At 40.5% G+C, this 288,358-nt stretch overlaps 1 protein-coding gene across 1 annotated transcript; it reads left to right on the forward strand.

Moving 5' to 3' along the window:
- Nucleotides 1-36,593: 36,593 nt before the first annotated feature.
- Nucleotides 36,594-175,671, forward strand: NYAP2 (neuronal tyrosine-phosphorylated phosphoinositide-3-kinase adaptor 2). Its single transcript, XM_072868618.1, has 6 exons — nt 36,594-36,808; nt 95,995-96,293; nt 121,185-122,282; nt 141,385-141,597; nt 150,406-150,509; nt 175,444-175,671. The coding sequence occupies exons 1-6, from the start codon at nt 36,603-36,605 to the stop codon at nt 175,669-175,671; spliced, it is 2,148 nt and encodes a 715-aa protein (XP_072724719.1). The 5' UTR covers nt 36,594-36,602.
- Nucleotides 175,672-288,358: the final 112,687 nt, after the last annotated feature.

Consider the following 288,358-nt stretch of genomic DNA (forward strand, 5'->3'; position numbering starts at 1 on the left):
CTGGAGGGTGACGTGCTGGTGAGCATGCATTTGTGCATTACATTTAAATGGGAACAGGAGAGAAATGCCTAAATGCACTATTTGGGGAGCAGCAGGAGGGACAGTCCTCCCACCTCTGCGGATGCAGAGCTCCCTCTGGAAGCCGATGAGGGAGCATCTTGGAGAGCAGACCCCAACCGTGTCAATTCCTTTTTCCTGCCTTTTCTCTGACTTCACTATTTGGAAATTTCTGTTATTGCTTTTCGTGCTGTGTCATAGACTTAGTGTCTCAAGCTGCGTGTCAAGGCCAAATTCTCGGTCTTGGGAAGCTTCTCAGTCTTGGGAGGCTACTGTCAAAAACAGGTGTGAAAAGAAGGTGAAAGGCTGGGTAAGGTGAGAACATTAGAGGTGCTTTCTGTGGTTCAGCTGTGTTGTCTTGTATTTATGAACACACCCATACTGTTTCTGTAAATCTGTAGCAGGAGGTGGGCAGGTTTGATATGGGAACAAGTGAGACTGAAATTTTGCAGTGAAAAAGAGGAAATCTGACTTCCCAGAGGAGGCTGTTTCCAAACTTTTGCTGTGTAAGCTTGATGTCTATGATATACTTTCTGGAGCCAACCACCAGGAACCTTCTCAATTCTTTTTGCTCTTGAATCAATTGTAATTATGCCTCAAAAAATATAAATTATGGATAAGCTTAATACTTTTCATTATTGGAAAAATACCAGGAGAAAAAGAGACTGGTTGGCAGTATTGTTCTATGGCTTTCCTGAATATTAAATTTCATTAAAGAGGATCTATGGATTAGTGCTCTCAGGGTACAGTCCATGCCACTGGAGGAAAATTCTCCAGAGCAGTTTAAGGTGGGTTTTTTAAATTACTTTTTTTCTAGCTCAGGAGGAATAGGGACAAGAAATAGGGAATGACAGGGTCAGGTGTGTGAGGTCTCAAATGCAAACTGTGAACTGGCTGTATATATCATAAACAGAAGAAATGTGTGCACTGAAACTGTAGATGTAAAGATGAGGATGGTGAGTTTGAATGGGCTAGGAAGCGAGCCTAAAATTCAAGTCAGTTTCAAGGAGAGTCTTGGTAGCCAGAGTTCAACTTTTTTTTTTTTTTTTTGAGGAGCTGCAACACAATGACAGAAAGGCAAAGGGCTTAGGAGCAAGGCTTTGGCTGTTGGGCTGCAGTCTATTTCTGCCATTTTGTGTGTGGTGCTGTTACTGTTGGCATAATTTCCTTGTTCAGCAGCTCAGATCGAGATGCATTATGGATAAATGAAGATGAAGAGCTGGAGTTAAGAATTGAAAAGACCTTTGTTTCCTCAGAGACCGCCCTTTAAAGGTTGATGAGGTTGGAGCCAAAGGCAGGACATAGGTAGGACCTGTGAAGCCAATACAGCTGTCAACTGAAGTAGTAACAGTAAGAGAATTAATTTCACCAGGTGAAATTGGCAGTTGTTCTCTCCAGTAAATTGCAAGTCATTGAAATGTTTTGGTAGTGCAGCCAAATTTATTTGCAGCATATGTTGAGTATTTCTTCTGCAGTTTCTATTTTCCTTTCATGTTTGTACTGAATTTCAAATGAGAAAACTAGTCTTCATTCTGAAGGAATAAAATTATTCAACATATCTTCTAATTAATAATGACTAACCATACTGTATTAACCTTAAAGCATACTTTATGTGGATGACATGCTAATGCAGTGTACTGTAATTGGTAATATATGGGTTCATGAGATTACACTGACCCTTACAGGCTATCTAGCCATGTCTATCAGTAGAAAATGAAAATAAATCATGCAAGAGGAACCCTTTTTCAGAGTTCAAGTGCAGAATATGCTATAGAGAGATATATATTTTTATTAAAACGCCTTGTATTGATTAATTGCTTTTTCTTTGTTTATATAACACTTCCTCTTAAACAAGTTTCAGGAATACAGGAATATAACATTATTAACACATGCAATGTACATCTTTTCTGTTGGACTCCTGTAGCTCTCCAAGTATGTTAAATACTTGACCTTTGTAGAGTAACATGTTTACGCTTTTCCAACTGGCAGATAAATGGTGAAATGAAACTCAGGAATCCCTTGGTCGCTGGAGTTTCTTCCTGGCTTTTTAAAGCCCAGAGGGGTGGAATGAATCTCTGCCCTGTGCTGCTTTCAATCTTTCATTCTGCTTGTGAGTTGGCATCCTCAGAGTTTCACCTCCTCTCATTTGAAGAGCTTCCCAGTCTGTTATTGTTCCTGCATCCACCGTGAGTTATCCTCCCTAAAGTCCTGTGACTGGAAGGTTGGAAATTGCTTACAGACACCTAGCAGCTCACAGTAAGAAGTGCTGCATTCCAGATCCACATTTTGAACTTTTTCCTTTTTTAGACAGCTGTCATGGACTGACATATTTAGTTTCAGAACAGCCAAATATTCTTGTTTCCCACTTCATTCACTCTGATGCTTAAGTGGATCCTTTTCAAGCTTATACAATCTTCCCTGGATTTTTGCTGCCCAGTTAGCCTCTCTGTTACCAGCTGTAGTTACAGAACTCTGCTTTGGGACTTCTGAGGAAACATACAAGATGTTGTATCCTTGAAGACTGCATGAACTGACATAAACAGGGTGGTGTTTTGAGCTCTACAAGCACTGTTTTTCCTCCAGAGATGTAAATGACACCTGTGCAATAGTTGACCTCTAGCAGCACAGGAAATAACACAATGTAATGTCTTTTTGTGTTTCCAAGGGATGGTATTGAGAGTTTGAGGAGGTTTTTAGTTGGCAGGTATAGTTTTCTTAAATCTGGCACTGGAAATGCACAGTTTCTTAACTATGGGACAGATATAGCAAGAATAGCAAGTCAGTACGTTTCCATGTACTGTGTATGTTACTTTAAATTACATTTTGTTCTAAAGCACTGTTTAAAGAAATATAAAAGTGTAATTTTCTTTTTTTTTTTTTTTTTCTTGTTAGGTGTGCACTGTTTTACATTACATAGCTGGTAAGTTTAGGGGAGAAGCATTCTTGTCCTCATCAGAGACATCAGATAGATATGGGAAGACAGGAGTCATATTCTGCACAAATGTGTATCACTTTTGAAATCACATATGCAGGCATCCTACTTGCAATGTGAAGGGGATATGTTCATCTCTAATGAATATGGCTCTAAGGCTGCAATTAAAACTGTGACTTGTGTTCATTTCTATTAACTGCTTCAACTGTGCTGTTGTTGTTTCAAATAGATAATAATACTTAAAATTACATTAGGAAATCTGAAGCATGCTGCATTTGCAATTGTTTGCTTTAAAGTAAATTTTGCTTTTTTGTAAGTGTCCAACATGATTATTTGGGAGTCACTGCTGAGAATGGAATGCTTAGAGCTGTTATGAAATAGGAGCTAATCAGCTTTAAGGAACAGATTTATGGTGATAGTCAAACATTTTCCTGTTCTGGCCAACTAAAGAAGTTTCATTTAGCGATAATGATCAAAAGAAGCATTTTGAAAAGATTTTAAAACCAAATGAACTTGGAAAAAAGCTGCTGAGAAGAAGTTCCTGTAAATTCTTTCATCTGCAAGGTTCAGAGCAACCTCTAGGTCAATCACGTTGCAGTAATTTGCAGAAATATAAATGCCTTAATTAAGCAAGTTTTAAATAAAAAGGGGAGCTAGAAATTGTTGGCTTTAATGTATTTATACATCTATGCTTTTCAGCAATTGGGGGGGGAAAAGTCTGTTAATCTCAAGAGTCAAAATGAGATTGCCATTATATCCTCAAAATTTCTGTAGAAATTTTCACAAATTCATCTGCCTCGTAACTGCTGCCACATGGTGTTAGCATAACTAGCTAACCTGATGGAAGCAGATACTCTTATCTGAGGCAATTTAATCAATCCTTATGATTGTTATCAAATATAATGTTTTCAAGGGACAGTGTATTAGCCTAGACTGTACACTGATGGGCAAGCTATTGCCTAATGGAATACATTGCATACATTTAGTAAGTGAAAGCAATGATCCCAGTTGGGACCAAGCTGTCAGTCTTAGATGTTTCAGGTGAGTGCTTGGTCTATTAAATGAAGCCACTAAGAAATAGTACTACAAAGTATACAACTACAAGTAGTTACTGTTTAAAACTTCTTGTTACTTTAAAAGATAAATACTCAAGAGTACTGTTCTGCCCTGATTTTTTTGATTGCTGGACTTTCTGAAATACTGCCCTTCTCAATTCTCCTACCCTGCAAACTGGCAAAGGTCCTGGGATAATTGTGGAGGATGTTTTAATCTAAAGCATGAGCGTAGATCTAGATATGAAAGCTCACAGAGCAGGAAGATAACCAGGCTGCTATTCTCGTGGTGTTTGTGAGAATATAAATGAACAGAGGTGTTGTGGGTGAATGTGTTCTTGTAAAACAAACAATCCTCCTCCCCACTCCCCCCCCTCCAAGTTCAGAAGCAGCCTTTGCTACAGATACAGGGTTATGTAACCAGCATGGGCTATTGGACACAAATGTTCACTGCCAACTGTGCTACATACCTTCAATTGTTCATTGAAGTGCCATATTACAGGCAGCAAAGCAAATATTTGGATCTCTACTGTGTCATCTCTGCAATGAGGAGCCAGATCATCCTGTTTTATCGTCCTATTTGACTCCATGTAAGCTAACAATATCATTGGAAATGTAATAGACTGGGTCTTCTCAAAATCTGTAATGATGCTGCAGGGATGTATAACTCTACTGCTACAGTGAAGTGCAAAATGCATCCTTTCCTATTCTGTTCATATAGATCTAAATCACATTCCCTGATTTGAATACGTTTGAGATCCCTTCTGCTGTCTTTTTTTAAAGGACCTCATGAAGCTTCCAAATTTCAACACCTGTGTCAGCAGTTGATATCAATTTACTTGAGATCGAAATGTGGCTCCAGAACAGTGATTTTTTTTCTGTATTTGGGGGGGAAGGGAGGAGGAGGAAACTGCACTGCTTTATAGCTTTGGTCAAAAGAGGCCGATGTTGTGCCCTAGCCAGGTGAGGTCCTGCACCTTTTCTTGGTTAAAGCTGGCCAAGGTCTGTAATTGGCAGAAGCCACAGAAGTGCTGTAGTTAACATCATTTCCAGTCACTTTTGGTTTTCTGTTTTGAAAGACCTCTTGTAACTGGGTTGAAAGGGGAAGGTTATCAGTGCAAGGCTTGAACTTGCATCTCCCTCCCGTACGACACTTACATCCCCTTGCAGTTCATGGTCTTCAGGCCTCCACCACAGCAGTATCAAGCGATTAGGCAGTGTGAATGAACCAAGTTTGTCCTTTAGTAAGTCTTATATACTGCTTCTGGTTCTTGCCCAATGGAAAAATCAAAGCTGTTTTTATGTTTGAGGCTTCTGCATGGATGCCAGTTTGTTGACTTAACTAGTCTGGTTATATACACAAATATAATTAATTGATTCCGATGGACTCTTGTCTCAATTCGAACAGTGTATACCCTCTGAAGAACAGAAGTGATAGAACATAAATGCAGTATTTCCTTTTTGTGATTATCTCAGAATATGTTTTATAACTCTTAGAACTGCTAGCCCTGGCCTTATCACTTCATGTGTTCTCACTGTCTGCTGAGGGTTCTGTTGACGAAGAACTGAGGATAATTGGTGCTTAATATCAATTGAACAGTAATAATGAAGGAAAAGTCATTACTAAGGCTGATGTGAATTAGTAGTAAAGCTATTCTGGCAACAGCTATTATTGCTGTTTACTTGGTTGTCTGGACCATTGGCTTCTGATATAAAGTGGGCTATTTGTATAAAAGCCCTATTTACAAGAATGGTAATTTCCCACACAACATTAAAAAGGGAACCAGTGAGCAATGATGACACATCTGCCAGATTCACCCAAGCTCACCCAGGTGATGCTGCATGTAAGAAGAAAGAGGCAGATTAATGATCAAATATAGAATGAGGAAAAATTGGGTAGGCAGCAGTACTGCTGTAAATACTCGTTAGCAGACCACAAACTGAACATAAAGCTTCAGTACTGTGCTGCTGCTTGAAAAAGGCAAATTGCTCTTGGGAGAATGAATAGGATCATCATATGCAAGACGTTATTACAATCCTGGAAGTTCTCTTTTGGGAGCCGTGTTTTGAGAAAGATGTAGACAAAAACTCTAGCTCTCTGTTTTATCTTTGTTCTCTTTTAGATAACACAAGCTATGAGGAGAAGTTGAGGTGATTAATTTACAGTATGTTAAACTTTGTTGTAAACAGAAAGATGGCCTGTTATTCTCTGTCTCCCACTGAGAGCAGGGTAAGGAGTTGTTAGCTGAATTTTCAGGCTGGAGCAGTTTTCACAAGGAGATGGTCTGTTCTCCATCATTGGAAGCCTTTAATGATAAGTTAAAAGCACCTGTGTGGGTTGGATTATGTATCCCTTTCTTGACTTGGAGCAGGGCAATGGATGACGTAGCTTTTCTAGGTTTATTTTCTGTGAATCATGTAGCATGTGAAATCTTTTAAAGTGATGATCTCAATGTCTAGCTGAATTGTTTGTGCAAGTTTTCAAATTTTAGCTATAATCTTATTAAAGTAGACTTCAATATTAAGAACAACCCTGGGTTTTGTCCCAAAGATTAGATCTGTTTGACACAAACAGAAAAAAACAGTCCAGATTTTGCATTATCTCAACTTTGATTTCTGGCTTCATTGCCTGAGCAGATGGGATCAGTCCCATCTCAGTATGCTGCAAGGAGAATAATGATGATTGCAACTCTCTGTTGAGGTACTCAGAATATTTCTCATTCAGAGCTTAAATTAGTTTCAAATTGTTTGTAAAATTAGTGCATGTTATGCTTACATACAGCTGAAGGCATGTTGTTTGAATGAGCAAGAAGATTTGATCCTACGTATTTGTTGTTATTATGGGGTTTTTTCCTCAACTCAGCAAATATGAACAGAATAAATCCTGTCCTGTTAAAATCTGAAAAGTACGCACGCTGACTTCAGGTGCACCAGGATTTCAAAGTCCTTTCCTCCCCCACATAAATGCTGAAATCTTGAGAGCTAAATTTAGCTCAAGGCATTTTTATTTTTTTAAAGCTGGGAAGATCTATAAACTCCTAAAATAGCAACTTCTTTTGGTACTGATGGCACAGTAGTTGCACTAATATTGTTGCTGTGAAGTCTAAGATTTTTTTAGGAGAAAAGTTACAGAAAGTAAAAATACACAAAATCTAGTAAGTGTTTTAACAGAAATACGAGTTTGTCGATTTCAGCATAGCTGAAATACAGGACTTTTGTTCGCTTTCTAAACAGAACTCTGCCATATTATCCAGCAATACTTCCCATTAATCATTTTTTTAAGGCTTTGCCAGCATGTAAATCTTGCCACGACTGGAAAAAATCAGTACCCAAAATGAAATGGAAATCAGAAGCACTGCAATAGCAATATATGATGTGTTGAGCATTCAAAATGTTGAGCTATTGTCAAAGGTCTAAAAAGCAGGTTGGCCAGCAAATGCACTGGTGTGCCAGGCTGCCGCCAAAGAGCACTAACAAAAGTAGCTTGCTGCTTGATTAAATTGGCACAGCACAAAAATGGGTGGAGAACAGAAAAGCTGGTTTTTGTGTCTGCCTGCAGAGCCCAGATGCTCAGCTCCTTTGTTGCACAGGGCTGTTAGCATGCTTTTGTACAGGGTGGCGATGGAGCTGGGGAAGGCCACGGCGAGAGAATGGGAAGTGCCTGAGAGGAGTGATGCAGCCTCTGCTGCTCCGTGGAGTAGGAGGAGATATTATGGACCAAGCCCCTTCAAAAGCATGGCTTGAGTTGTATGTCTTTTTTTCCTTGGAAATACTGAGCACTGCACAAGCACCAGAACCACCTTCTGGGTCAATAATGCGGTCTTTAAGGATCAGGGATCCAGTTGAGCAAAATACTGGAGTTTTTCCCTTGCCTCCTAATCCCTTCTAAATCATTAGAGCCTTAAATGTTTGTTGAAACGCATGTTGAATGTGGACAAAAATACATCCTTTTAAGTATTCATCTAGTTTTTCATGGAGTGAGTTTTGTTTTGCTGTGCTGCAGCTTATTTCAGTCCTTCCTAAATGATCAGTGTAAGCTGTGACTGTCTCTTTGCTTTGGGTTTCTGCAGCACTAAGCACAGGCTGCTGTAGGCAGGCACTGTATACAATATCACACCTTGGATGACACTGAAAAGCAAATACTACACATGTGTGTGAGCAATGGTTTTAATTTCTTCTCAGTACACATTAAATTTCAAACATGCTTTGATATCTTAGTAGTAATGTCTTTGCAAAGTTCTATATGGAAATACTGAAAGAATATTTCTATTTTTGTTGTCCTCTTACCTGATGCCTTTTTGAGAGAAGAGGTACAGTCATAGTGCTTAGATTGCTATAGGAGATCAGGTGCCTAGCAAGCCTTCTAGGTTCTTACAATGTTGGTATTTGGAAGAGTTTGTAAAATCTTTAGCTGCCTACATTTCCACTTACAAGCTTAGTGTTTCTTAAGCATTTTCTAGGGTGGTGGTTAGTAAAATAGTAAGAAAGAGCAATCTGCAGAGTTAAACAAAACAAAACAAAACAAAAACCCCAACTCATATCTGTTTTTCTAGTAAATGCAAAAACTGGCCAGAACTTCTGTTGCTCTTGACCAGAACTGAATTGGAAGTAACAGCTTGGTGTTGAAAGCATTTATATCTTACTACTTGTCCCTTGAGTTGTGCAGTTCTTCTGCCATCAGGGCTTCACAGAAGCAAACCTTCCAAAGCAAATAAATAAATAAAATCCCAGCTGACAAGCTAATATAAATGGTATGAAACAGAAGGGTAAATGGGGGAAAAAAAAGAGTGATTTGACATAAACAAATTAGAGCTGTTGACAGTGTGGGTGATTTTGAGAAGTGCAGTTCCATTAAATTCACAGATATGAATCCTGACAAATAACAAGCCATGGTAATTTATATAAACAAGGAAAGGAAATAATGAGTGGATGTGGAAATCTAACAAGAATTTGGTTGTTAGTACAGCACAAAACATTGTGGCAGTACAGATAGCAAAAACTGAGAGCCCCTGCCATGATGAGGCAGTGTTAATGTGCAGGGCCCCACTGGAAACGGTCACAACACTGTGCCAGTGTGAGAAGGTTGGAGGAATGGCTGCAGTTCTCTGCCTTTCACACTTACTATATCAAAAATAGAAAGCACCATACAAGCAGTAGGTCTGTGGTTTGTTCATCACCTGGAACTCCTTTTCATTCATCCAGCATTTTATCTGCTTTATGCTGAAGTTTCTGTGCAGGTATGCAGTGCTTGTTCAGTGTGAATGGTCAGTATCATGTACAACCTCCTGCTTCCTGCCTGCAGGCACCTCATGAAGTTCATTATCCCTCTGTTCTTATTTTAGCAAGAGCTTTTTTTCACCTTTCATTGAGGGTTCTTAATGGACAAACTTATTAAAAATTCAAAGCACTGTATTTATTTAGATAAAAGCTGTTAATTATAAATGTCCAGCCATATGGCCATTAAGACTAACATCTAGTAGGATGAAGAGGGAATGAATATTTTTAGATAATAAAGAACTGTTTTAGCAAATAGAAACTTTATTGATGTTATGTTTCATGTAGGTTTAACAATGGAGTGGTGGTTGGTAGCCTGCAGTGGTTCACACTAAAGAACTTGGGTTTCTTTTCTTGTATATTTTTAATGCCTTGCTATTGAACAGTGTCTATTAAAAAAAAAAAAGCCACAAAAGAAATGCCTCAAGGAAAGCCAGATGGCTGAATATTGGCATCTGAAATGAAAATAAAATATTCAGCCATACATATGTGCCTTAAATACACTTAGCTGCAGTCCTTTGTTTGTGAGCCAGACTCTCTTCTCTATTGCTTTTGCATTGGTAACTTTGAACTTGTTTTGCATATGTTTTAGTAGATCAAAGTTGAGCAAAAATGTGGTTAAGGAAATTTTTGTGCTTATTGGCTCTAGCCCCAAATCACAGATATAAGGTCAGGTTTTGGCCAGATATCATACCCTGAAGTAGTGGAGGTTATTTTGGACAGGAGAAGAAATGAGTTTGTTTCTGTATTGGTACCTCAGTCTGGCAGTTTTTTTTAAAGCTCTGAATGTGGACAGGGATATTGTTAGCAACTTTTTGAATGTGTTGCAGCATTTCCTGATACCACGGCTGTTGCATGTAGTTTTGCTCATACTGAAAATCTTTTAACTTAGTCTGTAGCGATGGTGTCCTTGTTGCCTGGAACCATGTTGTGCAAAATGAGCAACAGTTCAGGAAAGCATGTGTGTAGATAAGCAGACACCACCAACAACTGAAAAGCATAGTGGAGACATATGAAAACTCAGTTCTTCTGTAGAAGCCCAGCCAACTCCTGGAGCAATCTACAAAATTCCCTGCAGGTATCCAGCATTTTTTATCTGATACATAAAAGGATAACCGTTGTATTGTTACTGCATTGCCAACCTCCTGCTTTGGTGCAAAAAACTTCTTTTTAGTATTTCCTGTACTTTCTTGTTTTAATAGTCAGGACACACATTTGAAGGCAGTGATTGAAAACTAGGGCAGCATCAATTACTGCCACCAAAAATGCAATTTTGGAAAATGTATCTATCAGATATCCAGTGTTGTGAACGGTGCCTAAACAGAACCTGCCGTTTCCTTTGTACTGTCTTGGTTCAAAAGGCCCTTGATAGAAGTGTGCATGGTGTAGTTTCTCTGAGTTGGGTGAAAAAGCTGAAGGGATTACAATTTATTCCAGTCAGGCCTGTTTACGTTTTTCCTATCTCTATCTCAATTTGGAGATGAAGTTGTGAGCTCTGCATTTTTTGTAGTCCTACCCTGGACTTGTTTGCAGACTCACTTTGCTACTGTCAGAAACTCGTCACTCCTTCCTGTCTTGAGACTAATAAATAAGTTTAAAGTACCAAACTGTTTCCACTTGAGATTCAAAATGTGGGAAGAAAATTATATGGTGTAAATGAAAACTAGCATGGATTACTGTTGCGTGTCCCTCTGCACAGTCTCTTTCAGGCTTTCTTACCACCATCATCTTTTAGCCCATCTGCTCAAGAGTGCTATGAACTTTTGTGGCATGTGAGACAGTGTAAATACCATTTTGGCAAGTCACTGTGTATCTAAGGAAGGCTGTGAGTGGGTGCAGCTCTACATACCTTGCTCCTGTTGATGTAGAGAGCAAAGAAGGCATGATCAGAAATGAGATGTGGCGGGGGCTGGACTGGTGGCTTTCCATCAGGTCTTCACTGTCAGAGTTGCTGCCTACAGCAATATATTTTTAGAGCAGTTATATATTACAGCAATGCTAGATACCACTTTGGGTCTGAAGGAAGATCAGGAGAGTGAAGAACGGATTAAAGCTTATTGTAAAATTGCTAAATCTGTGTGAAGACATGCAAGATCTGATTCTTGTTCTTCAGTACAGGGATGATTCACAGCTCTGAGAAAATATTAGGAAAGAAAGAGGGCCATCTAACAGCTTTAGATTTATGCTTCAAATAGATAAAGGGTTATTAAAAATTGTTCCATTTTGAAACTACTTTTAAATCAGCACAAACAGAGTTTTTTCTAGCTCTTAGTTCTTAACCTGCTGCCAGTTGTCTCACCCAGCAGCAGTAGCTAGCAGAGATTTCCAGAAGTGTTCCAGAAGAGATTTCCAGAAGTGTAGTCACAAATGCCACTTGTCCAGTAAATGAATGGGAAGTTCAGAGTCTAAGTTTGTATCTGACACCTGACCGACAGAAACACCTAGCACAAGGTCAGCCATCTGACCTACAGAAAACCTAAGTCAAGTTTGAAATATTAATGATAGCAGAATTATAGATGAATAGATGCAAAATATTTTAAGAGTGTTCAAATATTCGTGGTGTTTAATAACTGTGACTTAATTCAGCCACTAGACATTCTGATCTATTCTGGTTACTCAAAACCTCCAGCTGCAGAAGCCGTGTACATTTCCTGAATATATAAAAATAAAATTAAAAAGACTGGAGTCTGCTGCTGGGACAATAGAAGATAACTTAAACAAAAGCTGTTAGAGATGTTACCACAGGTTAGGGAAACTGTACTACACATACTTGAAGTTCTGTATATAATTAGATTAGGTGCCCTCTGAGCAGCACTACTCCAAGTAATAAACAACTCCTGTTTGTCCAAGGAATCTGAAGCCCCTTGGGTGAAGTGATTTGGGATAATTTTGTCCCACAGCTAAGGTCTTGTTTCTGGGATGGCAAGTTATAGTTCTGAAGGGCCTTTCTTAAATCCAGTAAAAGCAGCTGTCTGATCTGAAACAAGCTCAGAGTAGATTAATTTCTGTAGGAATCATTGTAGTCCTAATGTTAGCAGTGATCATACTACCCTTCATCATGAATGCTTGTACTCTGCATGAGGTGTAGCTCAGTGTCTGTGCTAGCAGCCTCATCCTTTATTCTACCCCTTTTGATTTAAGAGTTTCCCTGAGGGATCTGCTGGAAGAGTAGTTCTTCCTACCTAGCCTGTCACAAAAAACCTGACCAAAACCTGGGTGCAGCAGAGAGACTCCCTCAGTTTTCTAGTGGTAGCCTTTCTTTCTTCCAACCCTCTGCAATTTGTTCCACAACAAGAGTGAGAAATCTCCAGGAAATTGATGGTTGTTAGGAATGTCTCACTGTTCCTTAGGTTTTGGTTTATTGTACAAGTGAAGGAGAACCTCAAGAGATTATCTGCAAGATCAGCAGTGGAGGGCCACATAGACAGTTGTATTCCAATCTGCACACTTCTGCTCTTCGTGGAATATGCAGTTAAGGCAATTAGTGGGTCTCCTTGAGGGCTGGGCAAGCTGGTCAGGCTCATCAGAAACAAAACTCTTAAGATGGGGCTCCCAGGATTTTGCTTCATGCTGGAGTGCAGAGGGACGTGTGCCACATCCCTGTTAGGATGCCTGTGAGATGATTGTCACATGCCTGTATGCCTACAAGGGGGTTTAAGATGTTATAATGGATATTCAACTCGTGCATTATTATTGCTCAGAGCGAAGCAAGCTTAGTGGGAAACCCGTAGCGGGGAAAGAATTTCTGTGCTCTTCAGATGAGTCAATGCTATTGTGATCCATGCAAGTTGATTTGGGCCAGTCACATTAGACTGCTTACTGTGCTTATGGGGCAGAGTATGGTAGTAACTCCACGTCAAACACCAATGTCCGTATGTCGTCCCATGTTTTGCTTTTTAAGTGGTTAGTAGTACTTGAGTACTTCATACTGACCAGCAGTAGAATAAAAGGGGCTTTCTTGAGTTAGCTGTTAGTATTTCTGCATGAATCCATCATGTAACTTTCAGTTAATTCCCACTGCTCAGGTTGAATCTAGATGCAGAGTTTTTTCTGTATTCCTCCATTTGTTGAGACCATTTTTTGGGGAATCCTCTTAAATTCTCATTTATATTTGTAAAAGCCTTCCACTTTAGCAGGTAGAAATGTATTCAGTGACTCTCTCTTATTTAATGAGAAAATCAGTCTATTTCAAAGCACACGTCCCTTATTATTTGGAATGACATTTTTGTAACCATAAAAATTGGGAGATGGACACATAATCTGCACTGGTTACGTTAACCTTTGTCACACTGACCTTCATCAGCTAGAGATCAGGAAACAGTCAAGTCTGTTTTCAATCTTTTGTGTCACCCTCCCAGTTAATTTGTTTTAAATTGTAGAGCAACATTTACTGTTTAAACAAAAATCTTTTAGCCTATGTCTGTCTGTATTGCCTTTTTTTCTCCTCCCTTGAAGCTATTTGCAATTAAACCTCAGTTTAACATTTCTGATCCTTCATATTTTACTATCTTGGCAACGAAGAGGCATGAAACAGATGAATAATGAGAAGCAGAAGATAAGAAGCAGTAATGCCACTTTCATTCTGGAGTGCCTATTCTGGCAGAGAGTTCACATCCCCTTTTACTATTTCATATCCTATTTATGAGTCACAGGAATGATTAAGAAAAAAAAATCCCACCAAAGAACAGTCCTGAGATTTGTTTAAGTTATGAAAATGAGAAACTTCAAGGCCTCTTTTGCTAAAGACTAAGAAGTGTCTATCTGAGATTGCCAGTGCACTTTAACTTAGAGAAGTGTGGGGATAAAGGAAGGAGGGGGGAGACTCTCATGTATTTTTCTTGGATGTGCCCATTTTGAGTAGTGCATGAGTATAGCTGACACAACATCATAAGCTGCTTCTTTTTTATTTCTTCCCAGATACTGGCCTGGGACAATTCTGTATTCATGGATAATGTACATTTGTGATAAATATAAAAGCAAAGCTCAGTGAACATGAGCACGAGATTACAGGGGTCTGGAGACTTCCCATGCAGCTTGCTTAGCCCTTGTATTATTTTTCTATGTGAGAAAAACATGTTGGAGCTATAAAACTCAATAGACCTATTTCTCTTCTTGTTTACACGAGTTTTATAGGGATGTCTCTCCTTTGCTTTCAGTGAAATTTGCTGATCATTCTCACTACTGTGAGAAATTTGAGTCCTGTGGTGTTTGGCAACTTATAAAGGCTCACAAAATCCTGTTTTGTCTGGATGACAAAGATCCTAGCCACTGTTTTGAGGGTGCTCCTATACATGAATATGTGGTGTTATTCATTTTGTACTATTTACTTAGCCTTGTTTTTAACAATCTGGAAAGCAGGAATAAAAATCCTATTAAATATTTCTGCATGGTGTGCTGAAGGGGAAAATTTGCATAAGTCAGTGTGGGCAGAGAAGCAGTGAGAGAGAAATGTGGAGGCATTAGATCTGACTTCTCAAGACTATGGACAATTGGGTTAGTGCAGAGATATTCAGCAAAACTTCCTGGAGGACGAACAATCTAAAGGTGTAATGCAAAGGACCAAAAGCAACAGGGTAGTCTTATGCAGAGGAGAATGTAATCACTTGAAAAGTTCCTCAAGGTGTTTGAAGGATGTAGCACAACACTGATCAATCGTTCAGAGTGCTGAAACTCAATGTCATCCTTTTGCTACCAGTTAAGCATGGCATAGGATTAGCTTTGTGTCTTTATTCTTTACAGCGTGCTGTGGGATTGAGGAGATAATCAGGATTTAGTTTGATCCAAGTGCCATGTTTACTGCGTATGGCTATTAGCAGCCCAGAAGGTTTCTGGTGATCTTTGAAATAGAAGAGATGGGAGCTCTAAGAGTCCCTTAAGTTGTATGGTACCATGCCTGATAATTTGTTATGGACCCTAAAGCTGGTGTTTCAAGGATCTGAGTTCCCCTATTGCTTGCCCTATTGCTTGCCACTAACCTGGCAGGTTTCTACTGCAGTTTCATATTGCCTCAAAAGCTCTTCAGCTTAACAAGCTGGTATTTTCTGATTTTAAGAAAGCTTTGTCAGAACATCTCTGAGCAACTCTTCAGCAATATTCGCAACAGCAGCCTGTCAAAGGACTTGCAGTGAGCGTTAACTAAGGTATTCAAAGCTGAAAAGAAACTTAGATAATAATATGAATCTGCAGTTGTTTTTCATCACGTGTTTCTTTTTTGTGTGTGTAATCAACTTGTATGCTATGGAGCCTTTAAAGAATACCAGTTCTTCACATTTGGACAGGCTGGATGGATGGGCTGAGGTCAATTGTATGAGGTTTAACAAGGCCAAGTGTTGGGTCCTGCACTTGGGTCACAACAACCCCATGCAACGCTGGAGTGTGAAGAGTGGCTGGAAAGCTGCCTGGCGGAAAAGGACCTGGGAGTGCTGGTTGACAGCCGGCTGAATATGAGCCAGCAGTGTGCCCAGGTGGCCAAGAAAGCCAACAGCATCCTGGCTTGTATCAGGAATAGTGTGGCCAGCAGGACTAGGGAAGTGATCGTGCCCCTGGACTGGGCACTGGTGAGGCTGCACCTTGAATACTGTGTTCAGTTTTGGGCCCCTCACTACAAGAAGGACATTGAGTTTCTGGAGCATGTCCAGAGAAGGACAATGAAGCTGGTGAAGGGTCTGGAGAACAAGTCTTACGAGGAGCGGCTGAGGGAACTGGGGTTATTTAGCCTAGAGAAGCGGAGGCTGAGGGGAAACCTTATTGCTCTCTACAACTACCTGAAAGGAGGTTGCAGTGGGGTGGGTGTTGGTCTCTTCTCCCAAGTAACTAGCGATAGGACAAGAGGAAATGGCCTCAAGTTGCGTCAGGGGAGGTTTAGGTTGGATATTAGGAAAAATTTCTTTACTGAAAGGGTGGTCAAGCATTGGAACAGAGTGCCCAGAGAGGTGGTGGAGTCACCATCCCTGAAGGAGTTAAAAAAATGTGTAGATGTGGCACTTCAGGTCAGGGTTTACTAGGCATGGAGGTGTTGGGTTGACGGTTGGACTAGATGATCTTAGAGGTCTTTTCCAACCTTAATGATTCTATGATTCTATGATTTGTTCTCTATACTGCTGTAGGGAAAGCGGGTTCCATCTGTGGTATGTTGGAGACCTACAATGTAATTATTCTATTCAAGTAGAAAAAAACTTGATACATCTAGAAGCCCACTCTAGAGGAACTGCAGCAGACCCTATGGAAATAGCCTTAATTCCTTGGGAAATGGGTTTGTAGCAGCAACTTCATCATCCTAGAAGAGCATGTAGAGTTGATTTCCTGGAGACATCTACCCATTTGGATGGATAACATAGGTAGTGTTGTTAGTTGACATAGATCATTTTCCACTGACCCACGATTGTAACTGCTTGCAGTACTATACTATGAAAAGGTAAAGGAAAACTGCTTGCAATTCTGCTCCTCTCACACACCTAAATAAGACTGTTTAATCCAGTTCTCAGCAAAGGTGTCTCAGTGACAGTACCTTGAATTCAATACACCCTGGACCAAGTTCTATTTGTCCAAGTCACCCATTTTTCTAATAACTCTAAAGGAGAGCATTTCCCCTAAAGGGAGAGGCAAATAGTTAATAATCTGAGAACAGGTATGCTGGGTAGGGAGGAACAACATTGTTCAAGGAGGTTGTGGAAGAGAGGAATTGTGCTATCAACATTTTTCACCTTTATAAAACCAAAGGAAAATAACAAATTCAGTGCCCATTGCCACCTTGTTTGCATAGCTTACAGTAGGGCAATGACTTCTGAATTTTCCATGCCTAGGAAGGCTTTTTTTATTTTGACTGCATGTTATAGTCTGAGTATATAGGACACCTGTGTAATGGAACCTTTTTAAGAGCTATACCATTGCTGCTGTTCTTGGGTTAGAACAGAAGCAAAATCTTCCCCCCCCCCCCCTTTTTTTTTCTTTAAAAGAGAATTCTGGCAAAACATCCATTTGTTTAAATTTCTCTTTGGTCACTAGAAAGCCTTGAAATAGTACTAATATGAGATTCTCCTGATAATGGAGGAAAAAGCATTGCCATTACATTCCTGCAAAATGTGTAAGTTAGGATGAAATTTCTGTTAAGAAAAGCATATTCTGAGTGTTGAATCAGAATTGGTCTATGTAGATCTGTAGGTAGAGGCACTCAGTGCCATCTGTTTTGGAAGGATTTTGAATGTTTAATCTATATAATAAAAGGGCTAAATATCAGTGTCTAATTTTTGGGCTGTGTTGCTTATTTAATCATTGGTTTTGATCTCTTAGTGGTCCAGAATTGTTAACGGCACCTGAGAATAAAAAGCTCAGAAATGCCTGTAATTTCTGCCCACTGCTCCACAGTCACCATCTTTATTTTAAGTGAAAGATGCCCCTCGGACGTGGTTTTATCCTGCTCAAGAGATTTTCCTGGCTTCGTGTGCCTCTCTTAAGTTGGATCTGATTGCGTTTTTAATTAAATGCTTTTTCAGTTGGAAAATGTTGGTTCACGGAAGCCAAAACATTTTGGGGAAATGTGCTGATTTGTAATTTCTTTCATCAGGGTGACTGTCTGGCTTTCAAAAAAGATTCTATTTTGGATCTTAGAAACCAGAAATAAGTTCAGGCAAACCACAAGTCTACTTCATATGCTTCCTTTTGATCCTCTTTCCCAGGGATTACAGAAAGGATTAATTATTTAAGGTTAATATTTAGTCTTTGAAATGTCTCATTGCTGTGTTGAGGTGACAGGATCTATTTTGCTATGGGGTCATCTATTCTGTCCCAAGTCAACAAATACTGCAAATTGTGCTTTCCCAGCCCTCTCCCCTCCCCTTCTAGGGCAGAAGCTTAAGCTCTTCTTTCGTTTTACAAGTTGCATATCAAGAAAGGTGGGGAAACAGAGTCAAGCATGCAATAATATAAACTCTGCATTTCACTTCCTGCCTGTTAGCACACTCCTGGAAATGTTGGCATCTCCTCTCTTACACTTTTTTTTTTTAGCTTAGAAAGAAAGAGCGAGGCAGGGCCATGTCCCACTTAACAGGTTTCCCATATGGAATCTCTCATTGATCTAATTCTTTTTGGTGCCCCCTTAACATTCACTTGTCCTTTGACTTGTTCTCACAAATAAGGTCATTTTGCAGTTTCTTCATACCTGTATAGGTAACAGCAGTTGCATCAAATTTTTATTCTTAATGCCACCTGCAGTTTATTCATCCATTCACACTCACAACAACTAAAATGCCACTGATAGCAGGAAAAAAAATCTGAATCCCATTCGGAGTTTATTGTTGGCTCTATGCACAATGGAGCCAATATAAACATCTTCCCCCCCCCCTCTTCCATAGCCTATGCCTTAGTTGTTTGGTAGGTGTTTGCTTTGAAATATTTCCAGAAAATAAGAATAACTTGCCTTTAATGTGTAAACTCAAGGCAGATAAGGTTGTTCCTGTTTATTTCTCACATTTACCCTGAAACAATGCTAGACACACCATTATTGATATTATATGTAATGCTGAGTACTTATGAAAAAAATCACTTACTTTTCTTATTGGTATGGCTGGACAAAAAGCCAGTTGATGTTCCAGGGCTATTCTACAGAGAGATGATTGTTTTACAGAAAGATGTAATTCTGTGGTTGGCCTTTAGTGGTGCCAGGCCCATTTTCCAGGAAATTGTGGAAGTTCAGTTTTAAAGGAGTTTTACATTGGAAGATGTGAACTGTAACTTCCATTGCACTGTTGCTTATTGTTTTCTGGATGGGATTAGTTTAGCAAGTATTTAATGCAGTTTAGATGATAAACACTTTAATGTTGAAGATATGCCACAAATAATGGAATTCTTAAATATAGATTGAGCAAATTTGGTATTACAAATGTACAAAAGGCCTGATCTTACAAGCAGTTCTGTCTGTTTCTGACTTCACGAACTGAAGTAGTCTCATGAATTCAAGGAACTGTAAATTCAACCAGTCTCTAAAACTAAGGACATCTTTGCAGGGCTGCCAGAAAGCAGTATTTCTAGCACTTATGTATGTGGTGGTATTGGTTTGTATGCCTGTAGACTGAGTATGAAAAACATAGTTTTTCCAACCAGTATTTTATCAGCTGTAATACATAAAATGTGAGTCATTTTCAGTTGGTCTAATTAGACTTTACAAACAGTAATTCCAAACAAAAGCCAGTCACACTGTATTAAACACTTAACTCTGGTGAGCAGAGTGCAGTTTTTGTTTCTGAAGGGTAGTCTGTGTACAAGATGTATTTAATTACTTTTAATCAGAGCTGTGGATCCTCTATTTGAGGATTATAAACAAGCCAGGAAAACCTGGCATAGCTGAATTGTTGTGTGCAAGCTCAGTGCTCAAAATGGTGCCAAGGTGCATATAGATACCAAACAATACCATTGTAAATTTACTGAGAAATCTTGTGGTGAAAATAAGGGTTAAACTATAGCTTAGGAGTCATGTTGTATACCTCTCCCTTTCTCCATCTGGGTATTGGTTACAGAGTTCTTATTCTCCCTAGTATGCCAGCACATAAACTGAGGATGGTGTATGATGAGCATACTATAAAATGCTTAAGTGTATTTTGAGAGTTGAAAGGACTAGCAAATGCAATATATGTGAATGTGATGATACATTTGTAATGAATTTGATACACAAAAAAATACATTACAGTAGTGTGGAGAATGTGGTTTGACCATAAGGATGCCAGGGGATCTTGAGCTATTAAGGCTGAACCTTTGTCTTTAATTCACCCTGTCCTTTCTAGGTACTACAGTACGTGGCACCAAATGTAACCCACTGTCTCACATCTAGTGTAAAAAAAGGATGGTATACTGTGAAGTATATTGGGCAAAAGGAATCTGCTGTGAACAGAGCTTCACTCTACAATTTTCACAGGGTATATTTAGGATAGGTCTTTGCAATTACTTGGGGGTTTTTTGTACATAAAGTATTTGTAACACTGAAAAAAAAAAATTGTCCTGCAAAATTGTTCAGTGTAGTTGGAGTACAGAGTATTTAGAATGATACATTTAGAAAACACGTACTTAGGAGAATGTAATGGCTCAAGATAACAGAGAAATCTGTATTTTGCCTCATTTGAGCTGTGTATATGTATTCTGTAAATCCATAGAGGTATGTTCAAGGTGGTTAGCTAGGATTTAGTTCTGTGTGGGAGCAGGGGGAAAAGGTCTAATGGAAATGTTGACAGACCATTAACTAGAGTACCACTAATGGGTGCTATAATAGATAGAGATATTTTTAATTGTAAAGGGGTTAATTGGTATTCCTCATTTGCATTCCTTTCTTCCTGAGTGGTGGCAATTTGAGCTCATCCATTGATAGGAATGGCTATTATACTGAGAGAATGTAAAGGATCACAATATTTTCTCCAAGAAAATAAACAGGAGGGAAAACCAGAAATATGTTAACTGACATATGATGATTACCCAGCTATAGCTGTGGAGAAAACTGATTTTCCTAAGAGTTTATTTAGGGAGTGCCTGCAGGAAATTATTGTTTCCATAGTAATTAGAAGAATTTTATTTTTTCTTTTTAAATTGCTTTATATCTGAGCATGGGAAAAATAGCTCACATCATAGGTCAAAGTGTTTACCATGACTTACATGTTGTTGCAAACTTCAACCCTTTTCTCTGTGGAGATAAGGATTTTCTGAATGTAAGAGAGAAGCTACTGCTCTTTCCTTTTGCTCAGTCATCTGAGGTGGTGAGGGAAGTGTTTACACAGCCTATATCTAGACACCCAGACACCTAAAATGAGGCTTATCTCCCCAAATTGATGGAAACAAGTTGAGCTTCTGCTCCCTGTTGCCCTCATGAGAGCTTAGTTGGTCCATGACCAGAGGAAATGGTCAGCTGATGCCAACTGAGGCCTTGTCACCTTGTCACCAGCCTGTTCTGTTGATAAGGTCTTCCCCTCATGCTTTTTAGCCTTGGATCATTGCACAGGGTTTAGGGCAGGAGCAGCTAATATGGGCTGGGGGAGCCTGGCCACATGCCACCAGGGCAAGATGCCAGCAGTGACTTCTGACTGCGTGACAGCCAGTCTCCATTGTCTGCCCGCAGCTCTCCATGCTTGGATTGGGCTCCAGGGGTTGATGATCTCCTAACACTGGCTGCCTACGGACCATAAGGAAGCTTAGAGCCTACCCAGTACCTTACATAGTTACTGCCTCTCTGAGTGTGACTCGCTGATTTGGATGATGTGAACAGCATGAGGTAACTAGCCTCCCTTGCCACTTAAAATCCCCCGTACGAAGCCTTCCTCTTCCACCAAAGGTCATTGTTTCTTCAACTTTAGAGTTAATGAGACAATCTTTGTCTCTTTAAGAAAAGCAAACAAAGAAACAAACACACATCTATGCCCTCAGTTTCTTCTTTTCTGCTGTGGCCATCTCTTCTGTGGCTTGAGGTCGCCTTCCCCACATTCTTGAATTTCTTTCCTTTTTTTACCTTTTGCTCCTCCATTTTTTCCCCTAGCCTTCACTGAGCTGTGCATGCTCTCTCTAGGGGTCTAACAGCTTTTTTCATCCAAATTTCACTTGCCCTCCTGTCCTGTCCTGAAGTCTGTATCAACAGATATTTCATGAGGATTTTTATTAAGTACTGAAAACAAAAACATTGGAAAAATACATTATATAGTTGCATTGTTTATACAGCTTACATATATTTTACTGAACAAATAACATCTTTTAGTTTCTTTATAAAGTTAATGCCTTAAAGAATTTAGCCAACAGCAACAATTTACTCTTAAATACCATCTTAATGTACATAGCACAACTACATTATTTAATAGAGGAATTTGCCAATTTGTCAATCCTGAAGTACAAACTGCAATTTCTTCTCTGAGTTTTTCCAGTCTTACAGTATTCACCATGCCTTTATTTAGTGGCCCAGATGCTTTTTTGGTGAAAATGAACAACTCTGACTTTCCCCATCTTTGCCCATTTCCTAACTAGATGAGACGGACTTACCTGTAGTGCTGGAAAAAAATTGCAGATTATATTTATGAGTGCGAATAGGAGACTTGAAATTTCAGGAAAGTTTCTCAACTCCCATTCCCAGACCTCTTGCTCTAGACTTCATCATGGGTCACTTTTACAGTTTTTTTGTGCTCTGTGGGCTTCCAGGCACTTTTTTTTTGCAGAGTTCAGAAATTCCATGGGGCTCACTAGAGCTCCTTGTTCACAGCTGAGTCTCTGAGCAGCTCGGATGAAAGCAAGAAGTTGGCTGGTCCTGAATGAGACCTAACTGGCCTGCCTTCCATCTGCTGGGCTGAGCTGGCTCTCTGCTGCCTACTGATTACATAGGCAGGGTGGTCCTCTCAGAAGTAATAACATCCATGTGGTGCCAAAATCCCAGGCTAGTTCTCAGCTTGACCGGTTTCCCAATCTGCTTCGCCACACGGCCAAGCAGCATTTGTGCCAGCATAAGGCCAGAGGAAGAGCTGGGGGTGGGAGGAAAGCAGAGCTGCATTCTTGATTCTGTTTTTTTTAGCTGCAGTGCTGGCTTACACAAATTTGAAATGCCTGGAGATTGTCAAGTGCTCTGGTAAAGCACTTTGCAACTTACATACATGGTCACATTCGTATACTGTGTACATACCCTCCTCTGCCTGCCTTAGAGTAATTGAGTGGTTGCATGTGCTTGTCAGAGTTGTTGTGGAGTTTCTAGGGCAGGGAGGACTGCCTGTCAGCTCTCTGACTGCCTGCAGGATTTTCTTTGCTCCTTAGGCTTCAGCAAGCCAAGTCTCAGTGCAACAGCTTTGGCATGTGTACTGCTTGGGCACTGTAGTCATTCAGATAGAAGCTTAAAGCACACTAGTGTCTGTAGCATGAGGACTTTTCACTTTAAAAGTCACCGACCATTTTGGCAGGGGTACCATTCTCACGCTGTGAAGTGCCCTCTGCATTGTGTAGTGGAAGGAAGTGATTTGGTTGAAAAGAACACCCTCCTCTTTGTTTTTTCTTTTTTTTTTTTTCTTGGTTTCCCCCTCATTCCCACCCAAAATTATTTCTGTTCTGGATCATTTCCATGACCCAGTTCCCTGCAAGGCCACACAAATGGGAATGAGCAGCAGGGTGGGAGGGGTGACAAGCAAGCTTAATCCACCTTGCCTTTATACTCCATAGGCTAAAGAGTGCTGCTTTGGTGGTAGAAAATCGAGGCTACTATAGCAGAAATAGAGCATAGCGTGAGTGCAACCACACTGACAAAGCTGGGTTTATCCTTGAATAATAAAACCACCTACTACCCCCTGTATGAGCTATACAGTAAAAGCACAGTTTTGCTAGTATAACTGCATCTATGTTGGAGGATTTTGCCAGCAGCCGCTATGCTATAAATACAGATGTCTGTATTTGGGACATGACCATAGAAATGTATCTTTACCAGCTTTAATTGATTTTAGCTAGGAGCTAACTGGCTCCAGAAGAACTACTTATAGCTTAACATTTCTGTTGAAAATGTACCATTTAGTAATTAATGGGTTTGGAAAGCAGCCAGAATCTTTCAATCTAATCCAGTTTAAGAAAAAAGAATCAATTGACTCTTTTTTTGAATGGTAAATATAATGAAATATTTTACAACAAATCATGGTTAAAAATAGCCCAGTTGCACCAGCTGTCATGTAGGATAAATCACTTGCATCAGGACGTGATCTTTGTGATTTGTGGTCTATGCAAATAAGTGCACGGTTTTGCTCCACATTTTGTATTCAGGCAAAGTTCCCCGTGGACTTCAATGGGAATTTTGCCTAAGCAATAACAGCAAAATTGGTCCCATGTGAAAAAAATTGATCACTAGGGAAAATTAAGAGATTTTTCTTAAAGGCACAGATGGCAGTTAAGCATTTAACTTTAATTGGCTTTTTACATGAGTGGGGACCCCTCTACTGTTGTACCTTTAGAAGAATCCTCCTCAGTACTCTCAAAAGAGAAATGCATGTGATGGTTGTGGATAGTCAGTTGCTGGGAGGGATAGAGCCAGTGTGCTCCAGGGAAGTGAAAGGGCGCTACAGAGGGATGTGAAATAGCTGAAACAAATGCCAAGATGGAGATGGAGCAATGAGAGCTTCCTTCACTCTTACTGTGTGTGTAGTTTTACTTGCTGTGGAAGCACTGTATGTGTGAGGAGAGAGAGGGGGGCAAAAGGAGCCAAACACTGCTGGGAGGAGGAGCAACTGCAGAACTTCCAGGGTTTTAAGAATGCTTGAGGGGAAAAGACATAAATGTTAAAGCTTATCTGGGACATGGAATGAAATCATTTGGGAAAAGTGGCCTCAAAGGCTCAATTTAGTATATTTCAGCATATCATGTTGAAAATGAATTGCAGATAGATCATTAGGTTTCACTTTGCTTAGCATGATCATAGGTGGATACTAAGAGCATGAACAAACCAAATCTGAGAAAGTTGCTTAAGGTCAAAGTTATGGTGAACACTGTGCTTGGTTTTGGATGTAGTTTGTTTTCTATGCATTTTCCTCGAATTAACCCACTGCCGTTTTAAAATATTTATTAATTCAGGTTTAAATCCATATAAAAATCTAAGCAGCTTTTTTCACGCATGCACATTTAGTGCTAAAGGCACATCACGGTGATTGCTAAACCAAGACTTGGGATGCAGCATAGGTAAGATTGTCATCGAAAATTTCACTTGCTTCACTCATATATGAGAATGATGATAGTGTCTGTGAGGAAACTATTGTTTTATCATGAAATTAAAACACTTAGCTTGGTCCTAACATTTGGGACTGATTAGAACCAGATACCAGGTGTTGGAGTCAAGAAAAGCCAAACGCAAGTGCTGGAAAGGTCAAGGACAGTAGCAAGGCCTCGGTTAAAAGATGTGGCCAGAGATCAGGCAAGGAATCCATACTGCAAGGAGCATGAAGTGGCTAGAGCAATTGCAGACTGGCAGCAATAGAAACTAAGAACCAGGACTAAGCACACAGGAGATAGGAAAAAGTAGTCGAAGCTAAGGAGGCAGGATAAAGGAGAAAGAAGCAAAAGAAGTTTAGTTTAGCTTAGCCAAGGGACCTGTTAATCAGCCAAAGTCAGCATCTTGATCGCCTTGTATTTATAAGTGTGGGTGAACTGCCAACCCTTAGCTTCCCCTGTGATGAGTTTGGCTTGGTAAGCCTTTGGTCTTGGCAAAATCAGACTGATAGGAACCGTGTCTCATTTTGTTGGTGCATGGACAGGTCTGTTCAGTAGCCTCTCTCCCCATTCACTGGGATGCAGAGTTTGGGTACAGGGACGTAGGTTCATACCACATTCCCCTTGGTTAGGTGTCAGGAATTTCCAGGGTTAAGTCCTCCATTTCTGGTTTTAATTTCAGGTTTTTTAGCTCTTATGGAGTCTCCATTCATGGAACTCTTAATCTATGGCCTGGAGGTCAATTATAAAAATCTGTCATGGGACTGCTTTCTCAGGACAAGCTTCAGATGACCTGGGGGATGGTGCATTCAAAGTGAAGAAACCTGTCCTTTTTGACCCTCATAAATGTAAATAATTACATAAAGGTCCCTGCATCAAGTCAGGTGTTACCAGGCGTACCTGGAAACAACGGAGTTTCCTTTTCTTGGAGAGCCTTCCTCCTCCATTCACCAACCAAGCAGAGACTGAGTCAATAGCACTGAACTCTAATCCATTTGTCCTCAAGCTTCCCTTACTTCAGGGACAGGCAGACAGTCTTTCTCAGTCACTAAGTGGCCAGTTAGCATCTTAAATTGAATATTCTCTTCTCTTGAAAGCCCTTTGTCTCTCTGCTGCCTGCAGTCTTCAGGCCTTGCAAATCCACTTGTCTCTGAGCCTGAAAGGGCTTGTCATCTCCTTGGCAAAGAAGCCTCCTTCAGAGGTCTGCCTTCTCCCTATTATATAGTGGGTGCCTCCAGCCCACTTACAGCACGGCCAGGCAGAGGCTGTGGTATCCTGCAACTATTGTAAGACTGACTAGTTGCCCGTGTGCATTTCCACAGCAGATTGTTCATCTTTTCTTTTCCCAGTGTGCAAATGCCAACCACAGGTCAAGTGACATCTCTCCCTGTCTTTATCTATATTTATATTATATATATGTGTGTGTGTGTACATACACATAAATAAACAAATAAAATGGGTTAATCTATGTGCCATGTAATGAAGCTTTGCACAAGTTTTTAAGAAACTCAAAGCAAGTGCAAATAATCTACATCTGCCAGAATTCTGTGTGGTTGTAATCTCCAGGAAGGATGTGGAGCAAAGGAGATGGGGAGAGGGGATTGGCAGCTACTATGAGGAATGAATGGTTCTCCACTGCTATCTGTCTGGAGGCCAGGAAGCCAGGTGTAGACCTCTGCAACATGAGAACACAGGTAGTAATTTGTGGAGGTGCGTATATTTGTACTGATTTGGCCTCTTTGATAACTAAGGAGTGAAAGCTAGTCACAGCTTCATTAAGGTTGTCATTAAACATGTTTAAAGATGATCATAGCACTGTTCTGTAAGAAACTTGGGGAAAAAAACCACACAACAGGTTACCAGAGTTTTGATCCAGCTCTTCTGCCACCCATGCAGAAAGTCCCATGATCGATTCTGTAGGTGCTTTTTCCTGGGTTGATGCCATCTGGCTGTGGAGGCAGATGAGAGACTTTTCTGTGCTTTAACCAGGAGTGGAACTGCCAGCCTTGCAGAGGTCATGATATTCTCCCACTGCCCTTCCCACAGTGCTACTGGAAGGAAAAATGGACATTTCCTTCCACAGCTGATGGAGATATGGTCCCCAGAAACCTTGGTGCAAGAATGATAAGATGTGGAAACTGCCAAAAGATGCAATAACATATGTAGTCTGGAAGGTGATTGTATCTCGGTTAGTTCAATTACTGGAATGAGCCACGTGGTGAAGACATAGCCAAGTGTTTCACGGCAATGGATTAAAATTTCTAGTTCTTCAAATTGCTTATGAAGTTGTAATGAATTTACAGTGATATCTTTGTTAAAGTAACACGGAAAGAAATCTGACTGCAAAATTTCTCTGGTTTTGGTGCATGACCTGGGGCAGAGATAGAGACGGTCTTAAATTCTGGAGGAGTATTGGAAATAAGAGGCTATGGTGTGACAGGAATCTCCAGTTGATGAAAATCAAAGAATTCCCCAATTACCACACAGCTACAATTCTTCTTAAGGTATCCTTCAAGGAAGGAAAAAATCAGAAGTAGAGCTGCGGGCTAGCCTCTGGGATAGGGAAAGAACTCTCCTTCCAGGACTGCCTCCAGTTCTTCTACACTGTAGGTACTTCCTTTCCAGATCTTTTTCCCTGACAAGAAGAAAAACCCTCTATATCTTCAAACCCTGTTCTTCTGTCTTTGTAGCCCTTCTTAAAGCATCCTTTTGAACTGGTCTCTTGGAGATGTTATGTGGAAGCTTCACTGCCCTGTTTCACAGGGTTGCAAGAGGTGTGCTGGGACGAGCGCTATGACAGTGAGCAGTGAGTGAGTTACGAGTGAATATGAGAGAGAGTTTTAGGAGCAGGCTTTTTTCAGGCTACAGTTCCAATGTTAGTATTGGGCACTGCTGCATGAAGGAGGTCACAATGTTTTGCAATGTGTCTAGGTGGCTATCTTGAGTGCTCTTGAATGTGAGGTGATATTGATATTCCAGTTGGGAGGTAGTAAATCTGCAGGAAGTTCTCCTGTGCTCTGTAGGTGAGGTCTTATTTGTATACTAGCACTGCTTTTCATGTGAACATGCATTACTTTGAAAAGACTTTATTCCATGACGGTAATTTGTGTTATTAGTTTTGGAAATAAATTCAACTGTTATTGTAACATCAGAATCAAGATTTATGCAAGCGAAAAATATGTCTGTAACTTAAGAAAGGGGGAAGAATGAAATGGCTGTTAACAATGGGGTAATGCATTCTATGCACATTCAGACAGCTTCCCTTTTACTGGCTTTTGCGCAGGGAGTGAATGCTTTTGCTTTGTGTCCAGGCTGCAGGTTTGGGGGAGAGAAAGCAAAACTGCACATATTCTGCAAGGAGGAGCTGTAACACAGATAGATCCAGTTCAGAAAAAAGGAGATGTTTTCTTCCAAACCATTACATTCACAAATTATGGATGAGCATGAAACTGTGTAGTTTCACCCTGAATGCTTTTCAAACGGAATGCTTCTTTCCAGAGCGCACATCTCGTACCAATATAAGTAAAACAGCATAAATGTCACACTCATTCTGTCCAAGTAGCATAGTTTTGTTCTCGTGCAATGGGAGCAGGTGGTGGGAGGTTGTTTTGATGAGGTTAAGAAGCTCCTCCCCTCTTTCCCCAAGCAGCAGTCTAATCTGCGTCAGCAGTAATTGTGTGCCTTGCACTGCTTTTCAGTGAGGGTGAGTGCAAAAGATACATCAATATGAGGTATCAAACTGAGGCTTAGATGTTCCTTTTAAGTGGCTGCTCATTTCCTTGAGCCATAACATGGGCTAAAGGTTAACTTACACATTCTCCGTGGAAGAACAATTTCTTTTTTGGGAAGGGAGAAGGAGGGGGGAAGGGCGTTGTTTCATAGTCTTTCCTACCTATAGACTAAACGCGATGTACAGTGCTGTTCATGCAGATTTTTTTTTCCACTGGATTACTTGCTAATCAGACTTCAGTGCAGTGGAGATAAGAGAGAGACTGTTGCCTAGCTAGGAGGCTCTGCCGGGCGCCCGAGCCCCTGGAGCCGAGGACCGAAGCAGCCGCCGCTCGCCGGCTCTTGGCGCGTCTCCGCTCCCGGCTTCTCGCCCCCTTCCAATGGGCCTAGCGCGGGGGAGCTGTCCGAGGTACTAGGATGCTGGCTGCGCGGGGGGTCAGGGCAGCCGGATTGCAGCAGGAGAGGAGCCCCACAGTCCTGCTGGCACCCGAAGGTAGGCTTGCTCTTTGTTTGAGAATCCCTGATTAATCAACAGCAGCGTCAACAGACTAAGGCAGCTGGAGAGAGCAAGCCTGCCTGTAGTCACGGGGGAGAGAGAGAGAGACACGATGCCACAAGCTAGACTGCCTCAGACCTTCTGTATCTAAGTGGCAATGAGAGAGCGAGCCTCCTTCCTGCTGCAAGAAGCCATTTGGATAGGATGTTTTCTATTCCTTATATTCCTTTCTTTTTGTCTCCACAGAACATATTCAAATGAGGCACCTTAGAAATCTCTGTGTTAGTGCATATGATGGTGCTGTAATCTTCTGTGTTGTAAAGTGGGTAAAAATCATCCAGTTTCTTCTCTGCTGGACCTCAAAGCAGGGTGTTGTTTATATCCTCCCATTATCTGTACCCTCTCTTCTCTGAATGTGGATTTAAAGAAGCAAGCAGCTGTCTTCTCTTGCCACTGCATTTTTTAAAAGCCAAACTTTCCATGCAATTTTAATCGTATGTTAAGAAGATCTGTAACGTAACACACTGACTTACAGTGATGTCAAATTCTACAATCTGGGCAATTTTGCCAACAAGATTTAATGCACTTTAACTGAAGAAAAAACTGAGCCTAACTGCAAATCTGTTTCTTATGGTGCTGAAATATCCCTTCCGACTGCACTGAGCTAACCACAGGAAAGGGCTTTTACAGGCAAAAGTCACCTTTGATTATTGCACTTAGCAGTCCCCGTGGACTTAAATTTGGTACGTACATATTTTAATACATTATATCAGCATGCTAATTAAAATATGGTGCTAATTAGAATGAAAAAAATAATATTACAAAATGAAATCATGAGTAGTCAGAATGCATAATGATGAAGTTGCATGTATTTTTAGGAGGTATTAATCAAGCCATTGCTAATCTAAAAGCTGAAGTCTATTTGACTGTTTTTGTGTACTTCACATGTTGATTGTGCTTGTAATAGAGACATTTTGCACCTGCATTTTTTTGTTCATAAAAAGCGCTGTTAAATAATTAAAAACATTCTTTGCTATTTTCTGATGAATTAATTGAAATAATTTCTAACATCTGTGTTAGTTACTTATCAGACCTGCTGCACCATTAATATTTTACAGCATCTTAATGTGATGCTGGTGGTAGTAAAATCTCCATTTCATTTTCTTAAGGAGGAGGAAAAAAATACATCCATCAGCAAGAAGCTCATTCTTTCTTCTGGGTTCAAATGCACTCCTGTCTGCAAACAGAATGTGTGTGTATATGTCTCTGTGTGTTGTGTGGTTTTATTTCTTGTTGTTCATAAGTCTTCTGCATAATATTAGGATGATAAAATGTCATAATTGAACTTAAGTGCTGGCCATTCTGAATCTAGATTTGTAATTGTCCAACATCCATGTGGTTAGGAAGAAGCATTCGTTTCCTCAGGGGATAAAAGTGATAAAAGTGTTGCTGTATTGCAAAGTAAACAGCTCTGTACATTCTGGACTCATAGAGGAGTCATTGTTAGCAAAGACCTTTTCCCTTTTCAAAAGGCACTAGCAAGGGAGCTGAAATTTAAGGCTCAAGGTATTTTTTTCAGTTCTTAAGACTACAGGGAGCATAACTTTCCCCTGTGAAGGGTGGGACGTCTATATAAATGGACTATTTCTTTAAACCCATGCAGTAGCATTCTCATTCTACTGAAGGAGCCACTTTTAACCTCTTTAAGTGAAGGGCTTAGCACTACTTAGCTTCAGTGATTTTACCCAGGTGCCAGAGCTCATGCTGCGCAGTATAATGAGGACAAGGTATATAATCTGTAATCCCAGTCAAAACACAAAGTATATTTTGTCCTTCCAAATGAGTGTACTGGTTCTTTTTCTTTAAATATCTGCATAAAAAGTTGTCAAATTATATATAGTAGGAAACGTGTAACCTATTTCAGAAGGTCTTTCCTCTTTGACATTAGAATTTAATGCATTACTGTGTGTGAAAACAGTAATGCCAGCTCATTGTTAAGAATGAGCAGGGAATGCAACTCTAAAAAGCATGTCTTAGCAATTTGTCTCATCACATTCAACTGTTTGGGTATTTCAAAGCTCACTTGGTATAAGGCACAGTTATGATAAGAGACAGAGTTCTGCAAAGTAGTCTCTAGTATATTTTTCCATCACTGAAATTTCTTGGTTGCAGTGAAAGTATTCTTTGTACACCCAATACCATTAGGTCCTTATTAGTGCTGCTGTGGTCAGCAGTTTGTGAAAATTGGACATGGCTGGTCTGTCTACTTTGCTCTTACTGCTTTGCAAGGAACTAGAATGCAACAGCTCAAACTCGAGGGCTGAACGGCTGGTTAGCATCTTTGATTTGTGCAGAATCCTTCTGATATACTGAATTTAGTGGAGGGAATTGACAGGTAATGTGAAAGCAGATGCGTTCTCAAAGAGAGGAGGCAGTATTTGGAAGGGAGACAGGTGGGACTGGAGAGGTGTGTAGATCCTTATAAATTAGGGGTTGGACTCAGGACTTTGGGCAACCCCGCTCTTGTGTTTCTAGGCTCTGTTCTCCTATGTTAAAATTAAAAAAAAAAATGCCCTCTGGTTTGGAAGAAGGCAATCAGTGCCTTTGTCATTACTTCAAAAAGCTCCTTCAGTTTAATGTCAGCATTGCCAATTTTCAATGCAGCACAGCTGCAGCTTATGGCTGTCAAGCATGCTGAAAAGCAACTGATATTTTGGGGTTCCTCATGTGAATAAGAGGGAGAACTGCATGTCTGAATATTAACCTATAGCACTTCTTTGATACTGTGATATTGGGTCTATTGCTACTCATAATCTGAATTCAATATTTTTGCACACTGAGCATATGAAAAGGAGGTGGTTTTGGGTTTGACCGAGTATGCTGTATGTTTGGCATCAGAGCAAACAGTTAAATTAGAAGTAAGGTATGCAACAGTCTTGTGAAGCACAATGCATTATTCTCCCATAGAAATTGTGTCTGAATCAATACAAAGATCTTGAATTTAGTTATGTAAATATTTCTAGGCAAACCAGTAAGAGGACTGCTTGCCCTTGCCAGTAAACCAGATGCACTGGCAGGGAAGAAAAAAAAAAATCTTGCTTGCTTTACTCCTCCCATGCTGCCAGCTGATTGCACAGGCCATGACAGTGCGAGCTGCTCTGTGCTCCTTTGCCAATGTCCCTCTGATTTGGGGATACCTGGAGGGGCAGGTGCCAGTGAGTATGATTGTTTTTTGGGTTTTTTTTTCCTCAGTGAGGTTTCACATAGTGTTAATTTGACCTTTAAGAGGCAAAGTGAACATGTTGGAGAATTGTGTCCTTGCACTCAGGTGAATTTCCGAAAATGTTTGTGTTAGTGAACACTCCAAACCAAGTTCCTCCAGTCAATTTCTGTTGATTTCTCAGTATGTTGGCTTCAATAGCTGAAATCCAGGGCTTCTCCTCCTCCCCGCTGTCTCCTTCTGTTCCTTCACAATGAGGAGAGGAAGAGAAAGGAGTGGCAAAAAAATTTCCCAAACAGAGCAACTCCCAGTTACAATTTTCCAGGGCTGCTTGGTTTCAGAAAACAAAATGCACTGAAAACAATTTGATTGCAAATACACAGGTGACTCTGTATGATCCTTGTTACCAGCTAACAAAATACCTGACCACAGTGTGCATGTTAGGGGTACCAAAATGGTGGTTCTTCACCTACAGCACGTTACTTATTTAACAACTTGCATTTGCATATTTTTAATCAAATATAAATGTACTCAAACAGAACACTTGCTTGTACTTGTATCTGCCCTGGCAGATGGTTAGGAATTGCTCACTGCCTGAGTTTACCAGTCAGCAGAACCTTTGATCAAAAGTTGATCAGTGCTGTCCACACATTTTCCAAGGAGGGTGACAAGCAAGCAATGCATGGGACTCGTTGGGCCACATGTATTGGTTGCAGGTTATTGCAGTTATTAAGCATGTTTATTAAGGTAACATAGTATCTCTGAAGTGGCATTAACACCCATAAATAAAATTGGTCCTAGTGTGCTGTACAAGGAATACTAATACTGTAAAAATGTTTACAGTAATTAGTTAAGCTTTTTGCCCCAGCTGTTTGCTTTTTTATTCCCTGTTTAAGCGTAGCATGCACAACTGTCTGATATTAGTAAATGCAATGAGGCTGTAAAATACCATGCGTGCAGGAGATACATGGGTTTTGATCCAGAATATGCTTGCTACTCATATAGATGCTTTTCAGAGTTAGTGCCATAAGACCTGATTCAAGGTTTTGACATATCTGGGAGTCCCCCAACCCCTCCAGGAGTACCCCAAACTGAATTTGGTGTCACAAGCATGCAAGCATCAACAGTCACAGGAGGAGCTCAGTAGCTACAGTTGCTCAGTACTGTTGCAGAATTGAACCCCTGTTAGGACAAAGAATATATCTTGATCTATTTATTAAATATTGTGTAAATTTTTGTCATTCTGCATGAGTTTAGTAATAGAAAACATCAGTGATAAACCAGTATATAAAATATCTGGTCAGTGCATGCAGAATAAAGGCTTTTTTATTTCAGTCTTTTTGCAATTGGAATGACTTCATCCTCTTGTATGAAAAACAAATATCATAATAAAAGGAGATTCAGCATATCTTTAAGTGTCAGCTCATTTTTGACCTCCAAAAAGAAAGGGAAACAATGAGAAAAAAAATTCAGCATTGTTGTCATAAAAGAGAGTGTGAAGCAGATCAGGTTCTATATGTCTCGGGGAAAAATGGATCAGAACTGCATTTATTGAAAGCCTGCTGAAGTTATCTTCAGTATAAAATTTCATATTACATTTCAGGAGTAAAGTCTGGTCACTGGAGATATCAATGGCAAAACTGCCATTAAGGTCGCTAGGGTGGGGTTTCTCTGTTGTACAGGTTTATCTGAATTTAATTCAACATATGCAGGAATTAGGCTTTACTGGAAGTCTAAAATGGAAAATATAGTGAAATAGCCATCTACTGGGGAAATGGCACAGACTTTAACCATCAAAAAGCAGATACCATTTGAGAAGTTTGGACACAGTGGAGTTAGAGCCGTCTATGCTGTTAGCATTGTTTTTAATCAGGTAGGCTTCAAGCTGTAGACAGAGACTCCCAGGAAGGGGTTATGGTATCTGGCCTTACTTTTCTTAATCAGAAAGGTTAGGAATTGGTCCAAAATTATGTCTACTGAAGCATCAGTAACATTGGTAGAGTCTGTTTAGCTCATTGTCAGCTTCCCAATTCACTCCTTTGCAGATACTGTGCCACTTACGGTAAATATATAGAATGGCTCAATGCATATTCCAAGCCAGTGGAGTTCTAGCCACTTTCAACATGAAAGCTGTGTGAAATTGCATGTGTGCACGTTGGGCTGCACTAAGACCTCCTTCACTGGTTTTACCCTGCAGGGATTAGTAGGAGATCCCTATACCCATGCCTGAAAATATTTTAAGATCAATTTAGTGACCCTGAACATCAGCCTTACGCTCATGTTCAGGCTTAGTTGATAGAAAAGGTTGTCTTGGGAGGTGGAAGAGGTGATAGGAGCAGACCCTTTGCATCCTCTGAATCTTCATGATTTTAACAGTCACGTTACCATTGTACAGAAATAATTTTGATATAGAGACATGGAGAACAAGGGAAAATTATGGGTGTGCTTTTGAAGTATTAACTGCCTGAAACCAGCTGCTTGTTGCTATTGCCACTTCAAGTGATCAAAAACAGGGAAAAAAAATTAAAGGGTGGAAAAATATTTCTCTCTTTTCTTTTCCTCCCTTGCAGATTGCTTACTCCATGGATGTAAAAGCATTTTATTCTCATGTTCAGGGCTGTGCCTGAAGGCCCAGAGTGGATGGCTAGAATCTATAACAGCTTTTAATTTATTATTTATATTTTTTAGACTCAGTTCCTACCCTGATCAGAATTTTGCTTGTCCATCAGTGTAATAAAGATTAGAAATATGGCAGTATATTAGGAAATGGAGGAAAGATTTTTGTCGCTGATTACACAGGGACTCTGCCCCTAAAATCTGTGTGCAGACAGGATACTCATTGCCTGTTCAATAAGATCACTTCTAGTTGCAGTGCTGGCATGGTTCTCAGGCTGATTCCAAGAAGTCACACCATCCTTCTTCGGGGAAGGGAGGGATGCTCTAGTAGTGAAGAAGCAAACATGCCTTAGTGTGCCAGCGTGTCACTCCGTCAGTCTCTGCATCGACTCCTTGTTTGTAAGATGAGGACCCGCCTCACAGGGCTGTGTGAGGATAATGCCACTCAAGATTGTAATGTCTCAGGACCTTACAGTAATCAGTATTTAAAATAAAAAGATGGCACAATTCTGTTTTATTAAAGTTCTATTTTACTTGTTTAATAAGCAGTTAATCCAGTTGTATAGAATTTAGAGAGTCAGTATGTTTCTTGAAATTATACCTTGCCTGTAGTCACCTGTAGTATTTACTGACATGTCTATACACCAGAATTCTTGTGACTCCCAGGGTGTCTGCTGCTGAGTGGAAAACCTTTGGGGCTTTCCTGAGAGCTTTTAGGCTGCCTGCCATAGAGCCAGGAGTGACCTAGGGATCTAAGTGTGTCTGTGCTCCATGCTGCTTAGCTGGAGGTGCTGTAAACCCAAGTGTCTGTCATACCTGTGGAAGAAATACAGAAGCTTGAAAATTCAAGGTTTTAGAGTTCTGAAGGTCCCAGCTCAGCTGGGATTTCTTGTCCATTCTTGGAGCTTCAAGCTAAAAAGCTGTTGGGCAACAGTTGACCAGGGCTTATGGACCCATATATATGTTACTAAGATATATAGGAAACTATTTAACGATATTTCTTTCCATATTTTGAACCTGAAGAAAATTTTGAACTTTTTTAGTTCCAAAACTGGAACAGTATTTTCCACCTGAACTTTGGAATATCCTGCGGAATAGGAATTTTGTCTGGCAGTCTGCTCTGGTGCAGCTTTATCTAAACTGCAAAAAGGACCTGTTGTCCTGGGATGGAAGCCTTTTCAGTCCAATTTAAACTGAGATTCAGGGAGGTCAGTGTCGTTGCAACTGAAGGGTATTAGGAAAAGGGAAGGGGTGGGAGAAAACCTTTTTGGGATTTGAACAATGTATAACTGGATGGATCTACATCACTTGAAAGAAGAGACTCTTGGTTTTTATCTCCTCTTGTTCTGTATTCTGAATTGCTTTGTTTATTATCCTTTAGACAGGAGAAAGTCTAAAAAATTGTCTCTTACAGAGATGTTAATTACAATTGACACAATCTCGCTGTCATAAACCATAAGCTATTTTCCTACTGATGAAGGTATTATGTGTTTTTCAACCTGCAGGAAACGTTGCTTTCCTTTGTTCATTATCTCCTGCAAGATGATGAGTTCTAATCAGGAGGAGGTCACTTTGGGCGCTTTTCTCCAGTATATTGAAGATATGGGGATGAAGGCCTATGATGGCTTGGTTATACAGAATGCATCAGACATTGCTCGAGAGAATGATCGCATGAGGAATGAAACAAACCTGGCTTACTTGAAAGAAAAGAGTGAAAAACGCCGAAAACAAGAAGAAGCAATAAAACGGTAAATATTTTGATAAAAAGATGAGTGGTCTGGCAGAGTGAATGAACAGTGAGGGGCTCACTCTCAGATATGGTAAATATGTGTAGACCAGTTGATTTCTAAGCAGCTTGCTAGTAAAAGCAGTACAGACCATTGGCCCATGTCAGGCTGCTAATTGCACGTGTTTTACATTGTGTAGACATGATGCTGAATGTTTCTACCTCCCTCAATGGAAGAAAGTACTCCCATCCAAATGTAGTCAGTTTGAGCATGTGTGGCATCTTCAGCAGGTGTGATCTGTAACAAAACATTGAGGTGTTTGGAGTAGGAGATGTAGATCTAATGGAAAATAGGTCTGCATCCACTCAGTGCTTTTCGATGGACAATGTGTACTTTGTGCAAAGATCTATTGGTGTATGAACTCTTGCAAGACAGGGACAGCCTCACAGATCAAAATAGACTCTCTTTGAGTTTATGTTTTAAATTTGGTAAATTTTCAAAGCTAGCTAATTTCTGTCTGAGGTTTAAAAAAAAAAATGTCTGTTATTTATTATTTCCTCATCATTCTGCATGCTCTGAAATCAGTAAAAATATTGCAATCATTTAAAGTAAAATGGATCAAGCCCCTGATGGGCAGAACTCTGTAATGGCTCTTCTTGAACAATTCCATTGATTTTAATTGACAGTTAATGAGAGGAGCACTCACATGACCTGGCTTCTTGTGGCAATGGATAGTAATGAAATCTCTGTAGCCTGTTGGAGAGGCAAAGAAGGTTGAATGGGATAGATATAAATATTTATTATATACACATTTGCATATAAAAACCCTGCATTTTCTTGAGGAGAGGGACAAATTGTGTAATACAGGTAAATCATCCATCCAAATGCTAAACTTTTATGTGCAAATGGATGGCTTGAGCACAAACTGATAGGTCCTTTGAATTTTTCCCCTCAGCGTGAATCTTCTGTATTTCAGTTTAAGTGATTAAATTTTATGCTATGTCTTGGGTACTGTACATCCAGGTATAATAGACATGCTGTGCTGTGAACGTTCCAGCAACGCCTCGGTAGTCTGGTAATTTTGATGGAATGTTTAAAGCAAAAGAGCAGCACATACAGTTTGACAGAGGAGGGAGAAGCAGTGATGTAAAGCAAAATTACGGGTGCTTTACATTCCAGGAAGTAGAATTTTTTTGTTGCTAATTTGGTTGGGGGAATAAGACTAAAGTGAAATTAAGGTGAATAATGAGAGTCCATGAAATGTGTATTTTGGTGTCTTCTGGACTATTATCTTGTCAGCTCAACTTCTGGGTGATGTTTAGGGGAATCCAAACTATTGGGGAGTCAAAGGCACAGGCTGCTTTTAGCAGGAGCTATACTATGCATAACTTAATGAGAGAAAATGTTTTTCCTTGCAGCAGATTAATGTAGGAGGGGTTTTTTTGTTTGTTTTTATTTGTGCTGGATACGAATTTTGTTTCATTCTTGCCACCTTTGTTTAGAGTTCATCTCTCTCTTTTGATGACTGAATAGCTACATAAACTGCAAAATTTCCAAAAGGAAAGGGCAGGGAGACCCACCTCAAAATATTTCTTAATATGATGGAGAGGGAAGTTAAATTCTAGTTATATGAAGGAGAGGAAGAATTTGAATCTGTCTCACCTGCTAAGGGAGCGCATACAAAAGTGCTAGTCAATAAATTGCTGTTTTAAAGTAGTGAAATGAAGAGTACTTTCTCATCTTACATTGCTGGCTCTTCCCCACTGAGGAAAATAATTACCCCCCCCCCCCCCCCAGATTTGTAAATATTTTGAATTTATTGAAATTTCACTATGTGATTAATTTAGAATTGGCAGGAAAAATAAATTCCCCAGTCCTTGTGGCAACTTCTTCATGTGATGATAAGCTATGTTAAACTGTCAATGTATACAGATGTATTTAGAATATAGTCTTCACAGCTGACAGCTAATTAGGCTGTGCTCTGGCTAACCTGTTTACATGCACTGGAGTATGTGGGACCATAAAGGTCACTAAGTGCCAGAACAGGTTTTGTTATGTACAAATTTATTGGGGCATGAGAGAGTAAGTTGTGGACCTACCTGGTTCTTTATAGCCCTCTAGACAAGCTTCTCTACCTAACTTGAATGGTGGTAACAGTATTTCCTACCTTGTGGTTGGTTTGTGTGGTCTTATTTATTGATCTTGGCAAAGTGATTTGATGAAGAGCTCTGGATAAATGCAGATGATTTAGGGCTGAGCCAAATCATGAATTTCTTGCTCATGCTAAACTGAGATCACTGAGAACAGTGCTGTGCTCCTCAGATACAGAATCAGAAGACACAAGGAAGATTACTAGCAATATAGTGGGTTTATCAGAGGAACAGCATGTGTATGTGTGTGGATTGGAGGCATCAACATTTCTTGGATACAGTGCTCTTCTGTGGGAAACCATGTTTGTGGTTTTCCCCTCTACTCCCTCCCCACTTGGCTTATCTCAGTAACACTGAGGGGGTAAACAATACCTGCCTGAGGAAACAAAGTAGGAAAAACACCTTAGGAAATCTTGGAAAACGCTATCTTTGAGTCTTTTTTTCTGTCTTTTTCCTGTGTAAGATTGGAGAGGGAAAATGAGATATTTGTGATCAACCCTTCCTTAGGAAAACTAAAAGCAATGGCAGACTAGGGGAGAACATCTGATTTGACTAAAAGGAACCACAATGTCTGAAGTCACTTAGGCTGATTGCAATTGAGTCTGCTCCCTGTAGTAACCTCCAGAGATTCACCCAAGATCATGTTGTCTATTGAAACACAGCAGTCAGGAAAGGTAAAGTAGGATTATTGATTTCTTCTTTGCTCTGTACTATTTTCCTTATGTCTTTACCTTATCTTGGTGGGTATTTATATTATCCCTAATTCCCTATAGTGTGGCCTAGATAGCAAGTGGTGCACATGTGCAGTGATAACAGTGCTACCAGTATGGAGACTATCAACAGCTGAAAACAATCTCCTTAGCAACAAGGGAGTCATCCCCTGTGATTAACCGCAGGTAGATTTTGAGCAGGAGAGCGGGTTCCAGCAAACACTCTCCTTTTGCTCATGGGAATCAAAATAAAGCAGCTATAAGTCTTTGGCACCTACTGAAAATTACCTAATAGTCCAATTATTGAATTTTTGAGAAGCTATTCAATTTTAGTGTTCAGATGATCTCTTTTAGAAGAAGGCTGATCATGTATATTAACAACATAGTAATGAGTAATTTATTATCTAATAAAGTGGTGATATTCACACACAACGCTATTTGGAAGCAGCTGTTATTTACCTAAATCATCTCATAACCATGCTGAATGACTTAAAAGTTTATTGAAATGCATTAGTCTGAGCAGTTTGGAAACAAGATCTGAACAATGACCTAAAAAAAAAAAGCCATTTGATTGTATGTTTTGCCTTCCTAAGGATTCATTGTGTTGTGTTTCTTCAAGAGCACTGATGTGCCTTCCATGTGATTGCTATCTCAACGTGTGTGGTTCTGATAGGTTAATTGTGGGGAAAAATGTATAGATCTATTTTATATTGCAGAGGATAAAACACATCGTATTGGATTGGAAAAAAAAGCAACTAGTCTTTGTCTGATCTTGCTGGGCTGAGTCAGCTGATCTGATCTGAATTTCTGACCTAATTTTAGTATGGTACTTAGTGATCATGCAGAGAAAATAAGGTTAATGTGCTGATCAGTAGCTGAGAGTAAGCCACAATAAATATGTTAGTGTATATATATTTTAGGCCTCATTTTTAGACCTTTTTTCTTCCATCTTTTATTAGTCTGGTCTCACTACTTGATCATTCACTACTTGCCTGTTCAGACGGCTGTGCCCAGACCAAGAGAACATACTGGCATATTGCCCACAGAGCTTATAAATTGCAAATAAAGTTATGAAGCAGTATAATTTTCACTGGCAATGAAGTTGCAGTACTGTGAGATGTTCATTTGCCATGATACAATATCTGCCGTAGGCAGCGTTTCTGGGAACAGAAGGTAGATTTGCCTCAGCTGTTATGGGTGCCAGGGAAAAGGTGAGTATTTTGAGTTTACATAGGGCATCTGTTAGAATGAGCAGTTGCTTTTTGACTCATCCATAATTGAAATACTTATAATTACGTACTTTATCTCTATTATACATAGTCTGGATGTATACTGGTGTGGATACTTCACCAGTGCTGCTTTTTGATTGTATAAATACAAAATCTTGGTAAGAAACAAATAATGAACCCTCCTCCTCCTCTGAATGCTGAGGTGTGTTGCATTAATCATAGGGAGTGGCTGGGGTTGTACGCTTTCACAGGAGATGTATGCTTTCAAAGTTTTGGCTTCTAGTTTTTCGGCATCATTTAAGCTACTGTTTCTGTCGGGATTGTCGTCATTTTGATTTGTAACACTATGAAGACATGACTGCTCTGGTGTAAAGCTGATGGTGTTAGTGGGCATGAATTTCCACCTGCCAAATCCTGGACTTAGCCATCAAAATATTTATTTCTACTTCTAATGGTTTCCCTTACTTGTAGCTCATTCCCAGCACCTAAATGGCTCTGTGGAAAGCCTGTTGAGGGCTTCTGCTCATTGAGGGAAGTATCCAGACAGATGCTGTCAAGAGGAGGAGCTTTTAGGAGCACTGTTCTGTGCTAAAGCTAGCAGAAATGGGCCAGCCAGCCAGTGGCAGAGTTAAGCTCTTGTAATAAAACAGGAATTGTAATGAACAGCTGTCATCCTAACCTCTCCTTCCTTTGGCAAATCAAATATTGAAGACTAACCCATCGGCAAAAGTAAGATCATATTTTTCTCTTGCTCTTTTTTTTTTTAAGGTTGTGGAAGTAATTGAATTCAGGTATTAGCTGCCTGTAGTTTTCTGTAGTTTCTGTCCTTAGGTTCCTTTGTAAACAAGACATAAGTTATGTGTCCTTCAGCTAAAAGTTAAGTGTTATCAAGCGTGGGCAACAGCAAGCAAATACAAAAATATTTCTATGCATGGGATTATTCACTGCCAAAAGCTCTGTTCAGCTGAGAAAATGTGTGTAATCTTAGAGTGTATGGACACGCTGAGGTGTTTCTACCAAAACATTTCTACCAGAATCAAAAATAACCTAAGTAAAATAATTTCATTATGAACTTATGATTTATAATTATGTCTTGAAATCAGAAAAATACTTTAGATAAAAGAATGCTTAAAGTACTGTTTCTTTTTTTTCCTGAACATTTCTCTGTAGTTGAAATTTTGCATAGTGATCTATGCATTTCTAAATTTGCAGGAATACTTATGCTTACTAGATTACAATATGCTTACAGCCAGACCTCAAGAAAAATGTGAAGGAAGTGCAATAAATATTTTGGATCATGGCGAGGGGCTCAGCTGAAATACCTGCAAGCACATTATTGAGATGTATTGAGATGTCAAGCTTGTGAACTTGTTATTGGTTAGGTGTGTTGGTGTGGGTTTTTTGTGGGTTTTTTGTGGTGTTTTGTTTGTTTGTTTTAATTCAAATCTAAGTTCACTCTGTGAATGTGAGTTTTGGATATGAGGTCAGTGGTATGTGTTCCTTTAACCAAAGGGTGTGTGTTATGAGGAAGCTTAACTGTGGCACTGGTTGTTTTCTTTGTCTTCCTCCTGGACATGTTGCATACTCATTTCATCCTAGATTAAATTATTGCTGTGATACCACCTTTATGGTGGAAGGGGCTGATGAGGTGTGATAGAGACTAATTTTAGTATGATTTCAAAACCTTTGCCTCATGAAAATATCATAGGGTCTCTTTTGAAGGTGGGTTGGTGTAGAAAGAGTAGTGTTGATAGTTGTGGGGGTTTTTTTGTTGTTTTTTTTTTTTTTTTCATGAAGAGTATGTAAAATGGTTGTGCAGTCAGTGACCTCCAAATGTATTTTTGTTGCATTTATAAGTAAACAGATGTGATGATCTAGCCAACAAATCCTCCCTTCCAAATGCTCATATCCATATGGCTGCCTGCATTATTGCCACACAAAATAAACAACAGACACAATGCAAACTATATTATATTGCTGTTGCTGTTATTCTGAGAAGTTTTATTTTAGGACAGTCATGCCACAAATGTCATTTAAAATTTACCATAGAGACTGATAGCCTGCTTGGTAATCCCAAGTATCAAGGAAATAAAGTAGAAATCGTTACCAGTTTGGTATCTAAATCTTGATGTTATTTTCAATAAATCTTCCATTATTTTAGGGCTCAACTTTTACGCTTTTTCGGGGAAGTTACATGATCTCTTCCCCTTCATCATTCCACAAATTGCTCAGATGTATACTGGCCCACCATGTAAGTGGATGCATTTTTTCTCAAGATTCATTTGCTATATTTAAAAGCATAATTGGAAGTGTGGGGTTATAGAGAGCCCAGAGGATTTCTGAATGGGTTACAGACCCCTTTTCTTCTGCTTGTAAAAATCCAGTCTAAGTGGCTCCATGCTGCTGGTATTCGCAGGCTGTCTGACCACCTGTGTAAATGAGTGAACTGGCCTTGCTCCAATTCCATTTGGGTGCATGTTCACATACAACCTACAGGCTGGTGCCTCCTCGGCAGACTGAGTCATTCTGGAGGAGGTCTGTTGTACCACTGGGAGACAGTCCTTGACGTACCATTGCTGAAAGACGCTGGGGGGTGTATGGATCTTAATGTCCAGTTTTTAGGTATTCGTTCCCATTCCACTTTTATTTCTAGTTTGGGGGATTTTTTTGCTATTTCTTTATTACTCTTTAACTATGGGATGTGGGATTGTAATTTTAACCTGGTAGTTAAAATTATCCAGCACTGCCTCTAACCAAAAAGCCCCCCTTAGCAAGACAGAGATGCATGTAGAGCTGTGGGGAAGTAGATATTTTGCACAACTCCCTAGGGTTCTGGTGGTGCTGCTATTTCTAGTCAAAGGTTTGCATTTGCTTGGAAAATGTCTTCAAGTATATTATGAAATTGCATAGAGTAGAGGAGAAATATAAAAACACTGTTATTGTGAACACTGGATTGAAAAAAAGGAATACTGCTTTGAAGTGTGCCCAGATAGAGTCTTTATAACTAGTCTAGGTTGGACTTCATTAATGGAGAAATACATTCAGTAAAACAGCACAAATATATGCCATGTAACATTAATAACGCCTAGCCTGGGACTGCTGGCAAAATTGAAGCACTGATCTGTTCAAGGCTTCCAGTAACCAAAAAATACTCCATGCTGAAGTTCACTGACACCTGACAAATACTGTATTTGCCTGTGACCTGAATTAAGAACTCATGTTACAACCTGAAGGACAGATACTTGTACAGAAGACATGCAGAAAGTAGTCTCAGGACCCCTAAGTAGCAAAATTGCAGCTAGCCACACTCCTACACGTGCACACATGCAGGTTCAGTCACATGCACTTTGGAAATTCTGTCAAAACTGTCTGCAATAAACACTGGGAACACACAGCACCTGTCTGAGAACCCAGCAGAAATGAAGGTCTGTGCTAACATTAGAATAATACAAGTGAATCTTCATGTGCCTTCAGGAAAATCCATTGTTTAACAATACCTGTGCATAAAGGTGAAGAAAAACAAATAGGTTCTTTGAGCGAAACAGCTCAGTGCATTGCTCTTTCCAGGGCCATAAATCACAGCTGTATTTTGCTATCTTTAATAATAATAAAGATTACTTCATGCCCCACCCAACTGTCAGGCATTTGTTCCCTTTGCATGTTCTCCTTCTCAGCACCCTTCTGACAGGCTACGCATGCTTTTATTTATTTTTTTATTTACCACCACAGGAAAGCACAAAAATAGTATGGTGCTTGATAATTTAATCAGGATGTTTATTTTCTTAGCCTAAAGAAGAGAGTCTGCTCTTGGGTATAGCCCTGAAAGCAGAGAATGTCAGTACAGACCACCTCTGCAACAGAAGCATCTAGTGATGGGCATCTTGTTGCTGAATTATGCTAGATCAGTGGCTAAAATTTGTATGAAAACAGGAATGTGCATGTGCACTTATTAGATTTTTATGTGATTGGATTAAAATGGGAGTAAGGAGAGATTAGAGAAGAAATGGATTGCAGAGATATTACTAGCTGTAGGTTTTATACTTAATTTGAGACTCCTTTTATTTTTCCTTCTGGCTTTCTACTCTAATTTGACTTGTAATTCTAAGTGAAGTCAGTTTAAAAATATTAAAAAAAACCACCCCAAAACCAAAAGAAAACCAACCAAACCAAAAAAACCCCAGCGTGTGGAGTGTGTCCTCAGCACAGGGCCTTCATCGACAATATAGAGCCAGCAGCCATCTCCTGTGCCGAGAGGCCATGGCCGAGCTGGTGTGGGGCGGGCACCGCTCAGCCCTCGGGAGAGCCCCACTCAACTGGGCTTGGCAGTGCCGGTGCACTGCTGGGGGCGAACGCTGCAGCTCCCCGTGCGAGCTGCTGGAAGCTTGCAAATGAGCAAAATGAGCTGGTTTGGTCCCACAGAAGGCAGCCGTAAGTGGAACTGGTTTTTATTTTATTTTTTATTGCACACTACCCAAGGACCCCAAATGGAAATGAGATTCCTCTGAAACAGTAACCCAGTGCATGCACGCAGCACAAAGACAGTTCGCAGCATGAGCTGAAATTGTACCCAACAGGTGACTAAAGGGACAGCTGAAGAATTAGGGGACTGCTCATTTCCTTTCCTATATTAGTACAGCAAAGACTAAACTGAAGTGTATCCCCAGTGGCTGTGATGAATTTCATCCAGCAGTACTCTCTGAAAGCTAGAGAGAAACAAACACTTCCAATAGACTCTGGCAGATGCTTCTGGAACATGTAAAGATTGAGAGGGCCACAGCCAGCTAAAACCCACAGAAATATTCCTGCCAACAAGCGTGTTACTTGACAAAATTGTAACATTTTAAAAGATCAAAAATGAGAGTAACTGTAGGGTTTACTGTAAATTAATAAGATTTACCTGAGTTTAATCCATTTCTCCTTTTGGTGGATTATATAGGGCGGATCTCACCAGTAGATCCTCTGCTAGCTGAGGGCACTTTATTTATTAAGTTGAGATCACATGTTAGGAGCCATTAAGTGAATTGCTTTGTACAGCCTTTCCCTGAATGCTAGGGCAAATGCAGTATTTCATACCCTTAGCTAATTTCATGCTGTAATTTAATTTCTGAAACATACTTTTAATTGAATCTTTAAAGACAAAAGGAAACTGCTGAGTCCTTTAGTACTGCAAAAGAGATTGTTTAAAAATGTAGCCCATCTAGAGAATAATCTTCTATAATTAAACGTAAAGTTTGTTTTGTTTCTCTGCATGCAGCTATGGAGAAGCAAATTCCTGCTGCCTGCAGAAAGCTCACAGCTGAAAGAGATGTATTGGGGAATGTGAGAAGTTATTTATCTTATGCTCAGCTTTGTAACTCTGACATGAGACAATCCTGCAGCCCTCCACAATGTGCAAGTCTGAATAAGTAAACAAAAAGAGGCTAATTAAAAAAATCAGTCTGCTAGCACCAAAATCACATTAGTAGGAGCTCTGACTAGTGATCTCATTTTTCTAATTTTTGGTAATGAGATGAACTTGAGAGAGATGGCAGCAATTTTGTAATAAACAAAACCGAGTAGCACAACAGAACCAGTTATTTGCATCTTCAAACTGTATCCGATATTTTCGTGGTTAGATTTTGATATTCATCTTCCATGAGCAGAGAGATTAAAGTTGGTTTCAGTAAAAATCCATATAATCTGTTATGCAATTTCATTATGGGAGAAACATCTTGATTGGATCAGTAGTGATGCAGGTCTTCAATTTTATGGACATCCGATTAAAAACAATAACAATCAACGCTAAATGCAGCCCACTCTAATGGAGAGGAAATCCTGAAGCATCACTTTGTGTTTTAGTATTCTGATTCCTTTAAATCAGCAAGTGATTTGCAATGGAGATTTTCTCTTTTATTGCTATTGGAGAAAAACCTGTGATACACACTGTAAGGAAGATGTGTATGGGGACATGAAGAATGTAAGTGGAGTAAGAGGCATAAGGTTAAAAACGAGAAGGATCAGAAATTAACCCATGAAGTCCCAACACAGTATCTTCTAATAAAGGGAAAGAACAAAAGCAACATCTTGCTCTTTACGTGCTGGGAGAGCTCTGCACTTCCAGATGCCCTGAGTTGGTAGTAATTACAGGCATGAATGGTGCTGTAGGTTTTGAGACCAGCTCCATGTAAGTGATGGAAGAGTTTGGAAGCTCGTGTAGGGGCGGGGGGATTCCATTTGGCTTTAACTCAAATTTAATTTTTATTTGGTTTTCTTGCTGGAAGGAAACACTGAGAGAATCAATTGTCTTTTCAATACAGGTTATCTCTTTTCAAGCACTTCTATGAAAAGCATGGAGACAAAGGGCTAACTTTTATTAAAACTTCCAATTGCATTGAGGTCTGCCTGCTTTTACGTAATCGCTCAGAGGCTCGGGCACTCACTCTTTATGGTTAAGCTCCTTGTAATTTTTTGCTTGGAGGTTGTTTATTCTGTAGTATCAGAAATTATTTCAGGACTTGGGTATCTTTTCTCTTGGAGCAGTAGCACACATGAAAATCACCTGAACATGTATTAAATGCTGAAGGTCAAGGTATGCCAAAAGTCTTTGGGCATTTCATGGTAGATTCTGGCACCATTGTGAGGCTCCTAAAAGGGCAGGAGCGGTGTGCCTCGCTGGAACTGACCTCAGTCAGGTAAAACGGTCCTATGGCTGCCCCTACAGGAACAGAATCATCTCTACAAACCTGGCTTTGGGTTGCAAATAGCTCCAGCCATACCCTGTCACCAAGTTAGAAACGGCAGCCTGTACAATGCAGGTCTTTATCAGCCTGTTGTGTTAGCAAGCTGCTTAATTTTGGTACCAGATGTTAAAACTCTGATGATATGTATTCTACCTCAGTGTCAGGAACGTCTTTCAGAGGAATCTCTCATGTTGAGTGTCAGCCTGTGGATTACCACATAAAAAAAGCAGTGACTAAATTTTAGAGTTGGTTTGATGTGTTTTTTTGTTATTTCCCTGGAACAGTTGTCCCCTGTTCCTCTCTCTACCAGTTATATCTGTGTTTTGAGGGCTGAAGCAGAAATACAATTTTCTGTGTATTTAAATGGAAAAGTATACTGAAATTCATGTACTGCAACATATGCCAAATATACAGCTGCTTTCAAAGACTGAACTGATAGTGTTTGTGTTACATGGCTATTGTTTTGAGATTAAAAGTTGTTAATCGGCATATCACAAATACCACTTAACAGACAATTTAAATTGTTCCAGCTTTACATCTGAACTGTTAGACTAAGCAAAGCGCAGCTTTTTTTCCTAGGAAGTCATATTCCTGCATTGTTAATCTGAATTCTGCTACGTCTGTGATGAAGCAGATCAAGAACTGCATATGTACTTGCCATGGCAACCCGTGTATCACATGACACACACGCTAGTTCAGCCAAAGCGCTTCATGGCTTATTAAACAGGCACGCACAGACCCAGGCACACACCATTTTGCCATGTGACTGCCCTAGCCCTGGCAGCTTTTTAAAGGGAAACTGTATTTGAGCATCATAGTGTTTTCATCAGCATCATCTTGCCAGAGTTCCTTCCTCTCGTCTTAGATTCTGTGTTGAGTTTTTAAAAAAATGGATGAAGGTTGACAAGACTCTGCTTATAGGTATTTTCTTCTGTTTGTCTTTCTTTTGGAAAAAATCTATGTGCAAAGATAAAATAGTGGGGTTTTGAATTTTTTTTTTTATTAGAAATTAAGGGGGTCTTTGCAGTTGAGTGAACAACATACTGCTTTTTTTGGACACATTTTCTGCTCTCACCTCCTGTTGGCTTTTACTAGATTTCAGGAGAGTAAGTGAGGACAGAGCAAAAAAACCCTGGTCTATTGCAGTATTGACAAAGCATTCCCAAAACATTTGCCTGAAAACACCTTCGTTCCTTGATGCTTAACACACTTCCTTTTAAACCCGATGATGATGATGACAATGATCTCTAACTTCTCATCCAGCAAAATGTAGCCTGATACAAGTTTTTCCTAACTTTGCTTGTTCAAGAGAAGTTATGCGTGGCACTTGATTAGCAAATCTGAGGGACTGCAACCTCAAGGTAATGAGTGGTGGTGAACAAAGAGAAGTTAAGAGGTGGGGCTGGAGTTGAGCAAGTATGTCTGTTTGCATCTTAATGTCCCCAAAGGAAAGGAGAACAGCAGAAATGCTGTCTTGCCCCGATTCCATTGCTAAAGGGCAGGCGCAGTGTATGCTGCTGCTGGTGTCATCTGTGCTGCCCACTGGCACTGTTCTTGAGGAGGAGCACACTTGTACGCTCAGAGAGGAGCTGCTGGAAAACTGATTCTTTACCAAAACAGCACACAATGGAAAGGAATCCCTTTCCCATTCTGTTTGCTTTTCTTCTATCGGATGCCTGACTGAAGTGGCATGGTTTTTCTTTCTCATCTAGTTGGAACCTGAGGTTTTTGTGGCAAGCACTTCATTTGAGTCCAGATACATCGCCAGGTGTCTGACTAAAATGGAGAACAACACTCTGCACAGCAACAAAACATGGTGAAAAGACTGTATTAGTCTTAATTAGTAATTGCCCCCCCAAACCCCTAAGTTTAGTCTCCTATTTCTGCTGTGCAGATGCAATTTAGCAAGAGTTATAGACAGACCAACTCTCAAGTCTGTGTGCTGAAATTAATCATTTTTGTGATTTATGTTGTTGCTTTTGAACTTAAGGAAAATCTATTTTCAATGTCCAGTTCCAGTCTGTCAGATTTTCATCTTCATTTCCCAAGTAATCAGTCAAGGTGCAAATACTTATAATTAATGCTATTCAGTGAGACACTGCTGGTTCCTTGTGTTCTGTTTCAAATGAGTTTATTGTTTGGTTACCATTTTAGAGATATTCCACAATAAGGGAGCAATAACCTGCTTTGGGAATTAATTTAGAGAGGTACCTGTACATAAATTGACCATTAAACAGAGAAGCAGTATTATGTTTGTTATTAGGGACACAGATATGAAAGGTGCTCTCTTCTGAAGTGTGTATCCGTGCATCTCTGCCAGCGATGGTACAAGGATTCTAATGCAAAATCAGCGTTTGAGTAAGGAGACATTTTAAAATGGTGTGTAATAAAAAGCCTCTTGGCAGGATAAGGTATTTTAGGGCATTTGAAATTAATATTTTAGGGCTGTTTTAATTGTGTTTTATGACAGTACTGATTTTTCAGCGTCTTTAACTACTTCGTTATTAATACCCACTCTGATATTATTAAGAGGGAAAGAGAATTTAGAGATTATGTCTTTCCTAGGAAGGCACTGAACAAAGGCCCTGCCCACCCCACTGAAATGTGGTGAAGATTTTTACAGCCGCTCCTAGCAGTCTGCTACTACTGCACAGTCCTAGGTCTGCAGAAGTGGAGTAGTGGCAGCAGTATTTCCCTTTTCGTGTGCAGTGAAAGAACCGGCTTTTCAGAATTCCTTCATGCCTACAAGTGGGATTGCATTTTCAAAAGAGATTACCAAAATAAAATCTTTTCTGAAAAACTGGCCCAAACCTCTATTGTATTCCAGAATTTCAAATTTCATCTCTTCAGTTAAATAATTGGGAGTTTTGCTATCTAAAGCTTTGTATTTAAACCACAGGTTTCTATATTGTGTTTGTTTGCAGTTACAGCAGTGGAAAAGGCTATTTAGGCTCGTGACAAAATATTTTGACTAGCCTCTTCCTACTTACTCATTTGTTTGTCCTCAGTATATGTTTATTGTGAATTGTCTTCCCAAGAGATTATAAACAAGATGGTAGCTTTCACTAGCTGATCTTTGCTGTCATTTAATGATGGGCTAATCCAGGAGGTTCTGTACAAAAGGGGTTTGTCAGACTGGGTCTAAAATTTGTAGAAATAATGTCATTACCAGAATGCATCAGAAAAAAAAAGCCCAATAACTTCACTGCAAGACAGTTAAGGTTGCTAAGAGACAGAATGTAATTATGTGCCAATTTGTTTACCATTCCCAAACACTTAGAAGGGTGAGAGCTGTGGACTGCCCTGAATTCTAAGCCAAGTGCAAAATAAGCCGAATGCATTTTGTTGTCAAATGCAGTTTTAAGGAGGGCATTTGAAAATGACATGAGAGCTTTCAGTTTGACCTGTGTTTTTTTCTAAATGTATAATATCAGTTATTTTCATTTCCCTCTCACTCCTGAGATCAACATATGTTGCATGTATTTTAACTGATAATACAAAAAATGTGAAAAAATGAAATATATAGAAACATACAATTTTTCTAGTAAAAGACTTACAGCTACGCTTTCTTGAAAATGATACGTTCTTACTTTAATAGTAGCAATGTTCAGTGTTCCTGTATTATGATTCCATTATTGATGTATGCTGATGTTAATTTAAGGTTGACCAGCATGAGTCATTGACTCATTTTATGTTTCTTTTTCTAAAATGTTTTGTGTTCTGCTTGCACTTTGAGATAAGTACTACAATTTATTTTGGCTGCAAACGAAGTTTGTGCCACAATGAAGTTTACATTTCTCTGTGTCACTGTGGCTATTATGTAGACAGTATAAGATTTATGCCATCCCAAGCTATTCATTTTCTTGGTTTTAAGGGCATGCATTTGGTAAATTAAGTACAGGCAGTAAAAAGAAGCAGAAGTTTCTCCGTCTGTTTTCAGAATGGTAACATCTTCCATTGCTTTTTCTTTAATGGAAATAAAGATTCATTTTTAGCTAATGTGAAACACTAGCTGTAAAATTGAAGAACTCACCACAATACTGATGGAATAAGCACTTCCGAGCAGCCTAATAGTAAGCTCAAATCTGAATTGGTATTCAGTCAGTAGCTCTGACATTGTAGTGCTAAAGTATGTCCATGCAGGTGTGTTACTGTTTTGTGGGACGTTGGCCTGGGAAGGCTGGGGCAGAGGGTTGTCCTGGAGTGTGGTCTTTGGCCTCTGCACCTTGCCCCAGCGAGGGCTGTGAATCCTTCTGTTCACTGAAGTTCATCAGGACAGACGAAAATAGATGTTTTCACCAAGCTTCAGCATAGACAAACTGCGGGTCACTTCCCCAGAAAAATTGTCCCAGAAACACTTTACCTGCCAAGCCCTTTTTTTGTAGATGCAGGTAACCTCTCACCTCCTAGCCACCTCTTCAGGGAAGCACGCCAGAGTTTTAGGGAGATATTATCAGCCCCTCAGTGTCACTCTAGCTCATTCTCTGATCCTTGTGGCTGCAAAAGAAGTCTCGGTTAAGTTCTGATAGAACACATCTTTTGAAGACTGCATCAGAAACAATAGAGCTGCAGGCACATTGGCCTGTTTCACAGATGATCACTCTTTTAACTTCCACTGGTAGCAATCCAACAGTGGAAGTCGATATTGGGTAGCCAAAGGATTAAGTCCCAGTTGTCCCATTAAAAATGACACCTGCTGACTGCTCTGGAAAGCTGTCTCCTAGGCCACAGGAGTACCGCAAGTGCTTTCTGGTGGTTGCTTCTTTTCTCTTTGGGGTCCCAGTGATCCACTGTTGGCTCCCACACGTAACATAGACAAAATGGCATGCTGCCTTAAGAAAAGGAGCTAAGCCTCTGCCAGTGAAGGGCAGAGGGCAAAGCTTTGTCGCTGGGTGATCTATTTTGACTGCAACACTACCACCCATATGCTGTGTCTGGATGCAGAAAGCCCTAAGAGTAAGGAGATGCCATTCCATGAAGGGATTTGCTGCAACTTTTTTTTGTGTGTGTGTGATGAATTTTTTTCTACTCCACAATAAACATGTAGTCAGGGAAAAAAAAGTGTCATTTAAATAATATTCCTTTACACATTTCAACGTCTAGACGCACAATTGTCAAGATGAAAAAGAATTGAATCTAAAACTTTTCCCCCTCTTTTAACAGCAGTCTGAATCTCCTAACTTTTTTTCTCTTTTTCATTTTTCAGAATCACTTTGGGGTGTTCTTTGAGAGCAAATGAAATGCAGTGACAAAAAACAGAAAGGGAGGTTGGTTATTTTCAACCTTTTTTGCCCCTTTCATGCAAATGAGGCGATGGAAAAGCTTTTTTCAGTCTTTAATGGCAAGGTCGTCAGAACTGCGTATTTATTGTAGACCTCACTATAAAGTGCTTCGTAAAAGACTGGGATAAACACTCTAGTGACATTGTTGACACTCTGAATAAGGTGATGTTATGTGTACCTTGCTGTTGCTTTGGCACACAGCTTTTCCTACACTATTTCCAATTTTGCTGTCTGTAATCACCAGCTCTCCACCCTCATCTTGCAATATGGAGATAATATAAGTAAAATCTAAAAAAGGAACTAAACGTCTTTGATACTGAAATTCTTGGAATGACTGATGCAAAAAGGTCTTTCCTTTGCATGTTTTCTGTTTTGAGATATTGGTGATAATCCTGCCTTTTTATAATTTTATTATGAGGACCAGCCATTTTAGTTGATACTTCTTTGCAAAGAGACCTTAATTTTTTTTATGGAATATATGGCTGTTTATATTTTTATTTAATTAAAGAAATGTAAATAATTGTTCCATGCACATTAGCAGATAGTTTACAGATATACACATTAACTACAATAGTGTAGTTCATGAGATAATGCATAATTTAAGTAGTGTTTTCTTCTAGCATCTCCCCTAGTGCTGTACACAGTCATGCTAAACCTCCTGCTGCAAGGTCAATTCCATGTTTAAGTGGCATATAGTACATCTTCTGTGTTGGTTAAAATAAAAAATATTTTGCCATCACTTTTTTGTATAATTTAAAAAAAATCTTTTATCCTTCCATATGTTCACTTATACCATGATATTTGCATTAAGGCAGAATAAAATGCTTTTGCTTTTGGTGGAAAAAGCTGCCAGTATACCTGATGGCTTTTAATATGCTGGACTTTTTTGGTCATTAGTTGTATCTGTTTGGTTTCCCAAAGTTGCACTAACCTGTGTTGAGTGTTTCCATGGCTTGCGGTCAAATTCCGCATGATCTGCAGAGGTGCTTTCCTGAGCTCAAGCTTTCATGCTCACTGTATCTGACAGTCATTCTTCTGAGTACATTAAGTTTTACTGGGTAGAGCAACCACCAGCTGCTCAGTACTTGGATTTACTGCTTATGCAGTAGCCGGTTTGTATATAAATAGTGTTGCAGTAGCTCCTGCACCCTGAACCAGAAAGGAGGGAGGCCAGGGGACTGCAGGAGGCTGGGAGACATCGTTACAGGGAGGTGGCTTGGATGGCAAGCTCTACAGCTCAGATCCTCTGTGGCAGCTGCAAGTCCCATCTGAGCATGAACTCGGGGCCCTGGCATGGTCCTGCAGTCCACGAGGAAGGGGATTTGTATGTAACTTCAGGAGCTTTCTTTGGGTGCTTATTAACTGTGTTTAGAACAGGAGTTGCAAATAAGTCCAGGTGTCTGTCAGAGGCTACTAGGTTCTACTTTATTTAACCAAGTAAAAATACCTCCTATAGGAGTTGGGGGTTTTGTTGTGGTTGGAATATAAGTCTGACTACTTACAGTAGGGTTCACAGGTTGTGCACGGTCATCTTTGCTTTGTTTAACATGATGGCTGTCAGCGTAGTAGCCTTTGAATATATTGGTGAATTCAGCTACCATGTTGTGGTGGGTTGACCCTGGCTGGATGCCAGGTGCCCACCAAAGCCGCTCTGTCCCTCCCCTCCTCAGCTGGGCAGGGGAGAGAAAATAATGAAAGGCTCATGGGTCGAGATAAAGGACAGGGAGAGACCATTCACCAATTACCGTCACAGGCAAAACAGACTTGACGTGGGGAAATTAGTTTAATTTATTACCAATCAAAATCAGAGTAGGATAATGAGAAAATAAAAACTAAATCTTAAAACACCTTCCCTCCACCCCTCCCTTCTTCCCAGGCTTAACTTTACTCCCAAATTCTCTACCTCCTCCCCCTGAGCGGTGCAGAGGGATGGGGAATGGGGGTTGTGGTCAGTTCATCACACGTTTTTTCTGCTGCTCCTTCCTTCTCAGGGGGAGGACTCCTCACACTCTTCCCCTGCTCCAGCGTGGGGTCCCTCCCATGGGAGACAGTCCTCCATGAGCTTCTCCAATGCAAGTACTTCCCACGGGCTGCAGTTCTTCATGAACTGCTCCAGTGTGGGTCCCCCGCGGGGTCACAAGTCCTGCCAGCAAACCTGCTCCAGCGTGGGCTCCTCTCTCCATGCGTCCACAGGTCCTGCCAGGAGCCTGCTCCAGCATTGGCTTCCCATGGGGCCACAGCCTCTGTCAGATGCATCCACCTGCTCTGGCATGGGGTCTTCCACGGGCTGCAGGTGGATATCTGCTCCACCGTGGACCTCCATGGGCTGCAGGGGGCCAGCCTGCCTCACCATGGTCTTCACCGTGGGCTGCAGGGGAATCTCTGCTCTGGCACCTGGAGCACCTCCTCCCCCTCCTTCTTCACTGACCTTGGTGTCTGCAGAGTTGTTTCTCTCACATATTCTCACTCCTCTCTCTGGCTGCAGTGGCTGTTGCACAGTTTTTTCCCCCCTTCTTAAATACGTTATCCCAGAGGCGCTACCACTGTTGCTGATGGGCTCGGCCTTGGCCAGCTGTGGGTCCGTCTTGGAACTGGCTGGCATTGGCTCTATCAGACATAGGGGAAGCTTCTAGCAGCTTCTCACAGAAGCCACCCCTGTAGCCCCCCCAGTACCAAAACCTTGCCACATGAAACCAATACACATGTAAAAGGAAAAGAAACTCAGATCTGCTTGTTGTATAAAGGACCGATGTTCACAGAAGGTTACGGCTTGTTCAAATTCTGCTCTTTTATGCTTTGATGCCTAATGGAAGGCTGAAGATGAGGACATTAGGGAATCCAACTGAGGGCAGGTAAATACCTCTTGTGCTCACCTAGTGGAGTGCTAGGTGATGAGCAAAAACGCAAGTGCCACTTTCTTTCCATTTCAGATCCATTTGGTCTTTCTGGCTGGTATAGATTTCAAAGTAATGGATTCATGGCCTTGATTTTTACAGTAACAATAGTATTTCCCAAATGTAATCAGAGATCTTAGGGAAAGTGATTAAGTTTTACAGTACTGTGATACAACAAGGATATAGTATTTTAGTTCTTCAAAACAAATACTGCTTGAAACACTTATTATAGTGTCTGAATTAGTCCAATGACTTTACAAGTCATAAGCAGAGCCAAATACTGGAGCAGGAAATGGCAGGTGAAGGCAATTCCATTTTGAAGCCAACACCTCAAGAAAATATATGCTGAACAAAGTAGCAGATTCCTCACATTAAGCTCTGCTTTTCTATCACGGCCCCTTCTGAAGACAATGACAGGAAGCATTCCTATTAACATACCCATCCTGCTTCATTCACAAGCCTTAAAGCTTGCCCAAACTCACCAGCAGCATGGCTGCGTCATTACAGATGGCTAGACAAGCCCTCTGCCCAAGTTAATGTCCGGAGATCATTTGCTTTCCTCCTGTTGATAGAGGAGGAAAGATCAGGTTAGTGGTGACTGATATATGCCTGTATGTTGCAGTGTGGGCACAAAGTTGTGAAAGCTGGGCTAATCTTTCTCTTCCTTTCTTAGTTTCTTGTTTGTCTGAAAAATTATCTCCACTAGAAACTTCTGTCAGCCTATCTGCTGCTTGTTTATCAGGCCGGAAAAGTGGATTAGGCCCACGGGTATTCTTGTCAACTATGGCAAAAATATTGCATAATGTTGCTCTTTCCATTTCTTTCTTTCTTTCTTACTTTCTTTTTTATTCATGCCCCTGCTTTACACTGCTTCAGCTAACCTCATTCTAATCTGAACAACACAGCGAGAGCATGCTGATTGTTAGGAGCTGCGTGCTTTGAAAGCTGCAGGTAGAGATCCCCACAACTTTCCCTTGTCACTGAACAGACCTCAAGAATGGTGAGAAAAGGGTGATGTGAAGAAGATGAGATCAAAGCAAGGCAAAGAAACACACAGGAGAAGTCACACAAAAGTGAAAATATTTCAAGTGTTTGGAATTCTCTTGGTCTAATATCACCAAATATAGCAAATAATAACCCAGCATCTATTGTCTTTCTGTGCTTTCTCACTCTACACATCATTACTTAATAATTAAGTCTGCCATGAGAAATTTTTTCTCAACTCCACAGTCACGTTTTCCTCCTACAAAAGAATTGTGATCAATTGAAAAAGCATTATGTAGACTTTAAAAATTCTGTTCTGTAGGAAATTCTACATCATCCAAATTTCTCTTTCCAACTAAAACCAAAACCAGAGTTGTTTGGTTTCGGTTTTTTTCCCCCCTGGGAAATGAATTTAAAAGGCAATGTCCATATTTTTCTTTTTCTATATGTAATTTTAAAATATTGAAATTAAAGGTCACTTTATGTTGAAACATCTACGTGTTAAAAACTTCAAATGTCACCGCTGAATACTGATTCACTGGATATGCTCACTTTTAAGTTGTTTTTCAACATAAAACACTATCAAAACTGGCATAGTCTGCAGAAAGTCTTGCTTGTAGCAAAATCCTTCATAATTTTCTCACATAAAGTATCCTGTCAGAAGATTCCAGATAAGCTCTGGTATAAATGTGTGAGTGATACTTAGGAGATGCAAAAATAACTCCCAAAACCACTGAAAACATTAATTCTGCTCGCTTAAAATGATCACCTGTATCTGTGCTCCCTGCAAGGCACACAGCAGTTAATCTGCCAGATCAGTTTGATGCTTGTTCTGTCCTGTGGGTTTGCTGTGGTTCCTACACTGGTGACAGCAAGAAAACGTGACCATAGTAGGTTTTCAGTGAAGTGCATACGGGGCAATTGAGCAGCATTTCTTAGATTAATCCAATACAAAAGTCTAGAGGCAGTAAAAGGGGGCCTGAATTAGTATACACCTAATAATAGACTAAGATTGTGTGAAGGCCGACAGTGGCTGATTCATGTTTATTTCAATGTGCTTTATGAACCATCACTGATTCAAGGTGCCACTTGTTTCATAGTACTTGTTATCAGCCTTGTGGAAGAAACTCTGCCACCAGAGTCAATGAAGGAGAAATAGGAGAGCAAAGGGGAGCCAGCAGAGGAACTGAAATTCTCAGCTGTTTTCTGCCAAAACAAAAGGAACAGAGTGGTCAGATAAAATTACGTGCTGTTGGCAATTCGCAGTCCCACAACCCACCCTTTCCATTTCTTGGTTTGGGAACTGGAAGTCCTTTCTCCCATGTCCTCTGTAGTATATGGAAACCTTCTATCAGCTTTCAGTGAAAAAAGAGAAGGTAAGGCCTCTACAAAATAACCACAGAAAAGTAACACATAAAGATTAACTTAGGTGTATTCTTGCAATATAGTCTTTCTCCAGCAAATTACAGTGCTAGGCTGTGCATTGAAGAAGGCCTTTTAATTTTATTGGAAGAGCAAATTGAACTTTGTTTCACTTAAAACATTTAATTTTCTATGCTTTGCTTTTTTTCCTCACTTAAGTCCAAAACTGTTATTATTTGCATACTTGACTGTTTATTTTTCCCATTTTTTGGTCATGTAGATCGAAGCAGGAGAGCAGATGTACACATGAAGAAAACTGACGTGCTTGTTTGCTAATGGTAGCCATTTCCTAGACAAGCTGTTTTTAGGCAATCCCAGTACTTCAAGAGACTTGCAGCCTGGACTGCAAAGTTTAGACTCCACCTGTAAAAGTCAAAACATGGCAAATAGTCCATGTTTAGTGTCCCTGTGAGCTGATTGTTGTGTTGACAGTTTTATGTATGTGTTGAGAGTTGCAGTTCTGGTGATTGCAAGGTTTTACAGTCCGCAACAGTAACCTTCTGGTTTATGAAGTTGGGCATCTCTTGGCTTTGCAAACCACAGCTGTGTTGTTCATGAGCAGATGGTACTCAGATTCAGCCATTTTCAGGTTGAATGTTGAACTATATCCCAATGTAAATGCCTCCACCTATATGACCCAGGTGTTAAAGTTGTAACAGAGGTGCCTGGATGAGCAGGATTGCTTGAATGTTTACTGTATGGCTGTAAGTAACTTAGTGTTAGAATTTGCAAGGGGATACAAGTCTCAGTATGGTGCAGGCTTGCCAGAGCTTTTGGTTTAATAGGCTGCGGTACCCTTGGGATAGCTAGGGTGAGTGGAACTTGTTGAGAGGATGAGCAAGAAATGACAGCTTGAGAAAGAAATGTACTGCTTGCTATTTTCTCCTTCTCCATGAAGTGAAAACATTAATCTTTTTTTTAGTTTGAACTAAAACAAATTTCAGGTTGTTTGATCAAAATTGATTCTTTGCCTCTTCAGTGGTGTTTTCAATTTGCAAGGATTTTCAGCTTCTTCATTGTGGTTATGAGACCACAGGATATAAAAGTATCTAATCTTGCTGTTTTACCACTGTGGCTTTTTAAGGCTTGGGATATTTATGAGAACCAGTCAAATACCAGCAGAAGTAATTTGATGAATAATTTGTTTGACAAGCAGTGGCAAAGTTCCTTAGATGATTCATACTTTCCAATTGCCTTACCTAAAGCTTTGTAGTTGCTTTGCTTTCACTGCTATGTCCTCGTTTGTCTCTTTGCAATACTTTCTGCTGAAAGTGATGCAAATCACTTTTCCCAGTCCTTTTCATCTTTCTCTCTATGTGTGCATGGGAAACAGTGAAACATACCGTAATCTGAGCATTTTTGAGCCTGTGGTGGCTAAGGCTTTTATGGCATGCACTCAGATCCCACTCTGAGGCCACTCATTTGAACATAGAAGGGGAACATGCGATCCAGTTGTGCATTCTTTTGAACAAATGTCTCTTATAAGCTGATGAAGCATTCAGGAGCGAATTGAGCTTAATCTTAAAAGTAGCCAGTTTTCTCCCACTGGAGTTATAGAACCTCATTGCATAGATGATTAAAAATTTAGTTTTCAGCCTAAAGCAAGTAGGTTTCTCGAGTAGAGTTCTCAGTCTCTAGCACTTCCCTCTTTTTTTTCTTTTTTCTTTTTTTTTCTTTTTTTCTTTTTTCTTATTTCTTTTTTTTCTTTTTTCTTTTTTCTTTTTTCTTTTTTCTTTTTTTCTTTTTTTTCTTTTTTTTCTTTTTTTTCTTTTTTTTCTTTTTTTTCTTTTTTTCTTTTGTATTTATGAAGTGCCTCAAAACAACAGGAGAGAGGCCTTCTCAACAAGGCATGACCTGTGACCATTTTTTGTAAGATGGAGTTTCCACTTCTTGTAACAGCTGTGTTGCTATTCATTTAGGTCCTTTATGCCTGCTCATGAAGAAAACAGTTAAGACAGTTTAGTCTTTATCCTCTTCCTTGCAGGCTGATGCTTTTGATATGCTTTTTGTTGCTTTTTAATGTGAATGTGTGATGGGTGTGTGGTCAGGTCATACTATACCCACACAGGAAAAAAAAGCTAGGTGGTCAAAAACCCTCACAATTTTGTAATTGTAATGAAGGCTTGTGTGTCTGTTCTCCTAATTGTCTCAAGCGAACCATTTCCTGACCATGCTAATAATATATCCTATTACAATAATCATGTCTCAACCATGTTAGAATACCTGTTGATTTGGGATGGTAGTTGTAAACAAAAAGAGAATGAAGCGCCTCTGCAGAATATGTTAAATTTGCTTTCACTTTGATTTCATTGTATTTGTCCAGATGAGAAGCCAGAAATCGATTCCAACTGTTTCCAAAAATCTTTTAATTAATACCTTCTCCCACTTTTCCCAAACCCACAATTTGTCCTGAAGCAGTGAGGGCTAACATCAGATCTAATGCAGCTTCCTTTATTTACTGGAGTAAATCTGGGATGAACTGGACTTTGGGATTCCTGAACTTTATTTGCAATAAATCACTGTGGAAATGCTATTTTTTCATCTCTGTACAGTTTATTTGTGAGTAGCCTGTTGCATTTTGGCGCTATTAGACTAAGAATGCTGATGTAGGGGTCCTGATTCAGCTCCTATTCATTATTCATTTGTACTCCAAATAAATAGTTCAGTACTTGCTGCTTGCTATGAACCATCATGCTGCTGAAACTGTCAGAGATTGCAGTAAGCAAAACAAAAGGTCACGAGCACTCCAGGTCTTTTAGCAATACTGCAGCAATCCTTCCTTACAATTGCATAAGCAAGCAACAAATACAGTACAATCAAGTTGCCTTTCTCATCTCAGCACTGCATGATCATTAGTGGCTTTCCACCACGTGGAATTGTTCCACCCCAAGGGAGATGAAATCCCACCTGAGAAGTTGTTCCTTCTTAAGCATATGCATACGCCAGCTGTTTCATGTCTCCTTTCTTTGAAGGTGTGACAGGCTGTGAAGGAACAACCGAAGTGGCTGCTGACATCGCGTGCGATGGCTAGCAGGCTCTCTGCATCCTTGTGTTCACTCAGCAAATCAAGAGCATTAAATTAAGGTAGTAGGCCCCGCGTGCCATTTGACAGTAATGGTGTGTTAAACCTGCTGCTGTCTGTACATTAGAGGGATTACTCATAAAATCGCAATGCATTTTGAAAGGATGTTCCCTGATTCACCCTCAGCCAAGTTTTTCCTGGCTCTGTGGGGATTCTTGGAAAAAGAGGGCACTAAAAGGAGTCTTATTCTGCCTCGTGACTGCTGTGAAAGGGCCAGAGATAAGCAGTGCCTGAGATCTGGAGGGATGCAGTGATAGCACCTTCCATGTGCCTCTGGCACCAAGGAGGAATTGGGCCAAGAGGAGCAGCTTGCCCTTCTGATATTTATGAGCATGATGGAAATCTTGCTTCTTACTGCAGGTTTTTTACAGCTTTCTGTAAACCTTGGGTGCCATCAAAGAGAATAGGCTAGCTAGACTTTGGGTCTGATCCAGTAGAACAGTTTCTGTGTACCAGTGCTACCTACCATGTGGAAGTCTTTTGTACATATCAATAAATTACTTTCAGATTCCTTGGTTAAACTGGCTATAGAGCAAAATCTTCAAGAAATGAGGCTATGTTATAAACTGTCAAGTTTGAGTTAATTTCCTAAGCATTTTAAAATACTTCAGAATTAAATATTTTAAATTTCTGGTCATGTTCATTCACTTGCTGTGGTTGTTTTAGTTATTCTTTCTCCCCCATACTCCCAGACAACTCACTCAAAAATAATTACTCCTTTTAAAGGTGCTGTGATTGGCAGGACTATTCCTAGTCTATAAAGTATTCTGTGATAGGTAATTTCTACCCATATTCTCTTTGCATACTTGGGATTGATAGGGTAGGTGCCAAACTGTCACATTATAGCATTTGGTAATTAAAATCTAGGATGGCATTAGTATTGGTTCTGGATAATTACTTGGTTTTTGAGCAAAGCTTTGACAGATAATATTATGGAAGGTCTCCAGAAATTTGGTTTAGAAAGCTCTTCTCATGCCACAGACAGCAGAGATTATATTTTGCAGGTAGGGCTATTTGGAAACCAGTTGGTACCATTTAATGTAAGAGATGGTTGAGTGATTTGTGGAAAATAAGGTTATCTGACAAATTCAGACCATATTTCAGTTCATAAATCATTCATAAGCTGATCGTGATTTCCACAATGCATTCATTATTCATAAGTGCTCACTGAATAATTTGTGCAAACAAATTTCAGCCTATAGAGTACCCGTGAGTTGTTTTGTGTGTGTTATTCTTAGTACGTGATTGTGGTGTTTGGTTTTATTTTCTTATTGTACGCAACTTTTAAGTTGGAGGGTAGTAGATAACATTGAATAGTTCCCAAAGCAAATGGAATACCTTTCCTGTATGAGACAAAGAATATTTATGTCGTGCTTTGCCATTTCTGCTTTTAACACAACAGCATTGGTGAGTCTGTAGTTGCTTACATCTTCAAGCAGACACCCACAAAGACATGGTTCAGTTGGGTCTATTCTGCCTATTCTGCTTAAGAATTCTAAGTCCAAACTCCTAGTGTTGTCCAGTTCTGCATGGATTTTTCTCAGGAAATGTTTTTATGCCTAACTGGCCCTCTTTTCTTCCTTTTTTTTTTTTCTTCAACAGAATTTTTGCATGTGCTTCTTTGATGCTTTCCTCTTCATGAAGACTATAATTCACCTGGTTTCCGGGGCAGTAGGGTATTGGGGAATGGAGGAGAGGTGAAGAGTGGGAGATGGTAACAGGGAGATAAATAATAATAAAAAATATCTCCTAGAAATATATGTTTCAAAAGTCTCCAGTAAGAGTGCTTGAGCTGATGTAGAGAAACCCTCAGCCTTTTTTAAGACAGACAAGAGGTTAAAGTGTGGGGAGTATCCTGTTGGCCAGAGGAAGAAGGTTGGAGAGACTCTTGTTTGATCTCCCCTGCCATAAGCAGCACTCTAGTGGGCAAAAAGTTACCAAAGTAGGGCTTTGGAGAGAACGATTTTCTTCTGTCTCTGCCATTGTTATGAAATACGACCTTAAGAAAGGCATTAAACCTGTTTTCCTTTTCCCCTCTTTGCCTGCTTCCTCTATTCAGACTATGAACTACTTACAGAAAGGACTATGTCTGATTGTGGCTGTGCTGTACATACGAGGGGGCCATGTCTGGTGCTGGACTGGAGTGTCCTGCCTATGGGTCCTTTCACTCGGCCTCTGTGGCAGCGGTGTGGTGTATCCTGTGTACCTCCTGAGTAATGCTCCTTTAATTTTTTTTCTTCATCATCTTAAGCTGAAAGCTGTTGGCTCAGAGGCCATTGATCATTTTAGGAGTTTCAGACCATTTTCCTTCCTTTATGCCTTCCCATGCTTGTTTTTAATAATGGAAAATCTCTAAATAAAATGGAGGTAAAATTCCTTAATTGAGGATTCTGAGACAAACTAAAGTTCAGAAGCCATTTAATTCCATTAGCCTGTAGGAAAACAACTGGAAGCAAGTTCAGTTTTCTCTTCATTAGAGAGAGTAGATGAGTTATGGAAAGGAGTTGTTGATAAAGGTACTCCTTAAGTAGCTGTTGAAATGTAAATTTTGAGGCAACAGACCTTTTTATCAGTAGTTTGGGTTAACAGACTGTTAACCCTGGTCTGTTTCAAAGTGATACTGAGCTGTTTTATTGTGAGGGGAAGTAGAATATGATATAAAACTGCTAGTTACATCTATGCGTTTAATGTTCCAGGTTTTTAGTTATTGTGGGCATCAGATGTCTTGTGCACCAGACATCTGCAGTGATAACCAAACCCATCTTTTGTGTACAGACACACAGGTACATGTGGTAGAGTCATGGAGTTACTAATACGCATCTTCTTGTTGAGTAAAACAGTCACACACATCCTAATTGTTCCTGTTTGGAAAGCAATAAATATCAAGGTTGTCTGATATTTGTACAACTTGTCGTGGTTTAGCCCCAGCCGGGAACTAAGCACCATACAGCCGCTCACTCACTCCCCCCCAGTGGGATGGGGGAGAGAATTGGAAGAGCAAAAGTAGGAAAACTCGAGGGTTGAGATGAAGACAGTTTAATAGGTAAAGCAAAAGCCGCGCACGCAAGCAAAGCAAAGCAAGGAATTAATTCACCACTTCCCATGGGCAGGCAGGTGTTCAGCCATCTCCAGGAAAGCAGGGCTCCAGCACACATAGTGGTTACTTGGGAAGACAAACGCCATCACTCCAAGTGTCCCCCCACTTCCTCCTTCTTCCCCAGCTTTATATACTGAGCATGACGCCATATGGTATGGAATAGCCCTTTGGTCAGTTGGGGTCAGCTGTCTCGGCTGTGCCCCCTCCCAGCTTCTTGTGCACCTGGCAGAGCATGGGAAGCTGAAAAGTCCTTGACTAGTGCAGCAACAACTAGAACATCTCTGTATTATCAACACTGTTTTCAGCACAAATCCAAAACATAGCCCCACACCAGCCACTATAAAGAAAATTAACTCTATCTCAGCTGAAACCAGGACAAACTGCATCATCCAGAAGCTCTAAGGAAGATTAAAAACAGACTCATGCTTCACACTATAGTGGCATTTTTGAAGGCCTGGGCATTGAGTACAGCTCATGAGAAAATCTGAGGCACTGGCTATTTGAGATTGTATTTGGATGCTAGAATTAAATCAGAGAGAAAGGATACAGCCTAGAATTCCTGTGGGATGTTTGACATTGTTCAAGTTGCATTCTTCAGACAGTGTCTCTGTTTCTATAGTATTTGTAATGTCGAGAGGAGAGTCTGGATAACTTGTTCAGGAGGTCTGGATGCCTTGGACCTTCTAGGATGAAAGTTGGAGACTTCCAGCTACCAGGTAAAGGTGTAATTTTGTGATGACCATACCTACTTGGTGGTGCATCAGACAGAAATTTTTCAGGTCTGTTTAGAAATAGTTCCCTCATTTACACCCACTGGTTCTTCACTAGGAAGGAGAGTAGAAATGAGCATCCCCATTGCCATCATTGGATGTTAGCCCAGTTTCTGAATTAAAAACATATCCCATATGTGAGTTTAGGCATTGAACCTTGGTGTTTGGCCTTCAGTCATAATTCCCTGAATCCAGACAGCTCGCAAAAATTTGAGAAAATTTAACTGAAGATCTAATTCTGGATTCAAATTTCACTGCCTACTAGATGCTCTTATAAGCTTTGCCAGTCTCTGAGCCAGAGAAACGAAGCTGTGTTTTCCAAATAAGATGCAACCAGTTGTTCTGCTGGTGTGGGATTGGATAGTTATGATAAATATTTTCTGATGTCTAGAAGTAAGCCTTCCAAGGTAGGAACAGAGCACACTTGGAGCAGTATGTTTACTGAGAAGAAATTTCTGTTGTGCCTCCAAATAAAAAGGTTGTGTGAAAGAAGAAAAGGGCCAGTAGAACTTCTTAAGCCAGTTTTCCTGCCAAAACTAGTGCTTCCTAAAGCTGCACCCTCACTGTGAAATGATGAATAATGTACCATCTTCTGTAGTACTGATTTTGTTTGAAACAAAAAAGCAAGCATGTATATTAAATGGCTCATATTTTACAAGCCCTCAGTTCACCTTCAATACTTTAATAAGTATCACTAATAATGATTACAGTTGAAGAGATGCCATTATGCCATATGCCCTTTCATTGGTCTCTAGGGAGTATTTGCAAGTACACAGAGATAAATGTAAGTTATTGCTATGATAATCAAACCATGTGTGTCATATGGCACATAGAAATGATATACTATTTAATAAAAAAGCTTTCTTTATTTAATTAAGCAACATTTCATTTAAAAACATGTATAGGCATTCATTTTGTATATGAGATTAAATAAATATATGTGTCAAGGGAAGGGCCAAAACTCTGTAAGGAGTAGCTGATGATTACTTGATCAGATCTGGAGACCTCAAGAAAAGGTATAACTTTTTTATGTCCTCTCACATATTATGCTTAAACGATCTTTCCCTTCTCCCTCAGCTTTACTGGGTACTAATCAGCTGTGTAATTGAATTTGCTACACTTGCATTGCTTAGGTTATCAGTCTGTATTTTTTACTAAATTCAGCCATCCTTATGGCTAAAAAATGTATGAACTTTTGAATGGAGAAATTAATAGCTGGAGATTTTTGATCACTCCGTAAATAACAGAGACAGTGGAATTAATTTAATTTCTTCTTCATGTTCTTGCTCTAGATTTTATTTCTTTTCTAAAGATTTGTTTTAAAGTTTGTAGTTTGCCTATTGAGAATACACATTTCTAAAGGATTTCAGTGGAAGGAAAAAATGTTGTCAGTGTACTCTGCCTTCCCTGTTCAAAAAGTTATCCATCTAAAATATATCCTTTTTTGTTTTGCCAGATTTCATCAGTTCAAGACACTTGTGGAGTTTTCCTCCTCCCCAACTACTCCTAAATATTTCCATAGCTGAAAAAGATAACCTTTCTGTAGCTAGCAGGAGGGTACACCTACCTACCCCAGGCCAGAATATCCTCCTTAAAACAAGAAATCCCTCATGAAAGAACATCAGGTCCTAATCCTGGAGAGGGAAGAAGGAATCACTATGTGGCTAAAAATTAGATTCTAATTATGCATAAGCTGAATAAAGTAGGAATCAGTTAACTGACACCGACACAAAGAATTGCAGAAAACAACCCAGGGCTAGCGCCTGCTGCATCCAGTTGATGGAAGGATTCTCACCTACTCAAATAGAAACAGCACCAAGCTCCAAATAACTAGCATTTTAGCTGCTGTTTGTTTGGGGTTTTGTGATCTTTCTTTCTTTCTTTTTCTGCACTCCTGACAACCCAGCTGTCAGGAAACTAACCTGCTATTTAATCTGATGATGTGTTTACATTTATTAATCAATGTGAATATATATCTTCCTCAATGTGACATTCTTTCCCCTTGTCTCCTCCCCCAGATCTAAGCTGGCAGCATTCAAAGTGATGAGTATCTTTCTTCCTTTTTCACTTGAGAAAGTGGCACAGAAGTTAAAGCACTTCAAAGAGATTGTTATCTCTCCATAGCTATTGTATAATTAAACAACAACCTCCCCATACCAATGTACACTCTCCTTGATCTTTAAGTACGAAAACAAAAAGAAGAGGGATCTCCTATGTTTGTCTCATCTTAACAGATGAGCATTAGCTTTTCACCTTTCTGCTGTAAACTGGCTTGGCTTTGTTGGAAAGAAGCTGAACTAGGGCAAAAAGATTTGCATGCTGCTATAAGAAACTACTAATATAATCTCTCTACCAATTTATTAAATTGTGCAGACGTGTGATTAATGATAGCTTGTTCGCATGTGACCTTTTAAATATAGGACAGGATGTGTGCAATGACTTGCAAGATTTAATGTGGAGCTTTAAGCTACGAATAAGGGGACACTTTGCTCATCCCTTTTGCTCAGCATGTCTCAAATAGGTTTTAGCTGTAGCAAATAAGGTAGAGCTATATGAAATGAGAGCCACCTCCAGCTGAATTATCCAACTTAAAACAGCTTTAGCATGCTATTTTTAGATTTAAATATTCCTGCTTCATGGTGGGAGATGCCAAAGTTAATCTGCTTATGAAGATTCAGGCTTCTAAAGTTTCCACATGGGGTCTGTTCAAGAAGAAAATAGATCTTCTGTTTTACTGTTTTAAACAAATTTAACTTCAGATTTTTAATTTAGCTGGAGGAAGCAAATTGCTATCCAGGACCACATTTTGGTATGGTAGATAAATCCTTACTGAGCCAAATTTTCAAGCATGCAAACTCGCATTGTGCCACCGATTTTGATGAAGCTACAGGATTTCTGCCATCAGCCAAGGAATTCACTTCTCTGGAATCAGTCAGTGTGAGTGGCAGGAGAGGGGACAGGATGACATGGAACCAGACACTCCTTATTTTCATCTGTTTCCACAAAAAAAGCCTGATCAAAGGTGTTTAAAAATATCTCTCCTGTTACTGTAAATGACAGTAGACTGACTGTATAAAACAGTAAAAGTCAACTCAAATGAGACAGGTGACAGAATTTTACTTGGTTTCTTACTCACTACAGTGTAGTTTAATGAAAGCATCTTCTAAAAGCTAGTTTATGTTTGAGCTCTAATTCATTGTTATATATAATATAACGATAACTATTAGTGTTGCTGATCTATGGTAGAGGGCTGAATGGGCAAATAGATTTTCCTATAGTCTGGAACTAAATGTTACTGGCCTGGCTGCAATCCCAGCTGGCTGGTTAAAGAAATGTGTCAAGGGATAACAGGAATATAGACATCAGTGGTGCGTTTGGAATTAAAGCTTGCTCTGAGCTCTTGATTCCTTTGCTCTCCTTAAAGATTTCCAGCACAGTGCAATGTGGATAACTCTTTTCAGCACAAAGAGCCTGTCCAAGCAAGTGTCTGAAGTATGGTTTCAGATGAGTTTTCTCTAAGGAAAATATTTGTCTTTAAATCTTTTCAGCTCTAATTAGGCCCACGTACCTACATCTCATGTCTGTGTGAGCTGTAATTGCTAATGTTTGCACAGAGGAGCAAATGAGGAGCTGCCTGGCTGCTTTCTAAAATGCAAGCAAGCAGAATCCGGTGGTCAGGCCCAGTTTTAATGACTGACTGACTGGTTCTTGTGAAAAAGGATGCAGCTCCACTGCATTTGGAGCCTGCTTCAAATAAATATGCCTTTTTTTCAGAACTGAGGATTGCAAAGTCTTCTTCCCTTCAGGGATTAGACTGTTTTGTGGCAGCATTGCCAGGGGAAAAGGCTGCTGCAGGCCAGGAGAAGCTTGGGGAAGGGCTGCACTTGAGGGAGGAACTGCGGCCGCAGGACAGAGGTGCCTTCGCTTCCCTCCCAATCCATGGTGTAGCTGTCAAAAGCACAAGGCTAGGCTAGTAGCTTAGGATAACAGCTACAGAACTAAGGAAGGGAGGGAGGAGAAATAGTTGTAGCTGGCTGGGTAGAGGAGAACCAATTCATTTCTTGGCTCCGGTCCCACTGTGCCCCAGTGCTGCCTGTCCTGCTGGTGCAGCAGGTAGGTGTGGGCGTGATGGAGTTCTCTTATCCCCCCTTTTCTTCTTCCCTTGAGGCAGTAGGAGCTGCTTGCTAATACACCCATGGCAGAGAGGATAGATCTTAGCTAATTATGCTGTGGATCCAAGCACAAAGGAGAACGCTTCATTTCTTCTATTTGTGGGTTTGCTTGTTCTGGATGAATGGACTGAAATGATTCTCTCTGCAGAGAATGGGTATGTGGGAGGTACGTGCGTTTCTGTCTCCAAGCAATAGCTACCTTGCTTCTGGAATTGTTCTTTTGGCCGGATTTTTCACCTTGCCCAGCTATCAATGTAAGTCAAGACATAGTTTCAGAGATTGAATTATACTACTGAAATGTTACTGATGTGTTAAACTGGTGTGAAATAAGAGTTTAGCTACTCATGGGAGTAAGGAAGGAGCTGAATGCTTCCATCCAACAGAAACAGTCACTGCATGCAAATCCAGTACCTTGTCTGAGACTTCAGCAAGGACTTCACTGTCCTCAGGTGAGGTACATGAATCTCTGCTAGTGAACCAAAACCACAAGTCTATTGCGTCAGCTTTTATTTACCAGAGTTAAAATGGAGTTTATTCTCTGGGGTTACTACTGTCACTCATTATTAAAGGTCTAATTAATGCTGTTGATTCTTTATTATTGGTTTAGAATTAATTTCTTATTTCCTACTTCATGAATGTTAGCTATGTAGAAATAAAGGCTTTAATTAATTGACTGAGTTAACTTTTTCAATATACATCAGTCCTACTCCTTCCCACACATGTATCCATAAGGGCAGAATAAAAGTGACATATGGTAAAAGGAAGCAGAACGTCTAAGCTCAGGTCATTAAAGTGGTAATAATAAAGACTTCACCAAATGGAAAATACCACCAGTCTACTCCCAACTGTCTTGATCAACACTCAAATCTTTTTTATTGTTTATAGTGTTAATTATTTTTTGAAAAAAAAATCCTTATAAATTTAATTCATAGCATGGCTGTTAAATTGTAAATAACTGAAACTGCTGAAGCTTTTCCTCTAATAAAATTGTAATTGGCCTTTTAAAATAACTACACTAATAAATTCCCCTTCTCCCTCCTCCTCATACTTAACAAAGCAGAGATCCTTAGTTGCCATAAGTCAGCATCATTCCTTTAGTCCTGTGAAGTTTTGCTAGCCTGCACCAGCTGATAATCTGGCCCAAAGCAGGGCTGAGACAAGGGGAGAGAAACATCACCTACAAGATATTCGTGTATAGGATTGTTACTCTGGCTGAAGTCAATGCTTTGCCACTTACAGAGGAGCAAAATAGGGCATTAAAATTATTTATACTCACTGAGATGTTTTATACACAGTGATAGAAATTTGGAGTAAAAAATATGGTTCCATTTCCCAGTTGCTGCTAGTTACATATTAAACTGATTTTATTAACATGCTAAACAAATGATAGCCGTAATGCACCACTTCTCCTCAGTATGTCTTAAGTACCTATGTGTTGCCTGTTGTTGTAGCATCTCTGCACCTTCTGATCCACAGTGTACCTGATCCCAACAGAGTGGTTGTAAAATGGGGTAAAAACCTAGATTCATCCCATTTGAGTCCCATGGCTTGAATCACCAGAACTACATCTTTGAACTGCCTGGGCACCTGCTGTGGAAGGACAAAAGCCTCCAAAGCATGAATACTTTTATAAATGATGATATGAATGATTGAGCCCGGCTGCTTAGGCAGTGTGTGGTGAAGCAGAGAGATGAATGGAGGTCTTCCAAATTCTGAATGGCCTGTGACTTTAGGAATGTCGTCTCCTTTGCAGCAATCTTAGAGAGACTGTTCTGATGGTTAGCTCTTACACCCTATGCCATTTCTGATAGCAGCCTTGCCTAGAGATCATTTCTTTCTTAAAATCACCTTGCATAAAGTAATTGTTTTGTGCACAAGAGTCAAAAGAGCACTTCAGGTTTCTCTGCTTACTACTGTCAATATATTTCTGGGTTTTTGGATGTGAAGCCTCTCTCTCAGTGGTTAGTGTATTTCCAGGTCACTTCATCTACAGATTCTGCATTAAATATTGAGGCTTGTATGTGCAACCTTTACAGTTTTGCATGTGTACAGAAGGTTTTATACATGGCAATACACATTTCCAATCATTTCCAAGTGCAGTGATCCCATTTTCTTGGGTTTGTACCTGCAGATTTGGTGTAGCTTTGCATTCATACAGCAGGTATGTGATATTCTGGCAGCAATTTGCCCTGCGCATGAGTGTGGCAGAAGCCCCAGGGTGGAGCATGGTCCTGGAACCTGACTCTGGTTTCGGGTGCTGGGTTGTGCAAGCACATATGCACGTTCCTCTGCAAGATGCAGGGCAGGGCTCTCCCCCTTACTGCCAGCAGTCCCCCAGCCTCCGTAGTCCCTTTAAGGTCTAGAGAAAGAAAGCCACCCAAGATGTCACTTAATGATACTGTAGTAGCCGCAGTCTCCCAGTTGTACACGGAGAACCATTGCTCCTGTTACAGGCGTGGGAGTGTGTACACACACCAGAAATTGGCCCTTACATGTCAGATTGCAAGAAATCTGCTCTGGTGACTAGTTATCCTGAGTCTGCAGGGTGGCTTGCTGATTCCCTGTAAATAGTACTTAGTCTAGTCTCAACCTGTTAGAAGTGTGTGACGATTAACATTTTTTTTCCCAAGTATTTCATTTTGACAGCACTATAAACAAAAGCACTTCTATGCCTCTTCCTTTGCTGAATTATTTATTTGAATGTAGATATGAATCATTCTTTATTGCGGAATACAGTGCAGTCAGGTCCTAGTACTAAAACATCAGTGCTAATTATCTGGAAATAAAATTGTCAAAAATACTTGATCCTCATTAGGGTCTTTTTAATGTTTATACACTGTGGACTTGATCTTCCTCCCAATGACTGTGTAAATCTGGAATACTTTCATTGACTCTCGTACGGTATTCATGCAAATAAGATGATAACTTTATGGCTTGTTCTTATGGTTATTATATGCTGTTAGCTAAATAAGAAAACAGTTCAAACTTTAAATTGTTTGATTAAGTAAAATCAGTCCCCGTTTCCTGCTGCATATCTAAAGCATAGAAATTTCAGCAGCTATGCAATTCAAGAAGTATAGGTCTGACCATACTCTGAAAAATAACTACATACTCTTATCTATTCTACATACAAATATGCATAGATAATTAACTGACTCCTCTTTATATTAGCTGGAATTGTTCATTTTGTATGGCTAAAGTATTAGAGCTGATCTGCACAACGAGCGATACTGAGTCATACGTGTTTAAAGTTATTCAGGTCCTCTTGAGGTTTCCCCACATAGTTCATTTTACCATTCTGTCTCTTTCCCTTTGTAATCAATTATCTGTCTGTCTCTTTCTTAAGTGAAGCTCAGCTACTTCTCGATGTAATTCCTCAGCTGTTCCCCATCCATTTTCCCAATTTCCATGTTCATCGAAACACTCAATCCTATAATATTGCCTCAGCTTTGTACTTCTGTCCCAAGAGTTTTCTAGAATAACCTTTTGAGGGTTGGGCCCCAAAACTAGATTTAACCAGAGGTGAAATGGGTTTGAATTTAGTACTTTACTCCATGTCTTCACAAGCGAGACAGAGTTTAGATTTGTATCTGAACCTCATTGAGCTTTGAAATAGGTCACATTTAGTGAACTTGCAGGATCTTATCCTTGTTAAGCTGGAATTTTTTACTCCTGAGCTCTCCCTCACTGACTCCTAGTGATCTGCCTGGGATCTCCAGAGGCACTTCTGCAATTCCTCCAGTCCAGACTTTTTACGCGGTAGGCTATTCTCTCTAAGGTCCATGCCCTGCACTTCATAAGCATAAAGACAAAAAAAAGTATATATTCTTTTTTTTTCTGAAATGAAAGTAATTCTGAAATGAACTTCAAAAATCATAACTGCTTTTTGTTAAAAGTTAAATTCAAATGCAGTTATGCCAAAACAACATAGTTGCAAACTGTTGATTTTTGCAGCTACATAAGTAGAAGCTAAAATAGAAAACATTTTTTTACAGCAAATAATTGACATGTTATTTTTCTCCTTTATAAATTGCTTAAGGGGGCTTATGATTTTATTCATATATTTATAAATTTGTTATAACTGTTTGAATAATTCTGTAGCTAATTCTTGAGCTGTTAAGTAGTTTATAAACAATTTATTTTGAGGATATTTAATTCAGAATTCAGGGTTGTCAGTAGCTGGTTTCCTGGGTTCATGACTAGCTCTGGGTTCTTGCTTTTTTCATGGTCTGTAGGATGAGTATTGGGTCCCCATGTGGGACCTTTAAGGGCAATTGCAGTAGAAAAGAAATAATAGTGACTTTAACTGGGCTGATTTAGCAGTGCAGCATATTAGGTTTCTGGTACGACCATCCCACTTTGAATCTTGCTGTCTGGGAGTATTCTCTAACGTTTAGCCCTAAATTGAGCCAGGTCTGAACCGATCCCACATCTGGGTAGATGTACCCTGTCACCTCAGACATTTACTGGGGGATTTGCTCACCCCAGGATCTCTTAGGTCAGGTAAGAACAGAAACTGCTTTGCTGTTTAGCTGAGAATTAAATTAGAGAGGTCTTCTGAAGAAATGGATCATTTCTTTTCCATATAGGTACTGAATGAATACCCAGATGAGACTGTTTCCCTGTGCCAGCCTCCCTTTCTGTCCTGAGTTCTGCTTTAAGGGGACTTGAGCCTGGTTCTGTCCTGCTGCAGCCCCATTAGCACAATCTGGAGAGGCCATCTAGGGAGTGCACAGATGTATAGTAGCGTACATTTGTGTTTGATGAAATATGATCCAATAAATAGAGAGTTTGCATTTATCACCTGTCTGAGGAAGTTGATTAGGAAACAGGGGAGATGCCCAGGAAAGGACTGTTCACTGTGCTTTAGGTTGTATCTCATTTCATTCCAGAAACTCCAACTCAGTCAATTCTGCTGCATTTAAGATGACTTTAATGAGGGATGTAACATCTCTGTGAATTACCTGAAAATCTTTTAAAAGCTCTGTCACTATTCTTTCCCTTGAGATTAAAGACTAATCTTGGGTATTTGCCATCTAGGAATCTACCTAATTACCTGAGGTTATATGCCGGTCAGTGAGAGATACTTTATGAAGGACAGGGGAATTGTTCTAGTGTTTGAAAAATCAGTAATTGGGCACATCATCCCCCTGGAGATCGGTTTGAGGAGAAGGAGCTAGCAAAGTCCTGATCTCCTAACAGGAAACTCCTATTTCATGAGATCTTGTAAAGTGGGTCATCTCCCCACCCCTGGGTCTTTCCCACAAAGTGGCTGGGTTGCATGAGGACTTCAGGCTGGGCAGAAGACAGGGCTCAAAGCATGTATTGCTGCATCCAAGAAAGTCGGTGGCTGTTCATAGATCCAAAGGTATTTCCTCTAGTTATTTCCCTTTCTAGTCTAGTGAGTAAAAAGTACAAGGATGCTATCAGCCCTTCCCCTTACAGTCTCATGCACTACTACAGCGGTTCTGTAGCCCCCTTCATTGCTTTCCCTGCCTTTTCCAGGCTGCACTGAACTCTACTCCCTGACCAGCTACCAGCTCCTTCAGAGCCTTTTAACTTGCAAAACATAGTTGCTCATATGGAGCAAGTACTTTTGTCATTCCTTGGAAATCCATTCTCTGTTTGGCTTGTCTCATTCACGTTGCTCACTGGCTAGTTCTCCTGGGTCTCGTATTGTGCAGACTGGAAGGAAGGGGTCTTGTTTGTCCAAAAGCAAGACGAGGGCTGTGGTTTGTGTTTGCAGGCTTGAATGAGTTATTGCTCCCAGCTATCCTCCTTAACTTCCTGTTGGAGATGGCTAAATGAGATGTATCCCTTCCCTAATCACTGCAGTATGCAATCAGACCTCATATTGATATGCTGGGCCTTACAAGACAGTTGGATTACTGCTCGATCTCTCTGCTATGGGATCAGATACGAGGAGGATGGTCACTTCATAGTTACAGCTGAATTTGGTTTTTATCCCAAGTCAGAACCCACTTGCCTTGAGGGGATAGGATGAGGAACGCAGTTCCAGCTAGATGGAGAGCAGTAAGAGCCCAGCCTTGCACTGATTTGGCATTAGTCCTTCAATGGAAAGGCCTCATGATGGTTAATACCCATTATGAGAATTGTGAGGTGATTAATAGTTATTAAAGAGGGTTTATTTCTCCCACTGAGCAGTTTTTAAATTTGTGCTGTGAAGCCTGCTCAACAATGTAGTACAGAAGCAGAATAAATAGTCTCGTACTTAGATCATACTCTACTAATGCAGTCTTTTTCCTGACCAGCTCAGGCCAGCAGTAATATGGATGCTTCAAAGCAGGATCACCCGGCTTCTGCCCATCCCTGGGCCAACAGCTCTTCAGGTTGACCTTGAAATAGAGACAGTTAAAGTGTTGTATGTGCAGTAGCACTAGGAAGCCTTTAAAACCCAGTGGCCTGGATCTGGCTTGCAGCTTATTGGTAGCCTGCACTTGCAGGCAGGGCTGATCTGAAGGCATTCACTGCTTATACTTGTTTAGCCAACATTACCAGGAACATTATTATTCCCCAGTTTCTTTCCACTCATGAGGAACTATTTCATTGGTAACTCTCTATCCTAAGCAAGAGCAGCAAGGGAAGCCCACAGTGGAAGCCAAAATTCAGACTTAATTCAGAGAGTAAAATCCTAGTGCTGTTGAACTTGGAGGTAAAATACATCATTGGTGCAAGGTGCTCACATTCATGGTGCTCAGATCCAGGACAAACACGGTACAGGCTTGGGAGAGGACGGCAATCTTAATTCCTTCCCACATTATGTAAGTTTAAATTGGGTCCCTAGGTACAGTTCAATAATAAATATGTAATAAACTACTGAACTTTTGAAAGTTTTCCCTGGAAAGTTATAAAATATGCAAAGTGTTGCTTGAGAGACTGAAATGGATTCTCCACAGTTGCATTTAACCAGTATATCATACATGTTTAGCAAGTATTTTAAATCCTTTATTAGGGTTACCCAAAAGAGTTATTTTATTCTACCAGTTAAATCAATATTTAGGCAGGTTTAAGCTACTTATAATTTTTCCAAGGGACTGGAATGGCTTATTGTGCTTTAATCTATCCTGAAAGAACACATTTAGAAAGTATTTTTAAGTACTTTGAAGAAATATTATGACACTTTGTTGACAAGGTAACTCTAGCTAGACAGCAACATGAGGAAAAACTGAAAAGACAGGGATTACTTGGCTTGGAAAAAAGAGTAAAGAACATTCTTCTAACATATTTCCATGACTCTCCTCTGAGCGGAAACTGATGAATAGAAAGTCATAAGGGTTGTGGATTTTGATGCTTTTTATACCATATCCTAGGACCATGAGTACTACCAATGCATGATGTTAATACTAAGTACTTCTTTTTATGTATTATGCACAAAAGTGCTTTATAAAGCGTTGGGAAAATAGACAGCTGCTTAATGGTTTCTGCTAAGTAATATTTTATATCTTGCTTCTAGAAAGTAGTTTTCTTCTTAGAAGTTGCTAAAACACAGCTTATCAAGTCTTGGTTTTATTTTTAAGCTACAGAAAACTATGTTTAAAACATAGTTGTTATCCAAAAACTTTCTATCTCAACATGGCAAGTACATATAGCAAAAATGAACTGATTTTCAGACTGAATTGCCTGAACCATATTTCACACAGTATAAGATGCATAAACACATACTAGTAGAAAAGACTTGGCCTTGAAAATACTCTGCTTATATATATAGGAGTCTACAGGATGAGATTCTTCATTTATTGTGTAATATGGCCAATACAGAATTGGAGGAATTTCTTTATAGTAATTAAATAAATTACCTGAGAGAGAATGTAGACGTTAATTTTAATATTTCATTTAATACTTCCCTGGGCCTTCTATATCTAAGTAAATTGGAACTGGGATTTTTGTTTGAATCATTTAATTACTCCCACTTCTTGTTTATTCTCAGTGGTAGTATCACACTCCTATCCCATGTTTTTAGGGTAAAATAGAATGTCCAAGTTAATGATCAGACATTTATTCCTACCACAGAAAATAATGATTTATTTGCCTTTGGCCATCTTGTAAACATCCTGGTGCATAGGAATCAAGCAGATAAATACATAAGACATCTTTATTGATTTATATATACAATGACATTTACCGTGTGTGGTTGCCCAAAGTAGCAACATACAATTTGATCTGAGCATGGATATAAGTTCTCAGGCTCAGCCTCAAGAATAAACAAAATGGCAAAACTGGAATTCAAGGAAATGATCATAGACTGCATCTTATGAAGTAGTTCCAACTCATTTTACATGTCATTCAACTTAAATCATCAGACCATCTTTCTATATCAAAATGGCAATTTTTGTTTTCGGAAAGCTGCTTGCTTTAGATGAGAATTTTGTGAGGGAATGAAGGTCACCACAAAAAACTCAGCAATTACATGAGATGGTATCTAAAGCACTGGCATGATTTCCCTACTCCAAACAAAGGGAAATTTTGAAGTATACCATTGCTGTGCCAGCAATGAGAGCCATGTCAGCGTATCTAAATGCAAACTTTGGATTTGTTTGTGAATTCAAGACTCTCATCAAGTCATGTGCAAAGGTGGGCTTGTATCAAAACACAGTAGGTAAGTATATTTGATTCTGGTGTAGATCAAACATGTTGCATGCTCCTGTACCATCAATGGGCTTTATAAAATACAGTGCAAAATCTTATATCTGAGTTGGACCTGAGCATTATAACATCTGCTCAAATAGTGTCATCAGATTGTCATTGTACTCGTGGTCACTTTGGTGATTCTGGAGACACACAGAAGGCAAACATGGTTTTATGCCTTTACTCAGTAATGGAGTTGAGAGTAGAAGAGAGTTTGCTCTCTTCAACAGATGGGTTTTATATCCAGTCCAGAGAGAGAACAAATGTCCTCCTATATGGAACATTGCCAGTTTGAATCCTCATGAAAGGATTAGTGTCTTTGGATCTGGGCCCTGGAAATGGCTGATTTAATACTATGTCTTTTACCATTTATCTTGGCAGCTGAAGTTTTACCAGTGGCACCATGTGTTTATATACAGGGTTATCCAAAGAGAAGAGTAAATGGAACGAGGGGATGCCCATGACTTGTGTAGGTCATATTGTTGTAGTAATGTATTCCCAGTGCCAAACTGGACAGCTACTTCCCCTAAAACCTCTGTCACCAGCTTGTATTTCAATTTCCCCGCAGTGTATTTGGACTGTGTTTTAGGCACATATTTTTAAAGTAGCTATTGGTAATTTCAAAACTTTTACTATCTCCACTTTACCAGTCTTTGATTCCAAGGCCGGTGGGTTATAAGAGCTGGAAGCCATATCCAGTAGCACTTCTATGGACAATATCTTCTGCAGGGAGGATGTTGCTTTTTAAAAGACCACATCGTTAACCTCTTAAGACTGTTATTTGTGAACAAGAGAAGAGAACTGAATGTGACTGTCACATCTTGAGGTCTGACTTCTGACAGCTCCGCTTTTCATTTCCAACCAAGGAATTACTATTGTTTATTCCTTTCTCAAAGAGATTCAAGTGGACTGGAAATAGGCTGAGGATGAGCACTGCAGTCTCTCCTCGTATGGCTTATCTTCACCTGCCATCACGACGCTAAAGGTGCTGTTGCTACGAGCTCATCTCTATGTTTTAAGTCCTCCACAAATGACATGTTAGGCTGCTGGGAAAATGTTACAACCAAAGTACAGTCCCAAGAGTTCCCTCTGAGTTTACCACATAAACTATGCTAAATTTAATGGGCAACTGCAATCATATTCATGGCTTTCACTGCAGCATATTTTCAGTTAAAGGGATCTCATTGCAGGATATGTGTCATAGCAAAACATAGATTTTGCATTGCTTTATTAGAAAGCATTGGACTGTCCCCATTTAAATGTACTGTACTAGGGATGTTATTGTTAACTGTGCATTGACACAGTATATTGTGTGAGTGATCCAAGTTTTAATGGCTTTATACTCTCCATCAACATGATGTATCATAATTGCTTTTTTGGACCAGTTACAAGCTGAGCGTAAATATTTAATATTAATGAATTCAGGTTTATTATGTGTAAGTGTATCTGCAGTGCAGCAAATATGCATCCATCCATGAACCATCTTAGCATGCTCAGGGCAGGACTTCCCCCTTTCTTTCTCATCTTCCTCATCTTCCTCTTCTTCCTGCTTATCTGCCTTCTGAAAGGCAAAAAAACTTGCCTCTGTTTTTCTCCAATTGTTACTGGTCCCCTCAGCCTTGGCACTTCACCGCGTCTACTGGACACACCCTTGCATTTCTGTCTGTCACGTCTTTTGTTATGAGCAGCTTGCCCAAATAGTCAAATCCATTCACAGGTCGCTGGCCAAGGGCTGTATCATATTGACAACATGAGGTATTTTATTTTATCCTTTTTGTATATATCTTGTATTTTACATATCATCAGACTTTTGCTTCTCCTGCCAGTGTGCTGGGGAACTTTGGAAAGCAACATGGGAAAGAATGAAATGACAGCTGTAGATAAGCCAAAAGCACGTTTTGCCCTTGCTTTCCAGGTCTGAGGCCTCACTGCAAACCCCTTGTGTGCTCTCAGGCCAAAGGCTTGGCCTTCTCCTGAGAGACTGCCATTGTCAGTGGTGTTAAAAGAGAGTGATCTGGGGGGTCTTCATAGTGTCAACAGCTTCTTCCTGAATTAAAGTGATCCATGATGGCTTGTGATGCGCACCTCTCTGAAGGCTCTGGGGCTGTGTTCTGGTATGGTGCACTGCATTCAGACCAGTATTTGTTGTGTATTTCAGAGGTGAAATTCTAACCACATAGAGAAAAGCAGAAGCATGACAGAGAGGAAGAGTGGTTCTGTGTTTGAGATTGCAGCCTGGGAATTAAGGGACGGGGATTCAGGTTTTTGCTCGGCTGTATGTTCTGCATCATCTTCCAACCTTTGAAATGGGGCAGTAGCAGTTATCCCACAGAGATAAGTAAATGCTTAGGAGATGCTCAGGTACTGTAAGTCTATGAAACTACATAACTATAAAAGACAGCTGTACAGACTGCACCCCACTTTCTTAGTGGGTCTTCTGAAGTCCTTGCCATCCTCCTGCCGTGCAGCTCCATCTGTGGGCCTAGCTCCTCTTTGTCAAAACAAACTGCATCTATCTGTGTAGACTCAAGGATGACCCCTGCTTTCCCCAGTGCTTCTCATGCTCTCCTTTCCCCTTGACCCTAGATTAAGATCAACTGTTCTAAAATGTTGTGAGAAGCACAGGCATACAGCTGGCTACAGCTGTGGTGATGCTGGAAGTTTGCACAAAAGTTCCCCCGTGTATAACATGGAGTGCACAGGGTGATCGGTGGTCCTGCAGTACAGGGGGCATAGAGAAAGGAGAAGAAAGGACTGTGAAAAGATGAGACTAAAATCAAAGGCTGAGAGAAATGAGAAAGAGAGCAGTGGATGTTTCTCTCCAGGAAGTCCTTGTGAATCTTTAGGTTTCCTGCTGCATTATAAATTGACTGAACAGAGACAGTTTATATTCCTAAACCTAACGAGATGCTGCTAGTCTTCTGTGAAATTGGTTGGATACCTAGTGATAAACTAATATTTAGTAGCAGTTTTCCCCCTCATGATAGTATGAGTCCTAAATACCCAGTTTTATTTGGTGTCTTTTGTAGTAAGGCAGATGATCTTCTCATTAAGGCATGACTGGGGTAGAGCCAGGCTCCCTCTGCACAGGCTTGCTAGTCTGATGAGATGCTTCTGAGCTGTTACGGATCTTGGGGAGCCTGCTGGGGGCCAAGGCTGGCTGTGATGGTACTGCCTGCTGGACACATGCCCACTGTTCCTGCCTCAGGAGGCGGTGTGGATAAAATAAATGCAGGGGAAGGGGAAAGAGGGTGCTGAGGCCACGTCGTTCCAGTAGGGGTGCTGGCCAGTGGCTTTGTCTGCTTCTCTCAGTCCCAAGCCTCTGTTGGCCTGTGGCTTTGAAGTTTGGTACCCAAAGAGAACGCACAGTTCTGCAACAGTTGTGTAATTGCTCTGTGTCTGAGATGACCTGTCCTGTGGTTAATAATGCACACACATTTCACAGAACTGCCCAGAAAGTGGTAGGCATTTTTGGAGATCAGGATGACTACATCTCTAAAGCCAGCAATAAAATTGCCATTTATATTAAAAGCCCCAGAGTGCTTAAAATTTAGTTGGAAGTCATAGATGAGACATTGCTTAATTTTCTCCTGCCCTTGCAAAATCAGTCAATTTTTGCTGCTGTTTTTAATAATATATTGGGGAAAGAAAATGTGCATGCTGTAAACCTTTTAGCTATGATTATTTAAAATCTCAGAGTTTTGATTCTTTTTTCTTTGGTTTTTTTTAGTATAAGTGTTAGTAAATAACTTTAATATAATTTTTTTAAAAAGTGGAGACAAGTAATAAGGCCTGTTTTGGATAGCTTGGAGGCCCAGCTGTTAACTGATGGAAGGCCTTTCTCATGTAATCTCTTGTAATTTACTTAACTTTGCTAATATTTTATAGTCATAACTGCAGTGGAATAAGAACTCTACAATCATTCTGTAGGGAACTCAGCCCTCAAATTGCATTTAAAAACTCTGTGTTGCTGGAGCTTGCTGTAGGTTCAACTCACTGAGCTACTCAGTGGTTCTATTAGCAATATTAACTAAGAGCAGGTGTACGCCTGCTCTTGGAAATTTTAAAGTTGGGAAATTTTAAAGTTGGGAGAATTCCAAGGTGGGTTTCCATTGTAAAGAGTCATCAGAACAAGCTTGTATTGCTAGTTGCCATATATCCCTCTTGTATGTCTAACAAAAAACCTGAGTTGTTTTGCCCATTGACTGCTAGTCACTTTAAACCCTAGCAGAGGCAAGCTTCTTCGAGGGTCTATAATTAGTTATTTTTTGTTCAGCCTTCCAAGTATAAAGTTAAAACTATATAGATGAATTTCCCTTTACCTTAATACAACAAGATTCAGAGTCTATTGAACACATCACTGCAAGCTCGCCTTAATAATAATCTGAGCTTATAGACTCACTCAGCCTGAAAATAAATTGAAAGGTACTAGAATTAGTTTCTTGCAGGAACATTTTCTGCCACAGAAGTTCTAATGAGCAGGTAATGGACAGGCTTGGCAAGGACCAGAATAATAATAAAACACATTACGAATGGAAGCTAGCAAAAAAAATAGAAAATGGAGCAAAACAAGAAGGATCAACAATGGTCATTACTCCCAAAGAATACCAATGGGATTATTAAATTATGTGTTGGAGCATTGTCATTGGAAAATGGCACTTGCTGAGACTGAAGCTTTCTGCATAAGATGTGTAAATTGTATGTGTGGGAGGTATATGTGTGTGTGTATAACTCTGTCTCTAAAGGAAATTTTGGGGAGCTTGAATCTCAAGTACTTTGTTTTGTAGATGATTTAGTCCCTGCTTCATCTCTCAATTATCTTGCACTTTGCAGTTAAAAGGCAGGATGGAGAAACAGCCCTGAGGTGACCAAGTGACTCGGGAGACCCGTCTCACTCGCGCTCCTCCTTGCTGAGCCACAAGATGCAGCAGAGCACAGAGTGCTCCTCTCCAGGGACAGCCTTAGTCATTTGTCCAGCCCTTCATATGCACTGTAGTCACACTGAGTGACTTGACTTGTAAGAAAAAAACTTGACATTTGTTTATTTCTATAGAAGACAGAACTGGTTTTTGATACCCAGCTCTAACCCTGTAGTCCTGACAAAGCATACAAAGTATTAGTGAGAAGGGTCCAAGCCTGGCTTTGACAAAGGATGTGATGTGACTGTCTGTAATAATGGGACAAAGGGGACTGGGGAATGTAGTCCTGCTCAAGTTTCTCAGTTTTGTAGTGGTTTTTTTTTTTTTCAAACTTGAGACATTATGTTGAATTTGACCCTCTGGTCTCAAAAGCAAGATGCTACTGATTTGATCAGCTTAGATGTTTGCTTCCTACAAGCCTGCCTCTTTGATAGCTTCATGACTTTGCAATCAGACATTTCCCAGCTGAAATAGGTAGTTGGTTCATATTCTGACAACTGATGTAAACCTTTTGTGGAAGTAATATCAATGTCTTTTAAATGGGGTCTTTAACTGTTCTCATTGTACATCAGTATTAATACAGGAATTCAGTCCTTCATTTCCTGGCTGTATTCCTGTTTTGTTTGATCATTTAAAAAAAAAAATCCATAGACTTTCTTTTTTCTTTTCAGTTCATCAGCCAAATTTAATGCTTATGTCATGACAGTGAAAAATGTAGGAAACCAGTTGATTTCTAGCTGTCATTCCTATACTATTTGTGGTGTGTGCAGGTGGAAAGGTCTAATAACAGACTGAGGGGTGTGTCTGCCTTTCCCTTTTCTGGCATGCACTACTCAATTCTGCTGAAAGTGAAGAATAAAATTAGTGCTGGTCATTTTCCTCTAATTTGAAGCAATCCATTTGCTCCTAGCCTGAAATTCAGGTTATTTCCCAATCCCATTGTGTTCAGAACATGAAGGAAACACTCATCTGTTCAGTCCTAAAAAAGAAAATTCAAATGTGGCTTTAACATGTCTCTTTGCTGATGAGGGCTTTCTCTGACGCACATTGATTGCCTGTCATACTCTGTAAATCAAAGTTATATATCTACATGCCCCATACTACTACTGCTAAAAAGGGATCTAATTGCTTCTCTATTCAGCTTGAAGGGCAATAAACACAGATTAATAAGCATATGTATAAATAACTCATATGTATTATGAAATATTATAATTTGCATTTATTTTTATCTGCATTTCAAGAATTATAGATCCACCTATAGATTAGATAGATAACCCAGTTTTGTCACTTTCACAGTAGGGAATCACTCCCCTGGGAGATACTTTCTTTCCTTGACACTATTCTTTCATGAGCCCTCTGGAAGTTGATCTGGGTCTTGAATCAAAGCTGTCCTAAAGATTTTACTGGATACACCTGTGAAGTATGAACTCCCTTTTAATATCTGAGGGTGGATTAAAATCTTCAGCTTGGATCACTCAAACATCTGCAAAACTCAGTTTTTACTTCCCAAGTTTTTTCTCTAGTGTCTCACAATCCTTAGATTGTGTTCAGTTTTCCCTTCCAGAATCCAACAGCAGGATTACAAAAGAGCCTTGGCTCTCATTTTAAGAGTGTGTTGTTACTTGTGGATATAAAGCAAAACTTGAAAACATGACCACAGGTAACCATATAACTCAAAACACCCAATGGGAAATATGCTGGGTTTACCCTTTACTTCCACACGGATTCTAGGAGGCACTTTTTTAGAGCTACAATAATGTAATTGTGCTTCTTCTATCTTTTCTTACCTCTAATCATCTGCTTTTGTTGTAAAGCAATGCATCCACTGGCTAAATAACTAGGTGCTGATAGGCTTTATTTAACAATTGTTATCTTTCACTTCTTACTGAGTAAAAAATAAAATACAAAGAGAATCTAGAGACCAGAATAATGGTCATCTGGTCATCACCAGAATTGTTAACACTTCTGCATGCCATTCTAGGTAGCCTAGAAAACCATTTTGCAGGCAAATTCACAGAAGTGTGTGTGTGTGTGAAGTCCAGTGCAGTTCATCCTTCCTAGAACTCAGTAGCTCTTTATTGCATTTAGTAAGTGGGTGACAGTACCTATTAAAAAATATGTTGCCATGAGCAATCTGTAGGACTTGAAAGCCTGCCTGATCCAGTACTACACATAATGGCCCAAAATGTTTGAGTTGAGGCTGCTCTGGTTTAAGGTTTTTATTGTGAGACCATCTTGAAGGAATTTTTTTTGGGCCTAGAGTTACAAAACTTGAAATCCTGGGGCAGCCAGTGCAGTAAGCACACAGCAGCAGGCTTCTGTGTCCTGTGTGGACACTGGGCAGCAGGGCAGGGAAAGGGGCATCATGTGTTCTGGAGCAGAGAACAACAGTATTTTCTTGTTTAAAAAAAAAAAGGCAGAGTTGAATTGCTGTGGTTTACTAGAGACACACAGATATCCTTTTGTGCTGCCTAGTCTGCAGACTAGCTGATTTGGGCTGCAGTGCTTGGTGCATACATACAAATTGTCTCTGAACCCCTTGCTGGCTTAAGTTGTTTTGAAGTAGATTGCTGCCTGCAATGTAGCATTGGGAGATGGAAAACCAGTTCATACTATGTCAGAGTTATGGTTTCTAGATAGAATACTTTTCAAAGGGGCTTAAGTGACCTAGAAATGTACATACACTAAAATTTACTACCAGCAGCTTTGCAGGTTTTAATAGTAATTCTTAGTGCAAAGAAAAGCAACGACACATTATTTTTGGTTTGTTATCTTCTTGTAAAATGAAGCCCAGACTTTGTGTAACCCTGATTGCCATAGCTCACCACCTCAATGTGCAGAAAGCACTATTTCTTGCAAGCTCAGATACTTCGAACATGCTACTCAATGAATGACAGCTCCAAAGAGTTACCTGAGGCATAAAGGGAGTTTACACACTTTTAGTATGAACTGCACTGAGCTGATCACCTCTCATGCAGGGAACTAAACCAGTATGTTCCCCACTTAATTTACCATTATACCATTGAATGCAAGTTACAAGGGTGTTTGCTCTTTGTTTTAATGTTTTAACTCCCTAAAAAATCCTCACACAGATTTTTCACAGCGTGGCAAACATATTTACTGTTGCTTTAGCAAAATTTAATTTCACTGCAGCTTCATAGGCTGTGGTGATGATCCTTTGGGCAATCTAAGTATATGTGACTAAAGGACCATTTAAGTACTACCTTCCTTCAGTGTCAGAGCTTGTTGGACGTAGTTTTTGCTCAACTATTTGGCAAAAAGCTAACCCTGCAAGAAAAAAACCCCACAACACAGCGGTGACCAAAAACTAGCTGAACATTCCCATTTGCAAAAGTAGTTCTGAGTGATGAAAATTGGCTTGTGCTGACTTTTGGCAGATTTGGCAGTTTATTGGCAGCTTTTATTGTAGCCAGTTTTCTCTAGTGTTAAATTTCCATATATGTAGAGACCTTTTAATAGTCTGGCACAGTTACTAAATCTGGCCCATTAGCTCTGTGCATGGGTACAGAGGAGAAAAGAATTTCTGTAGCTTGTGTTTGGACAATTCACCTTGATTTCTAATGGGAATGCATGGACATGCAATGAACGTATTGGAAAACCTAAGTATGGAATTGGTTCAGGGGCACTCTGGGTACATGTATGCATGGGACAAGCTATACTTTTGCTGGCTAGCCTCTTTCAGTGTCCTGACTGAAATCACTAAGTCTTAACCACCTATATGCCCATTACACTTGCTTTTTCACACACTCTGACATGCAATATTAAATCAAATGTGTTTCTGAAAATATAACGTCCTTTTTTATTTATTTCTCTGAACAAATAACCAGCTTCTGACAACCCTGGCTAAGAAACTGACATCCATCAAGATAGGCAAAGAGTTGTTTTATATTATTATTTCTAAATTTAGGTGTGAAGCACATCATTAATATTCTGTTGCAGCAATAATGGTCACTTTGCTATGGATAAAAAAGTTATATAAGCAGAGAGATTTTCAAAGCAACTTTATATCTTAGTGAACAAGCCTCTCCAGGCTTTGACGCTGAGAGCTGTCAATACTGATGTACAGGATTTCATATAGTTTTATTTACCAGATTGAGACTGTCCAGGGAAGAAGGAGAGAGAGAGACCAGTGTACACATCTGTGTGGAGTGATTCCCTTTCCTGTTTTCTGGGTTTATTGCACCTGTGAAAAATGTTTCACTTAGGTTTTGGAGTCTTTGTTTCCTTTTGCAAGGCACAGACATATATTCATGCTGTCCAGTTAAATCACAAAGTGGTGATCGACAAATGAACTGAAACCTTCCCTCCAGAAATCAGAAGGAACAGAGAGATGGTAATATGTATGCTTAATAGCACAAGGTTAGTAATGCTAGCTGTAAAGTCAAGGCAATGGACACCAGCAGGGCTGTTCCAGTGCAAAAAAGGATTTTCTGGTGAAGATTTCTATGGGTTCCAGCACCTGTGACAGTAAGGTGATGTATCCAGCAGAGCATTCATGTAGTTAGGATGGGGTAAGCTGCAGTAAGTTACATTTCTTTTGTTTCCTGTGCAAAGACCAGTTCAGCACACAGAAACATTGTAAGTGGGGAAAATACCGGAGTAAGCCTTGTGCTGTTTTGTAGGAACTTGCACTGTGCATTCCCCTGAAATAAAAATTTAAAAATACAATTTGTAGATTAAAATGGATTTAGTCCCATTTAAATTGCTAATGTGCAGATGATTTTTTAGCAACTACAAACTGACCCTGAATATCTATGAAAGCAGTACGTAAAATTGTACCTGGACTATTTGGAGATATGCCTGTTCAAGAGGATGCAAATCCTTGAGTTTTGCCATGTGCTGAGATGTCTGGAAGCAAAATTGCCCTATATGAATATGACAGATCTGCGGTGGTGAGCTGCCAAAAGACAAGCATTTGCATAAAACTGTCCCTTCAGTGAAGCCTGCATCCCTGTTGCATCCCTACTATGACTGTGCTACTGAGACCTCCTCCCAGGCTCTGTACGCCAGGCAGTGCCTCTCCCTTTCTTACCTACTCACATGACATTTATAAAAGAAAACAGAGAGACAAGCCAGCCCAGGAAATATGTTTTGAACTGAGAGTTATGAATGACAATATTATCAGAAGGATTATGTGAATAACTGGAGTTTCAGGTCACTAGTTGAACAAAAAAATCTATATGTTTTTCTATGGATCATGCTGAAGTGAAATTTGTGAGGAGTTTTCCTCCAAAAAGAAATGTTCTTCCTGTTCACTGCCAGGTAAGGATCAAACTCCTTTCTCTTTGGGGCTGGAGGCCATAGGAAGCATTTATTTAAAACATTAATTTCCTTGTATTTGAGATTGGATTTTCAAAGGAAAGTAGAGTCATGTTTGCTCGAGGGACTTGGAAGAGCATCTGTACAATCACTGTTTGAAATAAGCCTGAATCTGGAAAGGTTAGACACAGTGTAATATCTCGGTAGGCACAGTGCACTTGGTTTACAAATCGCCGTTCTTAGAGTGTCGGCACATTTCATTCATTTGTCCAGGTTTAAACTTTTCTCAGCGTCTGATCCATGAAAAGGCTTTTTTACTTTTCACAGATTTTCCTTCCATTACAAGTCTTCCACTCAAAACCAAGGAAACGTTTTGCTACAAAAACCCACAAAAATCATTTTATATGTTAATTTATTCCCATATCTCATTGAAATTTTTACTTAGCCACAGTTGCTCAGGCAGAGTGGAGTCTGCGCCATGTGGTTTTCCACTGAATGTGACAAAAATACAGCCTTGTTCTAGCTCCACCCGTTTTTGACAGGATGCAAAACCCCACTCCATTAACGCGAACATGCATTTGCACTCAGTTTAAACATTGCATATGGTTGATGTCTAATTCTAGGTGACTCTGAACATATGAGCTTTCATTTACTGGCTTTTAGCTGTGCATCTCCCATGCAAAATTAAAAATATCTGCAGTCATATACAAGCAGAGTGCTTTTCACTCCTGCCTGTTAAGTGTCCTCTGTATTCACAACTTACAAACCTTTCCATATGCATCAGTTAGTCATCAGTCGTACATGGGGCTGGAGCGCTGGAGACCCTGTGCTCCAGATGCATTAGCAAGTTTTGGTTCTCTGAGGAAAGCAACGTCAGGCCATTGTGGATGTTCAGCCCAGTGTACTCTTTGTTAGTCTCCAGTTTAAGAGGCAGCATACTAAAGACAGAAGGAATGCCAGTGGAAATAAGAAGTAGTACTTGCACTTCTGTTCAAACTCATGAAATACAGTTTTGTTAAGCTCTCTGTGGATCAGAAAGGTCCTTACTCCTCAGTTACTCCTTTCCAAGCTGTCTAGTTTATGTTAGATTTGTTGTAAAAATGGCATACATAGTTTTTATTTATCAATGTTTTCTTATCAAGTGTTTTGGGTTTGTTTTGGGTTTGTTTTGATTTTGATTTTTTTTTCCAAAAGCCCAACTATTGCTAGAATTTTCAACCTTTTGCATTATAAAAATAGTTGACTGTGGAGCATAGGAGATCATTGTTTGAAGTTAGGTTATCTGGCATTTTATGGAAAATCTGCTGTAGGCAGTCTTGGTTAGTTTTGCTTTTATCATCCATTGCGCACTGCATAGGAATTACAGCTGCCTTTTGGTTGCTCACCACGGACTCAGTTAATCTTACAGTGTAGTCACAACACTTGGTGGTTGAGTTTGATCTGGAGTATCTTCTGTGTGCAAGATTTAGTCCTGTCGTGGATGGCAGGAGCCAGACTCTCAACAGCAGCAGAGTACCGTTAAAGGTCTGTTACATGTATAGGTTGGCTTGAAGAAATGATTTCCTAGAAATAATCTAGTGTCAGACTACGTGGGCACATGTGTGCAAGTGGTACTACTTAGAACAGATTCACAAGCGACAAGCAATTTCTGCAAGGCTTTCTCGTTATTCCAGTGCAATAATGCAGGGACACAAAGAGGGAGTGTCAGCTCATTGCATGTTTTCAGGATCAAACCCTGGGCCTGTGGGTTTGACAGGTGTGATAAAAGAATAAATTTTATTTTATAGCAGTAATGTATTCTGTGTCCTGAGAGGCCTGACTTCTTAAGCAGCACCTGATCGCATACCTCAAAAGCAGAGGCATATGGCAGAGGTAAGATGTTTGATGTGCACTGACATGTCAGTTGCTCACTTTAGATAGTCCTCCAGGTGCACAAAATGACTCTAAATTTGACCTTTGTCATGATTCATTTACACTTTAGCCTGTATCTAAACGGATGGTAGTAGTATTCTCTGGATCTTGATGTGAGATCATTGTGAGTCATTTGGATCAGCAAAGTAATGCAGAAAAAAATTATGTATGTATATTCCTTGGGAATAAGGAGGGGGACCTCTGAAGTGTGATTTAAAAAAAATAGAAAAGAAATGTATGTAATTTGTTTGTATGTTTAATTTCTATAATACAAATGGTGTAGATTTGTGTAAAACCATACTTACGGTGCATTTCCTGAATCCATGATTGTGATCCTGCCCTTCTTTCTTCAGTATTACATTTCATGGTCTGCTGAAATCATGTTTAGGGGGATAAAAATAGTATATCGTCTGTTTTTTTGGCATCCAACCTCTAATTTACAAATATAATTTATGCTAATCTTGAAAGTGCTTCTCAGATACAAAGTAAAATGTGTCATCCTTAGTATATGTGTGTATAATTTATTCTGATGGGAAATAGACATTTCAAAGCCATTTCAGCCCTTTATACTCAGAACATTTGATATGAGCAGAGGAGCTGGGTGTTCATTGCTGTAAGACTAAGGAAGTGGTTAAAATAACAGTAGCTATTCTCTTAACCCAAAAAAGGTAGATACACCAAGGGATGAACTGCTGTTTGCTCAGTCAAGCCAGCTCATATACAATCCTTGAGTTAAGTATTTTTATTTCCTTTGTATTTTTGCTGATGATTAGTCATTTTTATGATGGACTTATAAAAATCTTCCCACGTCATCACAGTCAATTTTTTGTGACTTGTCTTTTCTTCAGTCTCTAACTCAGATGGCTTCCCTGATGGATTAGATGCATGTCATGGGGGGCTAGCACTGCATGGGCTTGCAGCTCCCCAGAGGGAAGAGGCCTGGCCACCCATGTGCATTGTTTGCCCTATAATTCATAGTTCTCCCCACTTTGGCAGAGGAGCCTGCAGAGACTCCCAGCTCAGTTTCTGCCAGCTAACAAACCCATATCTGTGACTGAGTCTTCCTCAAGCACAAGAGGAGTGAGCAGCTGCTATTGAAATGGCTTCTCTTGGTTGCCTGGTATTTCAACACTCAGAGAAGGACGGAGACCTGCTGTGGTCCCAGACTGGGGTGTGTCACAGCAAAGAAATGGCAAAATACCTTCAAAGATGCCACGTCACCAGCAGAGTACATTCCCTTTCCTCCTGCTTAGGAGGTCAAGTCTCATAATCAGGTGTAGTTCCCCTTTTGAACTTGTGGATAAAAAGTCAGAAAATGTCATGTAAAGGAGCACAAGAAGAAAAATAGAAACTGTACAAAGATGAGGAGAGCTACCAAGTGGTTCTTGGTGCCTGAGGCATGAAACTAATCCATGGTAAGTCTGAACTGATAAGAGAATTTCTGGATGAATACCAAGAACAAGGGTAGATAGATGGCTGGGAAGAAAATGTAGCTCTAGGGTATTCTGACTTTATGGGACTTAGATATTCCCAAGAATTCTCCTACTCTTTACAACTGCACTGAGGAATTTAATATTCCACATTGTTTATAGTTAAAGCAGTAACACCAAGTAAAACAAAAGTTTTTCACACAACTATTAATTTGTTTTCCAGGAATTAATTAAATTTCTGCCTGGACCAAGTAATGAAACTTCACAGCAAATTAAAACTGTTATTTGCAATGCTAAGTAGGAACAATGCCAATTAAAAAGACCACACCGATTGAGGCAGGCAGTCTCTGGACACTTTTTCTCTGCCATGTATTTTTCAGCAATGTGATGAGAAGTTCTTTTTCTTAGTTTTTTAACTTAACAACTTGAAAATATATTCCTAGTCAATAGGAACGTCATGACTCATGGCAAAGCAAGGTGGAAATGACCTTGCCTGTGACCTTGCATTTAGAGTATTTTCTGTGTTCATTTTTAATGTTTAGCCTTCCTCTATAACTTGCCCTCTTGTGATGCGTAATAAAATGAGTAATATAAAAGACTTTCCCCTCTGTAGTTATTCAAATATGTAGACATTTCAGTTATTCCATGCTGCAGTTTGGTCAATGCTCCAGTATCTACTTGATAGAATAGAGCAGGCAGAGCACAATAAGCTGAGCTGTAATGTGTCCAGGACTGCGATGATTACAGCTTACGTGCAGGCAGGCTGATACCGCAGGTAGGAACAGCAAGGTCAGTATGGTTTTATGCCAACCCAGTTCTGACCTCAGAAATCTCAGCTAACAGAAAAAACCTGTGTTGGAGGTATAACAAGACTCATCAGATCCATCAGTTGGAGCTCTTTTTCGTATTTTAGAAATGAAAGCTGAAATCCACTATTACTGATTTAAGGCAGATTCCACCATTTTGGTATTTGTTGTAATGATTCAGTTCCAGTGCTGTGTGGAAGAGGGAGATGGATGGGATGCTTGCTTACCTTCCAGTGCACCCAAGGAGGGAGCGTGGAATCTGACAGCACTCGATGGTCTACATCGGACTTGTTAGGTAGGCTTTGGAGAAGCCCTGTAACATGTTTTTGAAAGGAGAGCTGCTTCGGAACACTCTTCTTAAGGGTGTCTGGAGCCAACCTCACTGCACTACCCTTTTTTCCATCTACTGCAGCATCAATCACTAGACCTAGGCAAACATCAAAGTGCATTTTCAGCACTAAGTCAGCTTTGCTGTAAGTGTGTAACGTGAGTGATCATATGATTAATTTTGTTATTATATAATTCATGTCTCTCTTTGTAGACAAATGGCTTGCATTTTTAACAGTTATTTGAACGCTGTACATAATTCTTTGTCAGAGAAGCAGCTGAACCTGGCCAAGTTCAAACTGAAACTTCCCAGAGGAATAATCCAAATCTGTATTTCCATATATATTAATAAACTGTGTAATACTTGCAGCAACTCACATAATACAGTTTTGAAATGAGATAGAACTCATTATCAGTACAATGAGGAGCACAGGCTCTTTCCTGTCAGAAATAATGGAGTGAGATCTACACAATTATTTTCCCTCGTTGTCTCTGTAGTCATTTATGCAGCAAGGTGCTTATAAATCTTTCTGGGCCTGTTGTGCTGTAGTGGGACATACACCAGCCCCAGCCAACTCCTGTGGTTGCAAGCAGGAGGAGGATATAATGAAAGCAGGAGAAGTATATAAATAAATCCTTTAATTCTGTCCGGTTTCATGATGTAACATCAGCAGCGCTGTGCATCGCAAAGCTGCGTTGCACAAGTCCAAATGGAGCTTCAGCATGCTGCTACCTGAGGGCAGGGGGTGCCACGTTTGAAATCTGCCGTCCTGCTTTTGTACTTGTGCTCTGGGTATGAGTCTGGAGTGACTCCTTTCTCTGTGCACCACAGAGGATTTCAGTCTGTATTACTGAGATGTGAACTTGGCACTCCACCCAATGTTACGCTTGCACTTACTAGTCAAGCTATGCTAGGAAACACCTGCTGCCCAACACTCAGGAATCGCTACCAGCATGAGTAACAAACCTATGCCTTTTGTGATCCTGGTCGATGACCAGGGTCCAGGACCAAGAATTAGAGGCTAGTCTTCTTCAGCTTGGGATTTACAGCTTGGGATGTAGAAAAGCAAGACCAGATCTACTTCAGCCATGAAGCAGAACAGGTCTGTTCCCATATGTACCTGCAACCTCTCTCTGACCTGGCTATAGGCTGCTTATTCTGGAGTAAGTGTAGGAAGCAGGTGAGACCGATTTTCATCAGTGATGTTGAAGGGAATTCAGTAAAGAATGAAAAAATTATGGGAAGGGAAGGAAAAAAAAAGGGACATGACTTAATTGTTTAATGAGATAGTGCATTTAGACGCTGGACTTATATTTTGAAAGTTTCTATTCCTGGCATACAAGATGCAGCAGTTTGGCAAAAAAACATGCTTCGTATAAACGCAGTTCTGTGTATTCTTAGGAAAAGGGTGAAACGTGTCACCTCAGTGGAATTTGTGCAAGTCCATCCAGAACCAAATCTACCCTATACTGTGTGGCTTAAACACCTCCATGCAGTAGTGAAGTAAATGCACTAATTAAATAGTGTAACCTGATAAGAATTTTAATGTCAGAGACATGGTGAACTGAAATTTTGTTTGCTAAACGCGATTTATCCAATGGACTTAAGGAAGGAAGCAGACTCCCCACCTGCGTTCTTCAGCATGTTTGGATAGTAATCTTCTTTAAATAATGTGACAGGCCCTTTTTGTAGTCCAGCGTCAGAGGATTATATTATTTTCATAACAATTTATGAAAGATTAGTAGAGGCATAGTTAATCATTTAAATTAGCTACAGGTTTTTTATTAATCTTCAAATTAATGAGTTCTACCTCTTGATCTTTCTGGCTGCAAATCCCTCTGGAATTGATGCCAATTAGGATTTGGTAATAACTTGGTTATGAACATGGACCAGTGTGTGCATATGCATGGCACGCATGTGTGCACATGTGTGTACATGTGCGGGTAGGTGTCAGTGCCCCTGGAGAGTGGCACATGTTTAGTTAGACCTGTTCAGTTGTTACCAATTTGGAAAGTGGACCTCTCCACTAGTGGAAATTAAACAAAAATGCAAGGACAGTAGTAAGCAAACAAAGGTTCTGCTTTATCATGCACAAAGTTGTGCGTTGCACAGTGCTAATCTGATGCTTTTAGGACAATTAGATACAGCTTGTGTATTACCTCCAATGAAGATGGGGACAGTATGAGGGAATGAAGTGACCTTACTCACTCTTCACATGAACTATTGAGAAATGTTCTTGTCTTTTAAAGAAGGAAATGTGTTCCAGCACCAAATAAATTTCACCAGCCCAAGGCAACATCGAACAGAAAACTTACAGAGGAGCAGACTGACCCTGCTTAGAGCTTCACTCTGTGTGAAGGGGAAACAGGAGGTAATTAGGGCTTTCCAGGACTTCACAGTTCTCAAACTGACATTTCTATGTGCTCGCAGTGGTACCATTTCAAACCTCCTTGCAAACAGGCCCATGTTGACCTGTGTGTGTTGCTGAGTTTTTTTGCATAGTCACTGAATTGCCTTAATTGAAATGTGCTGTAGGTTTACAGTATAAGCATCAGTAAGAGCTGTTTTTCAGAACTGATAAGCCTGCATGAGTATATCAGGAATAATACCAGGTTCTCAGTCCTGCCATCCACAGTACAATGTAGTACTTGGTATGACAGCACTTGTTTCAGCTGAGCTTTCCTTCTTCTATACCTGTGTTTCTGAATGGTTGCAGGTTATTTTCTTCCTGGTGTCCCACAGCCCATTGCCTTTTCATATCTTATGCTTGTATCTTATTAGTCTGATGCTGCTCATGTTGCAGCTTCATGTGGATTTGATGAGATATTAATGTTCAGTTTCCTGTATCCAAGTAATTTTTAGAGCATTTCTTTCTCTTACCATTCTTTAATCTGAAGGGAAATGATTGATTGGACCCCAAGAGCCTTGTTTCCCAAGGTATGTGAGTGCCTGTAGTCAAAGATGAGTGCAGGGGAGTGCGGATCAATACACGATGTTACATTTCTAAAGCAGTATTCTTTCCCCTACTTGAAGTCTCTCGTCTCCCTGAAAATTCAGTTCTGACTTCGGATGTTTGAGATTTGTTCTATAGACAATTTCTAGTCACAATGCTATGAAACCTGAACAAAAGCTTTTCTCAATCTTCTTGTAAATTTTGAGTGAGTGCATAGCGGTATATCTACGTTTCATTTGTTGGCAACTTCTGTTGAAAAATAGACTATTCTAGTAGTCATCTTGTTTTAAGAAAAGAAAAGAGCCAAACCAAACCAAATTCAAAAGTACAATCTGCTCATCACAGGCAGAACTGACACCCTGGTTCCAGGTACAGTTCAGGCAAAAGTGGATCATTTACTTACATGCGTATTTTCTCTTACAGCATAGGTGGAGAAGTAGTGAGAGGAAATGAAGGGAGCTACGTGGGGAAACATTTCCGCATGGGATTTATGACAATGCCTGCTCCTCAGGACAGACTGCCACATCCTTGCTCCAGTGGCTTTACCGTGAGATCCCAGTCTCTTCATTCTGTTGGAGGAACTGATGATGAAAGTAGCAGCTCTCGTAAGCAGCCACCTCCAAAACCTAAACGAGACCCCAACACCAAACTAAGCACCTCATCTGAAACAGTCAACACTGGAACAACAAGTAAAAGCGGGAAACTACCGGACAGGACTGAAGGTAAATACTATAATTCTTTGGAAAAAAGGTTTTTGGTGACCTAGTGTTAAGATTATCCAGTTGATAATCTTGCACTTAAGAACTACCTGTATGTTTCCCCATCTGTGTAACAGTGCCAGCACAGGTATCCTAGATCACTGTTCTCCAAGTTTTGTACCAGTGGGTAATTGCCAACCTTTGACATTTCTCAGAACCGTACCAGTTATATGGCCTGGTTAGATACTGGGAAATGAGTTGAATTTATTCAAAATGAAGGGAAAAAGAGATTGCTATCAGATGGCACGTAGGACAATGTTATCTGCATGCCAGCCAAGGACCACTCCCCATATCATTAGCACTGTGCAAACCACAGCTTTGGAAAGGGTCCTCCTCAACAATGAAATGAAGGACAGAAATTATTAAAAAGAATACTGCGTGGCCTTGAAACTCTATAGAAAGGAAATATCATCCAACAGTAAAAATTGTACCCGAGATGATATAATGTATTGCCCAAAGCTTCCATTTGCATATGAGTCTACATTTTCTCTTCCCATTCCTCCCAGTTACATTTCAGCCAGTGCAGCATTCAGAAGAAAATAAACAAATTTGTTGAATAAGGATATCGCTTCCTTACTCTGAACTACTAAAGATGAGCTAACGCTATAGGGATCTTCTCCTTCCTTTCTTCCATGCTGAAAATGCATTTTGTGCAGCAGTAGGACCAGCTGTACTCCCTGCTAGGAGAGATCAGGATGACTCTGCTTCACAGTGTGAACTGTAAGAAGGAACCCTTAGGGACGAATGGTTTTGATCAGTGCTGGTCTTTCCCACTGCTATGTTACATACCAGTTTTGACATCCCATGCAGTATGTTGTGCTCTTAGTGTGTATCCCTTTTGCTTGTTGTGGCCAGAAATACTAGGTACATTCATGCTATAACCCCTTTTAAGCAAATCTTAAGCACTGATGACATTTTACAAAGTCATGAGGGATAACAAAGATGCAAAGGAATTTAAAATTCAACTGGTGGCACATATATCTATGATTGTGAGGTTGAACACAAACACTGAACAAAACTAGATTTATTTATGCTGTTGTTGGTAGTTATTTTGCATATGACATTTACCATTACTTCCGTAGCTTGTCCTTTACAGTGACCATTACATCAACTCCACTGAACAGACTAAGATGACAAATCCAAGCATTAAGTAGCTGCCCTTAATAAAAGCAGTTTTCCACAATTTTACTGGACCAAAGCCTACACAGAAACCATTCAGATTTCTGCCACAGGCAGATTCAAAATCTCATATCAGAAAGTCTTTCAAGTCTTTCATTTAATACAAAAAGAGAATGCATGGCACAAACTTCTTGGTCTGATACGCTCTCAGGTGAAAGGCAGGAGCTCTTAAGTTGCTTAAAAGTTCTTTTAAAAAATATTGTATTCTAAAATATTTTTATAATTCTTTAATATACATTAGCATTCTTTCTTCCTGAGTCTGCATAACCAGAATTACCAAGGCTAAATGAAGTTTGTTTTGCAGAGAGGGCAGTAGAATAGGCTCTAATGTTTTCTAACTTGTTTAATAAATATTCCTGCAAGTGTGCATTGAGTCACACAGTATGTTGTGCTCTTCGGTATGGCTGACCTTGGCATTATCTCTAGGATGATTAGGAATGAGGTCTGTTTTACATCTATCCTCCAGCCCTCTTCCTCATTTATTGAGAAGCAAGAGACTTTGACAGCCTTAAATTAGCAATAATAATAATGATAGTGATAATTGAAATACATCCAAGTATTTTACCAATCTCACAGAAGTTATGGCAGACTCCTTAAGCAGTCTGTGTCCTCATGAAACTAGATCTTCTTCAGCATTATTATTATGGAAGGTTCTCAAAATTTTGCTTCCTTTCCCTCATCTCCTCCTACCATCTGATATTTGACACCGAGGATGTAATATGTAGTCATGTCCCTTCTGACAGATTTCAAAGTTTGAAATTGATTGACACTTCTGTTTCCAAGGCCAGGTACCACTTTGCCTCCTCCCACTCTGCGCCGGTTGAGCTTGATCTATCCCATTACATGGTCATTATGAGTGGCATGTGTGGTATTGTAGCAGTGTTCACTGTGGATAATCTGTATGACAATGGTAATACTACACCATAGTACCAGGTATTGCAGAGCGCCTCAGATTCATTAGTATAATCAAGAGCTGAATATTCACAGCAAGATCTCTGGAAAGAACTGGTGAATAAGTAATACTCCATCACTAGCGTAAAAGGTAATACCTAAATGCTACCTTTTAGTATGACTAAATGCCTTCATGGAATACTGAGAATCTCTATGATACTTAACATATGACCTGTATAATATTAATTCTGCTGGTTTATATGTAGTGCAGCAATGGGCACTTTTAGACTACCATAACGAAGTTCCTGGAGATTTTGAATTGACAGAACCCTTTAACCATACCGTCATTGTCGCATGTACAGAATATCTGCCCCATTTGTATATGCCTGGTTTTATATGTGCCAAACTTATAGGGGTTTCACCAAAGACTTTGATACATAGAAAGTAAGATCAGATTGTAGGTGTTTTTTTGAAGTAAGCAGTCAGATTTTAAAGTCTGAGATATACTCAAGAGTGGTACAATATGGTGTTTGGATGAACAAGCTGGATTTCTAAAATGCTTTGCTGTCAGCAGGAGAGAGTTTGTTATCACCTGTGCACTTCAAGGTAACATGTTTGTTTTGATGAAAGAATTTTCACAGTCATCATCTGGCTAGCATAGGAATGTTTATATAAAAACTGTGGTCATACATTGATGAGGACATTTAAAGATGAGCAGAATCAGACAAAAGTCAAAGTTATCTCCAGTATTGATCTGATACAAATATTAAACCAGCTTTGTCCCAGAATATTAAATTATTAGTGTTACTCTACAATTAATTCCCAGCAAATTTAGTATCTGAAATTGTGCCTAGCTCAAGGAAACCTGTGAAGCTCTGATTCTGCCAGTCTGTTTTTTGTGTGCAATTGGTTAAGTTTTTCCATATCTAGTAGTTCTCATTCTAGTAGCAGTCTTTGAATTCAAGAAATTGTAAATCTGTATCTTTCCAATTTCAGGTGAGATAGTCCATAGGATACAGTATTCACGTTCTCCTAGGGAGGTCTTTGGAAACTCAAGTTCAAGAAAATGCCTGTTTAACTTTCAGTCACTGTTGTCCATATCATACCCAAATATTTGTATGTGCATGTCTCACACATTTGCATGTACCTGTGGTATGTGCAGGCTGAATAGCTACAGCTTTTTCCAGGAAGTATGGAAAACAATGATGAAAACCCCTATTGTTTCTCCATCAACTATTGTGGAATCTCGACAAAGGAGTTGTCACAAAATTGTTCCCAGCTCATTTTTTTTTATGGCAATGCAGAATAATTCAGACTATAATGTCTATTGTCTGACCCTGTGGCTACTTTGAAAAGGAATTTGCTACATTTCCTAGGCAACCAGGGACAGCCTCACCACTCATTTTTATTAAACATGTTTACTTTTTGCTTTTTGATAATGATCCAGTTTATACAAAATCAAGCAGTTACTGGTGGTAACTTTTATTCTTTTTCTTATCATGGTAAAGTCAAAATATTGAATCCATCCCATCATATTCACTACCGTAACATTAGATTATGTTTTGAATATGAGTCTGACTTTACTGCAGAAGTAAGTGGCAGAAGAAATTTGGTCATGAGCTTGAAAGACCTTTTCCTCCTGAAGCACAAATAGCATCAATAACAGCCACACCGGCTCTGTACACTTTTCCTATAAGTGCTCTTGCTTCCAAATTTGTGGGAGTGTGAGAATCTCCTTTTAAGTTGCGATGACACGTATCAACCCTGTCTCATTGTGCAGCAGTGTGATAACACTTCAGTTTGTGTGTTTCATCCCAGTCTACCTTGGCTCTGCCTGAAAGAGCACTCTCCAGCCTGAAGGCCTCATTCTCCTTAACTTGACTTTAATTTTATTGCTGTGTTTCTACACTTTTGTGTCCCTTCTTATGCTTCAATATTCCTTTTTTACTCTTCCAGCTACATCTCATATGCACCCACTGAACACCTTCCACCCAATGCATTTCTCCTCCATGACAGATTTCTAGAAAGTTGTTTTTAAAAACGTGGGTTGTCTTTTCTGCAGAGTTTTCAAACTCTGGTAGGAACAGCAAACAAATGTAGCTGTGCTCCATACATCACACATTGGAAGTGAGAAGTGAACTGAAAAGGGTAATTTTAAATAACATTTCAGCGTGGAAGGCATATCTAATCTTGATCCTTAAAGGCTCTTTATTGAGAAAATGCAAGAGTTTAATTAATTGATGTGCTTTCGGTGCCCAGTCTTACAGAAAAAGGAATTAATAAAACAGTATAATTGGTGAATGTAACCAGCCTCAAGCAGTGTTTTTTGATATGATCACTGCATGTCCACCAAGAAAGGTTTACAGATCTACTGCAGTGCAAACATAAATGAAGAGGTATCAGTGAATTGCATTTTGAAAGTTAACTTTTTGTTAAAATTCTGTTTAGTAATATGGATGATGACTACATTATAAATATACGCACATAAAATATATAATATAATGTAATTTATGTATACATAATATACACATTTATGTATAATGAAAATGCAAGTTGTGTGTGCTTGCATGTACGTACAGACATGTGCACACAAATGCAAATTAAAACTCAGAGTAGCATTTTCAAAATGCTGTTCATGGTTGTAATTCCGCTCCTGCCAGAGCCCATGGGAAGTTTAGGTCTGATACATGAAAATGCTTGCAGGGATCCCCACCTCTTGAACCCACTCAATTTGTTTAGTGTTTTCCTTCTGAGTGTCATGTGTGGAAGAAGATATCCTTCTTGCTGCTTTCTAAGCCCATGCAGTCGAAGCCTCTCTCTGTTGCTCAACAATCTCTAAAGGTGGGCAATTTGTAAGGAAAATTTTCCTCTGGAGAAAAGCAATTACAGAAACTGTAACTGGGGTTGCAGTCCAGCTGGACTCCCTCATAAATCTAGTTTTCTGTCAGCTAGACTGGTGGCTCTGCATTATAAACTTGAACTTTTGCTACTCTCATTAAACAGAACTTGGATTAAAGGGATTTAGCACTTTTGCTGTTTTTGCGTGGTGCTGGTTTCTTTTTATTTCCTACCTTAGTGAATAATGTATTTAACCTGAACTTTGAAATAGTGTCCTCTGCAGTAACCATGTCATGTCCTTCCTTGTAGCCAGATCTTATTCCTCCATCTTTACATCCATGCCTACTAAAGGAAGAAATATCACTAACGAGCTCTATTCAGTCCTAACAAGTCTAAAGGGACTGACAGATGAGTTCTGGTGGGTATAGCTATGGGCAGTTTAAGATGCTACTGCTTCTGGGCTATCTGCTTGGCCTCCTGCCAGATATTAAAACCCAGTAGCAGAATGCAATATTTTAGGGACTCCTCTTTGAGACACGGGTGCTGCTGCACCCCCCGGCTGCTGGGCAGGAACTGTGGCAGGGGAGTGGGGCAAGCGGGTCTGGTGAGAAGCATCCAGCGGCGAAGTCTGTCAGAGACCTGCGCAGCGAGCATGAGACTTGTGCGGATGGCTCTTGCAATGCGCTCCCTCTTAGCGAGGGCCAGTCGTCACTGTGGCCTGCGATGCTGCTGCAATGCCGGGGTGTGAGTCTGAGAACAGGGGAAGGGCAGGCTGCGTGTCTGTAGTAGGACAGGTGTGCTGCCTCCTGAGGTCCGGCCTCTGAGGTATCCTCCCAGGGCATGGGCTCCTCAGCGGGGTGGCCAGCTGGAGTCCCCATGTGTCATTGTGCGTGAGAGGCCTGAGTGCTTGCATGTTGTGCACTGTATGTTTTTTAGCTCATTTTCCTCTTTCCTACAGCCTGCTCTGTATTTTAAGCACTGCGTTTTGATGCATGAAAAGCTGCAGCTAGTGTTCATGTTAGCTATATAGGTATAATGCAAGCTGGTATTCAGCCATGTGTAAAGCAGTGTCTGGTTTCCTTCACATACCTTAATCTGATTCTCGATCTCAATGCTGCATTACCCATTATTTTTTGTATGCTGTAATGTATCTCTTTGCAGACTGTGAGGCTTGAGAGGACTTAACTTGAAACTGTGCACACTGGGAGAAGGCAGCTGGCAATGATGGAGGGAAAAGTCAAAGCCAGTGTCAGAAAACACATGCCCTGTTGTCAGTAGAGTGAGGTGGAGTTGGCTCTTAACTTCCATACATGACTCCAGGGAACTGCCCTGTGTGTCCAGGTGGCACAGGGATGGATACGGTGCCTTCAGCAGCACTAGAGCAATGCAGTCTCTACTAGAAACCTAGCGCTTCTTTCCCTTTGTTCAGCCCTGCATCTCGGCAGCCTCCTTGCCGCCGCAGTGGTTAAAAGGCTGGAAGGCAGCGCTGGCCTGACTTTGCTGTGGTCTCTGCCCAGCAGTGCCTCTGCTCTGTGTTTGGCTCCTGTGTTTGTGCTCTAGCAGGAAGGACATGGGAAAGATTTTGGTCTATTCTCTAGCATTGAATAGCTTAGAGATTTTCAGAGGCTTTGCTTTTTTTTTTTTTTTTTTTTGGGGGGGGTGGTAGTTTTTCAGTGTTCCGGGGTTTGGTTTTCTTTGCTTTTGTTGAGATTTCAGTTTGCCCCTCACTGCAGCGAGTCAGTTTTCAGGTTGCAGCTCCCAGAGCTGGGTTACTTTCCTGTGCATACCACGTCCTCCAGCCCTTCATCTTTTCAGGTCTGTTTTCTGGTCCCTCAGATAAGGGAGGGCAAGGGGGAAGGAAGGAATGAAAGCAGCAGTTCTTATAGCTGTTATAATAGCTTTCTGTGCAGAGCAATGAACACAATGTGATTTTTGGAGGGATTTATAAACAAGTTTTGAAGCCACAGAGGGAGTATATTCTTACCCTTAAGGCACATATGCATACTCATTAACGTTAATGGAAGCTGCAAGCGTTGAACAGAAAATAGACCATGCAGTGGTAAGAGACTTGAAGATCTAGTTACCCATTTGGGAATTACATTGTGCCCAAGACTTGGCAGTTGGTACTTTAGCTATGTTGTGCTACTCTATCCTGTGTACTTAGTGTCTTTTTTTTTTCCTTTTTAATTTAACAAAGTTGCTTTATATATTCCTCATCTCTCTTTTCACATTAGGATGTTGCTTATTTGCTGAGAGACACTGCACCTGTGTAAAAAAGCACAAAATTAAATGTGCAGACCCCCTGCAGTACAGATATCTCTCTGCTCTCAAGGGTGATGGAAGCTGTGATGTTCTTGATAATGGAAAAGCCTTAATAACGCGAGTTCAGGGAGTGTTGTGCTGATTTACGAGATTGACTGCAAATGCAGCCAGTCCAGGAGGAGGCTGCCTGCCCTAAGCCGAGGCTAGTAAGCCCTGCTAAACACTTGTGATTCCTGCTGAACATGTGGGCTTTTCTGCACTGTGTACCCCAGTGCTCCAGGGCTCAGGAGAGTTTTTAAGCCTGCTTGCAACCCCAGGCCCAAACTGCGCTTGTGAATGCACACCATTCTGCCCCGGAATTATCAAACCATCTAGGACCTCAAAGTAGTGTTGGGTATAACACAGACATGCTGAGGAGGAGACTTTCTCCAGGCTGCTGCCACCCTGAGTTCCACTGACTGTATAGGGTCACTGTAGTCCCTGGACATGTCAACAAGGCAAGGAAACGTGAGCCACTTATTCATGCAGTCAGCTGGGATCTAGGAGAGTATTAGCACAGGTTTCACATCATATGAAAGTCACTAGGCTGCTTTTAGAGCCAACCCAGCCCTGGAAGTACTTCAGCTGTGCTCTTGAGGTGTCTGAATCAATAATCTTCACCAGAAAGACCACAATGAAGAGAGAGTCTCTGAAGAAAGCTATTATATGGGTGCTCTTGTCCACTGCATGGTTAATTTGCAACCTCAGTAGACAGCCCCTATGTAACTGGAAGGTTATAGTATCAATAAATCCATTCATTATCGTCAGGTCACTGTATGTCAAGCCTGGAATACTGATAGAAAAAACTGTGAGTCATCATATTTGTGACTGTATTTCATTTTTTATTTTGTTTATACCTCAGGGAACCATAATACTGGGCCTTCTCAGCATTTCCACCTGTGAGCTGAAATACTATGAAACACTAGATTCTTGCATTATTTTGCATCACTGAATGGCTCTGAAATCAGGGCCAGGAGAGGAGGGGAGGAGAAATCCAGGTAATTCTCTTGCTTATTTTGACAGCCCTTCAGAATTTGTTAAGTAAAATGGAAAGCCCGTGAAACTACAAAAATAACAATTTTGGAATACTCATACTACACTTCTGTTTTCCATACAGTCTTTGGCATCGTCTGTTAAAGACATTGCGGACAAATGAGTAAGGGCTTGAAGGATCAGACTGAAATCCTAAAGTCCCTGTTTACTCTCAGAGCTGGTCTGTGATAATAGAGATGTCTAGCAAAACTCATTTGGAATTAAAGGAAAAAACACAAAACAGCTGCACTTTTTATTCCACAGCAAATATATTGGATTTCCACCTCTTTGTTTTACCTTATTTTTAACTGGTGCCCCAAATCTGTTCTCACTTAAACAACCAAATGAGACAAATCCTTATGGAGTGAAGCATGACTGAGCTCTCAAGGCATTTCCTGTCAAGAGGTTGATACTGGGGGGGCCAAGCACCCTACACTCACGTTGGCTTTACTGGGAACGCACAGTGATTAGCAGAATCACATCCCAGGAGATTTAAGTCTGGCTCCAGGTGAGATCCTGTCATGGCTACCCTATGTTTCATTGGTAATTTCTTTCTAATGACTGTTTGAATATAGAAGTCTTGGTTGGTGCAATGGTTTGCTGCTTTCATCTCTTCCACTTGGCTTAATGCTGGATGACATCAAGCAACATATGCCTGACATGCTACAACTGTGTTTGGCGCGTCATGCTTTTCAATTTGTACGTGTGCAAACAGTGCTGTGTTGGGATAACATGCACAGCAGTGACAGCTCAACAGAGCACTGCTTCCTTTTTGCAATGCCATCAACTTGCCTGGAGGTCACAGTACCAGCCTGGGCTTTTCATAGATGCATGAGGGGAAAAAAAAACAAGGACACAAAAATTTTTGTGCTAATTTTAGTGGCCACGACTTTGAACTGCTGGCATGTCAAACAAGAAGCACATCCCCCAAAGTCCAGTGTGATTTGCAGCTGGCTGCTAGTTCAGAGTGGGGGGAGGCTTAGATGTGGGAAGTAAAAAGCTGGTGCATGATGTACTTGACATCATCAAGAGGCATAGCTTAATATCCATTTCCAGTGCAGTGGTATAATATTTGCCATGGCTTCCATTATTTCTCTGAGATAATGAATAATACTCTGCCTTCAAATTTACATCCAGCTCGCATGTAACGATTGAATAATTCTAGCTCCTCTTATGCTCTAGCAGTAAAACAAAACTAGTACTGCAATTACAGGACTCTCTGAGCATAAGCATGCCTGGAAAAACTCAGCTCTGTGTTGGGAGCAGTATAACCTTTGGGTTGTTGGCCCTAACAGTGCTTTGGGGGATGAAGAAGATTCCTGGCATTTTTCCCCTCCATGCATGACTGCAAAGGGAGCTGTCTCCCATTTCCTCTTGGTAAAATACCGAAGAATGGCTTGGCTATAAATCTTGCCTTAGGATCAGCGTGATGATGCCACAAGCCTCCTCAATTGGGAAAGTTTTAATGGGGTTAGGTTTTTGCTTATGACAATGAAAGTCTCTTAATACTTGGATTTTGGTGAATGCGATGGTAAGTAACCCTTTGATTAAAAGAAAAAAAACCCCACAACCATAAAAAGCAAACATACAAATATGCACCAAGCACAAACTTGAAGCTATACCACTAGTGTGGATTCAAAAACTTCATAATATGTCTAGCCTGTTTATTTTCTTAAATACGAGTTTTTGCAAACAAAAGCATAGAAGCTTAAGGTATTCTACGGTTCTGAATTATTTGTTATTTTCTATTAAACATGAGATAATTTTTACAGCTGTGGTGGATAAATATCTGCAGTGACTAATTTCCATAAGATCTCAGTCCTGCAAATACATGCTTGCATGTGAGTAAGTGTTATGCCAAATGGAGACTTCTGTAAATAATACTATCTCCCAGTGGTGTGAGTGGGGGAACAGAGTTCTTCACAGCTCTGCCACTGGCTCGGATGACCTCAAGCATTTCACTTGGCTCTCAGTGTCCCACATTTCTCCTTTGTAAAACAGAGATAGTGATGAGGGCTTTGTTTTGTGAGGTAGTTTGCAATCAACGTATGATCAGAGTATTTCTGCTCACAGTCAAAGCTTGGGCTAATGGGACATATGTGAGTGCTTTTGTGAGCACCACTGTAGAAAGAGGCTTTTGAGCAGAGAAGGGAATAAGTGAAAAAGACTGTCCTTGCTTAATGTTAAATTCCACACATCTGGCAGGGTTTCATTTGTGAACTCAGGGCAGTCACTGTGGAAACGAGGACTTCAAGCAGCTTCTCAGCATAGGAACTGCTCAAGTTCCCTTTCCCAACCTCCTGTTGATATCACTGATGCTGCAGTGATATATTTTTGCCAATAAGGATGGCAAAATCTGGGCTGTGATTATGGTCCAGCTCTGGGAAATGCTGAATGTCATCGGTTTACAGCACAGAGTCCCAGGAGATGGTAGGTAACAACCCTGCTCAGAGCTTAGGCTGTTCTGTGCTGTCGTGTACCAGAGGCTGTGGCTCAATGGTATGAATTCCTGCAAAGAGCTTTGTTTCTGAGCAACAACAAAACAAAGCTGGCTGTAAACACTGGGTTATAGCAACAGCTTCTGGTTTCCTGTGGTGGTGCAACTGCTCAAAGCATGGGTGCATCCCTATGTCCTAGTGACAGTGGGAGTAGATGCTAGTTCAGTCTTCATGGGGAACTTCAACAGCTGCAAGATAGGATAACAAGGAACATTTCTTGCAATGAAAAGTTGCTTGGCAAAGGAAAGGATAAGATACGTTATCTGAGAAAGCTGACTGGGATAACAGTTTCAGCAGTCACCGGCTTTTCAGTGGCCAAACCAGCATTGACTTGTCCCTACACCCATGCCATTGCATTCTGCACTTAGTTGAACCATTAGGGCTGGCTTAGGGGCTGTGCTGTAAGCTTGCATGGGTCCAAATTATAAGTAAATGGGAAGGAGAAGGGGAAAATGGAAGGGAAGGAGAAGGGAAAAATGGAAGGGAAGGAGAAAAAGGGGAAGAGAAGAGCAGGGGAGTGCCGTGTGTGCTCACTGCAAAGACAGTGTGGGAGAGATAAGGGGAAATAATAATACAGTTAATTCATGTAAAGAGCGTTTGGGAGCAAATGATGATCTTGGCTCTCTCTCTCCAGTCATACTCTGGTAGTTGACGCCTGCTTCTTCCCTTAGATATCGGCTAAGATGTTTTAGCCTGTGATACTGCTTTTGCTTTAATTGCCTTTCATTTACCTCAGTTTTCCAAACATTTTTGCTAGAGAGTTCCACTTTTCCTCATTGTTCCATCTTCTGTCTTCTGTTTCTTGGTCTTTTTTCCCTTTTTTGCAGGGTGCTAGTTTTTAATCAAGTCTGTCTCTTGTTCCTGCTAGTTCTGCCTGTGAGTTGAACTGAACAGGTTCTGCAGTCGTGGGTGAGGCAGGAACAGCTTCTGGCAGCAATTCCTCTGTTCCCTTTTGTGCTCCATCTTTGTCTTTTCATCCTCCGTCTCACTTCTCAGGTGGCACAATGAGGCTAAATCTGGCATTTGAAACAGAAGAGGGCTTTCCCAAAGCTTGTCTGGAACTGCATACAATAATGCCAAAATGGTACTGTACACTGCAGTCGTACCAGGTGAATTTATGGTGATTAGGCCCGGCTGCATCACACTTATAGATCAACACTATTATAGGCTTTACTAGTTTCACTAGACCACCCTGCAAATAAATGCAAGATGAAATGATAGATGCCAGGTGCACAGAGAAGCTCTGAGTGGGAGCTTCTGATAACGTGTGGCTTGTCTGTAATTTTGTCAACACTTTATTTAGAGTTGAGGAGGAGAGACGAGTCACCCCTATGGAGATGGAAGTAAAATGAATAGCTGTAAGGCTCTTTTCCTAAAGCCGATTACACTGAGTATTTCAGTAACACTCAGCCTCTGACCACAGAGCTGTTACATCTCCAGGCACTGCTGCCTGCCTGTGAGCTGCTCTGACAATGCTCTGTCCACTTCAGCTATCATCATATTCACCCAAAAGATGCTCAGTGACAACCTGCAGGAACTGCTTCTGCAGGGTCACCTTATGTCCTTTTGGTAGAGGCAAGAGTGCCCCTTTAGATGAACTCTTCTTCATTGGGGCTCATTTGCTTTCTCGGTGCTCCTGCTGTGGTGACTCATTTGACCCCTGCGATCAACCTTTTGCTTTGTTTTGAAATGTGAGCTCCATGGCGGAAGGGCCTGCCGGATGTGTCAGTCATCAGCAGCAAGAGGCTTTTTATACAATGGCCTCAAGGAAAAGAATTGTACAAAGCCCACAGAATTTCTGGGGGAGAGGAGGTTAGTGAAATCTGTTGGTTCCTTGTCACTGGTGGGAGATGCTGAGAAAGCGCAGCAGCATCTGTGGGGCTGCCGTGCCTGTGGAATAGTTGGACACAGTACGTTTCATGTGGAGTCCCCAAGAGGTCAGTATTATGCACAATATCACCTCGGTAGGTCTGCCAGCTTGATTTAATGGGCTGCAATTATTTTAGAAGCTCGGCAAACAGATTGCTTCTTATGTAAGCAAATAATGGATTTGACCTACTTACTGTATCTGTAAGTAGAAGATAGACGTTACTGTGGACCTAAAAAATGAAGTCTCATACCTCCAGATAAATTATTCCAGTCTTTGCATATAGTCACCACTAGTGTTCTGGACAGGATGATTGTGAACCAAAGCAACAGTTAAATCAAGTGAGCAAATACAGACTATTTTTCTAGATAAATGAAGTAGGTGAGCTAAACTTACTGTTTCGTTAAGCATTTGCTCTTTCTCTAGCTTGATTTGCTTCTTTCCTATTTTCACTGTAAATCATTTCAGAGTCCACTATTTGGGTGCAGATACTGGATTTAGAAATCACCCAGAGCCAGGAACTCTTGCAGAGATCAGTTTCATTCAGTGTCTCTATGAGTACTGGGTCAGAAAGCCTCTGTACCGTACCTTCTCCAAGAAGTCCAGCAAGTGATTTCCCACATCATCTCCCTCAGCTAGGATAGCCAGTAATCAATAGCAGTGTTGTTCCTGTGAAGCCAGGAGTTGCATTCAGACTGGAGCATGCCTTTGTTTACATGAGCATTGCCAAATGATACCACAGAGGCCTTCAGTGCCCTTTGGGCAGCAGACGATATATGAACAAGCAGCTCAGCCCTCAAAGGCTTACTGGTGTCCGCTACATACCAAGCTCATATGATGTAGGTGTCTAAGGCACGTGTCCGTGGGACTTAGCTCTTCACACATGCCCAGAAGCATCCCTTTCTGAGCAGGAGAGAGATCTTTTCTTTCTGCAGGTCAACAGAAATGCTGCTGCACTTGCAGTCATCACACGGCACAGCCTGTAGAAACTCAGTCAGACAAAATGCACAGCCTCACCATCTTCCACGTGATATTCGGGGAATGCGAGATGGGTAGCTACAGAGAAGGAGAGGGGGCAGCTAGTGCAGGATGACAGCTATATGACAACTGGTCTCTAATAGCTGCACCACAACGAAGATGCTAGGTGGGGGGTGGTGGGGGCTGATGTCGCCCATCGTTCTCAGTGTGAAGTGCAGTCAGTTTGTGGGTAGCCGTAAGAATAGAGCAATAACAGTTAATTTACAGTAAAACAGCGAAAGCTGTTCATGTTTCATCTCCAAGATGACAGTCAAGATACCATAAATGTTGCTTTAAAACTGAAGGGCTTTACCCATGTTGCTGATCTGTGGCTGTTTTTCCATACTCTGTTGTGCCCATGTTTAACTCTTCAGTGATCCGACTCTGTATAGGTTCCCGCAGCAGAGCACTAGAGCCAAAACCAAGCAAGCACATACGCTTTGTAAATCAATTTATCTGCAAGCATGATTCAGTAGTTCTGTTTGCACACGCTTCATGTAATTCATCTAATGATGCTTGTGATTGATAAACTCCCGTGCCAATTGACTTTCTATATCTAGAATTCCTTTCAGATGATATACAGTTACAGAATTTTTTTATTGCTACTATTGCACTGGCTGCAAAATCTATTTCGCATATGCAGACTGCAGGCTATCTGAAAGAGAACAAACCAGCACTTCAGCAATATTGGTTGCATGTGTGGGCAGCGTGAGGATCCTTTACTCAGATTCCCACTTCCCCAGTAATCCTCCCACCTCTCCCTCCTCAGAGCCTGCTTCCACTGGAACTGCTGTAACTTACACCCATGTAATGCCATAGATCCTGGCCTCTTGTGTCTGGGCATGTTAGTCAAGGACATTTGGATACTCAGAAATGGATACATTTGGATACTAAATGGATACTCAGAAATCATTGCAACCTAAAAGAAGTTACTCTGAGCTTTTTTGTTTGCCTCCATTTGCACTCAGTTCATCAGTTTTCCTGTAAAAGGAGGATGATTCAAATTGACTTTTCTTTTCTTACTTATCCAAAATCTTGCTTTTTCTGCCTTTCCAGGGCTGTGCCAACTGACAATAACTTTTAGCTTCAGTGAATAGTACAGAAAGGCTTGATTGCAAATAATTTGTAATTATTTCTCAAACACGCTCTTTTCTTTTTTTCTTTGCCTATTCAATGTTATCTGGAAAAATCAGGGACATCAATTACTCATTCTTTAAAAGAACTAGGATGTGAAGTTCAAAATATATGAAAGCATGAAGCTGGGCATTCAGAAGGAGACTTAGTCGCTTTGTAATTTTCTGAAAGCTTTTGGAGACCTTTTCACTATGGAAAAGGGTAATAAGCAGAGCTCAGGGTGTCAGGTGGATGCACAGAGAAGTGGAGGGCTATGGAGGAGAAAACCTGGAAGTCAATCTGCTCTGAAGTGTGGCAATTTGGGGAGGGACTCTCTCCAGCATGCCGATACCTCAAAGTTTTTGAAATGTCCTGGCATCTCTGGGTCTGCCTTCGACTTGATAATGCAGAGCAAAGGACCTGCAGCCCCTGCCATGCTGGGAGGAGGCTCTGGTGGCAGAGCAGTTTGTGCAGCAGGCTGGCTTCTGTGAATCCCAGGCAGGTATGGCTACCTTGGCATATACAGCATGTAAGGAGCCGTGGTGGGACTGAGAATTCGGTTTTGTGGCCCAGATACACAGCCCTAAGCTGAATCTGGCAGCAGCCTGTCTTCAGCCATGGTGCCTGTCAGTTGCAGTAGCATTGTTGGATTAACGCAGAACTGAATTTAACTGCAGGGCCCAATTCTGCTCTCTGTTATACTGGTGTTTAATTCTGGAATATCACTACTGAAGCCACTAGGTTTCCACCACTTTGAATTAGAGCAAAAATCAATCATTTTAAAAGCTGAAAGAAGTTGTAGCCAAAATAAAGGGACACGAATACTTTTGAAGTCTCCTTAATCATAGTCTTGAGACATCCGAGTAGCACATCAGTATTATTTTATTACACTGTCTTTTAGTCCTTTCATTTTCAGTATAGTTTTGTCCTCTTTAAATGCCCAAATAATTTCCAGTAAGAGCTAATAGATTCAGGAGGGGGAAGAAATATGTACTACATGAAATCATTGTGCTGAAACCACCTATTGCTTGCAAAGCTGTTTGAATGAATCAGATGGTTCTTTTATTCCTTCCATGTTCTTTCCCTCTTTCCTTTTTCCTACTAGCATCCTTTAGGAAAGGAAAAGGTAACCTGCGTGGAAAGGACTTGTGTCCATGAGGACGATGTTATTTTGAAAGCCAGGTTTTTTTTGAGACAGAGATGTGTTGTCTGATGTTACTTCAACCTAGTGATGACATTTCTATAGTCATTTGCTAAGATGCATTTTTGTGTGTATATTTTATGGCTGTTCACAGTGTAGGAACATTTGCCTTCAAGAATTCCTTGCAGAAGAAAAGATGCATGTTCAACACTGCATGTCTCCAATAGATACATTTAAATTTGCTTTTGTTTTCTACTGTTGCTTTCCAATGATGGGAACCACTGTGAGAGGATTGATATAAACAAATAAATTAAAATAAAAACCTTGCGTAAAATACCTTAGAGCCTAAACTGGCAAACGATAGATGCTGAAAAGTGGCATTAAGGGGTAAAATGACAGGCAAGGCCCTGTGGCCTGTGACAAAGAGATGAATTAAACTCAGGTCTCCTGAGTGCCAATCTTTTGCACAGTTCAGAGGACTGTTCCTTTTTAAATTCAGTTTCACTAGGAATATTCAAACTTCATCTACAGAGATAATGAAATCCAACCCAATATAAGCACTGGTGCACAAATACACTTAAGATCATATGCAACTTTGAACAAGCAGTTAATTTCATTAAAGCCAGTGGGGTTACTCATAGTCTTGAACTTACACATACATATATAGGTTCTGTGCTACCCTAGAGATGGATTTTCTCTGTTGAATTATGTGATGTAAAACAGAATCTGTGCAGCTTTGATTCAGTATCCAGCATGCTCAGGGTTTAATTAAATAAATTCTATTTCCTTTCATTCCTGGAGGCTCTTTATGATAGAGGTACCCCTCAAAATACAGCAAGATTAATTCCTTCTGCATTTTAAAGTAACATTTTTAAGAATTTAAAAAATTTTTAGGCCTCAAATCATTCCTTCATTTAGAAAGAAATTGAATGCTATAGCCTCCTGTAGAAATTGAAGGGGAGGAATTTTCCTGTTACATGTATTTTTATTGTGTTTGTTACAGAGAACAGCACAATAAATTGGCTTTGTCTCTGGACTGAAAAAGCTGGTAAACACCCAAAGGAAAACAGAAAATTACAAAATTCATTTTAGTTTTTAGACATTTTCACTCATTTCTTATACAGTGAGCAAATAATAAAAACCAATCTAATAACATATTTTCATATTTCAGTCTCTTCTTAAAGAGTAAAAAAATACTTCAGAAGGATAAGATGACCAGAAGCATTCTGTATTTCCAAAATTAACTATGAAAGGCAGATTATCTGGGCATGTCTGAAAGCTATGCGTAACCTTTGTGCTACAAATATCTCATTTCAAAAATGTCATATTCTGCTTATCCAGTAGGGCTTCCATAAGGCTATTTTAAGCACTCTGCTTCTTGCTTCTAGATGAGAACTGAAGTTATTACAGCCTGCATGTTTTGTTTCACTTGCAGTTTATTAGAGCTAGATAATTGCTTGGTAGTAGGATGCTATTAAACACAGAGAGTTCCTGCCCAAGCAGTGGAAACGCCATGAAGTTCAGTTTTGTTTGCAAGGATCATCATGGCTTCAGTTTATCAACTGTGGTAGTCAGGGAGGTTCTGATGAAAAAGGAGCTGCTAGCATAGCACCTCGAGCTCCTGCAGCCTCTGCAGCCGGGGCAGCTCCTGTGAGGGCAGAGGACCATGTAGCAGTTGCTGAGCTATCTTCTTCTGATCACCTCCAGTCTGCTCGAACTCCTCACAGACCTGGCAGTCTCTTGCTTTTGTGTGTGTCTGTAATAGGAGCACTCACAAGAGCTTTGTGGTGCACTTTGACATGGCTGTTTAAGGGAACTTGCACCTGGCAGGGAGACAAATAGTCTTCACTTTCATGCTTCCATTTAGCTTTGAGTCAGGCCCCGCGTGCTCTGACCTACAAGTGGCCGTCTCAAGGCAAGTTACTGGCGACAGTTGCACCAAGGACGTAGCAATCCATGTTGAAAAGCACTTAATTACTCCATGTTTAGAGCAGACAACACGGCAGTATGTGTATCACCAATATGTCAGCATGGTTTGCTTTTCATAGGAGTTTATGTTCCCAGCAGGCACCGAATGCTTTTTCTGCCTGATAAATGTCAAGTACTTAAAGCAATCTTGCCTGTTCCTCTCTGGAGATTGCCAAATAATCTCCTTTCATTGGCTATGGGATCTTGCCAGGGCTTCTGCATTCATGCACATTTATCCCTGCCAAATGTTGGTAACACAGGAACTGTACAAATACTCCCTGTCCTTTCATTAGCTTTGCACAGCTCTGTTCAGATGCAGGATTCCTGATTTTTTTCTCTGTTATTCTGGGCTGGAGCAGTAGTTCATGACCCATATTCCGTTATCGGGTGTGCCGTAGAGTTCAGCCCTTGCTATGAAGCTGTGTTTCACAGTAGAAACCTTTGTTAAATAAACATGATAAGCATCTTGCATCAGAGCCTTCTTAAAGCTAATTCAGTTTGCCTCCTGAATGCCCCACTGCAGCTGAGGGGAGTTCCCAGTAGGTGCTGAGCAGTTCCTCTGTTCCCAGTCATGATAAAAAGATTCCTTTGCTATTTACCCTGTCCATTTACCTGTGTATTTTCTCCAGGACGTCTTATAGCACCAAATGTTCCTGCTTCGTGTAGCATATAGGAGGTACCTCTATACCTTTATAAGGTTTATAAATATTTAAAGCATTTAGTTTTAAATTTTAGTTTGAAAAGTCCAGTTTGTCAAGGAGGGAAAAACACCTCAGTAACATACCACCTCCTGGAAACAGATACTTTAATAAAATAAACTGTGGCAGAGGAAAAAATGCTTTTAATAGAAAATGGAAAGTAAATCTTTCACCTTGTCATGTTTTACCCTGTGTATCATACAGCAAGACTGGGTCATTTGACCTTTTTGTTGATAATGTCACCAAGATATTTTAGGCTAATGCTACATATCATACAATGCAGATGAGAATGCTGTGTGTGTCACTGCAGTACTTAATTTCAACCCATGCAAAAATACTTTACAAGACTAGATGGCAGAATGTCAATCATTTTTCCATGACATTTCTCATTTCCTTGTCTGTAATGTAGTAACTTGTGAATGTTGTATATACAACACCTAAGGACAGGTCTAGACCACTTGGCAGTACCTCATCAGTTGGATAAAAACTGAAAACGGAAGGAGGGAAGAGGCAAAATATGCTATTTCTAGCAATTTGTTTGAAAACACAGTACTCTTAACCACTTTTATCTATTTTTAGGTAAAAATATCAGTTAACACTAGCCTTGAATGACCTCCATCACAAGAGCATCTTTTGATTACTTTTGTCCATCATTAACTTCTCTCCAGATAAAGAGATGGAAGAGTGGGGATATGGTTATGAGACAGAGCATGTTCTCAATGTGACACCCGTGGCACAGGAGATGTAGAAGACAGCATAGGGAACTGGGGTCTGAGGAATGCAGAGGAGCAGGAAACGTTCGTATCTCAGGTATCCATTAAGGATGGCAGCATGATGCACAGGGAACTGAAGACTGCGAGAAGCCTCTGTATACAAAATACACAATTTTCAAATGCAGTAAAGCCTGTAATCCTTAGGCCAGTCTAGAGTAGAGTTCAGGTCCTGGGCAACATGTTCAGAAATGATCAGGCTGTTTGTGCCAGTCTCATTGACTGTCCCTTCATTTTAATGACACCAATCTGAAGAAGATTGCTTTTGCCAGGGTTGTAAATCAGATTAACAGAGGTGTGGAGAGAGGACTGAGATCAAGTTTATGTCAGTAGAATGTATATGACCGTAATATACAAATAACAGACTAAACAGAAAGGAAACAGTGATTTATCTGGAAGCACAGCAAGAAAAACCTGCTAGTATTGTCAATACATCAGGAGTAATGTTTTCTGCAAAGCCCAAATGATTCTGGTAGCCTACATCTCATTTCCAAAAGTCTATCCTAATACATTCAAGAAAATTTATAGAATCATAGAATCCCAGGTTTGAAGGGACTTCAAGGATCATCTGGTCCAACCTTTCTTGGCAGGGGCTTGGTCTAGACAAGATGGCCCAGCACCCTGTCCAGCTGAATCTTAGAAGTGTCCAACGCTGGGGAATCCACCACTTCCCTGGGGGGATTATTCCAATGGCTGATTGTTCTCATTGTGAAAAATTTTCCTCTTGTGTCCAATCGGAATCTCCCCAGGAGTAACTTGTACCCATTACCCCTCATCTTTTCGATGTGACTCCATGTTCTTTGTAGCCACCCTTTAAATACTGGAACATGGTGATAAGGTCTCCCCTAAGCGTTCTTTTCTCAAGGCTGAACAAACCCATTTCTCTCAGCCTTTCCTCATATGGCAGGCTTCCCAGTCCTTTGATCATCTTTGTGGCCCTTCTCTGGACCCTCTCCAGCCTGTCCACATCTTTTTTGAATAGTGGGGACCAAAACTGAACACAGTATTCCAGGTGTGGCCTGACAAACGCTGAGTAGAGTGGGATAATGACTTCTTTATCTCTGCTGGTGATGCCCTTGTTGATGCAACCCAGCATCCTGTTGGTTTTCTTTGCCGCAGGACCATACTGTTCACTCATATTGCCAGCTCCCTTTCCATAGGGCTGCTCCCCAGCCGGGTAGATCCCAGCCTGTGCTGTACTCCTGGATTATATTTTCCCAGGTGCAAGACCTTACACTTGTCCTTGCTGTGTAAGGTCACAAGAACTTCATAAGGTTCTTGTTAGCCCACTCTTCCAGCCTATCCAGGTATTCCTGCAGGGTGGCTCTCCCTTCCGAAGTGTCTGCTTCCCCACTCAGTTTGGTATCATCAGCAAACTTCATCAGGGTACACTTGATCCCATCATCCAGATCACTTATGAAGATATTAAACACCATTGGGCCCAATATCGATCCTTGGGGGACCCCACTTGTGACAGGTTGCCAATTTGAAAAGGAGTTATTTACCACCACCCTCTGGGTGTGGGCTGTCAGCCAGTTCCCCACCCACTGCACAGACCACTTGTCTAGACCATAATGCATCAGTTTCTCTAGGAGGAGGCTGTGGGAAACCATATCAAAAGCCTTGGAAAAATCCAGGTAGACAATGTCCACTACTCACCCCATATCAACCGAGAAGGTTACTTTGTCATAGAGGCAATCAGGTTTGTCAGGCATGACTTGCCCTTGGTGAACCTGTGCTGGCTTTTCCCAATCACGTGCTTCATTTGAGTTGTGATAGCCCCCAGGAGGATTCGTTCGATAACTTTACCAGGGACTGAACTACAACTGATGGGCCTATAATTTCCTGGATACACCTTTAAGCCCTTCTTGTAGATGGGGGTTACATTAGCCTTCATCTAGTCTTCTGGGATGTCCCCCGATCTCCATGACTTCTCAAAGATCATGGAGAGTGGCCTCGCAAAGACATCAGCCAGCTCTCTTAACACCCTTGGGTGGATAACATCAGGGCCCATCGATTTGTAGGGGTCAAGCTCCTGTAATAGTTCACATGCCAACTCTTCCTTCACTGACGGTGGGTCTGTGTTTGCATCAACCCAGATTTTTGTTGCCAAGGCCTGGGCCCCAACAGTGCTGGTAAAGACAGAAGTGAAGAAAGTGTTGAGAACCTCTGCCTTTTCAGTGTTGTTCGTGACTAATTAATCTCTCCTGTTTAACAGTGGGCCAGTATTTTCCTTCTGTTTCTGCTTGTTGTTTATGTACCTGAAGAACCCTTTCTTGTAGTTTTTGACATCTCGGGCCAATTTCAATTTGAGCTGAGCTTTTGCTTTTGTAACTGCATCTCTGCACACCCTGGCAATCCCCTTGTAGTTCTCAACGGGTATTTGTTTGCTTTTCCATCTCTGGTATGCTTCTCTTTTGGTTTTGAGCAGACTCAGAAGCTCACAGTTAAGCCAAGGGGGTCTCTTGCTTCGCCTACTTCCCTCACTTAAAGGGGATGAACTGTTTTTGTGCTTCTAGGGGAGCATTCTTGAAAAACTCCCAGCACTCGCTAGCTCCTTTATCCTCCATGCAAGCTTCCCACAGAATCCCTCCCAACTGAGCTCTGAGTGAGCTGACGTTTGCTCTTCTAAAATCTAAAAACTTTGTCTTAGTACTAACTTTCAGTATGCTCAGCAGGATCCTAAACTCCACAATATTGTGATCACTGCAGCCAATATCTCACTAACCAAGATATTACAAAGTAGGTTTTCTTGGTTTGTGAGTAGCAAGTCCAGCAGTGCCTCATTCCTGGTTGGCACATCTAACATTTGTATGAGGAAGCAGTCCTCTACGTATTCCAGGAACTTGATGGATGACATGTGAGCTGCTGTATTATTCTTCCAAAAAAATGTCTGGGTAGTTGAAGTCTAAGAACCCGGTTCTGTTGAGTGACCCAAATACTGCTTCGTTGGCCTTATAGTCTTGGTTTGGAAGTTGGTAGCAGATGCCTACTGTAACATCCCCCTTGGAAACGACCCCTCTGATCTTGACCCAGAGGTATTCGCTAGGGCTTCCACAATTGCCATAGCTGACTTCTAAACTTTCAAGGTTCTCCTTAATGTAGAGCACAACTCCTCCTCCTCTTCTTCCCTGCCTGTATTTATGAAACAGCCTATAGCCATCCATTACAATCCTCCAGTCATGTGAGTTGTCCCACCATGTTTCAGTTATTCCTATGATATCATAACTTTCTGACTGGGCATGGAGCTCCAGTTCCTCCTGTTTTTTCCCCAGGCTGCGTGCATTGGTATACACACACTTGAGGTAGTTGGTCTTCTGGTTCTCATCTTGGGAGGCAACTAAGGAACATTTGTCACTGCTCTGGTTGGCCTGGCTTATTCTCCAGTTGGTTGCAATGGCGTGAGCGTTGCCACTTTGGACCCCGTCCTCTGAGTCCTTCAGTTTAAAGCCCACCTCACCAAGTTGGCCAGCCTGCTGCCAAAGATTCCCTTGCCTCTTCTAGCCAGGTGGATCCCATCGCTCCCTAACAGACTATAGTCATCGAAGAATATCCCATTGTCATAAAAGCCAAAACCCTCACGATGGCACCAGCCGCGAAGCCAGAGGTTGATTTGTATTGTATGTCTATTTCTGGCTGCACCCTTTTCCTTTGGCTGCACCAAAAATTAATTTGGGTTAATTAAAAAGACAAATTTAAAGTGCATTAGGATATATCCACACAGTGAAAAACTATCAAGCTACCAAATACTCTTATCTGTGGTAGCTTTTGCATGTCCCTAGCCTGCTGCAAAGTGGAACACATTAATTGGAACCATCATGAAAGCATAATATCATTTTTTGAGGGTTTTTTTTTTAAATTCTGGCAAGATTTCTTTTTCTTTTTGCTTTATTGTACCTTAGTTATAGGTTAAGCTTAAACAAATGCTGTTGACGAAGAGTGGTCTCATTACTTCATATATGTGCACATGCATACTTTCACAGCTCCTTATTCCTAAACACAACTGGAATCTTGTTTAACATCTGCCTTTATTGCTATGCCTTGTAAGAACTGAAGAGAAGTTATTTAGCAGATCAAAGCAGTACTGTGGCAAAGTGATAACACTATGTTTGAATCCTCCTCTGATACTGACCAAATCATGTTAGTAAGATGCTGTAATGCAGGCGTCTTCCAGCCCTGAGCCAGCATCCTCACAGACTGTCAAAATACTGTCTTTCAGCTGGCAGAGCAGTGCCTCACTGCTGGCTTTAGTAATACCTTTGAGGCTGTTTCTAAAAGAGGGTTTTTAACTCCATGAGCACTGCCTGCTTGGTTTAACATTAGAAGTTTGCTGGCTGTTTTCTGATGGGTCAGCAGAAGGTGTCTGGAAATTTCTCTGAGCACTGGGTTTGCAGTGGCAGATCTGAAGCAGTGAATTGAAAGGAGCAGCAAAGTTTGGTAAGGCAGGAAAGCTGCCATTCCAAACTGGCCTGTAGTTTAGGATTTTTTTTTAAATTGGGAAACTTACCAATGAAGTATCAAGGCTTTCAATGCAAGAACTATTTACCCTATAGGAATATAAACTAAGTTTAGTGTATGTGGTAAATTTTACTTCTGAATAAGTTTGTTGAGTCCATTTAGGATAAAAACTGACTTCACTCAAACATTTAATGAGGCATTTTATTAACCCCAACATTTAATGAGATGTTTTATTAGCTATTTACGCAAAGTGAACAAAATGCAATTTCCATGAGTTTCTTTATTGTTTAATTCATAAAGGATAATTTCTAAGAACCCTTGACCTCTTATTTCAAACGAATTTAATCACGATGTTTTGATTTATAATTTCAAAGACAAAATGGTCTATTGTTTCTAGAAGTAACCTGTTCGGGAAGGATCTGAATCTGTGAGATACTTTGTTCCCCCTTGACTTCACTGAAGTCTTGTTAATTCATAGGATAGGGTACAGATAAATGATTAGGATTATCCCAACAGCAATTTTTGCAGTATTTGTATGTAAGTGTTTTCTTTCTCAGTCAGTGCTGAGAGGATTGTTGTGCTTTATGCAAGAAGTTACTATAAATAAAAAGGTCTTGATTCATCACTGTGTCACTGCAGAGTTACATCACTGTCATTCCAGTAAGAATGCCCAGGATCTTAACTGTTCTCTTGCAGCCATAAGGAGTTCATTTGGATACTTCATTTTATGCCTTTGGCAACTCTTTGGGTCTTTAAAATCCCACAGTGATATTTGAAAAGCATAATATTTAAAAATGGAAAGTCCCCTGTCCAAAGAGTTTGGGAGAGAACAGATGTCTTGGAGGAAGGAAAGTGCTCACTAGCTACTTAATACTGGAGTGTCAGAGCATTCTGGGGGAAGATTAGGAGCATTTTGAATAGGGTGTTATTTTTATAGTGTTCTACTGATGTAATACCAGAGAAAACCAGCAATGGACTGGTCCCAGGAAATCCATTCCAGAATTATGACACTGTAACAGAGATCCTACGGTTGACAAAGTGTGTTACATACTTCTGATGAATTTATATTTTGTTCTCTTTTCAGTGTCAGCCAAACCAAGACCTCACAGTGATGAATACACAAAGAAGATTCCACCTCCTAAGCCGAAACGAAATCCAAACACTCAGCTAAGCACATCTTTTGATGAAACGTATATCAAAAAGCATGGCCCTATGAAGACAACACTCACTAGGGATGCCTCTTTATCGCAGGTCAGCAGTCCTGCCCCAGACACAGAGGAAGAAGAGCCTGTTTATATTGAAATGGTGGGGAATATTCTCAGAGACTTCAAAAAAGATGAGGATGACCAAAGCGAAGCAGTCTATGAGGAGATGAAATACCCTATATTTGATGACGTAGGCCAAGATTCAAAATGTCAATGTGAATATGACCATCACACTTGTTCTTCTCAGTGTGCTACTCCCACAGTGCCTGACCTAGATTTCACCAAGTCTTCAGTGCCATCTACTCCCAAGGGCTTGCTTTGTGATATACCCCCACCATTTCCAAATCTGCTTTCTCACCGACCTCCACTGCTGGTGTTCCCACCAGCACCAGTGCAGTGTTCCCCGAATTCTGATGAGTCTCCTCTAACTCCACTAGAGGTCACAAAGCTTCCCGTTTTAGAAAACGTGTCTTACATCAAACAGCAAGCTGGAGCTTCTCCATCTTCACTGCCACCTCATACACCAGGCCATCAAAAACTGGAGAAAGACCAGACAGTATCTCATGGAACTAGCACCCCTGGGCACACCTCCTCACCTCCTCATCCTTCTACCTTATACAGAACACAGTCTCCACATGGTTATCCTAAAAGTCACTCTGCCTCACCTTCTCCTGTCAGTATGGGTAGGTCTCTTACCCCCTTAAGCCTCAAAAGACCTCCACCTTATGACTCTGTACATTCAGGAAGTCTCTCAAGAAGCTCTCCATCAGTGCCTCATTCTACAGCCAGAAACACATTGCAAGAAGGAGGAAAGATGGTAAATGCCTCGGTCAGTACCTACGGGTCATCATCTCAGAGTGGTTCCCGTTCTCGGACACCCACCAGTCCTCTGGAGGAACTAACCAGCCTCTTTACCTCAGGACGAAGTCTCTTGAGGAAGTCCTCCAGTGGCAGAAGATCTAAGGAACCTGCAGAAAGTAAGTTCTTGTAATTTTTCCTTGTTCTTCCTTTTATAATAATATCTTTCACTACATTTTACTAAATCAAATGCTTGCAAAAATCATATACCTCAGAAGTCTGAATTCCTTATATAAATTTCTTGTAACAGGAAGAAAAGAGATTATTGTTAAAATTTCTTTAGTCTTCATAGTGTTATATTTTTAAGATTTTAAAGTATGCATACTGCACTACAGAAGTACAATTCATGGCTTGGTCTTGCAAAAGGAGCTAGTTTTCATTAACTTTTCCACAGTTGTAAGGGTCCCATGTGAGTTGGGATGCTCCCACCATGTCACATCCTTCCTTTCTTGATGGATGCTAAGACACAGTAATTGTCCAAGCAGCTTGTAGCAAAATAACCAAACAGTAGTTGTTTTTTGGCAAAGATCCATTGATCGCCCTTAACTTGGCCAGTGATCACAGCGTGTATGATGGCAACCAAAGGTACCAGTTTAAACCATTCCTCTCCTCCCCACTGCCTCCTTCTGTACTGTGCTACAGAGTATCTCTTTCAGCTGTGCTAGTATGACTGGTTGGGAGGCCACACTGTGAATCCATCTGAAAACCAACATGACCTATAATGCATTACCCACACAGAGAAAAGCACGGGAGGAAGTTGTGCAGGAAAACCTTCAGCCAATATTGATTTTTCATATGCTGTATCATAAAATCATTGTCCCATATGCATTCAGTTTTACACAATGTACACCTATGTCTGAGCTAGTGAAATATGGAAACTCCTAATGAAAGCAGCAGGAGTCACAGATGTGAGCGAAAGCAGAACCTGGCACCAGTATTTCTGTTGCAAAAATGTTCAGTGGTGCCAAAGACAATGTCTTGCAGTGGAAAGTAGCCATAACACCTTTTGTCAGAGTGCAAAGTGGGCTCAGTATGCTTTCTCCTCCAACTTCAGTAAAATCAGTTTATGAATTTGAATTCTTGACACCTACCTAACGGAAAAGCTCTCTTTGGAGAACAGCTGATCTTACGTTTGGGTAAGTGCTATATTATACCTATTTGCCAGCTGTAACATATTCAATACGATGTGATAAACTATGCTGGTTTATACCTGATAAAGGAAGGTGTTCTTGTTTCCAGGCTACCATATCGCTGCAGAAGAGAAGAGAATTCTGCACTGCCTTTGCAGTTGTGTTTGTGCCACTCTGTTACATTACTCATTGCAGTGTGGTCACATCACTTTGGGGCACGCTCAGGGGGCTCACAGGAACACCCCCTCTGGGTTTTCATGGGCAGAGGGTGCCTGCCTCACACCTCTGCAGCTCAGTGACTACATGCAAACGTGTAAGTATGGAGAAGGTTGGTGGCAATGGTTTGGATTGGCATACAAAGCCTTCCTCCTGATTCATGGACTCCACTGCCCCAACCTCAACAGTTTTATTCTTATTTACCTCTGTGCAAATCAGAAATAATGACTCTGAAATCAGAAGGTAGAGGTGAGAATGGAGTTAGCAGGATACTGAGAATACGAGTTGGTGCAGGAGTTTGCTTAATTTGGCTTTAATATTTTTGTGGCGTACAATCATAAATACTGTTTTATGAAACTCTTAGCTCCATGATTCAGTAGGGTTTCACTAAGTGATTACAGTAATAAAAATGCAATAACGCTGGATTTGTGTGCTTGATGGAAGCAAGTTTGTACCTAAAAGGCAACACGATTGTTGTAATTGGGAACAATTATGAGGGATGTGATGTGACATTTATAAATAATTGCAGTGAAGTGGTAGGGAGATTTTGGCAAAGTGCAGACAATATTGAACATTATTAAACATGCTTCTTACTCATAAGTGAGCAGAAATCCCCTGAAAACCCCATGCTACACCAGATCTACCTGGTGAGCTTCATAAATTGGATGATTTTATGCTCACCGGTGTAGGCAGAACGTACCAGGTTTGGAACCTATAGAAATTCGTGCAGCGAATGTGGCAAGGCCTGGGGAATTTCAGTAAATCTGTGCTGCTGTCTCATACCTACCTCTCTACCTACCTATAAAGATATTCTCTATATTCCACTTGACTGAAATTGAATGCAGACCTTTCAAGGGACTTTTCACTGACAAATTTAAAATAAATCTTGCCCTGCAGATCTGTACCAAGAACAGCTTTCTTCTTGGCCTCTCAAGGAGCATTCTGCTGGCTCCTTAGGAAGTAGAAATGTGCTTCTTATTGGTCACAAATGGTAAGACAAGAGAGATATGAAATAGAAACTGTGTTCATTTACTTTAAGGACAAAACATTCATGTTATAAATAGACACCAGTGGTGAAAAGACTCTGGAGTGCAGCTGTGTTGAGTAAATGAACAGACTGCCCATCTAATCCGATTGTAATTTGTCTGGTATTTACAGTATGACTTAATCCTGCGGGATTACTGCACTGAGCAAGAACCAGGTTTGTGCTCAGATATTACAGAGGTAGAAGACACTCCAAGTTTTATAGAAAACACATACAGGTCTAGCATTTTATGTCTTGCAATTCTACATTAAAATGATTCACCATAAAGAATCTAAGCTATGGGGTTTGAACGTAGAATCTGACCAGACTGTCACATTTACATGCTGTGATTATACATAGTGATAGATAGTGTAGACTGGACTAACCATACGATCTGTTAAAGAAGTCTTGCTCCTGCAAATCCCACTGGAAGCCTAGGGCAGTCCTACAGTTCTGGATTATTTTTTTTAAGCTATGGGAGAGCAAATGCATAGCATAGGTCTAACTGGGACTGCCATGGTTTTATAGTTGTCGCTTCAGTGTAATTTGCTCTCAGCATTCCAGAGGACTGCTGGACTCCAGCATTCCAGAAGGACTTCCAGAATCTAGAGGATAATAAACACACACCAAAAAGAAGTTACATGACTCTTACAAAATCGTGCTAGGAAACTAAGAATATTTGCTTCTAAGATATAAATTATTCTGAGCACATCTCAAGCAACTTTCTCATTGAATCCTCCAAGACTCAGCCCTCTGTGACCCATCTGAAGCTCTCACTGCCATATGCTAGTCAAAGAAAAATAGCACAATACTAAATTTTATATTCAGCTGAGTGTATTTGGAAAATATTGCAGCAGTTACAGAGAAAATTCTCTCTCATCTTTATTGTTATTACTGCAACTGACTTTGTGGAAATTTGGCATCTTGAGTCCAAACTCAGAATGTATTCACTGGCTTTTAATTTGCGGCATTTTTGAGTGGGTTTCTTTTTGAGGAGGGGGACTGCACAAACCTTATTTCCAGTCAACAGCTTTAACATACAAGCAAAGCTGTCCTTGTAGCCTTTCTGTATTCTTTTCTTTACTCTTCTGCCATTTTCCCTTTTTTATCCCCCTCCATTTTATTCCTATAGAGTTCACTGGAATTGCATTAGTGGGAAATCGGGATAAATCAGTGATACTAAGGAGACTGTCACCTCAGGGCCACGTTTTCTGTGGATATGAGCTTCCACTGAAGCCCAGACATGTTGCTGAATGCACTCAGCATCCACCAGCTGCAGCTGTGATGTGCGTATCTGGATTTTATAAGCAGCTCACTTATTGTGCTGAGTTCTTCTAAAAATCCTCTGGTGTGCTGTTAGCATCTTAAATATGCATTACAGCACAGTTATGAAGGTGGGGAGAAAAGAGCAAAGAAAAATAAACGGTAAGGCCAAATCAGAAATGAAAAAATTGGTGAAAGATGATCACAAAGAAAGGCAGAAAAATGGAGAGAAGCCCTACAGAAAACTGAAGAAAGATGTAGAGCATGAAAAATGTGGAAGAGTGGAAAAGATAGATATTATTAATTGTCATTGACTGTTCTTTAACCCTTCCTGCTTTTGCGTGGGGTAACATGGTAATGTACCCTAACAGCTGGCAGATCCCTGTGAAATATAATGTCAGTTCTCAGAGGTTAGAGGGAAACTATTTAAAGGGTACCAACACTGCCTGGTGTCCTTGGGCTGCTGCAGTGTGTCCTTTTCTAATACAGTGGGAAGGTGTTTAAGTATGACTGCTCAATCCAGCGGTGTTGAATGACACATTACCTTTGCTTTTAGCGTATGCACAGAGTGTCTGTGTTACCCATGTCCTTCAGTAAAGAGGGAATTATGGAGGGAGAGAGGGTGGGAACGGTCTTCAGATTTTCTGGAGCTGTATTTGCTGCCCCACTCTTTTCTGCAACATAGAAACATGCTGTACTCCCTGCAAATACAGAATTGAAGTCATGTGCCTATAGGAATACCCACTTCCTAAAAAGCAAAACAGAGAATCTGCTGGTGTGCATCTGAACTGCACTCACTTCAAGGCAGTACATTTTTTCTGGGTGAAATGGTCCTGTAAACCCTTGCCAGGACCAGCCCTTTCTGTTTGTGGATTGCTTGTTCCCATTTGTTAAGGCTTCAGTTTCCTCATAATTTCCTGGGAACTTCACACCTGGTTTGAGCAAGTTTTGCAAATATTCATCCTAATGAACTGCAAAATGTAATAGTTACCTCTGCTTGTACCCTGACTGTGTGCACAAGGTGTAAGATCAGGACACGTGATGCACAGCAGCTCATTGCTCTTTTCCTGAGTTGCTCTGCAGGGCTTAATAGGTGCTTTGGCTTTTGCCTACAGAGGGTTTCACTCTTCAGCTTCTAGTCACATATAGGGAGGAAATTTGTGAGCATGCTACTTTGAAAATTCAGTTAAAGTGACTGAAAATTGGGATAATTATTAACATTTCCTGTTCCTGACTGGTACCCACTGCATTAGGAATCTAAAACATTTTATTATAAGCTGTCGAATAGTGTGGGGAGGGGTGCAGAAGTGGCTCAAGTTGTTAAAAAGGAGCTCATGCTGATTTCAGGCAGCAGGGACCCTCCCATGGCAGCAGAGACCCTCTCGTGGCATTAGAGTAGAAATTTTTACTTTTCTTTTTCTTTTTTTTTTAATGCTGGTGCTTTCCAGGGAGCTAGAAAGCAGCTTTGGGTTCCCTGTTAGATGGACCAGTATGTTGGAAAAGAGAGTTTGTGAAATAAGTCAAGTGAAAATTCACCCCACGTGGGTCTGTCTGGTTGTTTAACCTCCATCTCTGTGCATTAAATGCAGGATGAGGGATGTAGACAGACAGGGCAGGATTTCAGCCTATGTATTTCTAATGGAGTTAGGATGAAAAATGCTGGCGTAAGGAGGGTGGAGTTGGTATGCCATTGAACTGTGCATACCTTCTCAGCTGGATACCTGCTCAGCCTCTGGTATTCTGAAGAGGAAGAGCTTGCCTGCAAGACTAGGCTGACCATAAAAAGTATTATAGCTACTCGACTACATACCATTGCTCAACTACTGCATAGCTGAGAGTCAGTACCAGAGACTGAAATTTGGAAACCTACGTCATTTCTAACCTCTAGGTTAATACATTTTCTGCAGTTTTATATAAAGGCATGTCAGCCTAATTCTCCAGCACTTTTCTGCATTGTAGCAATTGATTGCATGCAGTATGAATGCTGTGTTCAGTCTAATGAGATAGCTACAGCTTTACAGAAATAATACCGCGTAACTGAAGTTACTCCTGAACCTTTGAGCCAGAGGTGTATTGGGTTCTCCACCACAGGTGAAGCAGCTGTTTCACTAGAAGTTAGCTTTTCTAGTCTGATGACCCAAGATATGTATGAGATTAGATGAGGCGATCAGTGCAGTCACTTCTCGTTTGATAGTCCTGAAAGTAGGTCTGAAAGAAAAAACTTAGAGGAGGGAGCAGGGGGAAGTGCCAGAGGAAAAGGAATAGAGGGTAAGAGAAGACCAGCTTTGAAGAGAATGACACTTGTTCACCACGGGAAGGATATGGTCTTACCACAGTTAATTGCATTTAATTAAAGCCTGAAGAGGGCTCTGTCCTTGCCCATCAATTACTATCTATGAAGATATAAGCAAGCTAAGGAGTTGAAGCATCAGAAGGACTTTCTTCAAGTGCTCACTTGTGAGTGCATATTCAGGGCAAGAGCTGTGTACACCTGCGCGTGCAGAGGTCATGAGCTGTCTGGTCTGCTGGTGTCAGTTAGGTGTCTCAAACTCTGCTCTTCACTAAGGGATGTGCCTGTTGGCATGAGTGTGCTATGTTGTGAGACAGAATTGAAAATTACTGAATTGTAACCATGAGGATGACCAGATGTGGTCAGCATCCTTCAGGAACCAAGCTTTTGGGAAAAAAACAAGATTCATTTTGCAGTTGAGTGGTCTTGAGTGCTGCTTCAGCCATACCTGTTGCTGTCCTTCACCAGTAATCCTTAGATCCCCTAGCGAAAAGGGGTGGGCACTGGACTAAATATTTTGATCCCGATAAGCTAGCCGGGCCAGCTGGAGCCTCTTACTTGTTGAAGCTGACATGTGTTCCCCAATTAACAATCACAGGAAATAATTGGAAAGAAAAATCATAACGTGACAGTAAGGTCATTCAGCTAAGTACACAAAAGGCAGAAAACCAATGTTTCACCTAGGTTTACTCTAAGTGGGAAAGCGTGAACTGAGAAGCAAAGGTACAAAGAAGAAATCTGTGAAAGGATGCATGGCAGCTCAGTGGCAGCTTGCACGTCCCTGGGTGCTAATCCCCTGCCGTAGCTATGCCATCGCTGCCCCGTTTTGTACTGCATGCCAGTAATTCAGTTCTTTCTTGGCACCAAGGATGATGCCAGGTTTGAGAACTTGTTTCGAATGGACAAATCAGTAGGTACCCATTCCTTGATTGAAATGCATGCTATCTCATTTGTTGTCTTGCTGCTTTCACACAAAAGCGAGTATGTCTATTTTAAGGGCATTTCGTCGTTCAAGTCACTAATGGGTGGGATGTCCCCTCCATTTTTAAGATGAAGGAATGTCTTTGTTACTTGCAGCTATTAAAATAGAAAGCACGCGTCTTGAGATGGTATGCAATGGTTTTGCTAATTGGTACCGTGACATTGTCTTCTCTTCTAATTCAGCAATTTAGGCTCATCAGAAAATCAGGTCCTCCTGGGATTGTGACGGTATACAGAAGCATTGAAGAAGACATAATTTCATAAATAATTGCTCAGGTTTTTCTGGAAACAGCTGCTGTTTCTGATTGATGTATTCAGATTTATTTATTCCTTCTGTTTACATTACTTGACTGCTTGATAGAATTTCTGGTTAGCAATTTAATCAACATTTCTTTTTATGAAGAAGAAATAAACTTGTAAGGGGTAAAAAAATTTAATAGAGATAAAGGTATTCTCTTTTTGTTAGATTTCAAGTAAAAGACAGTTTCAGGTAAAGGACTGAAAAAGACATTTTCTCTTTAGGTTTAATGTACAGGAAGATGTGAGTTGTCTGAAAGTTGTTAAAAATAAAGGAAAAAAAATGCCTTAAATTCAGTCACCAGCACCTATTTCACTGTATTGTGAATAAGCGAAGTAACACGTGCTGCACTTAAGGACGTGGATAATGATAATAGGTTCTGAGTTTTAAGTGCCATTGCTTTTTTTTTTTTCTTCTGAACAGAGCTTTCTAAGCCAGAGAAATATCTTGACCTTTAGGCCAATCCTCGGCACTTATAAATCATCACTTCTTATTTGAAACTGGGAGAGCTACTCCAGTTTACACCATCTGTGTCTCTGGCTTCAAGAAAACAAATGTGTCCTTTGTGACTGGAACAGCTTGTATTCAAAATAGTGTAGTCATACAGCAGGACAGTGAAATGGAGAGTTTATTGTCTTTTTGTTTCAAACAGGACCATACAATTCACGACCAATTTATGGGTGCTCAGTAATAACGGTAAGAAATGTTTAATCTGGTGATGTTTTCCATAAGCGTATATTACCTTCAACGAAACTGCTAAATACAATTTCTTAAAATTTCTCACTGTGTTTTTTAGGGAAGGTGGTATTAGTGTAGGGTATCAGGGTCCTCCTTTTGTGAAAGAACTGAGCAGGAAAAAAAAAAAAGAGGATAGGCATCAAACTACTTTGATTTAAAGGAATGGTGCAGTTTTATTTACGTAGCCTCTACTCAGGAAGTTGGCGCAGCCGCATCAAATGAAGCCGGCCAGGCTGGCAGTGCCAGAGGTTTGAGAGGACGTGCCCAGAGGGTGGCAGCTGTGGCACCCGGGGTGGGCGGCTGTCCCAACCCCGTGCTCTCATCGGTGTCCTCCTCCCTGGGGCTTCTGGATTTGATAGAGAGCCATGCTTTATTTCTGTCTGCTAGAACAGTGAATGGTTGTATTGACCATAGACATGTTTAAACTTTATACCCTATAGAGCTGTCAGGGAATTGTCTGATTATCTCTAACCTGGTGTCAGTTGGAGATAATTTATTTGAAAATAATATGGAGCCTCTTGCTGGAGGAAACATCTCGTGTTAGCTTTGCTTTATAGGACTTTTGTAGAGTATCTTACTAAAATCGTATCATGTGTTGCAGCAATTGGAGAGTTAACAGTTTTAAGCAGGAATTGCAGTTCAGATGTGAAAAAGATACCTGTGCAGGTTAGCTTTGTGAAAGGGAGAAAGCAAGTTCATGAGAGTGTAGACCAAGCCAGTAGCTGGGGACTGTGGTGCATTTTTTGGTGGGGTGGGTTGGCTTGGCTGGCTCGCGGAAGCAATGACTTTCAGGGTCGGACCAGCTGGCTTTGGCAGTACAGGGCTCCTTTTTCAATCAAGATCTGCTAGATCTTTCAGAACTTGTCTTTATAACTGATCACTGGACCCTGACTTGCATTTTTTCTAAGTTAAGAATCAGATTTTCTTTGCATTAGGATTCAAGTGCATTTTTGTTTGTTAAGTAAATCTAAAAGTAAAACTAGAGACCGTTAGTAGGAAGGCCTAAATTTATTGTGTTTGTTTTTAAGAAGAATGATATTCATAAAGCACTTTGAACCAGATTTGACATATTCCACATGTAGGTATATAGAGATAGCATTTAAATCTGTTTGCATCAACTAAATCACAGGGAAGGAGATCACAGTTTTGTTTAGGAAAAATAACCAAAGTCCCCCAGACCACACCACCACCACCAAGCCAAGGATTGTGAGCTTTAGGAAGGTGAAATACTGTGCAAGTTTCAAAGAGAGCAGAACATAACAGTTTCCCCAAAATTTATCGTGAGCAAAAAAAGTTTCTCAAACAAAATCTGGGGTTTTTTTTCCAGAAGCTGGAATATCTACATCATCTACATCACAGAAGCTGCTCGAGATCATTGTTAAATTAAAGTCTTTTGCATGCTGGCTTATGATCTGAAACCTGGTTTCATGATCTCTTGCGCTGCTGTCATTGCATCTTTACAAGAGATGTAGTTTAATTAAATGCCTTATCTGTACTTACAGTGACACAGCTGTAGCTGTAGAAGCTATGTGATTTTAAGAGAAGATGGTGGGAACTTTGGGGGCAATAAAGGAAAGAACAAGGTTTCCTCCCTCAGTTCTAAAATCCTCCAATACTGGCTGCTATTTCTCCTCTTAAAATTTCTCCTCATTTCTTAAAATGCCTTTACCTTACTGATCTGTGTAACAAAGACTGACAATTTCTTAGGCTAAGTGGTTTATGTATCCATTTTTAAAAAACGTACTTTTTCTGGCATGTCTGATTTGATTCCTGGCAGAATGAGCTCAATTCTTAAACCTTGTCATTAAAGGCCCAATCCAAAGGTCCTTGAAGTATGAGATAAGATATACTTCAGGGGATCCCATTATAAATTATGGCAAGAGGGGTCCTCTCCTTGTCTTAGGCTGCTGTTCCTTGCAAAACCACTCTGCAAACCAAGGCACTTAGGTATCCAGAATGTAGCAGTGAATAATACGAAGACTAAGAAAAAACAGTGGATGACTGCATGATGTGCTACACATTTTTGTCAGTGTGTTATCTAATCTACTTATAATATTCTGATAAAAAGTTTTAGACTCTTAACTGAGAAAAGGTGGATATGCTTCTCCTTAAGTTTTCTCTGGACCTTCCAGGAGTCTATCAGTAACAAGAGAAATCAAAGAGTTAGAAATATCTTTATTTGGGTTACACATGTAACATTGATTCAAATATTGAACCATGAAACTGTAGGGGTGTACAAACATGCTAGGTATAGATAAAGTAAGAAGTACAGGAACATTGAGGAAATAATTGTCAGGATAATAATGCATATTAAAAAATTAGGTTCATTTACATTCGATTTTATGTGAAGGTTTAGGTTACTTTTACTCCTCTGAACAGAATTATCCATCCCTAATAATTATTTTTTTGTTAAAACAGTAACATGCAATTAGCACTTTATCTGGCATTTAAGAATGAGTAAGGAGAACTATTGTTCTTGTAACTACTCATCTGAAAAAGAGAAGCTGCGTGTTTAATTTTGCTGGAGACAGAAATTACTTTATTTTTTTGTGTGACAAATTCATAACTCAAAAAGTACCTTCTTCCAGGAAATCTATAGCTATTTTACTGCTTGGGCAATGTTTGCATAATTTGTATTTAATTTATATGTGCTGTAACACATACAGAGACATTTGTGCCAGCCACACTAGCTGCTCTGCACACTTGTGAAAGCAATAATAGTAACATCTTACAAGCACAGGCATCGGCTGGAGCTGTATAAGGCCAGCTGCAATTCTACTTACTTCCTCAGGATCTGAAGTCATGGCTTAACAGTTGCTTAGCTAGCAAGAGTAAAACCAGTTCACAAAATGAAACCTCTAATTAGAAAGTGGGGAGGGCCTAAAATGATTGACTCTGTTAAAAGGCACAGAAAGACAGAATGACATATGGATTTCATTCTGTAATCGGGAGAAACCTTGAGCGTTAACATGCAGAGCAAATAGTGCCTGGGACCCTGACCCAGCTACACTTGGCACAGAGGCTGCATAGAAAAGCCAGTATGCTTGTGCCTGGCTTTGTAAAACTGAGAGCAAAATTCAGGTAAGGCCAATGTTAAGACAACATCAGGATTCCATTTTACTGGTAATGTATTGTGGTAGGAGGAGAGCTGTACAAATGGGACACTTGTTCTAATAATGAAAGGCAAATTTTCTTATTCATTAATGGAGTCAATAAAGAGAAAAGCATTAATAAATATGTTTTTCATAAAGGTAGTTAAAATACAGACAAAATAGCCAGGAAAGAACTTATTTTCACTTCACCTTTCTAATTTATTTTTTAATGTGAAAATATGAGAGTGAGGGTTTCTGTCCCCAGTTTTCACAACCAGTGTCCATTACTATCTCTGCATTTTTCTGCCTAAGAACAGATTCTCATTTACTGCTGAATCTGGATGAAGGCATACACTTTAGAAGAAATGAAAGTGGTCAAACAACGGAAAAACCCTGCATTCAAACTGCTGATATAGTTCAAGGGCTGTTTTTCAGTAGAAAACTTGACCAAAAAAATGTTGACAAGTTTAATATAGTCAGCACTTCTATGAAAGATTGATATTTTTGAAGTGAAGCTTTGAAACTTAAGGTCTTGAACTTTCTACAAAAACATTTTCTTAAAGTGTCTGTATATTTTAGATTTTTTTACTCACCCTTGCCTTCTATTTCTTGCCATACTGTGCTAGAACATGTGGAGTGCCCATTAAACCATCGTTTCCTCATCCAAACATCAAGGCTGTATATTTAAGAACCTGAATAACAGAATGAGCATGCAGTGAAATGAACAGGCTTGGGAAAGAAAGCAATCAAATAAGAGTAGGCACCATCTTCTCTTCAAATCGAATGCTAGTAACAGTTGGGCAACCTTTTACAGTCTCTGATTTCCACAGTTTAATTGCATGTTTCATCTACAGTGTTTTCTTTGATCAGTTGTGAATTTAGGGTGGGGGATGGCAGTGTATGCTTGTGTTGCATATGTGTGTCGCTAAGTAGTCCAAGGCTAGTGTCAGTGATACCAACAGAGGAAGGTGGGGGAGAGAAGAAAGTTTCACAAGACGGCCACATTCAGACTTTTCAAACTAGTCATCTTCCTTCTCCTACTTAAATCCTATTTGCTGCAAACAGACATAGACCATGTGCGTACCCATCTACAGGTATGAAATTTATGTGCACACATTTAATCGTTTGACTGAAAGATCAGCCTGGATTATCAGCAGGAGATCAGGGTGCACAAACTATGTAAGAGAAATGTTTGCAGCTCACCTGTATCAACTATGCTATACATTCATATGAATCAGCGTAGCTGGCTAGCCCCAAATAATAACTGCTGGAAGGAAAACCCTTGCTCTGTTGAAGTCAATGGCAGAATTCCCTTTAACTTGCTGTACTTGGGTTTTTGCCCAAGAAGCCACTGGGGAACACAGAGGCTTCTGTTGAGGTTCTCCTAAGTGCAAGTCACCAATTCCCAACATCGCCAGCTCTGAAAGGAAAATAAAAGAAAAATATGCAGTGAATATCAGAGAATAAAGTGTTCTGCTTAATTATGTAATTGTGACTGGTCCGAGGTAAATAGCAAACCTATTACTAGAGTGCCAAAAGAACATCCTTTCTGAGAATGCTGTTTGATTTAATGGTGAGAGTCCCAGTACATTGCTTTTTATTTGCTTTGGTAATACATCTGTACAATGCGTATCTTCCAGATGTGGCCTTTTCAGTCAAAGGATCAGGCTGTGAGGTGATCTGCAGCAGAATAGGCACACTTGAAAGATCAAGTGCAGTATGGGAAGAAATCATTAAGAAATAATGATGGCCCTGTTGGAAACAGGACGTATGATATTGTCATCACTTCTATAATATATGCCAAAATATAATCATCTTGGATCAAATGACTCTACTTATGTAAGACTAAAAACAGGTTTTCCTGTATTTCAGTCAATCATCAATATACAAGAGGATTTTTCCTCTTACTCTAGGACATGAAACAATGTTAAATGTATGTCTTACCATGCAGAATTTTTAAGTGACTGATGATGCCAGCTGAAGTTTATTGAAACTTAAAGAATTCTATTCTATTCTATTCTATTCTATTCTATTCTATTCTATTCTATTTTTTTCAACCAGATTATAACACTCATCATTTTCACTGAATATGTTTATTCTAAAGCTTTGGATGACCTTTTGGTATAAATCTATCCCTTCTTTTGTTAGTCTTCAATTAATTGCAGTGTGGGCTTTTTCTTTTCCTATCTTGTTTCCCTAGCCCACTTAGCAGCTTTGGGATAGGCACATAAAATCAGCCAAACACATTTCCTCAGCAATCTCTCTTTCCCCTCCCTTTTCTGTCCATAGTAGGCAGAGCTGATCTTTGCAGGTCTGTAGCAGGCAGATGTGATCTCCACTGGATTTCACCGTATAAAACAAAACAAACCCTACACCGCTCACAGAAACATGTGCTCAGTGAACGCTGCGAAGCATTTCAGCCATGTCTCCTTAAATGTTAGATGGTTTTTGAGTCTCTTTCAGGCCTTCTATTGATTTTGCATGGAACTAGGTCAGAGCTGCTTTTAATTGAACAAGCTGGCTGCTGCAACTCTCACTTAACTGTAAAAATGGGGTATTAAAAATTGATATGCAAAGCAAACTTCTGCTTAATTAGCAAGCAGATGAAGTCAGAATAGACAAACCACCATAGTTAATAAAGATGAGGAAATGGCTTTCACTGACAGTATAATATACTCCTATTTTGGGGGAAAAATGGCTTAAGGACTGAGCATTATCCATGTTTCTTGCATGTGGTATTAATAGCCTATTAGTTTTCTTTGGGAGAGGTTGGAATAAATTTACAGCTGTGCAGATCAGACAAACCACCACACATCAAGAAAGCCATTAAAAGGCAGCTCTAATTTTTGAAAGTGTAATAAAGGTAAATAAAAATCCCTGGTGTGCAGAAAGAAGAAACTGTGGGATTCCCTCAAGGGCTTAGTATTGCTCTACATCTGATGTCTGTGGAAGCGGTCAGTCTGTGGCGGACGGGCGCACGCTGCTGTCATGCTGGCAGCGTTACATGGGACACTGGTGGAGCTGTGCCTGGCATTTCCCCTTGGTCAGGACCCCGGGTTAGACATGGCTCGCTGAGCAGGGCCGCTGCTAGCTTGGCAGCTCTGCCCCAGGTGGGGGGGTAGGAGCCGAAGCCTGGGACGTGTCCCTGGTAGCTCTGATCATCACACACATGTGCTGGCGGCAGTCTAATCCCGTGCCTCCACCCCTCCTGACGGCCAGGTGTGCCCTTGGGGATGCTCTGCGCTGCTGCTCCCTCGGCCAGGTCTGTGCCTGCCTCGTGGCCGTACAAGGTGATGTCTGACGTGTCGGGGCTGGAGGACATCGGGAGTTCTGATTCACATCTAAACCCCATCCCAAGTGACTTACTTTGCTTTATACCTGTACACATATGCTGAATTTTAGACCCTATGAGTAGTACCATTGACTTCCCACAGTATGCGAGTTCTGCCTAGAGTGATGTATTATTTATTTATGTTTATAAAAAACACACCGAAAAAAGAGTAAATGAATAATGCATGGATGATTAGCTTATACATTTCAGCTCACAGTTGAGAGAGATGGCAGGGAGCAACCCTCATTTTAAGTTCCTTAAGACAATTGCTTTTCTTTCTTCCCCCAAAAACCCCAAGCTGTAATAAAGGTTCTGCTGTTTATTGCTTAGCATTACACTAAGAAGCCACCAGGACCTGAAATTAATTTGTGCTTAAGAGCAGAGTGGCAGACTGGCCACAGAGTATATATTGATTTGAATGACAGCTTTTCAGGTAAGATGTTTTCCGTAGCTGTATTTTTCAGTTTGCTTTGGGCCAAGTTATAGCTGACTAACTCAGTTTGTTTCTCACTTTCTTTAGCATTTACAAGTTTTCCAGTACCACAGCTCACGTGCCAGCCTTGCCTAGTGTGCAGCTATTAGGGGACCTTTCATAAGAGGGGAAATTGTGCATGTCAGTTATTTGTAAAATATGTTATCTCTCAGAGATTTTAGTCACCATCTTATTCTTGAAATTGAAAAGCCTGAGATTCAGGTGAAATAAATAAGAAAAATGCATATCTTTGACTATTGAAATACAATGACACCTGAAAGTGCTTGAAACATTTGAATGCCTTTATGGCAGTTCAACCAACTGTATCCATAAATATTTAAAGCAGTGAATTATTTCTTGAAATTTACATTTTTATGTACTATTTTGGCTTACGAATTATTGAACAATAAAGATGCTTTCCATAATAATTTCAGCTTTCAAAATACAGCACTTGACTGTGAAAAGATTTGCCTGTGGCCATCATATGACTGAGTGAGCTTCCAGCATAACAGTGAGCTTCAATATCTCCTAACTCCAAATTAAGGTTTTTAACAGCATGAGGTAACTTAGATCCCATCTGTGTTTCTGCACTTCTCAAATAAAAAATAAAAAAAAAAAGCTGTGCAGCTACTGTTACCTTTCAGCGGAGTATATATATATATGACTGGTTAGAGTTCATGTTTTCAGAATGGGATCAATGTGGATAAAGTGGACATTTAAATCCTGCTGTAGCTTTTATAAAGGGTTACCCTGTTTAAAATGTACTGGTTTGATTTTCAGTTGATGATAAGGTCACCACCCCATAGGTAGCCCCAGCCGGCAGCTACACGCGTGTTCTGCTTTCTGCCAATGCCTCGTGCCTGACCGCAGGAGCGAAAACATGGAGCAATGAATGTGCTTTTATGAGACACAATAGCTCGTGCCGCTGAGCTTGCTCCATGGAGCTGCATTTGCAGCGGGGAGTAGTTGACAGTATAAAAACATCCAAGTGACTGGGACAGCCAACAAAGGTCCCAGTAGTGTGCTGTGACCTGGGAGGGGAGCGTTCTGCATTTCTGGAGCTGTCACGGGCACATTAGAACTGAGGTACTCTTTCAGTTGAGCAAGAACTAGCACAGTGATTTTTTTTTTTAATTGAATTTGAGTATGATTCCCATTGACATTTATTAAGGAAGCTGAAATTATTCGAAAATCCTCTCCAAAATATTTGAGCAAAAGTGAGGCATTAAATTGTGGTTTTTTTCATTTTTTATGTATTTGCGAGTGAGCAGGAAAAGTAATATTACAAAAAACTATATAAAACACTGACATGATGTTCTTCTGACTGTGTATCAATGTTACTGATAATGATCACCATATAATAATGATTCAGGCTCTGTGATGGGTTGCATGACATTATAATCTGATTCAATCTGCTTTTCATTTTTAGGATATATTACTTTTCAGATAAACTGAGAACTGAAAATCCCCAAGAAAGGATACTGGAATGTAAATTTACGAAGTCTAGACAGCCAGCTGAAAACCGATTTCCTACACCTTATAAAGAAGTAGACTGTAAGCCAAATCTGTATTTAGTCTGAATATTTCCATAGTTTCCAGCTGGTTGCAGAGAACTGCTGTGCTTTGATTCAGCTGATAATAAAACTAAGAATGCACAAATCATTTTTATCAGGCAACAAGTACAAATACTTCTCTGTTAAGTAAACTGAAGTGGATAAATCCTTAGCTCCACACTCAAGCAGAGTGTTTCCACTGCAACTAGGGGCTGACTGCATGAGTGTGTGAAATTTCAAGGGGTGGTGTTCAAGTAGTGTCAATGAGGCACACACAGAGAAGGTTTTCACTCAGGTAATCACAGCATTTCCAGTAGCAGCTGAATGACATTGTAAATTAAAACTATTGAATGATGCATTAAGTTGGTGGGGCGCTTGCAGGGCCAGATACTGACTTTTTAAAAGCATATTCTATTCTTTTGGCTTTCTCTTTTTTTTGCTGGAAAGGAAGAGCTGCAATCTAGACAGCATCCTGTATTGATGGGAAAGAGGATTGTGCGCATTTCCAAAGAATTTTGAAACTTTGTTCATATCTTTACTTTTCCCAGATAAGTAGTATCTTAAAGAAGTGAATGTTATTGGTGTAAAGGAAAAAATTCAGATGTGATTGCATGTATCTGTTATGTGAAAAGGTGCATCATTATTTTTGATAGATCAATGCTCAGAAAAAATATAAGAGCATTTTTGTTGATAACTGAAACAGTTCAAATCTAGTTATAATTTGGGCTCTACATCTCTTTGCATGGCTCTTTGTATTAGCAAGTCTCTCTACGCAGTCACAGACAGAGCTGTGTTACAGACATTTCGTAGCAAAGGTCCCTGAAAGGCAGATGTCATGTTATTTTGATACAGACTGTTATTCAACCTTGTACCCTGCTGGGGTTACCAACTAGGAAAAACAAACAGTTTGGATTTTCATTACAGTGTCTTTTTGCATACATTAAAGTAGGTAAGTGACCTAAAAGTTCAGGGAAGAGGTTTGATTTTTGAAGATCTTTGTCACATAAAATGTGACTGAATCCTATTTATGAGACTTGCTAAACTGGGGTCGTTTTATTGTTTTCTCATGGAGTGTTACTACTGTAAGTAATTAAAAAAAAAACTTGAATGTTGTGATATGATATCCTTAACATTAATTTTTACTATTAACTGATAGTAATTCATGAAATACGCTAATGATTACATATTGCACTGCATATGCAGTTAGATATTTTTACATGTTTCCTATGACGTTTCATTGAGGAAACTTCAGGCTGACCGTGTTGTTGCTCATCAAGTTCATCTGCAGACTAGGATGTCAAAGAACTCAAAACAACATGAGATTTTGTTAATGTGCATAGGTGGGGCCTCTACCATACAATATAGATATCTAATATTGCATCTTCCACTGTTTGCTGTAGCAAGGGTAAACTGTGTGGGGCTTTGAGCCATGGACAAATTAAAGTGGTTTGAATGTGGTTCTTTTTCTGGGACTGTATCATCTGAGTGGCAATTCCTGTCGGATAGTCCCAGTTCCTGGCCATGGAGATAACTGGGAGAGGAAGTGGCTGCTGAGACAAATTTTGCCATTGCATCTCTGGCAGTCCTGCACAGCCAGGCCACTGCCATTCCGCATGGGTCCCCTGAGGAGCTGTTATCATCTCCTGCCTGCGAATGGCTCCTGGCGTTTTCCCTTTGCTTGGCTCTCCCAAATCTTGTAATGTCCCTTGTAGCCACAAAAAGATTTTGAGATAGGGCTCATGGGAAGATTGTCCATCTCTATCAAATGTGAATTCCAAGACTGTAGATACATACAGAAATTAAGGTACATCAGGGATTTGATTTATAAACCTGAATGACTAGAACTGAATGACTAGAACTAGAACTGAATGACTAGAACTCATGTAAGGATGTCTTGGGCTTAAATATGAGGCAAAAAATTCCAAACTCAGAGGAATTTATTTTTTTTTTTTGCTAAAAGGAGGCAAACAGTTCAGCAAGCTTTGAATAAATGAGTAGCACAGTAATTAGTTGTTACAACTAAAAGCAATCTAATGTTTCTTCTGTATCTAGTTTTTCATGTGAATTTTTCACAGCTACAGATGGAAAAGATCAGGAATTAATTGTTTCTTCATGCATTGCTCAACCTGCAAGAAAAGAAATGAGGGTCTCAAGAAAAGAACAGAAAATCACCGGCCATGAAGAAAGCAAACATCACTGCTTCACTTGAAAAATCATTCAATTGTTTTTTGAATTTCTCCTCCTTATATTGACTCATGGTGTTGCAAGCAGAAAGTCATTTTCTGACTCCAAGGATTTTCCAACCAAGTGAAATTTTATTCCCTAGGTTATGGTGCTGGGCACACCCAAAATATTAACACTGGACAGTTTTGTGGATCATGTGCTTTTTATTAGAGCATAAGAGGAGTATGAGGCAACAGATATGTTGCTTGCACAATATTACCTTAGGAGAGAGCTTCCTTAGAAAGTGCCTGAAGAAGAACTTGTTCCCAATGACATGAAAGCTGAAAAGAATTCAAGTATTTCCATACATTGTTAATAAAAGCATAATTTGGTAGGATACCATTTTCAAAAACATTTTCTTGGCATTTAAGTTGTAACAGAAAAGTTACATTTTATCCATCTGCTGCATTGTGTATGGTTTTAATAATTAAAAAGTTTATTGAAACCTACATAAACTATAGGTTTTAGGCCTAGAGAGTAAAATTGTGATATAAATTGTCCTTAAAAGATTTATGAATGATATATATTGAATACTGAGAAAAAGATTGTTATATGATGTGGGTAATTAGCAGATACTCTATAACGAAATGTGCACTTGTGTATTTTGTAGAACCACTAGATGAGCTGAAGATCCGAAGTCACAGCACTGAACCACTACCAAAGCTGGAAAATAAAGAGAGGGGAGGCCATCACGGGACAGCTTCCTCCAGGGAGCCAGGGAAAGCTCAGGAATGGGATGGAACGCCAGGCCCACCTGTGGTGTCCAGCAGGCTGGGGAGATCCTCTGTCAGTCCAACCATGTTGGCTGGAAGCAACAGCTCAGGTATGTCAAGTAGCAGAGCAGGGAAGATCTCGTGAATCTCCTTGTAAGCTGAAGGATCTCTAAAGAGACACAGATGTAGGTAAGCATCTGGATTCTTTAGACTTCCAAATATCTTCTAGTATCTGCCCTGCCCATTGACTGCTGCACTAATAAGCATTGCACTGTCTGCTTGTGCTCTGTACTGGAAAAGGACTGGGACGGTGGCAGGTAATATAAGCATGTAAACATGCCGTTCATCTATTTCAAAAGTAAGGAATTCCACTTGCCATTGAAAAGGGACACTATGGCAAAGACACCCCCAGGATGGCACCTCAGAGAGAAGTTCTTAAATTCAGTTATCACATACAGTAATAAAAACACACTGTGCAGAAACAAGGCTGTCTTATTGATATGCACAGTGAGTGGACACAGGCAGCCTTTGCTTTATGCTTGTACATAAATTTCTAGAAAAGTGACTATGGATTTCAGAAGTCTCAAATTCATACCTATCCATTTTATTCATCAAATTTTATATATATAAAATAGCGAATTGCCATAAACCATGAAAAATAATGCAGCCTTGTTTATAATTTGACTAAGACAAACAGAACTGATACAGGAATGGACACCTATAAACATTACTTTTTGAGATTTGACAGTTCTCTTAAAAGAGTAACTTCATTGCTTATTGGTTGGATTGTGAAAAATATCCACTTTAAAAACAGTTGGCATATATAGTACTGGCGCCTCATGGTCAATGTTCAGTAAGCATGACTGTGAATGAGCTACTCAAACAAGAAATTATTCCTGCATGAGAGATCTGCTGGGCAGTCAGTGGCAGAGATGAGTCTTTACAGTGCCGAGCTAGCAGAGATGCTCACCCCTCACCCGGGGCATCACTTCCCTGTATGATAATGGGACTCACATTTTCCCTGCATTGCTGGAAATGACACCTGAAACTCAGTATGTAACTTGAATAGGCTTTGCTGATGTGATGTATCATTTGCAGCAATCATGTAGTCCAGCTTTTCTTGCTACAGACCCCCCACATAGTCCTTCCTGGGGCAGCAAAAGTTACTTTTCTGCAAATCTCATTACTCTAACACAAGTTATTTGGGTGTTACTGCCTTTTGCTTGCTTGTGTGTTCTCACAAAGCATCCTGGTAGGTAGGAATTTTCCAGATTAGCTCATAGCTTTGTTAAAAATTCCATTCCCAGTGTATTAGAGCGTCATCTGTGGTAATGCAGGTAAAAGGGTGGGTTCAAAGGTACCACATCAAAATATCAGGACATCTGATAATTAGACCAAAGGTGTGTACCAACCTTTTCAGTTCTGTGAGATGACAGTACGGAGCAGAATGGAAGAGAAATGAAAATTAAAGAGTAAGTTCTTAGCAAAATATAGCACTTCTGTCCAACCTCCCTGCATCAGTTTTATTTTAAAGAGTTGGTTGATCTCCAAAAGCAGACAAAACATGTTGGCTTCAATCTTCATTTGGCATCAGCAAACTGTAATAGTTGTTGAATCATGCCTTGATTTAGTTAACTGTGACTTTGTCTTACATAGCTAGGACTGTCAAAGAAAAATTATGGAAATATTTTACTGGCTGAATTTTCACTCCTTTTTTATGATTAAAATCTGAGAGCTGATTATGATTTTTCTTTCCCTGCAGTTTTTATGACATTTCATTTGATGAATATTGCCTCTCATCTGCCATGAATATTTCTTCCCCTGTGTCTCTAGCTGTTGCCTAAGCAACATGTTTTACCTTTAATCGGTGGGCATTGCATTCCAAATGCTGTACACAGGTCTCCGCAATGAACTTGTACATGAACTGTAACAGTTCATTCTTCGCAATTAAATTAGAACTGTAACAGATTGCAAGAAAAGAGATTTAATACATCTGTATGGATACAAATGCTTTCTGGAGTCAAGGAGATAAAGTAATTCTGTGCTAGGGATTTAGAACTTAGGTTTACCACAGGACCAAATAAAATCAGGGCAGTCCCCAATACAACAGTCGCTGCTGTTGCTCTCTTTCCACCATCATAGATAAGAGAAAACAGGCTACTTTTTTTGTGTGGACATGTCCTTGAAACACCACAGTTTGCTTCCTACATCCTAGTTCACACTGGTACCGGCATTTATTAGGGCAGTGTTGGAATAATTTAAAGAAAATAGGGTTGAATTGCTCTGCAGTAAAACAGTGTCCTGGTTTCGGCTGGGATAGAGTTAATTTTCTCTCTAGTAGCTGGTATAGTGCTGTGTTTTGGATTTAGTATGAGAATAATGTTGATAACACACTGATGTTTTAGTTGTTGCTAAACAGTGCTTACACTGGTCAAGGACTTTTCAGCTTCCCATCCTCTGCCAGGCGCACAAGAAACTGGGAGAGAGCACAGCCAGGACAGCTGACCCCAACTGGCCAAAGGGCTATTCCATACCATATGGCGTCATGCTCAGTATAGAAACTGGGGGGAGCCGGCCTCGGGGGGCAGCGATCGCTGCTTGGGGACTGGCTGGGCATCAGTCAGTGGGTGGTGAACAGTTGCATCACTTTTTTTCCCCCTGGGTTTTGTTTGTTTTGCCCCATAATTTGTCAAGGCCACTTTCTATTTCGTTGCATCCTATCTTTTTTTTATGGAAAGCAGTGTAAGTGGTTTGGGGGCATGCTGGCATTGAGGAAGTTCAGTACAATTGTAGTGAACAGCCAAATGAGATCTGTGAAACAGAAGGCTGTGATAACTTCACTCCAGGAGCTTTGAAGAGTATTTTCTGGAATGTTGCTGCTTTTTTTCCTAACTGCAACCATGAAGCATTTTGCATTGCCACCTGCTGCTAGAGACAGGCACTGCGCTGCCTTTTAAATCCCAGATACTCTACTCTGTTGTTGCGTCCTGTGTTTGAATCACCATCAGCTTGTCACTCAGACAGCCTATTAGTATTCTAGCTGAAAACATTGCAGATAATCAGGAAGAGAGTAAAGGCCCACCCTTCATTGGAATTACTGGCTAGCGTTGTGGATTTGCAAAAGTAACAAATAGTTAAGTTCAAGCTCTTTGGGAATGGAGCAATGCCTGCAAAGCCCAAGGTGCAAGATGCATTCATTGGTACAAGAAGGGCAGAGCGGCAAAGTGCCAATTCATGCTAGCTAGGGCTGCTTCACTCAAAGACAACTGAGTACTCCCACCAACCCCTAAATTTTCTCCTCGCAGGCAATATCAGAGTATCACTGTGCTACCAAATCCTCAAGGATTCTCCAAGTGCAGGCAACTTAATGCTGGAGGTATATGTTACTGGGCAGCCTGCCCAACGAGGTCCAGCCCAGGATGCAATGCTTCCAGACCTTGCCTACACTGGTCATCCATGTTCTCCACACATAAGCTCTCCCCTAGCAGTGCCTGTCAGCTAAAGAAAAACAAGTAGTACTGGGAGCTGTACACTAAGGGCATCAAGCCAGTGCACCATGAGCTATGTGTGTGATCTCCAGGATGTAGATCACACAGTCGCAGAGCCTGACTGTAGACATGCACACTGCTCTCTGCAGCAGTGGTGTTACAGCTATTTGGAAAAATGCACAATTGTCCTTTTGATCCAGAGCCCCAAGACTGACAGTAGCCCATGCCAGAAGCTTCAGAGAAAAATAGCAAAACATTTTAAGGAAAAAATGCTGCCAGTAGGACATGATTATTCCTTACCTCATTGCCTCAGTCATTGACATAGACCTGAGACATGACAGTTCACAACAAATTTTAATTTAAAACATACCCCATCTAATATAGGCATGGTTTTTCTCATTACCTGACTTGGTTTTGAGACCTGCTAAGCTTTTGACCTATGGATATCTAGTAACACTGAATCCCACAGTTTCTGTGCCCCCTTTGTGAAAAAGGTTCAGTTTGACATGCTGCTGTGCTATTTCTACTAAGTGGCTTCTGCAGGTGAAGTCCTAAATACTTTTTTTTAAGTTACAGAATACTATCTAGTTTATTCCACCTTAAGGTTTCATAATTTCAAGTTCTATTTCAGCTTACTCATCTCTTTTTAGGAGACCAACGTGGCCAGGCCAGTATGATGATAATAGGTGTGATTCATTTTTCCAGTATGCATGTTTTCTTTTTCTTCTTTTTTTTTTTATTTTTTGCATGTGATTACTCTCAGCCTGTCACATCGCCTTGTTTAATTCAAAACGTGCTTCTTGGCAGCTGTAGCAAATAAGCAATATTTCTCTTTTCATGTGCAAAGAAGAGAGTGTGACAGGATAAGAAGCTTCTCCAATCTAAGTGACAGCCAGAGTATTTTTTTGAATTAAGATTAGGATAGGCAGAATGAAGGCTTCCTTGGATGAATAAAAGAACTCTTCCCGTTAAGACCCAAAAATAAAAATCATGCAGGGCTGTTGTATTTCTGGAGAATATAGAAAACCATAGCACATTGGTATAAAACTGATCAAAAATATTTCCATAAAATCTTGTTGCATTTCAGCACTCTGCTTTATTGAGGAAAATCCAGCAACACCCCTTGCCCCAAATGCAACCAGCCAAGCCTCTACATCTTTAGTTACGATGACAGACAGCACTTGGACTTTTGGAAACCAGGTCATTTATGTGAGTGCTTAAAAACATAATTAAGTATCCAATTTTAAGGCAATGGTATTTGTGATTGGAAAGCCTATATTTCTGTGTTGGATAGTCTCTCCTAAAATTCTCATCCTTAATGCTGTCCTTTGGGGCTGTCCACTTGCTTATGTCCATAATTAATCCTACTGGCACTGTCAGGACTCAGCTTAAACCTGTCCAGTAGTTTAGTCCAGACCTCCAGAGTCCAGTAATGCTGGTCCCATTGCAGCTGACTATGTGTGTGTGGGTTTACTTCATGCTGAGGTGGCTGTGGTTCCAACCACTAGCGTTGTTGGGAGTGTTGTGGCTGCTGTGGGTGACATAACAGGGGAGTGAGACACGGCTGACCTGCCGTCCCTACTAGCATTACACTGCATCTGCACATGGCTCCTGGAGGTGGTTCAGGCACTTAGTGAGCAGTGCATTTTTCGTAATATGGCACAGTGTGAGGGATGTGTCATTTGAAGCTGTGCAAAATAATACCACCAAAGTTTCATCAGTTAAATATAGCAACCGACTCTTAGGAACATTTTTGTGCATAACATAACTAAATATGTTGTACAGCTCTCTAGCTACCCCGAACAATCTGCTGAATTCAAACCTCATGCTTCCCATTGATTGCAACAGGCATCTCTAATGGCTTCTCAAGTGCACTGTATCCCCTGGCCCCAGTCCAGTAAAGCACTTAGACATACGCCTATGAGTTCCCTAGCTTAGCAGTAGGCTGTTAGCCCTTGTCAGCATTGTCAAAAGGCCCCTAGCTCTGGATGCAGAGAGGGTCCTGTGTTTGGAGTGGAGTCTCTGGAACCCTCTTTCAGGCAGGTTTGATTTAGAACCAGAGGATGCACTCGCACAGTGCAGAGATGGGGTGCCATGCTAGCTTTATCAGTATGGAGCTAGATGTATTTTAGCTTGCATTATCATGGACCCTGAGCAAATGGGACCTTCTCAGAGGACAGAGATCTACAGAGCCTTCCCTATGTGCTTATCGGGCTGGCTGATAAAACTCTGCTCAACACCACACATTACTGTCACAAAGGGGACTTCTCAAGAAGTCTCAAGATTACTCATTATTTCAGATGTTAATACTGAGCTGCCTCAATATCGTCCACATGAGATAAAAATGAATTAAACACTAGAAACCATGCCTGAGATTTGCTGGCAGAAGTTGTTCTTCCTTCAAGATTCTCAGCAGTAAATAGGAAACCCCATTTTCATTCCAGAACTAGAATCAGTATCAATATGCAGGCCTTGCAGACAAGCTGAAATGACCATTTAAAACATGAAAACCAAGAGATAAAGATACTGACAGTGACTGGAGAGTGGACATAATTATGCAAGAAGACCTCTTACTACTTTTTAGATAGCCCAAAGCAGAAGTTGTTATTTGAAGTGATTGTTATTATTTTGAAGTTATCAAAATCCAGTTAGCCTCAGTACAGTGAATAAAACGTCCACAGCTGAAAAATAACATGTTGCAGAATACAGACCAGTGAGTTGGCCATCACTTATGCAACAGACCATTTATGGATATTTTTTTCCCCACAGTAGTGTGCAGTGTGAAGATGTTAGAACACTAATTACAGTAGAATAGAGTATTTATTTGGTCTAAAAATATTCCCACTGAGACCAATGGAATGGCTATAAAAAAAAAAACATTTCCCTTTCACTGCATAACCCACCTTCCTGAACTTCAAAAAAAGCTAGATGGAGCCATCTCTGAAACCTCTTTTGGTGAGGATCACCATGGAAATAGCAACAGTTTCCTTAATACTGTAACATATATTACAGGGAGATAAAGGAACTAATACTTCATCTGTGTGTGATAGGTTTTATTTCTTTGATGCCAGATGAAAGGAGTCTTTTTGGCAAGGAAATGGTACTCTCTTGTTGTTGCACATATATCCAAATTGGAAATTATGACACTTCTCTCTGCTTTCCCAAAGCAAAGAAAACAATTCAGAAGCAATGGCAGACAGTGCCTTGGAGTTTTTTTACATGCTGGGTGTCTGATTCTGCTTGTCACAGCAAAAACAGAGTCGCTATTGAGCAGTAGGGAAAAACAAACAAAAAAACCTCAATTCTTGTCCTCTCTGAAACCCCAGCAAAATTCCGGGAGGGAACAGACATGAGATCCATTATTATATCTATATTACTGAAAGAAACAGTCAGAAATCTGGCACACAGACAGTGTGAAATCAGAACAAAAACAAATCTAATCAAACCTTCAGAATAACTGCCCAAGTCCAAAAAAGGCAAAACAACAGATTATGTACAAAATGCAAGGTTATGGGGGAGATCAGTCTGCTCCTTTCTGCATGCTTATTGCTGTGTTGACTCGTGGTATGTTTACAGACTGACTAGGAATGAGTGAATTGAATAATGCATTCGTCGACCAGCATAAATATTTTTGCTGCTCAGCCAGCTGGATGTTAACCAACTTATTAATATTTAGTTGATGAATATTCACCCATACAGATGCTTTCATTGGTCTAAGTGCTCCAGCTTAAGTGGATAGCTCTTCTCCATACTCTATTGAATTCTGAAACATCCAAGGAAAATAAGCATTTAAGGTGACAGTGAAAAAGCATCAGTGAGATTGGAAGAACACATTTCAGCATGTTGCTGGTAGGTGGCATGATGTGCCAGCTGTCCTCAAGTTTCCAAGACGTGCCAAGTGACCTTAAGGACGTGCTAGTGATGGACATCTTATTTCTTTCAAACAACGGCCCAACCGGTGGCTAGTGATGATACTAGAGATCCACGTAGGAAATAGAGATATTAGTATAAAACAAGCACAGACAAAGCAGCAGTGTAAAATGAGGCATGAGGAAATACGTTTCAGAGAGACACAAGCAAAAGATACGTGAGAAAACACGTACTTCAAAGGCAAACTTGCTAAACCAGGACTGTACAAGGCATAGGTCCTTCCTCTCTTCTTGAAAACATGAGATTGAATAGGAGGAATTCTTTAAACCCATTGTAAGGAGGCATGGTATTATTAGAATTACTTATTCTTCATGGTAAAGCAGTACTATCAATGCTAAAATTGAGAGTCTATTATTGTACAAAGTGTGTCTGCTGAGTGCAAATTCCTTGGCCTCAGTGTTTGCTAGAAAAGAGGGGTGCAGGGTTAGGAGGAAGGCTTATAAAACATGAGGAGAGTGAACACATTCATCTGAGCCAAAAGTCACGGGTTGAGAGATGTTTCCTCAGCCATAAACAGGAAATGTAGGGACAAATGTTTTTCTTCGGCAGAAACAGGCAGACCTTTTTCTCAGGAAAAAACAGTTTCTTCTAGACCAGATGTGGGGTGTTGAACACTAAGGTAGCATACTGGTGTCAGCTTGGCTCAGACACAAGAACCTTCATCCAGGACTCCTGAGCTGCATGGTGACCTTCGTGTTGGTATGTTAACAGTAGTAGCCTGTGCTGGAAATCAATGGGGAGCTTTCTGAGAAATGCCTCCATGTACAACAGCAGAAAGAAAATAAAATAACTGTATAATTCTGTGCAGTTCTTTTCTGGAATAGAGCTTTCTCTCAAGGCAATCTCTACTTCTGTAATTGCCTTGATTCTGGGGAACTGACTGCAGAATTCACCACTGTTGATGTTCTGATTTCTCTCCTTTCTTCCTACTTTCTGTCTCTCAATTCACTGCCATTAACATCAGATTTCCAAGTATTTTTGGTGTCATTCCAAATCCCCAAGCACGACAGTATCCTCACCACTTTTATACACTCCCTCCTTCATTTTCTGGCATGTCATGCTTTCCCTCAGCACAGTCAGTCTTTGGGCTACCATCTCCCTCAGCTCTGGGATGGAGAGATGAACCCAGAGGCTGCTGTAACTCCCTTAGTCACTGCTGTATTTTATGAGGAGTAGAAGGCGGCATGGGGCGGGGGTGGGGGCACGGTAACAAGGTTTCCTTTATATGCTTCCTGTCTGTTTGCTGTTTTATGCTCTGTACTTCAGCTTCAGAGATGCTAGAGCAGAGGAAAGAAGCCAGAACATGGGATGGGTTCTGTCTTAATCCCCCTTCTGATCTCAACTTCTGTTCGTGATTCAGCCAAATGCCCAAGACTTCAACGAGAAACCAAGCCTGGAGTCTCCGTTTCAAGGGAATCCTGGGTCCACCATGTTTCAGTTTACTGCAGCAGTAACCCACCTCCTGTTCACTGGTATATTTTCTTCTCTCTTCCTTCGCAGAGCCTAAAGCAAGTTGCAGATTAGGTCGGTCTGCGTCCACATCAGGTGTGCCTCCTCCATCCGTTACTCCGCTCAGGCAAGCCAGTGACCTTCAGCCGAGCCAGGTACCATCGTTAGCCAATCGTGAATGACTTCATGTGCTGCAACATGCCAAACGTTTCTCACTTCTATGTCTGTTGTTTGTTACAGTAAATGATTTTTTTGGGTTTTGTCTTTATTTTCTGTGTGTGTGCGTGCATCTGTGTGTGCACATCTCTCATTGGCAATGAAATTCCACTGGCCGCAGCCAGTAGAATTTTCTTTGCTCTTAATTCCTTGTATCCTTTTCTGTCTTCATTCTGTAATATAAATGTAGTAAAACTGTACTGTATGAATTGGCTGGGTTTTTTATTTTTTCATGTTTTCTGTACTTTTTTACTGTCTTAAAATTTATCAAACTTTGATAAATTTAATCTATGTTTTTATGTAATTTTCTTTTAAATGTCTTGTCTAAAGCACTTGCACCAATGTTTGTCAATGACTTGTACATACCTGACTTCTGCCCAGTTGTACTTTAATATTTGTGCCAGTCTCACATTTGTTTTGAGCTTAATGCATGATTGTATTACACTGTGATTTATCACTGTCCTGAAAACTGCTCTTACAGCAAGTTATTTTGTTTAGTTAAGGCAGCTAGACTCTCTTCAGCTATATGCCATGTAATGCTTACAGGACTATTAAATAGTCCACTGTAGTTATATTTACTGTATATTGTTAGGAATCAAAAACCAAATCAAAGGGGTAACATCTCCTTGTATCTTAAACAGAGGTACTTTTTTTTTCCTCATCAAAACCAAAAATGCCACGTAGACCCTTGAGAAAGAAATGAAAGTGTTTGGGTTTGGCAAATTTCTCCAATAGCGAGAAAATGGAAAAGAAATAAAGACATGGGAAACCCATACTTACCTTTATTTTATATGCTAATACTGATACTGTATCATTTTGCTGTGCAGACCTGTATTATTAGTTTGACAGAACTAACTGCTGAGAGTAGCAATTGAGAGAACAGGTTTCACTTAAACATAATGTGAATGCCTTCTGTCAAGCTCAAAGCACTCCAGTATTGTATCACTTGTGTGTATGTGCACGAGCCTACACATCACTGTGTATGTGTGTGGGTATATATATGCACAGAGACAGAAACATATATGTATATATGTGAACATACATATATGTATGCACACACACAAACACCCTTATTTAGACGGTGAGTTTTCGATTGGCTTTCAGGGAATTAGTCCCCATAATCCTATTGAATTTCAATGAGATTTGAGTGGAAAACTCCCTGAGGACTTCTTTGAAATAATCACGTATTTAAGTTGTTTGTAGCTTGGTGAGTTGCTTCTAGAAGGTCTTGATCAAAGTAGAGACCAGAAGAGTAAGGCTGATTTACTCAATTCAGACAGCCAACTACTTGTTAGGAAGGTTATATTTGGGTAGCCTCGTCCATACAGGTTAAAATTCTTTAACCTGCAAAACATATGCTATTGTATTACTTCTGAGGCCTGCTGGACGCAATGCCTAACAGAACCTTGCACATTTCTAAAGCATGTTTTAGGTAAGAAAATCAAATTCATAATGGAGATTCAGAATGACAGCCCATTTAAATACCACGTCAAGTGTTCCTTCATCTAAGGAAGAAGTTAGGGTAACTGTACTTCCAAAGGTTTTGAGTGTCCCAGTGTTCATGTAGTGTATGATTTTTGATTCAATGGGTCTTACAGCAGACAGGATGCTTTGCTGGTTACTCAATGGCAAAGGCACCTTGGGTGTTTTGAAGGGATTTTAGTCTCTCCATTTATAGTAAGAACTAAACAATAAGCCTTGAAAGCAGAAGCTGATGTGATAGAAGAGATAATGAGCCTCTTAGAAGCTGCAGCCAGGGTTCACTGAAACTGCAAAGGAAAAATCCACCCTCACTTCATACAGAAGAAAGGAACAAAGATGATAAGAGGAATTTTCAAGTGACTGTAGAGGGTGATCTTGTTAATTGAATAATGTATGGTATGGACATGGCTTCATGAAAAACAAGAAAAACCAGTAAAAGCTTTCTCTCCCCGTAAGTCTTCCCTTCAAGCTGTCAATGTCTTACTGTCCATCTATCAAGTAGTCATTTATTATGATGGCATAATTTTTTAAAGGTATGGATTTGACCCTGATTCCAGCAGAATGACAAAAGTCTTCTTATCTCCATGGCAGATACAAACATTACTTTGATTGTGTTCTTTATACACCTATTCTATCTTAATGTGCAAATAATCTGACAGGTGAAATGTGTTTGGAAATGGCTGGGTTGCTAGCCCATTCTGAATCTGACAGATTGTGGCATACAGGGTATTTATTTTCGTGTGCTGTGACTATTGATTGTATTGATACTGGTTTCCTTAACCACATCGTAATCAGCAGTTAGACTTCCCAAAAGATTACAAGGACGCATCCTGTTATCCACCTCTTTGTTGATGAGATGGGCACAGCTAACATTCATACAGGGATACAAGATCTGGAAAAGGGCAGATTACTGGTAATAGATTTTCTCAAATCTTCATGGATCCCAAATTGATGTTTTTCAAAATGTTTAAGTTGGGGAAAAAAATCAGATTTGCAACTGAGCTCTCAAGACCCATCATTTTTAATACAGAATCATTCAAGGAAGTGTTGAGGATGCTTAGTAATTAAAAATAGGTCTGATCTAAGGAAACCTAAATTATAATTCCAGGCAAATATTGGCTAATTATGTAACTATTGACATTTAACTCCCCTACGCCTTATTTTCTTGTTTTTTTATTGGTGTAGGAATTGTGAGGATTAACCAGTTAATATTCATGGAACGTATTTATGGTGTATTAATCGTAAGCATTATAGTGATCACTTATAAATAAAAAGAAAGAGCTTACAAGCAGAGATGAATTATGTGGCTGGTCTCTGATGGAGAACACTTTAAAATTCCGTAGCATAGCAGCAGCCAGCAGTTACGAACAAGCTGAACAAGATAGAGAGCATGCCGTTCTGTACTTAGTTCTGGTAAATGGTGAGGGCATTTCTGAAGAGCTGGTTGCAGGAAGTAACATTGGATGAAGTTGTGAATTGACTCAGTTTAAACTGAAAGATAAATGTAAGTTTATGTTGGAACTGAAGTTATTGATTATGTAAGGACAAAGTTTAAGAAATTAAGGAAGTAGCAGAGGAAGTCAAGTGGAGAGCTTGGAACTGTAGTATGGCAGAAGTATGGAAAATATTTGAGCTACAGAAGTGGCATATAGCTGTCTTTCCTAAATACATATCTTAATATAAATATCCTAAAGAGAGGAGTGTAAGTAGCAGAGAGGTGTTCTAGATATCACAGAACGTAATGCCTTATAAAGGTTCTCTGGTGTTAGCAGAGAGCTTACAAGGAATGGAAAAATGTTGTAGAAAGTACAGGAAGTTATATGTTAAAGATAAGAAATGTGTGAATAAAATTAGAAATAGTGAAAGTCCATCTGGGTTTGGCCTTTATATGGAAATGAAAACAAGTACCAGTCGTTTGTAGCCATACAAGTGGACAGAGAACAGTAGAAGTTAACCACCACATGAGGTTTATAAAGTAGAATAAACATGGTCCAAAGATGCCCCAATAAATAACTCATCACCCATATTGCTGGAGCCTCTGTGCTGGTGCCTGAGACTTCTGTAGCAGGCCTGGCCAGGTGTTTCACCCTGCAGTGGTAAATGCTCAGTCATATCAGGGGACCCCCACAGTGAACAAAACTGTTCACTTGTGTAAAGCAAGCAGGATTTGGAGTCACATGTATCACTGCGCTACAGTGATGTTTCCCTGCATCCTGCCATTCTCCACATCTTCACCTCAGGGTAACAAAGGATTACACTCTATCGATGGACTCAAAAATCCCTGCCACATACAGGATACATGTGCACTGAGAATGTCTGTCACAAAAGAAGAAAACATATCAAGCAACCTGCACTGTGGAAGTCCCTCTGCTGGAGGGCAGAGCATCTCGCATCTGTATTTTTAATGTACAAAAAATCATCTCTAGGTCACTGCCAGGCTTCTCCAAAACAGTATTCAGCAAACCAAAAAACCACTGGTTTCCATTTTAAGAAGGTGCCAATGTAACTATCTCTAGATTTTTTGTTGCAAATGAATTTTGCAAAGTGAAGTTTGTTTTCATGAAGATGTAGACAGCTATTGGAAAATCACATGTATTAAGCCGATAGCAGCACAGCATCGCATGTTTATAACGAAGAGCCAGGATCTGAAAGAAAATACAGCCTCTGAAAACAAAACTCCTCATAGTTACAATGTGGTATTTCAGCTTTTCTGCAAAGCAGAGCCTATTTTCAGACAGATTTCCACAAAACTGTGTACCTTATCTGCAAATGTGCAGCCTCTCTTCATGCTGCCTGTTAGTTACTTTTCAGTGGGAAGACAGCACTGTCCTTTCGTGTTGCCTCCTCGAGGTATGCTATCTTAATTCTGAAGGTTTGCATGCCTCTTAAGGTCTGGTGTCTTCTTGTGGGGAGGGCTGCACAGTGATATCTGGCTCCAATTTAAGCAAGGAAAGAAGATCTAAACTTTACAGTGATGATCAAAGGAAAATCCAGAAGCCATGCTGAGATTAGAAGGAATAACTCAGAGGGAATTAAGATACATGGACAGCTATGAATAAAGAAGTTTCAACTTGCATTGAAGGAATGAAGAAAAAGCTAGAAAATATATCAGAATCAACACTGAAACTTTTTGTGGCTTTTTTTTTTTTTTTTAAATGCAGCTCACTTCATTACTTGCCTGGTATCTGCCTGAGGCCCCAGCAAGTTGAGACGGCATTTTTCTTCCCCCATATGACCCCGTCAGTGAACACAACACAGAAGGTCCACATGATGGACAAACTAACCATTACCTTCCAAAACTGAGGAGAGCTTTTATTTTATGATTTATCTGAACATAATATAGCCAAGGGGAAAGGCCTCCCATTCACAGAATGGACTTGACCCTGTAATTATTGTCTTGCACCAAATGAAGTGAATCCATCAATAGTTTATTTGAGTATGTATCTTTGATAGGCAAGAATTTTGGATACAAGTTGGCTCCTTAAATTCGTATTTAGGTAGCTAAATAATAAAACAGACTTGTAGCAGGACCAAGTGTACTCTTTAGCTGAGATATATCCTACTTACCTCTGAGACGTCTAAATCAGGGGTGTAATACAGGTTCCCCGTGGGTTATATGAAGAGAGGCGCCCGCAGAGGGGATTCACCTAGCTAAACCCTCAGTGACCGTGTAGAGAGCTGCATGTCTGTTACCTTGGATAACCTGGGAATTTATCCCCCTAATTTAACCACCTCTGTCGGTTGTGGAAAGCTAGCTGGGATCATTTCTGCTCTGTGTGTGTTAGAGGCTCCTGGACATTTACCACGGAACAGATAAGAGCCGTTACAATTTCCATTGCTAGGTAACAGACATTTATACCTTTTCAGACTTCATCCATGGGCGCTGAGTGTTAGGGAGAAGCTATATGGATGATACGGCTGGGTCCTACCTACAGTTCATCTTCGTCATGGCATGCTTTCGGCATCTTCCCTCCTGCCGAGCTTCGTAGTCAGACTCGCTAGCAGTGCCCAGGGGAGAGCAGCAACCTGAAGTGGTGTTGGGGTGGGTGGGCTGGCTCTCGGGTTTGGTGTTTGACCTCACTAAGGGAGCCGTTTTAAGGAAACGGAAATCCAAGCTTTGCTGAGTCCTGAAAGCAAGAGACTGGGATTTTTCCAGTATAGTTTTCAAATGTATTAACGTAGGCAGGGAAGTAGAAAGCAGATTTTCTACTTCAAATATGCAACCGGAAGGGGTTTTGTCGTTGTATTTATTTCCAGTTGGTCTGAGATAGGTACAATGCACACTGCTTTAAGGTCAGCAAGAACATGAGAAAGTACCCTCTTTACTGTTTGGGTCTGTGCCGGAGAAGTCCTGGACGAAAATGCACTTTAACAACTGTTCAAAATGAACAGTCGGGAAAATCCAGAAGGATTAGGAAAAGCTTTGTTTTTCCCAGAGCCGGGAACGCAAAGCAGCGTGCCCGCCTGGGGCAGCGCTGCCGTTTCGGGGGGCTGGCAGCCGCCCCGCAGGCCGGCGGGACGGGGCGGCGGTGGGGAAGCGGATGGGACGCCTCGGGCGGCTCGGTTCTGCGTGAAAAACCGGGGCTGCCTGCGGTTTCCATCACCTGCGCAACGCGGGCAGGCGGGTTGCGCCCCGATTTCGAGAGGGAGGCCGGGCCCAGGCCCACAGCGCCCGCCGCGCCGCGCCGCGCCGCGCCGCGCCGGAGGCCCCGCCCGGGCCGGCCCCGCTCGCCGAGCCCATGGCGCCGCCTGGCGGCCGCGTCCCGCGCCGCGCCCCGGCGGGTGCCGGTGCCGGCCGGCGGGGCGGGGCGCCCCCGCGCTCCCCGGGGAGCCGCGGGGGGCGGCGGCGGCGCGGGGGCTCTGGGGGAAGCGGCGCCCCGCGGGGCGGAGCGGAGGTCTCCCCGGCAGCGGGGCCGCTGCCCTTCTGCCCGGCTTGCGGGGCTCCTGCTTGACCCTGCCAGTGACAAAGCCCTGCGCAGCTTCGGGAAAGGTAAAGCCTGCTCAGATCCCGTGGGAACTTCGCCCCAGCTTTCTAGGAGATACATTATTTATTTTAAGAAGAGTGGTTCCCCGTGTGTTGGGGGTTTTTCTTTCCCTGCCGGCTGGAATCGTCAGTGTTGCAGCAAAGAATTGCAAGAACCTTGTGCAGAAATCGTCGTGCACGTGCCGTGCTCCTTGCCGGGGCTCGCCTGCCCGCAGAAGCGGGGCTGCACTCCCGCTGGCTGCCATCCCAGCACCGCGCACAGCCCTGCACCGCATCAGCTGGCAGTAGGGAGGGAGGGAGGAGGCTTGCGCCAGTCTCACCTGTTAAATCCCAAATTCTTCCACACAGCAGCTTAGATAACGTTTTGTTTAAGACTCAATATTTAGGTGCTAACCGAAATGCAATTAAAACACGCACATTTTATCGTGAAAAAAAATTCTAGCATTAAAACTGATGTGACACCTTATCTTCAGGGCACCTATTATTTAATTTTGTACTCTAGCTGAAAAATCCCAAACACATGTTCTAATTGCTCCATTTTAAAACAAAAGAATGATGGAAGGGAGATAGGACAACGAAAAAGCTGAGATATATATTTAGCTGCTCTCCACATGCATTCTTAGAGCAATGCCCTGTAGTTCAAGTGCAGTATAAGCTCATTGTAAGAAATTTACAAAACTTTAGAGAAATAATTTAGCGTTATAATTTTGACAAGTACTGAGTACTCTTCAGCAAGGCAGCTAAGTATTTGTCTCGTGCCTAAGTTCATTAATAACTCTGTACTAGGTCAACTAAATACCACGAGCCTAGCTCTTCATGTCTCTAGCCTTAGTTGTGTATACAAAGCATATTACAGTCCTTGTATGCCTTGTAAGCATTGTGTTCGCTCTGTAATTAATGAATGCAAGAAGGGTAAATTGTTACTATTATGGCTATAATTATTTTTGAAGGCACCTAGACAAAGTACTTCCCCAATGAATTGACATTATCATGCTTTAGTTGGCAAATGTGCATCTGAAAGCGTATGGGCTCTGTGCTACTCTGTGAGCATAAACAAAGCATCTGTGCTCTTCTATTATGCTCAGCTTAAAGTTGCCATTTTCCCCAGCAATAGTGTACAAGAGTTCAAAGCAGTCAGTAAACACCCTGCAGTTGTCAGGCATTGTAGCAGGGCTGGGTTCCTGACTGCTGCATTTAATGAATTCTGCTGCTGAAAAATGAGCACCTATAAATCAAGATTGCTGTTCCATATCTGATCACAGTAGTCTTTTTTTAACTTCCATTATATGAAAGAAATACAGTCATTGCAGGTAGATGGAGAACTCTGTAGACTGAAGTACTCTTTCATCCAGTTTGAATACTAGGGAAATGGTAACAAAAAAAAGTGTGCTAGTAAGAGAATTTGTTATCTGCCACATAGCATAAGCCCGTGTCATCGCTCAGTACTGTAAATCTTTGCTAGATGCACTCCTTGACAAATCACTATCTGAAACTAGCATCAAACTATAGTGATTCTGCTTTTGTGGTTCTAGTAATGCAGAAGGATTTGCAATGAAAAAACCAACTTCTGTTGTACTTGCTCTCTGGGCCAAAAGGAAAAAAAGATCCTCCTGGGCTGCTGGTTAAAGATCTCAGGGGAGATGCAGTCCCAAATTCCTATTCAAAAGGGATATCTAACTACTGTGCTAATTGCCACTCTGGTATGACTTTCTCTGTCCCTCTTTTTTCCTCTAATTTTCAAAAGTTTTGAAAGTCTATTGTGTATTTTGGACGTAGAATAGCAAAACACATGAAACAATTCATGGGATGGTGGCAATCGTTTTCTTCTTCTCCCTGTGTGTAAATGCCAAGTGTTCCCCTTCAGCCAGTGCAATGACTCTGAGATCTGTGTCTCTGTGCTCTTGGAGCCAAGATTATGGTTGTTCCTTTTTGATACTTGATCTTTTTCTTCGTTCAAAATGTATGTCCACAGTGTGGGAACAGTCCCATGCCTCTTGCTCTGTAATCAGAGTCCCATGGGGTTTTGGTCTGGACTTTCTATACACTATTTATTGCTTTGGATGGTAGCTTCTATTTTTGCCTGTGAAACTATTCCCTTAAAGGGACTTAATTACTCCTTATGTTTAACCATCACCTTTAATAAGGCTTGGGATAGTCACTGGATCCAAAACCTGCTTAATGTTGGCCACTAGGATCTACCACAATAACATCTGCGGTGGTGTCTTAAGAGTCATAGTCATAAATAAGGTCCCCGTGTTGGTAGACGATGTGTGTAGAACAACGACTGTCCTTACCCAAGGATTTGTAAGCTCAGTGTCATAGATGAGAAAGTAAGCAGTTGCAGATGGGAGTAGATTGGTAAGTCAGAAATTGCTTAAGCTTCGGTTTGTGTGAAATTAGAAAGTGCAAAACTATTTGGGGTGCAATCTACTGTATCTTTGACAGTGATTTTAATTAGTTTTATATGCCACTAATACGATGAAATGCATTTGAATGTATAAAACCAGATAAACAGGTAACTTTTACAAGGAACATTTTACAAATGATGTGTCTCTCTCAAATGGCCCTCTCATGGAGAAGTCCTGCCCCTCCAGTGGAGAAGTCTTTAGTGTCTGTGTAGGCAAAAATAGATGAATGTAGACATAGACTGAATTTTGTGGATGCTGGTTTTGCAAATAGCTGGGAGGAGGAAACTCCTCTGGGTCCTACGTGGGAGGATGGACAGGCATGGAAGAACCCACTGTGGGGTAAAGGAGAGAAACCCCTGGCACAAGCACATCATTGGTGGGACATGGGCCAACTTTTACCTTGAGATATGTCTGGATTTAACCAGTGTGTGGCCTGAGTGTATTTGAAAATCTGAATCATCCAGAGCCATAGGGTTTTGCCTTCTTGTTCAGGCCGAATGTCCACAAGAGTCAGGGATGAGTCATCACTCTGGCTACCACCACCTAGAAAGAAGTGCCGGGGCGTGAGCTGTGTCCTGAAGTGTCACACGGCCTTCCGGGGAGTTTGCACTGCTAAAAATCTGGGAGATTGCATTTCCGAGTATGCTTTTGTGCCTTTATGACGTGCAGCAGAGCCCCATGCCCACGAGAGGGAGCGGTTGGATTACTTTACACAGTTTTTTTTCCCCTGCAAGGACAAATATCTTGCACACACGAAGGCAAAATTCTGCTGTCGTCAGTCCAGCTAAATATGCTGTCAACATTTTGGATGAGAGCAACAACAAGAATGTTAATGCTTTCGGGAAGGCTCCACATTGCATTGTGTTGAGTTTCAGCTTGAATCTGGTCTTACATAATCAGTGCATGGGTCCAGAGCAGCGCAAATTGTTTCTAAATATACAAACTGCAAATAGAGAACGCTTATTAAAAAAGAAAGAAAAGAAAATGCAAACCTTGAACTGGATGGAATTGCCATATCCATCATCCCTCACCTCCAAGGCACTCCTGACTGATTGGCATGAGAAGCAAATGTGTCAAAGCCATCTTCTGTTGGCAGACAGCCCTGCTGTTGCTGTCCCAACATCTTTTCTTCAGCATTCAGCTGGGCTGGTCATGCAGCAGAAGCAGGTCACTGCATTGCTGGGTCCTCCTTTGCCAGGACTCTGATTTAAGAGCACGAGAGAGTGCATGCCTAGTGGCCCTCGCACCACCAAAGTGGCCTCTGATTCACGGCGCAGGGGAAGCTAGGCAGAGGTGGATCTGAGCATGCACTGCTCTCGTGGTGGGTCCCAAGGCCCAAGCAGGGCTTTGGTGGCTCTCCTTCTCCATACCGCTCAATAGCATGGGTTTTAGGCATAAAAAAGACACGTTGGGGAGAAGCAGCGATGAGTGAAAGCAGGTCAGCTGTAGGAAAAGTAATGCCACAGAAAGAGGATATCAGAGATGGGAGCAGAGTGACCAGTCTCTGGGCACCAGACCTAGAGTCTGTCTTCATACCTCACCCTCGAGTGCCAGCTTGGCTGCTGCTATTTCAGCTGTGATGGAAGAGGGTGGGAGGAAGAATATTCCATTCCCTTACTCTGATCTCTTCTTGTTCTTGCACAGGCTTTGTAAGCTTGCCAGCAGAGTACAGAAAGAGGCTTGTTCCCTCACAGAAGTTGTTGAAACTTCTCAAATACAACAATATTCTGACAAAGAACGAAACAACAGCATTTATGAGGGTTTTCACTTCCCGCTCAACTTTTTTTTACTGTCTTGACCTAGTTGTTTCTCAGACTGGGAGTTACAATTTCTTTAAAAGGCATAGGACAGGCATGAGATCTCATCTGCGTGGCCTGTGGTTTCAGGGGGTTGTTATGTTGTGCCTGGTTTTGACAGAGTCGGGACGGTGTGTTTCAGTACTTTGAAAAATAGTCTTAGCTCAGCAGAGAAATTATGGGGACAGATGCCGCAGCTGATGCAGCACAATGTAGGTGGCTTTTCCCTGGAAGGTGAGGTACCCTCCAGAGTCCCTGGAAGCTGGTGAGAACTGTGTGCCTCTGGAGCCTGAGAGCTCAGACATGGGGGCAACAGCCACCCATGGCCTTTGCACCCAGACCTTTCTTTTGAGAGTCAGACTTGTACACGGGTATGTAGAATTTAATATGACATACATAGAAACTAAAAACTAATAGTTCCAATAAAAGACTTATGCAGGTCGATGAGATGGGGAGATACATGCCTTGAAAGTCTTACAGTATCACTGAACAAGTGTTCCTAAGCTGTAACTCTTGCAGCTCCTAAAACACTGAATCAGTGAGATCACTGTCTTGTCCTGCCTACAACAAACTGAAAATAATTTGGAAGTTCTTCATCTCATTTTTAGCTGCTCTTACAGCATTGTACATGGTTCTACTAAAAAGAGGTAACAATTTACAGTAACACTAAACAAATATATAATATAATTTATGTGAAATAATTTCAGTCCAAACATCAGTAAGTTGCCTATAAAGGAATTTAATTTGGTAGCATTCCTTCCTCTTCAGGGAATCTCTCTTTAAGGCATTTCTCATAAATTTACTTCTTTTCTTCTAAAACTTGTAAATTCACTTCTGAAATTGTTCTGAGACTTTTGTGTGCAAACAATTAGTTTAGTCACATTAAGAAGGATGCAGTACCAGAACAATAGCAATTGCTAAGTTTATTTCAAATGGTCTTGCAACCGCTATTGAAGACATTGTGCCTTGGTTAAAAAAAATTAAAAAAAACCCCCAGATGCATGCAATTCCCCCCCCCCCCTTTTCTGTGTGTATTTATGTTTAACTCAGGGCAAGAATTTTATAATATTCTTAAAGGAAAAAACAGAAATTAAAATGGCATGAATTCATGAAAGCATGGTTTTATATATAGGCATTCTCTGTAAATGAACCAAACATTCTGTATTCTAGGTAGAACAACCTTATTTGTCTGCTCATACGCATTTCAGTTACCTCCATGCACTTCCACTTGTCTTACCTTTTTTGTATATGAACTGAATGTATTGTACCATGTTTCTGTTCAAACTGTGTGTGCCTGATGCATAAAACACGACACGGAACAGCAAGGTCTTCCCCACCATCTGCGTTAAGTCACAAACCATCCAAGCTTTGTTCTCATGGTTGCAACCATTTCACCAGAATCTTTCGGTGTTTGTATAGCCTTATACAGTATATTGCACTTACTGTACCTGTATAGTATCTTGTCTGTATACTGTATGCACATAAATATGTATATTCACTCATGTATGTATGTATAGTATGTTTATATATCTCTGTATATGTATGTGTGTTTGTTCATAGTCTTTCACTAGAAATGTGTGGCTATTCATATACATTATGTGTATGCCAATTATAAAAAAGTATGAATGCCAGCACCCCTTTTGATAACCTACTTTTATTCTCATTTTGTCTTGTTAAACAATAAAAATAAAAATGTCATGTATTTTAAATGAGAACTTTAAAAGATTATTATTTTTACTAATTTTAAGGTTTCCAGTTCTTCAGAAAAATTATTTGAACAGATCCAAAATTGCAAAAATATTTGTGTTTCTCATGACAGTTTTCTGTGGTTGAAAAATGTTTTGTAACAGCCCACACTGTGTAGTTTTGGTTCTCTGTATCTCATGCTGGTCAAGTGCTCCTAGGTGTAGAAATGCCCTTAACCAGCTGGACTCTCGTGCTGCAAATCCCAACTCTGTTCACAGGAGGGACTTGCAATAAATCTAGGGGGTTACCCATGCGTATAACGTCTTGCACGTATAAATACTGGATACAGAAGGGCCTTAGGCTGGAAATAAAAGTTTTGCCAGTGCAGGTGAGCCTTAGGAATGGGTGAAAATATCATACTTTATGACTCAATTTTATGGGAACATTACACACCCTATTTGTCAGACCTCTTACGCTTTGCAGTCCACAGTAACATATAATTGCCAGTTGATTAGGCATTTATTAAAACAGGTAACAATCATTTATTAGCCCTTTGTAAAATTGTTCTTAATCACCACACAACTGTATGTAGGCTCAGTTATCTGGCCTTGAGGCAGCAAAGCACTGGCTTATCTTAAATAGCAAAACATCCCTGTAAATCAAGGGGACGACTGATACATATTTTCCAGTTGAGCATGTGTTTAAGTTATTCACTGAGTTGGAGCTTCAATGATAATCATATGTGTTTCTCTATGAGACCTAGGAGTGATAAATTTGCTTCCTTTACAGTTAATTTTATCATTGTATTAGCTTGTCCAGCTGGACCATTATTAGTGCATAGTAAGTTAGTGCAGCGGAGTGACAGCAGCTACTCAGAAAAATCTCAGAAGACAGATCTTTATGCAGGAAATACTAAGGAAATTGTAGGATGATGGAGCCACTGCTAGGAAGAGCCTTCACCCCAACTAAAATCACATAATAGAAAACCCTTTTCATTTTTTAATTTAAAGTTACAGGGTTAAATTCTGACCTCACTCACGTCAACAGCAAATTCCCATTTCACTCATAAGCTATAACTGGAATGTCCAAGGAATGCTTTTCCTCAGCAAAATATAGGATGGGGAAGGGACACATTCCACTAATGGAGCTCGGTGTTTATGGGCCAGTGGCCTGATCTTAAGCCTTTGCAAGTCAATGGCAATTAGTGGACACTTGGGTTCGGTTGGCCCATCTCTTTTTTTACAGTCTGGAAAAGCGCATTTACTATATGGGGTTTATAATCACAATTGTATAGTTCACAACAGAAGAGAATAAAAACGAGAAAAGACAACAGCACTATGCAATTTTTAAATTAATATTGGTCAGATCATGGCTCTTGCTTGATTTCTGCACCAAACTTTAAAACGCAAACATAATCAGAGAAAAACAACACTTTCTTGCTGGTTGACAAATTGCTTATGTTACAGGTGATATGTGTGTATAGGTTAACATGAAGCTGAATGTTTTGTTTGCCATGCATTGTCATTAGCCATTCCCTTTAAGAGGGATATTTAAATTTCCTCCCTGCTCTGGAGATCTGAACTTGAATTCAACCCATGCTGCTCTTGTAGGCTAAGTCGAGTTTGCCTGGTCACTCCATGCGTGGGAGCCTGCAAGCAAAGCCCTGGTTCAGCAGACCGGTGCTCGTGGTTTAGTGTGTTGCAGTCTTCTTGATGAGTTAATGCTGAATCAGTCACACGCTGTATCAGCCAGTGCCATCCTTTTGGAGACTGCCTTTTAAACAGAAAATCAGAAACAAGGTACAGGGAACTGCTGCACCCAGTGAATCCCATTTTCTAAAGCATGCAGATGGCAGTCTTAATTTCTTGCCTGTATCTCAGCTATTCTGCATGTCAGAAAATCATGTCTATATTAGATTTGGGTACGATATTGTTTAGCAATTCCTGATACAAATGAAATGGCATGATGTTGCTGTGAGGGTAGAGCAGATGTGGGATCTCATACTAAGGCAGGCTCTTACATGTTTGGATTCTTTAGAAACTCTCAGTACAGTTTATAACTCTAGTAACTGTTCATTAACGGCATTTCAAACTGGGGTTAGAAATTAATCATAAATGGAGATCTCTGTCTTTTAATCATGTTTTTATGCATCTTTAAAAAGGAAGATGTGACCACCTACAAGAATATGATCATCATCCTTGTCCATTCAGTTTTGTTTTCAGCCATGCTTTCCTAAACTTTTTTCCCCCCATACAATCAGTACAATACTTGAGAAATGGCATTTAATCTAAGAAAATGATCGTTGACTCAATTTCACCATCAAAAAAGGAGAAATGTAAGAGCATAGGTCAAAATTTCTCACCTGTAAAGCAACTTCACAGTCTGTAACTGAGATATTTGTGATCAACTTTTTGAGATATTTAGGCCACCTAATACAAAACAAGAGGAATTGAAGGCACTGGTCCTTTCAGTGTTGAGGCATTCTCCCTCCATATATTATTTTGATAATTTTGTATTTTTTTATTTTAAAATTATTCTTGTGACCATTTTCTTGAAAATGCTAGAGAAATATAAAGACTTAGAGGCTTTGCTGGCCAACTGGTGTGGTAAAGTTCTTCAGCAATCACAGCTGTCACAGCAATAAAGGTTAGTTAAATCTTGAGTTCTAGTACTGACTTCAGTAGGAAGAGTGCTGAAGCTCATATACGTGTTTTTAGCTGGGAAAAAATGAGGTCTGTAAAATGGGGAAACTAATGGGATTTGTGGTGTCCCCACATGTCACATTTTTGTAACTTTAGGATTGGCCTCCATGTCCCCTTTCTTGTAGTTCTTAGTTCTTCCAAAGTCTTGGTCTTGTTTCCACCCATTTTCATTCTTCCATATTCAATTTCTGGGTCCTTCTTGGCCTCTGCTGGGTGACCAGAAGCCATATCTAGAGCATGCACCCAGCTGCCTTCAGCTCCCTCATACATGAGAGCTTTCGCAGTCCACAGGGGTTGGATCCGGAGGAAGAAAGGATCTTGCCCACCAGCAGCTCTCACTGCTCCATGCCACCTCTTAACGCAAAGGGGGGTGGGCTGTTCATCTCAGTATGAGATTTTCAAAACTACCAAGATTTAGAGTAAGAAACACTAATTAACAGGTGTGTTGTACTGTGCATGTGGTTACTCAGTCATAGGCAGGGCCAGCTGCAGTGGTCATTGAGGTCACTGCCTCAAACTATCCTGCTGTTTTGTGCTGGTTCATGAGCAGTTAAGGCACACGTGCAACAGAGCAGCAACCTTCCAGCAAGAGGAAGAGGTGGGGAGACAGGGTTAGTAACCTCTCAAGGAAATCTAGGACATTAGAGTCTTACCCTGCAGGTGCTGTACTGCAAAATGCAGTTAGCAGGAGATCTCTGTATCACTGAACTCTAGCAAAGTATTCTGTCTTTTGTCCCTCCTGTGAGTGACCCAATACGATATTGAATTTTCCTTTCTATTTTACAGTGAACGACAGGATGTATCATGGTGGGTTGCTTGAGTTGTGCATTTATTGCTTAGCAAAGGCATACATTAAGCTTTGATTTTTCATGAGTGATCTCAATAGGAATGCACTTTGTGATGATCCACTGCATAAATGAGATGCATGAGACAACTTTACACAATATCCCTAATATGAGTTACTTTACAGGCTCTTATTTTAAATGTACTAGCATTTACAGGATGTGTTAACTAACAGTAGATCAAGCAGTACATTTCAGTCAGTTGTTTGGTGTTAAAAAAAAAGCTTAGATGAGAAGAATACATGTTTCCAAATAAGATAATAATGCAAGGTCAGGAAGATCTATAGCTAGACTGATTGCCAGTATAAAAATGGAAAGCAGGACGGTGAATTTATCATTTAAAGTTTGTTTTATTGATAGCCTCAGCAATAATCCAAGGGTTACCGGAAAACTCGAGGCATAGGAGTATGTGCAGGGCTGGTTCTGTCTAAAGTAACTGTGACATTTAGTAATTGGAAGCAATGAATCGTGAAACTGGAGGTCTGGAATCAGAGGTGCTGAAGGCTTACTAACCATTTGCTAATTTAATTTTAGGATAAGTATTAATTGCTCATAATCTTGAATCTTTGGGAATTCCTGGAGTTCCAAAGATTCTTGTCAGTTGTTTTTAAGTCATGGATTAGTCAGGCCATAGAGCGCAAGACAATGTAAATAAGTCTTTCAGTGAGTCCTGTGTTTGAAAAAAGGTGTCCAGAGTTTTCTTACGATACTGCATCGTATAATCACATTAAGTGGTAGAACAGTTTTTACAAGGACTCTAGTTTTCATTTTTTTCTGTGGTAGTATCATTTGTAAGAAGACATATTTCCAGAAGTTTAGGAATTTAGAATAATGTAAATCAAAACATTAAACACAGCAATTCAAATGTTACAATAGCCCTAAAATTTGATGCACATACAGTTTCATACGTTGAAATAGCAGGTGTCAGTGAATTCTTTTAGTGTTAAACATACAGGGTAAGATTACAAAGTGCTCCTTCCCACCCAACTGTTTTGTCAAAATTAAGACCAGTGTGCTGGGGGAATTCTTTCCCAACCACTTAGAGGGAAAACAGAGGTGTTCCTTGTGTCCCTTAAAGAGAAGAATTTGTGAAAGGCCAGAAAGGGTAGTTTGTGTAGTGCTTAGGACCTTGTGTGCTTGTGCTTGTGCTTGTGATGCAAGTACATGAATGCACGGGATCATTCTAATGTGGTTGCTGGCATCGTAGGACACCTTCTAGAAAACACCTCAGACACTTCTAGAGAAGAATTTGCAGTTACGTTATCCAGTGTCCCCGGCGAGCATTACCATGCACTATGAATTGCATGGGGAGTATCTGCTTTCACAGCTCACCTTGCACATCCTGCGTGTTCCTGAACATACTGTTACTTTTAATCACCTTTGTATTAATAATCAGTTGTTGTTTTGAATTTAACAGTAACAGGAGAATGGGTTAGCAGTACAGAGCTGTATGACTAACTGTCCTGGGCCAAATTACGCTGTCTTTCCTGTCAATATTATTCCAGAGTACCTCTGTCCGAGAGAAAGAAATGACTGCAGATTTAGCCTGCAGTTCTATCCTCACTTACCGACTTTTGCAGCCATTGGAAGTAACAACATTCAACTGCAGTGCAATGGTTACAGCTAACAGTTAGCAAAAGAAATCTTGTCCAACATCATTTTCCAAGTGCTCTTTTGAAGGCTTTTTAAATCATTTGAGGGTTTTTTCACTATTTGTTTGAACAAACTGTAGTCAAATTCTTGGACCGGTGAAGTCAGCTGGTACATTCCTGTTGGCTTCAAATGGGTGAGGATCTCGCTGCTCAGATTTTCTGAAACCTGATTCTGTCTGCACTCCTGCCTTGGACATCTCCCCTTTTGCGAACATGTGCTAAGAGGACCTCCACGTCAAGCTAAGAGTATCAGATAGCAGATCGTGAAGTAACTGTGGCTACTTAACATAGCCCTCCACCACTTGCACCCATGGCAGACGACTGCCTTCTAGGAGTGGGATTTCACACCCTCCTGAGTGGAAATACCTTACCCGGCCAGATGGCTGGGACCCATCTGCACCAGAGAAAGTGCCGTCAAGAGTTTCAGTGGGAAAGAGAGTTTGGAAACTCCTGTCTGAGAACAGGCAAGAGGGAGGGACTACCTTTTCCTCCCAGAGGATGGTAAGTGGCTTTCAGAAAGCCTTTCTTCTTCAATTACTGTAGCCTGCCAAAAGAAACCAGCATGCTTGGCTCTGCTGAATGATGTGTAGCACTGCACACAGATTGCACTGTTAGAGATCGCTTTGTTTACAGATCCAGGAGACGTTTCTAATAATCTCCTCCAAATGTTGCTGATATTTTTTATTTCATTATATTTTGCGTTAGTTTAAGATCACTTTGTTATAGCCTCACATCAGCTGTTGGGCTTTCATTTTGTCTGTGATATGCAGTTGTCACAAAAAAAAGGGTATTTGTACATGACATCCATGATCACATATGTGTGATGTAGTTTTCCCCATCCTTCCTGTAAATGAAGAGTCGGCCTCTCTGCCCGTCCAGCAGGAGAGGGAGACACTCACAAGGGCCAGAAGAGAACAGCACTTCCTCAGCCCCATAACCTCTGCAACCTCTGCACAGTAAGTGGGAAACTATAGTACTAGGAAAAAATTACAGAAGCACCACTGAATTGTGGGGCTCTCTTATTGCCCAGAGCTTCTGATTTCACCTCAAACAAACCAGCAGCATTAAAAATAGGCAAACCAAGAACTTACCAGCCAAGATGTCACGAGGAGAAGCCGCTGAATGGGATATGGTGTTGTCTAATGCCCTCATGTAAACTATAGGGGAAAATATTTTTTTAGGTCATTAAAAGCTCATACAGCACAAAACCCCCCCACTCATAGAAGTGTCCAGAACATGAAATATCGGGTGGTCAATTCAAATGTTAGAAAAGCTTCCTCAAAAATGAATGAAAATCGGCAGCATTTTCTAACTTTGTGACTAGTGATAGAGGTGCCTACAATATTTCAAATATTTCTTCTTCCCCATGGCATTTTTAGCAGCACATATTTTCACGGGCACTCGTGTGAAAAATTATAGTGCACCTTTCAGTTATAGGGTTCCTGAAATGCCTGAAATGCCACCAGGAATTAGCATGACTTTATCCTACCTACACTTCACCCCTGTGGTCTGACTTTGGAGAAGCAGAATTGCTCCCGGCACTTGCTCTTTTCTCGCCCTGTGCGCGGGGCTCGCAATTAAAGTTACATGGGGCTCGGTTTGAGACAAGAGGATATGAGTGGGACTTAGGTAGCACATACATCTTCTTACCAAGAGAGAGCATTATCTATCTATGTATTTATGTAGCTATTTATCTGTCACACATGAGCAAGTAAAATTCATCACACCTAAGAAAGAGAATCCCAGGCCTGGTGCTGAGGATTTTTCATTCTACATTTTCAGTCCTGCTCCCAGATTTTTCTTTTCACACCCCTCATGTTTTTCATTTGAAAAGGCTGTGCTACATGGGATCATTTGGTTTGTATATAACTTGCAGGTATTGCCATATTTTTTTCAGTAGCATACATGTGTTCAGTAACTTACAGAGACCTGCTTGTGCACTGTGCTGATGCAATTTCCCTGTTGCTCCTTATGGTGAAAGTCCAGTTCCTGAGGGCCAGAAAGTCTTATCTCATATCGTGACTAGTCACCAACAAAAAGATGCAAGATGTTCGCTACACCTGGTGACCACAGCTAGCAGGTGTGCAAAGTTGTATCCATCAGTAGCTGCTTAATTGTATTGTCGGACAATATTTTCTTCTATCTTTTTCCATCTGTAGCTATTACTCTCTTTGCCAAACCAAACTATCCTGCTTAGTTAAGAACAGGGAAAGAACTATGTTCATTTACATTTCTTTTTCTTTCCTTAAACACCCGTATTTTGAGCACTTTTGTGAATCTGCTGGTGCAGGCTGCCACGGCACAGCGCAGGCTGGAGCTGCGCCGGCATCATTCTGCAGGCGGCAGGGGGGGTGCCCAGGGCTGGGGCAGAGCCCGTGCCAGGGCAATAGAAAACAGAAATAGTCTGCTGTGACACCAGGGAGTTCCTGGCAGCATGAGTCATTGTCTGTTCCCCAAAGCCTGTTTTGAGTTTTCCCTGGGATTATGAGCTTTTCTCAGTAAACTCTGATGTGGCAGAGAGCTACAGCGTGCACTGACCTCTGGCTCCAGGTCCTGTCCTCTAAGAGCAATTGAACTCTAGATGTTCTGCCCATCAAAACTCTGCTCCAAGACAGTTCTGTGATCTAGCCCAGGGCAATCTAATTTAAGCAATACATACATTTGTAAAACATCGGGAGTGCTACTTATCTTTCTGGAATAATTCAAAATTTCAGTCCTGTGAGGTAAGAAGAAATTAAGACAGGCCCACTGCTAATGGAGGCACCTACACACAAAAATACACCAGTTGCACTTTGCAGAGAAGGGAACTCGTTTGTCGAGTTTGTTTCTCAGATCTTCATAAAAGCATTAAAACACTCACCAGAAGTGATTTTTTTTACTTAGAAGGGTTTTCTTAGACAAAACATTTTGCATGGTTTTCAGGATGTGTAAAGTTGTTGTTGTTCATTCTTAGTTGAAAGATGGTTTTATAATATTACTTCTTGTTCCGTGGCACTGCCAACATAGAACCTGAGAGTAACAGATCTTAATAAAATTCACTTCCAATGTTTTGGGAATAAAAATACCAGAAAAATAAGGGCAGATAGTAAGAGTAAAATGGCAACATAGACTGGTTTCTCTGAAGGCCTTCAAGAAAGCTGGTGATTAAAACTGTATAGAATTCAGTTTTGTATAGTGGAGGAAGTTTCTTACTTTTTGTTGTTGATGTTCAAGTTTGGAACAAGCATTTGTTTTAAAGAAGATTTTTGAAAAAAACTAGAGAATAATGAATAATCAAAGGGTTAGTGTGCTTACCAGGAACTCATGAGACATCCTCATTTACACTTGCGCTCAGTCACATTCAGGTGAGAGAATTTATCCAACCACTCTATGTTCCTGTACGCTTCCTATACACCAGGTTATTACACAGCTTTTACTGCCTGCTTAAGAGAAGGATTTGAGCCTACCTCCAACACCTCCTAGGTGAATGTCCAAAATTCTGGGCCTTTGGCTGGTGTTTTCCTTCACTCTCTTGCTCTGTCTGATTTTGAAAAAAAATTGTGTCTTAGACCCTGGATAATTTAATGAGTAAAAATTCCATCAAAACAAAAATTGATGTACAATCAGCAGATTTCATAATTCAAGGGAGGTTATGTGACATAGTACCTGATACACATCCTGGGGTCTCCAGGAGATCCCTCCTTACAATCCTAACATTAGCTGCTGGCTCTTTCTTCCCTTTTCAGTAAGAACAAGCTTTGGGCCAAGACTCTTTGGTCGAAACCAACTTTGCTTCTCCTGCACTGTGTCTCGTTGGCTGTTGCCTCAGTGCTGATGCATTTTGTGCCTGTCTGCCTACATCCACATCTGCAGCCAAGCTCTGACGTGCCGCAATATGTGTACCGTTCCTCACGTGCTATGGGATCTTTCAGGAACAGGAGAGCTGTATAGCTTTATAATGTTATGAATGCTCTACTTTTTTCCATAAATTAAGTTTTAACAACATTATTTTTTGTGCCTCTCACACTGAACAAATCCCTTGTTATGATATAGCAGAGATATTAACAACCTGGTGCATGACCAGAGGAGCAGGCTGAAGCCAGAAAGGAGGGAGGATATGAAAAAAATTAGTACTGGAACTAAGCATGAGCACCATCAGTTCAATCACAGGAAGGATTAGGCCTAAGTCTGCAGTGTTAAACACATTAGCTTTAAACACCTCAGTAGCCCTACTGAAGTCATCGAGGGTTACTGCTGTGATTAAACAGCTGGGTTGAGTGCTGGCTTGTGAGCCTTAGCGCCTGTAATTTGTCTAGGACACACTGAAAATTTAGTTTACGCTCTTTGGGATTTTGTATTAGCAACATGGTTATTGTCATATCTGTAGTTCATTGATCTACAACCTGTGATTTCCTCTTAGGTCTGTCTTGCAACTTCAAGAGGCATGCACCCTTGTTCAGTACATTTTTATTTTGTTGCACATTAGCACTAGAACTGGGCAAAACTATCAAATAAAACCCTTTAACATTTGTTCTCACTTTTAAGCTTTTTTTCCCCAAGCCTTTCAACATCATATGTGTTCACTTAGTCTATTTTAGCAAATGACTTTGCACATAGCAGTTCTGCACATTCATGCTGCACATACCATTACCTGAATGCAGTTACAGGAGAGGAATGTACCACGTGGACGGTACATCTAAGAAGATGCTGGTGTGAAGGACTTAGCCATCAAACAAAAATAACATTAAAAAAACCACAAGTAGTCTTGAAAATCTGTGTCTGGAAAAGTGGAAAAACTCAAATTCTTCATAATAAATGATTCACTAACTGCAACACAATATGGTGGCCAGTATAAAAAAGGATTTTGGAGCTGCCTACACTCGGGTTTATTTCAGGGGCTGTTTTGCAGGGGGTGGCAGAGTGTCTGTGTAACCGATACATTCTGCAACACCATTTCTATCTTTGGGAAGGTGCAACTGGTATTTTAGAGCTTAGCATGTCAAAATCCTGCTTCAGTCCCCTTGAGTCCCATGAAGGAGATTAGCTACCAGAAGACACTGTGTTGGCAACGGCACTGCATATACTACAGTGGCGAGAGTGGGGGTAATGCGGATGTAACACCCTCATGGGGACTGTCGTATGTGCTGCGGATGGTGCTTGTGATGCATGGTGACTGGAGCACGCAGCATACCGTAAGGATTTGGTATTGGCACGTGCTCTGTTTGCTTACATGATGGGTTTTAAAAGAGAAGGTATTTCCCAATGCCTAGAAGAGGAAACCCACACTCAAGCACCTTTGTCGTCAAATCCAGCCCAGAAGCTGGTGTGCAGCTGTGCGTTGTGAATATTTTGTGTAATGAATTGTGTGCAGACTGTGTCCCTGTCCTGTCCCATGTAGGAGGACCCAGACAAAATGAAGACACTGCTGCGTAAGTACTAACCTGTCACTGATGAGTAGAGTGGCAGGAAATCTGCCTTAGGTAGAGTCTCGTCCAAAGATCTGTGAAGTCGACGCGGGGGGTTGGGGAGGAGTATCTCCAGTTCAGTCTGTGAGTTTTGGACCAGGCCTGGGCACCCAAAGAGAGAAAGTCTCATGACCGTGGCGGATGACATGCCTTGTACCTGCCTGCACCGCAGTAAACGTTAGATCACTCCTGAAATGAAAAATAAGTATTTAAATAGGAAGAGCAGGCACAGCAGGCTTCCAGAAGACTTTTATCTCAGCCACTCAGGAGGACACGCTGCAGATATGTTACCTGTGTAATTCTAAATTCATAAGAATAGTCAAGAACAAAATTCATATTGTGGTTTAAACTTGTTCTACTCAAAGTACTATCTAATGGATAAGGTAAACGTGATTTTGTTTCAGTATAAAGAAAGGTAATTCTATATGAAATACTTTTATCCTGTGTCACACCTTAAAAACTTTCTTACAAAGATATTTGAAAAAATACGCACATTTCTGTATTCTGTTTATTTTTCTGAGTACATCGTTTATTATTACTTTTTCTGGTAGGCTTGCTCATGTTTATTCCTTTTGTTTTGTTTCCTGCTATGAACCTGAACATTTTCTCTAGCTATTTATCAATAAATGCTAAGTACGCTTCAAGCTGACCAAAAACTACACTGGCTTCTAAGAAGAACAGTCCCCAGTTCTAGGAACCTGATGTATGCCCACGCTTGGCATTCTAAGATTTGTGAACAAAAGGCATATGCATTATTAAATGTACTCAAATACTCTTAATAATAAACATAAATTTCCTTCATGAATCATAAACCGCTGCCAAAGTATTACTGTACATGTGTTTTTTCATGACAAGATCAGAGATGTACTTGGACAGTCCCTGCGAATGTATGGCATGTGTTTACTTACACACAAATCCTTAATTTATGACTAATGTGGAAAATAAATGCTGGGAGACTCAAGACATCACTTCAGATTTGCAAAGTAAGTGGTAGGAGGAAGTTTTCTGATTTGCAGGTATACAGTGTGTCATCCAAATACAATGAGCCCTTTCAGGATAGTTTAGTATTGGCGATTTCGGCTCCAACCAAAAGCCTTTGAAGACACACACATTTTCAATCATGTGAGCACCCCACTGAACTCAAATGAAGCCACATTCTCAGGCTTCAGAGGGGCTGTGACATGTACTTACAACTAAACATATGCTAACCTCCTTTTTTGGATCAGGATCATGTTTTCAAATATTCTACATGCATGAAAACATGGAGTTTCTAAACTCTTGGTGCCTTCCAGTTAATGAAATATCATCACAGAATAGCATAGGTTAATCCATATGATTCACATGGAGTTCATTAAATCATTTAAAAAGAATTAAACACAGAGTTATATTTAGCATGATACTCAGAAGTGTTAACACCATGCTTTTAATGTGACCGATTGGATTTGGAAAGCAATATAAAACATGGGTTTCAGTGTAGAGAATTTTTTATTTCCACAACTTAAGGATGTTGTTAAGATCCATGTGCCTTTTTAAGATCTATTCCATCATTTAAAATCCAGCCAGTGCTGTTTGCCAAAAACATTTATCTTTATTAGCTTTCAGTGCTCTGGAGAAGTTAAAAAGGGGAGCTTTTATTACCTTTTTTTTTCTTAAAGTAGTAGTTAGAAGTAAAGATTGACTTTGTTTCTGTTGTTGGCATAGAGATTTTTTGTTCATCAAACAAATTAGAGTGTTTCAAATAAGAGTAATGTTAACCTTGCAAAGAAACAACATATTCGATCTATGACCAAATAATTATTTGTATGCTTTTTTTTCTTCTTTTCTTTTTCCTTCTTTTCTTTCTTCCCCCCTCACCCCCACCCCCCCTGCCACCATAGGTGACATGTATGCAGTGGTTGCAAGGAGACCATACAATGCTGGATATGATTGAGAAAAAACGCTGCCTCTGCAAAGAAATAAAAGCTCGACAGAAATCAGAAAAAGGACTCTGCAAACAGGATAGCATGCCTATTTTGCCAAGCTGGAAAAAGAATACTGGGACCAAGAAATACAGCCCTCCTCCTTATTCCAAACAACAGACTGTTTTCTGGGACACTGCAATTTGACAGGCATGTGGAGGATGCCCTCTCCACTGTGTTGCACCGTGCACAGGTAGCCTGCTTTCTTAATAAGGCAAAGGCTCTAACCTAAGACTTACCTGCAGGTGGTGAACTTCCTAGGAAAAAACCACACCGATACAGTGCTCACCTGTCAATCAAGAGAGAGATTTAATTTTCCGACTGGATTAAGGCATACATATTTATCCAGGATTTTTTTGGATCCAGAAGATAATGAAAATGTAAATATTTCGCCAATATATTGAAAACCCCCAAACTAATACCCTGTTTAAAAATATATATATATGAAAATTCAAAAATTTATGAAGAATTTTACTATATAATGTTACTGTTATACTGTTTTATTACCTATTTTCTATGTGGTATTCTAATGTTCCCCCCCCACCGCCACCATTTTATTTCTCTTACCTGCCTAGATTTGGCCTCTGTACAAAAGCATGTGGTTGTACGTTTTGTTGAACAGGACAATGTACAAAACAACTCGGTGCTAGGGCTGTAGAAGTTACCTAGTCGTACTCGTTAGATGACCTTAGCTGGGGGTGCGGGGCGGGGGGGGGGGCTGGACAAAGGAGAGAGTTTTGGTGGGAAAGAGCAAAACTGGAAGCAATGCGAATAAAAGTGCTTAATGTGGATGCCCAAGTTGCATTTAAAATATGAATTGCTCTGCATCAGTTTTCCCATAAAGTTAATCTGATAAATTGCCCTTGGCTTATATGAATCAGTTACTAAAATTATTTGGCCAAGAAACTAAATTTTCTGCAGAAAAGCCTGCAACAGAAACTCTTCCTTCATTATATTCAGCTGACTAGCAGAGACCATGGTTCACTGTGACTAAGCATTGTACGGCCCGTGACGGGGAGACCCAGTTGCTTAGCAGGTTAAGGCAGTGGCACTGCAGCCACGGTTCCTGTCCACATTTGTCTCTGGTCCAGAAAATAAAGGCGACAAAATCTGTTTACGTGTTTATTATTTTTAAATCCAGCAACACATCCTTACTTTACGCCGTGTCAGATTTCCTTGTGTTATTTATAAAGGCTGGAATTCAGACCCCTTGAAATCCAGTAGGGAAATCCCTCTTGATTTCATGCGGTTTTGAAGCTGAGGCCCACATAACACGTTCTCCCGGGTATGCCGTTTCTTCTTCCTGGCTGCTTCTGTAATTGGCTTGCAATCCTGTATTATATTACACGCATTTTAACAGAATATTATGTCATGACCAAAGAATTATGACCTCCTGGTTTTAACGGGAGAAAGAGATGGCTTATACTGATTATGAGGGTGAAATCCATGCGGTGAAATATCTTCCAAAAGGACCCGTTGAGAATGAGGGAAACTTGTACTGCTGTGGAGTAGGGAAAAAAAGATCTATGGCATATATTTTGTATATTGAAAGTTCTATCTATGCGTCTAAAGTTTGGTAGCACAAAAGTCCCTCTTTAAAACAATCATTTTAATATTATATTCGCCGAGAAGAAAAGGTGTGTTGTTTGAAACTTCTTGTTATATTGGCTTTTCTTTGAAATTATATTGACAGCATTGCCACAGCTGTAATTGCTGATCAAAAAAACCAAAAATAACAAATTTTAGAAGGTTTTTGTAATCTATATTGCTAACGTTTGAGTTTGAGTAATGCTTTATCAGTAGTAGTTTCTTTTCAGCCTCTGAAATAAAGTTTTTAAATATTTTTTAACTAATTAACTAATGTATATTTTGATGTCCAAACTGAGATTTCTGTAAAAGATAAAGTGTGTGTTTATATGTGTGTATGTATATTAGCATTATTGTATATGTATATATGCATATGTGTACACACATATATATATATATGCATGTATCTCTCTATATATACTCATAGATGTGTGCATACGTATATACCCACATACATTAAATATTGGTGTGTGTTACGAATATACAGTGGCTGGAATGGGTATGCAATTGAAATGCAGATTTAAAGAGCCTCTCACAGCAAAATGACAGAAGACATGAAAAAAGCCAGAGGCTGTGAAGGAATCTTTGAACACATGTTACATCCAAAAGACACCAACTGTATATTCTGCTTATTCTCTTTTTTTTAAAGAAAGAAAATGGCAGAAGAAAAACTCCAGAGATCTCGCAAAGTTCCAGAATCTGCTGGAAAGAAGACGACTTGTTGGTCGTGAGAAATCTGTTGAGATAACAGGTTCATTATTCAGAAAGTGTTTATGCTTTGTCTTCCTTGTTATGTGGCAAGAGAAGAATTTTTCATAACCATGTGTGAAATACTTAGCTCAACCCTTTCCCCCAACTGCACTAAGTCTCTGGTGACAAAACGAAAGCTGGCGTTCAGTCAGTCTTGATACTCCTTCTCTGCACTGGTCTCTTCCTGGAGCAATTACTTCAAAAACCCTACTACCGAAGCATCGATTTTGCAGTCCAGACCCATGGGTACACACAGGCGCTGCAGTGCCAGGCCCTTTGGGGGAAGGCAAATGTTAATGTAAACAGTTACGTGTTTAATAGTGTTTGTTCATATTTTGTCCTTTTCATATTGATACATAATAGGAATAATGATCAGGGAATTGAAGCATTCTTGTCCCAAGCAGACTTGCTTGTACACTAGCCCACCCTAAAACCACTCCTTGTTTTGCTTTTATTGCTCAACACTGTTTATGTTGTCCTTCCTAAATAACTGCCCATGTGCTTCCAGACCTCCATTGTATCCCATGGAAACAATGGCTTTTTGTTTTAAAGTGCGACAGTACATGAAAAAGTAAAATATAACTTAGCACTTACCTTCAAAGCACTTTAGTAATGTGAACTAAACCTCACGCTTGCGAGAATCATTTTACAGAGGAGGGAAGTGAGGCCCAGGAGGAGTAGTTTCCAAAGGTCACGGGCAGAGCCAGAGCAAGACGTACGCCACCGTCCTGTCCCGTGACTGCTGGCCCACCCCATCGCTCGAGTAAAAGGTGCATCGTACTGCCGAGAGCATGCCATCGAAATGCTGTTAAACATTTTCTACATCACCTATTGTCTCAGCAGTTTCTGTGTCACAGGGTGAATGACAGTGCTTAGTTACACACGGTCATTAAAGCTGTAGTCTGTATAAATATGCAATCTGTATATACATACAGATCACATATATACACACACTTACGAAGACTGTATATATGAAATTGTTTGGTATGCACTTATTTTGCTTTAAACTCCTGAAGTTAAACATTATAGTGTAGCAATTTGTGTAAAGTGCACTGTGATTTCAAGAAAGCACAGTAAAGTCACAGGTCTTGTTATTCTTGCACTAAAAATGTGTTTACGTATATTAGCCAATGTATGTCTACTTTATTGCTCCTTTTGACAAATTAAAGCAAATGGTATAAAATGGTATGGGTTTTTTTTGTTTGGGTTGTTTATTTTTAAGTGGACAACAGCACTATGTTTTTAAATGACAGGGTTTTTAAATAAAATGAAATTGTTCTGTGTTCATTCCAATGTAATACATTTACCAATATCTTGAAATTGAATGTCATGTTGCTTTTTTTCATATTTCATTAGAAATTGTCAGGTATGTGCCTGAGATTGTGTAGGAGTAAGGAGTAGCTAGAGGCTAACTGTAATCATATATTATTAGCCGTTTCTATATACACAGTATAAATACATATTAATTTTCTTTTCATTTTTGTACTTGATTTTTTTAGGTAAGATGTAATTAAAGGTACTTTGATACTTCTGAAGGAATAAGATGTTGTTTGAAGATCAATTCTGCTTTCTTTAGTGCATTGACAATATTTTACAATAATTTAGTGCTTATTTATTTGTGCTCCAGTGTAATTATAATAAAAAGCAATAGTTTAAAATATTTGGCTGTTCATTTTCATTTGATGGTTTCAGCTTAGAGCTGCCTTATTCACTAGGGATTAGCCAGAGATTCCTGGGAAGAAAAGTCAAGTCATGGATGTATATTTATAACATTCCCTAGGCACATTTTTAATAGCATCATTTGTTGGAGGAAATTAATGAATTGCTTTAATAGGTTAATATTTGCAAGTCATGCCTGGTTGCATCTAATGCCATGAGTGCCATCCTCAACTAAATCCTTAGGATAAGATTTCTCTGAAGAGCAGACAGAAATTTTTCTATAACTACCTTTCATAGTCTGGGATGGAAGATGCTCACTTCAAAGACGCCCCCTTCAGAGATCTCTGCAGAATATCCACGAATGGGAGAGGGACCCATCATGCTCTCCATAAAGCTCTAAAGAAATCTGCTTAAAAGTCAGTATAATATTCCATGTTTCCAGACAGAAGCTTTACTCCCATTGGGATGTAAAACCCAGTCCTTACAGAGGAATTCCACCGTGGGAGGAAGGGACAGGACAGGGGCTGAGGGGGAAGAAAAGGACCTGTACAACCTTGCAAATGATACTGAACTTCCAGTGCTCAATTTTTCAACACTTTGTGGTTTTTGTTCAAGATTTGTAGCCTGGATTCTGTGACTGAGAGAACCTCCCCCCTAATTTTTTTAAGAAGACATTTTGTAATTTAAAAAGGTTTCCAAGAGCAAGTAAGAACTCAGTAAGAACTCAGTAATAAAGAACTCAGTAAGAAACAGTAATATTCTTGCTATAGCACTGAGACCAAATTTCTCTCCCTTCATGGAAAAAGCTGCCTTTAATATGCAAAAAAGGTACTATCCATGTTTGTATAGATCTGTATGCGGAAGTGAACCAGTGGGAATCTTTTGGTTGTCTTCTGCAGGAGCTGGTTCTGAGTCAGGTTGCAGATGATCCAAAAAGTGCTTTCCAGGTTCTTCCCTGCCCCAGGAGCCACGTGCTTTCCCCGACACACAGCCTTTCTCTCCTCAGCAGCCACCCCATTGCTAGGGCCCATATAATGGATGAAGAGTTTCACTACCTCTTTATGCTCCTCTTCCTCTCCCCAGCCCCTGGCATGGATGTTCAGAGTGACTTGCCCTCCAAAGCAAACTCCAGCCTTTTGTCCCAGGCTCCATGTTTCACAGGGAAATCCTATAGGGATGACTAGAAATGAAAAAAACAAGGTTTTACAGGAATTTCTCCAGACCTAAAAGAGGAAAGGAGATTCTGTCTGTTTAAGAGTCAGATTGTTGTCTGTACTCTTCAGTGAGACAGTTCATGAAGTCCTGTGTCCTAACTCATTTCTAAAGACTTTCCAGGATGACTTCCAACATCGACCGCACTCCCCATGCCATGCCTGACCACTGCTGGAGACAGCAGCACCTGAACCAGAGAAGGAACAAAAGGGGAGGATTGCCAAATGCAGCAAGGAGCATAAATTTGGGGCAAATTCAGATTTTTCCCTATTTGAAATATGTGTATTTGCCTTCTTTGCCACTGCAGAAACTCTTTCTATGTGCCATTGTTTCTTAAACAGAAGAGGTTTAAATTAAAAGGAGACAAGACCATAAAAAGGAATGGTTGAGTTTTACACTTGTATTTGCTCTAAGTTTATTTAAAAGTGGAAAGGTGCCTGCAGTGCTCTATCTTGGGTCTCTGCTCCTTTTGCATTTTAAAAACCGTCACAATAACACTGGCTGGAGTTACTGCTGGGTTCGCCGCCGCAGTCACTCAGAGTGACCTTAGCTGGTGCCAGAGTGGCTGTGAAGCAATTAAAGCACAGAGGGGCCTGTCTTGCTTGGGAACAAGTAACCTGCCCTGAGCAAAGCAGAGAAGTCGAGCAGCCGTTAGAGGAGAGATGGGCCAACATCTCTCAGATCTACGGCCAGCACTGACAGAGCTGGCAAGGGAACCGCAGGAAACTAAATAAAATTTACAAAAACGAAAGACAACTGAAAAGAAACACTGCTCAAAGGCAAGACTGAACACATTTGGCATTTATTTTCTAAACCTGCCAACATCTCTTTGGTGGTGCGGTTTTGCCTTTAAAACAAAATTACATACCTGTCACCTTTTAATTGAGATTTTTGGCACTGGGGTGGGTGGCGGTTTTAGTGTTCTCCCCACCTGTGGCATATATGCATCTTCCTTTGTCCCCTTCTCTCTTTCTGTCTCAATCCTTTCTTTCATGATGTGCTTTGGGAACTATATTTGTAGGTACAATGAGAGTCCCCCTGTTGTCTTTTGTTCCTGTTAATGTTGTGCTCTCCCTCCCCTGTTCTCAGCTGGCTCTACGCTCTCCAACCCTCACGAAAACATACGAAGAGAGCAGGAGCAGGAACCACCATTGATTTTATTTTAGAGGATAGTATTTATCAATGCTGTTCTTGGTGTATAGACAGCAAGTTTCATGGAGGGATTCAGAAGTGGCTAAAAAGAGCTGATAAAACACAGAGGTATTGAGAAGCTGCAGACTGGACCACGGCTGCAGCTGGTGGGCAGCAAAGCCAGGGCTGATGCCCACATTTCTCCTGGGCTCTAACATCCTTGCCCCAAAACCAACTTTGGGTAGAGGAATAGAAAGAGTGGTGCTAGGGGAGAGGTTCTCTGACTGCAGCTGGCAGGACATCAGCATGGGCCAGGAGGAAATTAAATTATGTATATTAAAACTAAGGACACATTTTCCCACAAACCTTTTCCCTCAGTTTTCACCTCTGTCTTGCATATCTCTTGCACCACGAGCAGCCCACAGCGATGACTCAGGAGGAGCTCTGCCTACCTCCCTAACCCCCAAAGAAGCTGGCAGAGGAGACCAGGAGCTTCGCCCTACTCCAGCAAGGTATCAGTGCGGACCTGCCCCCTTCCTGCAACCTGCCTTGGCCCCTGGGCTAGGGGCAGTGAAACAGAGAGAGGGAATGGGGCTGGCAAAACTGCTGGGAGCTCACAGCAGCCGCTGAGGAGCTGGGGCACACGAGCACTGGGGCACCAGGAGGACGGTGTGGAGGGCAAATGGTCCAGAAAAATGTCTGACACTGCCACTGAGGGAGAAAGCAGCTTGTGAGAAGGGAACGGGCTGATGTGAGGAGCAGAAAACTCCTGTCACACCCAAATGCCAAGCCAGCCCTCCTGAGCACATGTGGAAGAGTGGGCAATGTTCCTGTCCCAGCTGGGAGCAGAGGGACAAGGGGAGAGGGGCTCCAGAGACAGGCTGAAACCGCAGTATCATTGGTCAAGTATTAGGGAGAGGACAGGCTCCTGGGGTCTGGTGTCTGAGGGAGCTGGATTGCTTTTGGTCTCTGGAGGCCAGCAGCACCGCATCTGCTTCTGGCACGACCAGGCCTCTACTTCAGCAGCCTCACTTGATCAAAATCCAGCAATAGTACCTGACTAAACCTTTATACCATGAGATACAATATGAATTTAAAAGAGAAAAGGGAAAAGAAAAAGAGATAAACCCTTGGTCTTCAACAGCCTCCTGGTAGCTACGGCTGAACCCAGAAGGCTTCAAGCCCGCAAAGCCCCGGTGTGAGGGTAGAGGCTGGTGGGCCACTGGCCGCCTTGCCTCCTTGCCTCCTCCGAGGGGCCAGGCAGGCAGCGGGAGGCAACTGCAGCCTGAATGCTGCCTCCCTCCCTGTCCCCATGGGACCACAGGGGTTGTCATTTGGAGGAGAATGGGGGGAGCAGCTCGCAGTCCCTGGGCTGCTTCCCACATGGGAGCAGGACACCCCGAAGCATCTGTGGCCATGGATAAGTCCATGCCAAAGCAAGTACCTCTCGAAACGTGTGTGGCCATGGTTATGTCTGTGCCGCAGCAGTTATACCTCTGAAGGGATTGTGGCCCAAGGATAAGTCCATGCTGGAGAAGATACACCTTGAAGCATCTGTGACTGTGGATAAGTCCATGTTGCAGCAGGTACACCTTGAAGCATCAGTGGCTGTGCATGAGGTCATGCTGGAGCACCTCAAAGCATGTGGCCATGGATAAGCCCAGGACAGAGCACGTACAGCCCTGGTGGGGACTCCAGCTGCGGGTAAGGCTATGTTGGAGCAAGTTTACTTCTGAAGGGACTGTGGCTGTGGGCAAGGCCACGCTGGAGCAGGTGTATCTCTGAACACATTGAGGCCCATGGAGAAGGCCATGCTGGAACAGGTGCACCTCCAAGTAACTGTGGCTGTGGATAAGTCTATGCCGCAGCAGGTACACCCCTGGAGAGACTGTGGCTCATAGATAAGGCTCCACTTGGAGCAGGTACGCCCCTAAGGGACTGCAGTCTGTGGTTAAGTCCAAGCCAAAGCAGGGGCAAGGGGAGGAGTTCATTGCAATGTTAAACCCGATGGTCTGGTCCAAAAGGACCAGGGGCAGAGATTGTAATGCAAATACCTTTAAATTGTTGTAACCTAGGATTTGAGTTGCATGTTAGGGGAATTACTATAGCAGGAACCTCTTGTTGCTAGCCAGGCTAGGAGCAAGGGGAGGAGTTCATTGCAATGTTAAACCCTATATCCTGGTGCAAAGGGACCAGGGGTGGAGATTGTAATGGATATACCTTTAAATTGTTGTAACCCATGATTTGAGTTGCATGTTATGGGAATTACTATAGCCGGAACCACCTGAACCAATGGAGAAGAAGCAGTGCAAGTGCAGCAGTGACCTGAACTGAGCTGGCTTTGGTGCCCAATAACTTGAAGCAACACACCACCTCTCCTGTCCTGAGTGACCACCATAACAGATGGAGCCCAAAGTCATGGAGTAAATGAACTCAGTGGACATTTCGTTGACATTTGTGGACATTTTGCAGACATTTCATAGGGGTGGTCCTTAGACTAAGGGAATGTTATCTGTGTATTGTATCAAAGGATGGGAAGGGTGATGGTGGGTAATGAGAATGTATTGGATAGTGTGAGACCTAAGCATGACGTAAATGGTATGGAATAAGGGGTGGAGAATGTGCTGGTTTTGGCTGGGATAGAGTTAATTTTCTTTATAGTAGCTAGTATGGGGCTATGTTTTGGATTTGTGCTGAAAACAGTGTTGATAATACAGAGATGTTTTAGTTGTTGCTAAGTAGTGTTTACACTAAATCAAGGACTTTTCAGCTTCCCATGCTCTGCCAGGTGCACAAGAAGTTGTGAGGGGACATAGCCAGGACAGCTGACCCCAACTGACCAAAGGGCTGTTCCATACCATATGATGTCATGCTCCGCATATAAAGCTGGGGAAGAAGGAGGAAGGGGGACATTCGGAGTGATGGCGTTTGTCTTCCGAAGTAACCGTTACGTGTGATGGAGCCCTGCTTTCCTGGAGATGGCTGAACACCTGCCTGCCCATGGGAAGGAGTGAATGAATTCCTTGCTTTGCTTTGCTTGTGTGCGTGGCTTTTGCTTTACCTATTAAACTGTCTTTATCTCAACACCTGAGTTTTCTCACTTTTACTCTTCTGATTCTCTCCCCCATCCCACCGGGGTGGAGTGAGTGAGCAGCTGTGTGGGGCTTAGTTGCCGGCTGGGGTTAAACCTTGACACTCCACCAGGAGGGCCACGTCCCCATGCTACCTTGCATGCCAAGGGTTTTGCTGCACCCCCCAGGGGTGAGAGGAAATGGTAGTTGGGTTGGGGAAAGAGAAACGACTGGGAATTTGGCGGTAAACGCTAAACTTTATCTCCAGTACAAGGAAGCCCCTGAGGCAGCAAGGCCAGGCCGAAGTGCCCCTGCAGTGAGCTGGGTCGTTTCTGCGTTTTCCAGGTGGGGTCCATTTCCCAAATGAGGCGCGGCGGCAGCTTGGCCACACTGGCCCCTGCTTGCCCTTGGGCTTTCCCGCCACTTTTGCGGCTGATGCCCTCTGCCCCCCAGTAACCAGCTCTCCCCTGACAGAGCTGTATCTGTCATGGCTGCACTGCCCAGCCACCACAGGGGAGCCTCCCTCAAAGGTTCGGCATCTGAGAGGCTTCCCCATTCCTTTGGAGAGTGCCCTGGCATGGCAGGGGTGGGCAGAAACTGCTGGAGCTCGCTGAGGTGAGGCAGCAGCCAGATCTCTGGTCTCCAGCTGGCCAGACCAGCACCTCACCAGGTCACGGCTTGGCCAGTCCAGCGCTTGGCACAGGCTGAACTTCTTGGGCTGCTCCAGTGCCGCTTCTTGCTCAGGTGTACCTGGCGGGCTTTGGGCTGACAGACTTCATGTTGGGTCAGTCATGCCTGCTGTAACCTCCCTCCTGTGCTCTCATTTCAGAGGAGCACAGCAGCATGGCGGTGCTCTGTGGGGACAGAGCCCACAGCTGGCCGGGCTGGTAGCTGCGCATTGTCTCAGAGGTGCCGCTTGGGATGAGGGGAGGTCATGGGGATGTAGCTCTCCAGCACACGTGACACCCACAAAAAGGTAATCTCCTCTGAGCAGTTTTTTTGGTAACCATTGCAGGGTGCCCCCACATAAAGGCTCCTGTCTGGGGAAGCAGTGGGAAGTGCCCTGGCTGTCAGTGCCCTAGAGGAGAGGAGCCTGCACCTCTGCAGCAATCGCTCTTAATTGAATGTCTCTGGGCCTACTCTCTACGACCTTATACTTTGTTTAGACGTTAACACCTCTGCAAAGTGGGTGTTAAATGGTGCTGTTAGTGTCTGTAACGTTTTTACATCCACTTGAGGAGTGTAAATGATTCTAGAAGGTGCAGGGCAGTGGAAAATCAGCCTTCCCCTGGCTCCAGCTGGCTGGGGAAATTCAAAATAGCTCCTGTGGAATAGGCTCCCACCAAAGAGCTCTTTTCTTTCTTAAGTTCTTCAGGGTTTTTTTACTGTTCTTCTAAACACAACAAATGAATCTCTAGTGTGTTTATTTTTCCAGTTTAAAGAGGCTGAGATGTCCTTGGCCGAGCAGGCAGAGGCATTCATTTTCTGCCTGGGTTTTAGGTCCATCAGCGTTTGAGAATTTTGTCACAATTTCACATCCAAGAAGTCTGAAACCAGCATTTTCTTTTCCTGGCTCTTACCTTGTGTATGAGATGTGGTGACACAAGTTGTATATGGAATAAGCTGACAGGATGAGTTATTCCCTGTGGTATGTGTTTGACTGGCCGGGCACTGCCTCTCTGCCTGTACAGCAGTGAGCTCCAGGAGGGATGGTGGCACCTCAGTGTCCACTGCAGGTGACTGTGGCAATCTGGAGTGTGCTGGTACATGCTGTGTCACTGGGAACAATGGGACTGGGGAGCAGAGCCATGATCACCTCTCCGTGCAAAACTTTGTCACGATTAATTCATGGCAGACTGCAAGGTTGTATCTGGCCAGGTCTGTGCCATCACCCCTGGATGCTGGTTTCTGGGGTAGGCAGGAGCAGATGCTGTTCTAGACTGACATGAAGATCAAGAGGTTTCAGAACAGTGTAGACACGAGTCCTCTCTTGTGTGTTTTCCAAGCAGTTTAAGCAAGTCAAGCAGGAATAAAAACTATAGACTGACTCAGAAGAATGAGTGCACCAGAGGAAAACATTTGGTCCTCCCAGTGTACATTGTTGTTGTGCTGTTATAACCACAGAAAATGTGGGAGTGTTGCTTCATCCTCTGAACTGTTTCAGTTACAATTTCCACACTCACCATCAATAAGACTTCCCTGCTGTGCTTTGGCCATCTCTCTCCCTGGCGACGGTGACAGAACATCTGCTCTAACTTCCTAAGAGGTATCTATCTGGTGGTACCACAGGATAAGAGAGGAAATTTCCAAAGTAACTGAGATCCAACCTGTTCAGGGTACTCAAGGTTGCAAGCAATGCCATCAGCCTCAACAAAAATTAGACTTCTATTCCTTGGGCAGCAGCAGCCTGCAGGGGAAAACCTGTAGTACTGTACATAGGGTCAAAGGATAGAAAATCAACACCTGGAAGGGTAATTTAAGCCTACTTAAGCCCCCAAATACCCCATGTAGATCATCTTGCAGCACTCTTCTGGGTTTGTAGCATTACTGTGAGGAGTGTAAAGGTGGTGTCCTTTGAGGGAAAGTCCAGCCAGGCATCTCAACCGAAGACCAGGTCAAGGGCTGCCCTGCCACTGTACGCACTCCTGTGAGCGTGTGTGTGTCTTCATGTGTGACCAGGGTATCGCTGTAAGCCCTTCAGAAACAGGTACTGCATGTAGTTACCACAGTCAATGGTGGAATGATCTCGCTGACAGTTATGCCAGGGACTTAGTGCTAGGGACTGACAGGGACTGTGAATTTGACCAGTTATCATGTGTTTTTCCTTGTACTTTTGCTGGCATTTCATTTATGCTAGGAAGCTCCCTTCTGTTTCATCACTTATGTCTATTTTTGTAGACATAGAGAGAAGTACAAATCTCCAGTATGCTGTCTGAATTTATACTCTGAATGTATGTCTGAGAAATGCTGAAAACCCTTCATAATAAAATTTTTTGAAATGAACTAAGTAACACTTCAGAATTTTTTTTTTTTTTAAAGTTTCAGATTCCTTTACTTTCCCTCTGGTTTGGGAATTCAAACACACGCGATATTTTGAGACTTGGTACCAAAAAGAAATTTCTAATTTTGACAAGTTTTAATCCAAGTGAGCATAATCTAAGCATAATGTCCCCTTCAGGAACACAGAAAAGCAATTTGAGCTCAGGCTTTCTGTACCTCCGTAAGAAAGCTTTCTTACTGCCTATTTCATTTCCACAGAGGTACTATTGCTTATGTTAACAGACTTCTACCACATGTAAATTGCCTTTCTGTCCTTCTCTCTCTAAGAAAGAATGAATATGTAGTGCTTTTTGCTCAGGTTTTTCTTTCTTTATAGGTCCACAAGATAAATGAATACTCTGTCAAGTGAGGTTAGTGGGTTTAGGGGAGGGAAGGATTGTTTAGTGTCTTGGTGTGGTGAAATATAGCACTTATGTACATATTCTGCTAGTTCAAGGTGTGTCTTAGGAAAGTTTTATACTGTTTCCATGACAAACTAATAGGAAATCAGACAAAATGCTGACATGGGATTTTTGCTTGTGACAAAGTGTCCTCTGTCCTTCAAACTGTATGTCCACTGAAGAGCACTAGATAATACAACTGAGAAGAATAATTAATGGTACATTTATGCTGTGCTAGCATAGAGAAATACCCTTTTAGATTTACCCTGGACTGAGAATATTTTATACACCTTTGATTTATCTTTGGGTAGACTGTTATTGGCTGTCTCATACCGTCAAAGGTAAATCAAAGCCTTAATGAGGGCCCAGTGTCAACCTGTCCCACTGTGTTTCAGGGAACATTTTAAAACTTTGGAGATCTTAGCCTCAAGTACTCCCTCACCTCTCCTCCCCCTTTTTAAATGTAGTCCCATTTTCTACAATGTGCACCTTATAGATGCTTTCCAGATGCCTGCTGTTAGCTCCTTTGCTCTGTTTTTTTTGGTCTGGGTTTTGTGGAGGTTTTGTAGTTTAAGTCTTGTGATATGTTTCTATTCTCCTGACAGTCTCCTGTAAACCTTTGAAATAAGGAATAAATTTGGTTTGCCATGACAAGGAACGGACATATCACATATATATTCATGTATGTATGTATATCTTAAAAACAAAATGGATACCTGATTCCAAGTGCTTCTGAACAAGAACAAGAAAATGGGGTCATTTGCCTTTTTGGCGTTCAGGTCTTTCACATTAAGAAGATCTCATATTATGTTGTGACAGCTCCAGCTTGGAATCCTAATTTGAAGATGTCATTTACTTTGCTACAGATTTAGGCACTTATTTACTTATGCATGTGAGTAACTTTCCTCTGGAGAGTACAATATTACCTTCAGAGGGGGAAAGAAATGTCATTACATGCTCTTGCAGAATCCAGCCAGCAGTGTATACACTAGTTTAACAAATTATAATTGTTTTAAAAGAAAATAGTTTTCAGTGTCACATTTGTCATGTGCTATTCGATTGATATAATTCTGCAATGGAATGTGAAACTTTAAGATAGAACCTTCTTTTAAAAACTCTTCTGAGGGGCATTAAGCTCTAGTGTATCTAATTAATGCTTTAAATATTCTTTCCTATCAGTTTAATCTTTATCTATCTCTGTGCTGCCTTGTTACCTAATATTAACTGCTCATCGAAATTGATTGTTTCTGGTCTTTTCAACCGTTGATTGTTCTTTCATGGCTGAACATTTTAAAATAACACTATTGATTTTTCCCACATTATAGCTCTCCTCATAACTCCTAACTAGAGAGTGTCATTGTGGCCTAAGAACATGTGGGGACACTTACTAGTGCTGAATTTACAATGAAAAATGTATGTTTAGTGCAATATTCATCCAAGCATCAGGATCTTAAAACAGTCAATTCTATGATTCTATCTTAAAAGAGCGTTTTGGTTTATTTTCTTTAAAAAATGGTGAAAATATTTACTCACAAATATGAAATAGTGTGACACAGATCCTAGAATGTACTAACTGGAATATCTTGGGTCTCCACAAGCCTCTCATTTGCTGAGTTCCCACAGCTTCATGGGATCAGAGTAGGACTAGAGAATAATTTCTGTTCTCCCTTCCAGTGCAAAAAAGCCCTCATACTCGTAGGTCTTAACTCTGTTGGGACCATGTGCCTCCTTCATGCTCTCCATCATCTCTTCTGGCTTTCCCATAGTCATCTATGTCTGAAACAAGAGGCCTCACAATCACCACAACCTGCTGTAATAAAATGCCTTGTGACCATCAAAAAATTATTATATCTCTCTCACTTTAGCACTTTGTAAAAAACAAAGTATTCCATGTCTTCCTAACCTTGTAGCTTACATAGTGAAAAGAAGATAGAGAACACCTGCGTAGCAAATTGTCAGATGATTATTCCTGCCATACTTACTGAAACAAATGATCTTTTGAAAATACAGTCAGTTTACAAGCAGAGAGGTGCCCACAACAGTTTTGAGGAAACAAGACAGCTAAGTGTGTACAGTGGATAGGGTATCGACACCGTCTCTTGCACCTCTGATGGCCCAGAGCACTTGCCATGTGCTTGGAGGTGACTGTCAGGCTTGTAGAGTAATTGCTGGTGGCTGTGCAGGAAAGGAGGTTCACATCTGCTCCAGGCTGGCGGGTTGTCAGGCTCATCGCTTACGCCTTCTGTGTTCTGATATTACTGTATCACTCAGCCCTGGCTTTAAGGAAAATATTAATTGGATTGCTTTCCATTTTCACTGGGGGAAGAGGGACAATTTTAACTACAGAACAAAATACCATGTGGCCAAGAAAAACTTCTTTGCATATTATAAATGTTAGGACATACCAGGAAGATAAATGCAAAGAATAGGAAGTACGGTTGATCAGAAAATTCTTGCCAGAAGTCTTTTGTCTAGATATCTTTTTTCTTGATATCAAAACATGATAAAATTCTGGTTTTGTTTAAAAATATGAAGCAATTCTTGAATGTTGGTGTGCCCTATGATTTATTTTGCAAGTGGAATGTTTTTTCCATTTTGAAATACATTTTTAACATTAAATAGGTTTTATATATTAATAAAAAACTTAAATAAAAATCAACATTTTGGTGCTGTTCCTGAAGTTTAGGACTTGGGAGTAGGAAAGACTAGAAATCTTGTTCCTTTTGGAAACAAGTTTCAAAATGATTGTATGTTCTGCAAAGCAAAAAATCTGATAGGAATCCGAAGCGGCTCAGCATGACATACTGACACATAAACACTAGGTCAGTAGCCACAGTGTGGTCTTTTCAGAAGAGCTGGCGGTGGGCATAGTGTCAATGGACAACATGAATATTAAGAAAACCCTAAAACAAGCCCTCAGAATCATGAAAAGTGGTTGTCTCTGCAAGCACACAAAATGATGTGACTCTAAAAACCAATGCAGAAACAAATACTATGTGTCGTGGCCTGTTATGTAAGATAGAAAGTCTTTTTACGCAGGAGAGAGAGGCCGTCTTTGTCAGAGAGCTGATTTCAGCTCCTTTCACTGTATTATTTCCACCTTTCGACTCAGGATGTATTTCTGACTCTGATCGAATGGTCTTTAGAAGGCAGATGATTAATACAGATACATGACTAATCCAGAGATCCTGCTGTGACGGTTATGAGAAGAGTTTGATTAAAGTCTTTGCCCATATAGTAACTGAGATCTCTGCAGATTAGATAGTGCACCCAAAAGAAATCTATACATAATTATGTCCATGTGTTAGGAAGGTTGAAAATACTTGCATGAAAAAAAGAAGGTCTTTCCTTATATGTCATAGATATTTAGAGTATTTTGTTGGTTTCTTTCTGGAGAGGATTCTCACAAGTGTGTGAAGAGGAATCACCCAAGTGAGCATATTAATTTAAAACCCATACACCTGTAGACCACATTGCTGTCCTTTCCTAAATAGCTGTCATTGCATCCCAGCTGGCAATGGCCCTTTGCTAATATTCCTGGCCTATAGCAACATCCATGGTTATGTTTGTATATTTGTGTGTGGTGTCAGACCCTATGGACACTATGGACACATTTTCCTTAATGGCCCTGATCAGCCTCACCTGGAGCCTCCACCCCCCACACGCACATCTGCCCATGGGCCCAGGAGCCTCATTTAAGCTCAGCCCAGGCTGATGTCCTGCCTGGCCTGGCCTTGGGCCTGCCTTGCGCCTGCCTTGCACCTGCCTTGCACCTGCCTTGCCTCTGCCTTGCCTTGCCTCTGCCTTGCCTTGCCTTGCCTCTGCCTTGCCTTGCCTCTGCCTTGCCTTGCACCTGCCTTGCCTTGCACCTGCCTTGCCTTGCACCTGCCTTGCTGCTATGGACTTGCCTGGTGATCTGAGTCATTGCCTGCACCCTAGCCTGCCCTGCTTTCACTCATCTTGTCATTGGGAACTTAATATGTCAAGGGATGAACAGGAATATATAGAAAAAGACAAAATCAGGTAGAAGAAAAGTTAATGCAGCAATTTGAACAACCATAGAAGAGAGAGGATAAGGCACTGAAAAATTTGTAGCCTGACCCCAAAAATGTGAAATATTGAAGAATAGACTGAATGTGTTCTAGTGGAGGAAGTAAAACTAAAAAGGAGAAAACAAACATTTACCAGTGTCATAATTAATGCAGTTAGTTAAATAACACCAGGAAAACAGCCAAAGATACTGTTATAATTTAAGGCTGACACAAAGCAACTTGGCATAATTAGTAAAAAAACAAACCCTGCAGGCATTAACTGAGTAAATGGGGAAGGTTTTTCAGGTGTTTTGAGCACCTGCATCACCTATATTGATGCCTGGCTGTTGTGAAACAGCTCTCAACATTACGATATCCTGGACTTATCAAGGTATGTTGTGGATACAGAAATTTTTACTCTGAAAACAATATACAGTTTTGGAATTTTTTTTTTGTTCTTGAAAACTTGGTCCATTATTGACAATGTTTGGTTTGGTACAGGACATGATTGCACCGGGGCAATACTGTTAGCACCCAGCATGAACCATGATCCCTGGATCTTGGGTCCCAGCTATGGATCTTTTGCCCTTAAGATGTTCCTCACTATATTCAGAAAGTTGGAAATGGTCATGGGAGTTGTTAATTTTTGTATCAGCTATTAAAATCAAAATGTTGTTGTAAGGTGGTCCTGTGGTAAGTGAGCTGATCTGGTTTATCAATTGTTTGCAAGGCACTGTCAGACACTTCCCTCGTGTGCACACATCAGAGAGACACTGCATTAGAAGTAGTGGTCATCGCATCAGGTGACATGGCTCACCAGTCCATGGACTAAGGCTGAGCAGCAAAGACCACTGAGACAGTATTGTCATGAAGTCTTATCTCTGTGAAAGAGTTTCTTTGTATTGTAGTGAAGACTGCTTATCATAATCTGAGGAAGTCTTTAAACCTTTTTCCATACAGTTGTTGTCCAAACTAACAAAGTATCATGGAAGACAAATATCAACTACATGAAAAGCCTCCTGAGCTTGGCCTGTATTATCTCCTTGTATTTTCCTGCTGACTGTGTGAATCTCTGGCCCTTCTTTGTAAAGGGGTGAACTTCTAATTTTTTTATTTCAACAGCATGCAGTGCAGCAAGATCTTCGGTCATGAGCAGGACTCCTGGTCAGATCAACTTTGGGCGGGTTACTGAAGCAGGTCTGGAAACAACTTTTGTCCCTGGGCTACTAACATCAAATCAAATTCCCTGCATACTTGTGACAGCGATAGCAGGAGAGAAGTCTCACTTGATATGAAGCTGCAGGCAGGGGGTCTGCTGCAGGCATCGAGCCAGAGGACGTATGTGTACAGTGAGGCTAGATCAGGGTGGCAACTCAACTGTGAGGTGCTTTGCTGGTGGTGGGTGGATGCTCATGAAGCCTTCCATAGTAATCTTTGAAATACCCTGGATTTAATTTTGGTGTCAGGCTGCTTGTTTCTGCTGAGAACAGTTTACGGCGGAGTTGTGTGTTTACAGAGAACTGTTAGGCTGCCCTTTAAAGTGTTTAAATAATATTGTATCAACATGGTGCAGACTGATATGTATCTTAGCAACTGTGTCAAGTTCACGATGGGCTAAAAATCCAAATGGGAATCAAACAATCTGGAGCCTTAGAGCTTAGAAAGCTGAGAATAAGGAGAAAATTACAAGGTTATTCTGGGCCCAACCGACACTCTCCTTCAGCTTCACACTGTGCTAATTGTAGGTTAGCAAGTACCTTGAAACTATAATTCAAATGAAAGATACACACCATATCACCAAAAATTAATACCATAAAAAATGTTTCAAGGCAAGAAAAAAAAATTGAAATAACAGAAGTGCAACTGAAGTTTGCAAGGTGGTAAAGTCTATAATGAAGCAAAATACACTTCCCTGTTTTTATTTACAATTTACTCATCAGTTGGCTCTTAAGTCTGCAAAACTCTGTATTTGAATACAAGGTTGAATGTGGTAAGTTTACCACAAGTGCCATATGAGCAAGAATAGAGGTGCAGCTCCCTCTGTAAGCATAAGCAAATACATGTCATCTACTGTGCTGTTACAAAAAGACATGCAGCTCTGAGCTGTGCAGAAACCAGCACCATAGAGAGTTTGCAGGCCTCTTGTTCTCAGACAGGTTAAGTGGGTCATAAATTGTCCCAGAGCTAGCAACAGTCGCTTGGCATCACATTTTGATGATCTACATTCATGGTCACCCTGTTTATTGTGTGACTGTTTTGGATCATTCCTGAACATACTGTGTGAGCAATTCTTTGTGACTTCAAGAGGCTGAATTGGTACTGTCTGCAGTACCTGATATGGGTCTGCAATGTGTCTTACATTAGGGAATGAAGTTTCCTCCATAAAGCACATTTCAGCTTTCAAAATGTGTCATGCAAGAGTTGTTCAAATTTCCCAGGTACTCATTTATACAATGATCTATGACTCAACTAATGGTTTGTATGAAGCCAATATTTAAAGGCATTATTAGTTAAGCCCTGAGGATGATTATAGGTCTGAGAGTTTCTAGCTGTCTGTACTTCATCAGGACTTTAACTCATCAGATGTCTCTGCCAGAATTCTTACAAGGCAGGATTGTTCTTCCTTTGTTCATCTTTTTCCTTTCGAAGAACAGATTTTAGTAGTTCTCATTGATTCCTACAGGAACGGCAAAATTTTTCTACAAGGAATAGTGTGTACAATGCTCTCAAAAGATCACAGGTCCATAAAGTATCTTATTAACTAGGTGATACCATGTCTTAGCTTCAGATTAATTCATAAGTTCATTTGCGCTTTTGCAAACCTTCCTAGTTTAGGGTAGGGTTTCCAGAGGTGTTTATGAGACAAGATAACCATAGTTTCCAAGAAAAGCACATAGAAAACTGGGTGCAGGGTGAACTTTTTATGGGGTTTGATCTCTTTTGTTTTTTTTTCATTACTTAGCCGAATTGAATTCACATAGAATTGCTGGCATTTATTCTGCATTGACTACTTGGTAAAGCCAAGACAGGTGAGTTTTCAAATGATGCAGGGGGCAAAGGGCTGTTTACGACATAGTAGCTATACTGTGGAATAAGGGAAATAAAGACATTTTGCATTTGCATGTTCTTCACCTAGAAAGAGATGACCCGTAATGCATTACTTGCAACTAATCACAAATACTTTTTTTGACTGAATTTTTAAAAGCACATTTGTCTAGGGAAGTGAAGCTGATTTGTTTTTATGTCATGGATTTTATGGAACATTTTCAATACAGTTCTTAAAAAATATACTGAAATAAAAGACAGATCTAAAAGAGAATGAAGGAATAATAATGGCCCAAACTGAAACTGATACAAAGTTTGTTTTAGGTGTTAATGGTTATGAATTTATAGTTCTTGAATGTGCTGAGCAAATCACAGCAGTAAGTACCAGGGAGTCTCAACAAAGAGTATGGGCCCCTGAGGTTCCAGCCAGGCTTTGGGAAGAGATGTGCTATGTGGGAACAACGCATTTGGTTTGTCACATGGAGATTAAAGGATCAATTTGGTAAGATGGAGCAAGAATACAGAGTTATTAAAGTTAAAAGGATCTTGAACTTGATTCAGCATGTGATACAGAGGGAGCACATGGGGGTTATGTGGCTGTGCTGCTTGTGGTACCACGTGAACCTCTGAAGAGTGGAGGTCCCACCTAATCTTTAGTTACTTTGTCCTTCCCAGATCTTGTGTCATGTCTGAGATGTGAGATTTTACTGACTCTGTATGCTCAGCAACTGAATCTCCCAGCTGATGACTTGAACCTTTCCCAGGAAACACAACGGACAGTCTAAGCATCTCTCTATTTTAAGACACTGAGAGCATTTCACCATATGAGGTTGAGGCCTTCTTGAAGATCCCAATGGCTCCAGATGAGCAACTGGAATACTGGAGTATTGGAAAAAGCAGCAGAGATGGGAAAGAACAGAAACTCTGACAGTCAGAAAGGAAGCTTATTTTTAAGAGTTATTCCTTTGGAAGTGGTTCATTTTTATTAAAAATGTAAAGTATGAAGATTTAAATAGAAAGGCAATGGAGTGATTTCTCAAGAGCTAATAATCTGTTTCTAACAAATATTAAAAAAAAAAATTACTGTGAAATTAATTTTATTGGATGATAAAATCACATGGATCTCTTCCATCATGCAAATTCTTTGAAATGAAATGCCCTTTTTGGTGAAAACTTTTTTTTCCCATGGGAAAATGATGATTTTACAGGAAAGAAAATATATTCTCCTCGGAAAAACTTTGCCTGAAAATGAAACTGAGAAGCTTTTTTCCTCTGAATATCTTACTGGGAGATGAAGATACTGAGTACCCTGCAGCCTCACTGCCCCTTCAGCAGCTAGCCAAGGGAGGCAATATATATCTGGGAGCTTGGCTTCTCTCTGCCAGCCTAGGCTGTTCATGTCAATTTTATTCCTGTGAAATTACCAAGATCCTTTCCAGCAGACAGCAGGAAGAGCAAATTCATTATGGTTCTTCCAAAACAGTTCTTTTTTCCTAGAATTCCCTTTTCACAGAGCAAAAAACCACATTTCTAAGTTTTTGCCCCCTCCTAGAAGCGAAGAAAGCTTTCAAAACTCTATCACCTTTTGAAGGTGGATGTGACTTGGATGTGACTTTCCCAACTATTCTACTTGAGACATTCACTGGATGTTTGTCCGACATAAGCAACACGTGGGGAGTGCTATGTGGTGAGAAGGAGTGCTGTGCGTAGTGCAGGTGAAACACTGATGTTTCAGTGGCCCTGGCCACAGGATCAAAGATATTTCAGGATAAAGGAGGCTGCCTACGAGGGCTGTAATCTCCAGTGGAGCTTCTCAAACAGTATTGTGTTAAATTTTGAGAGCTGTCTAGAGAAATTCCTTTTGTTAGCCAATCTCTGTTTTTTTCCATCTGATCTCCCTTGCTTATCTCTTCCTCTGGTTTATCTTCCCTTTCTTTCTGTCACCTTTCTCATTATGCATCACCCCCTACTCTTCTTTCCATAGAAATTTCCTTCTTGGGTGTGGGGGACAAGGAATCTGTTGTATTCAATCCCATTTCCTCCTGATAACAGTATTTTTAACCTTCATGATATCTAAAGGTACTTTCAAGATATGACAGAAGAACTAGACAGTGACACCAGTATTCCTTCTGGCACAGTAAAAAAATGAAACGAAATGGCACAGCCTGAATGTTTATGCCAAGGATAATTATAACAGCATGTACTATAATATAATAATATTCTCCTCTCCATGAATGGCAAGGCCTCCAATACAGTTAGCTGTTGGGATCCCCCTGTCACTCCAGAAATACAGATGGATTCTACCCCCTTATAGCTTGATGGCATTAGGGTACACTGTGCACTGGTGCCCACTAGAGCCTTATACTTCTGTGGGTCTGATGTGCCAGGCCATCGGACCCACACAGTCCAGTAAACCCGGTTGTCTGTTTCCTCCACCGTGCTGGAGGCAGGGCCCCTCTAGTTCTGGTCATAGTGTCCATGGTCAAGTCCACCCCTTGTGGAATACGAATACAATTCTATGAAATGTGTATTTTTTCTTTGTCTAAAATATTGTGGTTTAAGGGCCTTGGGGCTTTTTGCTCTCGTTGACTTGCTCCCTATTCTGGAATTAATGGTGTTATTCCTTTGATTCCCTTGACTTGATAATTACCCAATACTTTCCAAATGACTAACAAGTTCTTGGGCCTCAAATGAGAGTAGATCAGACTTTGCTTGAGAAATTCAGAAAGAGTTATAGCATTTACACATTTGTCTAAGCCTGCCTGCGCTCCTGCTCAGCAGGTAGGCATTTGCTTTAAGTCTGCCTGCAATTTTAAATGAAAATTGTCAGTGATTGCCTGCAAAATAATGATTTCCTGAGCAGTATTTCTGTTTCAGCAGAATTTCTTAGTATTTTTTAATAGTAACTTTTACCATCAGAAAAAAAGTAACAACATCTATTTCCAGCCAGGCTGTGTGAGAAGAAAAAAACAATTAGTCTAGTTGGCAATCCTTTCTTCTGCTTATAGATACTTCTAGTGAGAGAGTGTTGCAGTTTTCTGTAGCCCATGATGCACTAAAATGACTTCAAGGGCTTCAAAGAAATATTAATTCTCATTTCAACACTTGTGTTTGAGCTTAGATCACAGTTCTGAAAGAGCTTTTGTATTTTGCCCCTCAGTTACACTATTTGACACTTCAGGTACTGCGTAGAACTCAGTTATTCTATTACATGAGAATGCGTTTGTTTATCTTTTCTAACTAGTCTCCTTAAGCAAGATTGCTTTTTGTGTCCATTTAAAATTTTTTTTTAGAATAATGGCACTTTATATGACTGTTCTTCTTCCAGATGTTGTTTAACATTCAGCTTCCACCTTTTGGTTTGAATCGTGTTGCAATGTTCTCATTTGTTTTGAGATTAGCTATGGTTACAATATTTGGCTTCAGCTTTTTGAACAGTTTGGAGTTAAATAGTATTTAAATCCAAGATTAATCATGTTGGGTTTTGCCATTAGAGAAAGAGTTCCATCTGCTACATTTAAAATTACTTTGAGTTGAGTAATTTCAAATATTAACAGCAAGGCATTTAATCTTGGGCTTGCTTAAATTCTCTCTATTGTTTGAAATCAAAACTCTTCTACTTCCTTTATACTTGCTGTCAAATCACAATACAATATTTAGAAGAATGTTTTGTCCAATTCCATTAGTCACAAAGACATAAGAAGATGACATTCTACTTTTTCATTCAGCACCTGGAAAACTTTCATTTAAACCTGCCAAAATACATAATTTGTCATTCTTCCTGAAATGTTTCACATGCAGACAAACATGCAACAGTGACAGAGTTCTGCTGTCCTGTTGGTTACCACTTTGTCCATGCCTGGTTACTGGACAGCCTGTGCTTACGTAATGGGAAGTATCTGCTGATAAAACACTTCTGAACCTCTCTCACTAGCAACACTTGGGCTGATGCTTCAAAACAGAAATTACAATAGGAATACAGGCCTCCCTGATTTCATGGACACTAAGATGCAACTAGATACTGTTCTGTTCTCTATCTCTTATCTCTAGGTTGTGGACAAAACCACTGAGCTCTTCACCCTGTGGAGCACTGCAAGGACATAAGAAGCCATGCTGAAGCTGGTGAGCCTCTTTGGAGAGGCAAGGATTAGCTGTCATGATTAATGATCTCAAAAGCTAGCTCTTATTTATTTACTTTATAGAGGCTTATGAGAAAATAACCCTCTTGGTTTTGTTTTAATTTTTTTTGTTGAGTGGGAGTTGGATTGGGGGTTCCTGCCAAGCAGTTATTTTACAGTGCATTTTGTATCAATCTTCTCTGAAAATGGTAAAATCTGCCTGAAGCAAATTTCTATAAATCATGGTTATGTATGTATTGGGAAAGATTTCCAAGTGTTCTTGCAGAAACTGGAAAACTTCACCTTCAATTAAGTCTATGACCAATCAATGCCTTGTCTGAAAATATTTGTTAAAGGCAGTATTTCAGGAAGGAGAAAATATGTGGTGCAATATGACCACCTTCTCCTCCTCAACATTAACCTCCCTTCATGTTCTTCTCTCATTCAGTTACGGGGTTTTAAGTCCCTGCAGTGAGAAATGTCCATGACTAGAAGTGTCCCTCCCTTTTTTTTAATGCTTCCCTCAGCATATGGGTATATTTTCCTTTTTATCCTAATTTCAGACTTGTTATTTCATCTCCCCTCTCTCTTTCATTCCCACATACTAAGGGATTAAAAAAGGAGGGGTAGCAGCTGAATTCCTGAGAGCAGAGATTTCAAGAGTGTACTTGATTCCTATAATGTGCAGTACTTTCATCTCCAATTAAAAGGAATAATGAATGAATCTGTTTTAAACACAAGTTCAGTCACCAAATGATTTAATTTTACCTATGCTGCTGTGGTTTAGAATTTTCATACAGCACTGGATCTAATGGAAATTGTCCTCTGAATGACTAGGAACTGAGTCTTAAGACGCTGAAGTTTAACATAATAAAAAATATAATTAAAAAAATTTATTGCAAATTAGGGCATGGCTTGTAAACTTTTCTGTTTCTCTTAAAAAGCTGCTAGTTATTTAGGAAAAAAGGTGAGGAAACTTCATTCACTATTGCATAATAACTCTTTCTGTATCTTAAAATTGATTTTTAGCATCTAATATACAAACAGGCAATAAATAAAGTATTACATTACTCTGACAAAGTTCAAGAATCAGTCAAAATGAATGTGTTCCCTTTGTGGACTTTAAGCAACACAAATATATATATAGTCTTTTTTCTATGCAACAGAGCAAATGCCAGGACATGTGTGGACATAAACTAAGGCAAGCTGGATGAACTATGTGTATCCTCAGAAAAAGGTCTAACAGATTAATTAAAAAAAAAAATCAATGCCAAAATTAATCTATCAATCCCTTTCCTTAAGGTCATTGAGTTTTACAGAAGCCACATAAGGCTGTAGTTACAACAATGTTTTTATACCAAATGTGTTGTGTATCAGCACCAAAAAAAATTAAGGTTACAAGATAGATATTATTACTCAATGAAGAAGCATTTTAAGAAAAATGCATAGCCACATAATGATTTTAAAACTAGTAATTAGTTTTGTCTGCCTTCTCAAAGTGGATAGGTAGTCTTTGATGAGTTTCATTATTTGTCTGTTAAAGAGGAACATAATGATTAAAAAAGAGAAAAATTACATACAGTGAAATTTACTGTGAGTGTGGTTGTCGTAAAACTTATTTCAGAGGAAAGCAGAGGAAGCATGAATCTAAATTGTCCCAATGCACTGCAGTGTGACTTGTTGCACCTCCTGGTACTGGTTGAGCAATATTAGCTTAAAAAAAAAAAATAAAATTTCAAAGCATTCTAACACCTTTTTCACTACTACCAGGGCCAGTAAGTCAAGTCAGCAAGTTGAGGTCCAGATGAGAGAGGTACATGGCCAGGCACACATGCAAAGCAGCTCAGGCAGGGACAAGGCAGAGGCTTGAGATTAAAAGCAGCTGCTTGAGCAAAGGGGGAAAGGTCCCCAGTGAAGCATCTCTCAGCTGTCTCAGATCTTTTCCCACCTGTCTGAGATGGGTTACAGCTACCCCATATCAGAGCTGGCCTTGAGCACAGGCAGCAAAACACCTTAGAGGGGCGCAGGATACCTTGACAATTAGCAATAAATAATCTCCTGCATTGACGAGGCTGTGACAACATCAGAAGACAGTCTATATCACCTTTGTTTCCAAAAAGTAAGTTCTTGCTCATGCATGCAGTCCTGAAGTGCACAGGTGATTGCAACAGTACTTTCTCTGAGATTTTTTAGGTCCATGATGTAAGTGTTGATCGACAGCTGAGAGGTAAGGTGTCAGGGGATGCCCTCACTGCCAGATAACCAACCTTGCCAGGGAAGGGCTCCTCTGTCACGCCCCCACCTCTGCAGGTCCCACCACCTCTGCAGCTCCTAATCTATGACTGAAAAGGTGTGATTGCACCTTTTTTTTTCCCTCCAACCCTAATGGGAAAATACATATCCACTCACTAGGGCATGCTCTTTGCCTGTTTTTGTGGTTCTGTCATTCCAGACTGTCCCAGGTTTCATGGATGAAGGCTGTTGATGTGTTAAGAACATTTGTAAATAAGCATGGATTACAACAAGTTTTGGCAGATTTGCTGTCATTCATGCACATACCTTGTTTTGGTGATTGCTGTTGTGTTTTGATTTTCTTTTTTAATGAGGAAGTAGGAAGTATGCTGGCTGTGTGCACACCTGCTATGCGCCACAGGCATGTGTGGGACCAGCTAGCATGTGGAAATGCCTTCCTGCCTTTGGGAGTAACAAGCAGAATTTCCAGTCTTAAGCTGACTATTGAAAAACCTGAGGTAGGTCTGACTAAGGAGCCTCTTATCTCAGGGACCAGAAGATCAAAGAAGGGAATGACCAGAGGGAATAAGCCTCACTCCAAAGATTTTGTCATCCTGTTTCAGGAGATCTCAGCTTGCTTGTCAGAGGCAAACATGGGCATTTGGGTGATTTAGAGTAAAGGAACCATCATTAGCAATTGATTGGATTTATTGTTTTCTGTCCAGTTGCTACTTATTCCAGTCTTCTGTAGGTTATTGAACTTATAATCAACCAGTCAATTTTGGAGTATATTTACTTCTTGATTAAAAAAAAAAAGAAAAAGTGACAAAATAATGGTTTTTAGAAAAATGTTTTTTCTAAATCATTTCCAGAAGCCTCAGTATTAAAACCACAGCTATACATAAAAAGTATTTCTCCTTTGCTAGTTCAAATGTGCTCAAAAACTCTTTATGCAAGCATCTAACTGTTGCTAGTTCACAAGACCATGTTCTGTCAAAGTAATTTCCAGTAGTTAACTTAATGCCAGCCCCAGTTTCTGGAATGGAAACACAGCAGAATATTCATAAATAAATTACCCTTAACCTCCATTAAGCACTTGGTAAATGAAGTCCCAGGTTCACAAGGGTGTTTAAAGACAGAACTCATATTTGCCCGGTTCTCTGAGGGGAAGTGAAACAAATGGGAGTTAAGCACCTATTGAGAAGTTCTGGATCTGGGCCTAAGTGAAAAAGGCATAGCTTAATTTGCCTTGCTTTTCTCTATCCCATACCAGTAACAAGATTGTACTTTTAGTGTTCATATGTGGAAATTTGGCATTGTTTACTACTGAAGTTTAGTACTGACCAGTGAAGGGAAATGCAAGTAATGTTGCCATTGGGACTATGTTTATAGAGTGTAAAACTAAATTTTAAATTCTGTTTTGGTTTTGCTCGGGCCTGATCATGCAAGGTGCTTGATGGGTCATAGGAGAATTTGCTTCCAGACCACTGTAAGTCTAATGCCCATTAAAATGGGATATAACCAGGAATATCAAAAATACAAATGGAAGTGATGAAAGTTGATGTGATGAAAAAGTGATGAAAGTGCCAAGTTAATTTCTTTTTGATAACTATGTTAATGAAATTTTGTTGTGGTTAACAAAAACTAGGGGACATTTTCTTATTTTAATTTCACAGCCTTCAGCAATAGGTAGCCTGACCAACAGAATTTGACTTAGCTGGTGAAACAGAACCAGTGCCTTGACCCCAGCAATCCAAGAATGACCAAAAAAGTGCCTTAGGAGGGCAAGGAAAGGTTCCCTGACCTGGAGGCTTTTCTGGACAGGCTAAAACCAGTGCGGTCACTTCCATGCTACACTTTGCAATGCTATTTATGGATGGCTAGGGTACAGCTATAACCACCACCAGCAAAATTACTTTCTTCAGAGATTGAAGTGCTCTTAACTGATCCCGGACTCAGAAGTAAAGTTGTATATGTATATGATTGTGATAGGTATGTGTTTGTGTAAAGATGGTGAAGAACTGCCTTTGTTTACCCTTCCTCTTCGCAGTTTTACTAAACATGCTCTACCAAAGTGGAGCTACAAAGCCAGTATCTCAGCTTCTGGGAAACAGTGACATTGTATCTATTTGCTTCAGCTTTTGGATGAACTCATTTCACATAGATTAAATATTAGGATAGATTTGATCTCACATTCAAATTTTCATAGAAGCTGGGTAAAGACAATGGATACACTACTGAAATATAGTCAAAGCAAACTCTACAGCAACTGAAGTCTGCCTTGGATGCCTTCCACAGTTTGATTTTCATTGTATTAGAACTGATTGATCCCAGAGTACAGATGGATTCCTGAGCTCTAGAGGCTAGTTGCATACCAATATTATCCTGGCATCATATCAGGAAAATAATCAACACTTTAGTTCTTTATGTTTTTCTCTTAGTAGTCTTTTTCCTGGGTTTGAGATAATCCATCTGCCATAGCCTTAATTTCTATTGCTTTGTGGCTTATCTGAAAAATCTGATTTTGCATCTTCATGTACCACCTGGCTCACAGGAATGAAACTCAATATGAACCACAACAAAGAAAATATAGTTAGGATTTTCCCTGACAAATCTTTATTATAGATAAAACTATTCAGTTCCTTAGGGACTAAGTGAATGCTTCTTCTTGTGCTATACTTATCTTTTATCAAGCTTGTTTTTTTCTGTTATAAATTACTATTCTTACATGTGCTGTTAATAAATTGTTTTGAGGGGTACTGGAGGGAAGAGAAAAAGGTGGGGACCTAGTATTAATTTTGTTTCCCCTACGTAAACCTAAATATTACTAAATTTATAGAATTTAAAGGATTGGCAATTTTAGGTTTTGAAGGATTTTACATTCACAGAATACTCAAGATTAAAAAAATGCTAACTAAAAATGCTGCATTAAGAGAACTTCATTGCATTGTTACACACTCAAAAATCAGGAAAGGATAGCATTAAGGTTTTGTGTCTAAATGTGCTGCCTTTGTATTGTCATGACAATACAATCTTTAGATTGTTATAACAGACTGCATTTAGTACTGCTATTATATCTTATGGGCTCATATCTGACAGCATAAAAAATACATCTAAACTAGAAGACAACACTTCTATTTTGTTTTTTTTAAAAAAAAAATCTGGCATTTTCATGTTTCGTCTTGAATAGTCTGAGAATTTTCAAAATCCTGGGGAAAAACCTGAGCATGACAGAGGAGCCCTTCCCTGGCAAGGTTGGTTATCTGGCAGTGAGGGCATCCCCTGACACCTTACCTCTCAGCTGTCGATCAACACTTACATCATGGACCTAAAAAATCTCAGAGAAAGTACTGTTGCAATCACCTGTGCACTTCAGGATAAAAAAGGTGCTGTTAGAAAAATACTCAGGAATGATCTTTCAGAATTGTCAGTGTTGTATATGGTACCTGCCATTATAACTGCAGTATTTGCCACAGGGTGTGGCCACAAGGTTAGCCATAAAATGTCCAACATAATCACAGTTTCTGCCTGCACTTGGTAATGAAGATACCTGTGATAAAATATTGGTAACAGTTTACATATGATAAATTTTACTTCATCTTCTGTTTCTTATGCTATCAAAGAATCTGTAGAGTTATGTTGTGATAAAGCTTGGTCTTTGTGTATTCAGAGATGACAGATGTTTCAGGCATTATCAGTATTCTGGGCCAGATCTTTGTGGTTATATTTTCTGTCTCTTGTATAGTTCAAGAGGCAGTCATGGAGTAAAAAATTTCTTTAAGTCACTTCTGCACCATTTTGGTCCAGGGAAAGATGCTATGTTTAAATTGCATTTAAACCCTGGCCATTGATGCTGCTGCATTTCTGTTCCAGCACAGGGTCATGGGCTTCTTTCCCTTCCTGTGGCCACATGCATGTTAGCTGCCAGGAGCCCCTTGGAAAGCACCTACATCCACCTGCTTAGAGAAGCTTTACTTAACCACAAAAAGTCTACCCATATTCACTGTAAGACCTCACTATGCAGTGAAAACAAGCTATGAAATAAATAAACCTGGCTTGTTCTTTTACACAGGCTGTATCTAACTCCCTCTTTCACTAAGCACAGATCAGAAGGAAGTCACTTAAAACCAGTGAAAACAAGACTCCCAAGTTAAATGAAATAGGCTTGGGATAGGTCTTGCACAGTACAAAATACACCTTTTTACTATGCACCCTTGGGCGCTGCAGTAAATTTGTTAAATTTAATGTGGTGTTTTTATGAGCTGAGAGCACAGTCTGCTGGATTTTTTGTCTCTGATCATTTAAGACTGTATCATATCTGAACTTCCACTTTCAAAAAGATCTGCTGTTATTACTCCAGGGATGTGAGAGCCAAAGAACAATTTTTATCATAGGGTTGTTTTAAATAAATATTTGTTTTGATGTGGCTGTTTTCTCTTGCCTGACTAATCTCACCAACTATTTAGCATCTTTTCCCATGATAAACCAATTGGTGCCAAATAGTAAATGAGGGGAATGCTGAGTTTTGGGACAGAGCACATTCATTGACTGCTAAAGGTTTTATTGCTGGGGAGGGAGAAATTGCTATTCATGAGAGAAAATCAGGGTCTTAATTCATGGGTGGCACATGCAATGAAAACCTGGGAAGTCTACAGGGGCATACTTGCTATGTCCCTGATATTCAGAGCTGGCATATTTATAGCATGTGATGACAGGAGCAGGGGGAGTAACAGGGTCTACTGGACTTGCAAGCCAGCATGGGATGTCCATGCAGTATTGGTGCACAGAAGTGGAAGACAATGAAAAGTGATCTTGTTATAGTGAGTTTATTTGGCAGACTTTCTCCCTCTCCACCTTTCTCCAACTTATTTCACACTCTCCCTCAACGTTGTCTTAATCTCTCATTTCTTCCAGACTTGGGTCTCTTGCATCCGTTCTTTCTGCCCATATGAATAATCAATCAGTCAAATGGATAATCTGCTGTAGACAGGTCATGATATCTCAATGAGAGCCTAGAAGTGAGAAGCTGAGATGTGTAGGAAGCAATGTATTGTCCAGAATACCCTCTGGTCAAGATATGAAAGAGGCTAACAACTGCTGAAATATACTTTGCTGCATTTGGTGTTACTGTGTTTAGACACTCCTTCTCGCATGGATTTTCTTGGCTAGTCCCTTGCTTCCAAAGAACTTCCTGTATGGTTTCAAGCTGTGGGGATATACATGGTCTCCTTCCATGGGATGGCTCTGCAGAAGCCAAAGCATGTCCAATCACTCTCCAAACAGTTTGGTGGGAGCAGGCTTTCTGAAGGATAAGTTAACTGTGGCAAAGTAGAATGACTCAGCCATAGTTTTAACCACTAAAGATCGTGTAGCAACATTTTTTCAGACAAGAAAAATGCTAGAGAGTAAATCAGATGAGTTTTAAAACCACACAGCAGAATGAAAGTGGTGGTTATGATACAAGCTGTTTTATCACCCTAGCAATTTTCCAGTGGTCTCAACTGTAATTTTAGTAAATCCAGCTGTGGTGTTTAGTAAAAAAAGAGGTTTGGGGTTGGTTTGGGGTTTTTGGTTTGGCTTTTTTAGTTTTTGTTTTCTTTAATTGACTGAGTTTTCACATACTGTAAAAGGTCAGGGATGAATGGGAAAGGTCGATTCATTTCTCTCAGAGCTCTACCTGCCTCTTTAAAAGCTATATTTTGTTGCTGCTTTGGCCTGAAGTTGGCAATTTATCTGTATCAATCTGTATCTTGTGGTCTAAATCAGCCTTATTCCAACATACAGAGGCAGGATTGGCATCTTTGAACTAGAGACATAAAAAGTAGCAAGGTTGTTCTTTTATAATCCCATAGCATACTTTTTACAAGTCTTCTCTCTAATTGTGGTGAACATGATGGCCACCCTCCCTTCAAAGTACTCTTACAGGGAGCACATCTTTTTATTTCTGGCTGGGAAATGAGAGGGATGGCCTGGCAGGGAGCAGCATTGCTGGAACTCACCCATCCCCGCCAGCGGTGGCTCCCAGATGTTTGTAAGATCATTTCCGAAACCATGATAGTCTAAGAGTATAAGAGAGGCAAGATCTGCGGGCAGAGTTAATTGTTTTTATTAGATTGATATTCTTGGAAAAAGACAGGCTTTCAGGCATTCAGCCTGTCTTCATGTCTGAAATTGTGTTCTGCATAGCCTGCCATGGCTGATGGGCTGAGTGCCTGCAAGCTACTCTGCTTTTTTCAGCTTTTTTTCTGTTCTTCTAATCAAGGCTATTACCTCTTCCCTCAAATGCTATAAGATAATGTTGAGCCTTCAGCAGGTGGCAGAAGCTAAACTAGTCTAGATTACTTCATCACAAACCTGAGGTGGAACAAGTCAGAGGTGGCCCATACTGAAATGGGTGTGAGTGTACATTTCTATCTACCTGAGTAAGTCCAGGATTTATTTCTCACTGTACACTCTGCCTATGACTCTGCAGGGCAACAGAAATTGAAATTCAAAGAACGAGATCATTAGGCAATATGAACCTAGAGAGGTTTGCTAACACAATCCTTAGCTGCCTGCATACTTTTTACACATTTTTTTCCCCTTCCTTGACACTGGGCATGGTTTTACAGCACGTCCCTTAGTCAATTCCTTGCTCAATCATACTGTAGCTGAAAAATGATGAAGAGTGTTATAGGAGTAACGATTTAAGCATCCTTCTCTTAAAGCTCCTAATAGTTTAATCAACACCTACTGGAAACAACAATATGCATATTGCCATGACTTCTTAACTTCTGCATATGAACATATGAATATCAAAACCAAAGTATACTTGACAAGTGCAGATGGTATCATTTTTATTGCCTGTTCTTACTCTAAATTTTTTTCCCATATGATTTTTTCTGAACAACAAAATGTAATGAAATTAACTTATATTGCTAATGTCTCTAATTTGGCTCTGCAGCAACCTTATAGTGGCAGTTGCCAGGTGTTTCTGCTTATGGTCAGCCTGGTCAGCCACTCCTCACTCTGGTATATAACCCTTAGAAGGTGAGAAGGAAGTTTCCTGGAAGGTATTAGTTTCCTGAGTTCTTGTTTGTGCCTGTTAAAAGGCCTCTCACTAATTATCAAATGAGTCATGCAATCCTGTTGAATTACAGTATATGCACCTGTAAAATGTTCTGCCAGATAAAACAGATTCTCTCAAGTATAACCGAACATATCAATGTCAAAGTCAGCTTTGTCTGTGATGGGGTGAAAGGCTTTACATCATGTGCAACATTTATTTAAGTGCATCCACAGCTTGTCACTAAATTAACCGCACCCAGGTGTGATAAAAGTGCCAATCTCAGTGCCTGGGTCTCCCTTGGAAACTTGGAGCTAGTCTTGCTAAGGGCAATGAGGCTCAGCTGTTCTGGGAGTGTTGCCTTTGCCCCGTCATGTGCACAGAAGAAGCTGTGGGAGTGCAGGAGGCTGCTTTTGGCTTGGTGTGAGCGTGCAGCCAATGCGGGGGCCTTGGAGGTGAGGAGGTCTGTGAAAGGAGCCTGGGAAAGGGTTGCAGTATAACTTAGAAGACTGATATTGCAGAGGTGCTTCTCTTTAATGTGGTAAGTTCAAAATCTCTTGTGGCATTGCTAAAATAGCCTTCATTCCCCTTTCAGGGAGGCCAGTAGACGTGGACTGAGAACCAAGTCATTTTTTACAGAGCAAGGGAGACTTGCTACAGAGTACCTGCAAAACTGAGAGTGAAGGTAAGTCAGAGATTCTTTGAAGTGTCTCACTTTAGGCACTCAAGATTCCTATCTAAAAAGCCAGTATTACATATAAATGTACTTTGGATTTAGTGTTCATTGGGGGCCATATGCAATCATCCTCTTGATATCTCTTTCTCAGAATATCAGTGATATATGAAGTCTCCTAGGGAAACAGTTTTTATCACTATTCCCTGCACTTCTCAGAAGGACCCAGCCTATTTTTATTTTTCTTGCACCTTTCTGGTTGCTTCTGGTTTATTTTGGTTTAGGTCCTTCCATACTCAGTTGAGAATGCAAAGGACTCTGAAGCCATATGTTTTTAGTTAAGGTGTGTCCATTTAACAATATATATCACAAATTTAACAGAAAATTCTGGAAATTCCTGTACTTGAAAGAAGGAAAAAAAAAGTAGTGGTGAAAAACAAACTTATTCTATGGAACATTCTAATAGCCCTTAAAAAATAAGAGCATCGCTGAAACCTTAAGCTTATATGTTATTAATAGAAATAAGCTCTAAAAAGTAAGGTCTCTAACTGAACCTTCATTATCTAACCATGTGAGTATAACATGGTAATTCAAAAAACTGGTGTCCTTATTCATTTGATGTAGTTGAAGTGAATTACTAATGTTACAGCTGTTTATACCATCAGTGATCTCTCAACTGTGTGGGTTCTTCCATGGCTCCTTTCATCAGGACTTAATCTGTGATTTATAACTCGTAGTAATGAGTCAGACTTTTGGTGGTTTCCACATCCTATCTGGAGGAAGTGTTACTTTGTGAGCTAAAACCTTAGTTATTTACAGCATTAGTAAATCCTAAAAGTGACTTAATAATTTTATCCAGTTTAGCATAGGACTGGGCCTATCTAGTTGCTTCCATGTAGCTTCTCACAGTACACATTAATGATGCAAACTCTCTTGTTAAAAAGAAATTTTACAGAAATTTGAAAGAATTTTGTCATGTCAAGCTTTATATTACCTTTTTTTTTTGTCCTAGCCTTATAGAAGGACTTAATCTTTTGTAAGTTTCTATAGATTCTTAGAATTTGTCTAAAAAAATTTAAATGTGAAATTTAAGTATTTTTTTCAATGTCATCACTTGGTGTAATTTTTATGGGTCTTGTTTTTAAGCTTTGGGTTAAAGTAATTAAACTTTACAAAAGTCCTCACTGCAAAAGTAGAGCATCTAGCAGTTTTCATACTATAAATATCAGTGCAACTTGCACTGAAAGACCTCTAGATAAAGACATGGTTCAGTCTGTTTGCTTATGTTCCTGGGCTGCATATCAGCCTAACAGGCAGAAAACATGAACCCATCTGCTGTCTCCACCAGTGACTCACTCTGCTGCCTCTGCTCGTCCATTTCCTGTGTGTAATAAAATGGTAAGAATGACACTTTGCCCTGCTTAATAAAATATTGTCAGATATCTGACTGCAAGTCTTCTGTAAAAGCTGAAATTACTTTCTAATTCTTCATATATGTATGCATAAGAACAAGCCACTAGTAGTAAAAATAGCTGAATTCTGTAGAATGTAACACATGGAAACTCAAGAGTCATGCTCTTATGTTTTACTGTCACCTAGTAAAACTTCCACGCAAGGTTGACGAAGTGATGAATGAATTATCTTCTATTTCAAAACTCCTTAGTAATTCTGGAAACACAAGTCCATTGAGATCCCCACAGTAAAAGAAAGAAGCCTGGAACTGCAGAAGTGACAAACATAAAGGCATTATCAGCACAAAGTAAATGACTTGAAAGAGATTGATAGAACAAATAGGTACTCTAATATTAGGTCACTTTGAAGGAAGTACTCAAATAACAAATTTGCTCTTGCTAACGAGTGCAGGCCACTTCCAGTCACAAGAACAAGATTGTACTGATGTTTGGCCCTTTTATTTTAAAACATGTATGCAGACTGCCAAATGTTGGGCTTGACATGACCACACTCTCTTTTTTTGGTGCACGAATGAATAATAGAATAGGTAATGTGAATGTTAAGCCAAGATCAAAACTACAGCAGAGAAATGAACCATATAATGGAAAGATAATACAAATGAAATCTCTAACAGCTAAATCATTGGCTGGTAAACATAGTTCCTAGTGCTATGCTGACATCTGCAGTAACTTTATGCTTATGTTTCTTCACCTGGAGCAGAGAAGGCCAGAATAGGAGAGGAAGACTAGGTCTCTTTAGTACTAATCCTTTACAGTCTCACCTAAATGTCTAATGGGCTGCCAATAGCACTGCTGAAACTCCATTTCAGAAAGGCAGAGGCATCTGCTAGAGCAGATCTTTGCCCTATATATTTTCCAGTCCCCTGTACACAGGGATACTCGTCAACAGAAAGCAAAAATCTGTGATAGTTGTGCAATGCATTAAATATGAAGAAATGCCTTGCCAACTCCAGTGCCTGAGGCTGGGGTTTCATTAAACATATAATCTTCACAGTGTGCCTGGCTTCCAATTGTTAATGCTAGTAATTAAGTCACCCAGATTTTTAATGAGAGCCTTGAACTTACTTGCCCTGGATCTTGATCTAGTATTGCTTCAATCTTAGAACAGAAATCCCCTAACCCCATTTGCTCTAGTATTTGCCTTATCAATAAAAGAAGCAACCATCTTGGGTGGCCATGAATCTGGAATGTGATGTTATGTTAAGGCTGTAAAGCAGGCAATAAGACAACATGCCTCAATGCATATTAGGAGTTTGGATAGCCAAAACATGCAGAAAAAGTATGTCACATCTCTGCCGCATAACTTTGGTTTGTCCTCAGTGATTCTCTAGTATTGGGGTTTTTTTCCCCAAATGTGATAGTCGCCTTGGATCCTGAAATCGAAGTTACAAAATGTAAAGAGCTCAGTATCAAACAGTTGTTGTTAATCAGACAGCATGAATGTTTTATAAATTTTGAGTTGAATTTTTCTCTCTGCTTGTATGAGACTAACGCCTCCTGTGTCCATGAGGTACACATACAACTAATTTTTCAGAAGTAGTCACTGAGCCTCACACACTGTAGCCGGGCATAGTAATTTGTTGGGCATAGTAATTTGCTTGGCCTAGGCAGAGAACTGGTGTACAGGCCAAAGGCAGGCTTTCTGCATATTCAATCATCCCCATTTTAAAACAAACAAACAAGCCAATTCAGCTGGAATAGATATATACACACGTAGGTGTATATAAATAAATGCATGTATGTGCACACAAAACGCATAAGCAGCTCAAGAGAAATCGGTGAGCTCCCCAATAGAACCAGAGAGAAGAAAAAGTGGAAAGTAGGGTACACAAATCTCTGGGGAGTTGAGAAGTGACTGCTTTCTTCAGTTTCCTGGGAGACATATTGACATAGAAACAGAAAAAATCCTGGCTCAAGCTAAGGAATGGGTTAGTGGGTGCTGTTTGGAGTCCTTGTTCCCACACATAAACTTTCAGGAGTTTGGGGGCTTATTTAACTGTCTGCCACTTCTAAACAACATCAAGTAGAACTAATTACTTGTTTATATTTATTTATTTTCCAACAATACAGACCTCACTGGCAAACAAGTTATTTCCTCTCAAAACTGACTTTGTAACTGTGGGTAAAAAATGTCAAAAGTTTGTGGTTTTGTTGTTAGGGGGATTTTTTTAGGGTCTGGGAACTGAAGTGCAGCCTAAAGCTAAAAATGACACGCCCAAATATGAAGTTTAGATAAAATCAGACATTCTAAAAATACTTGAAGTTTGTCTCGCTTCTGTTAAGTAAAGGGTAGTTACAAGAAATTCTTGTGTTTGATAATAAATTGAATCCTGACTTCAGTCATGTCCAGTATTAGACTTGGGGGCAATATCACTTAATCCTGATGAAGTAAAAATGCAACAAACTCTTCTGTACCGGGTTGTGAAAGAAACAAAGAAAATTATATTGATACTGAAATAAATCAGGCTTCACCATAGGTGAAGGCAGTAGGTTAAGCAGTAACTATTAATGCTGAATGTTTTTAAATCCAGGATCGGGTATTTTTCATCCTGTCAGTGGGAATTACATACCAAGATATATATATGCATCTTTAATTGCTTATATGTTTTTAACTACTCTAATGTTATAAAGCTATTCTATTTAAGTAATTTGTCCTAGTTTCATGAGGACACAGGGTTGTGAGGGTTTGTTCACTAAGCACAAGCATAGTAGTGAGTAAGAAACAGTCGTCTTGGAGGTGTAGAATTGACGTGGCCCCTTTTGGTATGAAATTTCAGAAAGGATGCATTAAAAATAAGAACTAGTGCAGAGAACTACAAAATTAATTAGAGTACAAGGACATGCTGTATGTTGAAAGATGTCTACTTGGTCTATTAACTTCTCCAAGTGAAGGTTAAGATGTGACTTAGAGTAGTCAAGTGTCTTTGTAGGGAAAAATAATAGATAGCTCTTATATTCATCTGGAAAAGACATAGAGAAATCCAATGGCAAAAAGTGAAGCTATGTAAATTCAGACTAGAGATAAGGCAGTCTCTTATCAGTAAGGGTTATTCATCACTAGAACAACTTACCTAGACATGTAATGGTTTCACCTCCACTTAGAGTATTTAAGGTATGACTGAAGATCTTTCTAAAAGAGATGCTATAACTCAAACACAAATTATGGTCTTGAAGCATAAATTATTGGGTGAGGTTCATTGGCCTCTGTTATGCAGGGGGTCAGACTATACTATCATAATGGTCCCTTTTGGCCTTACTATCTATGACTAAGTAGCTGCCAGCAGGAGTATGTGGAGGTATAAATCTGTCTTAGATTAATATCCCTTTTGAGCTTGATGAATTTTGTATATACACTTTATGGATCAGGCAAACAAAATAGTGTCCAGGAGCACTTGACCGGCACTGCATGTAGGAAAAACTTAGTCTTGTGGATTTTCTAAGCCCCTCCTGTAGCCAATCCCAATTCCTTAGAACAGTAATGGTAGAAAAATATCTCTGTTATTATCAGCCTTGTTTGTTTAATTCCACTGAAGTATCTAGTGAAATCCTAGTGGGACTGCTGGCATATTTACAGCTATCTGCTAAACTATTGCAGGATGATGGAATCTGAAGGACAGCTTACGATTATCAGTAAAAACATCAGATGTTATATGCAGGCAAATGTAATGAATTAACTGACATCATTTACAATTGATAGTTAGTGTAATAGCCCCAATTTGCAGATACTTTAATAATGGGTAGTGCATAAATACCCTTACTGAAATCAATTGGGCTATTCAGATTATCTAGTAACTTCCAGGAGCCTTGTTTCTTGTCCTGTTTAAATAACTAAAAGATCAGACCTTATATAAGCTTTATAAGCTTGTACAGATTTGCATTCCCTTGCTGTATGTTTAACAGCCTACCTCATCAGATTCCCAATACTGGTACAAAAAATTCTAGTACTAGTGATGATGCTTTTGAAATCAGAGCTCAATTGTATCTGTATTCTATTGTAAACGAGGAGTACAAGGAATACTGCCTCTTAATGTATGAGAGAGCAGCAGATTTTAACGGCTAAAGATACAGAGGTCTCTTTAGCAAAAGATTTGTTGGCCTTGAGTGTGACTTTTTTTAAAAAGGATCTCAAAGGACATCATGTTCTCTTCAAGGTCAAACTGACATGAGCAAAAAAGTCTAGATGAGTTACAGAAAAAAACTATTGTGCTCTCTGTAGAGACTCCTTAAAGGAGCATGCCAGGTTTGACATCATGGAATTCAAAACAAAATCTGACTCTTATTAACTGTAATTAAAATACGTTATTTGTGTCAGTTAAGTACATAATGCCCTTAAAAGATCATTATCTTGGGATCTGTCAAGGTTGAACTGTCTCTATAGCAAAATCTGAGAGCATATTTCGAAACTTATTAGATCCCACTGAAAACCCATTAAGTTCTAGTAATACAACACATCCTGATTGTCAAATTCCACTTAAAGTAGGTATTTACTTCTCTAAAATTATTATAGTCTACTCAGCAGGAATAGTGTGCTCTGGTTTAATTTGTGAATAACTTAACTCTGTATTTGATAGCCTGTATGACCATCCTACATGTAGCTACAGAACAGTCTTAGTTTAGTATGTTCCTCTAAGGGTGGATTTAAACAAATGTCCCAAGAAAGCTGGTGTGGCCCCAGCTGTCTCTCCTCAGCAGAGTGATGTTAGTGAGTGCTGTGGACCCTGGCAGGGTTTGCTCCCTTTTCTCTGTGGTGCCTGCAAGATGGAACCCAGTGTTGGGCAGTGGAGGAGGCAGGAATGGGGTTACCATGCTCACCTGCGAAAGCAGAGACAGCAGCAGTAGTCGCTATTCCCAAGGGCATGCTGTGAGCTCTTCTGCTGCATCATGTGTGTAGCAGGTATGGTCCTCGGTACCTCAGGGCATGGCTGGGGACAAACAAGGGTCAGAGGTGGGCAGGGCTTGCTTTGTGGCTTGAGGACTTCCTTGGCTGCTGGACATCTGCACAGCCTGGATGAGTCCCTGCCAATGCTTGCATTGTGCTCAGATAGCATTTCTCAACAGGAGAGAGAAACCTGGAGAAACCCAGATGGGCAGTGCCAGTAACACCACAGGTGGGATGAGGTATGATAGTGCCTGACCATTGCATCATGCCTGTGGGGGTACTCAAGGGTGCATTTGAGCCATTCTTGTCTTGACTGTTGCAAGCGTGAGTAGCCTCTAACATGATTCCCATTGTTATCTGGCTTGGTTTTATAAACAAAGGTAAAATTATTTAGTCCTAAATAAATCCTGGTTCTTCAGGCTGATCTGTAGCCTGGAGCACATCTTGGTCAAAGCTGAGACCAATTTATATCTATTTAAGGCCAATTCTGAGTGCATTCCTAGCACATGTTTCTTTAACTTCCTTCAAGAACTGTTGTGAAATATTCTGTAACTAATTTAAAAGCAATAACTGCCTTGCTAGATGGCATTCAAATGTTCTTGAAAAGCTTAGGAACGGAGACCAATTCCTACAGCAATGTTACAACATTGGCCAGGGCTTTTCATTGAAAAACACAGTGTATTCTTGGACTGGACTGTGGTGTGCTCATTTATTTCATGATGGAACATGGCATTTGAGAATAGAGACCAGTGCTGCAAAAGACAGGTTTCCTAATTAACTCTCATCTCTAAACCCTACAGTAGGATCCTAGTCATGGCTTGTGGCAGCACTTTAATGTGTAGTTTTGGCATGCTAAAGTTGTCTATGGGAACAGTCAGAAAAGTAGTTTTACTGTGGATAGGCCCTTTTGCTGTAGGAAGGAAATGATCAGTAAGTCTCAAGTCAATGAGAAGAATGTACAGGTGGCTGTACATTCTTAAAGTACTCTCATGGCACTCTTGAAGTTTTCAGTGAAAACTTTTTTAATAACGCACAGTCTCTTTCCTATTTTCTTTTAAAATCCTGGTTAAGCATTGCAAGAATTGTAACAACTCAAAGGGTTGAAACTGTATTTGAAAAGCTGGCTAATGTGAATTTGATATCTTTTCATGTAACTAAAATAGTTACCTGCAGATAGCGACAAGTGTTCAGAAATGCAAACCAGATTGAGGCAAACAAAGCATCATTGTGGAATTTGAGGTAAATAGAATGACATTTGGCATAAATTAGCTATTTCTAGAAAGAGCAATTATTCAGCCTCTCTTTTTTCTAATAACTTTTTGTTAAACTCATTCTTACAGATGGAAAAAATCTTTGCGTAGTATATAATCATTCTCAGAAGAGATTATATCACAAGTGTATTTAATAATGCTTATTGTTGCATTACGCATTTGGAGGACAAATGGTCCTTTGTAATGAGTTTCCACAACATCTAGTGCAGCAAGACAGGGCAGGTTTGCAATGTTAAAGTGAATGAAGGTGAAAGACATTTTTAAAGAAAAAATTACTTGATCGGTGAGTATATGATCCTTGGTACCACACTTAGTTATGTTCATGATCACTTCCTTACCTGTTTTATGGAGAGATGGGGGGGGGAGGAACAGTTACATTTTCTCTTCCAAAATGGTTGTCGAGCATATTACCTCTTGTCACTGTCAAACTTCTGCTGTAATGGGGCTCAGTGCCCACTTTAAAGAAACAAATCGAACTAAACTAACCATGGGTTAGTTTAGCATCTTGAAAGATAAAGTCCCTGACAAAATAGGGACTGAAATGAAATGTAATGCAATCTAGTTTAAGAAACAATCTGTAGAAACACAGACTTACAGCCACTGAAGCCAAGGGCAGTGTATCAGTTTTATCTCTGTAGAAGGAAGGTCAGGCAGCTAGTCTTCAGATACAGAAGGCAAAAGTAATTTTGCATTATTGTAGTTACGTAGAAATTTGGTGAGAATAAGATAAAGGTTTGAGCTGCCAATTTAAACAGAGCAGATATCCAAAAGATGTAATTGTTACTTGAAGTTATTTACTACTTTTTTAAAATAGTTCGGCACCGTTTGCCTGATGACTGAGAAGGAATGTTCCCACTTAGCATCCATACCCATGTGTACGATTTCTCTCTAGATTAATGTTTGGACCAATAAATCTTCTCATTTGAAAACTTCAGTGTAAATTAAGCTAAAAGTCATGATTAAAAAAAAGTTTCCTATGTAGCAAATGTTTTGATGTTGAGTCACAGTGTTGCATAACTGGGCAGCAGGAAGAAAAAATTATTACCCATATCTACTTTTATTTCACCTCGAACTTTTTTTCCATCAAGAGTGAAACTTGTGGCATTACTATAAAAACTGTTATTACTATAAAAACTCTACACACTTTATCAGGTATAAATAACAGCATTTATCTTCCATTGCATGCTTATCTATTGAAGATTAACTTTATAGCTTTTGTGTCTACTTCATTTGAATGGTCTAATATGGTAATATTTACTATGAAATTACCTGTTCTGGTAGAACTATTAAAACAATGCATGCCAGAGTTTCTCATCACTTTATAACCACTTCCCTGGTCTGAAGGTTCTTTTCCTTCTGAAGTGGCTCACAAGGCAACAGCTGAAATGTTTTGTATAATTAGACCAAACAGAAGTCAACATGGGGAGGGAGGAATACCCATGGCTTGTCGCTGTTTGTAATCCTGCAGATCAATACCTTGTAGCTAAATGTGCTGTTGTTTTCAGGCCAGTAATGAGCAATTGCACAGTGTATTCTGTAAGGTGAAGTAGAAAACATAAGGACTTGGGGTTCAAGCAGTAGAGGAATTAAAGTCTTCAAAAGACTTGGAGAGGAAATATCAATAAATATCTACCTGGGGTCTAATTTTCAGAACAGCAGCAGAAACACAAGAGGACTAGTATTAAAAACTCACCTTCTCTATAGGACACATGTTTACTGATCTGTAAGATCCACCCTCCTTTCCCAAGGTGGGATCAGCTGTGCCTCCGCTGTTTCTGCCTGTTTGCTGTAAAACCTCGCAGTGAAGGCCACTTCAGTCCCTGCTGGCTGCCCACTCCTGCACTTCTGAACTCTGCCTTTGGGCAGCTTTCCCTTGTATTCTTTTGTGTCATTTCCATCAGCTGAAGCCCTTTAGCCCCTAAACCTATCTACTATGGGAATGGAAAGATTTCCTTTCTTTGACCATCCAACTTCCAGTGAGTAGTTCCAGAGACAGGGTGGACTTTTGCAGAATTCTGCTTTGATGTACCCTTCTTTCCTGACAGTGAGCAACTGACAGCTGCTCTTTGGATATGATTTTCCAACCACCTTCAAAATCCTTGCTAAATTCAGGGTATGACATCTACTGCTTCTCCTATGTCCATAGCACCTGTTATCTAAAACAAATCATGTCAAATCAATCCAGTTCCCTTCCGTTACAGGGTAACGTCCAATGTGGATGTGTCAATTGCCATGTTATCTTCTAAGTATTTGTAAAGGGTCCAAGTATTTTGCTGGATATTGAAGTTAAGCAAGCTGGTATATTTTCTTTCAGCATCCTGTTTCTGTTAAAACATCTGTTGATATAACTGAGTACAGTTGCAATAGCATTCATGTTAGAAAGTATCTCGAAGTTTTACAGCTAATGATATGAATCTTTAGACACAGTGCTGGGTGTTTTTGACAGCAGCATTCACTTACTGTGACTGACTTACTGTAAGTCCTTACTGTAAGGACAAAGCAGGCCTTACAGCCACTTCCCATGTATAACTTTATGCAAGAGCCTGAACTACTGGCACCAAGAGGAGAGTTCAACCTTCCTCTGAAGCAGCAGATGCTAGCTACAACTAGGAGGTGTTAAACAAAGCCTAAGCAACAGTTTAATGTGAGTCAGTAAAAGCCATTTACAGCATGGTAGGTTTTGCTAATGCCTACAGCAAATTTTTAATTGCACAAATAAATCCTCTGATCTAAAACTGTTTCTTTAGGGCTTTCTTCTCCCCTAACTTCTAGTTTAGTAAAAATAGTCCAGTATGCTAAAACACAAATTAAAAGGCTATCCATTTTCTGAGTAAGTTGCTGTCAGTTTCTAAAATAAAGGGCAAAACAATGGCAAGAGCTGAAGGCACAGTATAAATGTTGTCTCCCATGTTAAAGTAAAAATACTTTGTTATTAGATTCAAAATATTGAATTTCACAAAATAACAGCTGTAGCTTAAGTTATATAGAGACAGGCTGACTGTGTATGCTTATCTAAAAGATTTCCATGTGTTTATATAGAGTGAGGCGATAGAAGTGCCTGGAAATATATTACAGAGCTGTAAGAGGAGGGGAATCTAATAACACCGTCTAAATGCTACTACACTTGGCAAACAGGTATTATAGAGTAAATTTGCTAGAAAGCTCATATAACTCACGTAATTTGGCTTCCTAATTGAAGGGATTTTAAAAATTGCACTGATGTGTGAGAAGAACTGGATTCTGTTCAGCTACCAAGAATATTGTACCAAATAACCTGCTTCACACTAAGTTTAAAAACATCAAATCTGAGTAATTTTAAATTCAGTAAAGGTGCTGCTAGTTATATACACGTGTCTGTTAAAAGCTGCCTCAGTAAAATGGCTTAGATCATTTAAGAAAAATGAAACAGATGTAGTCCAAAAAACCCAAAGATATGACAGGCCGTGGGTGAATAGCTAGAGCCAGTTCCAGTTCTTGGATATACTTGTGACTTCCGATCATGCAGATTAGGGAGCAGAATTTGGGCCAATAGTAAGTATTTAACTAGAAAATTGGATAGAGAGGTATGAAAATAACAAAAGAACAGCTGGCAAACATGTTCTGTAAAACAAATTGAGAATGAAGTTGAAGACAATACACTTGAACAAAAAACCTGAATTCTTGCATTCATTTCTTGAGTCTGTTTTTATAAAGGAAATTTGAGCCCAGGGAATAAAAATATACCCTTAGACACTTCCAGGAGGAGGGTGACGTCGTCATTGCAATTCAGGTATATCAGTATAGCTGATTCAAATATCAAGCTTCCAGGATGTAAAGTGCACTGTGAGAACAGGCCTACAGGAGAGGAAGTGGAGAAGAAATTGGAAATGGAAAACAAAAGTCTGATATGTAAATGGCTTGCACAGACTACTTATTATAATAGCAGGCATTCATTGCATAACAGCAATAAAATACAGTAGTATTGTTACAAATTGTTATAGATCTTGAAGGTAGGATGAAAAGGACGATCAGTCGGCTGACAGTGGTATATAAAAATGGTTTGAACAATGATTGTAGGAGAGGTCAATTATCCTGACAATACTAAAAAGGGAAAAAGAGCCCAGGAGTGAAAAGGATTAGTGCAAAGATGCCCTATTTTTGTCAACCAATGAGGCTACATAAATCTTTTTTTTTTTTGGTCACTTTCACAGAGAATTTAGCAGTTGGTACTTTAGGATAAAATGGAAGATTGTTACTCTTTATTGGCTTCCTTGTGTTCAAAAACCTTCTGAAAATCAGAGTAGATCTATGTTTTGATTGTTCTTTCTGTGCTTTTAACCAAGAAGGCAAAATAGCCCCAAGGAAATACAAAGAGATTGACTACCATTGATTCAGTACAAAGCAAGGTTTGTCCAGAGCAGTAGCATCTCTTATTAGACAAGGGATGTCCTATTTTGAGCAATTTGCAAAGTGAGGTTATTCTGTTGGTCTGCTGCACTTGCATCCAGTGGACTTGGACATATCACAACGAATCTGTCCTAAAGCCTAGCAACAGCTTTGTAAGTGAAGGAAATTCTGCTTGCCCGACTTGTTACATTTTCCTACTTTATTTTCCTGCCTTGGCACATTGAGTGCTAGAGATACATCCTCACAGAAGACTCGTGCTGGTGTCCATGTGGCTTACGCAAGGGATGAAGCGTGTCCCAAGAAAGTCTAGACAACATCTGATCATGTACCAGACTCCTCCCTTCTGCTGACGGTCATTGATTATTCAGGAATAAAACATGTTATTGTGTTCATGTATAGAATAGGTCCTGTATTTGTAACTTGTCTACTAGGAGACTATTGTCTGATACCTGTTAAAGCCATTCCTTGTTCTAGTAGCATTTATCCCTTCACTATCTTCAAAGTCAATTCCTTGGGAAAAATGGAGTATTTCTTTCTGAGGCATTCCTTTACTTTGCTGCTTAACCAGGAGATGGGTTTGTGCATAATGAAGGATGTGCGGTGTTCATTCAACTCCTTGCTGTTAGTAAGCAAAGGGGATGGATGTTGCATGTATCCTCTGGTTGGTCTAAGGGGAAAAAGAACATGGTTGTGCTTAGGAGCGCTCTGAGTTGAAAGCCTGAACTTGGATTCCTCTTGCCACATGGAGACACATAACAGAACTTCTGAGCTTTCTGTGCTTCCCCCCAAGAACCTGGCTCCCACAGCCTCTTGGGAGGAACTCAATAGTATTCACAAAGCTTCTCTTTTGCAACTGTTTTCTTATAATCTTCTCAAAGTTATTAAGTTAGGTATTTTCTAAAATTATTATTTGAAGCTGAGATGGTGCTAGTTTTTCTCTTTAATATGCAACAGTTTAGTTGGACAATTTCAGGGAGGAAAGGTGCATAACCATTGAAATGACTGGATCAAAGAGAAAGGGAGAAATTAATATGTGGTAGGGATGTGTTGGTGGGTTTGGTGGTTTGGTTTTTTTTTAAATACTGCATGATAATCTTTTTGTTATGGGACACAGGCTCTTGAAACTTTTCCATAATGTGAAGGTGTAATTGAAGAGGTTAAGGGATTTGCCTGAATGAGAAGGAAATTCAAATTACTAAAGGTTAAAACCAAAAGAAATAATCCATGAATCTGCTTTATTGCCACTTGAATAATTTTAAATAAAGTGTGGATGTTCAAAACTTATAGCACCTACTTCTTATGTCCTTTTGACCTGGCTGAATCCAGAACAACCCTACTGGATTCAGTTAGTGGTCCCTCTGAACTAATATCTAGCCTTTGACAGGAGCCAGCCAGCAGCACATGCTGAGGCAAGGCTTTTTTCTATGAACTTGTATAAATGATGTAGAAGGTAATGCTTGTTTGTTCCTCTGTTGGCATTCAATGCTTCCGACAGTGGTGTTTTGCAACTTTAGCTGCATTGCATGGAAAAATGCTTCCTTTGTGTTTATTTCTGAGCTTGCCACTCAGTATTTTCATGGCTAAGTCCTGGTAGTCAGGTGTTAACCTTATCCACCCCTTTGATATTTGAAAGTCCCATTGCATCCATGGCACTCTGTTCCAGCTGTTCCACCAGAGTCCTAAATTGTTTAATCTCTCTTCACATGGAAGCTGTTACGGATTTCTTAGATTATCATCATTGCTCTTTTCTAGTCTTTTTCCCTCTTCTGAGGTGAGGTGACCATAACTACACAAAGTATCAAGGAGTGGCTGCACCACAGATTAGCATAGCAATGCAATGGCATTTTCTGTTTAGGCTCATTACACTTGTAATTGTGCTTTCACATCCTTTTGCCTTCTTGAGTGCTGCTGAGCATCAGGCTGCATTTTCCACACATCTACATAGAATCCAATGTAATTTTCATGTTATAGCTAATTAAGCAATGATGAATTCTAATGTATTTAGGATTATTTTCCTTGCATATGCAATTTTACTTTGAATTTCACTTGCAACTTTATTGCTTGTTTGATATAATGAAATCCTTCTGCAATTTTTCAGTCATTTTGATACCTGCTCAATTATTTTGTAGAGTAACTTTTCTCACTCTTGAACAATTTTTTTTCCTGAGAGAATTTTCCATAGATCCTCTGGCAGTTCAGTTTCCTCTAGAGCCCTTGATGCTTCTTGCAGTTTGAGAGTACTGTGAGATGATGCCTTGATATGTCACTTGCTCAATGCCCTCTTCAGGTAACTCTTAGATTTGGGCAGTATGATATCCCTTTGTAAAAAGCATTCTCAGTTCCTGCACATTACATTAGTGTGTTAACTAATTTTATTCTTTGTTATTGTTTCAACCACTTAGACACATGCCACAGATTAGATTTCCTCTTCTGGATATTTCTGGGTTCTACCTGGAGCCTTCCTGAAAACTGGTGTTCCACTACTGTTCCTGATTGTAGTGTGGACTTAGGCGAGAGGTGAGGAACAAAAGGGTGTTGATGCTGTATCATCGACATTAGTTAAGCATTAAATCTTGCCTCAGTAGTTCAGAATAAAGGAATTGGCACTTAAGCTTCTTTTGCAATATAGAATGTGATGGGGGAAAACTTAGAGTCTTTGGGATTTCCAGCCTTCTTACCTTACTTCTGTTGCCCCTCTCCATTCAGTGGTGGGCTTTGCTACAGCTTTTGCATATTAGTATTTGTTTAAGCTGAAGTGCAGCACTTTAAAGGGCCCCCCAAAGCCATACAGGAGGACATTGGATGTCTGGGAACCAGTATACTGTGCACACAACAGAGACAAGCACTGCATCAGCAGGCCTTGATGTTCAGAGTAGGAAAAAACTGGAAGGATGGAGACATGGAGTCTAGTGATGACTTTATTTCTATGGAAATGTTTTTCTTTTTTTCTATAAGTCACCTGAATATGAATTTTCATGCTTTCAGACAGCACATATATTTTATAGTTTCTTGCTTATAGAACTTAAAGCATAGGTCACGTGCATTTTTTGTAAATCTCGGGAACATGATTTATCTTGTCCTTGGATTTTTTTAGCATTTTCGCATTTAGAGTTGCCTGTGCTCACCCTTTAAGTAACCCTTCCCCTGGTTCACTAAGAAATCTCTCTGCTTTATTTCTTTCTTGACACAAGTTTTCAAATGTTGAAGTCTTACAGACAAACTCAGATGTCAATTCAAAGTGCTGTAAAAAGGATCACCAAAATGATCACTGTATTTTACCACTCTGTTAAATGTCCAGTAGCAGAATAATACTTCCCCTGTGAGCATCTGGAATTTGAGTTTCTCTTAGGGAGTAAGTGAATTTTCAGCAGATGGAGCTCCATTTATATTTGTTACCTCCATGAAAATTGAAGTTAGAAAGTCATCACCTTTATAAAGGTATAATTTCTTTAATTTGTCTGTCAGCATGTATACCTGCATTGTATTAACCAATGTCAATTTTCCATGGTTTCTACACACAACTTTAACCAGTTAAACTAATTGGCAAGTAATAAGCCTTACCCATGTTAGTGTTTTCTTGTAACTATCTTATCTCATTTAGTAGTGCAAAAAAAAAAGAAAAGACTTAATGACTATTCATCTTAATATGACTTGTGAAGGTGGAAACTTAGCAGCATCTGGTTTTAATCCTAGATTTTTGCAGTGGGAAAAACTTGCTTCAAGCTATGGCTTTTGGCAGGGGAGGATGCCTCCCTAACACAGATGTAACTCAATCTAATTAAACTCAGGAGGAAAATAGTTGCATTTGCAAATTCAGATTAGGCAATGGCTCTTTACTGTCAGGCTGGCACGGGAGTGCTGCAGGACTGGTTGCAGATGGCAACTCCTGATATGCATGATCCAAAGACACCCTCCCTTTCCTGCTCTCTGTTTTCTCAGCCACGAGTGCTTGGCAGGAGGTCAAAGGCTGGTGGCACACAGTCCTCTCAGTTGCAGCAAGGAGCGATGCAGCAGCCAGTCTCTCCAAAGAACTGAGCCATGACAGTGCCCTGGGCATGTGCTGGCCTCCTTATGAGGAAGCTTTTGTGCAGAGCATGAAATCTGGCTTGTGAAAAGAACCCAGCTCTGGCTGCCTTTGGGATGTCCCTGGCCCCCAGCTGAATTTTCACCTCTCAGGTTAAGATCTGTGCACCGTAAAAATCAAAAGGCCATGGCACTGAATGCCTAGACAGAGTCCATGATATAGACTGAAAGTTTGGTTATTGGGTTTCTGTGGAAAACCCACTTAGAGATGTGAAAAAGTGGAAAGAAATCGGTCTTTTAGGAGGTGAAAAGAAAAGAGGAAAGTAAGGAAGTTTGTTTTTATTAGGTTTTAATTCTTTCTTGTTTTATTAAATCTGATTCTGTAATTAAAAACATATATAGTTGAGAAATGAAGGGGGAGATACCTTCCTCTGCTTTGTTTTTTCCTACTAGCGTAGCCCTGTTGGAAGGAAAGTCTATGTGCCAGGAGACTTTTTGCATATTGTTTTAAGGGAGTAAGTTGATTTACTTGAATTTGGCATCAAAATGGCTGCAAGTGACTTTAGATTTAGGAAAAAAAAATGCTTAACAAAGAACAGAGCTGTGATATGCATGCAGCGCTTCTGGAGAAGCAATCCTGACTTGCTTAAACACATAGACATGGTGGATACAACCTTTCAGAAAAGCTGAAAAACACCAGTTGCCTTAACTTTAACTTCCCAATTGCCCAGCTCTAAAGGTGCTGAGACTGGCACTGTCTGTAGCTTAGTTACCTGTAAAATCTTTTTCTGCAACCTCTGTGGACGTTCATGATATTGCAACAGGTCCTTCAGCAAGATATTTAACCTAGTAACCATAACTAGATTTACTATTTTATCTGTACAGCTATGCAAATACTAGAAAACAGTGTTTGCAGCAGCTCTTGTTGACTGGTACTAGTGATGCCACTCACTTCAGAAGTTTTGAGTAATCCAAAGCAGGAGCAGAAACAATGTCATGGTATGTATACAGCACACTTAGCCAAATAAACACAGGTATAGCTAACAGATGGCTTTTGTTTACAAACTACTTGAGCTCTAAATATGAAGCATAGAAAAAATGAGCCTCTCTCTAGAAGAGATTGAAATAATGAAAGAATTCATTGAAAGACAATGTGATCAGCTTTGATAGTTAGTAGTAAAAGGTAGTATGATAGCTCCAATATATAAGGCACCACATGAAACCTGCCTTGTAAGGTTAATATGTTGATACTTGGGAACTAAATTATTTTCAATTTAAAAAAAGTTTGAGCGAGCTTTATCTCAGTTGAAGTCTATAGTTGAGCATTTGACTGGAGAGAAGGTACACAGAGCCCTTCTCTTCCCCTTCCATCCTCAAACTCTGAAGGATTAAAGTAATCTTTCCTGTGGTAGTGAGTGTAGAGAACATGAAGCCATTGGTATTTTCCTTACTTCCCCTTCTCAAGGTCCCAGGGGAAAGCATGCTCTTTACAGAAATAAGGCACTTCAGTTCTGGCAGTTCCCCTCCTGCCTCTCTCCTGAACACTTAAGCTCCTATGAGCCATACTTGGTCCCATAATGAATTCAAAGGTAAAATCAAAGCTTATCAGGCATAATGTTTCCTTTAATGTACTTAGGAACACCTACCTTCATGTAGTGTAGCCAGCATCCCTACTCTTGCTTTATACTTCTGCAACTGAGAGAATTGTGCATTTTAATTTTTTTCTAAATTTTGTTTTACGTAAGCTGTAAAAGTTCAAGCAGATATTACGTGAAAATTCCTGTCTGGGATGCTGGGAAAACCAAAGTGCTCTTTAATATGCAGATTGTTAAATAACTACATTATAAACAAAGTACCTTCTTTTTTCTTTTTAATCAGGCATTGTTTTACAAATAACTGTTGAGAACAGTATTTCAGAAAAAAATCTATAGCTAATCAGCAGCAATATTCTCAGTTGCATAGTCCATTTTGGTTTTGGCCATATTATTGCCATTTGGCTATCAAACAGTCTACGCTTAAAAATTTGTTCCAGTTCTGCCCATGTTTACATATGTATGATTCTCAGCAGTCAGTTGTAACTTAAGCAAGTTCAAAGTGAGTTTAGATGCTAAGATGAAAATACTGCCTGTAAATAGAAGAATTAACCTTTGTTGCCTAGTTCATTACTTTCTAAATCTGTTCTATTTTGAAAAAAATAAATATTTTGTAGCATTGTCTTCAGTCTTATAAATCAGTGCTTAGTTGTACTGTGTAATATACTTTATGTAATAATCTTTTGGGCTAAATACTGTTTGTCTTATTGGTGTCAACATAAGATGTTGCTTGGACCACCTAGAATCTATAAACACACTCTCTTCTTTTGAATTAATTGGGTGCAGCTGAAGGTACAACTTGATCCAGTGGGTTTTTTGCTGAGTTCCAATTATTTTAACTTGCAACTTGTGAACTAAATCATCAGGACATGCATGAACTACCTACAAGATAGATTTTTTTTTAAGACCCCTTTTATTCTGTTTCTTAAGCTAAAGCTCTAATTTCTAATATTTAATAGAACCAATTAATTAAGAAATGTATTGAGAGATAAATGGCCATGCCGAAGATGTGCAATTTTATTCAAATGGAAATTTCTTATGTACACACAGATGTAAGATACTTGCATACTCTTCATATATACATAAGGTTATCCCCCTGCTCTTCTGAATGAAGTCCCCAGCTCGTTATAGAGATCAGCTACAAGTTCAAAGCAGCAACTGTCACTTTGAAAGTAGCACTTGGCAGATGAAAACTGTATGCTAGTTTTGCTCTTGAATGTTAAAAGCTGTCAGGGCAGCACCCACAGGAAAATAGTATGAGGCTAAGAGAGTAGACAAGCTATCCTACAGCATCTGGGCAGAAACTATACTGTGGTAAAATATTAACCTTCTTTATGGTGTCTGTATTTAGCATAGTTTAGTTTTCTCCCCTTCTGATGACAAATGAAAGATTTGACTTCAGTCTGAATCACACTCCTACATACAATATCATGTGCTACCTGGGTGATATTTAGGTCTTTTTCACTTACAAGTAGCTGCATGATTGAAAGCTAATTTTATACTAAAAAATCCTAACTTTTCTGGGAGCCCCCCCCCCAAACATTATGACTGGAAGTATAATTTCATAAGTAAATTAACTGATATTCTGTCTAGAATTCACAGATTCATTCTACCTATAGCACAGTGTGCCAAGAAAACTTTGAATTAAACAAAACATAGTCTGGAGTGATGCAAAAGATCTTGTCCCCACTTTCACAAGTTGATCAGCAAGCCCCCAGTTAAACAGTGTTTTAGCTGTGCAAGTACAAATACCATTTGTTTCAGCAGGAAAAGCAGAACTTGGTTTTGTGTTCTTCAGTGAAGATAGAGACACCAAACCTACTGTGAGAGAAGCCCAAAGCAAGAGTTTGTGGTTGGTTTGTTTTTTGTGTTTTTTTTTTTTTTTTTATTGGAGTAATGCAAATTCAAAGCCCTGGAAGTATGGCCATGTGTTTCTATGTAAAATGCTTTCACTGTGCAATAATGGCAAAGGTCTGAAAACTAATAAAAAATTCACTTAAGAGAATAAAGTAAAAAAGGCATCTCACAACCACAATTTGTACATTGCCAAATTGTTGCTGGGCACATGATGCAAAAATTGTATGTGAATCTGTCGGGGGGAGCTTAGAGACTTCTGTGTTCATAAGTAGTTAACTGTGTGCAATACAGTTCCATGGCAAACTTTACCTTTGAATTTGTAACATATTAGCATTCATGACAGCATTTATATGAGTGAGACCATCACAGCTCCTCAGAGCCAGCCCAGGGCTGTGCCACCACAGAGGCCCTTTGCCTTGGGCGAGGGAGCAGAATCCAGCTCCCTTTTGCGCCACAGCTCCTGTCAGCTTGTCACGCTCCCCTGGGACAGGGCCTGGCCTGTGGTGAGATCAAATCAGGCAAAAGAATAAAAAAAAATGCGCATGAACTATTGGTAGGAGAGACCCTCTTCCCTGTCTGCAGCCCTGGGATGCCCCACTCTCCCCTTGTGCAAAGAGTTTAATATTTGGATGATTCTTATAATTGGCAGAGTGAATTCTTCAAGTGAGGGGCCTGATTGCTAGCTGTCATATATTTCTGTAATAAAGCAAACAACTGCAATTACTAAGCCCTTCAGCCAACAAAAATCTGATTTTAAAATAATAATGCAAAAAAGCAGGATTTGGCAGACCATTTAGATATGTGCATAAATCCAAAAGTTTGATTTTGCAAAAGTTTTGTTGTCTTCAAATGATAATATTTTTGGCATGTGAAGTTTGATTGTTTCATAAGGCCACAAGGGTCCATGCTGACTACCTAGGCCAGCCTCTTACATAAGGCGCAACACAACTTCACAGAAATTACTGCAACTCCTCTTGCCTGTGGTTGAGACTGCATATTTATTTTAGAGTTATAGCCAATGTGGAACTCTGACCCTGCTGAAGTCTTTAGAAATAACATTACAGCCTCGGCCTTCATAAAGGCAGAGCTTTTTCAGAGAGACTTAGGGAACTCAAAAGTTAGACATTGGAGGCTCCTGGCTCTTTGAAACGTTAATCTTCCAGTCCCACATGTGGGATATACATGATTACATCATTTATGTAATGGTTCGTATAATAATTTCCCTGTCGAAAAATTACCTTATTTTCCAATAGAAAAAAATCAAGCTGCATTTTGTATTTTTATAAGCTTGTGTTGGAGCCCTCAACTGTCAGGTGCTTTCTCTGAGTATAAGGGTTTGGAAGTACTGACCAAGCTGCCTTACTACGCTTGGGTCATCCCCTCAGAAATCATGGTGCCAAGGCATCATGCAGGACAGCTGCAACTTTTCTCATGCTTTCCGAAGAAAAAAATCTCTCTATTGTTTCTGTTCTATATGATACAAAGCCCTAGATACAGCCCAAACCAAGTAGTAATTGTATAGTTCATAAAACAAGTGGGCATGAAGAACCATCAGGGTATAAGGCAAAAAAGAAGTTAAGTGATGCAAGAAAGTTGGTTGTCTCCTAGTTTAAGTGAATTCTAGAACCTTAAATTATTAAAGTAAATTGGCTGTGGTGTACTCATGGGTTCCCATTAGTGTGTTATGACAGATATAAGGACCCTGAATATCTTCTCTCTGTACCCATGAGTACTGCATGTCTCCTTGATCAACTATTGTAGAGCCATTAAAATATTTTAACTTCACTGTTGGGGGATGTTGATCACATTGTGTCTTGCTGCAGCTGTCAAATCACCCAGATCTTTTCTGTTTCAAGGTTATCATTCCTCACAGTGAATATGGAAGGTATTTGAGGACTGGTAGTTGCAACTGATACGGATTGTCTCTGGAAAACTGAGAAACAGTGATCCCCTGTTGGTAAAATTTTGACTTCTTATATAGAATTTTCCCTAACACACCTGGTTGATCATGTCATGGTATCAGTAACATCTCACTTGAATGCAGGCAATAACTTTATTAAAATAACATTGTTTGCAGTTACTGTATAATTGCTGTAATCACAATTGTTCTTCCCAGAGTAAGATAAACTCTAACTTGAAATTTTTTTATGATAAACTCTGTTTATAAATCTTTTTTTTTATACTTTTTCTCTTGCTTTTCCTGGCATCTGTCAGGAAATAGCTGTTCCACTTTATAAAGCAATATTACTTTGAAGTACCAGATTACTTCATATAATCTGTTAAGAAAACGGTTGTTTCACAATAACAGCTAGCCTTTTATAATATACGGAAGACACCTTTATAGTTATTAAGGATATAACTCTTGTTGAGACTGGCAACTGCTTTATGTTTTTCAGAAGTAGAGCACTGGATCCTAGAAGAAATAAATATAGAGAAAATGTCTTTAGGTTTAAAAGTGAATCCTTAAAAAAAAAAAAAACACAAAAAAAACCCAGAAAAAACCTGTCATCTTGATGCAACTGGAGATAATGCAAAAATGTCCACAGACTGCAATGCAGTAAAGACTTCAAGATTGTGTGGGTGCATGTGTGCACACGCAAACATGCACGTGCATATATGTTAATTTATGCATGAATTCATCTAAAGTCAGTGGAAGTTGTCAACACTAGGTAGTGTCCTCAAGAAACTGTGGATCATAGCAAATGCCAAAAAAAAAAAAAAATCCGTAAAATTGTTTAGTATTACTAAAGATTTTCATTCTTTAGTTTTCACTGAACTATCTCTCATTCAGGAATATTTCTCATATTTATTGGATTGTGCACAGTAGGAAAGGATGGTTCTGAGAATTCAGGTGTCCTGGAACTATAGTATATTCTAAAAAAAAAAAAAAACCCAACAATTTTGACACAGAAAGAAATGACTGTGAGAGCACTACTATCAGGGGTACAACTCGGAATAAATTATTCATTTTTCTGTAGAATATAATCTGCTTTATTCAGAAAAATATGCACAGTGTAACTTTCCAGTGTAAAATAGGCTTTTTGGTGACAGTTAGTATCTATGAATTTAAATGGACGCTCTTATAATAATTGTGTTTTTCTAAGCAAATTATAAGTCTAGCCCAAAAGAGGCCATTTGCCTGAACACAGGTTATTGGCTCTTCAACTGTGAGGGATGCATAGCAGAAAATAAAATAAGTGTCAGACTTTTCTGCTGTAGCATAGTTGTAATTCATGTGGGTCTTACACAGTTTTACTCTATCTAAAAACTAATAGGCTAAAATTTTCCTGGGCACTGAATTCATAAATTACGTGGGATTTATAGCCACAGTGAGTTTGGCCCAAGGAGACCAAGACAAGCCCCATACTTATCTCAGTGTTAGCCCAATACAAAAGCTATAAATTGCAAATCTTCCCCTAGGAATATGTCTTTATCACTGGATCATAGCTGAAACTGGTTACTGTGTTTATATAAAAAACATCAAAAAAAAAAAATACTTAGGAACTAAATTCTTCTTGATTTACCAGGGAAAGTCACTGAAATGCAAATGTGAGAATAATTTAATATGGTGCATCAGTGACTGCCTGAGAATTGGAGATGAGAAAAAGGGAGGATCATTCAGCTTTTGCAATACCTTACTAGTCAAGGTGTCCTTTCAAATCACTTTCCAGTTATTTCTGCAGGTAGGATATCTGAAAGCCTGATAGTGTCACAGGAGGACTGGTGTTTGACCACTTCTTGCATTTGTCGGAGCAACTCCTCTGCCCACTTGTATGGCCATTGGGATGCTCTCTCTTCTAGTTAAAAAAAAAAAAAAACACCACCCACAAAAAAACCCCAAACCTGAATTGTTTTAATCTTGAATGTTAAGCATAGAATGGCAAAAAAAGCAACAAAATCAAGCTGGTCCATGGGCTGCAGGACTAAAGAAATCTGGTGTCCTAAATCTGTCTCCCGCGTGGATTATCTGATGTGTAACACAGAGTGAGCTCAGTTTGCCACGTAGCCTTCACTGGGCTCTGATAGGGTCTCCCTCTGCCACCCATCTCCTTATTTGTACTGAATTTGTAGAAACTCCATGTCTTCGGGCTCTCTTTTGAAATTGTGCAGTGGGTACAAAGTTACTGGGGTAGACTGACATGCTTATACACAGCATGATTGGATAAATCCCATTCCCCTAGGAAACCAAACTAAAAAACTGCATTCCTAACAATCCATATAGAGCAAGCCCCAGGCCCACTGAAGTCTGGTGGGAGTCTTACCATTTGGTTTCAGTGGGATCCAGATTGGGTTGTAGAACTTTATACTTAGAGTGGTTCTGTGCTTTGGTATTGATAGATGTGCAAGACATTTAATACCATGACACTAGCTAGCTCAAAGCTTAATTAATTTCTTATGTGAAATCAGTGCTTGGCCTTCCTTAGGTCCGCAAAGACAGTATTAGAGATGGGCAGTCAGACTCTGAATTGTTCACTGCTGTCTCACAACATGGACCACAACGTATAGCAGAAGAGGGAGCCTCTAGGAGTAAGAGGGACCTGTGTCTAGATGTACTTGGTGGCTCTATTCAGGACAAGTTTTTCAACTGTGCAATGCTAAATATCAAACTGTGTTGCATACTGACATATATTGTGGCTTAGAAATTAAGCCTGCTACTGGAAGCAGTAGCAGGATTGATTTAGGTACCTTGAACAAAGGAGAACACCCAGTGCAGTTTGAGACATTTGGGTATCGAGAATGGGGGTTGGAGAGGAGATGCAATGGAGGACCTCAGGCAGACCTGCAGCTTTCTGGAACAGCAGCACGGAGGCCAGGCAGGCTACCCTGGGTGCCTAGCTGGCACTAGATGCTTGTTGTCAGGCAAATAAACCAGTAACTACTAATGATTCATACTTTTGCATACAGAGGTCTGAAGGTTATATTTGCAGTTCTCTTCACTCCCTTTGCTCATAGCCAATTCAAGAGTAAAGGAAAGAACTTGCAGCATAAAAGATAAATACAAAGGCAACATTGTAATATATTATTTTCATTTGCCCAGGAATTATAGCCCTCCTTTTTTCATACAAAAGGTTGGAACAAATAAAATTTACTATCTTTTGTTATATTTGGAAAGGAAAAAAGAGTCGTCTTTCTTGAAACAGAATTGGAGTGAGAATCAAGAGCTCTCCTCTCTATCTGAAATTTGAATGTCGAGGCAGTCTGAATTCAAGCGTTTTAATCAAGGGCTATTGATAGCTCACCTGGCTTTGCAGGCCATTTCCCTGTCTGAAACTCTAACTTCAATGTGTTTCTCTGCCATAGAAACACAAGTGGGGGGTCCTGGTCCTTTGTTCACTTCAGTAAAAGTGCCTTCCCCAAAGACTTTACTGTGGCAAGCTTGCAGGGTCACTGCATGGCAGCAATGAACACCCCTCACACTCACTGGCTTTACATAGGGACTTGCAGAAGAAGTACTATAGCTGATTTTAATGAAAGTAGAACCAGTTCCTCCTGGATGTAGCTGTTGACTGTCAGCAGACTTAGCATCAGTAGAAACTTTGGTAATGATTTACTCCACTTATGAATGCAAAAACTCCCTTGTTATGCTTGGCCTGTTTGTCCCAAATGGAGAGTAAGAGAGAATGAATGACACATAGCTGAAGCATTAAGATATAGTGAATGTGTACTGTGGCAAAGAGGAAGCAAACCCTCAGAGCTTGAAAAACTCTTCCAGTTCTGAAGAGCTCTAGGGTAGTGAGGACAGCATCTCTTGGGGACTGCATTCCTCATTTGGTGGCCAGAGGCCACGGTGAGGTGGTTGGGCTCGGGACAGGATTTGGTGTGGTGCATGTCCCCCCTGTACCCTCACCCTGCTGCGTGGAGGAGGGCAGGGGGGATTCTGGCTTCGTTCTCCTTTCTTCCCCCTCCTGTCTCAAGCCAACATCCTCTGTGGCAGGATACTTTGCTGCTCCCAATCCAGCAGCATCTCTTGGTGGCCGCTCACCCCCCAGCTGCTCTGCAGAGCAAGGGCTTCACTACCAGCTCCTCAGACTGAGGGTGCTGCGATGCAAGGGCAGAGTCCTGCCTATTCCTCTTGCTTCCACACTCCTCTCGGAGACATTGTATTGGTGTTGAGTGAGGAGGATGAAGCCCTAAATACAAAAATGTACCCTAAATCAGAAATTAAAAGCGTCAGTGTTTTTAATGTGGGGATAGGATTCGGGAGGAGGAAGGACTCAGTCCTTGGAGCAGGGGAGAGACAGTGAGAGGAAAGCTGTGAATATCATATACAAAAGGACAAAGGTGGTGTCTGTGTGAGTGGGCTTAAAAGGCAGGTGGAAGGAGGCCATCTCCTGCAATGCAGCTTGTAACAAAAAACCCCGACCCTTTGAAATCCCCATGGGCACTTGTGTAACAATATAGCATATTGTACTTGTTGGCAAGTCCCAGCAGTGGTTTTTAGCTGGCTGTTAAGCTTGCGTTTCAGTGTGGCTGTCCTTCTGGGGCTCTGTGTCTCTCCACCACATCTGCTGAGTCTCAGCCACCCTGTAATTCTCCTCCAGGTCAGACCTCATATATGCATGGGGTGCTGGGTGCTCTCAGTGGTTTCCCAGAGCCTGCCAGTTCCATTGTGGGTACTTATCACAGTGCTGCTGCAGACAATATGCACCATGTTAGTTTTGGCTTTGCCTGTGTCTTGGGTACAAAAATAGTCATCATCTCATGTCTAGGAGTTTTGCTTGTGTTTCTATCATGGCCTTTTGTATTACGGCACTTTTGCCAGAGTCCTTTGCTTTGACTCAGCCTTGAGTCAAGCTTTGGTCAGCCTTTTGCCAGCCTTTTGCCATTCTGCTCTAGCAATTCCCTGAAAGCATCTACATTGTGGGATATCTTACTGTGGTGAGGCTGAGTATTTGTCTTTGGCAAGTGCAGTCAGGTCTAAGAACTATGCATGGATCCATGAAGAAACCCAGAGAGATACATGTGTCCTAGAGCAGATATATAAACTTGATATGTTGATGTCTGTAGGGCTACTGATAATTAAACAAAGTGCATCTAGCCAAGGCAACCTCAGCACACTGGAGACATAGAAATATCAAGGCAGCTTAGTACAGAGCGAGTTACTAAGTAAAGGGCTTGCGGCAGCAGAGCAGCTAGGGCCACATGAACTCTGCAGGGAACAGGCTCCCTGCAAAATGGATTAATGTCTGCTCTAAGGAGGGATGCTTAGTGTAGCCTGAGGTACTAAATCGCTTTGAAAACCAGTCTGATGTACGCACCAGCTACTTTAATGCAAGCTAACCACAGTTAAAGTGGTTCAACAACCCAATGTAGACATGGCCTAAAGCAGTGCAATAAAATTCCCTTCTTTTCCAGGCCATTTGTGGTTGTGTTGGCAGGTAATATAATCCTGGAGGTGGAAAAATTACTGTATTACTAACAGAAATTGGGAGGGGAAGTTAGTTAACAATATTGCTAGCGTTTTTATTGCAGAATCAGCAATTACAATACAATTCTCTGGTTCCGGAAAAATCAAAGTGTGGACACACAACCTCAATCCCAGGAATGCGCCATCCCCGAGAGCAAAGAATTTCTTATTATTAGCATGTGAGACACTTTTGCATAATCCATTTTGCAAAGGGTTATTCAGACCTATGAAGTGAAGCCTGTGTCCCTTGTTCCTCACTATATACCTTATTTTTCAACGTATTTCAGCACTAGCTATCTACATTTGGGAGAAATAACTTCATATATTTCAGCACTATATATTTATAAGTTCATAAGACTTCTAAGTGGAACTTTAATAACTTATTTCATTTTATGTTATCAGTTTCATGACGCCTTCTGCAGGATTGTATTTTTAATTGCTTGTGCAGTTCCCTGACGGGTTCAATGTCAGGGTTGCTTGTCATTACAATAAATTAATTAAATGATTGCTATTAATGATTATATAATGCAAGAGAAAAAGGCATTTCTTAGCCTGGGGCACAGAGGACTAGGGATGCCGACAGTTCTGATGTGGTAGCTGAAGACTCCCTATTTTGCCAAGATGGAGCCAACACGTTCTCCTCTACTCCATCTTCAAACAGTAAAGGAGATCATGAGATTTTGCGGGTGTATGTACACCTTATGGGGTGTACAGGACATTTGCTCTCCTCACTGAGAACCTCCAGATACTTGTGAATATCATAAAAAAAAAAAAAAAAAAAAAAGAATTTGGCCTAGGAAAAATGTGTCCTACAAACTTGTGCTTTATCATTGTGAGGCAAATACTGAGTGCCTTTTGTCTCTTATTTTCACACTTTAAAGTTAAAATAAGGATACCGCAGTTTACACGTGAGTGTAACAACCATGTCCTGCCTGTATAATCTTCCATGTTATCAGCTAACTGTATTTCTAGCAGACTCCAACATTTATTTATAATTTTTCATTTCATCTAGTTCAGTTATGTTTGAAAGCCTACACATCAGCAAGTCAAGCAGAGTACCTGCTCTGAAGTGATCCCTGAAGCATTGATCTAGCTCAGTCCATTGAGCTATCGATGCCAAAAAGGCTTGATGTCTAACGCACCCTCTGTGGAAATTGAGCCAGAGAACAGTTTCTCATAGTTACAGATATGCAAAATGTTGGCATTGGGCTTGTAGTATCTAAATCCCACTAGTTTTCTTTAGAGACTTGAAAGCCTAGTGCAGCAGAATGGTTCACTGACCTTTCAACAAAGTAAGGACAATTTGGGTAATACCACTGGCTATTTAAACTAAATTTAAATTTGTTTTCTTAAAAGTGAGATTTGAAGTGGATCAAGGAAAAGGAGGAAGGGAGCAGAGGAGAACCACAGTCACCTAAACTAAGTGGTGTGTACAAACTGCCTGTTATTCCTACAAAGTTAAAGTGTATGCTTGAGTGAGAAACGAGGGCACGTTTTGTTTCAGCTGTGCAGCGGGAAATTATGATCCTTTCTGTATTTGTGACCAAGACCAACTGTTGCTTCAGTCAAGAAATACTGCACTGAGTAAACCTAAGGAAAACATAGCACTGTTTTCCATTTGATTTTATATGAAAACGAAATTTAAAACTTTGCCAGATTCTGCAAGAAATAGCTCTAAAATAAAAAAAAAAAAACCTGGGCTGATGGCTGCCTGCCAGTTACACCACTTCCATTGATCCATCACTAGAAGGCCTTCTGTGATCACATAAGCTCATCTGAGGTTACCATAAGCTCATCTGAAATTAACATTTCTAACCTCAGGTGTTTCATATTAAGTGGTTTCCAGAATAACAAAACAGTCATTGAAGTGATTTCTTAAGAGTCTGGGGAAAAAAAACACTGATAATTACAGTATTTGAGGTTAATTACTTGTGGCTTGCTTCCTTTCAAATGGTATACATTTTGTACTCTCTAAGTATGTGCATAAATGGTGCAGCTTGTAAACTTAACAAAGCTAAACTCCTTCCTTCTGATTTATATTTTCAATTCACTCTCAGACTTGTGAAAGAAAAAAAAAAAGTCTGCTAGGCTAGAAGAGAGCCAGAAGAGAATGACTGAAACAAATTAACAAGCAACCAAAAGCAAGAGGACAAAAATCCTGCCAGGTTCACAGAGCTGATGGAGAGAAAGGATGGATGAGCCTTAATTCCTTATATGCTGTCCTTTAGACTCTGCACTGAGCCTGATGTGGTAATACATCCTGATGTGCTAAACACAGTAGTATCTATAACATGGGAAAAATTTTCTGCCAGTGGTCTTTATTAGTTAAAGGGAGAGGTTGGTTCAAGCTGCCTTATGATCTTTCCATCGGCTCTTTGGGACAGTAGTGAACTTTTTTGGTTTTGGATATTATTTCAAACAAGGGGAGCTCCCAGTATGAATCCTGAGATAGGAGCAGTCTGGTAGAAGTTGGAGGCAGTTGGTTGTGCTTCAGTGTAACATTAATTACAGGTGTGGGAGAAATAATGTTGAATGGAAAATATAAGCCAAATCATGGATATGTTTCATTTTATATCCTGTAAGTTGTATACAGCTTGTATTACAGAATTAAGTGAGTGTATGTAGGTTTAATCATGATTGTGGCCTTATCTCTGTTCTAAAGCTTAGCTGTGGTACAGTTTTCTGGTACGTTTACCTGTATGTTACACTAAATTGGATGAGCAAGCTCATCAGGCAGTATGAATAGATTCTTATTCTGGAGTCCATCATCAGCATGGTATCGAGTCTGACCCCTCAGGGCTCTCTTGCCTGTTTTTAAATTCCCTTCTGTATTTTCACATTCAGACTACCTAGTCTTAGCGATTCATTTGTTTCATAATTCTGCAGGTTGCTTTTCAATTGTGTTTGTAAGGAATAAGACTATCCAGCAGGAAGAAACATACAGCAAAACTGCAGTCGGAGGCAGCTTCCCCCATGAGGCAGTCAACCTGCAGATCAGCTGCACTCCCCCTGCAGCTTTCTGTTCACTTAGATGTTCCCTGTGATAAAGGACATTGTCTTCAGGAGAGAGACATCCCTAGCCTTTTAACAAGTCAGAGGAACTTAGGCACCCTTGCATCTGGAATGCCAGAGCCACGGGTACCAGCCAGCTATGTCCTGGTGCTCACCAGCTATGTCAAAAGAGAAAGCAGTGCACTTCGGTGATTTGGGTACCCAGCCTGGCCCTCAAGCATTTCCCTGTTACTCAGGGGAAAGTTGAACTGGCTGGACTGCAAAATCCTGGACCATGCCATGCTTACTGAAGAGCTTCACCCCAGGAGACTGTCTGCTGTTCCTAGAGAGGTGATATATGAATAACGTCAGGATTTTACTGCCTGCTGTATTCACAGGACCTTAAGGTAGTGTACAGTTTTAAAGAAAGGTTATGACTTGCAGCCAATGAAATGATGTGATCCTATTCTTTCTTTTATGTAGGTGATCAAATTTTAAAATAGGTACATTCAGGCAAGTGACTACAGCAACTAAATGCTTTCTTGCTTGACAAATGTGCGTGGCTTTGAAATGAGATCTTTGAATTTCAGTGACAAAGGGTGCTTGCTGTTTGGTTTTAATTGTTGCTTCTGACCCGCCAGCTAATGGGAGAACTAAACTTTTTTCCAGTCATCTCGGGATGTTCTGGTTGAAGGTCAGGTGAAGACTTGTTTTCCTTGATTTACTGGGAGCTGTACATAAACAGTTACTATTGCATGTCCCATTTGCTGATGAACTGCAAGAGGGCGGAATAAGCAATTTTCAAAGAGTTGCTGAGTTGAAACAGGAAGCAGACAAGATGGGAGCTTGTTTCCCTGCAGACTGAGCATTTGCATATGGAAGTGAAATGGACCAGAAGCATTGAACCCATATTACCAGAATTTGACTCTGTTTTACAGCTGCAGGGCTGGATATAGCTGTGGCCGATGTGACTAGCTACATTTACACAGGCATACATTCACGGTTCATCCACTGAAATCAACAGACTTTAATATAATTTAAATTCAAATCACTGCCAAAGAGATCAGACTCGGGCCCTATGGTTTCTACATACCTCTAGAGAGTCTGGTTGAGTCCATTTTTGCATGGACTTTCAGTTCATATAACCCCATTACTGTCACTAGGACCACACAAATGTAATTCAGTGAAAAGCTGGCACCACATTTCCTGAAATTCAGACTGTGAACTTGAGTTTCTGGGTGGATAGGCACATATTCTAATTCCTTTTCTAAAAATTGCATGTAATTCTTCATGAAAACAGAAGACCTCTCTTTTCCCCACTGGTATTTATGATCCTCTGACCCTTTTATGCAGGAATATGAGTTTGCCTTGGTGTCACTACTTAAAAAATTTCCTTCCCCACACTGGTATGCATACTTTGCATCTTTTAAAAAATAGCTATATGTATTAGCATTCTTTTTTTTTTTTTTTTTTACTAAAATTACAAAGTTTATTGATTCTTCACAGTGTTTGATACTCACTTAGGAGATGAAAACTAGATCACCTCAGTTCTAATGATGATCAAATATATTCACCCTTCCATGGCCTTACAGCTAACAAAACAGTTTAAATACTTATTTATCAGGCTTTTGTCATTAAAGAAACACATTTATAGTTATTCTAATCCACAAAAAGGTGCTACTTCATAAGACAGAAATACTGCTCCATAGCTCTGCACAACAAAACAAATACATTTATTTCGACCAGCACAATATATACTTGGAAGCAATTATTACAATGTCACAATCAAACATCACTTAGCAGCTGATTACTTGCATATTACTCTTTCCATAGATTAAATGAGAGGATACCCAGCATAATCTATTTTATTTTCTCTAATTTTCCTAGCTGAATGCAAGGTCCTAACAGAAAGTATTTCAGACTTTTGCACTGTGGGAAGCCAAATAATTTTACCTTTATTTAGCTACATAGATTTTTCACAACTGCTCTCCCTTTGTTGTTGTTGCAGGTGCAAAGTTGCACCTGCCTATTTCCCTGCCAAAGGGTGCAGGGGCGCGTGTGTGTGGTTTGTTTGGTTGTTTGGGTTTTTTTCATGTAACTCACCAGTGTGGCAGCAGAGCCCTTTGCAATAACTGTTGCCCCTTCGTGGTGGGCGCAGGGAGTGCTCAGCTGAAGGATCTCCCTCCATCCCTGAGGAAGGCAGGCGCTGCTGCCTGCTCCCCAGCCTGGCAGTCAGCACTTAGGCCCAGGAGCTATCCCAGTGTGGTAAGGTGCCCAGGCTGCTCTGGGTGGCAAAAAGAAGCAACCCACAAGAAAATCAGCCATCAGCAAGTGTAGTTAATCCAATGGAGATGCAAATATGTAAAAAGGTGTTATGTCCCACAAAAACAGACTCTGAAGTTCGCTGAAAGCATGGATAGTCACATCCACTGATTAGTATGTGACTGAAAAGAATAGACAAGCAAATATGACAGTTTGTCATGGACAAAATAAGGCAGAACAGGGCTTCAAAGGATCTGATTGCATTTTCCTGCAGCACTTCTGCATTGTGGGTACAGACAGTTTCACTAAGGAAAAATTTTGTTCACACCTTGCTGATGCAAGGTGGTACCATCCACTGGGACCTTCCAGCTTGTTAATGATAGGGAGCCCTTGTATTGCTTGAAGAGACCAGAAATTTCACCAGTCCCTTGCACAGGGTTGACTTCCTCTCAGCTTACACATTAAGCCTATTTGCCTAAGGTGGCTAGATTTCACATTTGAGAAACACTTACAACCACACAATTTTTGGTGACTGCTCCTGTGGCTTTCCAGGGGTTTGGATGCTGGCAGAAACCCAAGCATAGGCAAGGTTGTTCTGAGTGGCTTACAGAAGTGATACATCACAGGACTCTTGGGATCACATGTTTTGGCTCCATGACAATAGGTGCATATTTTCCAGTTGCATATTTCATTCTTGAAACATTTCTATCATATTTGTAGCCCTGCAAAATCAAAAGTTTGGAGACAGAAAGAAATGCTGCAGTTTTGTTGTTTCAACTCTCTAAGCTGCTCACAGTCTCTTTCTGTGGTCCTGGTTCAGTTACCTAGGAAACAGCTGTAGGATGGAATTTATTTATTCTGTCTGAATAAGTGTCTGTGATATATATACGGGGCTTATCCTGCTTGTGTCTGTGGAAAACCAGTGAATGCTTTTATTACTGTTAGGCTGATAGCAGGTATCTCCAACTACATGAGGGTAATTATTGGTACTATTTAAATGGTTAACAAAAATCCTCTGTAATTCCCAAAAGAGAAGGGTGAAAGAAGAACCGTTCAAATATATTATCAAGCATTTATGATGTTGGGTCAGAGAGGGAAGCCACAGGAGACCACAGCTGTCCAAAGCAAATGGGGACCAGAGTCCAACTGGCCCCTTCCACAGAAGATAACGGCGTGCATCTGGAGCATGCTGCGAGCCAGGCGGAGGGCTGCCCACAGCTCACCAAAGCCGGAGGTACGGAGGGGGACAGTTGTGAGGTCAGATCTCCTCATTCAAAGCACACCCCAGTAGCCAAGATAGTGAGTTCGTGAACTCGGTCAGCCCTGTCCCTAGAAGCCCCGGTAAAACGCCAGGAGAGGATCAGGCAGAAGTCCACGTGCTCTCGTATCCTGACTTTGTTAGCTGTTACTGTACAGCACAGGGTAGTGACCCACTCATGGGCTGATGTACAGGCAGCCCCCAATCTTTCACCTTTGTCCGTGCATCCTCACCACCCCCACTCCATGCACAGTGTCATGCCACGTGAAAAGCCTGTGTTTCTAGGCTAGAAGACATTTTCTGATTCATTCCAGCTCCCAGTGGGAACCATCACTCTGTTGGCTCCTTGCCCTCATCTATTTCTTTCTTTCTTTTTTTTTTTTTTTGACAAGAACACAATGTTTTCCCAGAGTGGTGGCTATCCCAACATGCCCTGTGAACTTGGGGAAGGGAGAGAAGATCACCAGCCTGTTCCTTATCCCTATCCTTCCTTGCTTTCCTGAAGCTCCCAACCATGATGACCTCCATGTGGGCAACCTCGACCCTCAGTGGACTAGCATCACATACCAGTACTCTCACACAGTGTGTGTCCAGCCTGACATATGCTGATGTAGATTTCATGTTTTAAACTACAGGGAAAAGTTAAATGGCAGACATATTACAGCACAGGCTTCATACAGATTTTTTTAGTCAGTCATTCAGGCCTTGTTGGTAGTCCAGGAAGGGCTCTTCCAGCTCCCAAGGGTGACTGTGTGTGTAGCAGAGATGCCTAAGTGTGGGCTTGGAACAGTGCTGCTAAGTGAGGTTTTTCACTTCTGTTTCCCATTGCAATTTCTGTAATTGGTATGAAGGCAGAGCATCTGTGTCTACTTTTAGTAGTTGGTGTAGCTGTGGCTGCACTGGACACCAGCAATTTCTAAATCAGGGTAGTCTCAGCTGAATTTGGGACTCTGAGTCCCTAGGGCTGAAGCTACACCTCCCACTTCACAGCCTAGGCAGCCCTGCTGACGTTGCACCCTGTAATCAGCTGCAAGTGCTGGGCCTGCAGTAGAGGTCAGGCTTTTGGCTATTTTACATTAGCCAGCACGTTGAGAAGAAAATCTTGTATTTCTGTAGGGTGCAGTTAGATGCCACAGGGAAATTTTGTGTGAATAGAAAAGTTTTCAAAGGAATTTAGCAATTTTAATAGTAAATAAGTCTTTGATGACTACCCACTCTAAACTCTCCCACAGGGTGCACCAGGTACACCCTATTCTAAGATTACCCCAGCTGTGTTTTAGATTGGTGACTTTTATCCTCCTTTCATAAGCTGTGTTGTGTTGCTGCTACTGCTAAGTGCAAAAAAGGCTGCTTGCTCTGCTCTAATTTATGCACCGCGTAGTTCTGATTTTAATAGGACTAAGCAAGAGGGAAGTAAAGGCAAAATGTGGCCATTCATTGTATTTACTGTGTGTGTACCTTTACTGTAGTGTTTTGGTATTTCATCCAAAGATCATAAAGTGCTTTACAAAGACAGTAAAATTATGAGCCATACTTTACGGGTGGCAAAACTGACTCCAGTTAAGAGAATTTCCCAGTGTCACAAACAGAATCAAGAGCAGGAAGAGACTCCAAGTTTTTTTAATTCTCCACTCCCTCTTTTAATTGGTGTATTATTTATTATAATTAATATAAGCTTTTCTTGATGCTACATTAGCATAAAGCAATCCAAACCACTCTCAGAAATCATTTTCAAAAGCAGAGGAAACTGTTAAACTCATAGTGTGAGCATGCAGGAAATTAAAGCATGTAAGAGGTTTATGAATTTAACAGATGGCAATCTCTCAGCTCTTGGTACATCTGATGCTATGAGGTTTTTAGGATGTTTATTTGAGAGGAATTCTTTGCACTACTAGTGTGGAATATTCTTAAGAAAATCTTGGTTTTGCCTCTAGATGGCTCACCTGGAACTGCCATTGCAAAAATGTTATCCAAAAGGAATTCCTACAGTATATTCTTATGCTATAATGAGAATATACTTGCTTTTCCAGCAATAATGGAGAGTCAGTCATGTAAATGTATTATATCTGTGTAAAAACATTCTGCCAAATTGTTTTGCCTTTTGTAAGAACAAGAATAACAGATAGATTAGGGACTGAGCAGATTTATGAGTAGAGTTACTTTCTATTAGTCATTATCATGAGTCACATCCTAAAATCTCTTAGGGAGAGCTGTCTTTCTGGCTATAATAAACAACTTCCACGTGCAGTCCTTGCTGTGGGGTAGGTGATATGTTAGGCAGTGATCACATTGTTGTCTGTCTATTGTATTTCTGCCCTGTAAATAAGAAATGGCATTTTGCTCAGGGGAGTAGGATGCAGACTACTGTATGTAGTCCTAAAACTTCAAATTATATAAAAATAATCATGAATAATTGTGTTAAACCTAATAGCAATTAAAGAATACAGAAGCACTTGTGGAAAGAGCTAACAAGTTTTACTTCTCTTACTAAGCAATATGGTTCATACAGATTTGTAAAAGTCCAGGTTAAAGTATATATTTCTTATTATGTCCATAATAATTCTCAAAGAAATGAAAAAGGACAGCTGGTGGCTGAGAACACAGTAAAACCCACCCAGCTTCCATGAGCAGAATTCAGAAAAGGCTGCCTGCGCACTGAAGCTCACAGGTTTTGTGTTGTGAGACCTGCAGTGTTTAGAGGAGTCCCGTCACAGCCTGCAGATACTGTGAATTTGATTTAGAGCGCGCAGGCGACACAAAACCATACAGGCAACACAGAAATGAGTGTCCTGTTCTTGGGGCTCCCATGTACCTCACTGGCATGTGAAACGACTTCCCCAATATTTTTATTTTATATACTATACATTTTGGGGGGTTTTTTCGATGGTTTCTTTAGGGTGAGATAAAAATCGACAGGAAAACCGCTTACGTCACACCATTCTTCTGACTGCAATGGAGACTGTATTTATTCTTCATCTGCCGAACAGGAGCAGCCCCCTTTTTTTCGGCGGCGCCCCGCGCTGTTCCCGCTTGCGCATTCCACCTTTGTTCTGCGGGAGGAACTCCCCTTGACGTCGATATGTATTCCACACACCAGCTGAGTGCAGAGCTGGCGAACGACAGCCTCTGCGCTGCAGCCTGGGGAGAAGAATATTTCTCCAGATCGTTTCTTGCATTTTAATAGTCCTGAGAAAGTAGAAATCTCCATTTTCTGAAACAGAGAGAGTAAATGAAGGAATAAAAGAAGGGTCAGGTAATGAAGTAAGGATTAAACTAATTTGATTTTTTTTTTTTTTAATTCTACTGTTTAGTCGCACCAGCATCTGAGTGATACATTAAATGTTAAGAATGTAGCCTCAGATTGCATAGATGAGGGATTCACCAGACACTTTAAGTGAAGAACTGGGATATACAAAGATCAAGACACATGCCCAGACTTACAGCAAACTGGGAACAGGGCTGAAATGTCTTGCAAACTCTCTCCTGCCTCTCTGGTGTATGATTTTTGGGGAGAATTTTGTTAATATGTAGTCAAAGCTGAAAAAAAACCCAGAACAATATTCCTCACTGAAACATGGCTCCATCTCAGCTAAATTGCTTATTTGTTGTAAACTAGTAATAAAAAGATCATCTCCAAAATTAAGTCTTAAAAAGATGTTAAAAAGAGGTTGTGTCTGAATAGCTATTATGAACTTTGATAAATGTGTGTCCTTAGAAACAACATGAATTTCTCAGTGTGGTCCCATGATGTATATCTGTGTGCCTGTGTTGTACCTCCTGGTCACAAGTCTTTTTCCACATATGCAGAAATCTCATCTTCTTTCCTCAGATTCTGGACTACCAAGCTCTTCTACCCATTGACATTCACCTCAAAAAACTTAACTGTCACCTCCACCTCAACAAAGGGACATTGCACGTGTTTCCCCCCATGCACACATTTCAATCCACAGTCCACGATATGAAAGATGCTAGATTTTTGTGCTTCCCAAATGAGATGCTGAGAAACACCACCCAGAAGTGGCTCTGCTGGGTTTTTTTCTGGTGGAAACTCCACCAAGATGTGAACTGCAGCGCCCACTTAATCTTTGTGGTCTTTTCTACTTGCTCAGGTCTGTAAGTTACAGTAAGACTGATGTAAGCTCCAACTGGAAGAGTGACATGTTTAGGAGAGGCCATTTATTAGAATAAATTCTACCTCTTCCCCCATTTCCCCCAGGACACATTAAACCTGAAATGAACCCAACTCTACTGCTCCTTGAAGAATTCATCACAGTTCAGCACAACTAGCAAACCCAGCTCAAGAAAAGCCCAGAGCTACATTAACACAGAAACCAAGTATGTGCTGTCAAGTTGTCATGTGGAAGGGAAGATCCCTTTAGGTCAAGGGCAAGGACAACAGCTGAGCAGAGACGTGGCTGCCTGCACTGTCGCTACTGTGCCTTTTGTATGTACATAAAACTTTGGTTTCCAGGGGTTTGCAGGCACAAACATCCCCCTGACATCCAAACAAATAATGAGAAATAAATAACTCATGAAGCTGTTGGTAATAAAGCCAGAGAATGGCCATTCATAGAAATATGCACTACATCACTCCTCCTGACTGCGTGGTGATTCATCACCATTTCCCTTCTCTCGCCTTTTATTATTTTGATTATCTTTGCTCAGGAATCCCTTAAACATTTTCCACCTAATTTTAGGTATGTTTTTGTTTGAAATGATAGATCTTGGAAAAAGCCCTTTTCAATACGAGTATTTCCTATAAGTAGGTCACTGCAGTAAAGGGGTTAGACATGTAGCCTTTGTTGACAAGACACTTTGCTTTCTAAAGCACTTAATGCTGCTTTACCAAAAAAGAAAGGAAGAAAAAAAAAAAGACAGACAAGATACCCAGTTGTTGACCTTTGTCTGGTGCTGGGTGAAGTGTCTTTCTGACCAGCTCAAGAGAGAGACATTAAACCAGTGATGTATAGAACTATATTTATACTCTGAATAAATAGACTAAAAATATCCCTTCAAACAGGGTAAGCTGTAATTTTAAATTGTAGCACTTCTAAAGAGCTTTCACTGATATCAGACACTCCTAGGCTCCAAGCAGCCCGGCACTGCATTTTAATCAAATAACTGTGAAACCATTGCCACAAAATTGCAACCAAAATGTTTGTGTAATGTTATGTAGCTACGGAAACAAACTTGGGCTTCTAGAATTACCTTATTAACTGGTTCATAGCAATGGGCTCATCGCGGGGTTTTGGCAGAGTTGCATGTTAGGCTGTACAATTTCTCCCCTCGCCCAAAAGACAAGTAAACCCCATGTAGATTCAAGAATGGGCAGGCATGAAGCGATATCAGGGCCTTATTAACATTAGATTGATTAAGGACAGAGCAAATTCCTACTTTACCTTTAACAGCTGGGACTAGTAAATCAAAGGTTCTTGAATGCATGCAAATGCTACATGGTGTTTATAATGGTATTTCTGAATTATTATATAATCTTTATTTTCAGACTCACTTCAGTTCTAGGTGCTTAGGGTGCAAGTAAAGATACAACCTTTTGGTTACTATGTATTATGCACCTCAGAAAGCATGATACTGAAGTTACTAGATTGGTTTTATAAATATGAATTACATTTAAAATAATCTATTTACAGAGGCGTGCTTGTGTTCTTCCCTACTAAGCTCCACTTAGGCTTTGTCAGGAACTACTGATATCTAGGAGTGCTCAGGGATCAGGAGGTCCCTCCACCCCTTTCATTCTCCTCCACCCCCTCAAATTTTTGGTGACAAAACACCAAAAATATTTGTGCAGACTGCACTCTCTTGCCTTACAGTCTCCCTAAAACAGGACAGTTTAGTACGGAGTATTCATTTGCTCTGTGAAAAAAAGCAAATATTAAATGAGATATTAATTTTCTGCTGGGGATAACACAGGGCTATATTTTAGATGAAAGCCACTCTTTATGTACCAATAAGCAGTTATCAAAAGCTAAATATTCTATAATTCAGTCATGCTGGAGATGAGTTTCAATATTTTTCTGTCATTTTTTTCTCTTTTTTTTTAATCTGACATAAAATGTCATCAGTAGCTATTGAAATCTTCCTGTATGGAGGTGGAAGGCAGAAGAAAATCGCATGTTGGTGATAGAATAATTTTGCACGGTGTTTATTTAATGAATCTGTATTTGGGATGAAGAATATCCAGGCTCTAGAGTGGCGGCTGTGGTGGTGCTCCTACGGCACACGGGGAAGGGCAGCAAGGTCCCAGATCTGCCTGGCCAGCTCCCAGGGGGGCTTGTCTTGGCTCAGAGCTGGAGGGAGCTGGCAGCTTTCGATGAGCAGGCTCTGCCTCTTTTTACTAAGCTTCCAAGAGAAGCACCAAGCATGGGTAACCCTTTTTGGTCACAGAGCAAGCTATGAAATGCAAAACAACCCTCGGGCTTATTTTCAATCCTCTGTTTTCATCGTCCTTTGGAGGCTTTCTGCTACTTGCAAAGGGTATGGATGTAGCTGGTTGAACTCCCTTTACAACCAACTCGCCTTGTGATACAGCCTTGCTAAATCATCTGCTTTCAGCAGACAGAGGTAGTAACACGCAGAGTCTTTACCAGAGACAATTCTTCAGGTAAATGAGGGACCTGACGGTCACCAGGCTCCACTCTCCACTCCTGTCCTCAGAGGACTGTGTTCATGTCATCCCTTCTGCTGTAGCCTTAAGCAAATGTCAGAGAAAAAGTGCTTGGTTATACTTATTTCCTGTCTCAAGAGAGTAGGGAGTAGTACAGAAACTTTCTTTCTCTCCCAGCAATATGAATATCAAACATCACAGAAAGCCTCTGGAAAGCAGGGTGTACCTGGGGAGCTCTGGGGAAAGCAAGCTTCTGTAGAAGCTCTGCAGATGGGAAGGCAGGAGAAACCCTTTGCAGAGCATCATAAAGGGATCCAAAAAACTATCTATTAGCTGCAGCCCTAACAATTGCACACTGAACTCACTGCCATCTGACAGATTCACTGGGTATCTGACAGATACTGTAGTACTTGTCTCTTCACACCTGACAAGGAAGGCAGACTTAGGGAGGACTATGAATGAATCCAACACAAGGGATCAGGCAAGCCTGGTCTGGGACAGGGGCTCATGACATGTATTCAATGCCCAGCTCTGCCTGCCCTCCCAGCCAGGCCAGAGACCTGTCAGGAAGGTGGGTGCTCTGTGAGGACCTTGCCAGTTGTCCACAGGCAGCTGAGAAGGAAGCCATGTAGTGAAAGCTGAAAGCAAAAGTCAGGGCAGTTGCAGTAAGACCTGAGATGGCTGTTACCCAGCAAGGTTTAAATCTCTGTACTCTCCTTTCTAAATCTGTTTTTCTTGTTTCTGCCAGCAGCAAGAATCAACCGCAGTTCATGTTTAAATCTGGAAGAAACTAAACATTTTGCTCTTGGGTGGGAATCAGAGAAGTTGAAGATGCACATTGCTCTGAACCCAATGTAAGAGCTCTCAGCACAGTGCTGATACCAGAGTCCAGCAGTCCTGATAAAAGCCCATCAACTTCAGCATGCTTTGAATATGAATGTGCTCTAATTATAAATATTGACCTCCTTCACTTTAGACGTGGAAATCCAATAAGTGGGTCATGATCCAGAAGTAGTGTGAGAAAAAGGAATTGTTCATGATAGTTAGAAAGGACTTGTGTTTACGGTCTTCACAAACTCATATTGACCAGTCATAAAACTACAGCCCCTAAAAAATGTGTAAGCCTGCCAATTTCATATGCAAAATATGAAGACTTAGACATTAACAAGAAGACTGTTTTGCAAAGCTGAAGTTAAGCATTAATGCCAAATCAAAGCTTTCAAATTCTGAGTCAGGGTCCCAAAAAGTTTGAGATTGGCTTACAGTCTTTTTTCTTTTTTCTTTTTTTTTTTTTTTTAACATAAAGATTATGGAGGTGGTTGTCTTCTGATTATGGAGTCTAAAATTCAGATTTTCGAGCTTTCTATGCAGCCATGAGAACCAGGAGCTTACCTTTTCAAATATGTAATCTGAGATTCTCATCATAAATCTAAGATTTTAGACCTTAAAGAGACATGAAATATTGTCAGGTTTATGATAAAATCACAAGAGCTGGCAGTGCTGCTTAAGTGTGCATTTTCTCAGCTTTCCTATGAACACAAATTACAGGATGTTCCTAAGGTTTTCCTGGAAAGGAGAACTGTGCCAGGAGAATGCTGTGCCATTTACAATGGTAATATTCAGACTGGCTGTTAATTTCAAAATTGGTTGTTAGTCTCAATAAATAAAATACTTAAAGTCTGATTTTTGTAAGATTTGAACATCCACAATTGCCACTGACTTCAGACAGGGTTTTGGTTGTTGGTGCCTCTAAAAATCACGCTCAGACCAACTGTTTTTTTTAATGACATCAGAATAACTGTACTGAACCAGACCAAAAGTCTCTCTAGCCCATTTTCTATTTCTGACAGTGGTCAATAACCTCTCTGAGAAAGCAGGGCAGACACACTTCAGTGATGCACTGTTCCAGCCTCCAGAAACAAGCAGATCAGGAACTTTCTGAGCCACAAGCATCACCAATGCATTTTACAGCCCCTGATGGATTGTTCTTATACCAGAATCCTTGTAAACTTTAAGTATCTTGTATTACACATTGTGTGAAGAACCTGCGTTGGTGTTCTGAGTAGACAAAAAGATGACCTGTCTCTATCACAGAAAGCATGTCAAGATTCACAGGTTCCTCTGCTAACTCTCCTGGAGTGATGTGGTGAAGATCATTTAAGCACGTAACAATTTTTCACACATGGGTTGGATTCCCTTTGGACCAGAGGATGATTAGAGTTGTGACATCTTCCGCATGGTTTTTAAAATCACATCTGTATCTTAGCAGCCATGCTCATCTTCCTTCCCACATGTCTGCTCTCTATTATATTGGCATCTAGAAATGCTTACCAGATGCAAGCACAGTATGTACCAAGAAAGAAAAGAATTACCTAGCAAATTCTGTAAGAGAGAACCAAATGCAATTCTTTCTCGGACTTATCCACCCCAGAAATTCTGGAGACAGATGCCTTAAAGTAAAACTAGGGCAATTCTTACTTATGAAAGAGTAAGTTGTTGGTGCTGTCATCTGTTTCACAAATTAGAAAAACTGAAAGAAATTAGAGATAAGCAGCAGCTACCTCTCCCTAGAGATGTTTGAATATTGTTTGCCAGCCTTACAGCCTCTGATGAGTCTCTTCAGCAGGATTCCTTGTTACTGTCCACCATAAACCCAGCCTTCTGGCCATATTCACCCAACTCTACCGAGACATGAAAATATATAAAAGACAGCTGATTACAAAATTAAGTGCTAGGACACATTTTATTCTTAAGAACTCCAATTTCTGAGCAGTTTCAGTCTCTAAGGGAGGCATCCTCAAATGGCATTGTCCTCTGTGCCTGGCCTGAGCAAATCTTGCCTGCAGCCCACAAAGGTCTCTGGCAGGAGGAGCTTCCTGTGCTGCCCTTCTTCCCATTCCCTTGGGGAGCAGTGACAGCAAGCTCTCATGGTTCACAGCATGGAAACAGCATCCTGAAATGGGCTGGGATGGCTGTACTTGGGGCAGGCACATCTCTGTGAAAATCAGTGCATCTCAACAAAACTACTGAATGGGCCTGGGTAAAAGTTAAGTAGTGTTGCTCCTGGGTAATGGAGGAATGGCATCTCCCAGTCCTGTGCCATCAGCTGTCTTCTGCTTTAGGCCTTCTTTTCTTGACAGCTTTCCCTTCAGTCAAAAACAAGCTGAAATAATCCAGCATGACTGGTGTGGGTAGTTTTGCAACACCTTGAATGAAGCACCGATCGTCCTTCGAGGCCCTCTATGCACCTAGTAGAGAAAAGGAGACTCTTCCAAAGGATGCCTCAGAGCAGCAGCCTAAGGTCAAGGATACCATCCCCAATAGCCATGCTCCTTGGTGTCAGAAGCCCACGTTTGACTTACTCTTGGCAGGAAAAAAGCACAGCTAATCCTACTGATTAAAAGTAAGAAGCCATCTTATAGTGGAAAAATCATTAACAGGCTGTGAGCATGGTGCTGCTGTAACCTACTACAACCCCACCCCTGCGCAAGTTTCAGCCAGTTCAGGAGAACTTGCTTTAAAAACAACTATAGTATGTAAGATATAGGCTGAGGAGCCAGGGCTGTGTCATTCCCAGATGGCAATACAGCAATTGATGTAAGCTTTCAAAATCCTTTTGCAAGGACTAAAGAGAGTAATTTCTGTGAGTAGCTTGACTTCCAGTTTTCATTAGTGCCTGTGAACATAAGGGAGGGGTCTGAGTACTTAACAGATCCTGGTACCATTTTATTCGTGACAGAAAGTAAGAGTTTGTAATGTAGACAGACCATACCTTCTAACGTAGTCACTCTGGGACATTTGATCATGTTATTCTTAGTGTTCCTTTACCATTTTTCTCTAGAGGCTGGACTTATTTTGTGTGGAGGTAAGAGAAATGGTTGTTTGTAATGAAAGCTTGATTGCTTAGGACTAGAACCCAAGAAGGTCATGGATTTGCATGATAAACATGCAAATTTGCAGCTTCTCTTGGCATTTGTTTACAATAGGATTGTAGCTTCTTTTCCTAGGGTTGTTGAAACTGCAAAGTTACCTAAGCTCTTACCCTCCCTTTACACCTGCCATACTGTCATTATCTCTTTTGAAAGATTTGAATAAAAAAATCTTCCAAACAACATTACATGTAGATACTTTTTGCTCTGGGCTTTAGGAAACCTCCTGCAGCTTCTCTCTGAGATCGATTTATTTTTAGTATCACATGCTGTTTTCAGCAGCCACCACCACCACCACACTGTGCACCTCACAAAATGTAATTACCTAGTCTGTGAATCCTGCATAGGATAGGAGTCAGAAACTGTGAAGACACTGGCATTTCTTGTACTGCACAGTATTCGAATTTTAAGTACGAACAGAAAATGTCACCAGAGAAGCTGTATCTAGTGTCTCAGCTATCTACATAGGTTACATGAGATTATTTTGGATTCTTTCTTGAATTTACGTACCCATGCTACCTCCTTTGGAATGAAGTATTAATCTTGGTTATGATTCTTAGCCTCAAATTATAGAGCTTACGTTCTTAAAATCTAGAAAACACATTGAAAGTATGGTCACAGGCAAGCTGCTGGTTGTTGATTGCTCACTAAACCTACACCAGATAGCACCTCTGTGGGTCAGTATCAATGATTCATACCCACAAGCCCTGGATTGCACTGCTAAACAGCTGTAAGTTGAAAGTTGTTTACTTGAACTGTTCCTCTCTCATCTGTGGTAAAATGTTCAGCCCAAGAGACATGGAATGGGGAAACCTTCTTATTCTCTTGTGGATAAGCTACAACACTATGTAGTATTGTACATCAGCTGTGAGAACTTGCAGTGATCCTGGAGTTCATGGTTTATTAAAGATTGCCAAAGAAAATGCCTGAAGTGCTGTTTATCTGCCATAAATTATTTCAAGCACTTTTACTGGTGCTGTAGTATTAATGTTCTATGTAATATTTTTATATAAATATTGTATTTATTGCTAGTAGCTTGAATAGAAGCAATGCATTCAAAAATTCTGGAAGTCTTACAAAGGTTGCTTTTATTTCAGGAATCTATTTAATTGATTCATTTAAAGTGCTTGCTATAGATATATTTAAGTATGACTTAGATGTCTGTAAATGGATAACAAAGAGGCAATTACATTTTTAAATGCAGTGGCTAGTAACAATTTTTTTTACAGCATTTATTCCTCCTCATCAGGCCCCTGTGAAAAAAGACACAAAATGCATGGGGAGAAATTCCCAGTTCTAGTGATTTCACAGAAAAAGTATAAAACATCAGAAGAGCAATGAATTTATTACTAAAAACAAAATTGAATTTTCAGTTCCTGCAATTTCCAGCAAAAGATAAGATAGAAAATGGTATCATTCTTAAAAAAAAAAAGAAGAAACTGATGTGTATTAGCCAGCTTTTTTCTTTCAATATTGATGCCTGCCTTAGGCACAGATCCTCTAAACACTTACTGTGATTTTAACTTCAAGCATAAAACCAGTTCACAAAATCTCTCTAATGGGATTATTCACATGCTTACAGTTAGAAACGCAAATATGTTTCCAGGCCCCTGCATCTTCTGAAAAAGAGAATTCCAGGCCTTAAATCAAGGCTATATTTCCTCTTGTACGGCTGAGGCAATTAGTGCTAGATTGCTGTCCTGGGGAAGCCATCTATAGAGTTATTTCCAACATCATTCAAATTGTGGGTCTTATTTTGCTTGTTCTGTGGTCCTTCGTGAGTATTACCATATGATGAGAGTGTTGCACATGAATGTCAGTAAGAAAATGGCGTGGCCATAAAAATTAGCTTTGCTTGTCTGTAGCTCTGTGCTGCACAAAAAGCACATCCGTCTCATTAGTGCATAAGAAATCGGTAACTTAGACATTGTGCAAAAGCAAGTCTAAATACCACTTTTCAGTTTGTGCCAATCGAGTGGTTAATAGCGTGAGAGCTCTAAATCAGCACAAAATGTTATTTCCAGTGAGAAATACTTAGACAGTCCCTTGGTTATGACTGCTTTGAGGCTACTCACTAGTGAGTGCGAACACTGGCAAATTAAAAAGAGACTGAATTAAAAAGGGATGCTTTACGTCTCACTTGAGAGTCAGCACTCTGGGAGTTGCTCTATATCGGGGTTCCAATCAGGAGACCCCAAAACTTAGGTTTAAGACCCACACGGTGCCGTCACGCATGATGAAGTTCTTAGCAGAACATTTTGACAGTGCATAGAATTTGTGCAGCATAGTGTCTTCCAGCACAATTTCTGCTTCTGAAGGGCCAAAATTAAAGATACCTAGAAGCTAATGTTGTCAAGTAAAAGCCAGTTATAATCTTCCCTCGTGGGTGAGAGGAACTCACAATATCACCTGTTGGCTCACATTTTATACTAAGTTGCAAAAGTTGGAAAGGTGACAGTGATACTAGAAGAGGACACCAATGTGATCTAAGGAATATTTTTATTTGTCAGTCACAGCTTGCTTCAAGAAATCACCATCAAAGAAGGGAAAGCTGAAATTGCCACTGCTTTTTAGTGGAGAGCACCGGCCTGTAAACTGGGACATGAAAGGCAGTAACATAAGACTTTTCCCCGGGCTTTTTGTCTATATTGCTTCCCTCTGGTTGTGCAAGGCAGCTCCCTGCCTGGCGTCCTGCATCCCATCAGAGATGCCTGCGCTCCCACGCTCGCGGTGGGGAGCCCGGCGGTCAGGCGTGGGGTCTGGTCCCTGGGGGAAGGAGGGAACCTGAAGGGCTCTTTGGTGATGGTGTCCACATATTTTGCTGAAACTGCTTACATATTTTTTTCATTACCTTTTTCTTACATGACTGCCCTAAGCACATTAGAAAATTTGTTCTCTGGGAAAAAATTCTGCAGGATTGAAAGAGTTTTCTTTATATTGGAGCTGGAATGGAAGAAATTTCTTAACTCTTGCCCATTTAAAGTATTCAAAGGTCTCTCTGAACATTTTACTTTCAGTCATAGCAATACAAATGATAGGTCCTATTTCTCAGATCATTGATTAAATATATAAGCATAATAGTTTGATTGGATCACTTTTTGCCATTTATCACATAACATTTGATTATTAATTACCTATAACTTACTTTCTCTGAAAATAAATGAATTGAGTTAATATTGGTTAGTAACTACAACTGGGACAAAAACATTACTTGGAAATTTATATGTGTTGCATATATTACACATACTCACTGGGACTTGAGACACTGCACACAGAGCAATATTTCATATTCTATGATGGGCCTGGTCAGTTTGTTTAGGAAAGGACAGAGAACAACAAACTGACTGGGTATTTCCCTATCCTCTCCATGAAGGTTTCTATTTAAGCACTAAATTTCTTTCTTTTTGTATTTCTTTTAAATTAATCTCTGAATCAAAAGTTTCATTACCTTGATAAATGTGGTCTTCCACCTGAGGAAGGTTTTTCCTCTTTCAGTCTGTGTTTTACATGGTTCATTGTTACTGAGACCTACACAATGACTTAATCAATACAAAGTACCCTCTAGGCAATGAGAGACCACAACAAAGTGCAGCATCGTTAAACTGAATTACAGACAACACTTAAGGAGACAAATAAGTATTTTGTTACTATAAAGCTTCACTTTTTTATAGCTATGATGATTGAAAATGTTTATAAAGCATGCATGGTACAGTGGTGGCAGAGGAAGAAGGCTGAGGAAAGTCCTCTAGTTGAATGGCAGCAAACTTCTGCTGCATATTGAAAGATGGGTTGGGAGCTGAAAACCAGAGCTCTCCTCCTGGTGTGTCCAGAGAGCTGCTGAGAGGCAGCCAGCTCGCAGAGCTCTCCTGACAAGCAGCCCCAGCCTGGGGTCGAGGAGGAAGCAGCTGCTCAAACACTGAGCAAGAATTGCAGTTCCCCTCTGGTGTGAAAATGTTAGGGTAAACTCACAGATAAGAAATTGAATGTTGGTCACCAAGGAGAAGTGCATAGGTCCCCAGGGACACCTTACAGACAGATAAGTAATTTCTACTTTAAATATACAATTGCCTCCTTCTGTTTTCTCTATTTCTAAAGAGCTCTTACTTAGCTATTGAATATTAATAGCTGTGATGATTTCTATTGAAGTAATTTGAAAAAGTCATCAACCCTTCTGTAGAAAGTTGCTTGTCTGATTTCCAACATCCTCCTAATCAAGTTTTCCTTTCCTGTTACTTAAAAAAAATTAGATAACTCATGCAGTTCATCCAAAATTCCCATGACAAAGCGTGTATCATCCTTCCTCATCTGTCTGTCTTTCTGCCAGGATTGTATATGAACACCTTCCATCTAAAATTGAGGAGCAATACTGAAATCCTTACTTCAGTTGAGGTAGTCTTTGGCTCATCTCCCTTTGTGGGAGATTAGCCTTCTGCTCAGGCTAGGATCATATATTTAATCTTTATGGTTTGCAGCTGATATAATTATTTAGAACAACAAGATACTGAATAACTTTCAAGATAATCTTAAACAAAGCACAAAGCTTTTCTGGGAACTAGAGTCTTCTTTCATCTTTAAGGTTGCATAGCTGAAGAAGAAAGATGTCTTCATAAACAAGAAAAGTTACCTAACAACAAAAAATGTTTTACTCTAGCCCTCTTTCCCTCTGCAAAAATATGTGGGCAATGGCTTATATATGTGCTGAGCACACACTTGAATTCCTCATGCAAAGAAATCAAATGCCTATTTGTAAAAGGATCAGGGATGTGTTCATTTTGCTAGCTGCATGTAAACCACTCTGTCCTGTCTGTGCAGAGAGAACAACTGCATGTTGCAACTGCGTATCTGCGTTGCTTGTGAATTTATACAGGCAGATCCTTAATGGGAATTGAATGGCTGGATAAGATTTTTGGGTGAGTTTTTCAAAACAATTTAGCATTGGCTTAACTTTGCTTCAGCTCACAGAAATCCAAGAATTCATTATTGGCTTACAGGACACCAAATTAGGCTTGTGATGAATGCTTTGGAAAACACTTTTTTTTCTTGGTCATCACACACATTCAACTTGTGATCCAAAACCAACCAGTAGCCTAAAGTGTGTTGAAAGATGTGGCTGTGCACATGAGTCTGGACCCTTCTCTTCACTTCTGACGATTAAACTGCATTACGATTAGCTACAAAATTTTTCTTCTCATCAGTTAATGACCCTACACCACACTTCCAGTTCCTTTCAAGCTCCCTTCCTGGTGAAGGAGCAATCACTGGCATGAAGTCTGGGCAAACCTACAAAAGCATGGATTCATTAGGGGAGGAGTGGAGCTAAATGGGTTTTATCCCCTTAGCACGGGTGTAATACCTGTTACTCCTGGGAGTACCCCTCTGCACATTTATTTACTCCCAGCCTAGAACTAGAGCTAGTCAGGGAGTGTGCAGATTTCCCAGTTGCAGAAATCTTACACACAGTTTCTAAAGAGCCACAGAAAGCAAATCCTTCTGCTGCCTGCATAGCTGCCTGTGCCCTGGATCTTGCAGGCCCCAATCTAAGTGACTACAAAGCTCTGGTCATTCTTGAACACTTGCTTACGCACCCAGCCATGTACTTTAGAAGACATACACCTAAATACTTTTTTGATTATAAAGAACTTGATATGAACAACTGTAGTTGCTGTACTACTGGTAGTTAACCAATAGGGAGGAGAAGTGATCTGTGTTGGTCTCCCATGACACAAGAGGTGGCCCATAAAACAAACTGTTAAGATACAACTCTTGCTGTGAAAATGTTTGGGTGCTCTCTCACTAGAGAATGCAGCACAAGAAGGAATGAAATGCACTTTGTGTTTAAATGCAAGCACAATTACCATTACTTATCAGCCTCACAAGTTATGGCGTCCGTCTTTTTTTCAGATTAATTTGTAGAAGTGAGTTGGCTTAACAATATGATCTGAAGGACCTACAATGCATTAGAGCTGTCAACATTGCTAAATATCAGAATTAGAATGAAGTAACTTAGTTTCCTTAAATTACGAAGGCAGGGAGGCCCCAAGAAGGTTTTGTTATTAAAAAATCCTCCCTTTTATCTGAAATTTGGTTTTCTATTCTGTTTCTGCCACTTTGAAATGGGTGAGGCATGGTGAGAAAGAAGACAGGACAGGTCCCATTCAAGTAGGCGCTCTACTGGTCAATGCAAACTGGAATTTGTGTCAAGGTCATGGGAAAGGTCAATAACCTAATTTGTTTTCCTGCTCTCAGCAGAGCACTTCATGTGCTCCAGAAAGAGGGGGGAAAAAGGCTCAGCTTTTATGGGCAATGTCCTAGCACTACGAATAAAGTGCTCAGTGTCATCCACCAAACCATCATGCAGAAAGTCTCTCCTTTTCTACAGCTATGAACATGACAAGCCCTCAGATCTCACTGCAGCCATTACCGTTAATCCCTCACAAGCAGTATGACGCATGGAAAGATTATGGTTCCATAAGGAAGCTTGGTACAACAAAGTGCCTGTTTAGCAACTTACTTTCTCAGTACATTATTCATATCTGGATATGACCTGATGTAGGTAAAATGGGTGTACTTAAACAGGGCAATACTATGAAAACACCTCTCAATTCTAGAGGAATTTGCTGGCATTTAGACTGGGGAAGAGAGGGAACACCTTGAGGATCTCCTAAAATCCTCTAGAATTTGTACATGTGCCTCCTGTAAATCTAGCCTGATGTAAACAAAAGTGGTTTAGTCTGTAACTCTGTAGTTCTTCAGATTTAAAATCAGTTGCACACCGCAGCTAAAAAGAAGCCTTAGCACTGTCAGCCTGTCAGATACTCAGACACCAGGATTAACCCTCATTGCATTGACTTATTGGGACTCAGTAATAATCGGCATTTATTACACTCCCACGCTTGAAAAGCATTAGAATGAGGTAAAAAGTAAGAAAATGCCCAAATCCTCCAGTATTCAGGTTGTAGGCAACATTTCTGCCTGCCTCTGAGATGGGGTTATTGCTTTCCCAGCACATTCTCCCCCAGGAGGGATTCCAGATTTAGCACCATCCTGCATCCATATATCCCCTGAAATGCACAAGGATGGGAGAATGGTAGATCCCATAAAGCGTAAAACCCCCTTTCTGTGCTTTAAAGCAGATTCTGACAACTTCTCAGTGCTGGTCGGCCAGACTGTGATTTTCCTTCCCAGTTCAGGGACTGAACCTACCAGTAGAAAGCCAGCGGGAGCTAGGAGATGCTGCTCCTCAGTGGGCTTGTGCGCACTCACTGCTGCGCGAGGAGAGAGCTGCCCACCCACACCAGCTCGGGGTGCCCATCTGGGGATGCCCAGCTCCCAGCCGTGCCACATGCCACCTATGACAGGTGTTGGTGACCCCTGTGCCAGAGCCCTGCCTGGCTCCCAGGGCGCCTGCCTTTCCTCCTTGCCCTCGCACACCAGTAACACCTGATCTCACTCCCAGGGAGATGGCTTTGGAAGCAGGAGTTGCCCTGGGAAGCACAAAAGGTTTATTTTAAATACACGACGAAAGAAAAATTATCAGCATTTTTTCTAGTGTGAGAAGAAATGGCTTAAGAAAAGAGGTTTTGTTGTCTGCTAAAGCACTGGCCTGTCTCCCTCTAAAGCTTGGCTGGCATCAGACGGAGATGCCATGGGTAAGGAATTAATTGAGGTGGTTCATCTCAACCCTAAGAGAAAGTAGACACCATTTTTTTTTTAATCTACATGAAATTTTTTCAGTTTGTCCTGTTTGGTAAACTAGACTTAGCAAAGAAACTTAGCAAGGACTTGGCTAAAAACTGACACTTTCAGTTCAATGAAGTCTTGAGTACGCTGGTGCAGCGAGCCTGGTTGTATGTTTCTTTATGCTCAACCGTTTCAAGATCTTTCTTTTTCCCTTTTGGCTGGTGTTTCTTCCTCCAGTTAGATATATCTTCACAAATTTATTGTCCTAGGACTGTCACTCATTGTATAGAAGTTTGGTTTTAAACTTCTTTAAACAAACTTGCATAGAAGCATTGTTTCTTAAAGTCAGTCATTTCCATAGAAATCAGAAAGCTGACTGAGAAACCACTAGCATCAGGCACTTAAAATAACCTTTCTTCAGTGCACTCATTAAGCCTTCAGTTCCTTTAATTGTATATATTATATTAGCATGTGAATGTGTGGCTGTGCCTTTCATTTCTTCATGAACTTTTTGGTAACTCTGTAAATGTTTTGTATTTCTTTGTTCCCCTTGCAAGGAAAATAGTAAGCTGCAAAGTGGTATGAGATGGAATAAAATGTCTCCTCACATCAAGGGATTGCATCAGATCCTGCATGCAGTTTGCTTTTAGTCTTCCAAAGGTGTAGTTACTAGGGTGTTCCCTAAGTATTAGGTAGTGTTGAACTGGATTGAGCTAAAACAATTCAAGGTGGCAAGCATCTTCTCTTGAAACATACAGCTAAAGGCAATGAAGCTCCTGAGGGCCAGTTCTACTATCAATCCTGGAAGGCATGTGAGTCAGAAAGGCTCAGGAGTGCCAGCCCTGAAAGGAGGAGGGCTGGGTGTCTACAGGAACTGCCCACGTTGGGGAAGGTTCCCCTGCTCACCAGGCTGGAGACCCTTTGCAGGGATTGCTCAGTAGCCCACACAGAAAAGCCCCCGGGGTGCCTAAAGGGAGGGAACGGCCCCTTCCGTCACAGAGTGGGTCACAGACCTGGGAAAATTAGCTAGTAGTTCAAGGCAGGTCTTTGGCAACTCAGGCTAATTAGAAACGTGGTATATTGACTTTGCTGTTAGACACCCCAGCTTTTGCCATTTTAGGGACATGCTTTTCTCTAGTGTCAGTATTGCTCACAGTCTGTTTCTCAAATCTGGGGTTGTTTGCCATCTGTGAGATTACATATTTATGTAGATAGATTAAATAGCTCACTCCGACACACTGCTTCCATTTCTATTGTGCTAGTTTATAAATTTACATGGTTACAACATTCTCTAATTCAGTGTTAAGAATAACATCTTTAGACACAGACGTTATTAATATTAACTCCTGCCTCCCCAAGTATGGCAAGCAACTATTAGTAGCATTAGTATTCTATTAGCAGACATTTCACAGAGAATGAAATTCACTTAAATTAGAGCTGACTGAAAAAGGTAATACATGCATTAAATATTAATATAGTTTTCTTATGAAAACATTCAGAGGACACATCAGAATTGTCATTTAGCTTTCCCTTCTGTTTGTGGAATATCTGTGATCATAATTTTCTTCCATTCATTCCTTATTTAATGAATTGATTATGAATATTTGAAAGTCAAGCTGTGCTGCTCAGTTGTTATTCATCAGAGAAGTCACACAGTACTTTTTATATATTCAAGCATTTATGAAGCAGATCCTCACATGTGCCAGTTTAAAATTTTGTTTCCACAAATTCTCTGTGATGCAGCTTTGAAACTTCTATTTTAGAAACAGTTGAACACAAATGACTCCTAAAAGTGATAGGAATTGTGCATTTGGGGGTGAATTCAGCCACACAGATTCTACAAGATGCAAACGTCCACGCGCAGGACTGACCTAATAAAACAGTAAGACAGTAATAGAAATGTATATCTTCCAAAGTAGCTGCTTGTGTTTCAAAGTTGAATTACACTCTGTTTTTTAGCAAATCCAGGGAGAGATTTATCTCAAATAACTGTAGCACCTCCAAAGGGCTATTCATTGCACCCTCTCTAAAGACATCTCTGGATGCATCAGCCTCTTTGCAATGAGTAGTGAGGCAGCACAGACAACCAGCTTAGACATGCCATTTTTAGATAGCTAATGCTGGGTGAAATGAATGTAGCCGAACAGTGCACGTCTCAGATGTTGCACTGATTGGTTGTTGCATCCCCTGCAACCCAAAAGTGAAGCCAGATATGAAATGTACTGCTTGACATAGATATAATTATCAGCACCTGCTTCTCTGTTTTTTGTGTTAAATTGGAGATCTTAGGGAGTTTATTTATTTTTTTATTAACCAAGGCTTTCAAGTTCAGTTGAAGCCATTCTGTGTACTCTCTAATTTAATTCTGTGTGGTACTAAACACTGCTTATTGCACTTGTTCAGACTATTCCAGACTCATTATCTAAAAGTATTGGAATGACTTGCAAAATTTGAACCCATGGAAAAAATAGTGTGCAGCTTTTTTTGCCTTTGAAAAAAATCTGAACTTGCTATATATTCAAACTGAGCAACAGGGCTTCTGACTTGACTAAGCAACTCCAAATTCAAGATATTTTGAAGTCTCATAGAGCCTGTCATGAACTCTGGAAGGAGTAGCAAATAATATTTAATCAATGCTGAAAAAGATATAATGGGAAGTAAGCTCTACAACATCTCAGAATATTATTGCATGAGATTTTCAAGCACTATTATCTTCAGGAGCACTTGAAATATTCATGTATTTAGGCAATTGATAATTCTGGAGTGCCTCCCAAAATAATATTGGATTTTTCATTTAAGGCTTTTCAAAGCAGCACAGAGTACTCATTCCCAGAACATCCAACATCTGTAAGGCAATTTAGGCTAACAACCCAAAAATGGAGGTACCGCTAGCCAATATTAAAAATGTAGATCTTAGCTACATTGCAAGGAATCTGATGAATTGTAGCACAGCGCACACCAAGATGCCAAGCACTGATCTTTTTTTTTAGAACAGATGTAGCCTCATGCTGTTGAATCTTCATATTCAAATAGACACATGAGAAATGCATAGCATTTAGCACATTCCTTCAGAGCAGTAACTCCAAGGGCGAGTTAAAATAACTAGCATTATTTCTCTGACTGTTAACAAAAATAAATTCATACTGCATATCTTTGTCTATCTCTCAGTACAGTATAACACATTTATAGGGCCTCCCTGCTTGTTTCCTTTGATGAATATGCAGTATAATGCTTTCATTTGCAGTGTGGGCAATTGCAAGGACTGTTCACCTGCAGATCAGGGATTCTCTATGCTGTACAAACAAGGCACGAGAACACACTGTCTAAATGGGATGAAGCAGACAGGCACTGTGTTTGCGCTTCACAATACTGTTCCTTCTACTAAGCATTTAATTTCCTGTACAGCACTGGAATCTGCAACTTGGCTTTAATAGTAACCCAGAGCTGAAAATGTGACAAGGACTTTACAGACATTAGCAAGATGCATCCTGGGTCCCAAAGGGCTTTCAGCTTCACTAGCCGATATAGCAACTTCAGGATAAGCATCGAAAGAAAGGCAGCCAGCCTGTCATCTATCCCAATCACCACTCTTTTTGTTGAACTCTGCATTCTGATTCATTCCTTGTATTTAAATTGGGAAACTCTACTAACAATCATTGCCACTTTCTTCACTGATTTTGATGCCTTCTTTTAAAGGCAAGCCAATACTGAAGGGCTGGCCAGCTGGTGAACTTAGATGATGACAACTCCTCCAGAAATAATGATTTCATGAGCTGCAGAAACAGCGTGAAAGTTTTTTTCAGAAATATGAAAATGTTTACAAGGGACCATCTTACAATTTTTTCCATTAAAAAAAGTCTCTGGCTTCAGCCTTAGACAGCCAAACTGTAACTATTAATCTGATAAATTCCAGTCTCTATTTATTGCAGAGCTAGGAGAGACATTGGCTTTTGCAGAATTTATCAACTATTCACAAGTGTTAATGTTTGCAAAGTTGCTAGGTTGGGCTATGCATCTGCACAGCTATTTGGAAAGAGATAAAGGAAACTTTAAAAAAAAAGCCCTATCTCTCTGCTGTGATATTATTAGATGTTCTATGGGTGGGTTCTCGCTTGTCTAAGGTTATTCCATTCCAAAGATCTTATGTGTTGCCCTTAAGATACTACTGTCCTTGGAATCAGAAAGATGACAGCAGACCATTGTGTTCCTGAATTAAACATACAGTAATGTTTCTCAGCTTCCTGTGCCCCTCTTTTTCTTTACACGTCTCATTTCTGAGTGCGTTTCTTGTAACTTCAAGCCTGCTTAATATAATTGGCCAGAGAACAACAGTTCTATTCTATGATAACTTTAAAGGTCTCAAATTCTTTTTGTTCCACCCTTGAACACACAAAATACGGTCTTTGGAAAATATCACAAAACAGAACTGTTGCATTTGTCTATTTCAAACTGGAAAAAAAAAATCACATTTTTTGAGTCACTGTTTTTTCCCTTTCTCTCTCTGGTTGGAAGTGATCTGCACCACAGGAATATATTAATTTAAAATTTGTTCAATCTGTACTTCTTCAGAAGTTTTTATGCTTTGACAATGCAAGCTAATCCATGGAAATATATTTAGTCAGAAATTTCTGGCTGTTTATTTTATTTCAACATTGGGGAAGGTCTGGTTATGGGGAAAGACTTCTGATATTTGCTGATGCATCTGCCAAGTGTGACTTCTCTCTCTGATTTATTCATCAATTTTTACTGCAAAGTCATCGTGCCATGGATGATTATATCATCCTGCCACTTAGGGCAGTCCAGGACTCTTCAGGAAGAGCCTTTCCCTAGAAGTTAACAGGGAAAGTGTTAGCCTATTCATTCGTCCTGGTGTATGCTAGCACGTGCCACTCCTCACCAGATTAGAAATGAGAAATGAGAGTAGAACCTTCTCAGAACTCACAATATTCTGTGATTTCTCTCCTGTTTGCTGCCTGAATGTGGGCTCTCCAGGCCACGTACTTGGCTGTCTCGCTTGTGCAGACTCCTGGCTCTGTGTGGGGTCTGTGCACTCCCCGAGGGCATCTGAGTGCTGCTGGCTTTGTCATATCATCAGAGCTGTTGGAGCAGGTGTCCTCCTCCAGCTCTTCTGTCCCCATGTTTTCTGCTCCAAAAGCTGAGCACACCTTGCTCCTTCCACTTCATCAGACACCCCCCACTCCCCCCGCAGCAGCACAAATGGCTAATCAGGCCCTCATACACAAGCCAGCTTGCAGAAGGGATCTGTACTGCTGCTGTCTGCCATTCCCCACCCAAGCAGCAGTCCCAGGACTCAGACTGACAGGGGAGCCAAAGGGTCGACATATTAGCACAGTTGTACTCTGTGCGAAGATATGACCCTGCCTTTCCATTTGCCAGCATCTTCATTCTGACCTTTCCATTGCTGGCACATCTCTTGCGGGCCCAAAGTAGCTCCCTGGACAGGTGGTTTAAATGTTACTCACAACTTGTTTCTCCACGTGTGGTTGTGAGGCTTTTGTTTGCATGTTTGCTTAGAGCTAACATTAGAAGAGGTTGGAAAGGCAACTTGTAAAATAAGTCTGAGTGTATTTACTATGAATGGCAAATTTACATACATCTATGTAGCAAGGTGTGGGAGCTTTGCAGCGCTTCCCCAGGACACGTAAGCTCTGCCTCAAAATGGTGACAAGTATAAATAAATGTATACTCATAAAACTGCATTGATGCTCATTGATCCTGTTATACCAAAGATTTACACGGCAGCCTACTGTGTTTCTGTCCTGGTGGTTGTAATTCTTGCATATTTCCACCAGTCACCTGACCTCAGTGTTTTAGTCTTGCTTGAAAAAAGGGTGGGAACTTGGCCTCATTGACGTCAATGGTAAAACCCCCATTAAGTTCACCAAGAGAAGATTTTCTCGGCGCTTTTATATAGCTCTAAATGAGGGGTTTGTATATGTGTCTTCAGCAAAGCAGGCTTTTGCATCTCTAAAGAGAGCTGTGCTGCAAAGACAGCACAATGAGAGACGCTACCCACTGTAAATTATATAAGGGGACTAAAAGGCAATGGCACAGAGGCTTCTAAAGAGAGGCAAAGTGTGAGGGCTGTTGTGCTGAAGTCTGTAGCACATATGGGGTTCAGCCCAGGGCCTGACCACACAGCTTTCTCCCTGCTTCTGTGAATGATGTTCACCAACAGCAGGAGTGTCTCATCAGGTCTTTGCTAAGGTCACTGATTTCGGAGAATGCAGTTAACGCAACTCTGACGGTTTCCTGAGGGATCCTAGGTGGCAGATTTACTGATTAATTGTGCAAATTCACAAACCCTATAAACAAATGCAAACCTCTCCTCTGCTGCACAGAGAGTAATGCAACCAGAAGCCACTTCTGGTGCAGGGTCTTCAGACGCAATAAATGTGTCTTTTGGTTTCAGCTGCAAACACTGGTCTTCCCACCGGGCCTCGTTGTTGCCTAGAACACACTGCCCTGCAAGCAAGACAAGGGATTAGGCAAATGTAACTGTGGTAAACAGGTCTGTAACTGCACACCCTGCCTCGCAGACTTCAGAAGAAGCTAGCACATGAAAGCTGCAGGAAGCCTCTCATATGGCTAGTGAATCAACATAAATATCTGACATCTTTCTTATTTACCATTGGGCTATTCCTACATGGTGTCAATAAGAAGTTGTTCTAAATTACCTAAAAAGTGCAACAGATTAAGAATTTATTATGCATTCACTGGGAAAACAGAAAAGATGGCACTGAACTATCTGATGAGAGAGAAAATAGAAGACAACCTCTATGATTCCTCCTTATAAGAAATGGCTTTGGACTGTGGTATATTTCAGGAGGGTATTTACCTTTGTCCTATGTTCAACTTTGGATTACAAAGAGAGAAAAATAAGGAAATGTTCAAGCACAGGTGATGTCTTTGTAGCAGAACCCAGTTCTACAGAAATACTGAGAACATGTGACCAAGTTAGAAATGTTTATTCCTACTCTTCATGTCACTGCAGTTTCTCTGATATCACTAGAAGAATCCAAAAGTAGGTGATAAATATGGTTTAATATGTAGAATATGTTATTGCTGCAGAGATGTATTTTGCTTAGATACATTATTTAACTAAATGGGCAAGCAATTGCATTACGGAAATACTGTGACTGAATGGCTACAGATACTCACTATGTTCACTGCTTCATCTTCAGGTATCTTTGTGCAATTTAACTGCAAGACCTTTCAAGCTTGACAGAACAAAAGCCGTTACTTGGAGGCACTGCCAAAGGGAACTGTGGAGTCCTAAAATTTTGTAACCTTACTTTGAGGTCCTTGAGCTGTAGCTACAGAAAATTGAATTCAGCTCAGCAGCAAATGCGTGTGGAAGTGCACAGGCTCTGTAATTTGCACCAGGCCCTGTCTGAAGAGGTTTGCTGCAGGAGGCAACAGAACTCACGGCAGCCAGATGTCAAGGTTCTCCCTCACATATACAGGCAAACGACCATGAATTTTCCTTTTATAACTTTAATATTAGGTAATAACAAACAGTCATGAAATAATCTTAAATAGATGCTACTGGGGGATTTTCCTAATGCAGAGTCCATGCCCCATGCACACACTGTCAGTGCAGCCAATATTTGCAAAAGTCCTGGTCTGACTCCAAAGGAGGGACCTTTGCGGGGAAGAGCTGGAGACGCAGCGGGGGCCCAGGGCCTGTCTACATGGCCACAGCCAGAAGCCGCTCAGGATTCACTGCCTGGTCTGAGCACTCGGAGGACATCAGGTCTAAAGGCATCCTTCCGTTAATCTTACACTGAGCCACATATCTTGCAGGGTCTGTAGTGGTATCCTTAAGAGAACCGAGGCTGAAGGGCCAAACTTCTTTTTTCACCTAGGGATTTTTGTCCCAGTCTTGACAGATAAAACCTCAGAGTTAAGGGCTTACTAGCTGCCTGTTTTAAAAGAGGTTCTGGAACTTTCAATAGATGTAATTGTTCCCCATAACTGTTAAAAACAACTCTGTAGACTACAAAACACAGTTCTGCATTGCCTAAGGCTGGAGGTAGCCACCACAGGTACTTCGGCTAGCTGGGAGATGAACAACAATGCACAGCAGCAGTCAGTGCTATACAGGGTTGCCCCAAACTTAACAGAATAGAAAATATAAGAAGAATATAAATAGAACTAAAATTTAGCTATCAGTAGTATGTGGTTGCTCAACTGATTATGAAATGCCATAACTTCTTAACCTCATGAGTTGCTTCATAAAGACTTAATGGGGGGAAAACTCTGTTTTCGGAAATTAGTTTTGCTGAATATTTTCGAACGATGTGGGTTAAAAGCCAAAAATATTGACAGGCATCACTGGGGTGAGGCACAGTATCAAAAAACACTGCAGGAAATAAATACTTGGAAGACGATGGGAACTATATTTGGTCCAATTTGCTTTTTATTTATACCAGTAAATTTAGGGGTTAACTCCAATCAATACTGGCATTAGAATTATAAAGACAGAAAACTAATGGGAGTGAAATTAATTGATTGAAGCTTTTATGCCTGCTTTTCCTGAGGCAGGAAGGTAAAAAGAAAACAAGTTTTCAGAAACAAAAATAGAAATATAAAATTATGATATAAATTAAAATCCAGAGAAGATTGGCCAGAAAAAATGCTAGACTTAAATGAGCATTAAAACAGCACCAGCTTGTTCCTGGGGATCTCATGCTATTTATTGCATGCTTTGCTAATGAAAGGTGCCAGACTCACTCTTCTGACTGTATAACAACACACCAAGGGGTTCTGGAAAGAATACAGGATGATACTAGGGTGTCTTAGAAGCATAGGCAAAGCCAAATAATGCCATCTGGTAGCCAGGTTTCAGTGAGTAAATGCAAAAGCTGGTGGAAGGTTATGACAAGCACACCAAAGCTTAATAATGCAGAGACATTAATCCTTTCTCCCCTGCCTGATTACCCCAGCAGAAAGTCTGCACCAGCCTGTTCACTGTAAATGATTCAATTTACCTTTTTTTTCCCTGGGCATGCTTGTACAGCATTTAGCATGCTTTCAGCTTTGCCCAAATAACAAATTAACAACCAAATAGAAAAAAAAATTCTATTACCTCAAACTCTATCTTCCCAAGGTACAATCTGTGCCTAGAATTAATTTTATGCAGGCAAACTGTACTCTTAAAAAAGGAAAAAAAAAAGTGTCTTCTCCGAGAAGTTTCACCAGGTATAAATATGGTATAAAGAGGTGTGGTTTTCCTCATGGTCATTTGGTGCAGTTCACTCCTCATGTCTAGAGGATTATCAAAAGGTTTTACCCAAGTCTTTGCACTCCAACATGCCTGAAGGCCAGTGGAAAGGCAGTAGTACTTGCAGACCCCTGCTCCCAGAAGATGCTAACCAAGTACTTCAAATCCTAGGATCCCTTATCATGCCCTTTGCTGGGTCACTCCCATCACCAAAGGTTCTTCACAGTGTCAAGATCAGGGTGAAGATAGTTTGTGCAGATGCTCATCCTACTTTAAGGTCATCATCTTGTGCCTGACACAGGAGGGTCAGGGCAGGGTTTCCTTCCAAAGGAGCTGTGAGATAACAAGATCTGTTTGATTCTGGTGCAAATAGTACAGAATATTGGCTGTGATAAAGGATCTATTAACTGTCTTGCTCCAAACCATCTATGCTATCCAGGGCTAACCCTGAGCATATGGTACCTGTACTGCTATAGAGAGCCCATAATCCCTTCCCCCTCTGCATTCAAGCCCATCTTGCTTCCCATGCACTGGCCACATGCCACTTGCCAAGCTGCCCCTCTGCTCTCAGCTGCCATTTGGCTGATAAGTGCTGTCTCCAAGCTGCCTGATGTGCACAGCCAGGGCAGGGACTAACCGGAGCTGAAAGGCAGGCGATCCTCCCAGAGACGGCTCATCCTCCAGGGATAGGAAGTGTGTTTTGGGAAGGATAAAAGCATGTTTTAACTTGTACTGGGAATTAAGGAAAAAAATGACCATGCTGTGGGTTGAAGAGTTGTTCTGGCCTCTGTGAATGAGCAGATAAGATGTAGTGTTTTTACATGGAAACCTAAATCCATATTGGTTGGCTCTGAAACTGGCTGTGGCCTGTGCCAGGGAGAGCTCTGCCAGGGGAGACGCCTGCGTGTTGTTCTCCGTCAAAGGCTGCTAGACCACCTCCATCAATAGCTGCTGGCGGAGGAGACTGAGCCCTCAGGGGAACAACCACGTTCTCAAGATTCACCCCTCTGGAGCGTGAACCCAGCGTACACAAGAAATGCGCATCCCTAGCAGAGACACCATCCGCTGCACTTTTTTCAGGATCAAACTGTCCTTGTCCTAATGAACTCTTTGGTAGGTGTGGAGGCATCAAAGCTGGTGGACAGGCTGTGACTTTTCATAATGGAAAACTGGGAGACAGGTCATGAATTGTTCAGGATACGGAGGCGGTGCCTACCCATGGCAAGCTTTTTACCCTCGCCTCTGCAGCCTGCAGAAGCCTGAACAAATAAATATAAATCGTCCATGGTATCCACAGAGCAATAAAAACAGGCAATGGAATACTGATATACGTACTAGGATAGCCATATGTTCTTTAAATGTCCCCTCTGGCTTGATGGATAATGCCCTTATGAATACTTGTAATTAATGGTAAGAACTGAGCTGAATACTTCCTAGTGACAGAAAATCATTTTGAGCTAGGCCCTGGTTTTTAAAAAACAAAAGGCTGATGCACCTGCCTGGAGTACGTGTGCTCGACTTGGGTGCGTGCAGCGGGCAGAGCAAGCCAGGTGGGTGCCCATCCCAAGGGCTCGGGGTCCAGTTTCAGCATGTGCCCAGCGCTGTGAGCTGGCCCTTGCTTTGGCCGCTCACCCTGAGGGCTCAGAGCGCTTGGCAGGGTTCAGGGCCTGTGCTGCTCTGCGAACAGGGCTCACACTTGGCACGTTGGAAAGTTCATCAGCCAGGCCTGAAATTCTGTGTACGGAGGTAAGACACTGGGAAAGGGGAACTCTAAATTTGAAACTCTAACAATTTTGTACAAAATATGCCCTTTCAGCCAGCAGCAAGCTGAGCCAATGTCCATGGCTCAGTGCTTATTAATGCAATCCTCTGGGTTAGGCGAGCACAAAATAACTTTTTTCTGCATCAGTCTGCCAAGCACATTTAAAGCAACCAGTACCCTTGCAACTTCTTGCACGTCGTGGTTGTTGTTGGTTGAGAAGTCACTTGAAATGAGAACATCCTCAGTGTTTTTCATTGTGGGAAAAATTTTACAGGTAAGGGCCCAAGCAAAGCCAGTTTTGGACCTTGCAACTAACTCAGCTAGAACACCACTCATCTTTAGAGTAGCTACCCCAGCTGCCATTAAAAGGCCAAGGGAAGTGAGGCTGAAAATTCAGTTTCAGTTGATCACGTGGAGCAGTCAGCTGAAGGCTGAATAAAAGCTCAGATGTTGAAGGCTGAGAAGCATGAAGCAGGCTTTGGTTTGAAAAAGCCTAGCTCAGATTTCAAGAGGTGGTACTATAGCGTTCGACTTGGAAATCATGCAACACTGAACAGAAACAGAACAGAAACCTCTCTCAGAAAATATACATCATTCAAATATTTCCAGCATTTTATTGATAACCTGTAAATACAAATAAGGTTGTTCTGGAGTGTCTTAAGGTATTCAATAGGTGCTGACTCAGTTGCGTTCCAGAGGAACTGCTCTGAGGCATGGAGAAGGATGTTGAACATAACTATTATACTCATCATGCAAAAAATGTTGTGATATTTCCAACCAGCCTACATACTTCCATATCAGGGAAGAGTTGCTGGACATGCCATGTTAACCTATGGAAAGCCTCTCATTTTCTGCCGGAATAGTGGAGGGACTCCTGCATGAGTAAGTTTCCTTGGCACATATTTTTTAATCAGTCTAGCACACTATATGCACATCTGCCCAGCTAGGATATTCTTCTCCCCCTCCATACTTACATACTCTCCACGCTAGCTAATGTTAGAACCAGGAGTGCTCCTGCAGCGGCCTGTTTGTCAGAAGCTAAGCTCTGCAGTGTAAACCCCTGTAGATCCATGAAGATAAGTACGGCTTTCACCCCTCCGTTCTCCCTTTGGGCCTCCACCGAGGTTGCCTTGTCCTTTTGCGCCTATTTCATCTGACTGTCTTAAACAAGTGTGACAGAGACTCCTGACACTATTGCCCAGTGCCCTGGTCATGTGTTGCTCTGAAAACACTGAAGCAGAAATCGGATGGTCGAGGCACCTTCAGCTCAGCAGAAACTCTGGAGCCCTCCAGGAAATACTTCAGTGAAGCTGAGGTGACAGGTGGAAAAAGGCAGCAAGGCGGGGGAGGAAGAAAGACATATTTTTTGTTATTTTAAACACATGTACTTGTCTTGATTCGTAATGGGAATTCGGGTGGGAAGCACAGCTGGGAGGGCAGAGGGAGAGGCTTATTTTTATTATGAAAACATGCGCTAATTGTGGCTCAAAGCAGGGAGGGAGGGTGGGTGGGGTGGTATATGATGGAGAAGCTACCTGAAGCGGAGGTGGGGAAGGAAGAGAAAAAGAGCAAAAGGATACTACATTTTTCATATCCGTCAATTGAAAATATACCTATTTCTTCTCTAGTGACTGAACATCAACATGAAGCTGCAACACACAGCCTCAGAGCACTGTGTAACTCAGATTCAGCTCTGCTTCTGGCAATAGCTTTTATGGTTTGGTTCTAGCACCTTTTATTTAGATTTGTGTGAACAATTGGTTTTGGGTGGAATGAAATGTTTCAGTTGACCCAAAACTGACATTTGTTTTCACTCCGTCTTCTAAAAAGCATATTCTTTCCCTTTCAGGCATCAATTTGTGTTATGTTTGTGTTTGTTTAAAGCCAAGTAGTGGAAATGCAGAGAGGCATGATTTATACATGCAAGAAATTGGAAAAAGTTCTCTTCTTTCTCAGCAATGAAAGATCCAGGAATGTCCACATCACTCTCCCATGTTGTAAGAGAACTCTCTTTGAGCCTTTTACTTTCTGAGAAACTTTTAACCCCTCGGCTATGGATGATTCTGAGCAGCAGGGTACCTGTCCGGGACTCTGTATTAAATGCCTGACTACGTATTGGTATTGATGCTGGTAAGGAGTCAGGCACCCAGTTGCTCCACATGTTGGGTAAATGTCCAAATGCTCTTTTTCTCAAGAGCTACGGTAGAGCTCCATCCAAAATAGACTAGCTTCATGAGGAGAGACCCATAGCATGGTGTTAATTAATCTCAAACTATTTGGCAGAGAAAGTTCAGGCAGCAACTCAAAGAGCATTATTTGAATTAATAGGCTAATTGCTGCTGGTCTGAGGTTTTTTGAGCCTTACTTTATTAATACCCAGAACGTAAATGTGGATCACTAGCACAATGTCATCTGAGGGCTTCAGATGCAATCTTGTTGAGATGTGCTGGAGAGGTTCTACCACAAGTGCCAGGAGATACATCTTGTTCTGCAGTAAACCATATAAACTCCAATCGCCCCAGTACCTCTTCTGAAAACAGTAAAAGAAGTTCCACTGCTTCCAATTACTATTCTAGTTTCCTCTTAACCTAAATGATTCAGCCCTGCTCCTCTGGAAATGGCTCTTGGGCCCAATGACCATCAAGAGGAAATACAGCAGAATTTTTTTTCGTTTTGTTTCTTTTAATTGTTTTGGGCAGCTAAAAAAGCAGAAGGGCTCATAATTCCCATTGAGTACCTTCTGCTTTCACCTTTGAAAAATCCTACTGTGATCCTAACTGCATTGTTTAGGTGTCTAATACCTTTGAAATCTACTCCTAAAACACTTCATCCTTTATGCAGCAAAGTGCAATATTTTATGCCTGGCTGAATGAGAAAAAGGCACAATAAGGAGCAGATGAAAAGTAAAATTTGGGTTGCTACTCTCTCAGTTCCAAGAACCAAGATGGAATTTTGGTGAGGGAGGAAAGAAGGAAAGGAAAAAAGCTATACTGATATAATCTGAGTCTATGGCCAAGTTTTTCCTACTCTCCCACTCAAGCAAGTTCTCATTGTCTGGTGTTTTATGTGAATTATCATTAACCACAACTTGACTTCTCTATTCTGCTTACCCAGTAAGCACACTTAACAGCCTCTGACAACACTCATAACTTGCCTATGTCTACTGGGATAATTTCAGTATGAAAAACACTACATAAAAATCAAACTCTTCTCCAGCTCTTCTGACACTGTCATGAAAACACAGTAAGTAGACAGATATAGCTAGGATTAATACACGAAGTCTCACAGACAAAACATTCTTCTTAGGCACCGCAAAATGTTCTGCTAATTTTTTTGTTCTTCACACCCAGAAGTTGGCCAGGAGGTACTCTTCAGAAGGGCTTTACAGTGAGCTTTATTGAGCTCTGCAGTGAAAAAAAGCTCCAAAGGGACCATGCATGAAGCAATATAGAGGGTGAGTCAATTAGAAAATCATCCGTGCCATGTGATGCAGGAAGTTCTGTGGTTGGTATATATACTACAGTTTTCCCATAAATAGAAGTGAGGAAATTGTTGCTCTAAAACTTGAATGTGTAGCTAATTTGAGTGTGATCTCACTGAGGGTTGTTGCGGAGTTCCTATTTGTTATTATTTGGTGATTAAGCATAGCTTGTGCATCTGAAACTCTTTGTCTATTCATTCCACTTTTAGACTTGTAGCAGCAGATGCCATACCAATTCACAAGAGAAGATGATTCAAGCAGAGATTTCGCTCTATTTTGGGGATTTGCAAAGGCTTCCTCAGCCCTCATAATTCTGCTCATTAATTCCTTGACTGCTGTCATAAATCTTGTATTTTGATAACTCACTCATTAGCCCAGACAAGCAACATGCAACCCTTGGCAGAGCTCAGGACCCATCTTCTATATAGCAGATAGAAAGCAACAAAATATCTGGCTTCTTCACTGGAAATTTAAGCCTAATATATTTACACTTTGCTTTTCACTGCCCAGAAAAAAAGGTTGATGCTTGGGTTTCCTAGGCTCAGTTCTTTTTTTCAGTTAGGCTGCATTTTACCCTGGTGTACTTTCATTTCACTTAATGAGAGTTACTGTTTTCCAGTGAGTAGAGAATCATTAATCATACATTGCATCTTCAAACAAAATCCACAGACACTTTTCTTATTCCAAAGGAAACCCCTCCCTCCTCCTCTGAAGTCCCATATTTCACAAAAGGTTTCCCACTACTCGGAGGCTAACCAGTGACTGGAAGTCTGTGTCTCCAAAGGCCATGGGCTCAAGAAAATAAATAATTAGACTGCCACCAGCTGCCACCACGTTAAAAGTGATGTAACTGTTGAGATTTGTGCTTTCATACACTCAGACAAGATAAGCAAAGGTCAGGAAGGAATTTTTTGTAAGTACCAAATTATTTGACGTACTTAAATAAGAATTTTTAGTCAAGAAAACACACATACAAAAAATATTTTCCAGCATGAATAAATGTTAAAAGTTTGATCTTTGGTGTATAATCTGTAGCAGACTTACAGAAACTGGTAGGAATTTATGAGGTTATGTCATTTTAAATTGTAATGCATGTATGATGAGAATATGGTCAACTGGGAATACTAATAGCATCAGTAAAGGCCAGCTCTTTTAGAGTACTGAAAAGCAAGCACTAACCTATTTGTCTAATACTTTGCAATCAAAATTTCAACAGCAAAACTGCACAATCTTTTTCTGGAATCTTGATATTACAGTGAACTTATATTTCTCATATCTATTCAGAGAGCAAACAAAAATAGGATTCTGTAAGTCCTTACATCCCTGAAAGTCTTCCTAAATCTCAAAAGAACTGATTTAAAAGGCACAATGAGCAAGGCCTTCATTGTCAAGCTGCAAGTGAACAACCTATTTGCATGCAACCAGTTATATGTTCTTGTCAGTTTTTCCATTCACTGTGACAAGGAACATGCTTTGATTTGGAAACTTTTGGTTTGGGCCACAGCCATATTATCTATTCCACTGGTGTTAATGTATGTCACTAAATGATTGCTATAGCAGAAAAATTTTTAATGATATGAGGCTCAGAATGAAATTATATAATGATTTATTCCCTGAAAAGTGCTGAGGGTGGCTTTTGAGGGTTTCCAAACCAGGTATCAAGTAATGTTTATGTACACACATTGCAGTGATCCACTTGGAAATCCAAGCCTTGATCATAAAAGTCCATCTTTTACCCTTTTCTTTTAGGTCAAGTGAAAGTACTGCTGAAAGTATTGGGGAACAACCTGTTTTCTCAATAGAAATTATATGACCCCCCCCCGCCTTCCTAAGACTTTTTCCATGTCTTAGATTTTATGATTGACAAAATAATGACAGCTGCATCCTTTCTAATTTCTTAAAGGAATGCAGCTAACACTACCCAGAAGGACAAACTGCCTGGGTTGAGGGGAGCCGGGAAGGGAGAAAGCTTGCATGGTTCAGGAAAACAAGCAGTGTAAAAGGTTCCTGAAGACATTCAACTAAAATATAATTACTAAAACAGCTTTGAAAGGAAGGAGTTAAATTACTAAGTGTGGCTGTGATCATTCTCCTAGTTTAAATTTCTCTGGTATAAATGAAATGAAATAGGACCTGAACTCTGCTAATTAACTACCCTACCCACAGGTGATCACAATATGTGCCATGTAAGATCCCTGCAAAAACAAAATTTATACACCTAGAAATGACAACTGTGCATATTAAAACCATTTTTGTGGTTTACAAGAATAGCAAAGTCCTTCGATAGCTAACCAGGAAAATTAAAGTGGGGGGTGTGGAGGAAATTCTGCATACATTTAGAAGTAATGATTTAGACAACATTTCCCTTGAATTAGTTCATTTTAAAAGAGAACAAAGGGTTTGTCCTGCTGGGTAGCTTTTCAGCAGGGATGCCCTGCCTGCCTTATTTCAGATCTGCAACATTATGTGGTTTCAATTAGTGGTAGCACTTGCAAAACTAGTAACACAGACATTTTGGCATGAAATCTGACTCCAAGGCGGTGAAGGGTACTTAAGATCTACTCAGGGATGGGTGGAGAAATACAGTATATTTGAAACAGTGTTGATCATTTGTCATAATGGTGTCACTTCTACAAACTTCGTGTATTTTTATAGGCTTGGCTTTTCACTTCTTCTTTGCCTCCCTGTCTAGAATTTGCTTTCCACTTATCCAGCATCCCTATTTCCTGTCTCTTTTGTCACCTGGCTACTTACTAGGCCCTCAGTTAAGTTTTTCTTCAGGCTTTTAGGGCAGCCAAGTGTCCTAGCTAAACATGCTCAAAATATTATAGTACTTACAATGCTTAACATTTACAGAGTCCTCTTCATCTTCAAAGTCCTTTGCAAACACTAGTTACAATAAGAACAATCCTGCATTGTCAGGGACTGGCTGGTTTAGTAGTGCGTCTGTCCCCTTAATGTTGCGAAGCAATTACTAAAATATCCTTTTAAGGCAAATATTAATTCCTTTAACTTTGCAGTCAGGAAAGCTGACTTCTGTTACTATTCCACATCAATGTAAGTGCCTCTTGTAATACATCTGCTGGCAGAAGAAAGTCTGTGCATGATTCAAAGAAGTTTCCCAGTCCTACTTATCCTAGATATCTTGATAGGCAGGTGACATTTTGATGAGTAAAATAACAAATGTCACTGCTGTGGTGATAGACATATACAATATTCCAAATATCCATTGAAAGAGAAGTGTTTAATCCAGGAATGAGAGAGGCAACTGCTTGACAGCATTTGAACACGTATAACTATAATATTTTTAGCAATAAAGTCAATAATTTGTCTCACTATCACATCTATCATGGTGCTAAAGTAGTTTTTACCACGACTTTCCTATATGCTACTTTAGTATGGTGATTGTGAACAAACATAGCATAGCTGAAAGGAGACTACAGCACAGATATGAGGACTTTTTTTCAAGAGTCGCCTTCCTAATCTCCACTAAAGGACGTAGATTTGTTTCTGTGGTGCTGAAGGTTGGAGATCAAAAAGGACCCTAAAGATTGTCACCATGTATTTGTTTTGCTAGTCTAATGCTGGTAACAGGCCTTATTAAAAATCTTGCTTTAAAATCACTACATATTTGGCAATGTTTCATTTTGATACTTGTGGTTGCTCTCAAGCTGAAACAAAATCTAGGGTCTGCAAATGAAAATGGAATCAAAGTGTGGAAAATGCTGCTCATGTCAAACCCTGCTGTGTTCGTCTGCTGAGTTATTCACGTGTCTGGTCAACAGCATTTATTTTTATCAGTGTCTACCTCACCCTTGCTTGCACAGCCATTTACCCTCACTCATACTTGCACTAGGAAGCAGCAACCTGAACTAAGAGCAGAGGAGGGAGCAAAAGCATGGGACGTGGTTAGACTTTCTCTTTCTGATCCACTTAACAGAAATAAGAATATAAATGAGCAGTTAGGCCACTGTGATCAAACTCATATGCAGTGTAGTTCAACTGATTTAGAGCTAGAATACCAAATTTACCCCACACTTCTTCAAGGTCTCTGCAATGGGAGCGTCTTATTTTGGTAACAGTCTTTCTTTTTACATGACAGGTAATCCACAATGATCCACAATCATACAAGCAGGCTTTTCCCAATTTCATTCAGACTGCTTAACAGCTTTATTGCAATTCTAGGAATAAAGACGATCACGTTTCACTGACTTAAGAGAGTAGGTTTAATGCAGTGCCATTTGCCACCATCCTGACGGGCCTTTTTTGTGTGTGTGATTAATACATGTATTAATGCTAATAAAACACTTACGGAGTTTCCCAGATGTAGACATGGCCCCTTAATCCTTCCCTGTTCTGCTGGGGATAATCATTTTTACAACATGAGATCACTTGCACCAGTGAAGTGCATTTTAACACCTTTCGCTGTTATCTATATGAACTGATGATCCTAATAGAATCCCAGCAGTGCATTTAAACTTTATTTCCTAGGTTAATCAGGCTAAAAGACAGTTAACTAAGTTTCCCAAAGGGGGCCTTCTTTACATTAAAAAAAAAAAAAAAAAAAGATGCTACTGGAATTGTTCATCACCAGAAATTTTGCTCATTGAGAAAAGAAAGGCAGCAACGCTATAAAAAGAAAGGGTGTTTTTGTCTTATAGTGGACAGCATGGCACACACACAAAAAAAGAGAGAAATATTTTCTGAACAAAGAAGTCAGGCCAGTCCCCCTCTTTTTTTGATCTTTAATCCCTTCTCTCCCAAGTAGAATGGCAAAGGAGCCCTTCTCTCTTTCTAATAAATAGCTAGCAAAGGAAGGCATTCAATGCTATGTCCCTTTGATCAGCACAAAGCTGTCAGCTCCTGCCGCTTTTTTTTCTACCAGCTCTTGTTCCTGGTTAAAAGTGGAAGTAATACCCCCTGAAAGAAATGCCCTAGGTGTCCTGCAAATCATCAATCCTATTTTTTCCTTGTTGTTTTTTCAGTGGCCCACCCTCCTGGCCTGAGCACCTCCTTACTAACACCCCTCTTCCTCTTTCCACCCTCTTTCCAGAATACCAGTTTCATTTGATCCGCGATTCAGTGTGCCAGTCTGACCTACTGGGACCTTGCTGTCTGAGACTCTACCACTGCGCAGACAGGGGAAACCTTCCTTCTAGCAATAAACAATGTTTACTTCCATACATTTATCTTCCTGTAAAGGAATTAAAAAATACTTCATAGACACAGCAAAGGGATTTTGGGGCATTAGCTTTTAATAATTTATAATACAGCTCTAACTTTTAAAAAAGCACAACCCAAACAACAAATAAAAAAATTACAGGTTGTGCTTGACCGGGTGTCTGAGATCCCATTTTGCTCCAATCTTCAGGCTGCTGCGTTTCAGACAACATCATTGCATCTCAGCAGTAAACAGTTTGCAAATATTGCTGCTTTCAGACAGGTCACTCTGTGCATTTTAAAGCAGGCTCCTTGTTTACTGCTCAGATTGTCTGCAATCTGCATTTCTGCTCCTCACAGTGTCAGGACCTGATCCACAGTTTGCAAATATTATGCAAAGAAAATAATTCACAAAGGCAAACAATCACAGTCAAGTGCAGAACATGAGACTGGCTGGTAATGGGAGAGCAGGGCAGAGGCTTTGGTGTCTGCCTCTGTGTGTATAAAGCGTTGGAGGGGGGAGGAACGGGGGAGTAAGGAAAAGCGACTGTATGAAAGATCATTATTACTAGACAATGTCATAGCCTTAGTGACATGTAATGATGTTTAAATACCTTGCCATTTCCCCCCGGTGATTGCTGCACTGGGTGCGTTCTGTGTGTCTATAGGGATATGTTTTTCAAAAATCAGGATGGAGTGAATGCTGCTCGTTGTTCTGGCTGCAAAATGTCAAACTGCAGTGGAAAGAAATACAGCATTGCAGTGGTGGTGCACTGAGGCCCCCGGTAGGAAAGCAGGAGCTATTAAGTGGAAAATTCCTGCAGAGGACGTGTTTCCATTTCTAATGCGAAGAAAGAGGGTGTTGTTTGAGGCTGGCAGGTCTGTGGAAAATACAGAAAACACAGGGAAGATGAGAAAATGACCTCATTGAACTCTGAGAACTTAAGCAAACAAACAGCTTCAGCCAACATACCACATTTTTGCAGCGCTTCTGCCCAAACAACAAATTGACCTATAAGTTATATAATCACCCACAAGCCCCCGTGCCCTATGTAAATGTGGGGAGGGAGAAGAGGTTTTTCACTACGGGGCAGGGGGGATCAGCATTAGGAAAGACTATATGGGGGTGAGCTGTCTGTCCCCCCCACACCACCACCTTCCCACCCCAAATGGAGCACTCACATGAGGTTCAGGTTTAATTGCGCTCTGAATACCAGCAGAATGATGGCACTAGTTGTTTATTATAGTATGAACTATTTCAGTACAGCATGAATTTTCCATTTCAAAGGATCCTGAATGCCTGCAGGGAAGGGACTAGGTTTTGTGAGCAGAGGGTGGCCTCTCTAAAAGTTGGTGGGGGTTTCGTCTTAGGGATGGTTAAAACTGCATTCTTTGAACCTGACTGGGGGGGCTCTGGGGAGCATGTTTAGGGGCTGTGCTTCCCCCTATAGAGGCCTCCTGTAGTGTTGACTTGGACCGCCTGAGTTACCGTTTTATATCAACTGAACAAATCCTAGTGTAAAAATGCAGGGGCTAACCAAAGGCCATGGGTTCTTCTGTGGTTGTTGTTGTTGTTGTTCTACGTAGCTACAGCCTGGCAGAAAAGGAAGATGTATGCCAGCATCCCCAGCATCTGACTGTGCCGAAAGGTTTGATTAGTTGTGCAAATGCTTGCCTCAGTGTATTTCCAATAACTAATTAATTGAACATAACAGAAAGAAAGTTTTTAATTGGCAGAACAGCAGATAAACCATAATTCATAGTTTACAATAATATTACATACAAATCAGAAAAGGGCTTTTCTGTTAACTAATAGTACATACGCTGTGGGAACATGTTCTCTGCTACCATGTAATTCCAGTGTGCACTTTTGATGGATAGGGCTTTTTTTTTTCGTTTGCACTGTTAAAATCCTGTTGTCTCTTAGTTGCAGATGATTTTATGCACAACCAAAACCTGCTCTACCGTCCAGCATTTTGCATGGACTTTGCCTGTGATAAGCATGTTCGTTTTGAAAGGTACTCGCAACATTAAAGACTGCGTGATGCTTTAAGGAGAAGCATAACTATAAGCAGATAAAGTGTTTGATTTTGACGGTGTGTCTTTAAAGCAGATGCACAGGAAAGGGCAAGGTTCAAATATTAGCAGCAAAGAAAAAGCAGCTGACACAAGTCACAAACTACAGATGCACATTCAAGTTTCATGTAAGCTGCTATTTAGATCCAGTGGTTTGATCCATTCTGTCATTAGATTAGGGACCACTAGCCATGAATGCAGTGAGGTATAATTCAGAAAACCCCAGCAGTTGTAAGGAGCTGACTAGATTCAGTGCTCAGCTTCCCTCACCAAAACATTTTAGAGCAAGATAAAGTGAATTAAAGATGGGGGCTGAGGAGAAAGTGAGACCATCCCAAACTTGACCCAAAAATGCAACCCTTGCCTCTTGCAGGGTTTGAAACATGTGATTAAATTACCATTTTTTCCTTTCCAGTTTGACATCTCCCTGAATATCTGGAACACAAGGCAAAAAATGACAGAATTACATACTACAGAAAATCCGTACATGCAAGACTTTCATCATTGTTTTGTAGGCATACTTTAAGTTGTTTGGGCAAAGATCAAAAAAGGTGGGTGAAGATTGGCGCATGTGGCTAAATCAAACTGAAATTCTCCTATAGCTGTTAAGTATTGCTTTTCAAGGCTCCAGATACCACTTATTTCAGGTATGGAGGAGATAGTGGTGTAGTAATACAAACAGGAAATATTTCTAATCTATGTAGCTCAGATCTGAAAACCAATTTGCCCAGAATCCAGCGCTGTTTCAGTTTAACCCTAAATGCCTGCATCCTCTGCAGCACAATGGCCAAAAGACATTAAAGATCTCCACAGCATTGCGTTATTCCCTTTCTGTGAATGTTTAACCAGGGCAAACTATATAGTGCAGCATTTGTGCACGATGCCATGGATTCTGTTTCTCTTTTCCTTGTGCTGTGTAACGAAGGGGCACTGTAAGGGGCGCATAACTTACAGACGAGAACAGCTTTCTCCTCCACACTCTGACAGGAAATAAAAAGCTCCCAAAAAACTTGAGAGAAAAACAAACTATGTAAACGACAAAAAGAAGCACTGCCAAAACAAAAGAGTTTCGTGCACCTAATAAAAGCAAAAAGGCAGATTTTGCTCATCCTTACCTTGTGGCTACAAATGGTAAGAAAAAGAAAGAAGTAAGGAGCGCCCCATGTATCGTTAGGGCTCTGGAGTTTAGCACCCATTGCAGGATTAAGTCTGCTGAGGAGTGCAGGGCTTTGGTTACACTTTCCCTCTGCTTTTTATAGGTTCTTTGTCTTTTACATAGCGGACTCTGCTCATATCAGAGCTTCTGTTTTGTGTTCAGTTTAGAAAACTTTAGATATCTAAAGAGACTTCTAAGAGACTATTTTAAATAAAAACTTAGATAAATCTGGGTGATGAAGTACAAACCTGAGCCAAGGAGATTGCAGGCAAGCCATGTTCAGCTTCTGACAATGCACCTCAGTCCAGTCCTACGTTACGCTTTCAGAAGTGTGCAGAAATGCCTGGTTAAACTAACTTGTGCAGGAGTTTCATGAAACACAAAAATAGGTAATAGAATAAACAAAAAAATTAATGCTTTGCAAGTTGCCCTTCTTTGTGTCACAGTATCAAAAGATATGGAGTAAAAGAGCCACAGAAATCATTGATCAAGATCTGGCCTTTATTTCTTTGTTCTTTTATTTTAAATCATCAGATTCATCACAGTTGGGAAATGTGAGCTGTCAGCATGCCCAAGCTAGCTTCAGCACTGCCTCCCTATTCTGACCGTAGTGGAAATAGGACACTTGGCCTCTGACCACTGATGGAAGCATTGAATCCCCAGGATTTTTTTACTGTCATTGATCATGTGGGTCTGGTTTCCTACCTTTTATGAATCTAAGAGCTTGAGAGAAGTTTTGAGATCATTGCCTGTAGAAGATCCAAGTGTGAATCAGTCTCCCTCCTTGTTTTGCAGTTCAGATGACTCCCAGTTTGGACAACTGGCGGATGAGGACCCCAGGACATGCTGAAGAGTAAACTTACTGTTTTATCTGGATGCAGAAAGCAAGCCTGTTGGTAAATGGTTTCATACTGAGGCAGGAACAATAAAGGAAACTTCACAGTCGAATGTATACACAGGACTTTCATGGATAAAATGTGTGCAATCTGCCCCAGCACTGACAAGATGGAGACCTTTATCTGTCTTGGGAGCCATAGCTCAAGCTGTGGGTCCTGCTTGGGAGCCACAGAAGGCAACAAGAATCATCGGGTGTTTAGAAACCGTATCTTGGGAGAGCATCGAGCTTTCAAGCACTTGAAGGGCAGCTGCAAAGAAGGAGGTAATCTGTGTTTTCCATGTCCATTGGAACAAGAATTGGCTCAAAATATATTAAGACAGAATTATTTTGGACTGTATTAAAAACCTTATGTTGAGTGATAGGAGGAGGTACAAGTACAAAAGTGAAAGGATTCCCCTGAATGCAGATCCTCCCACACACCAGAAGAAATACATAAATCAATCAAAGTGTGGGTCAGTTTATGCTTGGAAAAAGGTTTGACTCAACCAGGGCTTGAGTGCTGCTCAGCTAGTTTTGACTCAACTAGGTGCTGCCAGCCACTCATGAAAAAAGCATGGTGGTAGAATAGGCCCAGTGTTTGAGAGTGATGGCACAATGGAAGGCTTTGGGAGGGTTTGGACCTTGTTGTTGTTCCCAGCTTCTTGAAAGATCCAAGTCACAGTTGGCCTCTACAGATATATATAGATACATATTTTTCTTATAGCAATTGATCTGGCAGTGAGGAGTGCCTGATTAGACTTTCTGCAGACTGATCTGTTCGCAGTGCAAGAGTCTAACCATTAAAATGGAAACACAGCTAAAATTTGCCTCCTCTGTTGAAACAGTAAGTTTCAATAGAACTTCCTCCAGTTTCACACCAGTGAAGCTAAGTTAAATCGCATGTGAGGCAAGACAATACAGACACTAAAGATCTGTGTCAAGATCGATCAACCTCATGATTTCTCTTACCTAAGTCTTAAGGAGAGCTCCTTGGAGACCATTAATTTCTATAATGTGTATCACTAAAAGAAGTCCGTGGGGTTCAGGGAGAAGCAATAAGGGAGGCTTTTAATGTACTCCCTTTTCTGCTTTTGGTTGTGGTTCACGTAAGTAATGAATATGATGCTAAACTCATTCCATCCAGCATGGTGGGAATGTTACCTAGTGTCACTAACAAGTATTTAGTCTGATTCAGCCCCATAAGCCCCCCACCACATAGATGCTAATTGCGAGGATTAGGGCACACCAAGACACTCAAGCTCCACTCCTATGGGTTTGGGGAGAAACAACACATTTAAACATTCCAGCTACAGTTCCCTTGGCAACGTACATAACAACAACTCAGTAAAACTACGGGTTTCTGTTTTCTTAACTCTTCAGGACATTGACTGAATGAATACTTCCTTGAGGAAACAGTTCAGTCAACCAGATATACTCAAACACTTCTAAATCCAGCAGGCCTTTTCTCCTTACAAAAACAACAGCAGTTGAATTACATGTCAAACTGATCTCCTCCCCTAGCATTAAAGGGTTTAATTCAAACACACACATATACTATTAGCAAACCCTCCATAGAAGTCTGCATGAAAAAAGACAGTAAAAACCAATCACAAAATGTCAGTGTTTCATATCATTATAAAGTTCCTGTAGATCAGAGGACACAGAGAAAAATACACAGGAAATTCTATAAAGCACGTAAGTACTTTTAAGAAACAAAACAATATTAGCATTTGTGTAGATTATAGAACACAATATTGTTTCTGTCAGTTATAGCAATAATAATGTCTATAGCAACTTTATAATGATTGCTCTGGGAATTTAAAATACTTCATAAATACTAACTAATACTATGAAATAATAAGATTTACACCATCTTTGTGAAATATAGGGGATCTGCCCCTGTGTTTACTCCACTGCCTAATGAAGTGGAGTTTCTTGTGACGTTAAGCACATCTGCTCTTTAGCAGCAGCCGTTCCTATCGCAAAAATGTCTGGAAGAGGAACATCCAGCTGACTGCGTGTGCAGGGTGGCGGAAGTCACCAGACCTCACCTGCACCTCACAAAGAGCTGGTGTAGATTTTGGGCTGTCATTAGTAGGCAAAATTAATGAACGTGCTCACAAGGCCTCAGGTAATAGCTGCAACACCAATGGTATTCTGCAGGTTTATTTAAGACAATGGTCTGTCCCCTATTGTCTTTCTCAGAAGTTTAGGTTTATGAAAGCATTAAAACCTTTACCCTAGGGTGGGGTCATCAAATGATGTGTAGCGATTGTCTGAACAGAACTTACCTTGTTTCCTCAGCATACGAGAAGTGACCTGATCTAGCTTTTTAGGAGAGCACGAGAAAACATCAGTATCTATGATAAACCTATAACTATTCCTTAACTACCAGTGCACCGATGCACACTTACTTATACAAAGGAAGAGACTGAAGCTACAAAACTAAATCATCAGGGGTCAAACAGATGTCAGTGCAGTGTAAAGCAATTACAGTTCATAATCTAGCTTTTCTCCCCTTTCTTTCTGTAAGCTTTAATTTTTGTTATTTTCCAAAGGAGCCTGCATGACTTTGCCTTAGATCTTCCATCCCGTGATGGCGAGGCACCTTGTCACGTTTTGTAGCTTCAAGCAGATACAAGAAAGAGTAAGTACACCTTCAAAATTGTTAAAGGCTCTTTACCCTTAAACATCTAAGGCTCCATCGCTCCAGCATTGCTCTCCATCGATGGAGAGCACTCACCTTCTCCTCTGCAGCAGCTCCTATGTAAATCTCTGGGAAGCAGACCTGACCCCCCCCCTTAGCTCACAACAGTTTGTTAAAGATTATGCAGCATCCTCGCTAACGTGTGGTTGCCAGGGCATCCTTGTTCCCTAGCCAACTACTATACTAAGGCTTTACTGGCAGCCATCCAGCTGTGCTTCATTTAGGAACCTCTGCAGCAGTAAAGGATGTGTTTTCCCAATTTATTGGAGAAATAAGTCAGTTTGTTGCTTGTCTCCTAAAGACCCTAAGCATTTGGGGAAACAGTAACTTTTCACAGAGGACTGTAAGACAGGGAACTGCTCTTCTCCCTAGTCTCTACAAACCAGAATTTAAATCTTACTGCAGAGAGCTTGGATTTTGCACTAGCCCAGTTAGTGTGGATCCTAGACACATCAGTGTGGCACTGTGCCCAGACCAGCACAGGCACAGAGCCACACATGGTGATACCTTCCGCAGTGGGGCTCGTAACTCTTAGGTTTTTTCTGTGCAACGTGGCGGTATTGTCTTGCTTGGGAGGAGAGAGGGTGTCTTAGCATGTGCTGCTGTTTCTGCATATCCTGTTTCGCTAAAGATTTTACAGCATCACAGCAACACAAATCCCAGCTAACATTGCTTTTAATGTCAAGTTTTCTTGGGCCAACTGCATTTAAGATGGAAGGAGTATGGTGGCACTAGATAGCTATG

The sequence above is a fragment of the Ciconia boyciana genome, chromosome 7 (genome assembly GCF_034638445.1).
Source record: "Ciconia boyciana chromosome 7, ASM3463844v1, whole genome shotgun sequence".
In the NCBI taxonomy this organism is placed as follows: domain Eukaryota; kingdom Metazoa; phylum Chordata; class Aves; order Ciconiiformes; family Ciconiidae; genus Ciconia; species Ciconia boyciana.

Excerpts from the sequence above, each read along its gene's own strand:
- NYAP2 (XM_072868618.1), top strand. The coding sequence starts at position 36,603 with ATGATGAGTTCTAATCAGGAGGAGGTCACTTTGGGCGCTTTTCTCCAG. Across the intron at positions 36,809-95,994 it reads CAAGAAGAAGCAATAAAACG|CATAGGTGGAGAAGTAGTGA; the intron begins GTAAATATTTTG and ends TTTCTCTTACAG. Across the intron at positions 122,283-141,384 it reads ATCTAAGGAACCTGCAGAAA|AACCACTAGATGAGCTGAAG; the intron begins GTAAGTTCTTGT and ends TGTATTTTGTAG.